The sequence below is a fragment of the Malaclemys terrapin genome, chromosome 9 (genome assembly GCF_027887155.1).
Source record: "Malaclemys terrapin pileata isolate rMalTer1 chromosome 9, rMalTer1.hap1, whole genome shotgun sequence".
NCBI classification, from domain to species: Eukaryota; Metazoa; Chordata; order Testudines; family Emydidae; genus Malaclemys; species Malaclemys terrapin.
The window spans coordinates 72,546,175-72,781,566 of NC_071513.1; the positions used below are offsets into that span (position 1 = coordinate 72,546,175).

At 42.3% G+C, this 235,392-nt stretch overlaps 1 protein-coding gene across 1 annotated transcript; it reads right to left on the reverse strand.

The window, feature by feature from the left end:
• Window positions 1-26,274: 26,274 nt before the first annotated feature.
• Window positions 26,275-194,077, reverse strand: PID1 (phosphotyrosine interaction domain containing 1). Its single transcript, XM_054040698.1, has 3 exons — window positions 193,733-194,077; window positions 132,835-132,981; window positions 26,275-28,218 (listed from the first exon to the last, which is right to left on the reverse strand). Exons 1-3 carry the CDS (start codon window positions 193,760-193,762, stop codon window positions 27,742-27,744), a joined length of 654 nt encoding a protein of 217 aa, XP_053896673.1. The 5' UTR covers window positions 193,763-194,077; the 3' UTR covers window positions 26,275-27,741.
• Window positions 194,078-235,392: the final 41,315 nt, after the last annotated feature.

Genomic DNA, 235,392 nt, shown 5'->3' on the forward strand with positions numbered 1-235,392 from the left:
CAGCAGTTGGAACATGCCCAACAGGGTCAAGGGGGCGTGGCCTCTGCTGCTAAGAGTGCTGCCTTAACCCCTTCCGCTCTAGTGCAGGGCCAGTCCACCCTGTAACACCAACAATAAAAGCAAACAGGCTATACAGACTCGAATAGAAACTACTGAAATATTATGGTGCCACTATATAATTAAATGGTTTGCCCCCACCTGAAATATTATGTACAGTTCAGGTCACCCAGCTCAGGAAAATATAGCAGAAATAGGAATCCAAAGATGAGCAACAAAAATCATGAAAGACATGGTAAGGTTTCCATCTGAGAAGAGACTGAAAAATTCTAGTTTAGAGTGGAGATGAACACAAAGGTACAAACAAATAAGCGTATAGAGAAGGTAAATTGGGTGCTCCTATTTACCTGTTCTCATAATGCAAGAGCGAAGGACATGCAATTGAAAGGTGACGGACCTAAACATTTAATAATGACAAATGAAAGTATTACTTAGCACATGCTTAATCTTAAACTCATTGCCACATGTTATTGAAGCCAATGGGTTGTTAGGTTTGAATAAGAATTAGACATTTCCATGGAAAGTGAGATTACATTAGATAAGATGTAAACATGCATGTCTCCAGGCAAACTGATGGGACATTAGGAAAAAACTTTTCCAGGCAACAGCTTATTCCATTTCAGAGTTTCCTGTACCAACCTCTGAAGCATTTAGCAGAGGCTGCTGTCAGAGAGAGAATAATGGACAAGATGGACCGACCACTAGCCTGCTCTGGTATAATGTCTGTGCTATTAAAAGGATTCATATTGCATTTTCTTGTATCTTCTTACTATTTTCTCTCTGGCACAAACTGTATTTGTTATGTTTGACACGCATACAAGAATGTTTGGCCTGTTACCCATGTAAATGTAAAATTGTACAATTTGCAGTGGGTTTTCTGCTGGCATTATCATAAACAAAGTACTGTGCCCATTAGCTGGTTATAGAGGAATTCTTGTCATACTTTGGAGCAAACTGACAGTGAATCAGAGCAGACTGAGCCTTGAAGCTGTGGTTAAGCGATGAACAATTCAGTGAATTGCTACCACAGCTTCAACATTTCTCAAGACATTAGCCTTCTGCCCAGTGTTGTTTTTGTTACTAGTACATAGCCTACAATACTGCCAGAAATTCAGTGGCTTTGGGCCTGATTGTGTAACTTTGCTCACATGACTTCAATGGTACAGAATAAGTAAAGTCCCCAGGACTGGGCCCTGAATTCCACAACTGTCAGCCTGAGGGCCAAAAATCTGAGCAGAGTCTAATTTAGTGCAATTTAAACATTCTTCTGTCCCTTTCAGCATGTTAACATGAACCAAGACTCCCTTACACTCACATCACTGAGTAGTTTACACTCCTTACACCTCACCACTCAATCTGACCCTCTAAGTCTAAGTGAGTCTAAATTTGTGTCACTTTCACATTTAATGCCGTGAAGAAAGGGCTATAGCCTAGGGTTACCATACGTCTGGATTTCCCTGGACATGTCCGGCTTTTTGGTCCCCAAATCCCCGTCCAGGGGGAATTGCCAAAAAGCTGGACATGTCCGGGGAAATAGGGAGGATAGGATCTCCGAATCTGTGTGTGTGGGTCGCCCCGCTATGACATCATCTCGGTGCGACACTCGGCTCCTGCCCAGGGCATGCTGGGGGCTGTAGTCCTGCCGGGCCTCATGCTCCAGGGAGAGCCGGGAGAGGGGAGCGGCCGAGAACTACAACTCCCAGCGGCCCCTGCGACGCGACCAACCTGCCCCTGTGAGGCAGCAAACTGTTGGGGAAGGGAGGGCGCGGGCCCCTGTCCTTTGGGTGGGGGGTGTCTCTGGGCACCGCTCGGCAGCCATCGCAAGGCTTGGGGGCGCCCCAGGGGGGGTTGTGGACACCAGTGCGTTGCGTGGAGCCGGCACTGTCCGGATTTGCGTCCCCCTGGGGCTGGAGCTGCGCCCCCAGCCCCGGGCACCAGTCACGTAGGGTTACCATACGTCCGTTTTTTTGGCAATCAAACCCCCGTCCGGGGGGAATTGCCAAAAAGCCGAACATGTCCGGGAAAAATACCGGACGGGCACTTCCTCTCCCGCAGCTGCTCTGCTCCTCCCCTGACTCAGACTTCGGCTCTGTTTAAGAGCCAAGCTGCCCGAGCCAGCGCTACTGGCTTCGGGCAGCCCCCGTGCCTCCGGACCCCAAGCCGCCGGCCGGGCACTTCCCTTCCCGGGCTCCAGCTGCTCTGCTTCGGCGTCTGGGGTCCGGAGGCACGGGGACTGCCCGAAGCCGGAAGTGCTGGCTCGGGCAGCTTGGCTCTTAAACAGAGTCGAAGTCTGAGTCAGGGGAGGAGCAGAGCAGCTGGAGCTGGGGAGGAGAAGTGCCCAGCCGGGGGCGCAGGGTCCGGAGGCATAGGGGCTGCCCAAAGCCCGAGCGCTACCGGCTTCACGGGTTTGCCGGGCAGCCTCCAGACCCTGCGCCCCCGGCTGGGTGCTTCCCCTCCCAGGCTCCAGCTGTGCTGGGTAAGCGCCGGCCGGGGGGCGCAGGGTCTGGCGGCTGCCCGGCAAACCGTGAAGCCGGTAGCGCTTGGGCAGCCCTTTTCGCGTGGCTGGGAGGAAGGAGGGGGAGTTAGGGCGGGGACTTTGGGGGAATGGGCGGGGAATGGGCGGAGTTGGGGCGGGGTCGGGGGTGGGAAAGGGGCGGGGCCAGGGCCCATGGAGTGTCCTCTTTTTTTATTTTTTAAATATGGTAACCCTACTATAGCCAGACAAGTAATTGGTATATTACAGCTACATCTGCTTAGATGTAGGGAGATTCAAGAATGGGATGATAGTGGTCAATACAGTCAGGATTGCTATTTCCTAGTGTCCCAGAGGGGAGTTTCTGTGGAGAGAAAAGGTTGGGCCAAAGTCATTCATATGGCTGGTATGGTGCATTTCTTCCTTCTCTTCCCTCCCGAGCAGCTCCTGCTCCTCAGTGCCAGATGTAATACTATAGTAGTTGTGTGGACAACGATCACTCAGATATGATTCACTGCAACTGATACAAGGAATTATTTGGTATCTTGAGTGAATGGATATAAACTTGGGTGATAGCTGTACAGTAAATGTAGATTTATAAAGTTGGCTGCTTATGAGTTGGTAGGTGATATGTCAAACTGTTACCATGATAAAAGGAATCTTACAACAGCTGAGTACTGTTGATATTTGAACTCAGTGGATTTCTATATCAGAGTGTATTTTTAAAGTTCCATACCTACACTCAGTTAATTTTATAAAAAGTTAATATGGCTAGTGTGTTACAATACTAACTTAGTATTATATTGGTTCAGCATATTACAAATTCGAAGCTATTTTGAAATACTTGATCCAGATTTGGGGTCAGAATAAAAAACCTCAAGTTCCACGGGTGGTTTGGACCTATTCAGTGGCTTGGGCCCATCTTTACTCAAAATCCTAAGACTAAAATGTACTTTTGCTATATTTGCTTTCCTACCATTGCTGATTATTCATAACCAGCCTCTTCCTCTCCAATTCATTCATTGTTGGCATAATCCAGTGTTCGTGATATCACAATCACATATATGTTGATGAATTATACCACATACACCATGTTCTTCCATCACTGAAAGAATCAAACAAGATTAGGGAGAAGTGGCATTTCTATTAACATGAAATAATCACCAATAATGGGATATATATGGTACTGTCATTTAATTTAGCAAAAAAAAAGTTTGATTGGATTGCTCTTTTAAGCATAATGGGCCTGATCCAGGGCTCACTGAAGACAGTTTTAATGGGTATTGGCTGAAATCAGGTATGTGCCGGACATGAGTTAATGCAGTAAATGAGAAACTACCGTATAAAATTATGCAGTATGTCCCAGGTCCACAAAGGCATTTAGGCTCCTAATTGCCATTGAAATCTAGGTTTCTATCTATTTGTAATGAGCACCCTTGTATATATTAGTAGCATTTTAAGTGTTTTAATATAAAGCTGTTACATATTAAACTTAATTACCAACATTAATTTTGGCTTTTATTTTTGCCTTGCAGCTGCCACGTGGTGGAGATAATTAATTTGCTATTTTTAATATTAAAATTGATTGAATTTGTTCAATTTTTGGTTATTGGTGAAAGTGACAAGCTAACAGAAGTGACTTGAGCCTGGAGCCAACCCATCTCTAATCACGACCTGAAACATGCTCACAATTCCAGCATTGGAACTCTGTTGAACAAACCCTGCAATCAATGCTAACAAAGCACAATGCCATTTGGGACCCAACTCTGATTTGATGCTACCGCTCCACAGAGGAAACGTTAATGTTTTAACCTACTGTACAGGATCATCTAGACAAAAAAGGAAAGAGGCAGGATTTTAAGCAGATGAGTTTTCACCATGTGCATAACATCTTGCCCCATTTCGTTGTCGCTTCATTTGTTTTTACTAGTTTATAAAGAACCTATTACACATATCAAGCAGTTGTATACTAAGGAGCTTTATACAATTAAACCAAAGACACATATTAAACCCATAACTACTAAAAGATTTACTAAAAGAACTTTTAGACTATCTTCCTAACTCACAAATTCATTAATTTACCTGCACATGAAAAAGCATTTGCATAGGAAAATGGTAATTAAGAAAGCAAAAAAACAATTTCTGTGTGCAGTTTGGCCTTTGCACATACCACACAGCTTCAAATTTTGCAGGTGCTGTTTTTTCCAGTCTCAACCTTGTGCTCCCTAAACTTGAATTCTATCCTGAAAGAAAGACAAGGTGAGCTAATATTGGACCAACTTCTGTTGGTCTCTCTGACCAATAGAAGTTGGACCAATAAGAGATATTACCTCACCCACCTTGTCTCTATTATCATCTAAACAGCTACAACAACTGTACATATTCTGAAAGAAGTCAGTTGCAAAGTTTAGTTTTCTTATTACTGTGCAAATGGGAATTTGTACTGAGTTTGTCTGTTCAAGCAAGGAGATGGATTTATTTCCTACTTTTCCTCTATGTTGATGGGAAGATGGCGGATGCAGTTCTTTTTCACCCAGTCCATGTGGAACTGAGGGTAGACTAGAGGGGCAAGGGAGTCAGTTAGTCTGGGAAGGATTTTTTGGTCCACCTTTTGGGACAGGGTGCTCTAGGAAGGTAAAATTTTTGCTTTTGAAGTGAAAAATCCTATCCTGATGCAAGCTGAGCTAGTTGGCCTCCATCTGTCTGCAGGATCATCAGAGGGGCTGCAGCTATAGAGGTTATTTTAAAAGCATCGCTCTAAAGCGTTCAGCCTTTGTGAATTCTTATTTTTAGATTACAGTATAACAGCCACTTCATTTTTAGGAAAGTAGTGTCACTGCTGTTCATTGCATGTGTCTGGATTTCAGGGGGTGGGGGAGGGATCATAGTGTTTTTGGTGGCACTGTATAAGTAAGAGTTAAAGGAGCACACTCCTTATATACATGGGTGGAATACAGTACATATGTTTTCGCTTTCTTTGTATGTACAGACTTGCTCATGTTTCTTCAGGCTTTCCAAAATGTCCTTATTCATTAGCCATGTTTCTGTATTTGTAACATAACCTTTACAGTAACGAATGGCTGGCGGGGTCTGATGTACAAAGAACAGTTAAGGGTTTTCATTGTCACTGAACAAGGATGAGAACAAAAACGGAGGAAGTTGCGTGAAAGTGGGGGAGAGCATCTTCTAGAGGTTAAGTTCCGGCTGTGGCTACCTGTCGCTTTCAGGGATGTGCCCACAGCCATCCAGGGTAGTGATATTCTCAGGCTCTTGAACTATGGAGCACTATGATGAGCTGTACTCTTGACATCAGCCACAGATGTTCACCTTGCACCACCCTCTGCACACTAGGAGCAGGTCAGGCAGGTTAGCCTGAGCTTTGGCCCATCCTGACTGGTCACAACCCTTTGGGGCCACTAAGGGCCACCAAGCAGGCTAGCTAGCTCACTCCTTTAATTCAAGGGGTATTAGGGACAGCATTTTTACCAGTTCCTAAATAAGAGCTCTGGAGAAAGGTGCAGAGAGACTTTTGCTCCTTTCTCACCTTCTCCCCCAAACAAGTGAAACCTTAAGTGCTCACAACTAGAACTATCATGTCCCTGGAAAACATTATAATACTGAAGTAAAGCTATACAATGAGAACTGAACATCACTCACTTACCATCCAGGACATTGTAAACAATCCTTTTTAAGCAACAGTGAAGTCTTCATTCATTGTCTCTCTCCAGTCACATTCCCCCTTTCCATCTGTTATTTACTTTAAAGTCAGGGGGCCCAATCCTGCTCTTTTTGGAGAGAGGAGCAAAACTGATAGCTTCCAAATAGAGCAAGATTGCACCAATATCCTCTCTCATTCAGGGCTTAAGTCAGCTCTTTGGAATAAATGAGAGCTTTGCTGTTGGACTTTAACAGAAGCAGAATACAGGCTTCAATTATTGTGCACCTTGGTAGGGGCATCCCTGTGATAAATCCTAGAGACATATGATAAGTGTAGCTTACCATGCGCCTTTAACAGCCTCACCTTGACTCTGCTCAGCAATTCGTCTCACTGGTATTACCAGCGCCATTCTAAACCTCTGAACAGTTTGAGGTGGGTTTTTTTGTTTGTTTTCTGTAAGTCAGCCCGGTAGAAAATATTCCCTCAAATGAGGAATTGCCCTCCAAAGCCACAGTGGCCCAAGATCTAGGATGAGCAATAGTCATTCTAGGAAGAGAGACAGATTTATGCCTAGAATCTCATGACCCAGCAGGGCCAGAGACATAAGTTGTATAGGAAAGAGGATTCTCAGCTTTCCAGTGGAGCCTAGATGTTCCCAAGGCATCAGACCTTATCTCATGCAGACAACATTGTTATGTATAGAAGAGGCTATGGTATGTCATTTCTTAAGCTAACATTTTACTAGTTATGATTTTCCTCTCCCTGCAATACTTGTACAGTTAGGCTCAAGAGGAATGGGATTTACAGGCAGAAAGATTAAAAACTACCATGGGGGTCAGTGACTGGTTGGTATCTACCTCATAGTTGGGCACAGTCAGCTACAGCTCAGGCCACTCAGCAGTCTATTCTTTCTGGAAGCTCAGCTCTCAAGCCTAACCCCTTCCAGGGTAACAGGAAAGCCCAAACACACACCTGATATTCAATGACTCTAGGTCACACCTTCAGTCTCAGTCCAGACACATTAGTGCTTGCCCCTTTATCTCAAGGCTTACATCCAGGGCCGGCTCTAGGATTTTTGCCGCCCAAAGCAAAAACAATTTTGGCCGCCCCCCCCGCCCTTATTTAATTACCCCACCCCCGCCTCAACTCCGCCCCTTCCCCAAATCCCCAGCCCTGCCTCCTCCCTCCAGGCTCTCAAGCCTAGGAGGGAGGGGGAGAAGCGGCGCCACGCCGCAGCCACTCGGAGTCTCCCCCCCCCTCCAAGGTTTGAGAGCCTGGGAGGGAGGGGGAGACTCCGAGTGGCCGCGGGGAGGGGAAGCAGCGGCACGTGAAACAGCCGCTTGGGATCTCCCCCTCCCTCCCAGGTTTGAGAGCCTGGAAGGGAGGGGGAGACCCCGAGCCGCCGCAGTGCACGAAACAGCTGATTCGCGCGCCGCTGCTCCCCCTCCCTCCCAGGTTTGAGAGCCTGGGAGGGAGGGGGAGACTCCGAGTGGCCGCGGGGAGGGGAAGCAGCGGCGCGCGAAATAGCTGCTCGGGATCTCCCCCTCCCTCCCAGGTTTGAGAGCCTGGGAGGGAGGGGGAGACCCCGAGCGCCGCGGTGCATGAAACAGCTGATTCGCGCACCGCTGCTCCCCCTCCCTCCCAGGTTTGAGAGCCTGGAGGGAGGGCGAGTAGCGGCGCGCGGATCAGCTGTTTCGCACGCCGTGGCAGCAGCAGCGGAGGTGAGCTAGGGCGGCCGGGGCACATTTTTAGGGGCGGCATTCTGGCGCCGGCCATGCTGCCCCTAAAAATGTGCCGCCCCAAGCAGCAGCTTGTTTTGCTGGTGCCTAGAGCCGGCCCTGCTTACATCTCCCCTTCTACAGGGGCTAAAAGCCAGGCCAACCCTCTCCTCGGGGTTCCAGCCCAGGGTCCTTGTGATAAACAGGTAGGGGCTGTTTCTTACAATATCTCACTAACTCCCTGGGCTGCTTCCTACTTTTGCCTATTAGCAAGCATCTGTCCTGGAGCTGCATTCTCTGCTAGTCACTTTCTAGAGCATCACCTCTCTGTACGCCTGAGTAACAAACTTTCCCCAGTTTGTTACTCAAGCACTTTCTTGGAAGGTTTGTAGGCTCTCTGTCAGTCACCAACCTTTGGCTCAGCTGCAGCCTTTTATCACCATCCGATAAAGTGGCCATTTAGCTGCATCTGGAGAAGTAACTGACCCATGTATTAACCCCTTCCTGGCTACCACAACTTGGGTCTATACACCCATCACATACCAATAAAAGTGTTTAGAAGGAATTTAAAACATTTCTGAAGTAAGTTTTTCTAATGTGTGACATGAAGATGAGAGGAGTGGCATAAAGGTTTCCCTGGACATGTTTGAAAGGACCCATATAACTTACAGATTTGCCATTCGTGAGTAATGCCGTCAAACCAATAAAATCTTTTATCACAACACACACTGTATGCTTTATCCATTTCATCCAACTGTCTGCAGAGTTAGAAGGGCAAAAGACTGTTTCCCACCTTTACAGGATTATGTCCTGTCATCCAGTAAGATCTTACACAACATCATAATACTCACCTAATGAATGGTTTCTGGGATTGATTACATTTCCTAGTTTAGCTTTGGCATTTAACCAATTGCAGAAACAATTTATTGATTTTTACTGTATTCTGAGGTGGAACACAGGTCATATCTTAGTGAAATTATTTCCGATGCACGAGGCTTTCCACAGATGATTTAAATCTATAGCACTAAGGTAAAGCAATTGCCCATGATGATGAGTTAATCACAGCTTTCCAGCAGAAACACAGAGATGTGTGTTGATCAACATAACCTTCATGATCAAAAATTTCTTTGCCTTTATTTTACCTATGTTTCCATGTATAAGGTGAAAGAAGTCCAAAGAGTGAATACCATCTGTGCAACATCATGTCCTCCCTTACAATTTTTCCCTCAACTGTGCCATGGTGTAGCCAAAATCTCTTATAGAGAAATTCCAAAGCAGTTCAAGTTTTTCTCTTTAGTATTCCAATTACACTGACTGAATCAAGACCCATCATCTAACCTTTTTTCATCTGTGACAGGCAGAGTTAATACAATCTTAAGGGCAAATTCTGCTCTTATTTACACTGTGCAAGTCAAGAGTAACTGCACTAATTTTAAGGAATTACTCCAGATTTATACCAGTCTAACAGAGAGCAAAATTTGGCTCCTAAACGATAGTTTTGGGTGCTCCTGAATATGTTCCACTTGTCCCGCTTACCCATGTGGTGCTGGGTGGGATTTTGTCTAATGAGTCACAGTCAAATCAAATTACTTTTGATTATAGTCACAAAGGGTCTAGTTTCACTCTCTGCCCCCCTTGCTACCATTTTGCTCTCCCTGAGGGAAAGCATGAAAGAAAAATATGCCAAAAGTGACAAAAACTCAGACAGCACAAGTTCCAAGAATGTAATTGCTGTAATAAACTACACATGGTGTTCTCTTTTAGTATCTGTTCTCTTTCACAGAAAACACATGAGACACAGACGATGTCCGTTATGATACAGTCCGTCCTGGCATTAATTCAATACAAACATGGTTTTGGTGGTGGGGAGGGGGTTGTTTGTTTGTTTCTTTCCTTCTTCTTCTCTGAACTATACTAAACTGAGTCCCTTCCAGGTTATTTGCCAACTTCCTAGAAAAGACAGACAAACATCCTCTATTGCAATACTAAAAATTGAGGACATGAGGGGAATGCATAGCTGATCCATGTAGGATAGTTCAAGCCATCAGCCAAAGTCATTCCCTACATTACACTGGCATGCACCCTGATATACAGTCCAGTGGAGATCCCCTGCAGTCAAAAGACAACCATGTGGTTGTGGTCACACAAAATAGCTATCTCATCCCTCAGATCAGGAGGGGCCAGAACTACTTAAATGGGTGCCACTGGCCATGAAGGAACCTGTTTGGAGTAGCTGTGGAGTGCACGGATTCTGTGCTCCTAGCAGCCAATTCAGCAAGTAAAACTCTCTGTGGAAGGCATGATGGAGTATGGTAGCAAAAACAGCCTCTGGCAACGTTAGAAGTTGACCCAAGTAAGCTATGCTTCTACCTCCATGCAACTGCTCTTTTGAACTTTGAACACATCGGTGGTTGAAAATAAATGACCTTTTTTTCTTTTTGCCAAAATTAATAGGAAAATTCTCCATTTGACATGATTTTACACTCCCCAAATTTTGATTTTTAGTGGAACTGGGGATTCCTTGCATCTTGTTTACATATGCTACTTATGGATTGTAAGGGGGGGAAGATGCTGACCTTCTTAGTTATTTCTAAAATGAAACATAAGTGTATCTATATGCACACAATAATAAATATGCTCATAAAATGCATTAGGTTTGGAAACATCAGAATCCAGCTTTATTTTCATTTGATCATGAGATTTAAGCCTGTGACTTTATGGCTACATCTTTGTCAATAATCTTTTTACTTCTTCCCTTTTAAAATGTATTTATATTTTGCTTCCCCCCAACTCCTTCTCCCCAGTACAAACATACACACAACTGCCCTTATTACCAGGATGCTGTAGTAACATGTGCATAATCTAGTGCCCATAAAATTGCTGCTCCGGTGCTGGCCAATTTCAGAGGCAGAATACCAGACCAGGGTTCCAGCTATGCAATGAGTCCTTCCTAGGCATACCGTGTACAGAGCTGATTGCAAGAAGGGGACCTAGATGGCCAGCTGATCTGATCCACTCTGACAATTCTAGATGACTGCCATGGGAAAAGGAAGCATTCAAATTCAATTACAAATTCCCCACTCATCCCCACAATTAAGAATTTATGTAGACACTCAATCCAGCTCTGACAAAAAAAATGTTTTTAACTCTGAAAATAAAGCAAGAAATGGCATTTGTGCATGTACACACCGAACTGTGTGATCCTGAAAAATTCCTTCACATAGCACCAAGTTCGGTTTTATCAGAAATGCATGAAAAAAAGAGTCACTCGGTGTTATCATTATAAAGTGAATATTTACTTACCGTGGCATCTGAGAAACCACTTGTGCTCATAATACAGGGTGTAAGTGGTGCTGCCCATAAGGCCTCATGTACAGCCCTCTGAAACAGTTATTTAATTGGAAACGTTTTGAACACAACCTTCTGTCTTTAAGTGTAGTATCCCTGTAGCCTCCTCCAAAGAAATCACAGAATCTCAGGGTTGGAAGGGACCTCAGGAGGTCATCTAGTCCAACCCCCTGCTCAAAGCAGGACCAATCCCCAGACAGATTTTTGCCCCAGATCCCTAAAAGGCCCCCTCAAGGATTGAACTCACAACCTGCTCAAACCACTGAGCTATCCCTCCCCGCCATGTGGTAGATACAATGAAAAGTAAGATAAATATGTCAGGTAAAACAGAGGGACCAAAGTTATTGGACAATAGTGAGTTTTCATTTATGAGATTTTAAATGCACAGCCATATAGAGTTGAGTCCCCTATTTGAACTTGAAAAGCAGTGGTGATAAATAAACACACACGCTGGCTTTTGGTATAAATTGTGCCAGACAAATAGCTTAGGGACTTGTCAAGTACAGATGAAGCAAATGTTGTAATGTACTGTATCCAAACTTTTTACAATGGTGGGTTGAGTGCCAGAAGTGGACATGGGCTGTCAAATATTGTTATGTAATTTGAAAGCTCTGCTAAAGGAGGGACACTTTCACTAAGCACAGGGGATCCAGTCCTGTAAGGCACTGGGCAATGTCTGCTCAGTTAGTAGCTCCTTTCTGGAGACACTCAGAATCGTAGGTACTCTGAAGCCTGTTAGAGGAAGAGGCTGAGCACCTCCTGCGACGGGCTGAGGGCAATCGGCTCCCATTCAAGGGCCCAATCCTGCAAGCCTTATGCTGCCGTAAATAGATCCAATGGGAGTTCCTCAGATGAAAGGCTTGCAAGGTGTAGGATTGGGTACTGACTCAGAGATTGAAGGTACCACCCTACCAGGATCAGGCCATTGGTAGCATTACAGCTCAAACAACCATGGACTTCACACATTGTTTCTGGGGGTGATTTTGAACAGTCACAAGACAAAATATTGTTCTCAAGTAGAGCAGAGGTTTGCATTTTCAGAATGGTCACTAGTATGCTTCTTCAAGAGAGGATTTTAAAGCAACCAGTTACTGTACTGAGGTTCCAAGGGAGTAAATCAGTCCAGAACTTGCCCTTTAATATTCTTTAAAGAGATGTGCACAGCTTCCCCCACCCCCGTGAAGTGTAGTAAGAAAGGAATTAGACCACAGCAATAGGGAGAAGTCTCGTCTGTAAATATTTTGTTCTTAAACCCTCTTCTCTGCTGCCACCATATTTGAGTAAATTCAGCTGTTTTCCCATGGCACCCAAAGGCCTGGGAGAGCAGTAGCATTATTTAGTGATAAGAAACTTTACTTTGTAAGATGGGGGAGGGCAGGATGGCCTGGCTTTACTGTGTCTAGATTGTCTAGTTAAAAAATACCAGTATTATGAGATTGTTGCATTAAAGTGCAAAGATCTTTATGCTGACTGAGTTGGTGAATTGGTTCTTTCCTAAGTGAGCTATACAACTTTTTTGCAACACTTACGGCTAGTTAACTATTTTCTTGTGAATTTTTATTAAGTCTTAATGCAGTGATAGCTTAGCTGGTTTTGATTTCCACTGGGGTGAAAGTTTCTAACAACTTGCAACTTCAAAAATCACTTTGGTGGATTAGAGTTAATTTTCTATCTTGCCTAATTAACTTCATTGGCCTGATCAAACTTATTCTTCTCTCTTGCTAAGACACATTCAGCTGCTTGTCCAAGAATACAAATTAGCTCATATCCTGGTTATGCTGCTGACACCAGGTCATGAAAAAATGTGCAGGCAAAACACAGTCCAGTCCCCAGTGCTCCAGGAGACAACAACAAATCTCATATTTCATTAGAACTTGGCAATCAAGTAAGAAGAAATATCTTAGGAAAAGAAACATTCTCTAGGAGTTCAAGCAGAACAAACTACCTCTGATGTATTAGAGGCGACCTACTGCCATGCTGTGTCCTACCGCTTGTGCAGAATTCAAACAATTCAGAGTCTGATTGTTTTGTCTATATAAGATTTCCATAAAAAGGGAAGGTAACACAATGAGTTAATGCACTAGCTTGAAGCTGTTCAGGAAGACTTAGTTCAAATCAGTATCACTTCACCATTCTTTGAAATGTAACCACCTTTGGGGTAGGAACAGACTAAGCACTGACACAACATTACAGCTTTTAAAGATGGGAAGAAACATGTCGCTCAGCCAGACTACAGTGGACGAATGCAAATACAGGAGTTGTATAGTCTACCACCATTATTGTTATAAAATGTGCCTATGATCGCTAATGACTATGAGTGGCCACCTGTAATCAAGTGAGTTACAAAAATCACAGAGCAAAGTGAATATGGCTGCAGGTTATCCTTGTTATTAGTGGCCAAAAAAGGGAATAAGATGAGTGCAACATCTTCCCTGTGCTCCTATAAATCGAATCTTCTAGAAGCTATCTATTTCAAGGACTTAAAGTTATGTAGGTTTTGTGGCAGGCCAAAACACCAACGCAAGAGAAAAGTATTCTGCTATCAATGCTACAAGTATTTGGCCAGCAAAGCCTAGCCCCTAGTTGATATTTGTAACAGTTCAAAAGGCAGAACAAAGTTCATCCTGACTGAAAGCCTTTCCCTAAGGGAAGCCCAGGATTGGAATAGAAGGGCTGTCACACATTCTGATTGGCAGAACTGTATGAGGATGCTTACAGAGGATCTATTAGTGCTAGTTTCAGCTGTCAGCTAATGATGGGGCATCCCATGAGCACCAAAAACAATGAAAAAGTGAAGCCACAAATAAGTAATTCTTCTCTCAAAATGGTCAGGAGTGACTCCATTCAAGTCAGGGGTATTATGTTGGGGTGAGGGAAGAAAGATTCAGGCCCCCCAAATCCCTCAGAACGCCTTGTTTAAAAGGAACTGGCTAACTGGCTGTCCTAGTATATTTGTCAATGTGTTATCACTTCAGTTTTCACCTGTTTCTACATTTGAAGCAGCCTGACATCTTTTATGGTTATAGAAATATTCAGCAGTTCACCAGCTCAGCATTTAAATGCTTTTGTGTCTGCAAGTTTCCTTTGAAGTTTCTCCTAGCATTTTATTATTCTCTGGGGTTCTGAAATATCTTTCATTATTTGAAACACAGCAGAATCTGGAATCCATTAAAGAAGAGATCAAACCAAAGAGCAATAGGTACAGCAGTGCTCAAGATTATGGCCACCAGAGCCTGTTTAACCTAACTTTAAAAGAAAGGACTATGATTTTCAAATAATTATAACTTTAGCCATTCTGGTCATTAAAAAAAAACCTCTGAAAGAAAGGTTGCTAAATCAAAAGAAAAAGTAGCTTTATATATATATATATAGAGAGAGAGAGAGCGATTCTAGGACTGGAAGGGAGCTCGAGAGGTCATCGAGTCCAGTCCCCTGCCCTCACAGCAGGACCAAATACTGTCTAGACCATCCCTGATAGACATTTATCTAACCTACTCTTAAATATCTCCAGAGATGGAGATTCCACAACCTCCCTAGGCAGTTTATTCAAGTGTTTAACCACCCTGACAGGAACTTTTTCCTAATGTCCAACCTAAACCTTCCTTGCTGCAGTTTAAGCCCACTGCTTCTTGTTATATCCTAGAGGCTAATGTGAACAAGTTTTCTCCCTCCTCCTTATGACACCCTTTTAGATACCTGAAAACTGCTATCATGTCCCCTCTCAGTCTTCTCTTTTCCAAACTAAACAAACCCAATTCTTTCAGCCTTCCTTCATAGGTCATGTACTTAAGACCTTTAATCATTCTTGTTGCTCTTCTCTGGACCCTCTCCAATTTCTCCACATCTTGAAATGCGGTGCCCAGAACTGGACACAATACTCCAGTTGAGGCCTAACCAGCGCAGAGTAGAGCAGAAGAATGACTTCTCGTGTCTTGCTCACAACACACCTGTTAATGCATCCCAGAATCATGTTTGCTTTTTTTGCAACAGCATCACACTGTTGACTCATATTTAGCTTGTGGTCCACTATAACCCCTAGATCCCTTTCTGCCGTACTCCTTGCTAGACAGTCTCTTCCCATTCTGTATGTGTGAAAATGATTGTTCCTTCCTAAGTGGAGCACTTTGCATTTCTCTTTGTTAAACTTCATCTGTTTACCTCAGACCATTTCTCCAATTTGTCCAGATCATTTTGAATTATGACCCTATCCTTCAAAGTAGTTGCAATCCCTCCCAGTTTGGTATCATCTGCGAACTTAATAAGCGTACTTTCGATGCCAATATCTAAGTTGTTGATGAAGATATTGAACAGAGCCAGTCCCAAAACAGACCCCTGTGGAACCCCACTTGTTATACCTTTCCAGCAGGATTGGGAACCATTAATAACTACACTCTCAGTATGGTTATCCAGCCAGTTATGCACCCACCTTATAGTAGCCCCATCTAAGTTGTATTTGCCTAGTTTATTGATAAGAATATCATGCGAGACCGTATCAAATGCTTTACTAAAGTCTAGGTATACCACATCCACCGCTTCTCCCTTATCCACAAGACTCGTTATCCTACCAAAGAAAGCTATCAGATTGGTTTGACATGATTTGTTCTTTACAAATCCATGCTGGCTATTCCCTATCACCTTACCACCTTCCAAGTGTTTGCAGATGATTTCCTTAATTACTTGCTCCATTATCTTCTCTGGCACAGAAGTTAAACTAACTGGTCTCCAGTTTCTTGGGTTGTTTTTATTTCCCTTTTCATAGATGGGTACTATATTTGCCCTTTTCCAGTCTTCTGGAATCTCTCCCGTCTCCCATGATTTTCCAAAGATAATAGCTAGAGGCTCAGATGCCTCCTCTAATCGCTCCTTGAGTATTCTAGGATGCATTTCATCAGGCCCTGGTGACTTGCAGGCATCTAACTTTTCTAAGTGATTTTTAACTTGTTCTTTTTTTATTTTATCTGCTAAACCTGCCCCCTTCCCATTAGCATTCACTATGTTAGGCATTCCTTCAGACTTCTCGGTGAAGATCGAAACAAAGAAGTCATTAAGCATCTCTGCTATTTCCAAGTTTCCTGTTACTGTTTCCCGCTCCTCACTGAGCAGTGGGCCTACCCTGTCCTTGGTCTTCCTCTTGCTTCTAATGTATTGATAAAAAGTCTTCTTGTTTCCCTTTATTCCTGCAGCTAGTTTGAGCTCATTTTGTGCCTTTGCATTTCTAATCTTGCATCTGCATTCCTGTGTTTTTGCCTATATTCATCCTTTGTAATTTGTCCTAGTTTCCATTTTTTATATGTAATGGCCAACTCAACCTAAAAGCACAATATTCTCTGCTGATATCTTCTTATTCTAATAATGATGGGAAGGAAAAAGATGCTGAATTCTGCAGAGTAACATGCTTCACCTCTCTGGTTGATGAGGTATATGGTGTAGACATTTACTTGCTCTATGGTACACACAATAACCAGAAAAAAAAATGTTTTCTTAGATAAGAGCCAGTTCTCTCATTATGGTCATATAATCATGGCATTTTATAAACTGAAAGTTGCTCGGCCTCACCATTGTATGCGCACATATTAGTCAAGTTACTTGCAAACAAGGATTTTTTTAGGCTGAACAAACATTTCAAAGTCTATTTTGTACATGCCCTTTCAACCCAGGCATCAAAGAACCTACTGGAGACAACAGGAGATGGTGCCTCTTGGTTTAATTGATTGCTTGAAACAATTTTACTCCTTGAGGCCTGGGCTTTGTCTTCTTGTGCTGTACTGTACTTGTGCTGTACATAGGCTGTTTTCTAGCCAGGATTTTCTTGTTAAACATAGGTTACTATGCCAAGTGATTTTCTCAGGTATATGATTTAATATAATCTAGGCAACAACCAGCAATGCTTAGAATTTATATCTCTTCACTTCCATTTTTTTCAAAAGGACTTTTTGCAGAACAGATACCACTTGCAGAAGCATGGGGCCTGGTACTCCTTTTACTTTCATGGTGTAACACTATTGAAATTAATGGAGTCTAATAGGATTAGAACTGTTGTAAGGGAGGGAAGAAGCCAGTCCATGGAGTTGATCCCCTATGCACATAACTGTCAGAAAGACGACAGATCAACTTGTGAAGAGGTACATTTTCTCCAATAAAAAAGAGGCTTAAAAGACCATGTAAAAAGGTAATAATTCACTATTTGTTGAGGGCCAGTATTCTTAGCTAGAGTACTATTCCCAGTTGTCAAAAACTAGTCATCTCCAAGTCCCTGCCTGTACAATTAAAAGAAGGTAGCATCACTAATTCACTTGCATCTGTAGGATCAGCTGCATGGTTGTGCAGTGTGGTGCTTATTCATTCCAGTGAACCCTCCATCATTTTGACTTAACAGAAGATCTCTGCTAACAGTCACATGGAGCCACTAAGTGGCTTAGCATCAGGCTACCAATTTGCAATGAAGAGATTGCTTGTGGGAAGCTACACAGATCAACTTAATCCAGTTTTGCAGACATCCAGTTCAACCTCAGAAACTAAAGTACCCTATTTGGAGTTCTGGCCTTTATTAAAACTAGGAGCTGTATAGGAGAACTTGGGAGTTACATACGTATCTAAGGGCAGAATTAGCCTTTAAAACATGACTCACAAGAGAGTCCTAATGGGAAAACTGGTGATATTAATGCAGCCTACTTCATTGGAGCCTGTAGGCAGTCGCACTCACCACCGTAGCATCTCCTTCTGTTGGATTGAGGCATTGCAGGGGGCCTTTAGTGCCGCCTGTTGGTTGCCTCTTTGGCCCTGCAATGGCCTGATTCTGTCACAACTCAGCCCTACACTAAGTCCCATCTGTCAGAGGTGAAAAGAGTACAACTAAAAGTTCAAAAACGTCCCAACACAAAATATTTTTCTACCTCTTCTAGGGTTATTCTGTCATTTAGGCTCACTCTTCAGCCCTACTCTACCTAGATCAATAGTCCTTACGTTGGGCTTGCAGAGGAACCCTGGCCCACCATCTGCTCTGGGTTCTGGCCTGGGGACCCTATAGTAAGCAGTTAGGCCTGTGCCTTCGGACACACTGCTGTTTCCCTGGGCCACTTGTTACCTTCAAGGCCTTTGTGCTACTTCCCTGCAGCCTGTGCTTAGCACCGCCTCTCCTGTGATTCCTAGACCTCTGACTTCTCCCTAGGTCCTCCAAGCTCCTTCTTTCTCTGCTGGAGGGCAGACCCCTCAAGACAGCCTCTCTGTGTTTTGCCCCCTTTCCCATGACCACCCCAGGGATTGATTCCATCTCTGTGGCTCTCTACAGTCTGCTTTCCCCAAGCCCTTCCCAGAGCCAGGGAGCGCCCTACCTTCTCTGTCCTGTGTCCTTTCTAAGGGTACGTCTATACTTACCTCCGGGTCCGGCGGTAAGCAATCGATCTTCTGGGATCGATCCCGGAAGTGCTTGCCGTCAACACCGGTTCTCCTGCTCTGCGAGAGGAGTACGCGGAGTCGACGGGGGAGCCTGCCTGCTGCGTGTGGACCCGCGGTAAGTTCGAACTAAGATACTCCGACTTCAGCTACGTGAATAACATAGCTGAAGTTGCGTATCTTAGTTCAAAGTGGGGGGTTAGTGTGGACCAACCCTAAGTGAGCTCTCCCCATCCCTCCTCAGTATTTTCCTGATCCTTTCACACCTGGGGGCACTAATTATAATTAAATTGCCAGATCAGGACCAGTGTCACAGGCAAGGCTGAGCTCAGCTCCCCATAAAGGGCCAGCCACTCTGTGACAAAGCCATACAGCCAAGGACTGCTCCTGGCTGCAACTGTGCTCCGAACCCAGGGACAGGGGAAGCTCTGCTGAATACATCATACAGCCTGAGTCTGCATCATCTTATCTGGGGAACTCACATGGGCCTGGAAAGGGGACAATACCCATTCTCCTCACCCTGAGGCTGGGCCTACTCCACTTTGCCTATACAAGCACCACTGGTATACAACCCAGTGTAGACTGCAGGCCACACAGAGTGGTCTCTGGAACAGTGGGGGATGGTGCCAAGGAGATAGTTGAACCCTCTTCTGCACACAATGGGGAAGACTGGTGTGTGGATAGATATAGGGGGACAATAGGGGGTCTAAATATTGAACTTACTCAAATTGGCACAAGGCAAATAAAAGAACTAGGGGGAGGCTGACTGATATTTTGGTGTGAAGCTCTTTAAACAAGAACATTTTGGTGGTAATAACTGTAAATCTTACATCAGAAGGAAGGCTTTTAATTAATTTAATAAAAAGAGTGACCTTTTAGAAAAAGATGAATGATGACAGTGGAAAAATGTCCTTAGTACTGTAAATTATTTTCACCTCTGTACCGCTTTCTTGCAAAGGCTTCTCTTGATAGACAGGAATTTGCAGATATACCTCCCTATTCAATGAGCTCACAACCCTATACTTTACATTTTACTTCTCAAATTATGCACAAGATAATGCAGGAAATATAGGCTCCAGTCCTACCCCACCTCCCTGGTCCATTAAAATCAATAGGAACATGAGCACAACTATATCATTTCTGAAGACATATAAAAACAATTGGACACAGAACTGGTAAATAGTCTGTATTTATGTTTGTCAATAATGCATGTAACATTTGAAAAGTAACATTTTTAATAGACAAATTAGTTTGCTTCCCTTTATGGAAAAAACTTTTTTACAAGTTTATTAATGTTATCAGATGCACACTTTATCTGAATTCCAGCACAATATATATATATATATATATATATATATATATATATATATATACACACACATACATACATACATACATATATACACACACACACACACCCACCATTTCCCCACAAAACAGTTATTAAACTATTAACAAACATTTTGTTTCAAAATGTGGCAGTTACACAAAAGAATATCTGGCTATAGACAGATCCTTAAATTTTAGAGAGAATGTACTGTGAACAAACCAGTACTGGAGACCCAGAACTCACAAGAATGTGATAACTGTAAAATAATCTGATCGATTGATCTGAGGTTTCCTCTTTATTTCAAACCATCCAGTCACAAATCTTTTATTGGTGTATTTTAGGAATGTTAAATGTAATCCATTAGACATGTACAATTGTTTTCTCATGTGAAGTGAAGTTATTCACTGATAGAGTTTTAGGGAAAAGCATATTAATTTTAGGTTTCAGATTTAAAAAAAAACAGGAAACAAATTAAATCTCTACCCCCCCACACACCACCCCAAAAAAAAATCTCTGTGCAGTAAAACTGGCTTTACCTCAATTGCTCTCAGAGCAATGGAAAACATACAGTATGAGCAGAAATCAGATATTTTCCTCCATTAGAATTAGTTTTCTGAGATCCTTCAGTTCTAGGCATAATCATGCATATTCTCCTTCCTTACTGTCATAAAATGCACTGATGAAAATACTTGTGGTTAAAGACTGGCCCTGTTCCATGCTGAAGTTCAGGTTTTAATGATCAAAATGCTGCTCTCCTTGATGTCCCACTTAGAATTTTTGATCCCCGTCTTACGAACAATTTTAGGACAGAATACCTTAATGCAACCCCTTTGCTGATGTAGCAGCAAAATATTCCTGAAACTCAGCAGCAGTGGGATGGTTAGGAGGATGCCTCATTGCTATAAACATCATCTGTTTTTTGACTACGAAAACAGAGCATTTCCTTTTTATTCAGGAAACTAAAGGAAAATCTACAGTATTAATGGTAGCTATGTTTTCTTTCAAGGCTATTCTGCACAGCCATCAACTTTAGTTATATCAGACTAAACTGGTGGGTTCACAAACTGTATTCATCCTGGTAGGAAAAAAATATCTTCAGTCAATTAGAAACTATCTTTGTTATATATTTTATTACAGTGAGTTCCATGGCAAACTAGTTGAAAGTGAAACCTAACTGCAATGTTTCATATTTATGTTATTGATTTTTGCCCTATGGTATGAAAATAATATTCTTAACAGATCGGCCAAATCTTCCTTCTTTTACTTGAGTGGAAACATTTGTTTTGCTTAGCAATTTGACCCTATATTTAAACATTCTGACAGGTGGCTGAGAAACTAATTTCTGGTCTTGCCTTAGCATAGCTAAGAAATGTAATGTAGTGTGACAAAGTTCCTCCTCTATCTTGGTGGGTCCTGCGCTTATTGGTGGATTTTCCTGCCTCAGAGATTCACCATGTGGGTTGGGGAAACAGCCCAGAGATCTTCCCCTCTGGAAGAACCCACAGTCCAGGTCAATTGGGAGGTTTGGGGGGAACCCAGGCCCGCCCTCTACTCCAGGTTCCAGCCCAGGGCCCTGCGGACTGCAGCTGTCTTTAGTGCCTCCTGTAACTACTGCATGACAGCTACAACTCCCTGGGCTACTTCCCCATGGCTTCCTCCAAACACCTTCCTTATTCTCACCACAGGACCTTCCTCCTGGTGTCTGATAACGCTTGTGCTCCTCAGTCCTCCAGCAGCACACCCTCTCACTCTCAGCTTCTTGTGCCTCTTGCTTCCAGCTTCTCACACTCACACCACAAACTGAAGTGAGCTCCTTTTAAAATCCAGGTGCCCTGATTAGCCTGCCTTAATTGATTCTAGCAGGTTCTTCTTAATTGGCTACAGGTGTCCTAATTAGCCTGCCTTAACTGGTTCTAGCAGGTTCCTGATTACTTTAGTGCAACCCCTGGTCTGGTCACTCAGGGAACAGAAAACTACTCATCCAGTGACCAGTATATTTGCCCTCTACCAGACTCCCGTACCCCACTGGTCTGGGTCTGTCACAGTAGCAAAAATCTGGAAAGGACAAATTATGATGCACTTTAGAACTTTATCTTCACAATATCTGTGTCTTTAAGATCTTCATAAAAATATATTTGTTAACTTGCTGATTTTACAAAATTTACATTCTTTTAATAACAAATAAAAAAACAAATAAAAGCCCAGCCCGTTTCACAAATACTTAATCAATTTAATTAGATCTCACATATCAGCAACTGTTTCTAGATTATAATCAGGACTTGTAAAAATCTGTTTTTAGTGAACTTTTCTTCAATCTCACATAGCTTTTTTATGGTAGAGAGTATTTATATCCATACTCATATACAGTATAGTTTATCCCAAATGTTCAAAAATCATGAGCCAGGACCCGCAAAAAAGTAAGATTGGCTTAAAATCTGGAGATTTAAAAAAGTAATAAATTTGACTATTTACTTGCTAGCTAGTTTTTGAGTCTTTAGAATACACTTGGGGCACATTTCTAAGGTTTCCTCCACAACCATGAAGGCTGAAAACTTACTTTTTTAAAAGACAAGACCTGAGTCTCACATAAGCTTATGCCTCTGAGAGCTGGGGTTTAATAAAAACACCAACTATTGTGAGAGTTGCACTAAATCACAAGAGTTGGTGACATATTATATGTAAGGTTCTCAGCTGGTATAAATCATTGTAACTTCATTAAAACCACGTATCTAAAACAATCCCCCTCCCCACTATGGATATGCCTACACGGGAGCTGGAAGTGTACTTCCCAGCACAGATTCACAGACACACTAGCTCTGCTTGTGCTAGTGCAATAAAAAGAGATGTGAGGCCACAGCAGTTCAGGCTAGCCCCTTTATGTATGTACCCAGAGGGTTGGTCAGGCTTGTACTCAAGTGGTTAGCCTGAGCTGCTACCTGTGCCATCACAATCACAGCACTATTTATAGCATGCTAATTCAAGCTGAGCTAGTATGTGTCAGCCTACCCACTGCTGTGTAGACCTACCTTGAGTCTGAGCATGTGGTATGACAAGCATAGGAGTAACATACTCTAGCTCATGATCCATTGATTTCTGGGCACTGAGTCTTAAGCACATGATTAGTTTCATTTAAGCAATGTGACCATTCATGTAGCTAAAGTAAAGTATGTGCTTAAGTGCTTTGCTGGACTGAGCCTCCGTCAGGGCCATCAAGAAGAGAGGACTGGAATCTCCTCTCACATGCACTAGTTTAAGTCAGTAGAAACTCCACTGAAGTCAACAAGTTTACACCAATATAAACAGAAAGATCAGGAGCATAGTCAAAATTGGCATGCAAACAAACATAAAATCAGCCAATTTTTGTTTGCTTGCTTCAATTGAAGGATTTGAATTTAAATAAGATTTTTTAAATTTTGAAATGTAATCTAAACATATCTCCAAACCCAGACAAAATTATTCCAGACTAGTTAATGTCTACGAACACTAGTCATAAGGTACAATTGTAGAACAATGCACTAAACAAGTAAAGCCAGAAGGTAATGGCTTTGGACCTTATAGCAAGTCAGATTTATTTACCATTGTCTGATGTTGTGTGTGGCAGGAGGGACTCCAGGGGACAGGAGATAGCAATCTGTGTCACAAAACATGTTTTTCCATCTTCCCATCATTGAATGCAGGACTGTACTGGTATCATCAAAATGTGAAGTCATCCTCTGTTTCGTGAAGTTACTATTTACTAAAGCAAGTGAAAATTTAGAGCTGTGAAGCTTCTTCACTCAAAATTTTTAGATCAGATAGACTGATTTAAATGATCTCTTACTCCTACTCCCATTAAAATCAACTATGTGGCATTCCTGGTCATGGAGGCTCTGACAACTGCAACCAGCCAAAATAGGCAGAAGGACATGCATCTCCTCTTTCACGGGCAATTAAATGTGTTGAAGTTAGAGAGGGAGACGGAGCATTGAGACTTGACTGTAGTACATTAAGGGGCAATAGGGAATAAAGCTATGTTGGAATAAATCCCCGAGTATCTGTCTAGTTATTGGAGTCCAGTGCACTGTTTGCATTGCTTTAGTGAAAGTGGAGTCAGCACTATTTGCAGAGGTTTAGAATCTGCCTTTTCACTTATCCTTGGTGTGACTTAGACCTAGACAGTGATTCTCAAACTTTTGTACTGGTGACCCCTTTCACATAGCGAGCCTCTGAGTGTGTCCCCCCCCCTTATAAATTAAAAACACTTTTTAATATATTTAACACGATTATAAATGCTGGAGGCAAAGTGGGATTTGGCGTGGACACTGACAGCTCGTGATCCCCCACATAATAACCTCACGACCTCCAGTTTGAGAACCTCTGACCTAGAAGTTCTTGGTGATTTGGGGAAAGAGAATGTGTTCAACAGTTTTCAATATGCTGTAAGAATGTGAATATAAATGTAACAGTAACTATTTTTGTCTCCAATTCTATCCCATTCTGTTATGTTTATTAAAAGGTACAAACACGTTGTATCTATAATGGGACCAGGTCCATTGGTTTCTTTATGTTCCTTTTGAAATCACTATTATACAGGTAATTTGGGAATATTTTACAACACAATACAAATGATCGTAGTGCACACCTCAATAATAATAATCGTGGCACATACCACTGATTGATAAATAAATACTAAGGATTATTTACTGCCCTTTATTTGCATATAAAACTTTTTTTGCCATATGGCCCAATGAGAACCATTAGGACCATATCAATCTATTAAATACAACAATTGATGTTAAACTTTGACACAAACAAATGAGTGCCAGAAAACTCAGAAACTCGATATTATATGGTACAGCAGAGCCCACAGCAATGTTCTCTAGTGCTACCTTCTGGGTATACAAATATTTAATTATATCAGTTATTTATAGTTTTGTTTTTAGCTTTGGCAACCTTCTTCCAATACATTATAAGAATGATACAAGATATAAAGGACAAAAATCCATCACACATTCATCAGGGCTCCATTTAGTAAAAATCTGGCTCCATGGCTTGGCAACTTTTTTAGTGCTTAATCAAGATTTTGTAATGCTTAATCAAGATACATTTCTTTAAATAGCCTTACAAAATTGCAAGCTCTGGCTTTTTGGACCTGTCTCCTGCCAACACACATGTAAGATACTGTATATAATCAGTAATGGTGAAATCAGGAGGAATCCATTGAATCTTGTCAAAGAGACACCTGGAGTTACTATGAAAAGGACCAGAGAATGGATCTGAGAAGTTGAGTGACAACAATTTTGGCTGCCAAATGTCCAAAAATAGCTAAATGCAGGCTAGAACTCCGAGGAAGTGAGCAGAATTTGATCCAAAGTTGAAGAAATGTTGACTTTGACCATAAAGAGACATACCTGCCTATCAGAGTTCAGATTTATTTTTTTAAGCAAAGATAAAGACTGTAGATTAACCCAACTTCTTAATAGCCATAGTGAGGAGAAGGAAATCTCAACTTTGAGAATCACATTTAGGCCCTCCAGACTCAGAGTTCTGTACTCTTGATCATTTCTCTGCAGCAGGCACTCAAAGATTCAATACCAAAGTATTCTAGTTTCAGAGTAACAGCCGTGTTAGTCTGTATCCGCAAAAAGAAGAACAGGAGTACTTGTGGCACCTTAGAGACTAACAAATTTATTAGAGCATAAGCTTTCGTGGACTACAGCCCACTTCTTCGGATGCATCCGAAGAAGTGGGCTGTAGTCCACAAAAGCTTATGCTCTAATAAATTTGTTAGTCTCTAAGGTGCCACAAGTACTCCTGTTCTTCTTTTTTTAAAGTATTCTAGGAACTTGCTGAGCTTGTTTGTTCTTCATACTGGATGCTGATGCCAGATATGAACCATTCCATAGTAGTGGAGGCAAGATATTGTTCCTGGTTGATAGGGCTCTTAAGTTAAACTCATTGTCTGGAGAAAAATCTCTGCCACCTACTGGAAAGCAGAAAGTATGAACTGGTGTCTACACACCTTGAAATAAAAGTTAAAAACTGATCTTAGATAGTAATAATTCAGCTCAACAGGAAATCGTAAAAAATTCCATTATCCCTTTTGGAAACTAAAGTAATGTTTTAAATGTAAATATATTAATATTTTAATCCTATTAATTGTTTGGGAGGGGTGTATATATAAATAAGCCTATAATAATTTTTAATCAGTTTAATTGGTGTTTGTAAAACATCTATCATCAGTGGAACACAGAACCCAAGGTACTTTAAATAAAAACAGAGAGTTTGCATTGGAAACAGAGCCTAAAACTATCATAGCTTTAACTCAAACATATTTTTTATTAAAGTATGAATGTATTTATGCTGGAGAATAGTTTACATACATTGGAAAGCAACAAGCATATTTTCAAGAGCCGTGGGTCCTCCTCAACATGTCTCCATGCTCAATCTACATGCTTTAACACAGGCATACATATGCTCTCTCACACAATGTGTATATATACACACATAAAACACAGACACATAGCTTTCTTTTAAGGCTTCTGTAAGGTGCCCTAGTGCCCCTACCATTACCATGATTACGAACAAGGAGCAGCATTCCCTGCAAACTATTCATCTGCTCTTGGCCTTAAAAACATTTAGTGAACCAAAAGTTTTGTTTTTATTTGATTTTTTTTTCTGCCTTTACAAAAGTTATGAACCTTTTTGTCCGTGGACCAGAAAAAGTGCAGGATATCTTAATGTGAACTTCTCAATCATTTCAGTACAAACCAATCATTTCAAACCTGACTCTAAAAGGACTAGTGCCTTTAATTGTCAGAGACACTTTGCTATTATGGTAACACACCCCTGGCTTTTGTGACCCAGGAGTACCAGCTACATCAAATTATATATACTAGGTTGGTGATGGAGACTACTGTGGAGTTAAGGCTACCATGTTCGTATAACTTCAGATCTGAGGTGGATCATAAGTCCCAGTTCAACTGGTGAAAGACCACGGGTCTTAGCAACATGTCACTCAACTCTCAGCAGAAATAATGGAGCTGGTTCACTGTATTACCAGCCATCATGGATTTTTTTTTCCCTTTTTGGTATCCTGGAAATTGTATTTAATGGTGCTTGGTGGGAGATGAGTAGCTGCAGGTACATTAAGAAAATAGACAAAATGAATAAAATAAAGGATAGCATATGATATAATGTGTAAATATAAGCATCTTTTTAAAAAATTATGAAATGTGAATAAACTGCAGAATGTCAGGCCATTTGTCAAAAAGCTTATGAATGGCTGTTTCAGCCTAGGTAAGGTCAAAGGATTTTGCAATAGGACATTGAAAGGGATTCGTTTTTCTGAACCAAGGGGCTCCCTTTTCCACTTGCTGCTGCATAGCAGCATCAGATCCGAGCTATGAATCCCAGAGAATCTACTATTAAAATTGCTTGATGGATTTCATAAGGCAAACTGGACTGAATCAACTTCAGATTGTACACCTGAACTATACTAGGCTATAAACATTAGATGGTGCATGGGTTGGGGAGGTAAAATGGGGTGAGAGGGCGGGAAAGGGGGAAGCTTTTTCTCACATTTACAACAGCAGCAGATTTCAATGTAACATAATTACTTTAATGATGCATATCTTTAGGTACTGATTTGCTCTTTTGATTTAAAAAGCTGGTGAGCCGAGTGTTTGGCCGTCTTTTAATTCCAGATATCAGTTGTTGCTTATTCATCTATCAGCTCCTATTCCCTAGGCAATTTCTGCCCTTGCTGTACCATCAATGAGTTGAGTCAGCCATCATCAGATTCGAATTCATGAGACACTTCCTCAGATGAGCTATTCCTGTGGATCCGGCCATCACTCTTCATGCTGTGGAAAGTCTTCTTAAAGGCCTCCATCATGGCATGAGCCAGCTTCTTGGCCTCCAGCTTGCTCTCACACTCTACAGCATGGCAGTCCATCTGATAGGACAAGTCATCGTTGATCTCCCTGTAAACCCAAGCAAAGATGTTTGGGCTGACGTTGTGGTCGGCAGTGCAGTAGGCTATACGTGCCACCTGAAAGGTATCCATGTGGACTGTGGCTTCGCCTTTGTGGTCCAGGTGATGAAGCCAGACTTGGAAGGGGCGGATTTCCAGAAGGGCATTGGCTGGGAAGACGTCCTCCCTGGCTAGTGTGTGCTTCTTCCATAATTCAATGACAGGTTTTTCTGTGCAGCCTGATAAAAATTGCATCCCTGTTGTGGACACCTTACCCAAATATGTAACCTACAAAGAAAAAGCAAAAACAGATGTGATATCAACCATAGTCTTTGATATTCATTTCTACCATTCCGTGAATGGAGTTCTTTACCTAGAACAATGGATTTTTTTCTACACATTCAGATGAAGTTTTCTGATTGACAGCAATAGATTTGCCTCTCAGAACAGTATTTTTAGTCATTCATGCTGGGATTTTCAAGGGAGTTAGGAGCCTCTCACTGAATTTCTGTATATTTTGGGCAACTAACTCCCTTAAGCTTCTTGAAAATCTCCGCCTTAAAGTCTAATGCTGCAACTCGCACTCATGCTAGCAGTCCCAGTAAAGCCAATGGAACTTATCATGCAAGTACGGTCAATAGGATCAGACCCACAGGCCAGATAACTGGACCATGGTGCTTACCCACAGTTTCTTATGTTCATGTTATTTTTGTTAAATACATTTTAAACAGTAGTTTTACTTACATCAAGACATACACAGAGTATAATAATGCAAGAACACAATGTGGTCGGAAGAGCATGACCACAGCAGATAATAACAAAACTATTCTAATGCTTTTTCCAGAGTGATCTTGTTTATGTTTCTTCCACTGCTTCTACTTAAGTAATTATCCAAAAATATGTAGAAACTATTCAAAATGCTACATCTTCTATTGTTAGCTAAAGGGCTGAGGCATTTACTCCTTCAATTTTATAGAAAATGTGCCATTAAAAAACCCACAGTAATAAATCTAGCTTAGTTTAATCACACAAACTCTTTCTGCTTTAGTGTCTAGCTCCCTTGGGTAAATATTCAAAAATAAGAATCCTGTTATCCAGTCTATATAGGAAAATGATGAGCCTTGACTAAAATTTGTTTCACATGTCAAAATCTAACTCATTATACAGCCCAAATGAAAATTCTAAATATAGCATATGGGAAAGAATCAGTGCACCTAGATCTTTATAGATCAAGAAACATTTCTCAATTATATTTTGAATGGAGCTTTTATTAACTGGGAAAGGTTACATTTTAGGATAGTCAATACTATTAAAATATAATTTATACATAGTATTACCCTCTATCACAGTTGTCTGCAAGTTGCATTTAAGAACAAGTATTATAAAAATAAAAGCAAAATTACTTTGTCCAATTTTAAACATAATGCACATAAGACTATAATAGATCAAGCAAATGGCCCACTATCCTGTCTCTGATAGTTACCAGTACTAGACACATTTGTAAATAATCATGTACACTGTACAATTTAATTTCTATAAAATGTAGTATTATATCAAATATTTTTATTTTTTATCTAAGTTTAAAAAAAGGAAAACATTAAATTTTCATGTTTAAATACATTCAAGATAAAGCTGCAAGGAATACTGAATTTACATTTCATACAAAGCAAAAATCTTCAAAAATAATTCTGGGTTTTGCTGCAAGCTTTGATAAACCCACTCAGAGACCTAAATTAGGCTATGATTAAAAAATAAGGTTACAAAATAGTGTGGCTTAATCATGCCTGCCAAACAAGCAATTTCATAACAGAAATTTCAGGACAAAAAGTTTTATTCTTCTCCAATAAATGTTCATGGTTTCCATTGGGAATATTTTAAATCTTATAAAACCTTTATATTTTTCCTAACAGTGAGAATCACAACAGCTAGAACTGTTAAGAAGGCAAGTCCTACTGGAGCTTTGTTTTGTTTTATTTTATTTTATTGTACTAGTGAGGAGAAGGTAAAGTAACTAACAGCTCATAGCACAAACTGTACTCATATAAATAGTACATAAAAGACCAAGCAGCAGTTTGACCGCAGTGTACTATGAAGTAGTTCATCCTGTATTCACAGGCATATTTCTAGTAAAATAATAAAATAAACGTGGAACTAGCATGTTCACAAACTATTCAATATATTCTCTTAAAATCCATTATGTTCCATTTAAAATTCACAAATCAGTTAACAAAAGATTAGCACATTGTAAAGAAGTTTCACGTTTGGGGCCTGATCCAAAGCCCATTGCTGTCAAAGTGAGTCTTTCTATTGACTTCAATGAGGTTTGCGTCAAGCTTTGAAAACACAAAAAAGGAGAGTGAGCCTTCTGCTTATACACTTTGTCTCATCCAAACTATTGCCCTGAATTCTACTTCATAAGTGGGATCCTGACACAAATTCTCTGGCTTTGCCTTTCCAAGTTTTTGCTGGTTAGAGAACACTGATATTGCTTGCTAATGTGAAGAAATGGAGGCACTGACAGAATAAAAACACTGACTGGGGGTCACCTTTTTATATATATCTTGCCAAGTGTCAACTCTAAAATATGTTGGTTTTTTTGTGCAGGCGCATATTGCAAGCTGAAGAATTTGACTTAATTTGTCACAGGGAGGGTAGCAGGATGGACTTTTCTCACATTCACTGAGCACATACAAGCTGTCTAGATTTTCTGTTTGTTCTGACCAATCATCCTCCCCCAACACCTTCTCTGCCACTAACCATCTGCTTTATCTCACATTATACAGTACCTAAACGTAAAGTCTAAAACAACATTTCCTACAGGAAAATATTCCACATAAACTTGTGAGAAAGCTGGGTGTGCCTGCATGGAAGAGCTGTGAATTACTCTGAAAAACAAACCGCAATAATGATTGAGAGGAAGGATGGGGCTTGTGGCTAAGGCACTGGAATGGGACTTAGATGATCTGGTTTATATTCCTAGCTTGGACACAGACTAACTATTTGACCTTTAGTAAATAATTTCATTTATCCATACTTCAAATCCCCATTTTACAGACAGGGAATAATACTTTTCCCCCATGGAGATAAATTGATTGGTATTTATGAGGTTCTCAGTTACTACAGTGATGAGCACCATAGAAGAGATTATAAATAAATAAAACTTTACCCTTTAGATTCACAGTTCTTCTACATTTCTTTTTAGAAAAACATTGACCTCTAATAATGTAGTTAGACTTTTAACAAGCAACCAGATTTTTCCCATTTGGTGCATGAGTATTACATTAGTACAGGACATTTTATTGAAGACAAATTACAATATACATCATTACCTCAGAGTCCCCTCCATTAGATGTAGAGCAGAGATGCAGACGGCTGGCAAGAGTTCTTGAATATCGGACACACAAAAAGTCAGCATTCTTTTCAGAACATAAAAGACCTCTTTATAATTAAATGCCGTCTAAGTGTTGTACATTAGATATTAAACCTTCTGGAGTAGCCATTTTAGTAACCTGCCCATTAATATCTGCACAATTGCAGGTATTGAGCCAACAAACTAAAACTGGCAGAGGATGGATTTATTATGCATTCCTCACTGGGTTCTTAGTTACAAGATATTCCACAAGTAAGGTTACTGTACATTGGCTTCTACCACCATTTAATTCTCATTGCAGACACGTGCTTTATAACATGCACCTCACTTAAATACACAAAATCGGCCCAAGCACATCGTTACAGAATACAGATATTAGATACAACCATTTTTCTTTTTCCAACTTCTTTGAATTCACTGACTGAAGATCAAAGAACAGATCATCCCATCCAGGATGAGATGCAGAGGGGAACAAGTTTAGGGTACAAACCATAAAACGTGGGGAGGATTAGAAGGACCCTCAAAAGGAATCATCTTCATTTCCCCCAAAGCCACAGATGATCCTGAATTGTGAATGCACCAGTGGCCACTCAACACAATCTGCTGCCGTTGGCAAAACTTCAGTGTGCTTTCCCTATGGGTGAAGCCATGTGCAGTGGGCAGAACTGTGTGGCACAGTGGGTGGAGCGCTATTCAGTGAGCATGGCTCTGTGTATCAAGGCTGAGCTCTATGGTAAAGCAGGTATGGCTGTATGGTCCAGTTGGGGGCTGTGTGGTACAGTGGGTGAGGTGCTCTGAAGTGTGAGTGGGGCTGTCTGGTAGAGTTCTGGAGGCTCTGTGCAGAAGAAGGGCTACCCCTGGTATAGAGGAGGAGCTCTGTGCAGGGAGCAGTCGAAGGGAGTGTGTGTGCCAGTGACAGGGATAGCTCTGGGAGGGCACCATTTGCAGCAGCAGGAAAAGACAAAGCCATGAGAAAAAAAAATCGCTTCTCCCAGAAATCTGCTGCCCTAGTTTGCTGCTATTTAGTTTGCCTACAGTTAGAGCAGCCCCGACCACTACTCTGCTGTGGCTTTTTGGAGGATTTTTGGATGGAGCTAAAGAGGCAGCTGCTCTATGTAGCAACATGCACAGAATTTCCAGTGGTTGTACAGTAACAAACAGGCATGTCTGAGAAGTCATGTAAGAAGGAAAATATATACACATCCACCCCAAATACTCCCCTATTGTATATGTAACGTGGCCTACCATGGTAGAAATGTTACAGGTTTGAATTTTCTGATTTTTATGTGCTCAACCATTCAACTCAGTATTGCATTAAAATGGCTTCCAGCTTCAGCCATTTGGGATACATGGGACTGCAGACGTCATTCAGAACATATGGGGAAACTGTTTCCTTCCACATTCCCATTCCTCAAAACAGACAGCTGAACGAATTTTTCCTTAAACTTCCCAAGATAGATAATCTTTGGGCTGAGATCAAGTATGGGGTAATTTCCATCTCAGTTCCTTTCCCATAAATATTTTCCTCTTTTGCATTCAGAACCCACCACTTAATTGTCAATTAAGTTCTTTCGTTGTTGTTCTTATTGTAAACAGCCCTCTTTGCCTTTACAGCTTTCACTCAGATTTCGGTGAAAACACCACATTTTAAAGGTTATTCATTCAAAAAGGCACAAAACATAAATGGATAAAAGGAAATACTTTCCCACCCACACAGTATAGTCACCTTGCGTAATTCACCATCACGGGATATTACTGAGAAGCACAATTTTACAAGATTCAAAAAGAGCATTAGATACTGGATCTGATTCTCCTCTCACACTGGTGGGAATCAGCAGTAAGTCCAACGAAAACTGATGCAAAGTGAGAAAATAATAATTTCTTCTGTACTTGCATGCATCAAACATGCTATAAATAATGTTTTACATATACACACACATAATTAGTTAAAGAAATATGAACAAGAATAACACGGGTAGTTACACTATTTAGGTTAATCACTTGAAAGGGTTACCAGTATTTATGCTTTAGGGCATAAACTGGGGTTGAGAAAAAAAATTCCTGCAATAGGACAGCACCACATAATTGCACTGAGTTCTTTTCCTTCCTTTGAACCAGTATATTAATGTAACTGATGGAGGCATTAGAAGGACAAACCATTTGTTCTGGTACAGCAAGGTTTAAAGTGAGCCCAATCTTACACACATCGAAGTCAATAGCCAAATCCCCTACAGACTTCAATGAGAGCAGTCTCAGCCTCTTTCAAGTGCATATATTATTAACAGGCTGTTGAAGCACTTAGCAGGTTCACATGCTGTATTTTACATATGAAATAGGTAATGGAAAAGAAAACACAATACTGTACTGCTAACCTTAAATAATAAAGGATATTTCATGTGTTATGCTTTTCCAGAAGTAGAAATATATTTCTTTATGGCATTTACAATAGTTTGATTTGAACGTTCCATTTTTCCGAAGGATTGTGGAAGATGTGACTCATACAACTTCCTGTGCATGCTAAAAATTGTCTATATCCTTTCCATCATTTCTCCTGTGAACTGGGAATTTCTATCTAATTCCTCTCTCCCTGGCAAGCCACTACAACCAAACACATGCATGACTTGAAATACAGCTGTGGTTTTAGCACCGTTATTATGTGCATGTGAATACTCTAACCTTTAGCGAAAAGGCAAGTCACTCTGTGGAGTTCCTTATTTCTCTTCATAAACTTTGCAACTGGTTGTAGTTGTAGCCAATGTCAATATCTGATTCAAGGTGCCCTCAATAGAAAAATGCCTTGTCCTTTCCCCTTTAGTGATTAGAACTACGGCTACTTGGTACACAAAGATGCTCAGAATCAAGTCAATGAATATTGTGATCTATGACATCTTCATGTCCTGTTCTAGAAAAGTAGAACAAAGACATTTTTAAATACATGATATGAGTATTTTGACAACAAATCTTTAATTTATTCCAGGTTTTGTAAGTAAGAGTGAAGATGTATGTTTTTAGAATTGTTTGTAATATGCCTGATAGTTTTAGTATCTTTAATCTTTAGTATCTTTTTAACTGTCACTTCTCTTACAGCCAAATTTGTTACACAAAATGGTGAGGATTTATTTTCCATACTTGGAATTGTTTTCTTTAAATGACTTCAAGTTATTCATTCGCTGTTCATTTTAAGAAGAAGAATGGCTTAGCTGCTGCTGTGCCTAGCACAAAGAGCCTTACTCACAGAGAAAGGAAGGTTTCAGAAGACCAAGCAGGAAAATGTCTTCAATACAGTTTACTCATGCTGCCCATGGCATCTTCTGATGTATGCTCTAAAAGATGGGATGCCTTTGCACTCAGGAGACCAAAGCCCTGAGGTAAGTGGGGAAGTGGGATACCAGGAGGAAGCATGAGCAAGAGAGCGCAAGAGGGGAGGGCTCCTGCCTCATACTAAGGCTACATCTACACTACAGGGGGGGGTCGATTTAAGATACGCAAATTCAGCTACGCGAATAGTGTAGCTAAATTCGACGCATCGCAGCCGACTTACCCCGCTGTAGGGACGGCGGCAAAATCGACCTCTGCGGCTTCCCGTCGACGGCTCTTACTCCCACCTCCGCTGGTGGAGTAAGAGCGTCAATTCGGGGATCGATTGTCATAAATCGATCCCCGAGAGGTCGATTTCTACCCGCCAATTCAGGCGGGTAGTGTAGACCCAGCCCGAGAAAGCAGGATGATCAGCGAGTTATCTTAATTGCCTATACACAAATGCAAGAAGCCTGGGAAACAAGCAGGGAGAACCGGAAGTCCTGGCACAGTCAAGGAATTATGATATGATTGGAATAACAGATACTTGGTGGGATAACTCACATGACTGGAGTACTGTCATGGATAGATATAAACTGTTCAGGAAGGACAGGCGGGGCAGAAAAGGTGGGGGAGTTGCATTATATGTAAGAGAGCAGTATGACTGCTCAAAACTCTGGGATAAAACTGCAGAAAAACCTGAGAGTTCTCTGGATTAAGTTTAGAAGTGTGAGCAACAAGGGTGATGTTGTGGTGGGAGTCTGCTATAGACCACCAGACCAGGGGGATGAGGTGGACGAGGCTTTCTTCTGGCAACTAACAGAAGTTACTAGATCACAGGCCCTGGTTCTCATGGGGGACTTCAATCACCCCGATATCTGCTTGGAGAGCAATGCAGCAGTGCACAGACAATCCAGGAAGTTTCTGGAAAATGTAGGGGACAATTTCCTGGTGCAAGTGCTGTAGGAACCAGCTAGGGGCAGAGCTCTTCTTGACCTGCTGCTCACAAACAGGGAAGAATTAGTAGGGGAAGCAAAAGTGGATGGGAACCTGGGAGGCAGTGACCATGAGATGGTCGAGTTCAGGATGCTGACACAAGGAAGAAAGGAGAGCAGAAGAATACAGACCCTGGACTTCAGAAAAACAGACTTTGACTCCCTGAGGGAACTGATTGGCAGGATCCCCTGGAAGAATAACATGAAGGGGAAAGGAGTCCAGGAGAGCTCGCTGTATTTTAAAGAATCCTTATTGAGGTTGCAGGAACAAACCATCCCAATGTGTAGAAAGAATAGTAAATATGGCAGATGACCAGCTTGGCTTAACAGTGAAATCCTTGCTGATCTTAAACACAAAAAAGAAGCTTACAAGAAGTGGAAAATTGGACAAATGACCAGGGAGGAGTATAAAAATATTGCTCAGGCATGCAAGAGTGAAATCAGGAAGGCCAAATCATACTTGGAGTTGCAGCTAGCAAGGGATGTTAAGAGTAACAGGAAGGGTTTCTTGGGGTATGTTAGCAACAAGAAGGCGGTCAAGGAAAGTGTGGGCCCCCTACTGAACGAGGGAGACAACCTAGTGACAGAGGATGTAGAAAAAGCTAATGTACTCAATGCTTTTTTTGCCTCTTTCTTCACGAACAAGGTCAGCTCCCAGACTGCTGCACTAGGCAGCACAGTATGGGGAGGAGGTGACCAGCCCTCTGTGGAGAAAGAAGTGGTTCGGGACTATTTAGAAAAGCTGGACGAGTACAAGTCCATGGGGCCAGATGCACTGCATCCAAGGGTGCTAAAGGAGTTGGCTGATGTGATTGCAGAGCCATTAGACATTATCTTTGAAAACTCATGGTGATCAGGGGAGGTCCCAGATGACTAGAAAAAGGCTAATGTAGTGCCCATCTTTAAAAAAGGGAAGGAGGAGGATCCGGGGAACTACAGACCAGACAGCCTCACCTCAGTCCCTGGAAAAATCATGGAGCAGGACCTCAAGAAATCAATTCTGAAGCACTTAGGGGAGAGGAAAGTGATCAGGAACAGTCAGCATGGATTCACCAAGGGCAAGTCATGCCTGACTAACCTAATTGCCTTCTATGATGAGATAACTGGCTCTGTGGACGAGGGGAAAGCAATGGACGTGTTATTCCTTGACTTTAGCAAAGCTTTTGATACAGTCTCTCACAGTAGTCTTGCTAGCAAGTAAAAGAAGTATGGGCTGGATGAATGGACTATAAAGTAGATAGAAAGCTGGCTAGATCATAGTGCTCAACGGGTAGTGATCAATGGCTCCACGTCTAGTTGGCAGCCGGTATCAAGCGGAGTGCCCCAAGGGTCTGTCCTGGGGCTGTTCAATATCTTCATTAATGATCTGGAGGATGGCGTGGATTGCACCCTCAGCAAGTTTGCAGATGACACTAAACTGGGAGGAGTGGTAGATACACTGGAGGGTAGGGATAGGGTCCAGTGTGACCTAGACAAATTAGAGGATTGGGCCAAAAGAAATCTGATGAGGTTCAACAAGGACAAATGCAGAGTCCTGCACTTAGGAAGGAAGAATCCCATGCACTGCTACAGGCTGAGGACTGACTGGCTGAGCAGCAGTTCTGCAGAAAAGGACCTGGGGATTACAGTGGATGAGAAGCTGGATATGAGTCAGCAGTGTGTCCTTGTTGCCGAGAAGGCCAACGGCATATTGGGCTGTATTAGTAGGAGCATTGCCAGCAGATTGAGGGAAGTGATTATTCCCCTCTATTCAGCACTGGTTAGGCCACACCTGGAGTAGTGTGTCCAGTTTTGGTCCCCCCACTACAGAAGGGATGTGGACAAATCGGAGAGATTCCAGTGGAGGGCAACGAAAATGATTAGGGGGCTGGGGCATATGACTTACGAGGAGAGGCTGAAGGAACTAGGGTTATTTAGTCTGCAGAAGAAAAGAGTGAGAGGGGATTTGATACCTGCCTTCAACTACCTGAAGGGGGGTTCCAAAGAGGATGGAGCTCGGCTATTCTCAGTGGTGGCAGATGACAGAACAGGGAGTAATGGTCTCAAGTTGCAGTGGGGGAGGTTTAGGTTGGATATTAGGAAAAACTTTTTCACTAGGAGGGTGGTGAAGCACTGGAATGGGTTACCTAGGGAGGTGGTGGAATCTCCTTTCTTAGAGGTTTTTAAGGTCAGGCTTGGCAAAGCCCTGGCTGGGATGATTTAGTTGGGAATTGGTCCTGCTTTGAGCAGGGGGTTGGACTAGATGACTTCCTGAGGTCCCCTCCAACCCTGATATTCTATGATTCATAGGTGAAGGGTCAAAAGGCAAATCCCAGTCCCTCCCCACAAAATGCATGTTGTCCAAACAGCTCAGCCATAAGAAAGAAAAACAAAAAAACCCTTCAGTCCTGCCTTGAAGGGTGCCAGGGATGCAGTATATTATACTGGCCTTCAAGGAGATAGGGCAGCTCTCAAAGGGTTCTGAATACCTCCTGCAATATGCTGGAGGTATTCATCACCTTCCAAGATCAGGCCCCATAGGGTACATCTACACCGCAACCTCTTACCCCGGGTAGACAGACAGGCACTAGCTCTGCTCAAGATAGCATGCTAAAATAGTGATGTGGATGTTGCAGAACAGGTGGCTGCATGGGCTAGCTGCTGGCATAGAAGCCTACCCGTCCATCATACGCAGGTGGCTAGCCCATGCCACAGCCGGTGCTACAATGTCCACCCTGCTATTTTTAGAGCACTAGCTCAAGCAGAGCTAGGGCATATCTGTTTACCCAGACAGGGAAACTTGCTCCACATAATAAAGGAGTAGACACAATAGAGTATTCCAAAACCAGGTATCCTGGACAGAACTATGCCCTTTCAGTATTGTATCTCGGCTCTAGGCTCACAGATCTGGCATGCCTTAATGAGATGCAGGGCAGCGGGCAGGTACTCAGTTAAACTGGTCCTATATTACAATATTTAGGATTTCACACATTTGAAGTGACAATACACAGTAATGGGGATTGAGATTTTTCTTGTATTGTTCACATATAAGTGTTATTTAGTGAAAAGAAAGTGGAACAAAATGGAAGATGCATGTCTGACACTCAGGAAAAGGATAAGTGTGTCCAATATAGTACTTAAGAAAAACAGTTCAGGAAAAGTTCATTCTGATGTGCAATTTGCCTGTCATGCACAAAGCCAACGTTAGTGATACTGTTATCTGTTGCAAGACAGATAACAAGTCTGGTTAGACAAGTTAAAAAACTGTCCAAGGATTTAATATTTTCCCTAAATTTCTGGTTTAAAATATATATATCTGGCAACTGGATTATTTTCAACAGATCCTCTTCTTACTCTGCTCCCCTTCTGAAGCTTGAAGACCTCAGCAAACACCAAACATCAATCTCAATACACCTGCAAACAATTCTGTGTGTTATGTTTGTGTACTTCCACATCAGACCCACACTGGGATGCATCCATGTACCATACACAGCTTAAATTCCACCAATGAAAAAATCCTGTAAGCTAACTGTGGCTGTACTGATTTTGTGTGTGTGTGTGTGTGTGTGTGTGTGTGTGAGTGAGTGAGAGAGAGAGAGAGAGAGAGAGAGAATTCAAGTATATTTTATTTGTTTTTAAATCAGTTAGAACTTTATAGTGAAAGATTCTAATATTTGCTAGAGGCATTTCCTATTGGATAAAAGCACTCAGAGAACTCAAACCGTGTACTACATTATTGGGTTTCTAGTGAAGGGGGATATTGTAAGTGATCAAGAAAAAGGAAACCTTTCTTCTAAAATTATCTTTTAGTAAAAGCAACTAAATAACAGCTGCCAAATTGTGACCCTCTGAGACACTGGAGCAAAGGGATACAGAGATGCTGATGGGACGCTCTTTCAAATGAATATCTCCCTGCCTCAGCCCATCCGTAGACATTATCTTTGCCTGCAGTGGACGAGAGGTTTCAGGAACCCTCAAGGAGCTGTTAGAAGGAAGAGGGACAAAAATATCACCTGTAGTGGGGCTGGGCAGGTAGAATCTCAGGGGACTGTACCATTTTCCCTTTCCTCAACTGGGGCTATATAGAAGTTAGAGTGGGAGGAGAGCAGATTCACAACCTCCACCTCCTGTAACAGCTGTTGAGGGATGGAATCAGCTTCCCCTCTGAAATCACGTGGCAATGGCAGACTGTGGAGATCCCAAAGGCTTTGTGCTGGAAGGCACCGGGTCCAGTTTTGGGTGCATTCATACCATGGGACTCATATCCATGAAGATGCTTAATCAATAACGTGTTGAATGGTTCTGTGATCTCAATTAAGAGCAATTTGGGATTTAAATGGACTCAAAGTAAGAAATCATTCTCATCTGTCTGATTTCTGTTTGATCTGATTCAAACACTTGCCATAATTTCAAAACTAAAAAGATTCCTCTGAAAAAAAGAGACCTCAGGATTTTTCATTTCTAAGGAAAGTCCTTGTCTTGGTAATCCCTAATGCTTCCCATAAATACATATATGTAGCACCAGGAGGACCCAATCAGGATTGATGCCCCAATGTGCTAGGTGCTGCACAAACAAACAGACAATCCTGGCAGTCTGACCTTGGGAGACCACATGCTGGACCAACAAAATGGAGGCATAGGAGCTGCTCCTCAGCGTGATCCCTACAGTGCTCCTAGACATGTTCTGCCTCCAGGCAGTGCTGCTGGCACACCTCTTGCACACACAAACAGGCAGACATATATGGCCGCTGATACAAAAATCACAGTACAGCAGCCCCATGCCACCAGGTGCTCTTGCTATTATTTCTCTTACACTTTACCTCTTCTGTTTCCCATGATCTGCCAAATTTCCACAGAACTGGATGTCAAAGCCCCCCCATCCCTTACTGAGCCACTAATACCTACCACAAAGTTCTGCCTATAGGTTAAGCCATCACCTCACAGCTCCTATTTGTAACCAGATTGCACCATCCTCACAGAACATACTCCAGCCTGGAGCTGCTGGGCTGAGCAGAAATATCCCCTGCTCCTATCAGCTGCCAGGGGTTGCTGTGGAACCAGGCACTGGAACTGACATCAGGGAGATTCTCTCTTTGTGCTTCCAACGCTCACTCTGCTGGCAACCTCAATTCTGGCATTCCCGAAATTTGGAGAGCTTGACTTTGCAACTGTAACATTCTTTTAATATAGGTTTTTGGGATATAATTCTACATATTCCCCAAATTCTAGATTCTTGATGCACTTCTCTGGCCTTTCCACAGGTAACATAATTACTTACTGTCGATCCTGCTTCTCTCATAATTTTCACCTTTTTCTCTGTAGTTAAATATGCCTAAGGAAGTTGTAGAATCTCCGTCATTAGAGGTTTTCAATAACAAGTTAGGCAAACACCTGTCTGGAACTGTCTAGTTATTACTTAGTCCTGCCTTGAGTGCAGAGGACTGGACTAGATGATCTATAGCAGTCCCTTACGGTGTCTTCTATGATTCCATGATTTAATACTGCTTTTACTTTCTTCTTCTAAAGGGCTGATAACTTCTTTTTAAGTATGTCTGTTTATTCTTCACTAAAAAGCTCTAATGGATTAGATCCTGTACTTCATTTTTACCCTGACAGGTTATAGGAGAAAAAGCACAAACTCTACCATATGCAGGCACTGGGATTTGCTCAACACTGCAAGCACAAATATATGCTTATGTATACAAAGCAAGAGTGGAGGAAAAAGGAAAGTGCCCATTTGATGTTGGCACAAATTACACTGGCTCCTTCTAAACTGACAAAATTGGTCAATAACAGTTCTTGCATATGAATATAAACTATTGGTTGTGTTGCCAAGGTCAATGTCATCTTCCCTGTTCCACTGCTATCAATCAGACTAAGTAGAAACGCCCAACACTGATACACATAACTTTTGGGAAAGTGCTTCCAATTTTTCATTCATGAGTCATGGTGGTATGCTCATTTGTTTCAATCCCACTTGCTCCTCCCTCCCCTGCCTTTGGGTCCTCCCCTCCCATCTCCCCAGTGTGCACCATCCATTACAATTAGCTGTGTAAGTGACAGCTCTGGTTTCTGGATTCACATTACAACTTAGCTCTGACATTTTTCAGTGATGAATGGGGAATTGAATTTTTGTTTTCCCCATCTTACTCTTATCAAACTGCCCCAGTGTGTAATTTGTCCTGCCAACTGGCTTCCTGGATGTATAAAGACTGCAGATATTGTCACTGTCACTGACAGAGACAGAAGTGATTTATCTGAAAGGCATTAAAGCGTGCCTGGGGAGACAAAATCACTTTATAAAAATGACATCACAGTAATATATGTGTACTCTCTTTGACTCCATTTGTCCAGCTTAGAGTCAAAACATAGGATTCTTACCCTCATGGTATAAAAACAATTTAGTTTATGACTTTAAGATGCCCTCCTGCAGCTTGATATACTTTATGATGTGAGCAATACAAACAAAATCCTGAAATGTTCAGAAATCTGTAGATCCTGTGATTGAAGGAGAGAAAAGGAAAGGAAAACACAAACAAAATCTTCTTTAAAGAGCTGCCAGATAACATGTATGCATTTTATTCTTCAACTCACTTTTTCCAGCTACCTATGGCATTTTGAAAATTACAACAGAAAACGAATCTGAGAAGACGGAGTATACAGAGCTGACAGAAGCAGAACTGTTTCTAATTACAACAGTGAAAGGAACTACTATCAATGCATGGGACATGCTGACTAACTGTTAAGGTAATACAACTATCATTGCCTTGTCTATACACTGTTTCTTTCTACCCTTGTATGCTAGCACAATAATGAATTTATTAGAGTTAGTTGAATAATTGCAAGTATGTTTTGAGAAAAAAAGTTGGGGGAAAACTCTTGATTCAAATTTCCACTGTTTTGACAGAAAAAAATGAATCCCCCACCCTATCACTTTCTTCTTTCTTTCTCCACGCTTTTATCCCCTCAAAAACAAAATGGTAAAAAAGAAAGGGGGGGAGAGAAGTGAGGAGAAAACAAAAAGGGGGAAAAGCCAACAAAAATCAGTTTTCTGTTTCAAAAATATGAAATGTTTGTAAATGGGAAAATTTTGAAAAAAGACGAAAAAAATCTGCAAAAATATTCAGTTTAGAAAAAAGGCTCTTTTGTATAAAAAGATATTGAATGAAAAATGTAGACAAATTTTATAAAATTATTACTTTTCTTGCAACACGAGTGGTCTTAACTTGACATCACAACAATTCCTAAATACTAAGCGAACTACATTGATTTGGCTTCACAGACATCAAATACTAGTTTGATAAAAAGAAGTGTTGGTTTAAAAAAAATCAACTTTCTAGTAGAATTTTCAAGTTTAAGATAGCTACAAAAATGTGGAATCTACAATTTACTACATTCCATTAAAGTATAGTCTAGACAAACATCTCTGCCTTACTGCTATAATATGAAAAACTTCCTTTTTCAGGATTCCTGAAGATCTTCTTTCAGCCCCAGCTCTAGTGGAATGACTGACTATTCCTGAAGCATTCAAACAGAATCAGGCTACAACTGAATTCTCCTACAGAAAGTAGATTTGATTTGAAAGTGGATCGTTGCCTTTTAACCATACAGTTATATATATATAGATATATATAAAACAATAAGTAAAATATTATGGTCAATTTTTCCCTCACTTGCATCCATTTTATGCTGTTGTAATTTCATTGTGTAAATTTCTATCTCTGATTTACACTTATGTAACTCCATTGACTTCTATTGAGTTACTCCAAATTTACATCACTGCAAGGCAAATAAGCAAAGAATCATGAATCAAGCCCTATGATTCTACTGTATTAAAATCTCATCGCTCTTCTGTAATAATTCTAGGGTGAGATGTCTGCTCCTCAGCCCTCAAAGAGTCAATGTAAATGAATACCAAAATTATGAACTGCATGATCTTCTTATTAGCCTACAACCAAGAGAATGTCACCATCCCTCCTTACCAACTTACCTAATGTACTCATAGAATGCAAACCTAATAAGAACAGGAATACTTGTGGCACCTTAGAGACTAACAAATTTATTAGAGCATAAGCTTTCGTGGACTACAGCCCACTTCCGGGCTGTAGTCCACGAAAGCTTATGCTCTAATAAATTTGTTAGTCTCTAAGGTGCCACAAGTACTCCTGTTCTTTTTGCGGATACAGACTAACATGGCTGCTACTCTGAAACCTAATAAGGTAACTCTTACAAGTATTCAATGGCTTCCGTCACCTAGCAGCATTTTAATTTATAAAGGGAAAAAGGCATGGAAAACATGACAACATGATACTAGAAGTAATAGTGTTATTTCAACTTGAACAAAGGATACTCTTTAGCAGTCTAACTTTAAGAACAAATTTACCAGCTGGAAACAGTAATTTTTGCACATAGTATATATGTAACATTTTTGTTTCCTCTATTCTGTGCTATATACACTATATAGCATGTACATAAATTATGTTTTCTCGAGATCTTGTTTTTAAATGTTATATGCATAACTTTTCATTTACTAAATTTTAAAGGGCCATATTCACAGTTGGGGTAAATGGTTGTAGCTCCATTAAAGTCAACAAAGCTACACCAATTTACACCAGCTGGGGATCTGACCCACACTATTTTACAAGTCTGACTCATGGAGGTATATTTCTAAATCCCCATTTTGTCAGATTAAATAATACAACTCAGCCAATAAGGATTCCTAATTCAGGATCCTCACCCTAATGTTACTAAGGGTTGAAGGTGAGTAATTCTATAGTTTTCTAGGCTGCTTCGAAGTGTCTGATTGCAATTTTCTTCTCTGTGCGGGTGAAATTCGCCCCTGTGCTGATCCCTCTCCTTGGCATGGATGGCTTATTGCTGCCCTCCACCAATTAAGGAAAATTGAAATGAGCACATAGGGGGTCCTCTGCATCCCAGGGAAATGGGATATAAGCTAGCTCCAATTAAAGGAAAGGAAAGGAAAACTGGGAGCAAGGAGATGGGGGAACACCCCCTCCACCCACCTACCCACCGCAACTTTGTAATCTGACTCCAGCTTGGGGGCATGGATTTGGTTGCTTGTAGGCCTCTCACAAGACAACAACATGAAGCCCTATTTTTCAGGATTTATGTGGTTTCTAGAATTTGATTCCACAAACAGAATGACTCCCATGTGGTCCCTCAACCTTTTAGGTTGCCAGCCAAGTCCTATATGGTGATTTGGCAATACAAAGAAATAAGGTAATCGTCCAAAAGTAGCTGCAAGTGAAAGAAATCTTCCCGTTGCCAGGTCCTTTATGTTATGTCAGGGGCCAGCGAGAAAGGAAAAATAAGGGTCCATAACCCACTGTGAGGGCCTTCGGCCATGCATAAAGCAGCAGAGTGAATCAAGCGACCAGGGGCTGCTAACAGGGAGTTTCGCAAGGGAGTTCTCCAGGTGAAGGAGGAGCAATACAGCAACCTTTTGGGTCTGTTTGTTTGTTTTGGTTGTTTGAAGGACCGTGTGCTGTGGCTGGCAGTTGGAAGCTGTGAGCTTCAAAGGAAGGTTTGAAAGCTAGAAGCCTCTGCTGACAGGGGGCTGCAGACGGGAGTTTGACAGAGGGAGGCTTACGATGGTTAGGAAGACCCGCAACACCTGTGCCAGCACTGCTACTGTCTCCTCCACCTGTGCCTGTAGCCAGACAGAGTGCCTAAGCATGGATGCCTCTACCCAGATCCTGGTGTGGTTTTGCAAAGACTGTAACTTGCAATTTCCACTTACGGATATCCAGGCTGGGGGGACCATCCAATGTGAAAGGTGCCTGCTGGTGGAATCTCTCAGGCAGCAGGTGAGAGAGCTACAGGAGGAGGTGGCTAGGTTGAGGAGCATCCGTATCCACGAGCAATTCCTCGACAGTGTCCATGTGGAGACAGCTGAGGTAGCTGTCCCAGTACACAGGACTGCTGATACACCACTGGTGGAGGAGGAGATGGCTCAGGGTGGACGCTGGCAGCTGGTTACTTCTGGCAGCAGGCAGTGCTCCACCCTTGCTCCGAACCCTCCTGCCGTGGTTATAGGTAACCGTTATGCTCTTCTTGATACAGGAAAGAAGGAATCACTCCCTACAGTAAAGGAGGAGAAGCCTCGTACCCCTAAGGCTGGAGAGTCTGCTGCCACCACTGCGAATAGGAAACGTAGGGTAGTGGTGGTCGGAGACTCTCTGCTGAGGGGGACGGAGGCGCCCATCTGTCGCCCTGACATTTCATCTCGAGAGGTATGCTGCCTGCCGGGGGCCCGTATCCGAGACGTTACGGAGGCATTGTCGAGGATTATCCGGCCCTCTGACTACTACCCCATGCTACTCATCCATGTGGGCACAAATGATACTGCGCGGTGTGACACTGAGCGGATCAAGAGTGACTACAGGGCTCTGGGAGCACGGGTGAAGGAGTTTGGAGCACAGGTGGTATTCTCTTCAATTCTTCCTGTTAAAGGTAGGGGCCCGGGCAGAGACAGATGCATCATGGAGGTGAATGCCTGGCTGCGAAGATGGTGTCACCAGGAGGGCTTTGGCTTCCTAGACCACGGGATGCTATTCGAGGAAGGACTGCTAGGCAGAGATGGCGTTCACCTTTCGAGGAGAGGGAAGACCCTATTCGGACACAGACTGGCTAACCTAGTGAGGAGGGCTTTAAACTAGGTTCGACGGGGACAGGTGAGCAAAGCCCACAGGTAAGTGGGGAACATGGAGACCGGGGAAATGAGTCGGAAACAAGAGGGAGTGTGGGCTATATTGGCAGAGAGAAAGGAGAGTCAGGAAAAAACTGGGAGGAAAGATCAAACCAGTATTTTAGATGCCTATATACAAATGCGAGAAGTATGGGGAATAAGCAGGAAGAACTGGAAGTGCTAATAAATAAATACAACTATGACATTGTTGGCATCACTGAAACTTGGTGGGATAATACACATGATTGGAATGTTGGTGTGGATGGGTACAGCTTGCTCAGGAAGGATAGACAGGGGAAAAAGGGAGGAGGTGTTGCCTTATATATTAAAAATGTACACACTTGGACAGAGGTAGAGATGGACATAGGAGACGGAAGTGTTGAGAGTCTCTGGGTTAGGCTTAAAGGGGCAAAAAACAAGGGAGATGTCATGCTAGGCGTCTACTACAGGCCACCTAACCAGGTGGAAGAGGTGGATGAGGCTTTTTTCAAGCAACTAACAAAATCATCCAAAGCCCAAGACTTGGTGGTGATGGGGGACTTCAACTATCCGGATATATGTTGGGAAAATAACACAGCGGGGAACAGACTATCCAACAAATTCTTGGACTGCATTGGAGACAACTTTTTATTTCAGAAGGTTGAAAAAGCTACTAGGGGGGAAGCTGTTCTAGACTTGATTTTAACAAATAGGGAGGAACTCGTTGAGAATGTGAAAGTAGAAGGCAGCCTGGGTGAAAGTGATCATGAAATCATAGACTTTGCAATTCTAAGGAAGGGTAGAAGGGAGAACAGCAAAATAGAGACAATGGATTTCAGGAAGGCAGATTTTGGGAAGCTCAGAGAGCTGATAGGTAAGGTCCCATGGGAATCAAGACTGAGGGGAAAAACAACTGAGGAGAGTTGGCAGTTTTTCAAAGGGACACTATTAAGGGCCCAAAAGCAAGCTATTCCGCTGGTTAGGAAAGATAGAAAATGTGGCAAAAGACCACCTTGGCTTAACCACGAGATCTTGCACGATCTAAAAAATAAAAAGGAGTCATATAAAAAATGGAAACTAGGACAGATTACAAAGGATGAATATAGGCAAACAACACAGGAATGCAGGGGCAAGATTAGAAAGGCAAAGGCACAAAATGAGCTCAAACTAGCTACGGGAATAAAAGGAAACAAGAAGACTTTTTATCAATACATTAGAAGCAAGAGGAAGACCAAAGACAGGGTAGGCCCACTGCTTAGTGAAGAGGGAGAAACAGTAACAGGAAACTTGGAAATGGCAGAGATGCTTAATGACTTCTTTGTTTCGGTCTTCACCGAGAAGTCTGAAGGAATGCCTAACATAGTGAATGCTAATGGGAAGGGGGTAGGTTTAGCGGATAAAATAAAAAAAGAACAAGTTAAAAATCACTTAGAAAAGTTAGATGCCTGCAAGTCACCCGGGCCTGATGAAATGCATCCTAGAATACTCAAGGAGCTAATAGAGGAGGTATCTGAGCCTCTAGCTATTATCTTTGGAAAGTCATGGGAGACGGGAGAGATTCCAGAAGACTGGAAAAGGGCAAATATAGTGCCCATCTATAAAAAGGGAACTAAAAACAACCCAGGTAACTACAGACCAGTTAGTTTAACTTCTGTGCCAGGGAAGATAATGGAGCAAGTAATTAAGGAAATCATCTGCCAACACTTGGAAGGTGGTAAGGTGATAGGGAATAGCCAGCATGGATTTGTGAAGAACAAATCATGTCAAACCAATCTGATAGCTTTCTTTGATAGGATAACGAGCCTTGTGGATAAGGGTGAAGCGGTGGATGTGGTATACCTAGACTTTAGTAAGGCATTTGATACGGTCTCGCATGATATTCTTATCGATAAACTAGGCAAATACAAATTAGATGGGGCTACTATAAGGTGGGTGCATAACTGGCTGGATAATCGTACTCAGAGAGTTGTTATTAATGGTTCCCAATCCTGCTGGAAAGGCGTAACGAGTGGGGTACCGCAGGGGTCTGTTTTGGGACCGGCTCTGTTCAATATCTTCATCAACGACTTAGATATTGGCATAGAAAGTACGCTTATTAAGTTTGCGGATGATACCAAACTGGGAGGGATTGCAACTACTTTGGAGGACAGGGTCATAATTCAAAATGATCTGGACAAATTGGAGAAATGGTCTGAGTTAAACAGGATGAAGTTTAACAAAGACAAATGCAAAGTGCTCCACTTAGGAAGGAAAAATCAATTTCACACATACAGAATGGGAAAAGACTGTCTAGGAAGGAGTACGGCAGAAAGGGATCTAGGGGTTATAGTGGACCACAAGCTAAATATGAGTCAACAGTGTGATGCTGTTGCAAACAAAGCAAACATGATTCTGGGATGCATTAACAGGTGTGTTGTGAGCAAGACACGAGAAGTCATTCTTCCGCTCTACTCTGCTCTGGTTAGGCCTCAGCTGGAGTATTGTGTCCAGTTCTGGGCGCCGCATTTTAAAAAAGATGTGGAGAAACTGGAAAGGGTCCAAAGAAGAGCAACAAGAATGATTAAAGGTCTTGAGAACATGACCTATGAAGGAAGGCTGAAAGAATTGGGTTTGTTTAGTTTGGAAAAGAGAAGACTGAGAGGGGACATGATAGCAGTTTTCAGGTATATAAAAGGGTGTCATAAGGAGGAGGGAGAGAACTTGTTCACCTTAGCCTCTAAGGATAGAACCAGAAACAATGGGTTTAAACTGCAGCAAGGGAGGTCTAGATTGGACATTAGGAAAAAGTTCCTAACTGTCAGGGTGGTTAAACACTGGAACAAATTGCCTAGGGAGGTTGTGGAATCTCCGTCTCTGGAGATATTTAAGGGTAGGTTAGATAAATGTCTACTAGGGATGGTCTAGGCAGTATTTGGTCCTGCCATGCGGGCAGGGGACTGGACTCGATGACCTCTCGAGGTCCCTTCCAGTCCTAGAATCTATGAATCTATGAATCTATGAATCTACTGACTTGCCTTCGCAACCATGCCAGGGAAGTCTTAGCACCAATCTAGAATATAAAAGGCTGCGAGTGTCTCTCTGAGGCAAAGTTATCTAGGAGTAGCTACAGAGAAGTCCTGAAGGAAGCAATTCTAGGAACAGCCAGGAGCAAATATGGGTAGGAAGCTTCTGTTTCTTGTTAGTAGGTGCTACTGCAATACAAATAACAATATTTAAGTTAACAATAAAGAAAAGCTCTGGGATACGTTAAATTTGGACTTCATCCTGGGTAGGTGGGCACAGGCATGCTGTATTAGCGGCAAGGTGGAAACACCACCCGATTAAAGGTTTCATAAAACACTGAAGAACCTAGTATCCAAGTTCCATAATGATTGCATAATAAATTGAAAGACTAAATTAGACAGAGCACTGGTGAATCCCAAATACTCATTCTTTTGTCCAGAGGCAAATAAACATGGCTTGCCTCAATATTATTATTATAATCATCATGACGACTCTCTTCGATTTATACAGCACATATCAACTCAAAGGGCTTTAAAGAGCTTTCCATATTTTTGAGCAACCTCTATTTTCATGAAACTTCTAGGATGGCTGCACTCCAGCTAAAGAATGGACAAAGACATCATTCAACCTCACAGGATGTGTGGAGAGGGGACCTTCTTCCCCACAAACACTTTAAAGTGCAGAGTTTGGAAAACTGGAAGTGGGACAAGGCAACTGGTTTGGTGTTTTGCTTCAGCTGAAACTCAGAAAGCACATGTGCATTTTCCAAAGTCCTTTAGCTCAACAGATTCAGATTTCTTTTGAAAGTTGCACATGTTAGTTCTCCTAAACTGGATTTCTTCTTCACTATGGCACTCAGACATTAGCTGGACAGGTCTACGGTGGGCTGACTGGTAGTTCAGTCAGTCAGTCATGGCACATTTTTCATTTCAGTAAAAGCAAACTTAACTTTAGTGTCATTTTAAATGTCTTTAATCTGCAAACATGGTTTTTGGCAGAGATGTAGAGAGCATACTCCGTGCCAGAAAAAGCTCCCCTGCCAGTCTTAATGAAAATGGCTAACAGTCCAAGTCACAGCCCTCCTCTGCTCACCTTTAGGTAGAGTAACTCAGCCTCTGGCTGGTGGCATTGAGTATTAGAGCTGAAGTGATTTTTTGGCTCCAAAGGAAAAACAAAAATGCCTCAGACATTCCACTGGATTACTAACCAAATATTGTGAACTGTGTTCAAGCAACTTTTTCATCCGACCCAACAAATCAACTCAGTTTAAAAAAAAAAAAGTAGTTTCCCTCCAGCCTGTCACTACTTCTTTACCCACATTGTATGTGATCAAGCCAGAGCCTTTTAGCATAAACACGAGATTCTTTGTGGAGACCATCAGCACACAGAAATATGGCTTACACAAATATATTAAGAACAGTTTTATTTTGGAAAAGAAATTCAGCATGATCACTGATTGACTTGGCAAAATGCTTAATGGAAAATAACCACCGATTCTTATAGCTGCACTCCAATTTAGGTGGCAGGGGGGCAAAAATATCACTATTAACATCTGATTTACTTATTTAAGAGAATCTAAGTTTAACCCTAGAGAATCAGAAAAGAGCCTGCTGATGGCTGAAGTCAATGACAAAGCTTCCCAATGACTCTTTCAGTAGAAGTAAGACTGGTCCCAAGACTTCTACACCATTCATTCAGACCAGGAGTCATAAAATAATGCAGTATGAAAACTGAACAACAAAAATAAACAAAACCAACAGAAATATATTCAACAGTTTAGTCCTTTGCATTCCTGAGAGCTGTATTTCCTTCTCCTTGCTTACATGTGTCCCTTCCCTCCCCTCGATTGGCTTTACTTCTGTTATCTAAGTTACATTATGATCTCTTCAAAGGTGCCTTTTTTTTGCAACGGAGTTACACTGTTGACTCATAGTTAGCTTGTGACCCACTATGTCCTCAGACCCTTTTCTGCAGTACTCCTTCCTAGGCAGCCATTTCCCATTTTGCATGTGTGCAACTGTTTGTTCCTTCCTAAGTGGAGTACCTTGTATTTATCCTTATTGAATTTCATCCTATTTACTTCAGACCATTTCCCTAGTTTGCCCAGATAATTTTGAATTTTAATCCTATTCTCCAAAGCACTTGCAACCCCTTTCAGCTTGGTATTGTCCACAAACTTTATAAGTGTATACTCTATGTCATTATCTAAATCATTGATGAAGATATTGAACGGAACCAGACCCAGAATTGATCCCTGCAGGACCCCACTCGATATGCCTTTCCAAGCTTGACTGTGAACCACTCGGAACGGTTTTCCAACCGGCTATGCACTCACCTTATAGGAGCTCCATCTAGGTTCTCATAAACCTAGTTTGTTTATGAGAAGGTCATGCGAGACAGTATCAAAAGCCATACTAAAGTCAAGATAGATCACATCTACTGCTTCCCTCATATACATAAGGCTTGTTACCCTGTCAAAGAAAGCAATTAGGTTGGTTTGACATGATTTGTTCTTGACAAATCTATGATGACTGTTACTTATCATGTATTATCTTCTAGGTGTCTGCAAACTGGTTGCTTAATTAATTGCTCCATTATCTTTCCAGGTACTGAAGTTAAGCTGATTGGTCTGTAATTCTCTGGGTTGTCCTTATTCCTCTTTCTATAGATTGGCACTATATTTGCCATTTTCCAGTTCTCTTGAATCTCACCTGGCTTCCATGACTTTCTGAAGATCATCACTAATGTTTCATATATGTCCCCAGTCAGCTTCTTGAGTATTCTAGGATGCATTTCATCAGGCCCTGACAACTTGAAGACATCTAACTTGTCTAAGTAATTTTTAGCTTTTAAATTTTTCCCTATTTTAGCCTTTGATCCTGCCTCATTTTCACTGGCATTCATTAAGTTAGGTGTCCAATTGCCACTTGTTGATGAAAATTGAAACAGAAAAGTCATTTAGCACTTTTGCCATTTCCACATTTTCTTCTTTTACTACAAAAGAAGAAATTATAAAAGTTTTATTATAAAACTTCTTTTATTGTAAAAGAGCATAAGTCCAGTTTCACAGACTGGAGAGGTTTGGACAATAAGAATGAACACTAAAAATCTCGATGGAAATTATTATGTAGTAGCCACTTAAGTGTGAATGTCTGATCTTTTTTCATTTTTAAACTGAGGCTGTTTTTAAATTCTAACCCTTAAAACAATCAAAGATCCAAAACTACGTCTTTTTTTAAATATGTTTATACCATCCAGCATTTAAAAAACAAAATTATTTTGATCAAATTTGGCATTAAAATGGATTCTCCTGATGAGGCTTTAGGGACTAAATATTCAAATTGACCCTAGAAGCATCTCTGAGACTGCAGTCATGGACAGGACCCACATTTTTGCACCAAACAGGGAACTGGGGTGGGGGACGTTATTTGATGGTATTTTACACGAAGAGAGGCCGCTAGCACAAGAACATTTCTTGTCACCTCGTCAGCCCAAACAACAGTAAAAACATAGGACCACAGATACTTCTAAAGACTGTTGGTATCAGAACAGGGAGCCAGCCAGCTAAAATTGGGAGTTGTGGCACCTGGAAGGCAAGGTTCATGAATTCTATTCCCAATTAACAGCTGTGCTACTCTCTGCTTTTATCCCTGATTCACTTTTTGTCCTATCTCTGGGCTACATCATCCCAATATGCAGCCAAAATGAAGGGCCAATGGGAGCCTGGGCATCCCTGACAACTATATATATTTTTTTCTGGGTAGAGAGCCCCAAGAGTGAGACTCACCCCCACACAAAGGGACAGTTCAAGGTGTATGTAAACCTTAATTCCTCAAAACAGAGTCTAAGTTGCCCAACAGTTTTGTGCTGACTTCCTGTCCAAATCTGAATGTTTATCTTCAAGTTGCTCAATGTCCTGGCCCCAGATGTGATAGTTTCGCCTGTATTCCCTCTCCATGGCCCATTGTAAGAGTTTCCAGTGAGGTCTCAGGCCTCCAGGCATCACCTGTCTCTGAGCTGGAACTCTTGTCCCACTCCCTTCTGACCATAGGTTTTTAAGTCTGCACAACTCCCTGCCTTACACTGTGATATCCCCGCAAGCCAGTCTGCCTAAAGGCCAGTGCCTGTGCTGTGCTTTCTCCCAAGGGCTTACAAGTTACCACCCAGCTCCTTCTAAGCAAGCACATTTATTCTTAAGGTAGAAGCATTACTGAGAAAACACACAGAAACCATCAACAGATATGGCACACACACTAAACATAACAGCATACACACATCAGTGTTATAGGGACCCAGTAGGCCAAAGTCCTTCCAACCCTTCAGCAGGATTTGGGCCCCCTTGGACAAAAGTTCATATCCATTTGTTGTATCAGAAAGAAGCCCTTGGGTCAGTTGAAACTCAGCCTTTTTAAACCAAAATCCTGTTCTTTGTCTATTGGTCTCTGGAAATCCAACTTTGAACCACTATATGCAAATCACCCTGGAGGGGGGTACCTCTGTGCAGTTGTTTACAATCTCTGCAATATCTGTCACACCAGGATATCTAAAAGATCACCAAAAGCTCTGGGATGGAGCCCAAGGTCAACAGCTCCTCTGGTCTAATGGAACTTTCCACCATAAGGGTAAAGTTTGTCTATGCAGAAGAGACAGTTTTCTCAAGGGCTGATCCAAGAGTATGAAACAACCCCATAACTAAGGATTATTACAATCCTCACCACCTTCCACTCCATGTGCAAGGCACACTTCTTTGGCTTGACTTCTCTAATATAAACATATAGTAGTGTGTACATTATAAAATCCCAAAAAACTAAAACCAAAACCCTACCAAAACAAATGCCTGTACTGCACGTATGATTCTCCCTTAGGGGACAGGATGAGATACAGAATGAACCTCAGATGTTAGTCACATTGCTTCATGCACTATTGGTAGGTTCTCAGATGATAAGGGGGATATAAGAATCCATATCTAACAGAATCTGTTTAGCGGGCAAATTTCCTCCTTTGAAGCTCTATGAATAGATTGCTTGCTATCTCTGAGCAACTTCTGTGGGAACCAAGATCTTCAAAGCTCAGTAGGGGGGCGATAAAAAAAAAGAGAAAGTTGGCATTTAGCAGATTTAATATTTAGTAATTAAATGTACTGGAAAGGAAAAAGATTTACTCTTGACAGCTTAATTTGTAGGCTCTGATGGACAGGAATAGCAGCAAATAAATAAATAAAGTCCTCTGGCCCCAAAGCACAAGTAGCCAGTGTGGAATAAATAAAGAAGCAACTAAAGCTCTCCCCTGTAAACTCAAGTTCTGAGAACCACAGTGGAACGAGAATCTTTGCACCTTATATTGCATCAGATTGCTCTCAAAAAGTCTCTTTATAAGTTATTTGGGATACTAAACTACTGTCTTTAGTTAGACTGTAAACAGCATCTTAATACTGGAGCAGAAAACTGCCTTCAATTGGCAAAATGGGTAAATCCAAACCCAATGTCATCAAGAGCCTGCCCTGTATCCTCTAATCTAGTTCAATTTGTCTTCAGTGCTATTCTTTATACCACCCCATTAACAAGGAGAGAATATTCGTTTGCTTTTAATTTTTCCCTGAACATGGTTTGGCTTGTTGGGGAGAGCCTGAAATGAAATCAAGTGGTGAATTGAAATGAACTTGCACTTGAAGACAGTAGGAACTCTGTTTGAGTGGAAGATTTCTGCTGTACAATTTAATTCTAAAATACATTAGAACAAACGTTAAGATCACATGCAACCTCTGCAGGGTTGTTGGACTCCCTATCACACAAATCAATGGCCACTTTAATTCCTAAGAAAACATTTTTGCGTATCTTGGTAATTGAAATATTTTATTTTGATCATCTGCCTAGCTTTTCTCCTTTCACTGCTTCATATAATTTCCTTTTATCTGCAAACCTAACACTTGGTCTAGATTCGTGCTTGCATGTACAGGGAGATTTAATCCCAGGGTAGGTCCCTGCTGTCCTCTGGGGCTCTGATGCAGGGGCTGGGAAATAGAAGATAGAGAAAGTGGGGAAAAGAGAAGGAAAAATCACTATCATTGGCTACTGATATTTGGAGCATCCCCTTGGCAGCCCAGCCATGTCCCCTCCTGGGACCAAAACCTCCATTTTGGGGCTGTGCTTTCTATCTATGGGATCTTTGCTGGAAGAAGGCTGCTGCATCTTTGTGTTGCCATAATCTCCTCCAGGGGCTCTGAAGGACATTACAGATATTCATCTCCACATTCATGCTGACCAAGTTATCCACAAGACCATTTATGTCAGAAATATAGATAACTTTTTCTCCTAAACTTGTGACAAATAGGAACCATAAGTATGGAACTCTTGTTCTTGGTTTTCTCGCACATCAATACTCAATCGTAAGAATCATCCAGACTTTACTTTGACAAGCCATTTTCTTAGAAAAGGTACATTTTTACTTTTCCAATCTGCAGAAAGTTCATTTAGGCACCCACCCTAAAAAAACACATGAAACTGAAGCCAATGGGACTACTCACATGTGTAAAGCTAGCACATGAATGGAGGCAGGGTTGGGACCTTTGTTTCCAAGAAGAGCTACATATTTTTCATATTTGTTCTCAAAAACCTTGGACAGGAAAACACTGATGTGAAAACATTTAGATTATATTTTTCACAATATCTTACTAATGCTAAAAACTCTGTCCAAAAGATTCACTCCTGCCAAATATGGATGAAGTCAACTTCATTATCCCCACATTCATACTACCACATGCTAATATTTCCTCTTTAGTTCTTCTTTAAGAAAAGGACACTGCCAGGTGAACATAATAATTTAAATAAAAAAATATTCTTGTCTGTGTTGCTATTCACATCTTAGATTACTGAGATTGAAAATGTTGAAAATTCAATTTACTTCTCACTAATTATGCTTTCCGTTTAAATTTTGCATTTCTCTGTTTGGACAATGAAAACAGATGAGTCAGTTTCACTACTTATTGTCAGCTTCTAGTTAATGTCACGTTGTTTACAATCATTAACAGAATGCTGCAATATTTAGGTTGCAAATATAGCAGAAAAATATTTTTCATTTGTAAACATTGTTTCCTTTAGAATTTTTAAAATTCATGCAAACATTTCTATTAGACCTAGATTTGTACAGTAAAACTCTAAATTTGTAGCAAAGTTCAACCTGACATGGGTGAGGGCTACCTTGCTTTATTATTAAACATTTAGATTGTCGTAGTGCCTAGAAGCCAACCAGGTCAGGGCTCCATTGTGCCAGGTATTGTATAAAAACACAGAGAAAATGAGTCCTTGTCCCAAAGAGTTTATGTTTTAAAAGTTAAGCCATAATAGATGATGACACAAACAAATGAATCATGGGGAAGGCAGGATTGGGCATATGAACTAGATTGTGATATCTTTACTCCTTGAGCAGTTTCACTGAAGACACAACTTGAGTAGTAAAGCACTCAACATGTGTAAAGGTATCACAATTTGTCCCAATGTAAATAATCCACTTAAATTCATGGAACTACATGCATAAAGGAGTTTAGCAGTTATGCACCCACAACTAAAGAAACAGCCCAGTTCCTATTCCAGCCAAAAGCTCTTAGAGAATTTCTCCCCTTACAGTAGTTTCCCACATTGGCAAATGAGAATGCTACTCCTCCAAATCAATTTTAATTAATTCTCATTATGCATTCCCATCTGGAGATCAACCTCCTTAAATTTCTCAAGTTACAATTCCTGTCTCCAAGAGTGTAAGTTCTCTAGCAACAGTCTTAATATATTTAGAGCACATAGCAAAATGTTTTGCCTGAAGAAAAAATAGCAATATTTGAAATTTAATTTCCTTTGTAAAGTCCCTGAATTGTTGACTGTCCTGTTCTAAAAAAGCTGTCTAAAACTTATGAAACCTTCTTTCTCTCAGATTTTAAATGGTGCTGAATGAAAGCCCTGAATAAATTCAAGGTTATATCATATACTAATGGATTACCTGCATTTTTACATGCTGTAAACATCCCTATTCAAATGCAAAAAGCAATTCCTTGGTTTATTTGACTGTCTTGTTTATATAGATTATAAACTCCTAGAGGAGTTTACAAACTGCTAGCTTTTACTCTGTGTTTGTACAGTGCCTAGCACAATGGTGTTCACATCCAGAGTGGTGTCTCCAAATGCTACCATAATACAATTAATAATAGTTACACAGATGGCACCTTGTAAAAACATACTTCATGAACCTATGCTCTAGTGAAGCCATCATAAAAATACTGTGTGGCCTAGTGTTTATAGCGCAGGACTGGAACTCTGAGACTCAGGAGACCAGTGTTCAATTCCTGGCTCTGTTATGAGCTGCTGGGAGGCCCTGGACAAGTCACGGCACCTTTCAGTGTTTCAGATTCTTGATGCATAAAATGGGAATAAGGACACTGGCCTCCTTTGTAAAGAGCTTTGAGATCAATGGATGAAAAGTGCTACATAAGAGCTAGATATTACTGGTCTCATAGTCAAACTACCTGTGTGAGCACTGGTCTTGTTCAGATTACTCATTTGTGAAAAGTCTTTTGACTACTGGTTTGCAAGCATTCAAACATTAGAATGTATCAGTGTTGATTTACTTGTTAATTTCTCACTCAAATGGTTTCCATAGCATGGTTTTTGTTTTGTTCCCTAATTGGTTTGTCAAGATAGGTGGCCATAGAATAACACTGAATAGTACATGGTAGTTAAAGTAAAACAACAACAGCACATCTGTTTTCAGTGGCACTGTTTTTGCCTGAGTTACCTGATTAAGGTACACTGAAAGAATATAACCCACCAAAATCATTTGGATCATTAACTATACTGTGCCTACTCATATTTAATGGTTTGGTATCAAACAAAACTTTACTCCTAAAGTATTTTGACAGTAACATGCTGTTTGTAACTTTTGTTAAGAATTATTCTCAGAATACTAGCTATTTTACAGAACAAATTAACTGAGCAAGTATAGCATTGTAGAAATCATCTATCACATTGTCCTCACGGACAAGGGAACAGCAAGAGCTCATAATAAACAAAATACCGTTAATAAATAAATAATCTACAAATTTTAATTAAATATTAAAGTAAAACAAGTTCTACTGGGTCTTACATGGTGCAAAGAAATGTGCAGATGCTGTGTCTCCACACATGCAAGGTGAAGATTTCAGACTGCTTCGTGTTGATATATAAGTAAATCCTTTTTCTGGTTTCCAGATTTAGTGCCAATTGTATTAGTCAAAACATACAGGCAAATGAATGATAGTCATATGGGATGGATTTTCAGCAGCAGGCAGACACATTATTTATTTAACAATGGGGAGGAGTGCATTACATTCCTCACCCTCATATAACAGGCACTGAATTGGGTCCAATGCAGTGTTCAAAATTCCCACCATACGATCAAAAACTTGGGATAGCCCCACCTAGTAAATTACTCATCTGTTAAATGGTTAAATTGCTAGTTCTATATTGTGGGAATTAGGAGAGGAGGAGGAGCACTTAGGAGAAAAGAGAAACATCACAAACTTACTAACATTCTTCTGCCCTGTGTGGAAGCTTTCAAGAGCTGCAATCTCCAAGGAAAAATGATACCTGGAAATAGTGCACTGCACTAGAAAGATGGTGCCACTGTTTGGAAATGTTTGTGTCCATGACAACTCAGAAGGGGACCGATTCTGCTCATGCTAAAGTTATGGCAAAATTTCTATAGATGTCAATGGAAGCAAAATTGGGCCTATACTACAATGAAAACAAAATCATCTCAAGTCTTTTTTCTAAGTTTCATCAGACATTCAAAGAAATTGTGAAACCAGTCACAAGTCATTAGGGTCTCTCAGAAATGGCAGTACATACTCCCTTACGCTATCTCACTACACATCTCAAATGAAATGTATTCCCTTCAGTGAAAGAGAGACCACAAAAATGTAACCAACTGTCTAAAAGTAAGTGTACCCCCATCTGTGAAATCTCCTTTTAAGGCATGTAGTCATTAGTTTCACATCTCCTTCATGTGAAACAAGCTCCATGACTTAGCAAAAACCTTAGAGATTTTTTCAGCTGTGACAATTTATAGTGTTTCCAGGATGTTGCTTTCTGTCTTACCCCAGGGGTGCAGAATAACAAAAATGGTGCTACGGGTTGTAGGATCTGTAGATTCTTCATTGCAGCAATATCAAAAGGATATTGCATATTTTTACTTAAAAAGCATTAAATATATTATTAAAAGGAAAACTTATTTAAAATATTTTTATTACTCAGAGGTTCTGGATACTTTTGTGTACTCTTATTTTATAATATGAGAAGTTCAAGCTGCAATACTTTCCTGAAATCATTCAAATCTTTATTGATTTTCATTTTACAGCAAAAAAGAACACTGTTGAAAGCCTTTTTTTCCACTACGTCACCCAGGTATGCTCAGTGGAGCTACCACTGCTAAGCTAGCCACTGCAAAGTATTTAAACAGCATTTATTTAGCATTCTTCTGATACTTAGACCAAACATGGAAGTACATTGGTTACAGATAAATAAGAGAACAACAGGTGCATTAGCAGGAGTTGATTTTCAAGCTCATGTACTTAAATACAGAACAACAATATTACCTTTCTCCAGTTTTAACAGAGAAACCTGTTCAGTAATCTACTGTTCTCGGTTTGATCTATGTTCCCATTTGCTACAGGAAGAAATAACTCTATCTAAAATACTGCTCTTGGAACTCTAGTCATCATCACACTGAAAAACTGTATAGAGAATTTTCCATTTGTTGAAATAAGTTCAGTCCAGAGCTGCATATATACATTAGTGAATAAGGGAGGCAGAAATATAGTTAGATTCTGATTAGTTATTTAGTGATTAGCTTAGGCCAGTGGTTCTCAAAAAAAATTTTCATGGACTACTTGAAAATTGCTGAGGGTCTCGGCGGATCACTTAATGATCTTTCCAAATGTTGTTTGTACCTTTAGCTAACTATTGTAAAGCGCTTTGGATAAAAGCACTATATAGAAAAAATAATAAATAACTTTTTTTGTTCTACAAATAAAAGCATACAACTCATATTTTACTATCAGCAGTCTTACCTTTCTAATGTGATGGATGTGCCCTCTCTCCCCAGCCGTGGCAACTCCTGAGCAGGGGCTGGGAAAGAGGGGGGGTCTCTCCCTTTTTCCCCCACCACAGCAGCCCCTGAGCTGGGCCTGGGAAGGAGTCAGGTCTCTCCCCTGCCACAGCAGCCACAGAGCTGAGGCTGGGAAGGAGGGTCATCTCTCACCAGCAGCCACAGCCCTGGAACTGGGGAAAGTCACCTCTTTCTCTGGCCACACCAGCCCTGCACATCCCAAATTCCCCCACCCAGTCTTCTCACCCCGCTGCCCCCTCCCATCTACCCCTTATTCCCCCCAAGCCACCATCTCACCTTACATGTGCGTCTTCTCCAGGGTTCAGGCACCTAATTAGTACAGCCACAGCTCCACTAATTAGTTGGGTGGCCCTTCCTTCTCTTGCGTGTGGCTGCCCAGGCGCGCACCTTAGAAGGAACTATCTGCGGACCACCTGAATGGAACTCATGGCCTCTGGTGGGTCCCGGACCACAGTTTGAGAACCTCTGGCTCTGGCACTTAGGCCCAATTCAGGACAGCACTCTAGCATTTGCTTAATTTTTAAGCATATGCTTAAATCATATTGAAGTCAATGCCAGAGGATTAACTTTTGTGGATATGAAAGGAGGCTTAAGAGCCTATTGCAGGACAGACTGAATAGTAATCAATTCTGGACAGCAGTTTTGCCTGGGAAGTGCCCTGATTGAAGACCCTTTCCCATGTCCCCCTCCATGCCATTTCATCTTCTAAACACGTTGAACATGCTGTTTACAATTCCTGTTTGAAGTTCCTCTCCTCCATTTCTATCTTAGAGCCTTTTTAATCCAATATCTGCCCCAGCACTCCACTACAACTCTAGCCAAAGTCTCTACTGACCTCTCCCTAGCTAAACCTCAGAACCAGTACTCCATCCTCATCCTCCTTGACCTGTCTTTGCCACAGTCAATCATGCTCTTCTGGAAATCTTGTCCTCCCTTGGCCTCCATGACCCTATGCTCTCCTGGTTCTCCTCCTACCTTTCTAATTGCTCCTTCAGCATGTCCTTTGAAGGATCCTCCTCAGGATAATAGAGTGGTCGATACAGAACTTAATTAATAAAGAACTAAAGGAGGATAATGTAATTAATGCAAATCAACATGGGTTCATGGAAAATAGACCTTATCAGACTAACTTGATATTTTTTTAATAGAATACAAGTTTGGTGATAAAGGTAATAGTATTGACATAATATTTAGACTTCTGTAAGGCGTTAGACTTGGAACTGTACAACATTTTGATTAAAATCTAGAATGATATAAAATTAACATTGCACACATTAAATGGATTAAAAACTGGCTAATTGATAGGTCTCAAAATGTAATTGTAAATCGGGAACTACCTTTCTATTGCATGTCATACAGCAGGTCAAACTAAATGATCACAATGATTCCTTCTGGTCTTGGAATCTATGAATTTTCCCTCCAATTTTCTATGGGAGTTCCATGAGACTTTGTCCCTGGTCCCCTTCTCTTCTCCCTCTATACCTTATCACTGGGTAATCTCATCCACAAACACAAATTCAACTCTCTATGCTGATGACTCACAGAAGCTCTCTACTCCAGACCTGTCTCCTTCTGTCCAAGCTGAAATCGCAGCCTCTCTCTCTGACATTTAATGGATGTCTAGTTGCCAGTTCAAGCTAAACATGGCTAAAACAGAGCTCCTTATCTTATCCCCCAAACCTTCCCCATTGACTCCTTTTTTGAACATCTGGACAACACCACTGTTCTGCCTATCACTCAGGCCTGTAACTGGGGGTCATCTTCGACTCAGATTTTTTCTCTTGCTCCTCACATCCAGCCTATATAAAAATCTTGCTGATTCTTTCTACATTACATCTCTTAGGCCTGGTCTACACTAGGCGTTTATGTCGAAGTTAGCGCCGTTACATCGAATTAACCCTGCACCCGTCCACACTGCGAAGCTATTTAGTTCGACATAGAGGTCTCTTAAATTCGACTTCTGTACTCCTCCCCGATGAGGGGAGTAGCACTAAATTCGACATGGCCATGTCGAATTAGGCTAGGTGTGGATGGAAATCGACGCTAATAGCTCCGGGAGCTATCCCACAGTGCACCACTCTGTTGACGCTCTGGACAGCAGTACGAGCTCGGATGCTCTGACCAGCCACACAGGAAAAGCCCCGGGAAAATTTGAATTCCTTTTCCTGTCTAGCCAGTTTGAATCTCATTTCCTGTTTGGACATCGTGGCGAGCTCAGCAGCACTGGCAACGATGCAGAGCTCTCCAGCAGTGATGGCCGTGCAATCTCAGAATAGAAAGAGGGCCCCAGCATGGACTGATCGGGAAGTCTCGGATCTGATCGCTGTGTGGGGCGATGAGTCCGTGCTTTCTAAGCTGCGATCCAAAAGACGGAATGCAAAGATCTACGAGAAGATCTCTAAAGACATGTCAGAGAGAGGATACAGCCGGGATGCAACGCAGTGCCGCGTGAAAATCAAGGAGCTGAGACAAGGCTACCAGAAAACCAAAGAGGCAAACGGACGCTCCGGATCCCATCCCCAGACATCCCGTTTCTACGAGGCACTGCATTCCATCCTAGGTGCGGCCGCCACCACTACCCCACCACTGACCGTGGACTCTGAGGATGGGATATTGTCCACGGCCGGTTCCTCGGACATGTTAGCGGACGGGGAAGATGAGGAAGGAGATGAGGAGGACGGGGCAGTCGACAGCGCTTACAACGCTGATTTCCCCGACAGCCAGGATCTCTTCATCACCCTTACAGAGATCCCCTACCAACCGTCCCCAGCCGTTAACCCGGACACAGAATCTGGGGAAGGATCAGCCAGTAAGTGTTTTAAACATCTAAACATTTATTTTTAACAGAACAGGAATATTAAGAATAACAACAATGGGTTTCTCATGATTAGTTTGCCCTAGGCGCTTAACGTTTCAGTCCTGGGCAGTGCAACTATTGAAAAAAAATCTAACAATGTCTGGTTTAGCATGATTGTTCTGCCCAAGCCGCTCTACTGTTTAGTCCCTGCCAGTGCAGCTACAGTAAAATGCGGTCTATATGTCCGGGGATAGAGCAGAAATCCTCGTGGGACATCTCGAGGAAGCTCTCCTGGAGGTAATTGGAAAGCCTTTGCATCAGGTTCCTGGGGAGAGCGGCCTTATTGGGTCCTCCGTGGTATGAAACGTTTCCGCGCCACGAGACAATCAAGTACTCAGGGATCATTGCCGTGCAGAGCATGGCGGCATACGGCCCTGGTCTTTGGAGGCTTTCCCGAAGCATTCTTTCTTTCTCACTGTCTGAGATCCTCATCAGGGTGATGTCGCTCATGGTGACCTGCTTTGAATTACGTAGGGGAATGTTAGTGTTGGGACTGCTTGCCCGTTCCTTTACAGAACTGCAACCGCTGGTTTGCAGCCACGCGGTGGAGGCGGGAGAGGGGCAACATACAGGGATCTTTCCCGGGGACAGCCGCGAGGGGGTGGGACAGGGGCAGAGTTCCTGCTTGCCGGATTGCTGGCAGCAGGGACTGGCATTGCTTTCAATGTGAAAGGAGGCCAGTGCTACTATTAAAGTTTTAATCTGCCACAAGTCTACGGCTTACCATGTCTGCCTGCTACACAAATTCCGGTGTCCTGCCCCGCTTCTCAGATCTGCAGTGCAAGACCCCAGGCACTGAATGCGAAGGCCGAGAATTCGACCTTGTCTTGAGTGCGCATGTGATAGGTGCTGTGCATGGTCTTGTTCACAGAGAAAGACTATGTTCTTTGTTCACAACTACATTTATCTTTCTGAGGAATTCACTCCCTTTTTCCCATTCCCACAGCCACAGCTGCGACTGTCTCACAACCTAGCCTGGCATCACAGTCCCAGAGGCTAGCGCAGATTAGGCGTAGGAAGAAGAGGACACAGGAGGACATGTTCTCGGAACTTATGGGCTGCTCCCGAGCCCAGGCAGCACAGCAGACACAGTGGCGGGAGAACTTGTCCCAAATGCACCAAGCACACATGGAACGGGAGGAGAGGTGGCGGCAGGAAGACCAGCAGGCGACTCAAACGCTGCTTGGACTAATGAGGGAGCAAACGGACACGCTCCGGCACCTTGTGGATGTTCTGCAGGAACGGAGGCAGGAGGACAGAGCCCCGCTGCAGTCTATCTGTAACCGCCCTCCCCCGCCACCAAGTCCCATACCCCCCCTCACCCAAAGTGCAAAGAAGGAGGGGCGGCAGAGTCCGTGCAAACTCTCACTCCACCCCTGCAGACAGTTCTAGTAGTAGAAGGCTCTTATTCCCCAAAATTTGACAAGTCCTTTCCTTCCCGCCTCACACAAGCCCCCATCCAAGTTTCACCTCCCAGTTTCATGTGTAGTTGCTAATAAAAAATACGTTTCTGTTAATTACTGTTTCCATCATGTTCTTTTGGAGGAGGGGGGGAAGGGGGTTGGTAATTGGACAGGACAGTCACCTTTAGCAGGGTACATAGGCAGGGGCAGGTCCAGCAGCAGGGCACATACACAGTGCAGTCACTAGTTACCCTGGTCAGTCTGGGAGGTGGTTTTCATGTTCTGTGGTGGGGGGTGGGTTGCTCTGTGACTTTGTGGCGGGGGAGGGCAGTTACAGATCTTATGCGGCGGTCCTTATCCTGGATCACAGAGCCACGCAGCAGGGGATCTGTAACCGTCCTCCCCCTGCCACAAAGTCACATAGCCCCCCCATACACACAGTCCCGATCAGGAGGGGTGACAGGCTCCGTTGAAACAACCAGTCCACTACTGCGGAGCCTGTCAATCCTGGAGTTTAGAAGCGTCATTTGCGTCACTACACTACACCCGCTCCCCACCACAGTCTGCGTCCCAGGTTTAAAACATTCCCGCGAAAACAGTAATAAAGAAAACGGTGTTCATTAACAAAGTAGAAGTGATTTTATTTCTAAACGTGTGTTGGAAGGGGGTGAAGGGGGTATGTAACTGGAGAGGATAGTCAACATTAACTGGGTAAAGAAACGGGGGCAGGTTCAGCTTCTCTGTACACAAACTTAAAAGTCACAGGTTACCCTGCTCACTCAGGAACCTAGCTTTCAAAGCCTCCCGGATGCACAGCGCGTCCCGCTGGGCTCTTCTAATCACCCGGCTGTCTGGCTGGGCGTAATCAGAAGCCAGGCTATTTGCCTCAACCTCCCACACCGCCATAAAGGTCTCCCCCTTGCTCTCACAGAGATTGTGGAGCACACAGCAAGCTGCAATAACAATGGGGATATTGGTTTCGCTGAGATCACAGCGAGTCAGTAAGCTTCTCCATCTCCCCTTGAGACGGCCAAAAGCACACTCCACCACCATTCTGCACTTGCTCAGACGGTAGTTGAAGAGTTCTTTTTCACTGTCCATGGCGCCAGTATAGGGCTTCATGAGCCAGGGCATTAGCGGGTAGGCTGGGTCCCCGAGGATGACTATAGGCATCTCCACATCCCCAAGAGTTATTTTGTGGTCCGGGAAGTAAGTACCTTCCTGCAGCCGTCTAAACAGACCAGAGTTCCTGAAAACACGAGCGTCATGAACCTTGCCCGGCCATCCGACGTAGATGTTCGTAAAACGTCCCCTGTGGTCCACCAGTGCTTGCAGCACCATGGAAAAGTAGCCCTTTCTGTTAATGTACTGGCTGGCCTGGTGGTCTGGTGCCAGGATAGGGATGTGAGTTCCATCTATGGCCCCACCGCAGTTTGGGAATCCCATCGCTGCAAAGCCATCTATGATCACCTCCACGTTTCCCAGGGTCACTACCTTTGACAGCAGTACATCAACGATTGCCTTGGCTACTTGCATCACAACAACCCCCACGGTAGATTTGCCCACGCCAAAGTGGTTTGCGACTGACCTGTAGCTGTCTGGCGTTGCAAGCTTCCAGAGGGCTATAGCCACTCTCTTCTGGACAGTCAGGGCTGCTCGCATCCGGGTGTCATTGCGCTTCAGGGCAGGGGACAGCAACTCACAAAGTTCAAGGAAAGTTCCCTTACGCATGCGAAAGTTTCGCAGCCACTGGGATTCATCCCAGACCTGCAGCACTATGCGGTCCCACCAGTCCGTGCTTGTTTCCCGGGCCCAGAATCGCCGTTCCACAACATCCACATAACCCATTGCCACCGTGATGTCCTCGGCGCTGGGTCCGGTGCTTTCTGACAGGTCTGTGCTACTCTCAGACTTCAGGCCCTCACCGTGGTGCCGTAGCCTCCTCGCCTGACTTATCTGCATCTGCCTCTGGGAAAGGTGGATGATAAGCTGCGAGGCGTTGAGAACGGCCACAACTGCAACGATGGTCGCAGCGGGTTCCATGCTCGCAGTGCTGTGGCGTCCGCGCTGTCACTGACTAGAAAAGTGCGCGAACTGATTTCCCGCCGGCGCTTTCAGGGAGGGAGGGCGGGAGTGATGGACGGATGACGACAGTTACCCAAAAGCACCCTTGACACATTTTTTTACCCAGAAGGCATTGGCGGCTCCACCCAGAATTCCAATGGGCAGCGGGGACTGCGGGAACTGTGGGATACCTGCCCACAGTGCACCGCTTCCAGTGTCGACGCTTTCCCCGTTAGTGTGGACTCACAAAGTCGAATTACTGTCCTTAGTGTGGACACACACGTTCGACTTTGCAATATCGATTCCAAAAATTCAATTTAAGTAAAATTGAACTACTCTCGTAGTGTAGACATACCCTTAGAAGATACTGCTTTTTCCTACCCATCGACACAGCTAAAACTCTCATCCAGGCTCTTGTCATCCTGCTCTTGATTACTGCAACATTCTTTTCTCTAGCCTTGCCAAATGCAATCTTGCCCCACTTATTCACTCAGTATGCTGCTGTAAAGGTCATTTTCCTGGCCCATCACTTTGACCTTGTCATCCTTCTCTTTGAATCCCTCCACTGGCTCCCCCTTCTTTATGATTTATGCATAAGCTGCTCATCTTCACTTTCACGGCTCTTCACAGTCAATCCCCACCCTACCTGTCACCTCTCATTGACTATCAAGCTGTTGATGTTCTCCTCCACTCAGCCAATGAAGGCTGCCTCCTTTACTCACTTGTTAAATTTTCAAACAAATCCCCTGCTGCCCCACATGCCTAGGAGGGGCCCCCCATAAACATCAGCAAAACTACCTCATTTATACACCTTCAAATCCCTCTCCTTTGCTGTGATGCCGACATAATACTTGACAACCATTAGGCTGCTGATGTCCAGTGACCACCTTCCATCATGCCCACCAATATGGTCTCATTGCTTAATTGTACTCACCCATCTGTCTGTATCCATCTGTTGTCTCTTGTCTTAGACTAAACCTGTTAGGGCAGGGACCATCCTTATATTCTATGTTTGTACAACGCCTAGCACAATGGGGTCCATGACAGGGGCCCCCAGGCACTACTGTAATACTACTATTAGTAAAAATAATAATCCTTGTCCCTAAGAACTCAAGCCACATTTGGTACTGATTTGGCTGGTGCCAGTCAACATATCTAACATGACTTTAGCCTAGTCTGCAGGATCTCTATTCAGTTGCACAAGCTAGCATTGCCCACCTCATTTGGTCAGCAGTTAGTTTTGCTTTCTTCTGTACACAGATACTGATTCAAGCAAGCAAACTATACGATTGCATTTAACTGGCTGATTCCAGAACATATGTACATTAATCCCAGAGAAATTCATGTAAAATTATGTTTAAACTTACATTAATTGACAACTCTTTGTATTACTCTGAATATTATGAGAAAAATTCTCCAATTCACATTTAACATATAATATAAAATCCTTATAGAAAAGTGATATACTATCTATTAAATATTGCTGAGCTTAGATGAGGCCTTTTGCTTTTCTTTTTTCCTTTTGGCTACTTTAATTCAAACATCACCCGTGTATCTCTCAGACAAAGTTATGCTGGCACCATAAGAACGTCCATACTGGGTCAGACCAAAGGTCCATCTAGCTCAGTATCCTGTCTTCTGACAGTGGCCAATGCCAGGTTCTCCAGAGGGAATGAATAGAACAGGTAATCATCAAGTGATCCATCCCCTGTCACCCATTCCCAGCTTCTGGCAACAGAGGGACACCATCCCTGCCCATCCTGATTAATAGCCAAATTATACAAATGACATAAATTTCTCCTTTATGGCACCACCTCTCCTGGATTTTCAAACAGAAACTGGCACCACCTGCAGCAACTAGTTAAATTTAAAGATCTCTGTTTTGCTAATTTTAGTAAAGATAAAAGGAAAGAATAAACCTTTAGTTTTCAAAACATGAAAAGCACTGTTCTAAAATGGAGGATTATAAGAAAAGAGCAAGGACAGCAAAAAGAAAGTTATCTTCTCTAGAGACAACTATAACTAACACAGCTGCAACCATATGTAGCCCAAGTCATCTATCATAACAACATTCCAACAGTGTAAATGAGGACACCGCAGTTCAGATTTGAACTCCAGTCTGTCTCATCCTGCAGCAAGCTCCTAGATTTTCTTTCCTAACCATGGAAGTTAATCTTTCTGCTATTGGTCACTGCCAACTCATTTTCATAATTTCCCCTAACCCTGAAGTGAACTCTCTAAGGGCTTATTGACTAAATTCAGCAATGGGTACCTGCAACTGATCAACCCAGTCCTTCTTGTCGGAAATAGTACATATTTAAGGGACTTTGGGGGAATAAAAACTATAAATATAGCCAAAGCTGTACTTATTTCCTTCTCTTGATATACTTCATATAAAGATGTATCAATGTCATTTAAGTTTACAGTATGGCCTTCAACAACCGAATATGGCAATTCATTAGAAGGGCCTGATTCTGCAATTCCTAGCCAACCAAAACTCCCATATGGACTGGATTGTCCTAAAAAAGTCATATTATAGTGTACATTTAATGGGGATCTATGCATCTGTATGAAAAAAACACGGAAAGAAAAAATGTAAGGATATGTAGAAAGGTAGGACTGAAATAACTTGACAGAATCAATTTTGTTGGAAAAATGGCCATATCACATCCACCTATTCTCGGTCATGCATTGCTTTATAAGAAATTCAAGTACAAGAAAAATAGATGGAATTCTACCTGTTATTTTGACCCCTTCCCAAACTGACATCAGCGTAACTTCAGAACTAGGCCTTAGATAGCAGTAACTCTATAGACTGCATTGCCAAATATGATCATTGAACCTACTTGGCTTCAAATAGATGTTTGGCCTATCTAGGGACAGCAGGATTACATCGTGAATAAAACAGCCCTTATCAGTCACTGAAGTCCACTCTCCCACAGGAGAACAGATACAAGTGCTTTGGCCTTTAACAGATATACCTTAGAGCAGAAAACAATACAGGTTGTGTAAGATGCTGTGTCTCCAGGCAAAATGTATCTTTTCTATGAAAAAGTAGGCCATCCCTCAGCATAGTATTCTAAATGAGGTCTCTATATAACAGCTTATAAAGTAATGGCATCATATTGTTATAATACAATATACATCTGATAATGAAGTGGGAGATTCAAGAAACCATATAATCAGGGTATGATCCTATGTCAGTCAACATCAATGGCAAAACTTCCATTGATTTGAAAGGTGAAGGATCAGGGACCTATAGAATAACCCACCAGAGGAACAGTCTTCCTTCCCCAGGCAGTTGAGGCCAAATTTTCAAACCAACTCAGTTTCCATTTAGATGCCTGAATAAGGGCCAGATTTTTGAAAGTGCCCAGCAGCTTCCACTGTGTCAGTTACGACTAGATTTTCAAAAGACCCCACCTACAACATGTGCTGAGCTCTTATGAAAATCTGCCCACCTATTTTGGTACCAAAACTGAGCTGTTCTGAATTTGGTCCCTAATGGTTGGTTAACAGTCTGAAACAAGAGGGTTTATACCCCCTTTAAATTCTGTAGCTAACCCTGTCTACATTTAGCGAGTAAAATCTTTTCACTTCCAGGACCATTGTTCTATCATATTAAGAAACACAATTGTCCATTAAGTCAAAGGATTACAACCCTGGTTGAGACCTTCATAATTAACTGTTTCCTACTAAAATTACTATGCTTTCAGTTAAATTATTTTAAGTGGAATATAATACATGTTTTAATTACATATGAACATCAATAGAAGGTATATTAACAGACAGAAAATATTATTTTTGCTAACCTCAAAACCTTTTGTACTCATTTAAAGCTAAAATAATATAGATCTGCAATGGAACAGAACATATACTAATAAAAATGAGTTTCCTTTTTGCCATCACTTATTTTCATTCTTCCCTCTTTCTCCCCCATTTGGTCGGATCTCTTCTGTCCAAACAAGTTAGTGCTTGTTTGATGGGCAGAAACTAAGTAGAGGATTCCTTAATTAGACAGAAAAACCACAAACAACATAAAAGTCCTCGATGCAAAATATCAAATCAGATAGGGTAAATGAACCTATGTATACACAGGAATTATATTTAAAAGAAAATGTCCCAATTTTTTGAGTACCTCACTAAAAAGACATCTGTATCAGCTTCACCTCAGCATAAAAGATTCTTGTTGAAGTAACCCCTTGTCATTTACTTTTCCAAGGAGAAAAGGCTCAGACATGAGAGAGCAGTTTTCATATAGGAACTATTTATTAGGAATTTATTATTGCAAACAGTCTAGGCAGGCCACTCCAATTTAGATTTATGAATGTTTTGTCAGTAAAAATGTAGAATGTTTTTAACATAAGCCATAACAATTCAATACAACTGCAGCTCTTCTCACACTAAAGAAAGATAATTAAAAATATATTAATACTTATGATGGAGTAAAGGCAAATATAATTCATTTTTTTCACAAAGTAGGATATAATTAGCAAGGTCAGCTGAACTGGTGAATTACAATATGTTCTTTCTGTGTATGCCGTTGTTTTGGACCATGAATTGAATTCACATACCATGTTGTATTACTTGCCATAACCTTAGCTTTAATATCTAGAAATGGAACACATAAATAACATTCACAATATTAGATACACAAATAGGATAAAAATAATATTGCATACTGATAACACATTTTCAATGTTACACATTTTGCAAATGGTCTATCAATGAAATATAAGCAGGAGCTGTTCAAACAGCACAGAGTAACCCAACACAAACGTTTAAAGTAGGTTGTGATGAATAATATATCCAGCTGAAACTACACAGAAAATTTATAAAGGCACGAATTAATTAACTGAAAGGAAAGTTGGCTATGACACCAGGGTTAACTATCCTTCCCTTGCAAAAAAGTATCATGGGATTTTTAAATGAGCACAAGTGCTCAATTACAAAGACTCATTCATAATACAGCATCTCCAGAAGCAATATCTCCCAACACCATGCTGAGGCACTGGTTCTGCACTGGGAAGAGTGTCACCTACTGAATCACCACCACAATGTCCTGTTTGAAATAGGCCTAAATAGGAATTTACAATCTTATTGATTTTTTTTCTTTGTTGTTGTTTTGGGATGGGAGGGAGAGTATAGCCTAGTGGGGACAAGGCTTGGATTCAAATCCCTGGATGAACACCCACCTCTATGGGCTTGGTTCTGAGCTAGATGAGAAGAGGTACATATTTTCTGGTTCTAATGATTGTTATGCAACTGAAATCTTTTAGGAAAAGTTTATAAGATTTCACCAGCACTGAATTCAAACAGAGTCACTAACCCCCATTTAGTCTTTAACCTAAATCCTAATCTTCCCTGGCTCCTGCATCCTTGATCGACTTCTGCTTCCTACGACTGCTGGGTTTTCCACCCCAATACTCACAAGGCCCAACCTTTTTAGTGTGTGAGATCACAATGATAATGTGATATTTGTTGATAATGTGATTTGTTTATAATAGATTTAATGGATATCATAGCTCAAAAGTGACCATATGAGAAAATTAATAATGGGAATATCTGATTGCTATACAGAATAAATATCACTAAAAGAACCTTGAAAGCCATTCTGCTTTCTCTACAGAGAGTAAATGTTTTAGTTGGCGTAAACAAAGATAATAAAAATAAACCTGAATGACAACGAACTAGCTCTCCTTCATTTATGGGGAGAGAGGTAGGAAGCCTACAATATTCTTATCTTATACTCTCTTAAGCAATTAAAAATGAAAGAAATTGGTCATAATGAAATAAATAGAATGAACAGTGAATTGATCACCTAAATGCTTGTAAGTTAAGTCACTGAGGTGGACAAAAGGTTGGAATAAAGTGAATCCCCAAGAGTGATCCAATGAAGAGGCAGAAGGGACCACAGAAGAAGAATGGATCATGTAGGAGATATGTAAGCTCTAAAAGCACACAACCGTGAAAACTGGTAGATTCCAGTATGACTGCTACCAACCCTCTCAGCTGATGATTGCCCAACACAACAAACTAATCCAAAATCTGTTATTGTCTTCACTACCTGACCTGAGCCATGAGAAGTTGGAGTAACACATCACCAACATCAACATGTTTGGGAAGAGAGTCCTTAAGAAAAGGCAAAGTCATATTTAAAGTTACACTACCCTTTTTTGACTGTGTTGTGGACTCTCGCTATAATCTGTCTGGCAAGTGACCAGGAAGCCAATAGTTTCAGCTGCTTTTCTTTGATATACAGCATGGGGTCCTGGAGAGTCTTTCTACAGAAAAATGGCCTTTTCCTTTCATGCTTGAGGCAAGGGAGACAATGTTTTTTACACTTCACCGCTAACCCTGGGGAAAAATTTTACACAACATGCTTTCTATAATAACTAAGATCCTGCAATTGGAATAATTAAATCGAAGATACAATGGCTAAAACAGGCTTTAGCTTGTTTTCATTTCTCCTTGAATTCCAGCTGCAGGCAACATTTATTCAGAATGGAAATAGGGTTAAAGAAACTGGACACAATGTTTAAAGAACAGAGTAAAAAATTCAGTTGGGAGTCCCCCTTGAAGAGTGAAAAGGTAGACCGAGATTAGTGGTTTATTCAGGTGGTATAATAATCACCTCTAACCTGGAAAAGTTCTTTAGAACACTGTAAAAACACAAGCATGAGTCCTTCCTATGGAACGCATAATTCCACCCATGACATATTATATAATGACTAATGAAGCCTCTAACCTAGCTAAGGTAATCATTCTCCTCTCTGATCACCAGGTAACATGTATGAGAAGAAAAGATCTGCCAATCAAATTTCCTTCTAATTCATATGCACTTGTTTTCAGATGAGTCTAGGGTGGAATTATAAATCACACCTCAAATACGATATTATATTCAGCTCCTGCCCAGATAACCAATCAACTCCCATTCTGATGAGCCAATGAATTACTGGCTGATTAGATATTCTTCTTTGAGGTAGATGACTATCCTAAAGTTACTTACAAACTCCAAAAACGACAACAAAACAATAACAACTTTCTGGAGCAATGCCTGCTTTCCTATAGCTAGGCAATAAAAATCAGAACAGTGTCACAACAAAAGTGACCTTGGAATTTCTACTCCCCAAACTGGTGGAGGTCCATGCATGTCAATTAATTCCATGTATTGATAGGAAATCCTACTCTCATTTGTCTTCAGAATCCTATTTTCCCCACTGACCAACTCACACAGAAGCTTTAACACCAAAGAAAAATGCATGTTTTGACATGCAGAATCAGGGAAGGTGCTGAAAGATCAATTGGGACAACACAGTCAAGGACAAAAACTTGAGAGCATAGCTGTGGCCTCTGATTAAAAGATTTTTGGGTGAGCCCCTGTTAGCAAAAACTGTCAAGCAACAACACTCTCTCTTCTCTGATGCAAAAGCATAACTATTGCTTCAGTAAAACAAGCTGGCAAAACAGTTACCCTAGGATTGTGCAAACAGGTGTACTTTAATATGGTCTTGCTGACATATTATAACCAGGATAAGCTAGCCCGTAAAACAACTTGAGGCATAGCAATCTTAGAAAGTTGGCTCCAGTTCCATGACATGCATACCATCTTGTCAGATCAGAATACATCTGAAATATTGCATACAGTATCCTATCCTCAAGTAAGTTATTTCTAGCCATTTCCTAAGAGAAAGCTCGTAGGGGTTTTGATCCGTTATGCACTGGGTCACAGTGCCTACTAAGTAGAAAGTGGAGGAAACAATTACCATTTTTAACCTCTGACATGGAATATGAAAGGCAAACAGAAATGCACCACACAGCTCAGTCCATTGCACAGTGATGTATATTATTTGAAGTGATCCCACAGCTTTTAATGACTAGACCTTTTTGATCCCTACTCCTTCATCCTCTTCTACAGCTGTACAATCAATGTCTGATCACTTTAAAACATGCAGATTGAAAACAAAGCTAGAAAGCTTAAAGAAACCCAGCAAAAACAGAAGGATTTAAAAAGTCGCATTTTTAATCTGGAAAATTGGATTTAGTACATACAATTCCATCCCTGATACTCGTGGTTTATGCATAGTGCAGTAGTACATCAATGTAAGAGGAAACATGGGACTACTTCAACATCTCTTTGACATAATAGATGAGAATGAGCCATAATGCCATATGGTGAATGAGCATCATGAGCCAAGATAAATACTTTTGCTTGTCATTAAAGTAGTTGAGGCACAGCTGTCACAGCTGTATTATACTAAAACTAAAAAGAAATGGGGTCAAAAACCCAGTCTATTGGCTTATTAAGTCCTTTGGCATGATCATGCACTATTAGAGAAATCGTTGGTCATACAGAGACTATACACTTTTGCTCGAATGAGTCAGTTTACTGAGATAAAAGGCAGATAAGTTATTGTGCAAGCAAGCTTGATCTCCACAACTCGGCACACTGGGGGAAAAGAAGACGATGGAGGAAATCATTCATTGTACATTAAAAGACGTGTTATCAACAGGCCTTGGAACTATAGAGAGATCTGACTTAGAGCTTGTCTTCACTGCAGTGTTGACTTGAGGTACAACTTGAGTTTTGCCCCTATTCCCCACCAAAAAGTCTCTAGCTCAAGTTAAGCTAACTGGCTCATCGGGGTGTGAGCTGACTCTGAAGTTCTGTTGACACTGGAATTAGTACTGCAGTGGGGATGCAACTATAGGCTACACACACAGCTCAGATTAGCACAGTTCATTAGCTGCTGTTCCAATCACTCTGCTAATTCAATCACTCTGTGCTGGTCCAGTGTTGGGGGCTCTCACTTGAATTAAGCTAACTCAAGTGTACTAACTGGAGTTAACTATTTCAGTGAAGACAACCCCTTGTGAAAACAGCTATAGCAAATATTCTCTGTGCACTGACCTTTCATTCTAAAGAAGGGACACTCACCTAACCTTGGTGAGGTAAACATAAATGAAAAGCTAAACAAAGTCTTACAGCATATATATCCAAACACATATTAACTATGTATCAGTGCAACAGCTTCAACAGGAGATTCTGAGAGCGCCCCATCCCAGAACAACCTATAGCGCAGTGATGAGGGCATGACTTGGGAAGTGGGAGAGCTGGGTTAAATCCCTGCTCCACATCAGGCACAGTGAGGATTAGAAAGGGGATCTCTCACATTCTGGGTGAGTGCTCTAACTCCTAGGATAAAGATTATATTTAACACTTTCTCCTACTAATCCTTTGTGAGAAAAGGCTTAGGCACCTAACTCCAGGAGAGGGTTCACAGCAGTGAATCCCGAAACCTGCCTCCAGCCCATATTTAGGGTCCTAGCTTCCTTTCACAGATGGGGCTGTGGCCACCCACAACTCCCTTTGAGAGGTGGGATTGAGACTACCCCCAACTACTCAGTATTTCCTACTGGCTAAATTACACAGGTCCCCACTCAGTTTGCTGATTTTTGTGGATCCCATTCTCAGGCACCTAGCTCTCCCCATACATTGTCTAAGGAGCCTAGCCTCCTATCTCAGGGCTGTAGATTCCACAAGGCAACAGGGTGCTTAAATGTTAGGTGTTGCAACCCTGAGTTCAAATCCCCTTTCTGGATCTAGCTCAAGAACAGAAGCCAAAGAAAGAAAGTAGTTACATAGTTTCTCCATGAAAGTTTGCTACTACTTATAATGGAAATTTACAGGTTTCAGAGTAGAAGCCGTGTTAGTCTGTATCCGCAAAAAGAACAGGAGTACTTGTGGCACCTTAGACACTAACAAATTTATTAGAGCATAAGCTTTCGTGGACTACAGCCCACTTCTTCGGATGCATATAGAATGGAACATATATTGAGGAGATATATATACACACATACAGAGAGCATAAACAGATGGGAGTTGTCTTACCAACTTTGAGAGGCCAATTAAGTAAGAGAAAAAAACTTTTGAAGTGATAATCAAGCTAGCCCAGTACAGACAGGTTGATAAGAAGTGTGAGAATACTTACAAGGGGAGATAGAGTCAATGTTTGTAATGGCTCAGCCATTCCCAGTCCTTATTCAATCCTTTGTTGATTGTGTGTAGTTTGCATATCAATTCTAGCTCAGCAGTCTCTCGTTGGAGTCTGTTTTTGAAGTTTTTCTGTTGTAATATAGCCACCCGCAGGTCTGTCACTGAATGACCAGACAGGTTAAAGTGTTCTCCCACTGGTTTTTGAGTATTATGATTCCTGATGTCAGATTTGTGTCCATTAATTCTTTTGCGTAGAGACTGTCCGGTTTGGCCAATGTACATGGCAGAGGGGCATTGCTGGCACATGATGGCATATATCACATTAGTAGATGTGCAGGTGAACGATCCCCTGATGGTATGGCTGATGTGATTAGGTCCTATGATGATGTCACTTGAATAGATATGTGGACAGAGTTGGCATCGGGGTTTGTTACAAGGATAGGTTCCTGGGTTAGTGGTTTTGTTCAGTGATGTGTGGTTGCTGGTGAGTATTTGCTTTAGGTTGGGGGGTTGTCTGTAAGCGAGGACAGGTCTGTCTCCCAAGATCTGTGAGAGTAAAGGATCATCTTTCAGGATAGGTTGTAGATCTCTGATGATGCGCAGGAGAGGTTTTAGTTGGGGGCTGAAGGTGACAGCTAGTGGTGTTCTGTTATTTTCTTTGTTGGGCCTGTCTTGTAGGAGGTGACTTCTGGGTACTCGTCTGTCCACATATCTATTCAAGTGACATCATCATAGGACCTAATCACATCAGCCATACCATCAGGGGCTCGTTCACCTGCACATCTACCAATGTGATGTGTCATCATGTGCCAGCAATGCCCCTCTGCCATGTACATTGGCCAAACCGGACAGTCTCTCCGCAAAAGAATTAATGGACACAAATCTGACATCAGGAATCAAAATACTCAAAAACCAGTAGGAGAACACTTTAACCTGTCTGGTCATTCTATGACAGACCTGTGGGTGGCTATTTTACAACAGAAAAACTTCAAAACCAGACTCCAGCGAGAGACTGCTGAGCTGGAATTGATATGCAAACTAGATACAATCAACTCAGGATTGAATAAGGACTGGGAATGGCTGAGTCATTACAAACATTGAATCTATCTCCCCTTGTAAGTATTCTCACACTTCTTATCAAACTGTCTGTACTGGGCTAGCTTGATTATCACGTCAAAAGTTTTTTTTCTCTTACTTAATTGGCCTCTCAGAGTTGGTAAGACAACTCCCACCTGTTCATGCTCTCTGTATGTGTCTATATATATCTCCTCAATATATGTTTCACTCTATATGCATCCGAAGAAGTGGGCTGTAGTCCACGAAAGCTTATGCTCTAATAAATTTGTTAGTCTCTAAGGTGCCACAAGTACTCCTGTTCTTTTTTGGAAATTTACAATGTTCCCGCTTATTGCCAATGGTTACTTCTTTTGACCTGTCAAGCAAGGAACAGCAGACAGCATCACAATGAAGTATTGTATCACACTGCTGATAAATCCATTTGCAGGAGTGTACATTAATGTGTATATTTCTGCATTTTAGCATATAGTTCTGTATCAGGGATTTGTACTATAACTTCTGTTAACCACCTCCTAATTTATCTCAGTAAAGCAATATCCTGGTTCTAAAATGGTTGAAAATAATGGCCTTCTGTTTTGAACTTTAGATATCTTGTTATTAAAACATATATGGCCATCTTCCCACAACCCATTCCTCTCACAAGCAATCACTGAGATTACTCATGTGAATCAGGACTACCTCATATACAATATGTAAAGTACAATACAATATACAAGATCGTATATGCTGGAAAGTGTAACATACTTGTGGAAACATCAAGTCAACAGAAAATGTGATGGATATTTGTAGTGAGTATTATAAAATTCTGGAGTCTCGCTTTAGTTCCGACCTGACCTGCTATTACAGGAAATCATACTTAAAAGACTAGCTTTGAGGGGCTGGTGCCATATCCACAGCTGGTGTAAATCTAGGGTTGCCAGGCATCTGGTTTTCAACCAGAACGCCCGGTCGAAAAGGGATACTGGTGGCTCTGGTCAGCACCGCTGACTGGGCGGTTAAAAGTCCGGTTGGAGGCGTAGCGGAGCTAAGTCAGTCTCCCTGCCTGCCCTGGATCTGCACAGCTCCCTGGAAGTGGCCAGCATGTTCGTCCCCTAAGCGCAGGGCCGATCAGTGAAGTTCCGCATGCTGCCCTCGCCCACAGCACTGGCTCCACAGCTCCCATTGGCTGGGAACCATGGCCAATGGTAGCTGCAGGTGCGGGCAGCATGCACCACACAGAGCTGCCTGGCCGCATCTCTGCCAAGCCACTTCCTGGAGCAGCATAGAGCCAGGGCAAGCAGGTAGCCTGCCTTAGCCCTGCTGAGCCACCAATCGGGAGCCACCTGAGGTAAACGTTGCCCAGCCAGAGCCCACACCCCAACCTCCCGCCCCAAGTTGGAACCTTCTCCTGCACCTTAACTCCCTCCCAGATCCCGCACCCCCATCCACACCTCAACCCCCGTCCCAGGTTGGAACCCCCTCCTGCACCCAAACTCCCTCCCAGAGCCTGCACCCTGCACCCCCTCTCCCATCCCGCACCCCCTCCCAGAGCCTGCAACCCACACCCCCTCCCACACTCCAACCCCCTGCCCCAGCCCAGAGCTCCCTCCTACACCCCAAACCCCTCATTCCCAGCCCCAACCCAGAGCCCACACCCCCAGCTGGAGACTGCACCCCCTCCCACAACTCAACCCCCTGTCCCAGCCCTGAGCCATGTCCCACACTCCAAATCCCTTGGCCTCAGCCCAGAGCCCCCTCCTGCAGCCCAAATCCCTCATCCCTAGCCCCACCACAGAGCTCATACCCCCAGATAGAGCCCTCACCCCTCTCACACTCCAACCCCCTACTCCAGCCTGGAGCCCCCTCCCACACCCTGAACCCCTAATTTCTGGCCCCACCCAAGAGCCCGCACCCTCAGCTGGAGCCCTCACCCCCTCCCACAACCCAACCTCCTTCCCCAGCCCAGTGAAAGTGAATGAGGGTGGGGGAGAGCAAGCGACAGTGGTAGTGGGGCTGGAGTGAGTGGGGGCGGGGCCTCCAAGAAGGGGCGGGACAAGGATGGGGCCGGGGCAGGGCAAGGGTTTTTGGTTTTGTGCAATTAGAAAGTTGGCAACCCTATGTAAATCTATAGCTCTATTGACAACAACGACGCTATTTTGGTTCACACTAGCTAAGGATTTGGCCCACAAAGTGTGATTACTTCTGGACATGATAGAACTAGAAAACATAGGCCCGCATAAGCCCTTTTTTCCAAAATAGTCATTCTATTTAACAGTGCTATCTGTGACGGATAAACTCCAGAGGGAACCATAACTCTATCTTAGCTGCATAGACATCCCGTTGTCATTAGAAACAGCAGCTGTATTCAGTGCATTTATGCATAAATAGTGCAAACTCTCTTTTTTCAACAGCTGCCTTCACAGTTATATGTGTAAAGAAGAACGTTGGAGTCATCCGTTAACCACATAAAAAGAATTTGATTGATATCATCTAGCTTGAATGGTTATTATACTATGAGCTAGAAATTGTTCCCTATGATAAAAATGGTTATAAACAATCTGAGATCCATAGAGTTTGATGGATGATCTGTTGTGACAGTGGTAATCTTTTAAATTATGCACTGCTTAGCTTTGACATATTGGGCCAAATTCAAATCTGGTGTAATTCAAATTAAGTCAATTTATATCAGATAGTAATTTAATCTGTTGTATCCTCATTTAAAAATAAAAGGAAAATTAAGTTAACTGCTCACTGAAATGCACTCCTATGTTATACTGATTCATAAAAAGGTACTGAGGTTGTGACATGCAGTGAACACAACATTTTATTTTGTTTGATTAAAAACCAAACATCAGATGAGCTATTGGAGTATTGGCCTTATAAGTACAACACTGGCCTTTGTCAAATGAATCTTCAAAAAGAGATGAAGAGTCTGTATGAGCTACAACACCTGTATGCTTTCAGCATCTGCCCCATATATAGACATTCGTGATAAGCTATTGTGCAGCACTTTCTGGGTAAGTAAAGTTCCAGCATGCGAACCCAAAACTATTTTTTCATGGTTTTTTTCACTATTATAATACATCTTTACAAACCAATTAGATGTTTATTATTTTATTTTATTTCAGTTTTTCTGAAACTGAAATAATGGAATGAGACATCCAAGGTATTTTCTGTTCAGAAAATTGATAGCTAATCAAACTTATATTCATATTAATGTATTGGGGTAGTGAAATGGCACACTGTATATTAAAATACACTTTTGAAGAAAGCAAGTTAACCTTCGGTAAATCAGTTTGATTAGACACCGCCTAGCCACTCACCAATAATTGTCTTTAAAGATCCCAGTACTCTGATGACAGACACATACTCTTACTCTGTTAAATTTGTGGGACAGGATTGCCACCTGATGGCCACTCTTAAAAGTGGTAGACATCTATCGCAAACCAGGGGAGTGTCCGCAATTCAGAATTTATGAAAATACTATTTTTAAGTTGTTTATATGATACTCTCTAACAGGATATAAAAACGATTTTGTTTCCTATATACATTCAGGTCACGTGGTTTCAGTCAATGCTGGATCATAAAACATTGGGGATTTTTATTTCTTTTTTTTTTTTATTTACACAACAGTGCCTTCAAGTAAACCAGCCTGGCTATTTTAGATGGGGATAGAGTCAGAAACCAAGGCCAAAGCTAATTAATGGGAAATACGATGAGCATCTCAGCATGGTGCTGAATGTGCAATGCCATCACCAGAAAATATATTACAAGATTATTTTTGAAGATTCATCAAGATTTTTTAGTCAACATTAAACTATTTGCTCTGCCAGAATACCTCACGCCAAACCAGCACTCAACGTGCATTTAGGAAAGCCATGCTTCCTCTCAGAACCTGCTGCCTCTGACCAAATTGCGACAGAACTTTCTCCATTCCCAATTCTGTTCTTTAACCAAGGAGTAACTTATGGGCAACATTATCCTCATTTTCAGAAAGAGCTGTGGGGAGAAGATAGAAGAGGAATAGCAAGGAAGAGTGTGTGAGACAAAAGACGAAGCAAGGCAATGGAAAAGAAAAGAGTGGAGCAATCACTAGATGTAGAAACACCCAACCCTTTGCACCTCAGGAGAATAAAAATATCCCATCCAGAACTTTAACAAGATGAGGACTTTTTAATAACAATTCTCATTTGAGGTACCCCACAGCACTCTTCCCCCTTGGGCAGCTCAGCAAGTTGGGAACAGACAGTGGGAAACAAGATCTTAGATGAGAAATCTTTGCTGTAGAAATCAGACTATACTGTAACAAGTAATGTCAAACATCCATTAACAACTACTATTGATTATTATTACTATGAGCTTTCCAAATTGCTAGCCAACTTTCCAGCATCATGACCCATGAGAGGGTTGATCTTCCTCCTGTTTTCTCATTAGGATAACTTGGCTCATGACAACATGTGACACACTTAATCAAAGTCCACTTTTTATGATAAATGAAATTGTTTGGACAAATCCTAATCACATCAAATTGACTGGCCTCATTGACCCACTTGCATCAATCTAATGGGGGAGGGAGGAATTGATCCAACCCTATTATGACTGGGCTCACAAGATAACCAACCACAGCAACTGTCAACTGCAACCCAAGGCGGGAAACGATATCTAATTCCAAATTCCACAGAACATTAACTCAGCCCACAGGCAACTATTTCACTCAGCTGTAATTTTGCCTAATACAGGCATTAATCCAGAAGAATAGAAAACTGTTGGGCTGGAACTTGATGCCTGGAAAATCTCTACCCCTGCTGGTGCACATCAGAAACCAGACACTCCGTCTTTTCCCAAGGAAAGGATTCCTTTAACGTTTACACCACTTACTTTCAACTGTTGCACTTTGATTATTACATTTGCTCGTATAAGAGATTGTTAGAGGTTTATGTCTGTAATCAGCAGTGGAAAGGTATTCTAAAGAATCAAGATAAAAAGTACAATGTTTTCCTGATGTTCCACAGGCAACTCATCCACATCAAATGAACTGATTTCATGTAGTTCTCCAGGCAGTCAGTGTTCTTTATGGATTCTCAATGAAATCAGGAGGGAATCCAAATATGAAGTCTTTTGTGGAATGTAAGCAGCTCTTTGCAGTGCCACTTCTATTAAAAATTTAAGAGTAAGTGGAAAGGAACAGTGTGTGCAAAAGTCTATTTCATTCCCCCACAAAATAGAGGTGCAAGAAAAGCCCCCTATATATGAGCTTGGAAAGGAGGAAGACGCAAAAAGCCTCTATGTGAAACGGACTATTTCCAAAGCCAGCATCCTGTTTCCTCCATGGAGTCTTTAAAGGCCATATATTTAAATGACAATACCTTTAAGGTCATAAGTCCTTGTAAGTAAAGTGATCCAATCAGTCCCCTGTGCATGTGAATTTGCGCATGTGAATAATGCTATTGAATGATTTGAGAAAACTGCCGAGGGCTGGGAAGTTCCATGTGTAAGGTAAGATGCAATGTGTATTTAATAAATATTACATTTCAGTTGATATAAACTTCCCTGGAATGCAGTTTTGTGCTTGAAGAAAGACGTGCCACCACATGATATGCCTTGCCAGTTTTGGCTAGTAAGCAATAGAGCATCACAACAGGAGCAGAATTCATAACAGAAATACACAAGAAGCTGGTAGAGTGCCCAAAGAGTAGCAAAAAACTCAACTCACCCAGCTCTTTATTCTTTTCATATTATTTTAGCCAAGCTTTTAAGTGCAGAAACCTACCACATGCTCTATAATAGGAAACATTTACTTTCATGAATGATTATAAACAGAAGGCTCTTGAAACAGCTCAGCCTCCAATAGGACCCTTTAAATATTTACATTCTGCTGGCTGACACATAACAATGAGTGTTTATTGTCATGGCTGCTCCAAGCATACTAGATATAATGCCTGCTCAGAGTGTGTTGCTTTATTTCTTTCATCTGTCATACCAGAGGTTAAACCTTGGATAAAGGCTGATGTGGTCAGGTTTCAGCCTAAGGCCCTCTTGAAGTTCATTTGCAAATAATCCTTCTATATTTTTTTATTCTAGAACCCATATGGCAGCAATTGCAAATATGACTAAACACTGGAAATGAGAATTAGCATATGACACTATCATTATGCATAAGTGCAGCAAGGCAAGATATAAGCTCTTCCCCCAATTGATAACTGTGCTAGAAACTATAATTTCTGTATTGCAGTTAACCCGGAATTCTGAGTTGGCAGGAATAATTCGCTTCCGTGGACAAAGCCTGAGTTTACTTTTATAGGAGTTGAAACTGTCGATCATAAGAATCATTATGGCTTTTTTCTTTTTCAAAAACATAATTAGGATCTTGATAAATAACAGATTTTGATGGAAAACAAAGGGGGAAGTGGTGAAATATGGACATTTTAATCATTCTCTGCTACTTTGTCACCACTAAAGATTTTATTAATTATGAGAGTTTAGACATCCCTGTCATGAACTCATCTCTCAATTTAGAGAGAGAAGTAGCCATTTAAAAAAGCAAATCTTGAAATTTCACAATGGCTAGTGCCTGCTTTTAAAGCAGAACTGGTTGCTATTTTTTTTCTTGATTGTTATTTCATTATTCATGTGATCCTGGTCCTTTCCCTGTTCCTAATTTCTGCCACTGAAACTTTCAGTACTTCTAGAGAGGCGATACTTGCAGGCCTGAGGGAAAGCCAGGCAGAAAGATACTGCAGAAAAATCATAGGATTCATCATTTTCTGAGGCTGGGTAGAAACAGATCATTTCTGTTGCTGAGATTAGCCCACATGGTGCAATACATGAAGAGATGGTCAGACCTCTTTATTCAAAGATGACTCAACAAATCTGTCTAACAGATACACTGCTGTAAATATGGAATAACTCCTCTGAGGTCAGTAGAGTTACTCTGGATTTACACCCATGAAACTGGGCAGATTTAAGCCTCCTCTGACGCCGGCCAGCTGGAAAATCTATCTCTTTGTCAAGGAAAAGGTATCTTTCTTTGTGGGATAAAGCCAAGAACTACAAGGTGGAGAAATTGAAAACCAGATGTTTATTATGGCATAAGGGCCCCTTAGTTATTAATTAGTTTCACGTGTGATAAGCTGTTACACCAAATATGTAACTGTCATGAATTTTTCCCTTTCCTATTTCAAGATTAGGGGTTATTTGATTTACTCTGGTTAAATCTGAATCCAACTTGAAAAGTACTGTGCATGAGGAATATGAGACGTAATCTATATAGATGAATAAAAACCACAATTTCACATCTAGGCAACCAAAGATTCCTCGGGATTTCCCAGTATAGTAATGGCTAGGAATTTTAAAAAGAATGTACTACAAAAATGTGTATTAGGACATTTCCAAAGCCAATACATTCAGCGAGTGTGAATGGTTCTGCGTATAGACCATAATTTTCCTTTGAGTCAATAAAACACACAATATTTAAATAGTGATGGAAACTCTTTCTGATATAGGCTTTGTGCTGGCTCCTTGTATTCTCCTCTGCCATGTGGTGTGGAGAATAATGGAAAACCTACCCAGATGGGTAGAGGAGCACCACAGAAAAAGGTAAAAGCAGCTTCATGGAAGCACTTCTAACTAACTTTATACGAGAGGAGCTCTGCAAAAAAACGGGGAAGGAAATATGGCATGTCCTCTCCAGGCTAACAAAGTAAAGCTGAAACCCCTTCATCCCCCACACAGAGAAACAACTATTGCTTGATCTCTGTGATCTTACCTTAGGGAGCAAAGTTACACAGGAACTAGAAAGTATTTTGCCATGGAACTCAGCTTGGGTATAAGGCCACTGCCCTGCCCATTGCATGGGCCTGCAGAACTGCTGTAAAAAGAATCACGATATACACAAATACATTTCCTCTTCTTGATCTTTCTTACCAGTGTGGAAGGGAGTTGGGGTGGGGGGTGGAAATCAGAACCAATACTGTACAGGCCCCCAGTACATTCTGATCTGCTTGCTGCTCAACATTATTACAGTTTGACTCCAACTCAGATATCTGCTTGGATTAAGACAATTCTCAGCAAAATAGAATTAAATTAGGATATTTTGACCAGTACTTTGGTCAAAATACTTTGAATGAGGAATACGAGATGTATGCTATGCAGATGAATAAAAACCATGTGATTTCACAGCTAGGCAGCCAAAGATTCCAAAAGTTCCAGAGGGACACTATTACACAATGGGAGCACTACAGTTACAGAACATAACAATTATATATACCTCAGAAAATGATTGGATTTTTAAATGTGACTAGGCTTGTTGGTAGTTAGCCATTTTCCTGCTAGCAGCTAGCATTCCCTATCTAGAGCATGAATTGCGTAAGAAGAAATGAAAAGGGGATTAAACAGCCCTGATTCCTCCAAATCTCAGCCAATCTCTGTTTTTATTGTCCATCACATGCAGCCAGCCAATGTGCTACATTCGTTTGACTTTTTGTTCTTATCATGCATGCTTTCCAGTGGTAGTAATTAAAGGATTTCCCATGTAAGTAGAAAACCAGTTTATCAGAATGCCTCACCAATCTTCCAAATGCCCTTCAAAAGAACTGGATTCATACTGACAAAAAGGAGAATTGATTCCATTTTGCCAACAGAAAGAAAATCCAGAGAAATATTGGATTGTTTTTAAATTGATGGAAATGAAGTTCTACTAGAACTCCATTTGGCATATACAGAACTTGTTTTGTTTATAAAGCATTTGGTTGTGCTCTATGGTGTTCGCATTGTTCAGTAGAGTTACTAATGGAGATTCACATAATGAGCAGGTCTTTGATCATAAATGCTTATTTGACACAGTAGTCTCTAACCTAAGAATATATTTCCATTTCAGTCAAAATGACCACATACTTAACCTCTAATATTAGAAGTGGTAAGAAGTACAGACGTCTCAAGAACATTTTGAGGATTCTTTTCCTTATTGTATTTCTTTTCTCCCCCATAACCCCTACAGATTTTATTTAAATTAACCAATTTTTAATGCTGGCATTATCACATTCATGTCTTTGTTTATAAAGGTACAGGGATATTTTCATGACAAATCTGGCCCCAAATTAAAATTTTGTAAAGATATCAAACCCAAGAACAAATATGTTTCCCTAGTTTTCTGTTTAATTCCACTATCACCCGTTGTTCTGAAAAACAAATACATATGTTCATGCAATATTTGCAACCTAAACATTGCAACATTCTTCTCATGCATGAAAGTCAGAAAGCAAACCTGTGTAAAATGATTACCAAAAGTGAAACCAACTAGTCTATTTGCATGCAGTGTTGTTGTAGCTGTGTCAATCCCAGGATATTAGAGAGACAAGGTGGTGAGATAATATCTTTTATTGAACCAACTTCTGTTGGGGAGAGACAAGCTTTTGAGCTACACAGAGCTGTCCTTCGGGTATGGGAAAGGTACTAAGGGTGTGACCAGTGGCATTGGAACAATTTTTATAGTGGAGACACTGAAAGCTATTGAACAAAACTGTAAACCCTGTATATGATGGAAGCCCCTTCAAACCAGAGTACCTATAGTTCACCCCCAGCACCTGTAGTTCCAGCACCCTGGGATGTAACAGCTAAATACGAGATTGAACAAATATTTTATCATAAGCAGTCAGTACATATTGTAAGGGACCATATTCAAGGTGAAGTGGCCTGTTCACACACCTGTAATCATAGGACAAAAAGGGAGGTTAGTGAGTTACAGATTGTTGTAATAAGCTATAAATCTAGTGTCTTCATTAAGGCCATGATTTTTGATTTCTAGCAAAGTTATGAATTCAACTCCCAGGTACATCTTTTGAAAGCAATATGCAGGCTTCCTTTGACGTTGAGGACTTCCAGAACTTCAGAGCTTTATATATTGCCAGCAGGCATCTTATACAGGTGATAGCAAGAACGTGGCTGATGTTTTAGAGAAGACGCAGCCAGTAGACAGAACAGAGAACATGGTTCATGTAGCAAAATAAAAATGTGTTCAATTGTCTTGTTTATAACTCTCAGGAACTGTACTTGAATCCATACTGAAGGAGAGCTCTGCTCACAACTGTCAGAGTGGCTTTGAAACTTCACTTTAATCAAAGATGGCTTGGGGATTCTATTGTGAAACAGTAAGTGAATGTGTATGCTGTGTGGCACTTGGTATTGTGCCATTCCAGTGTCACGATGCATATCTGGAAGCTAGCTCTATATTTGTTGCTGGATTTCATTTTGTATAGTTAGATATTGGAGTTCGTCTCGTTTCGATACTCCCAGTTTTGTGGTTATGCTGCACTTCCAGAAACAGACAGCTCTTGATTCTCGTGGTTTTGTGGGAGATGGGTGGAAAAGCCACCCTGTGTCTCACACAACAAGCACACCCAGTCAGCATAGGACAGCAATTTGTCCACAAACTGTAGGACAAACAGAGATCCCCAATCTTACTTCAGGGATCACGAAGTCATGACATTTTGCCTTTGCTTTGTATCATCACAGCATGAAGAAAGAAATTCTATCACGTTTCTATTGTGCACCACAGTACACAAAAATACATATAAGTGTTATCCCTACATGTAGTTCCTGTTGATGTCAAAGGGAACTGAATGCAGGAAACAAAGACTTAAAATAATAGTACCAGTACTTAATTTTTAATAGACCTTTTCACCCATAGATTTCAAAGTGCTTTACCATGGAAATAAGCAGAGCTGTTCCTAGGGTATGACGAATCGGGGCGATCGCCCCACCTCCCCGTGCAGGAGGCAGGCAGGGAAGTGAGGTGGGAGGCGAGCGGGTGGGCAAGCAGGGTGAGAAGGCGAAGGGGGAGGTGAGTGGCAGGCCAGCAGGCGAGGAGGAGCCCCCCTACCAGAACCTTCCTCTATCCCCAGCACCTCCCTTCCCTCTTAGCGCCTACTATGGATCAGGTGTTTTTTCCGTGGCGTCAGGAGGCGCTGGGGGAAATGGGGGAGGAGCAAGGGCACAACACGCTTGGGGAAGGGCAGAACTGGGCGGGGGCAGGGGAGGGAAAGGTGGGGCCTTGGGGGAAGGAGTGGAGTGGGGATGGGGCCTGGGCGGAACCAGTGGGGAGCACCCCCAGGCAGATTAGAAACTCAGCGCCTGTGTCCCAAGCCCCACATCCTTCTAGGGAAGGCCCTGGAGATAAGTACCACTACCCCCATTTCACAGATGGGAAAACTGAGACAAAGAAATCTTAGGTTAGAAATCTTGCTTATGGTCAGAGAGCAGATCAGTAACAGAACTAACTCCTAGTTACCTTATCTCCTAGATCACACCACCTCCTTTACAAGGCCAAGTTTTGCTGCTATGACAGAAACAGTTATATCTCTCTGCGTTGGTTAAAGAGATTTGTTGGGTTTTTAGTAACAGCAATGGAGATAATAAACTTCACTGATCTGGGCCTGTACCTTTCATTTACACTTTGTGTGGAGAGCTAGAGAAAAATTACCTGTTTATTTATTACTCAACCTACAGAGCAAGAAATCTCCTGCAGAAGTGGGAGTTCAAAGCTCCAGAACTGTACATTTCATTGTGTAAAATTAGTGTATACATGTTTTACCACATTGGAAAGTAATTTCTGAGCCTTGGCTCTAAACACATGAAAAGTACTTCAGTGCACGCTCTCTCATGAAAAGCGGGACATGCTCCTCGCCTTCAAAAAACATAATATGGAGAATGTAAGTACATATGGAACACACCATTAATCTGCAGAACTTCAGACTCCGCTGTGAAAATAGTTGAAGTAAAAAAATTTTCTAATAAAAACAAATGTGTCCTACATCTTTAACACTGCTAAAATATAATACAATGTAAGATAAAGCAAATTAGAAAGAAATCATGGAAACTACAGCATAGCGATAGTATAGTGATTCTGGGCCAGATTCTGATTCAATTATTCCACTGGAATTACCCCGTTTACACCAGATTAGCACAACAGAATCTAGACCCATGTTTGTGAAATCCTTCTTTGAGTCTGTACAAAACTGCCCTTAAAAGTGCCTTGGTTTTCTTCATTTAACAAGAGAGTAATAAATGACACCATAAAAACCTTAGGCAAAAATATTCTTCTTTGTACAAAGTATCTCATTTGAAAAACAATACGACTACATTTCACAAAAGGGCTAAAGTTCTCTTTCCAAAGAAGGTAAAGCAGAGAATGAGTAAGGTGTTTGTGTAACGCCGACAGAGCCCGGTCGCCAACAGGCAGGACTGAACCTGGGATCTCTGGAGCTTAATGCATGATCCTCTACCACATGAGCTAAAAGCCAATTGGCTGTTTGCTAAGGCTGAAGAGCAGACTCATTTTATCTCTCTCTGTAAGTGATCTCGGTGCCACAAGATGGGACAAAACATCACACCAAGGAGGGTGGATTACAAGTGTGGGTTACACTTGCAGCTGCTAACCAACTAAATACCTGATCAATTGGAAAACTGAAAGTTTTATTCTCCTCCTCCTAACTTAAATCTGTCTGCTTTTGAGTTCCAAGAGATTCCTGCAGCTACAATGTCTATTACAGCCCTTCTGAAAAACGAAATTGCATATCAAAGAATGAAAAATTCTATTCAAGCAAAAGAATTGTTTTCAACTGATAGCATTGCATAGTGTCTACTATTTTTGAAGGAGCTCTGTTAAGCAAACTTTATCTTAATCACCATTTTCTATCCAGATATTTTTATATCAAAGACTTTTTTCCATATTAAAAAAGCGACTGAAAGTGAAGTGCTTAAAGACCAGTTTTTCAGCACAATAGAAATGATAATGATAGAGAATCCTCAGAAGTCCAAGGTCTACTCCAGGATAGATCATGGGGTAAATCCACGGGAGTGGGGTTCAGCAGTTCATCCACCAGCAACCTCTATCAGAGGCCCTATAGGGAGGCTGCACTGCCCCACAAGTGGGCAAATAGTGCTTGCTAAGGGAGGGACAATCAAGGCATCTCCATGGCAGTCTCCACTGATAGAGCTACTATAAAGGCCCCAGAACTTAAGGCTGTCACCTTTCTGGGGCCACTTTGAGTTTGGGTACTGCTGGTAGCCTGGGATTATGAGCTTTACTTAATATAGACAGATATAATTGATAGGGTTACCATACGTCCTCTTTTTCCCGGACATGTCCGGCTTTTCGGCAGTCAAACCCCCGTCCGGGGGGAATTGCCAAAAAGCGGAACATGTCCGGGAAAATGGCGGCTCTGTTTAAGAGCCTGGCTGCCTGAACGCTACCGGCTTCGGGCAGCCCCGTGCCTGGAGACCCTGCGCCGCCGGAGCCCGGGAGGGGAAGTGCCCGGCTGGGGGTGCAGGGTCTGGAGGCACGGGGCTGCCCGAAGCCGGTAGCGCTCGGGCAGCCCGGCTCTTAAATAGAGCCGCCGGGACTGGAGCCTCCAGCCGCCGGGGCTGTGTGTAACTGACACAGTGTCAGTTACACAGAGCCCCAGCCGCTGGAGGCTCTGTTTAAGAGCCGGGCTGCCCGAGCGCTACCGGCTTCGGGCAGCCCCGTGCCTCCAGACCCTGCGCCCCCAGCCGGGCACTTCCCCTCCCGGGCTCCGGCGGCGCAGGGTCTCCAGGCACGGGGCTGCCCGAAGCCGGTAGCTCTTGGGCAGCCCGGCTCTGTGTAACTGACACTGTGTCAGTTACACACAGCCCCGGCGGCTGGAGGCTCCAGCCCCCGCGGCTCTATTTAAGAGCCGGGCTGCCCGAGCGCTACCGGCTTCGGGCAGCCCCGTGCCTCCAGACCCTGCGCCGCCAGAGCCCGGGAGGGGAAGTGCCCGGCTGGGGGCGCAGGGTCTGGAGGCACGGGGCTGCCCGAAGCCGGTAGCGCTTGGGCAGCCCGGCTCTTAAACAGAGCGGGGGCGGCTGGAGCCTCCAGGCCCCGGGGCTCTGTGTAACTGACCCAGTGTCAGTTACACAGCGCCAAAGAGGAGAAAAGCCTCCAGCCCCCGGGGCTCTGTGTAACTGACCCAGTGTCAGTTACACAGCGCCAAAGAGGAGAAAAGCCTCCAGCCCCCGGGGCTCTGAGTAACTGACACAGTGTCAGTTACACAGAGCCCCAGCCGCTGGAGGCTCTGTTTAAGAACCGGGCTGCCCGAGAGCTACCGGCTTCGGGCAGCCCCCTTGCCTCCGGACCCTGCGCCCCCAGCCGGGCACTTCCCCTCCCGGGCTCCGGCGGTGCAGGGTCCGGAGGCACGGGGGCTGCCCAAAGCCGGTAGCGCTGGGGCAGCCCAGCTCTTAAACAGAGCCTAAGAGGAGCAGAGCCTCCAGCTGCGGAGGCTCTGCTCCTCTTCGGCTCTGTGTAACTTATACAGTATAAGTTACGCAGAGCCTCCGGAGCCCCGGAGGGGAAGTGCCCGGCTGGGGGCACAGGGTCTGGAGGCATGGGGGCTGCCCAAAGCCCGAGCGCTACCGGCTTCACGGTTTGCTGGGCAGCCTCCAGACCCTGCGCCCCCGGCTGGGCGCTTCCCCTCCCGGGCACCAGCTGCGCTGGGGAAGCGCCGGCTGGGGGCGCAGGGTCTGGGGGCTGCCCGGGAAACCGTGATGCTGGTAGCACTGGGGCAGCCCTTTCCCCCTGGCTGGGAGTGGGAGGGAGGAGGGGGCGGAGTTAGGGTGGGGGAAGGGGCGGAGTTGGGGCGGGGCTAGGGGTGGGGAAATGGGCGGGGCCATGGCCCGTGGAGGGTCCTCTTTTTTTATTTATGAGATATGGTAACCCTATAATTGAAATCATAGTTTCCTTTCCCAAAAGTTTTGATATGTCTTTGCAGTTAGCTCTGATTGCAAATAGCCCCTACCATCTCTTCATCTGTGGATTACCAATTTATCACAAATTGCATTGCTAAATTATCATAAGATACATATTGCTAAATTTTATAACCTTAGGTCAAGCATGTATCACTCCATAACTTTTGGTTAAGCACATAATACCAACTTTTGCTAGGCCTCACTCTAAGCTCTTAACACTTAATGCTTAAAATCTATAGCCAAGCCTATATTTAATACATATATTTTGGTGATTCTACTTTCTGTTACATCTTCAGTAACTTTCATTATTAGTTCTATAAGCTTGCTTAGCAGATAGATTGTATTTTACCCAAAACTATAGACCCTCCAAGATCAGGTGAGAGCCAACGGGGTGAATTCCCCCAGCACTCAGGTGCTATGGCCCTGGGCACTAGAAGGTTAAATTTACACCTCTCTGCATAAATAGGGTGGATCTGGCCCCCAAAATTCATCCTTCTGAATTTTGGGGGCCAGTGATTTATTGCAACCTCTGATACTGAAATCTCATAAGAACAGGCAGATTTTCCAAGATATTTCCAGTGCTTCCTCATTTGCACTAGTCCAGAAATATCACAAGGCCAGCTTTTCCCAAGGTATTTTGGTACTTCTGCTTCCTGTCTTGTCTGCAACCAGAAAGTGATGAGATGCAAAAGATAAGATACAAATGCAGTGATGCCTAAGCAAAATCTTACCTGACCTAACAGTTCTTTTAGCCAAATAAATATGCAGTAAGTACAAAGAGTATTCAAAACAGCAGTTACTTCCTGGGCAAAGATAGAATGCAAATTCTGATTTCATTTACACCAGTGTAAATGAGAGCAAAATGTGGCCCTGGAACTTTAACTCTAAAAACAAAAAAGACAATTACGACACAGACATATTGCAGCTCTAATAATACTGATGTCCAGAGAAATCTACAGCCTTCCTGGCACTGAAAAGGGAGGCAGGGATGCAGCATGCACATAAAACACCCATAGATAAGATTTCAAGCAACAATGCTGATCAGAATATCCTTACTGACGACTTCTTATTGTTCTGCTCATTGAAAACCAAGTGGAAGCGAAACAACATTAAAAAAATGAAGACAGAAATATTGCCCAAGAAGAACACACAGGATATTTTGTCAGATAAGAAAAACGTAAACTACTTCAATTGCAATAATTAAAGAAGTTTTCATACTAACATTCTGTGTTAATAACATTCTCTGTGAAGTCTTGTTCTGTGCTACAATCTGTGTTGGCCATAATAGGCCTTAGGCGCAGTAGCACAAAATTCTCCAGCAGTAAGTATCCCCATTCATTGTTTCCTATCATTAGTCAGCTCATTAGTTGCATAATCCTTCCCCTCTTTTTGATTGCTCTTACAAGAAGTATTTTTTCATCTTCTTTTTTCCTCCTCCTATTTTATACACCACAGACTCTAAACCACTTGTACTGCAGGTTCAAATTTAGATGGAACAATTTGCTTTTCTTGGCAAGGTCTCTTGACTGCTGCTATCGCATCCTACGTGTTCTACAGCTTTCTTTTTTCCTTTTCCCTACAGATCATCATCTTGTTTGCTTTCTGCTCCACTGCACTTTGCTAAGGAGGGTCCCTCTGACTCCTGCTCCTGGCAGAGCAAACAGCCCAGAGGACAGTTAGGGGTCCTGCTTGAAGACACTGTGCAATGAATAAAATTAGCTGATCTTCTGGAACTCTTGGGAACTCTTTCCAAATCAGTTTAATGAAATTCAACAACAATGCAAAATAAAAAGAGGTACTTCCACAAAATCAGTACCAGATAGGTGTCTTAAAATCTGGTGTCATATTCAGAAACGTGTTATTGTTTAAACACCCTGTTATAACTATAAAGGGAAGGGTAATAGCTGTCCTGTGTACAGTACTATAAATCCCTCCTGGCCAGAGACTCCAAAATCCTTTTCCCTGTAAAGGGTTAAGAAGCTCAGGTAACCTGGCTGGCATCTGACCTAAAGGACCAATAAGGGGACAAGATACTTTCAAATCTTGGGGGGGGAAGGCTTTTGTTTGTGTTCTTTGTTTGGGAGTGTGTTCGTTCTCGGGGACTGAGAGGGACCAGACATCAATCCAGGTTCTCCACATCTTTCTAAGCAAGTCTCTCCTATTTCAAACTTGTAAGTAAATAGCCAGGCAAGGCGTGTTAGTTTTCCTTTGTTTTCTCAACTTGTAAATGTACCTTTTACTAGAGTGTTTATCTTTGTTTGCTGTACTTTGAACCTGAGACTAGAGGGGAGTCCTCTGAGCTCTTTAAGTTTGATTACCCTGTAAGGTTAATTTCCATACTGATTTTACAGAGATGATTTTTACCTTTTTCTTTAATTAAAAACCTTCTTTTTAAGAACCTGATTGATTTTTCCTTGTTTTAGATCCAAAGGGGTTTTGGATCTTGATTCACCAGGAGTTGGTGGGAGGAAGGAGGGGGGATGGTTAATTTCTCCCTGTTGTAGATCCCAGGGGGGGGTTGGAACTAATTCACCAGGAGTTGGTGGGAGGAAGGAGGGGAATGGTTAATTTCTCCTTGTTTTAAGATCCAAGGGGTTTTGGATTTGTTTTCACCAGGGATTTGGTGAGGGTTTTTCAAGGCTTCCCAGGGAGGGAATCCATTGATGGTGGCAGCCGAACCAGAGCTAAGCTGGTAGTTAAGCTTAGAAGTTTTTCACGCAGGCCCCTACATTTGTACCCTAAAGTTCAAAGTGGGGATCTCAGTCCTGACACACCCAGATATTTTTGTCTGTTATTTACTCTAAAACTCTTGTATCTTATTCCTTTTACTAATTATTCAATAGATTTATATAATACTGACCGCAGTATGGAATGAATAAAACAATGCTGTCCTTATTTTACAAGCACTGCAGAGTACTGAAGCATTGAACTCTAAGCTCTTAAAAAGCTCTGTATTGAACTTTTACATAGGGAGGTTTATCGATATAGAAAAAACCTCTGCTTAAATTCTTGGAGAGGCCCACCCTAGCAAAGACATGGCAGAAGGAAGAGCATGAAGTGGTAAATAAAGCAGCCTAGAATTAAGGGTGTGTGAACCATAAAATAGACTGACTGTCCTGACTCCTTACCTGAGAGTGGTGAAAATGCCACTGATTAGGAGGACTGCACAGGAGGAACCTACACTGTAGTTAGTGAGAGCATGGCTCATTCTTGGTAAGAATATCAATATTTCGGTCATCCGTATGGAATTATTTCCTCTTCAATTTTGAAGCTTTAATTTTACCTCACGATGACTTTACAAGTCTATATGGTATTCATTTCAACAGCATTCTAACATTGCACAATAGTCACATGATACAGGGTATGTTTTATGAGACAGACATGACAGGAAAATTAAAACCAGGTTTCTTCTCTTGACCACGTAGAGTAACTACAAGGGAAAACTACAGGGGCCCAGATAATCTCCATCCAAGAATCTTAAAGGAACTGGCACATGAAATTGCAAGCCCAATAACAAGGATTTTTAATTAATCTGTAAACTCAGGGGTCATACCCTATGATCGGAGAATTGCTAATATAGTTCCTATTTTTAAGAAAGGGGGAAAAAGTGATCCAGGAAACAATAGGCCTGTTAGTTTGACCTCAATTGTGTGCAAGATCTCGAAACAAATTTTGAAAGAGAAAGTAGTTAAGGACATAGAGGTGAACAGTAATTGGAATAAAATACAACATGGTTTTAAAAAGGTAGATCATGCTAGACCAACCTGATCTCCTTCTTTGAGAAGATAACTGATTTTTTAAACAAAGGAAATGCAGTAGATCTAATCTACCTGGATTTCAATAAGGTATTTGATACAGTTCCACATGGGAAATTATTAGTTAAATTGGAGACGATGGGGATTAATATGTGAACTGAAAGGTGGATAAGGAACTGGTTAAAGAGGTGACTGCAATGGGTCATACTGAAAGGTGAACTGTCAGGCTGGAGGGAGGTTACTAGTGGAGTTCCTCAGGGATCAGTCTTGGGGACCAATCTTATTTAAAAATTTTATTACTGACCTTGGCACAAAAAGTGAAAGTGTGCTAATAAAATGTGTGGATGACACAAATTAGGGAGGTATAGTCAATATGGAGGACTGGAATATCATACAAGAAGATCTGGATGACCTTGTAAACTGGAGTAATAGAAAAGGGATGAAACTTAATACTGCAAAGTGCAAGATCATGCATTTAGGGCCAAATGACAAGATTTTTTGCTATAGGCTGGGGATTTATCAGTTCGAAGAGACAGAGGAGGAGAAAAACCTGAGTGTATTGGTTGATGACTATGAGCCGTCAAAGTAATGTGGCCATGAAAAAGGCTAACACGGCCCTAGGATGCATCAGGCGAGATATTTCCAGTGGACACAGGGAAGTGTTAGTACCATTATACAAGGCTCAAGTGAGACCTCATCTGGAATACTCTGTGCAGTTCTGGTCTCCGACATTTAAGAAAAATGAACTCGAAGTATTAGGATGATCCGAGGAATCAAAAAACGATTTTATGAGAGAAGACTCAAAGAGCCTGACTTGTTTAACTTAACCAAAAGAAAGCTGAGGGGAAATATGATTGCTCTCTATAAATACATCAGAGGGATAAGTATCAAGGAGGGAGAGGAGTTATTTAAGTTAAGTGTCAATGTGGACACAAGATATGAACTGGCCATCAACAAGTTTAAGCTTGAAATTAGATGAAGGTTTCTAACCATCAGAGGAGTGCAGTTCTGGAACAGGTTTCCAAGGGAAGCAGTGGGGACAAAAAAACCTAACTGGCTTCAAGATTGAGCTTGATAAATTTATGGAAAAGATGGAGTGATGGGATTGCCTACTATGGCATATAGCCGATCTGTGACTGCCAGTAGCAAAAATCCCCAACTGCTGGAAACAGGACAGTAGATAGGGAAGGCCTTGAGTTACTACAGAGAATTCTTTCCCAGGTATCTGCCTGGTGTGTCTTGCCCACATGCGCAGGATCTAACTGATAGCCATATTTGGGGTTGGGAAGGAATTTTCCCCCAGGTCAGATTGGCTGAGACCCTGGGGGGGTTTTGCCTTCCATGCAGCATGGGGATGGGTCACTTGCAGGTTTAAACTTGTGTAAATGGTGAATTCTCTGTAAACTTGAAATCTGTAAACCATGATTTGAGGACTTCAGTAACTCAGTGAGATGTTAGGGGTCTGTTTCAGGAGTGGGTGACATTCTGTGGCCTGAAATGTGCAGGAGGTCAGACTAGCTGATCATGATGGTCCCTTTTGACTTTAAAGTCTATGAATGAATGAGAGAGAGAGAGATCAGGGATTAGGGAGGATAAAAAAAGGGGAGTTAAAAAACAGGATGAGACAGTCATTGCATCCTCTTTGGAGTGAAACCAACCTTCACCAATATGAAAGATTATTCATTTGCATAGATTTGTGGAAGTATCATTGTACTATGCTGTTATATTCCATTATAGTTGTTGCAGATAAAGATAACTATGCATATAGTCCAGTAGGTTTATTAATATGCATGTAATTCCCTTACATAAAACATAGTGTAAAATTCTTTGCATTACAAAAGAAATTGTCTGTGGGTGTTACATATGAAGAGAATTAAAGCGAATCATGCTTCTAACACAATGTAACATAAAGGATTTGTTGTTTAGTTTAGTGCCCATAATTAACCATTGACTAAAAATACTGGGTTATACCATATACTAAGCCATATTCCCACTGAAGTTCTGCTTAACAATTGATGGTATGATGTGGTCTACCATATTAATGTACAGGCATCTGATGTATCTAAGCTCACATACAGAATTCTGCTGTGCACAGCTCTCATTTAGACTCTCCCTCCAGAATGGCTCTGAAGCAGTGGTGTTAGGCCATTCACTGGTTACACAAAGACTATGTCTTTATGTACCTGCATGTATGTATGATGTGTGATACAGAAGGGCCAGGAAGCAGTGGTAGAGTGTTCGAGGGGAAATATATAAGCCCAAGGCTAATTAAGGTGTGGCTCCCTGAGACTAGGGAGGGTAGCTACAGGTTAATTGGAGCACCTGCAGTCAATTAAGGCCCTGTCAGGAATCTAATAAACTCTGCTTCAGGCAGACAGGGAGAAGGAAGAAGGAGAGAGGACTGGAGCTTGGAGGTGTGCTGTGAGACTTGAAAGATCAGAGAACTGAAGTAAAGGAGACACTGCCCCAGCAGGGGAGGACCAAAGGTACCCACCCAAGGGGGGAAGAGGGTAAGAACCAGCATGGGTTGAGAGGAGCTGTGGCTCAAAGTAAGGAGCAAACCCTGCTTCCCTCCTTTACCACCTTCCTGGGTCTAGCGGGGGCCCTCGGCATCCCAAGAGCAGGGGCAAGGGGTAGCATCTTAGCCCCCTGCCAAGAAAAGCGCAGGACCCACCATACTAACACTGGCCAACTTGTCACAGATGTTATATGGATCATATCATACATACAGAATACCTCAAAATGAGGAATGGTGGGTATTAGATCTAATTTGCGAACCTTTGTAGAGCTCACAGTTGGCAAACTTTTCATTTATTTGGCCTTATTTGCTGCTTTAAACAGAGTCAGTCCCTATTTTAACTGACGGCACTTCCTCTTTGGATTATAGGATTAGATGAATTAATGAGTATGAATTACATTTACAGCTACTTGAGGTAGAACAAAAAGATATGAGGAAATCAAATCTCATGCTTCAAGGATGAAAGGATCCATAAAATGATCACCAACTGGGATCAGGAACAAATCCTACCCCTACCTCTACCCTCAGCTCACTCCTTGTGTAGGATTCCACAAATGGCCAGGAGTATTGTTAGGTTTGGGGGCAGAGGGTTGCTTGCTTTGAGGTATCCAGGTATCCATTTCTTAAACTCAAATACAAAACATGATGGATCAATGATAGAGATTCGTTATGGTCACTTCATACATGTTCTCTAAGGGCAACATGCAAAATCTATCAGGTCACATGGGGGACTAACAAACACACTCTTAAATAGTTAAACTCCAAAATGAGCTCAGTACTGCAAATACTTACATGAGTAGTCCCCACTCACTCTACCCATCCCCTCTGACTTCAATGGGGCTGGTCATGTGACTAAGGACAATTTCTGTGGGTGTCCATTGCAGGACTTGAGTATAAGTTGTTTCTCAAATGAGTGCACCAGCACATCTTTATTGGATTTATTTTAAATGTTATAACATACTTAGTAACATTTAAATTACATTGGGTCTGATTCTACCACCCACTGCGGCTACTTGCAGAGCAAAAATGGCAGAATCACATCCATATGTATTTAAACATTCATAACAATTTGTTTTTTAAAAGAATCTTTTTACAAAAGTCCAGGTTGATTTTATAGAGAGTATGACAACAAAAAGACACATACAAATACACAACAAAAAGCTACATACTCTGTGTCATGATAGTAATAAAAACTAGTTGAAAACATGTTCCTATAATGGTTCAAATGCACTCATGGCTATACTGTAGAAATGAACCACACCTCCTACTCAGACACAAAGGGCCTACCTTTGGAAATGCATGTAAGCAATTGTGTGCCTAATTTGCACCTGCAAGTACCACAATGCTATGTGCAAACTGGGTATTTCTGCAAGTAAATAATCAGTTATGTGCCTGCCTGGCTTCTTTGTATGTGCAAACACCAACAAATTAGGTGGATAATAGCATGCACACAGTTTCAAAATAAGCCCCTACATGTTGTAGATGGTTCAAAACCATGTATGAAAAATCCCAACCCAGTACAAATAAAGAATAAGAAAACAAAGCATTGGCAGCCATTTAAGACTCCTCTCCAAAAATAGTGGAATCTGGTTAGCCTACACCCACCCAAAGCATTACTTAACCTTCATTATGTATTCTACAAATATATTTAATTCCTTTCGTATGCTCTGTATGGTTACAGCCTATTTGAGCAATTTTTTTTTAATGTCTCTTGGTATCATTTATACTTCTGAAATGTTGGGCTTACTATCTGCTTGCAGTGACCATAATAAAAATATTCTGGGAGGTAAGAAGGGGAGGGAAAGAAGCAGCATAATAATGTGTAATAATCTTTATGGCCAAATCCTTGTTCTACTAAAGTCAATGGGAGTTTTATCATGAACTTCCATAGGATCAGAATCTGGCCCTTCCATAGGATCAGTATGAAATCCTGTAATAATGGCAGCTTTCACCAATTGGTAGAGCACAGTAATTAACTGGCTGTATGGGAAATGGATGCCTGAATTATCTTAATAGAATCTATTCACTGATTATCCTAACCCACCACCAACTGCTAGCTCTACATACTCTACTGCTACGGTCACACCTCCTGGGTGTGGTGTTCTGTCCCATCTAGTGGCACCGAGACCACTTAGAGAGAGGAAAAAATGAGTCTGCTCTACAGCCTTAGCTAAGACCCAGTTGGCTGTTAGCTCATGCGGTAGAGGCTCATGCACTAAGCTCCAGAGATCCCTGATCCAATCCTGCCCGCTGGCAACCGGGGTCTGTCAGCATTACAACAGCACAGAAGAACAGTCTGATTTTCCTCATACCAGAAGGACAATCAATCTCAATCCAACCTAAAGAACATAACTGAGCAAAAAGAGCAATTACCAAAACCAATTGCTCCAAGATGCTCTACAAATGAGAATGTAATCAGGGTCTATATAGCATTAATTCCTTGGGCTTCAAAAAAGAAAGGAAGATTCTCTTCGCATTGTCCATAATTAGTTTATGGGTTTTTTAAAATGAATTTTGTGATTTGTCGTTTGTTTGCACCTAATCTGTTGGGAAAACTGATAAAGAATAGTTCATTAATATGAAATACCACACCTAGCCAATGCAGCCTATGCTATACAAGTGCATACTGGACACATTGCTGGAAAGTTGCCTTGGTCTGTTTCATTTAAGGCCCTTTTTGTGTGTGTGTGTGTGTGTGTGTGTGTGTGGATTTCAGAAAATGTTGCAACAATATATTAGAAAAGGCTCTTCCTTGTGCCCTCAGTCCTCACTATAATGAGTTGTACTACCCTTTTAAACCTAAGGGGCACTAGAAGTATCTGTTAAAGGGATGTTGGTGAGCACAGGCTCAGAAACAGTTCAAAACAAGAAGAGAGAAGGCAGCCCTGGGGAGTTAGCAGTGAGACGGGAAGATCCCAGGAGACTGACTTTAAAGGCCCAGGATCAGGATCCCACAGTGTGGGAAGACAGGGCACCCCTCTCTCCCAGCCAATCAGAAGAAGCTTTCAGAAGGAGGGTAGTATATATGCTGCCTTCCCTCTCAAAACAGGGAGCATGAGGCCAGAGGAAGGAAGTCTGAGCCAGAAGGTTAGATTCTAAGCAGAATAAGGTCTCTGTGGATGACCGGAGCGTTGGAAATTGGTATGAATTACTTGCTTTTGGGACACAGAGTTCTATTTTGACTTACTTTGGGCTATTGAGCCAGTTTCAATGGAAGTCAGGGGATAGTCCTGAGCCAGACTATATGGTGCTCCTAAGGGTCCCTGAAAAGAGGAGGCAGAGGGCCCTGTGGAAACATCTCTGGCCATGGGGCACCCAGCAAATGGCACTCAGTAGGAGTTAAAAGCAGTGTGTTGTCTGAGGGTGTAATATGGCCCTGGGAATGGGCTCCCCCTTCAGCTCCTGGAAACCCTGCCTGGCAGGCCCTCTTTGTGAACTGAGCAGCACACACAGTCCACCAGGGTAACGCCACCAAGTCTCTCTCTTATTGTATATGCTCCAGGTACATCACAACAGAGCAGCAGTAATGTAGAGCCCCTTTCCTGCTCCCTGGCTCAGCCTTTTAAAATAAATAAATTAATGGAGATATCCCATCTCCTAGAACTGGAAGGGACCTTGAAAGGTCAGAGTCCAGCCCCCTGCCTTCACTAGCAGGACCAAGTACTGATTTTGCCCCAGATCCCTAAGTGAGCTATTCCTCCCCCCTTTTATACTGCTTGCTTTCTTCCCAGATCTATGCAGCTGGCAAGCTAATTACCTCATCAAGCTCCCTAAAGGTGCAAATGATCCCTTCTACCCTTCCGAATCCAAACGACCTAAGTCCCTCCTACTCTATTCTATACCCAGTGCCCTGGGTGTTCTAAGGGACCAGGTTGCTGGCTTCCAAAGGGCTCAATGAATAGCTGCTAACAGCACCCTGTCACAGGCCCACTATATATTAATTCATTGATTAATTAGGCCAATTTCCCCCTACTCTTCTATTAACTTCACCTATTTTTAAAGGAGCTTCCTGCCCAATAAACACACCTATGAGTTTCTCATGCTGGGCATACTATTTGGGATGGGTAGATATACCTGTGTCTTTTTAAGAAAGCCACAATGGACATTTTTCTGTTCAAGTCTAAAATATTGGAAGTGAGGCACCAGTGAAGACACAAATGGAATCAAGACTCTAGTTTTCCATGAGATTAAATTCTGTTCTCTTTAGTATGCATCGCACACTATCCAACGACTGAGTGGCTGTATTAGAATCATCTACAATAACGTAAGCCAGATGAATCAATTTTCACAGAAACTTGGTTAAAAATCAAATAACCCCCTAATTTTGCTCATAACGCCAGCCATAAACTAGACTGACTAATGACACTAAAGCTGAAGTGTATCATTATATATCCCTATAGTCATTTTCCTAGAATGTCTATACAGCAACTTAATGTTCATCTTTTTGTTATAACTGTAATGTTCTGTGTCCCTGGGGCAAAGCCTGAAACGAAAAGTTAAATTGTGTGTGCTAACTGAGGAATCACTTGAGTAAAGGACATTTAGGATTTATGTATGTACCAATAGTTTAAAAAAAAATACACAGCCAATGCTTCACTGCATGCTCCAAATCTTGTATTTGGATGTGCAAAGAGATGCATCCAGACAAGGCAACTGTAGGCACAACTACACATGTCCTGGGGCAGTTAACAACTGCACTGTTCATGTGTTTTGCATGGGCCAATAGTATTCAAAGCCTTCATTCATGTTGATAGTACCAGAAAATTGTTGGCTCCAATTAATTAGCATATTTGTGAATAAAGCAACTTTTTAAAAAAATTGCATTTTTTAAACCTCATTTTCCACAAAAGAGCACAAAACTTCTTAGACCAGTGGTTTTCAAACTTTTTTCTGGCGACCCAGTTGAAGAAAATTGTTGATGTCCACCACTCAACAGAGCTGGGAATGAGGGGTGTGGGAGGGGTTCAGGGCTGGGGCAGGGAGTTGGGGTGCAGGAAGAGGTCATGGCTCTGGACTGGGGGTGTAGCTGGGGATGAGGGATTTGGGGTATAAGAAGGGGGCTCAGGGTTTGGGTGGCCTGGGTGCAGGAGGAGGTCAGGGTTCTGGGCTGGGGGTGCAGGCTCTGGGGTGAGGCTGGGGATGAGGAGTTTGGGATGCAGGAAGGGGCTCCAGGTTTGGGGCGGGGTTCAGGGCTGGGGCGGGGGTTACCTCAGGCGGCTCCCGGTCAGCGGCGCAGCGGGGGTGCTAAGGCAGGCTTCTTGCCTGTTCTGGCACCACGGACTGCGCTGCGCCCTGGAAGCCGCCAGCAGCAGCTCCGGCTCCTAGGCAGAGGCAGGCACCTCCCCCGCAACCCCACTGGCCAGGAACCAGCCAATGGGAGTGTGGAGCTGGGGCTCAGGGTGGGGGCAGCTTCTGGGGCACAGCACAGTGTCAAAACAGATAGGGACTAGCCTGCCTTAACCAGGCAGCACCGCTGACCAGAGCCACCGCAACCCAGTGCCTTACATTCCGTGACCCAGTACTGGGTCATGACCCACAGTTTGAAAAACTCTGCTCTAGACGCCTACATGATGAGATGTGGTCAAATACTTGTGCATAGTAGCCAGGACCACAGTATTCTAAGATACTGAAGGAACTATTAAAATATATAGACAGATGTATGTCAAACCAGTCTAGACATGAAGAGCCCATGGCCAGGTTTTGGTGCTATACAACTATGTAACATATACTGACTTGGGGTCAGTAGGAGAATGATAAAACCGATTCTACTTCTTGAAATATGCATATAATATAAAAATATACAATATTCTAGTTATAAAACTCATCTTGAAGGAACCCAAAAAATGGGACAGTCCTATTATTCTCTCAGTTACTGCAATGTAAGTCTAGAGTAACTCCACTAGCTTCAATGCAGTTATTGTGGATTCATATTGCTATAACTGAGTCCAAAATTTTCTGCTACATACACAAAGCTCCATTAAATGCAGCCACCTCTCAAGCACAGGGTTGAAGCCAAGAAGGGATACAGCACACTACACATGAGGAGTCCAGGAAGGGAATTCTTGGCCAGAGAAACTGGGGTAAATACATATTTTAACAAAAATCCCACAGGCTTTTTAACAAACACATAAAGCAGACAGCACATCTATTTTTAAAATCATCATCTGAAAGAGACACAGCCACAATAAATGTCATGGTATTCTTCATACCTAGTTTGGAAGAATTAATTGGGTGATTAATCTTTTGAGATTTGAACCACGTGAAGGAAAATTTAGCTTGTAATAAAGTGGGCCTCAGGCTTGTTCTGATCCAAACATGACAGGTGGTTAATTTTCCACCACAAACCACAACACTAGGTTTAACAAACCTCATGGTTAAGCCACCCACTCCCCAGCTACCATTTGCAAAGGTAACTCTGCTCCTTGTTTATACGTTCATCAACAACCAATCAGCTGGAAATAAAGGCATATCATTTGTATCTTAATGCCACAGCATAGTGTGACTGCAGTAAATTATGTATTAATTTCACAAAATAAAGATGATGATAAACTCTAACTCCAGCCTTAGAATCATTGAATATCAGGGTTGGAAGGGACCTCAGGAGGTCATCTAGTCCAACCCCCTGCTCAAAGCAGGGCCAATCCCCAGACAGTTTTTACCCCCTGTTCCCTAAATGGCCCCCTCAAGGATTGAACTCACAACCCTGGGTTTAGCTGGCCAATGCTCAAACCACTGAGCTATCCCTCCCCCTTGCCATACTTGAATTATATTTGATACTTTCTTGAAAAAACTTTTGGGGATAATTCCTCAGGACCCCCTGTTTAAACCCCACCCTCAAAGATCCTACATTCCAGTGTCACACAGACCTGACTGGTGCAGAGGAACAACTGTGGCTCCCTTCACAGCACTCAACCCCAGCTAGCTCAGAAAACAAGATAGGAAGCGTGGTACCCAAGCCTCATCCCCCTGCCTAGCATCAGATTATGCTGGTGTGAAACCACTGAGTTAGTCACACATCTATATATTTGAATCATAGTTTCTTGGCCTTTGAAAACTACATGGAAAACAGACTGAACCAAACATAGTGTGGATGCAAACTCCACAAATAGCAATGAACAGTTTCAATCACTTAAAACTGGGGCAGAGTCTGACAGTCTGTTTATTTTCCATGACTGTCACATGCAAAGCATTGTATCCAAAAGTGGTTATCTTAGTACTCTTAGATAAAATCATTTAAGTGTTTTTGTTTTTCTGGAAGGAGGAAAAGGCTGCCTTTTAGATATTGTCTAGGGATGCCATTGGGAAATCTGTTTCAATTGTCTCTGCAATTATCCAGGTACATCAGCAGCACACTTTAATTGGAAAAACAATTCATTTCCAAATTACTTAATCCTTTCTAGATGTCCTGATAGGAGCTCTTGTGTCTCTCACCTATACAGTTTTGTATTGTTTTGTGAAGGATGTTAGGAAAATGCCAAATAGTTATTGTCACAACTTTACAGAAAGGTATTGGTTTGTTTGGGGATTTTTATTTATTTTTCAGAAAACTGATCTTGAGATATTACTGTCTAGTGGCTTGCAAAGGCAGGTAGGAGTCAAGAGTACTGGTTTCTATCCTTGACTGCCACTGACTTCTGTATGAGTGTGAGGAAGTCACTTAGGGCTAGGTCCACAAAGGGGACTTAGATTTAGCATTGCAACACCTAACTTTAGGAGCCCTGCTGACTAATTGACCCTGAGTCATGAGTTTGGCACCCAGGGTCCCTTTACGATGCATGGGGAGAATCAGAGACCTTAGAATGGGAGTCATAACAGGTGTGTGCCAAACACCAAACTATACAATCACTCACATTCTCTCTGAATATTTAATTATTTATACACAGTGGAACAGCTTCACCAGGAGAGACTGACACAGCCCCACTCTCCCACCTACCCCCAAGAAAATCCCAGAATACCCAGTAATTATAGCACTCTGCTGGGATTTAGGAGACCTAGGTTCACTCCCAGCTGCAGAGCAGGAATTTGAACCTGGGTCTCCTACACCCCAGGTGAGTACGCTAACCATTGAGCTATCTGGCAAAAGGAAAAGAACCACCTCCTCCAGCTGTGTTTTTGCAGGGCCTGATCCAGTAGGCGTGCTCTCTGGCAGCCTCTGAAAATGCCTGCTGGATTGGGCCTGTAGACGGGATTGGAGGGAGGACTCCTAGTCTGAGAATCCTACCAAGGCTTAGGTCCCAGGCATCAGGCTGTAGGCGGCTTTTTGCATGCTTGCTGGCAGATTTTTAGGTGCCACCTATACTTTGCTGGTGGAAATTTAGGTGCCTACAGGGTTAGGTGGCAACTGAGCAGAGGTTTTGAGGATCTAAATATTGGCTGTAGGTGCTTAAAGTGGCAGCTAGGTGCCTGAACCACCTAAACTCTCTGATCTTTAAAACGGCCCATATATGAAAAGGATATAATAATTACCTCACAGGATTGTTGAGACTTCATTAATTGACAGTAAATAGCTTTGAGAGCTGTTCTGTACAAATTATTTCTATAAAAGTGCATATACATTAAGTACTAATTGCTGCCAGATGGACATTCATCATCATCTCAGGCAGTCAGACCAGCAGCTTCTTTCCAGACGTTTTCTGCAGTAGGCATAAATGGTCCACTTTTCATTTCTGGATCTAGATTTTTGCTCTGAAGAACACAAGCCCTTTGACTGTCCTAAATGCAGCACTTAGTTTACTGGTCCAGGGAAATGCTTCAAACACTTGACACTACCACCACACCAAACAACACTGCCATTCTAATGCCCTTAGAACAGAGGGATGGCCCCTATCTGCGATGTTCTGATCTAGATCTAGCTCCAAACATGCTTCCCTTTTAACATGTTGTTAGTGAGGTGGGTGAACTCCTGCTAAACATTCTACAGGGACTGCAGCTGAGGGTGACCCTTATGTTACAATGCCCTGCAACTGAAGAGGGAGGCTCCCTGTGCTGTCCTTCAGCTAATGCACCCACACATGTGCCAGCCCCAATCTGTATGTGACTCCTTGCTATGGCACAATGAAAAAAAGTGTCCTTGTATTGTACATACCCTGCAAATACAGCCTTTTCTGAAGCTGCTCAGCTACAGAGATTGTGCATCACCCCATGCATATTATACTGAGGGAGGCTCCAATGTGTTGCTCAAGACTTGGAATTGCTCCACCTGCTTGTGTTCATTGTTAGGAGCTGGAAGAGTTTTTCCTTCATCTGTTTAACAGATGCTCAGATTTTCAACTCACAAGACAACATGTCATACAAAAATGTCTTCAAAATAATTAACAGGATTCCCAAGCACGTCTATTGTGAAGTCTGCACGTAAGGAAAAGCTCAGACAGCTCTGAAGAAACTGCAACTCTGGACTACGTCTGGGACTTTTACCGCATCCTTTTACATCTTCCTGCATGACATTTATTGTTATCTATGTAATCCAAAGGGTGGCGGGGGCTGGTATGTAGAAAGCCTCCACAACAATAGGAACATAAGCGTTCCTATAATCTGTCATTTTCTTATGTTGAAGTAAATTTAACTGAAAATAGAGAACAAAAATGAAATACATTTCCAAAGAGAGAAATCTAATTTATATTTATAATCCAAAGCATCATAATTGCTTGTCTCTTTCTTCCCTCCCCAAATGTTTTTCTTACAATGGAAAAAATTGAATAAATACAATATTCCAGTACTGTAAGACATTACAATGTAATAATTCACTACATAACTCAAGGCCTCTCCTCCCCCTCCCATGCCTTGCAATGTAGCAGTTCAGAAGTGTTTAGATCATCATAATCCTGGCCATGTCATGTTATAGCTCACATACCCTTTAACATGGTAAAAGTCAAGATGAGGTTTTTGAATCTAATGATAACATGAAAAGATGCTCAATTGTCAAATGAGGGCACCTGACAAATTTAGAGAGATCATGAAAGCAGAACTGAACTTACCCACAAATGTTTTTGTGTTAGTAAAGCTCATGTTACAAAGGTCCAAATGGCCAAAGTGTTGGGACTTCACTCCATTGATTTATCGCAGAAATTCTGCCATGAAATTAGAAATACCCTGGAGAAAAGCAGTCTGTGTGCAGTGGTGACATGAAAAAATTTAATTCCCATCGTGTGATCTCATATTGGGGAATACTGAGAATTAACATGACTCATTTAATTTCACACTCAGGCCTGAAATGAAACCGCAGGCCTTCTCTGAGAGAGGCTATGCAGTGGATTCAAGAAGATAAAGCAAAAGCTATTCCTGTTCTTCCTCTCACCCACAGCCCCACACAGAGGTCCATTTTTGTTGGGGAGATGGTGGAGAGGGCATTAATATTATTATTTATTTGTATTACCATAGCACCTAGGAGACCTAATCAAGGACCAGCACCCCATTGTGTTAGGATCTGTACAAACACAGAGGCAAACATAGTCTCTCCTCCAGACAGCTTACAATTTAAGTATTAGACAAGGGTGGATACTTGGAGTACAAGGAATCAGTGAGATACAATTACAAAAGGTTTCTCCTTTAATCCCAGGTGTGACTATAAAATAGCAACAGTAAATTTGGGAGTGTATAGCCAGGGTTTGAAAAGTGTGTACACAATGCAAATACGGACCTAGATTTTCCCTGTGTTGGGGCCAATTTGCACCGCACAATCAGCACAAAGCAGCCTTAAAATCAGCATCACCAGCAATGGGTGGATCACCCAAATACAGCAAGTTTCTCTGGAGGGGAAGAAATAATGACAACTCCTAGACCATCTTGTGTTGGGGTGCCTACCCCACACAAGCCCTGAATAGGTTACTGGGGGGCTAGAAGGGGCCAGTTAACTTCTGTACTGCACCTGAAGGGAACCTCGGGATTGATAAGCACTAACTGCAGGTGAAGCCCAGCTAAGGGAGTATAAAGCCAGGGAAATAAGAACAGCACAGGGTTGCGGGAAAGAGGTCTGCAGTTACTCCCGAGAGGGAAAGGGAGTTGGTCAGGGACAACGAGGAAATCCAAATGGAGAGTAAATTCTAGGTCCTGCCCTGGACTAGGGAGTCTTACAAAAGGCCTAGGAAGGTGAAGTAGCCATAGGGAGCAGAGGAATCTCTGGTGGTAAACCCAGAGGCAAGGAGACAGAGAGAGATGGGGTAGGAAGGCATCCAGGGAAACAGCAAGAGGGTCTGAGACTGAGCAGTCCTAGGTGACTAGCCATAGGGTATGTCTACACAGGGATAAAAGACCCATGGCATGGCCATGGCTGGCCCAGGCCAGCTGACTCGGACTGCAGGCTAAAAATCTCTGTGTAAATGCTCAGGCTGGAGCCCAAGCTATGGGACCTTCAGCCCTCTCCGGGTCCCAGATCTCAGGCTCCAGCCTGAGCCCAAATGTCCATACAGCGATTTTCACCCCCAGAGTCCAAGCCCCATTAACTCGACTCAGCTGCCCCAGCCAGCCATAGTTTTTTTTATCCCTGTGTAAATGTCCATTGGATGGAATCCGGAATAGCAGGCAGGCCCAGGTTCTCCTAACAAACACTGGCAAAGTGGCACGGTACTTTACATCAAACCTGAACCGGCATTAAATCAACTTCAAAGGGCTACAAATGGGGAAACTGAGGCAGATAGATTAAGTGGTTTGTGCAAAGTCAAACAGCAAGAACAGTGCCTGGTTCTCAGCCTTGTGCTTAGTCCACCATGTGGTTCACCACTGTGGACCAAGTACCTAGGTAAATCTGAGTTATGGTGTTCATGGGAGGAGCGCTGTGAACCAATGCAAATCAAAACTGACAAGCAAGGTCACATCACCCCTTGCCATATCAAACTGCCAGCAAGCTTCACCAGACAACATTATGTTTAATCCTTCTGGTTCTATTTCTCTTTCCTTCGTGGAGGGCCATGGAAGGGAGAGAGAGATCTGAGCAAGTGTAAATATGATTTAGTGTGTGAGGACATTTACAGCTGCTGAATAGCTGTATATCAGTGTACAGATGGACACCTACAAAAAATCCTCAGTGTTGGCAGCACTTCCAAATATCCCCGAGCAACATCCTCAGTGAGTGGCAGCTAACCCAGTGACAACTGATAACTAACTGATTTCTGCCAAAATTTTTGAGTGCTTATGAATCAAACTCTGATCTTTGGAACAGTTTCTCCCCCTTTTTTCCTCCTAATATCCTCTTTTTGTTCTTAGACGTGCATGCATGCCACACCAGATACTAGCCTAATGCCATTTATTGTGCAACAGGATCATCTTTTTGTTACGTTTTTACATTAACTAGCCCATCACAATACAAATAAATAATATTATTTAGATTAATGCTAAAAGAAGAATTTTTCAAGCGATACGGAACACCTTGCTTCAGATTTTAAATCAAGTTCTAACTATTACGGATTAGGATGAAACCTCCTTCATGGGGGTAGATGATCCCACACCAGTCTTCCTCAGAATCAGCTGGTATTGGACACTGAACTAGATAGCCCATGGATCTGACCCAGTTTGGCAATCTGTGTTCCTATGTTAATAATAATAATACGCAATCCAGTAATTCACAAAGATAAACGTGTTTTGTTAAATTACATTAAAACATCAAATTATCCAGGTAAAATCTGAGTACTGGCTTCATAGAAGAGAGAAAGAAAAAATATTTTCAGGTTAGGGTTCTTCATTAGCAATTTTCCATTTCCTCCGCCTGCTAAATATTGGAATTATGTCTTTAGGAAAAATGAAACAAACTACCAGTAATTCAATTAACATTGACCTGAGCTGCACAGCTAAGTCTGCTCACCTGGCTAAAACTTAACTCTGTTGTTGGGGGGGAGGGGAGGAGAGGGAGGAAAATCTAAGAAACAAACACAATCCAACCTGAAGTAGAGGTAAAATAATATAAACCCTATTAGTTGTTCAGTTAGAATTGTTTTCTAAATTACCAGTCACTTTTGCCAATATTGACCATTTGAAGAATGCTATGTATTGGATGTCCCTGGCACAAGTAACAAGAAAAACATTAAATTATGTATTATTTTACTACCTGCCTTCCTGATAGCTGGCAGAATGCAGTCCCCTAGCACACACAAAAAACACCTTTCCCCACACAGATCTAACCCCCAGAAAATAAAATATTATCCTTGATTCTAAACTAGAGGCCATGGCGAGGAGGAATATCACTTCCTTAACCCCAGGGCATGCACGGGGAGCTCATACATTGTGCCAACTCTCTGCCCAGGACCTCTAACTTTTCAGGCCTTGTGGGGAAAGGGATACAGGCCACCTCCTCCCCCTTTGGGGTGATTTGTAAGTATATGGAAGGAGCAGTTCCTATGCTACCGAAGGCACAAGGTATAGACTGTTTCTGGCTGCCTGTGGCCCTTCTGTAGGGTGTCCAGGGGAAGCAAGGCTGGAAGGCCCCTGGCACCAGTCTATGATACTTATCCAGCCCCCATTACCAGAACACCCCTGTAAGGTAGGGAAATGGCACACAGAAACTAAGGGTCAGATATTCAAAGGAATTTAGCTGCCTAAAAATGTATATTTGAAAAATCCCTCTAAGAACATTAGCTGCTTAAGTCCCATTGTTGGAGTTAGGCACCTAAATACCTTTGAAAATCTGACCCTAAATGACTTGCCCGAGGTCACACAAGAAGTCTGTGTCAGAGCAGGGACTTGAATCCCAGACTAGCACTCCAACCACTGGACACACCCTCCAGCCCCACTTGCACACTCATGTTAGGGCCAGGACCCATATAGCCACAAATGGCTTGGTCACTTGAGGGCCAGAACTTGTAGTAATCCTTACACAGGCAAAGCTCCCATTGCTGTCTCCACTGCACGCGGAAGCTTCTGAGCATCAGCTGAGAAGAATGTAGCCTCCTTACACTACCTCACTGAAGCACTGCCCCAGACAATGGGGATACAGACAAGAGAAATCCATATAATACATAATCCAGACTCTTGTAACAAAACCAAGCTGAAGTGAATGGAAGTGCAGACTGTGCTGCAGATAAAGCAAGGAGACACACGAAAAACTCATATTCCACAGCTGGTTTATTCAGTTCCTGAACCAAATTTGGCCCAGGCTCACTTATTACGCACAAAGCCTGAAAAGTTGACAGAAAAATATCTATTGTACAGAACCACACTAAATAAATTTCATTTTAGGTTCTCATTGCCAGCTTTTACTCAGTAATTGCTAAAATATCGTAAGAAAAACAGATTTACTCCATGTATAAATATGCATCAGAATATTCAGTGTCGAAACACATCAGTATTAAACACTGATCACGTAAAACAGATCCAAGAAGGTAGGTACGTGTATGCATGTGTCTGTCCATCCTTCTGGTGGGGTGGGGAGAGAGAAAGTGGAGCTTTTTTTCTGTAAAATTCTATGTGCTGTAATTGCTAAGGCAGAGTTAACAGGAGATGTGTAGTGTATCCCAGTAAAATAATAAGAAGTGACTGTCTTGTGGTATATATTTCAGAGCCCTCAACTCAAAAAGTTATTCAGTCTCGTTTCATTGACTCTCTTCTACAGTAGGCTAGGGGGACACAATTTCTGATGGCACCAGGTGTATAGTGTTCTTGTCCTATCCAGGGCCGGCTCCAGGCACCAGCCTGGCAAGCAGGTGCTTGGGGCGGCCGCTCCGGAGAGGGGCGGCACGTCCAGGTATTCGGCGGCAATTTGGCGGACGTTCCCTCACTCCTGCTGGGAGCAAAGGGCCTCCCACCGAATTTTTTTTTTTTTTTGGCTGCTTGGGGCGGCCAAAACCCTGGAGCCGGCCCTGGTCCTATCTATTCCCTATTTTAGCTAATACAGTAGAACCTCCTTAAAGTAATTTCCCCTCCAATAAAACAACTTCCTGATAAGGGGCCTGCACCCAGAAGGACTATTATTTGTAGTGGGTGTAACTTCCCTTGCAGCCCTGCCACACTGTACAGTATATTTGTGGTTGGGGTGAAAGTCTCACAGCCATTGGGTATACAGGAGCCCCTACACTGCCACTTTCCCAAGGCAGTCCCCCACCCTGCACAGCCCCACAGCAGTGAACTTCATCCTTCAGGCACACCTTAACTGCAGTACATAAAAGATCTTTTGTTAATCCTTTGATACTCAATGATAAGCAAATTCTTTGAGAATAAAACCCTTAGAGTAGCTTGTCAAGAAGTCCGTGGTAATTGAAGTCACTATGTTAGCTCACTCCTGGGCACTTCCTAAGTAAGGGCTGTAAACTGTGCCAAATCATACTAAATTGTAGAAATTGATGTCCACTTGGGACTGAATCAAAATCCTATTTTTTTATTAAGAACTTAAGGTCTTAAAGCAAAGTTCCAGGGACAAAACACCCCTCTCTTCAATTCACTGCCAAGTTTTTTTTTAATGTAATAAACATTATTGAAAGGATTATTTGATATTTTTAACACTTCAGTTTAATAACAAATGGCAAACACAGCATTGGTTCACATCTGCTATATTCTAGTACTTTATTTTAATTAATAGCTTGCTCTCAATCATCAGAATTTCCACATGATTTATTACACTGAGAATACCAGATTCTCAGGTGGTGTAAACAGACATGGCATTAGTGAAGTCAAAGGAAGAAGATGGATTTGCATCAGCTGATGATCCAGCCCAGAGACTTCATACATTTAACAAGGATTCCACAAAAGCATTTCCAAGATACCTTTTCAGTTATCTGAAGCTAAGGTGATCAGTAAGCTCTATAAAAGTGTCTCTGATGTCAGCAGGGGCAAGTTATTCTTAGCTTCCTAACAATTCAGTCACATCAACAGTTTCAATAAAGCAGTAGAAATCAGTCTTTTATCCTGTTCCAGTCTAAACAGCCAGACAGGTACTTAGAGTTGACTGCAAAAACACTCAAAATAATCATGGCTCACATATTTATCTAACCTCATTTCAATTTGCCTTTTCCTTCTCCTCCCTCCCCCCCAACCAGATACTCCACTGTACCTATTTTTAGACACTTCCTTCTTCAATCTTTCAAATATTATTTTAAAAGTGATTTCTGTCTGCACTAGACTTGGTTTTCTCCCCTATTTTGCACTTGGAAGCACTTCCTGCAAAAAGCAAACTGAGACACATCACACTTGCTGATCTGAAAAAAAAAAACCTATATAATTGTTCATTGGCAATTTTGTAGCAGCAGAGAAGTCAATGAATCTGTCAGTAGCAGCAACATCACCTTTATAACTGTCACACCATCTAGAATTTTGTAAAGTACCAGACGTTTACGATTTACCAATTTTTCTTCCTAACTTCGCTTTGCTTTTCACCCTGCTTAAAATACAGTTTCCTTTTCCGTGACTCAATTCTATATTGGCAGCCCACTAACTGCAAGACTATAGACATCCTGAATTTTATTAATTATCAGGTGCAGAACTGATGACATGCCCTCTAAATCTTGAGAGCACTGCTACTAGGATACCATGTAATCACCAGGAAAAATAACTTCATATGAAAGCACTGTAGGTGGGGAAGAAACTGAAGATGAAAATGAATTAAACCTGTCTTCACACTGATTACCTCATCAATTTCCTCACACTGTGTAATACTCTCATAATAAAACAAACAAAAAAAAGTCTCTAAACTAAGGTCCAGATCCTTTAAACTCTATTAAGTTTAAAGCCAGATCCTCAGCTGGTGTAAAACAGCAAAACTCTATCAGTGTTAACAGTGCTCTTCCAATTTACATCAGCTGAAGATTTGGTCAACATTTAGTTACTATAAACAGAGTCACCGAGGGCTTGTAGAGTGGGGTAATGCACTCTACAGGGGTGTGATGTCTAAAGCATGCCAACATGTTGAATATTAATTGGTCCATGTAGACCCTGCTGGTGTGCACTGTAGGTGTGTTTTAATTCAGTACAGCTTAATGGCTATTACCACAGATTCTCAGACATACTAGAATAAGAGAACTGATAACTAATGGCAAATGTAATGACTCAGTCAGGTGAGGTAGTAATCCCAAGCAAGGAAATTCATCAAGTTTAACATTGGAACAATTTTCATGATTCTGCTGCAACTGCTATTCCTAGAATAGCTAAAAAGCTCTAAAAAGGAGGAAACTCAATGAATCGTGACCCATCAGGAAAGCATTTCCTATAGAACACTAAGAATTCATATATCAAATGTAGCTTCTCAACAACAGAACATGTAAAATGCACCCTCCCACAGACTTAACATTGCCTAGAAGAGCCTGTGGGCATACAACATATTTTATTAAATAACCATCAAAAAGCAGAGTTTTTTTCTTCACAAGACTAAATATTATGGCATCATTAGTCTATGACACGGACATCAGCCTCTGAAGAGTCGGAAACACTCCCCTATACCCAATCTGAACATGGGTATAGGGGAAATTATTTGGTATAGTAGAGTATAATGAAATAGTGGGGGAAAGAACAGGAAACCAGTAGAACTGGAGATGTGTGCTAGCTACATTTTCTCTTTGCTTAAGTGAACAGTCTTGTTATTAAGGTATCATATATGAAGGAGTATAATTATATTATTGTATATTCCCATTGATCTCAATGGGCTGTGGATCAAGCCTACAGTGTCTTACTACAGATAAGTGGATTTGCAGTCCAATTCCAACATTCCTGTATACCAAAAATCTCATTGGCTTCAAGGGGAGCTTTGAGCGGGCAGGATCAGCCACAAGAGGAAAATTGACATTGACTAGTATATAGCAATTAGAAAGTATTATGAATTGCTAAGAAGGCTCATATTAGCTTGAAACAGCATGGGCATTCTGTGTGCAGTATCAAACTTCTGTGGTGCAATAAACCTTCTAATTTTGGGATACTCTGTGTGTTCATACATATGTATGCACATTAGAATCTAATGCAATGCTGTCCAAGTAAATCAAACCTAATACCAGTGGTTTCAGAAGAGTTGCAACATTAAATACCTCCATGGATTAATAAAGATGCATTCATTTATTTATTTCACAAAGAAGCATTGTCTAAAAAGATCTACCTAACATCTGTCACATCTGATTTTGTGCTGCTGCACAGAAGCACATTCTTTAATGGTATTTGGCGGGTAGGAGGAATAACACCCAGAGAACCCAATGCTGCCGGATTTACATTAAAGAATGGCTTCAAGTGTTAGAACTGAAGGATGTTTCGTTCTACAAGAGCCAATACAAAGCAAAGATGCAGTGTCTACACTAATTATCATGAAGAGTCATCCTGCTACCCAGCATGCTTCAGTAACCATGGAGACCTAGCCTGGATATCACTCTCACAAATCAGATTGAAGAAGTTTCTAGCGGCTCCATCCTGAAACTGAAGCAGTCATACAAAGATGGAAACATTTCTCAAGGACACTCCATAACAAAACAATTGACAGTGACTTCAGCGTCTGCTCAGAGTAACCACTATAATAAATTTCAATTTTGTTTTAACGTCGATTGTCAAAAGCTATTAAGTACAAGATATCTGAACCGTCGTTATCACAGAACTGGTTAACTCCTATGACCAAAAGACCTTGCAGACATGAGCATGAGGAGCATGGCCCTTTCTACAGCACCAAAAATCCCAGAACAAATATTGTAACAAATCTGTGGATATCTAGGGCTTCTGTCACTGTACTAAACTCCAGCATCCTGCCTTTAGGGCTGTAAAACACAACCTGAATTATAGCTTTTTGTGTACAGACATTACGATACAATCTTTAGTACATGATCATCCAGTATTTCATAAATAATGTCATATACAATCATTTTCTTTTTTTAAAAAACATGTTACATCTTTGTAATTTTTTCTCATCACTGAACGCTTACACTAATTTCATTGCCACAAGGGGCCAGATCCTTAGAACGTGTCAGCAACTTAAAATTTCGGGTTGGAGACACTTCTATGGATATGGATACACATTTTTTTACAATACGTTCACTTCTCCCCAAGGTATGTAGTTTAATAATTTTCTCAGTACCCATGTATCATACGTTTAGGAGAATATTCCATTCTTTTGCAGACACGTACACCATTGGACAGTAATTAATGTCAGTACTTCAAGAAGTTCCCCACAGAAATACATGTACAATGTTGTATTAACAGTGTATAATTTCATGAGACTTGTTTGGTTATCACTCTAGTTACACGTCTATATAATTCTGTATTTGTATTAAATCTTCAAAATGCACTAACAAAATGTAAATATTTCTTCTACGAGTGGACTTGAAAATATTAAACTGTTTGAGTGAGAACTGTGTGCAGAATTTATTCTTGTATATTACCACACTGAAAGTACTGACATATTTCTAATTAGACAACTACAAGTACCTTGAAAATTGAAGTTTTCCAGAGACTGATATAAAATTTATTTTTGTTTCCAGACGCAATGTATTTAAATTGTAATGAAACACAACAAACCGCAATACCCATTAAAGAAACACCACTGAGAAGGCTGTAGTCACTAAGGGTACATCTACACTACAGCGGGGAGTCGATTTAAGATACGCAAATTCAGCTACGTGAATAGCGTAGCTGAATTCGAGGTATTGCAGCCGACTTACCCCATTGTGAGGACGGCGGCAAAATCGACTTCTGCCGCTTTTTGTCGGCGGCGCTTACTACCACCTCCGCTGGTGGAGTTAGAGCGCCGATTTGGGGATCGATTGTCGCGTCCCGACGGGACGCGATAAATCGATCCCCGAGAGGTCGATTTCTACCCGCCGATTCAGGCGGGTAGTATAGACCAGACCTGAGGGAATTAATGTTGTCTTCATTCTCAACAAATGCCAGCACATTTTCATTGTTTCTCTATGTTATATTTCATCCATAGAATGTTGTCTAGCTACAGTATATTGCATAGTTTTCATATGGATGCTATTTATATGGCATATAGGCCCCAATCCAGAGATCACAGAAGTCAATGGGGGCCCTGTATTGACTTCAGAAGACTTTGGATTGAGCCCATTAAGAGTTCACAGTGCCACAAAGAGGGTACACATCTGGATTTAAGGTGGTAGAAAAAATAAATTTGAGAACCTGTATATTATCACACAATTAAAGATTTAGGGGCAGATCATCAGCTGATGTAAACTGTCATATCTCCACTGAAGTTATGACAACGTACACCAGCTGAGGACCTGCCCATATACCACTACTTATACACTAGAGCACTGTAGTGATGTAGAGTGGCCTCCCTCCAGTATGGAAGGGGTTAACTCCCTCTGGTGGGTGCAGCTGACCACACCCTCCCCTCCCTCACAGGAAGTGCAGGGGCAGGACAGAAAGTATAAGAGTAGGGCCATGCAGCTCAGTCAGGCCCGGACAGGGGAAAGATGCAGACGTCCATCCCAGAGAGCCGAACCCACAGCAGAATCCCAGACCTGCTGCGGGGAAGAAAGGTCCCAGGAGATGGAAGACCCCCAGGGAGACACCAGAGGTAGGGTTGCCCAATCATGAGCCAGAGCCCAGAGATGATGGAGCAGCAGCAGCAGGAACCAATAGGAAGTGGTCCAGGGGAACCAGACGGTCTGATTGTATTGCCAAGACACAAGGCAGCAACTCCATGTTTCCCTGCTGACCCTGTGATGGAATCGCCTGCCATTGCTAGGGCCCTTGGCTGGGACCCAGTGGAGTAAGGTGGGCCCAGGTCCCTCTACCCCCTGACCCCAACCTCGTACATGGGCTGGTTGTGCACTAAACTGCTAGGCTGGAGGAACAGAGCCACAGATTTACTGTTTTCCCCAGCCAGGAGGCTGAGAGCTATAGACTGGTTAATTATTCTGACTATGTTTAGAGGGCCAGAGCCATAGACTGTTGTTGTTTGCCCCAACGAGAAGGCTGAAGGCTATAGACTGTTTAAGTGCTTAACCCATGCCTAGAGTGCTGAGCCCATAGACTGTTTTTATCTACCCTGCCCTGGAGGCCGGGCTACCAGCCGACTGGGGGCATGTGGAACCCTCCTGAGGGAAACCTGAAGGGCTAGTTGACCAACTTTCAGGGGCCCATGTCAGACCACCTAATGAACTTCCAGCGGGTGTGTCGGCTTCCCGATGCTATCGGAAGGGGGAACCCCAACCTTGAGAGGGCAGAACATTACAGGCACCAAGTGCCATTTCCAAGTTATAGGCATTGTAGAAAATTAAAATATGCAATACAAAAAATAAAAACAAACATATATTCACTATATAGAGCTGTATCTTGTATAAAGATTGTTCAAATTTTCCTAATCAAGCTGTACAGCCTACCTGTCTGATGAATAAGGATTAATATTCCCATTTTACAGATGGCACAACAGCAATGTTAAGTGACTTGTCACATTGAAATAAATATCTGATCCAGAAGCTGAACCCTAGTCATGTGGCTCACAGGCCAATAATATCTTGGATTTACATAGTACTTTTAATCTGTAGAGCTCAGAGCAATTGACAAAGGTGGGTACATGAGTAGCCCCATTTTACAGACAGCATAACTAGGCACATAGATATGAGGCTTTTTCTGAGAAGCCCAGTGGATTAGACATGTGACTTCTCCTTCAGAATAGCAGGTTTTCAGCCCAGAACTTCCATAGCTTCCCTTGTGATTTTGAACATGTCACATGACCAAACAAGTCCATGTTTTATTTATATTATATATTTCTGGGTTCTCCTAATGGAGTTTTACACTGAAAATAAATTTGACAAGGAAAGAGGCAGGACATTTCTGATCTCTGTATTCGAAAAGAATTCGCTAGACTAGAACTGGAATTGGAAAGAGTTCATTTAAATTTTACATTTTTTAATAAAAAGTGCAAACATAAAACTGATATCACAGTTTCAGTGGGGTCTGGAGAACGTCACTATAGCATTCATATATGTAAACTAGTTCAAATTTATGTGAAGGAGCCCAGTTGAATTGTTCCTTTGTGCTGAATTATACTTTAATCTATGGATCAGTCTTCTGATTGTATATGTTTACTGGGCCAAATTCGGCTCTCAGTTATACCAGCATAAACCTGGAAATAGTCCACTGACTTAAATGCTGAAATTCAGCTTTTGGAGAGAATGGATGTGTCAGATGATTGACAATGCAAGACAGTCTTTTACCTGTGTATCACTGGCTTATATTTAGCTCAAGTAACAAGTGACTGAAAAAATAGCTACCATATGACACTTGGCAGTAATCAGTGTGAAATTATCTTAATCCAGTTTCCACAGGACAAGTGACCACATCTCAAACACCAACATCACAACTGGCACTGATCTGGACTTTAGTTGTCAGTGTCTGGAGAGAAGTCAAGGATGGAAGAGGCAAAAAGGGTATACCACAATGTCTCTCCAGAAGTCTCCGTCGAGTCCTATCTGTACTGAAGCACAGTAGTTGTGTAGTGCAAGCAGATTGCACTGGCAATTCCCCTGCTGTAGTTGGTGGACAGTCAGAGAACTCCAGCCTCCAGTGCTGTGAACACTGTGCCTTCCATAAACCTCAAACTCAGTTCAGATAGAGAAAACATGAAGTGATTTCACTTACAAACTACTTGGCATGAAAAGCACAAGATTTTGGAGCATTTTCTTTTTAATTTCTAAATTTTAAAAAGTACCAAACCAGAACACTTCAGTGAAAAAGAATAAACTGCAACACCACTATTACTTTTTGAAAGAAAAGAAAATACATTCTATGACGATTTTAATGTTTGCTGGACAAAGGTCTGCTCTCAGTTGTCACTGGTATAATACCAAGGGGAACTCAAAAGGTAACGCTGAACCTACCTGAACTACCATTTAAATGTATTCAGAATATATGCATTATAAATTCAGTGCTATACAAATACACATGCATAGTACAGAAGAACATAAAATGTGTGTGCACAGTACCTGCAGTTAAAATTAAGTTCCTTAATAAATAAATAAATTTCTTTAAAACAAAGAAATTACTTCACTTATAATATATGGTCATTTAAAATCCAGGATAATGTTTTCCAGTCTGGATATTTTTTAATATAATCAAATGCATTTTTATACAAAAGCATGTAGGGTTTTTAAAACTCTAAATTGTAATGATCTTATTTTAAAGGAGACATTTCCATTTTCAGTCTTGACCCTCAAGATTCATAGATTTAAGGCTAGAATGGACAATTGTGCTCTGATCTCCTGGGACCATTACTCTGACCTCCTGCATAACGCAGGTCAAAGAACCTCACCCAGTATCTCACCAGTTTCTCTTGTCTTAGTATTGGGGGGAGGTGATAGTTTCAGCCATAGCACGTAAGTGCTGTGCTCTTGCCAGATCTTATATTCTAAAGTGGGATGGACTTAAATTATTTAGGACCCAATCCTGCAAATAGCACTATGGAGGCAGACTTCTGTATCCACAAAGAGCCCCACTGACATCAATGGAGCTCTGCCCATGCTACTCTGATTGCAGGATTGGGACCTTGGACTGAAAATGCAAGTGGTGCAGAGAGTAAAACTGAGGATTCAGTAGATGACAGTCAGCACTCTGAGTTAGACTGAGTCAATGACCCAGCACTATGTTAGAGGGCACTGTGTTAGTACAGAGGCTTGTCTTCCCAACAGATGTCTAATTCACTTGCACTCCTTAAAGATCCAATGGCACACTTCCATACAGGAGTGTACTAGCCTCAGTGTCACAGCCAAATTCCAATTTGAATTCTGCCTGCCTAAAATTTCCATTACAGTTTAAATTGGAGATATTTTTCTGCACTTCCTCTTCTAAAGAGCATTGTGAAGAGTTGTTGGCAGAGAATGGCCACCATTTCCCACCCCATGATGGCTGCACTGCAGAGGATGACTGATCCCTATTCAGATATTCGAAAGTACTTTGGGATCCAAAGTATTATATATGCTAAAGAATTGATAAACATCTACCAATGAAAAGTTCCTGATTTTCTTCTTAACACAGAGAGGGTCAGCATTTGTGACAGGTTTGTTCTTTGTTTTGAGCATGACATTCAGGAATGAATAAATGATTAATGATGATTCTCAATCAAGCCACACAGAGTCCAAATGGCTTAGTTTGGATTTATACTTATTTGCAATTTTATGCTTTGAATGTGAATAATTATTTCTTTCATAACAAATTGCAATATAAATTGTTCAGAGCCTTAAATAATTGTTTTACATTAAAAGGTTTAATTTAGATTATTTCTTCTGATTGGCATCTTTTGCTAACGAGACTAAGAGATGATGATTTCCAATTAAAGCTTTTGTTAAATCAAAGGCAGTTAAAACCACCAAGCTCTGCAATCAAAAATAAAGCACCCAATTCCAGCCAAACAGACTTCTTCCTATGTTAGAAATTTTTCTCGGGCTCCAAATTCCTTCCCCTGGTTGCTCATGATGGAATGGTCCCCATTTATTTAACCAAAACTCAATTAATCTAACACACGCTGCGGAAGATCTTGGGTAAACAGCTGATTATACTTCCTTAGACTTTATGTGCTTCACAAAGTTCCCAAATTTCAAGACAACTCACTCATTTTTTCTCAAGTTTACAGCACACCATGTAACAGGGTTATCTGGTCTGCCAAGTTTCCAAAACAATATGAAATATGCATATAGCATAGCAAGCTTAGACAGACAGGCTCATTATGACAACGCAAGCACACTTTTCATGGTTTGAGAGAAGTGCAAATAATTTTTCATATACATGAGCATAGTTAAGATTACAGTATAGTGAATTAGATGTAGCAGATGGTGGTTGTGCTAGCAGTGAGGTGTGTGTCTCTAGGTACAGGAGTCGAGGTTGTGGGCTGATTGTGATTGATACCATAATATTTTCATTTCCTTGCTTCTGGAGTTTTGGTTTAGGTCACAGAAAACATCTCCAACCTTAACTGATGCACAGCATAGTGGTTTTGTGTATTATATCCATATGAGCAAGCACTGGTTACCTGAATGACTTCCTCTCTCCGTAATGTGCTCTTGCAACATTGGAGATCAGCTGGGATGCTTTTGGCTCTGGAACTTGCTCCCACATCTGACTGGAGGGATCCAAGATTTTTAACCCTCGGTGCATGTTGCGTAGTAACTCTCTTCACTTGGGGCTAGCTTGTGCCACTTAGGCATGGCGCATAATAAAAGGTGGGGGGGGGACCACCTTACCCCAGCCCAAGGGAACAGCAGGGGACATTCTCCCAGAGCTCCCAGGCACACAGAGGGTACCATAGTACACTCTTTTTGATGTGCAGTTCATGCCGAATCTTTCCCATCATGATCAGCAAGTTCCACCAAGGAGTGGAAGGCTCAGTAAGACACAGGCATAAACCTACCTCCTATCTGGCCCTCTTGGATCATGAGTAGAGAAGGAGCAGCACTCAGGACTGCCCTGGACTCTTGTGCAGGTCATGCAGGTATGTCAGGAAACTCCTGGTGCCTTTCCCATGCTCACTGCATGCCCATAAAAGAGCCAGGCAGACTCTAGTTGTCTGAGCAGGTAGCTGGGGGAGGGGCATTTCATATTTTTATTTACAATACTCCCAGGGATTGTGCTGTGGGTGCAGTTCTCAATTTAACTCCCAAACTAACTAAATAAATGTGGTACTGCTCAGCTTTAATTAATTAACATATATTCAAAATTAGAACCCAAGGAACTATACCTAAGCAAGAGGCAGTCAGATAAATGTGTGTAGTCAACTCTTGCGGATGAATGTGATGTACAAGGAGGTTTTTAGATAGGGAAGTATAATTTAAACTTCCAGAACTAGATGCCCTTTGTTCGAACCTCTGTTTGCAAAATGTCACCAGTGCAAATGCTAACAAAAAAATAAGAACATTAATATATCTGACAAGACATGGCAACTTTTACTGCACCCAAAATAAATTTTTCCTACCATGCCTATTTACTAGTAAGCAAACAAAATTTGCTACAATACATTTCATCACAGTGAAACACTGAACATCGCCAGAGGTCTTTTTCAAGCAGGCTGGACTTAGTCAGGTTTTACTAAATCATTTTAACTAATTTAAATCCTTTGATTAGAGGTTCATTTTTAAAGTTTAGATATCTTATCAAGAATCTTCTGAACTAATCATTCTCCACTCGCATTCACAGGTCATAGTTCTATTAGTTATTTTGCACTCAGCCAACTCACAATACTTCCACTGACGTCAGTGGCATTTCCACACATGAAGTGAGTAAATGATATGCAATACAGATCTGCTCGGAAGTTCAGAGAGGAGAGCGTCACAACGCCAGATATTGTGCAGGATGTTCTGTTTAAATGGTTGTCTGCTTGGCTACTGGCTTTTACAGCAGAGGAAGCTACATTTGTTGGTGCATTCCCATTTGTTGGTGCATGTTCCCATTGAAGTCAATGGCAAAACTCCCACAGACTTCAATGGTACAGAATCAGACCACATATGTGGACAAACTCAGAGGTGGTGAGCACATGCAACTCCCATTGACTTCAGTGAGAGTTGCCAGTGCTCAGCACAGAACAGGATTTGGCCCATAGTTATTAAAGTGCCTTGTGATCCTATTGGATTAAAGCCACTATGGCTGTGTCTACACTTGGAGGTGGGGATGGGATTCCCCATCCCCAACTCCAAGTGTAGACACAGCCATAGTGGCTACTATGTAGACATATGGGGGAGGGATAGCTGTAAACATATGGGGGAGGGATAGCTCAGTGGTTTGAGCATTGGCCTACTAAACCCAGGGTTGTGAGTTCAGTCCTTGAGGGGACCCACTTAGGGATCTGGGGCAAAATCAGTACTTGGTCCTGCTAGTGAAGGCAGGGGGCTGGACTCGATGACCTTTCAAGGTCCCTTCCAGCTCTAGGAGATAGGATAGGATACATGCACTAGCTCTCATCACTACAGTGTGATTAAAAATAGTACCGTAGCCACAGTAGCATGGGCAGTGACAAGCAATGACATAGTCTAGTTGCCCCAAATATGTACCCATGGTGTCTGGATGGATGTGTACTCAGTGCTCCTATCTTATGCTGCTGCTCACCACTACCTGTGCTACTGCGGCTTCACTACTATTTTTAGCTCGACGAAAACTAGATCTCTGTGCATACTGGGAATCACACCCCCAGTTCCAACTATGGACATAGCCTATGTAAAAACAAAGTATTATTCTTAAAATTTTGCAATAACTTTGCTATTGAAATCTTAGGTTAATGAAACAAAGCATGCTTCAATTCATGTAATTCTAGACCAAGAAAACTAGCTGGGGGCAGTGTAAATGAATGTTCCAACAACCAACTTTTCCCAGAGTAAGGCATTGTTGTGCCCTCTAGTTTTTGAAATCATGCCTCTAAAACCAAGTCCTATTTCACCACCTCTCCCACTGATGAATATAATCTTCTAACACGCTGAAGCAATTAAGATCTGTGCCATTTTTCCTAATGCAGCTGGGAGGAGTTGGAGGGAGAACTTGGCAATTAGAGTAACACTGTCAATTTGAAGTATAAAGTGTGCACGGCTTAAATGTAACAGATAGAGAGCCCTTAATGAAGCAAAAAGAAAATGAGGCATTGTGCTTCCCATTCACATATGTGGAAGAGGAAGAATAAACCCTGGATTAGGGTTTTATTATTAGTTTGTTTGTTTGGGTTGTTTAATTTGTTTCTTTATTAAAAGATAATGGCCACCTTCAAGTTCTGATCTAACAAAATGGTAATAAAGATCATCAAAAAGCTAGCTAGCTGCTAGCCACATTATATTTATGGCTGGATGCAGCTGTGCTCAGGAAAACTGCTCCTGACCTCACTACAGCTGCAAAGAGAACATTTTTATTTGGTCTAGGATGAGATGAAGTGGGTTTAGGAATATATGCAGCAGCTACCCAACTGTGGTTTGAGTAGCCAAATTAGCAATAAATGTTTAAAGGTTGGGAGGGTATTTAAATTATCTGAAGGAAATTGAAATAAAACAGTAGATTTTTAAGCACCAGGGATGTCAAAAAGCAAATGCATGTTCTGTTACGTATTAATACATAATTGTCCGCTGTTCTGAATGAATAATATATTGCCATGTGCACTTAGTTCAGAGTGGGAATCTCCACTGCACCTGTGAACCCAGACTCCTCACATCTAGAGATAAACAAAGTTATTAGACATGATTCTGTATACCTGACACAAATAACCAAGCAGTTTCATTATATAACTGAAATCTAAACTAAGACCTGGACTCTTAGCTGCACCAGAGCTCTGTCCTAAAGCTGAAGCTGCTGGGCATAATTTCAACCCTGCGGCTGTTCTAAATTATACTGCCCCCTGGGGCCATTACCTCAGCTTGTAACAGATCTCTATGAGCCATTAGACCAGCCAAGAAATTGCCAGCTGACAAACCCCCTTAAACCAACTTTATGTCATCTGGGATTTCCCCCAAGCCAGGAGAAACCTCAACTGACCTCATAGGGCAGTTTTTCAGCCCCTCTGCTCCACCAGGATTGCACAAAGAGGCCAGAGCAGGGACCACAAGCTGACCCTCAGTATTCAAGTGAGAAGAAAAACTTTATTTGCACCACATTTTACTTACTCCCTATCTAGGTTATCTAGATTTCAGTAGCATAAGATATGGGCAGGAAATAGCAAACGTAGTTCGGGGTAGTGGTTTGCCACTTTTCTTTAAGTGATTGAGATGAAAATTCAGGATTTGTCAAACAAATTGGGAAGAAAAGGACGGAGTTAGGGATGGTCCTGACTATTAGGCTATTGTGTTATATTTAGCTAAAAGGGACTTGGCATGTCAGCTTTTGGCTACTGTCCAAAAGACACTGCATGTGGTTATTATTGATATATTATTTATTTATTATTTGTATTATGGTATCACTAAGAGCCCTCCCCCCAATCAGAATCAGGATCCCATTGTCCTAGATATTTTACAGACACACAATAACTCCCTACCCCAAAGAGTTTGCAATCTACATAGACAAGAGAGACAAACAGAAATAGACAAAAGTAATACCCAAGCAAGAGTTTGGTAAAATTTAACAAGGATATTTATCAGTAATAAAATAATAATAATTAATTATTAATTATTAATATTTAATTTAGGAATTATATATTATTCTAGGATTCTAAACTTTTGTCTGTTCCTGCCCATCCTCTTTGTTACCCCAGCTTTCAAATTGGTGCAACTCTGGTGACTTCACAGGCATTATTTCTCGAATATAAAGGAGATCAGAATCAGGCCCAGGAGGGTAACTTTAGTACATCTATTTTACGAGTATCCTGATGATAATTTTCTTATTTGTGTTGGACATAATCAGATCATTATTTTTCAGGCATGAGAGCAAATCGCTTACTATTAACTCTAGAAATTAATTATGGATTTTTGCATTGAGGGTCAAATTCTGATTTATGTCACACTTGTTAAATCTGGAGTAACTCCAATAAAGTTAATGAACTAACACAGGTTTAACGAAGAGAAGGATTTGGCCCAGGGTCTTCAATATTCAATAGAGACATATCATACACAAAGTACAGAAGATTATTAGTATAATGTTTATTGCAGTAGCACCTAGAAGCTCCAATTGTGGGCCAGGACCCCCACCGTGCACAGAACACAAACTACACTAACCACTACCATTTGGGAACTCCAAACACAGGATTAGGTCCTTTCTACTGCTGGTGAAAATATCCTTTCACCAACTCCAGAATAACAGGCATAAATTAAACCTGCTTCCATTAATTCTTAATTTTTCTTCTTTATCAGTATGAGTCAGATTTGGTTTTAAAATGTCATTATCTCACTAATGCCACCTATGCAAGTTGCCTGCCAGCTTATTTGAAAAGAACTTTAAAAGCATTAAGTTCACATAAGTCATTTCAGAAATGTTAATATTACATTTCCAACAGAGATGAGCAAAGAGCTTGAATTTAATAATCGTCCCAATTAAATAAAAAGGAAAAATCACAGGCAACATATCATACCTGAAAATGCTGTATCGTGGAAATTTATGTTGCCATTTAACAAGAACTTATCCCTAGGAAAGGAATGAATTGTACCTAAACTATGGCAAATCAGCTTTGATTAATAATATTCCTTACTAGGCTCATGCTGCTCCCATCGAGACCCCCTGGTCAATCCAAGTATAAGGGACTATGTCATCCAAACTGATGGAAACAGGAAGAATGAAAATTGCCCTCAGAGCAGGATCACTACATTTGAATGAAACCACTACTGACTCTGGTCACTGACTCTTCAATACAGACTTCACATTGAAGAGCCTTATAATTTAATACAAATGTTCAACCAATGACACCACTTCACAAGTTACAAGGCAACATTTTTAACCTCTGTCCTTTTGCATTACAGTAACAATGCCTGGAAAAGCAGAAGCAGAGTACACAAAATCCCTTGTAATGCCTCCATAGCTTTAAGAGAGAGAAAACAAGAGGCCTTGAAATCTGCATAAACTAATATAATATTTGATTTTCTTCAAAGGATAAGGATAAAGCTTAAAAAAAATCTGTTAAAAGGGACAGTAGAAGCAGCTACTTTTGAGAAGTGACCATTTTGACCAACCTACTTTTGGGAAGCATTCCAGCTTTCCAATCTCTACCTGATGCTACAGTACTTAGTGTTGTGCTGAAAGGAGAGCAAGTTTCCGCTTGAAAACACAAGCATGCATCACAATTAATAATCAAAGAGCTACAAGTCAGATAACTACAATCAAATCTAAATCTTCAGCATATGAACAAAGGGGAGCCAAATTTTCATATGTGGGGATCTAAATTGCACTCATGTGTACATACAAAAAGATATGTATTTAATTTTTGGTAGGGGGCAATTTAGAAACCAATGATTAAAAATCTGGCCCAACAAGTGACCTGGAAACAATAAAACATTTATTCTTAGCCTTCTCCTCCCCTTCCCAGCTGTATTTTGGTTTAACTCACATAGTGAATTTCTATGTACTGGTCCATGATTAACCAAGGTGTTTTGTTTCTCTCATGAGAACAGCTACTATTGTTGTGACCAAAACGCTAAACACTTTTCTTTTGTCACTGTCTACAAACATTAACTACATTAAACCTCATAGTATTGCTGAAAAAAAGCAGCATCCAATCTTGTTGGCACCCATGTTGTTGACTTTCTTGAGAGATAAGGGGTCTCAGCAGCGGGTAGGATCAAGACCTGAGTATCCTACTCAAGACCGTAAGCAGGACACAGTGTCAGCAGTAGAAGTAGAACCCAAGCTTACACTCTGGGCTCTGACCTCACCTCTCTCATAAATTAGTCTGTTCATCTTAAGAAATATATTGGAATCTTTGACAGCACACACTACCCAGGAAGTTTTGGCTGCGCTGGCCTGCATCATGGACTATATGAAATCACAAGCAGAGTCTGCAATGGCATCTGAGGTGTTCAGGCTTGAAATCCTGAGGCTGCAGCAGTGCTCTTGCCAGTATGTCCGGAATTTCAAAGAAAGAGGGTAGAGAAAAGAAGGACAGGGATAGCAAGGAGGAGCTGGACCTTGTGCTACTAAGTTAATATTGCACTGAGCGACCAGGACTGTTAGAATTTTGAACGTGGAATAACTGCAGTTCTGTGCTGCAAAATCAAATGTAAATTATATCTTGTTTGTGTTAGTGTGTGTTTGCTTGGTGGAGTCATGTTGTTGAGCCTAGAATGATATGATAAGATTGGAAAAAGGCAAGTCTAGGTATACAGATTAAGGAAATGCAGACACGGGAGGCATTCTGATGGTTTTTAAAGGCTGGGGAAATCAGAAATCAATCTAGCGAGCAAATTTACTCAACAGTTTAAAGCTGGATGGTGGAGGGAAACTGTGGTAGGGTAATGAATGACATTTGCTGAATAATTAGCTAAATTTCACAATTTTTAAAAAAAATTATGCAATTAAATTTTCCCTAAATTATTCACCCAGCAGGTAGTCGCATATTATTTACCCAACTCTATTTGCTATGTTTTTCATTACTCGTCTAGGTCCTTTGGTGGATCTAATCAAAGGGCAAAAGAAAAACAGCAATTGCTGTTACCTGCAGAAGTAAAAATGAATTAGTCACTAAAGTGCTGCGGGGGGGGGGGGGGGGGCAGGGGGGGAGGGTGTTAAGCATCAAGGGGAGAGGAAGCCAAACCAGCTACAAATATTTGAAGAGAAGGATAAATAAATGTAGCAATAAGGTAAAATAGGGAAAGGGAAAAATTAAGCTAAAAACTAAGAAAAACTTCTTAACCATGAGAGCAATGCAAATACGGAATGGTCTCCCAGGAAATGTACTAGAAGCCCCATCTCTTGAGTCATTTGAGACTAACTCAACAAAGCATTGGAAACTACATTGTAGGCAACAATTCTGGCAAGGAGATGGACTACAACACTACATGACATACAGTTGTTGCCATTGACAAGTGGGGAAGAAGATATGTATATAGTGGTAGCTGATATTTTCACATGCCCCTCAGCCAAAAATAGGATGCTTTTTCACATAAATTCGTAAAAAGCTAAATATGGAATAGGATTCTGACTGCTATAAATTCCAACTCATTCTACAACATCCTTCGCTTGCAGTACAAGAGATTTCATTTGTTAAAGAACCGAAGGATGAGTCAAACAGCACTCTCTGATTTGAACTCTACCATCATACTCTCAGAGGTAGAGTTAAATTTCCTTTCAGAGAGTGTTGCTACGCCTAACCCCATCACACAAGATGTGAAAGCCAGACCCTTCACAGTCCATACTTTTGACTACTGATGTTCCCCAAATTTCATTATGTATCAACACAAAGGACAAAAGGCATCATTAGGGAAACCTCAGGCAGTAACGATGACATATAATATTGTGTAGGGCTCATTTGTCCTGTGTTCTACAGTATCAACACAATGCAGTAATGGCACTTGATACTGAACATGAGCTCTTCTCAGCTGCACTCACAGCAAAGAGCCACAAGAATGTCAAACTTCCTAGAACAAAGGTTTGCTCATAAAACACTGGTGACCAACATGCCAGGAAAAAGCAGCCTAACACTGCAAAGCATTTCATTTCATAATGGACCCACAACTCATTTCCTTTACCTACTGAGAACGCTGTGAAAGGCATAGGAAACCACCATCAAGCAACCTCTCCCTCCACACCTCTACCAAATGGCAATATCTCAACGGCTATTACCAGAAACAACAGGCACAAAAGATCTTGTAAGTTTTACTTGTAACTCGAAATTTCTATTTCACCTACCACTGTGACATCAGAAAGAGTTTTATTTTACAGCTGGTGGTCTTGCATGTGACAAGTGACGCAAGTGACGCCCAAGACTACAAGACCCGTTCTCTCACTACCTTTGGGCTCAGGTATGTATCTGGCTCAGCAACTGGAACTTAGCTAACAATCCTGTTGATGATGTACAAGCCAACTGAGAATCCAGCTCAATCTCCCAGACCATCTGTGGCTCCACTGAGCTAACCTAGTTTTGTAACTAATTTAAACAGATATACCCAGACAGACCAGCAGATCTGTTCACTATTGTTAAATAGTCACAGAAGAGAAAGTACTTAAGCAGTTTAGAGGACAAATACACTTTTTCAGGAGCTGTGGTTTGCTGTAATTGGACAAAGCCATCTTGCTGGTTAACTAATTCAAGGTCTAATTCTTTATTTTTAAATATGATCTCAAGCCTGATCCTGCAAACCCATTTCAATGGGTTAATATGCACATTAGTAAGGATTACTAAACAGGGTGCTTAGGCCTGGGACCCTCATCTTTTATCTCGGTGTTAGTACCGAAAATCATGTTCAAATCAGCCAACGTGAAATGACACCATCACTAAAACACTTACGTGTTGAGTATAATAAGCAATTTTGGAAGCCAGGATCCAAGTGCAATTTATTGCCAGGATTGCAAAACTGCTTTGGGATTTCATTCTCTATGCACGAGAACTTCATTTATTAAGGAGCAGAATGTTAATTTAAAAAAGCCGAAAGATTCTTTTGATTTATAAACCTCAGAGTATTAGCATTATTTAATGAGGTTTCCAAAATAACAAAATGATTTTTTTCCACTTTCCTCTTATACGTGTGGAACAATTCCACAGTTGTCTTGCACCTTCGGTTTTTGATTTTTCAAATACCTTGCATCCAGTGTGGGCCCGGGTCTTCATTAATGGAGTTGTGGTGCACAGCTCAATGGCTTCTGGCTCATGGAAGATCACTGTAGGAAGAGGCTCTTTCCGAAGAGTTAGGACATTCAACTTGGTCTTCAACATGGTCTGAAAATGCTAAAATATAAAACAAAAAAGCAATTCACTTAAATTCAGACAAAGGAGAACTGAAAGTTAATACTTCTATTCACTTAAGTGTCTTTAACTGTCCATTCAGTGCCTTGGAAGCCTCATGTGCAGAAGGAGGATGTTTTATAAATTAAAAAAGATATTACTATTAGAAATTAGTAAACATGTACAATCAAATAAGACACTCACAAAGAGCGGCTCAGTAACTTTTAGAACATAGGCCAAAATTTCCAAATTTGAATGCCTAACTTTAGGCTACTAAATCCATATTTGTGTACCTAAGTGAAAGTGACCTGATTTTCAGGAGTGCTGGGCACCCACAGATCCCACTAAAATTGATCAAGATCCCAGTCACACATTGAATCTTTCCACAAACTGCCCTTCCTGGTAAAGTCAGACCACACCCAGCAAGCCTCTACTTAAGATAAAATGGGAAAATCAAAACATTTGGACAAAAAAAGGAAAAGACAAAATGCCTCATCTCTGTGGCCCTATAATTCAGCAATCAACATTTCAAAGGAATTTTTTTTAGTATTTATTATTTTCCCCCTCCCTAAGGCTCAGTTATGAACATTTTCAAGACATTACTAACAACATACAGAACCTATTTCTAATAGCGGCTCCATTGATTACAGCCTCTAAATTAGGCCCCTTAATTATAAACCTTTACTAATCTTACCATACTTGAGGTTATTTTTACTAAAACTAAATTTTAATCTCCAATTTAGCAGAGGAAATTTTATCAATAAAACTACACTTTGCATTGTCTATAACAGGATTTCAGCATGCTTTGCAAACCTCATTTAGCTTAGACTTCCTGCACTCCCAGGAATAAGATAAGCATTATTGTCTCTGTTTTACAAAACAGGAAACCTAGTGACTTACCCAAGGTCACACAGAAGGGCTGTGTCAGAACTGGGACTAGAATCCATGTCTTCTGATTTTCAGTTCTGTGCTTTAAACTCAAGACCCTATTAAATGGATTTTTCATTCAAAATGTATAAATCCTTAGCAACAACCTCTATATATAATTTACAAAAACATGTCATTGGGGTGCTAACTGAAGGACTGTTAAAACAATACACTACTCTGAAACACTTTAACCCTTAGTTCCTCAATGTTTTGTACTAACGACTGTTATGATGATGAATATTGAATCTATAGCATCCTAAACACTCTCATAAGTGTACTGAAAAGGCAGAAATACAAATGGTCTGTGAAAATACTACTTGCTTTCCTACTCTACCCATAAAGTTATGCCCTGTCATCATACTACAGGGCATCTCTGAATGTTTCCGTGCTGTTTATGCAGCCATTTGGGTTTCCACTCTGGTAAGAGATGTACTCATATTTTTAATCTGGCTTTCTCTCATATTATACATTATCCCATTCATTCTCCTCAGCAAATAACATATTATCTTGGCAAAGAGCACTTTTTTTATTAATGATTATGCATTAAAGAATATACTTTGACATATATTTATGGAGAAGAGCACTCTTAACTATTACTAAGCTCTCTGGGAACATTTTTACATATTCTTATTTCATTTCTTTCTATTTTGAATAAGGAGTTTATTGATTTGAATTTCATAGGTTCATTCAGTAAGTTTTTAGTAAAGGCTTAGAAATACATAAGAACAGCCATACTGGGTCAGACCAAGGGTCCATCTAGCCCAGTAGCCTTCCGACAGTGGCCAATGCCAGGTGCCCCCGGAGGGAATGAACAGAACAGGGAATCATCGATAAATACCTTATTGCCCTTGCTTAGCACAAAATACTATCAAAGTTTGAGATGCTCAATTTGAAAAGAGGAATGTAAGATCAGTTATGGAACATTACTTGCTACTCCAGTTAAGGAACTGCTAATCTACTAACCTGCGCCACTGTATCCCTTAAATTACAAATATAGGATACAGATTTGCTAACTTGCTGCTGAGAAAAGAGATTTATTTCTTCAGAAGAAAACATAAAAATAATACAAAGAGTAATACAGGCTTGAAACATGGGCAGATCACAGTGCTGTGAGAGAGAATTTCTCACCACAGTCCTTCACTTGCCAACATTCTCTCACAGGTTTTATTAATTTCCCCTCTATGACACAACCTCGAGAACAACATGGCCGTTCTATTAAGCACACAAGAACTCCAGCCCAGAGGAGCTCTGCTCTTTCATGCGTGTGGATGGCTGGCTGGGGGAGACGGGTGTAAATTCAAACTTTTTTAAAAAAACTTTCACCAACTATTATTTTACTGGTAGTCTGATTCCAACTCCAAACAGAGTTCATGGCTGGAAGCATTTCAAACTAAAAACTAAATCTAACCCAGTGCCTAGCCATTCCATTGCTATGGGCCAAAACTACTGTTGCCACAGATAAGCACTTTATGGAGAAAACAGAAAAAGGGCGGGGGTGAGGGGAGAAACTCTTAAACGAGATAAAAAAAGTAAGTTTTTAGTAAAGGCTTAGAAATACATAAGAACAGCCATACTGGGTCAGACCAAGGGTCCATCTAACCCAGTAGCCTGTCTTCCGATAGTGGCCAATGCAAGGTGCCCCAGAGGGCTCCTGTACCTAATGCTCCCCATTCATTGTATCGGGAACCAAGGCACCTAACCTGGGACTGTGAAATTCCATTGAGTGGCAAGGCATCTTGAAGTTAGAAATTGCAACACTGAAGGCCCTTTGTGTATCTGAGCCTTAGTTCCAGTTCCAAACTGGTATCTTTAGTGGAAACTGTTGGCAAATGTTGACTTTTAATGGTGACCAGTGCATCTTTTTTGTTTGTTTTTTTTTAAACAGCTGAGACATTAGCTTTCCAGTGCTGTCAATCCATTTAAGAACATTAAACTCACTCTTAAGAAGCATGATTTATACCAAGTTAATACATAACAATTCAGGGCACACTATTATCATTTACATTTTATATGCCAGAACTACTCAATTTCATGTGGTAGTTCTTATATTGAAAATCCTCAAGGAAGCAGAACCGTACCTAAATTTATATTCCATCCATGTAGACAGTGTTGTTGATTGTCTGTATGTTTACAAGAAACACAAAGAGCCAATAAGCAATATAAACACCAAGAGCTTCTCAGCAAGTTTCAAATTCCTTGAGCAGGTAAACTAGCCTAATTGATTCCCAAAGAATGACACAAACAGGATTAGTGTGGTAATTATAATTGTATTTTCATGTTTGCAGGATCTGAAACCTATTCAATTGAAAAATCTACACAAACTTTACTGGGCTAATAATTGTCCTAGGAAGCTACCTTAACACAAAACCATGGTGTTGATCCTTCAAGGCCTTCTTGAAACCACTGAGGTTCTTACATTACCTTCTTCCATTCAGTTCACCTCCCTTCTAGCCCATGAAGGTTGAATCTCCCTCTTTGTAGCCAAGCAGCCCCACCCCTTAGCTGACCAGAGAGATCACTGTAGTACAGTGCAGTACGTACATTTTTCCTCAGGAGTCTTGCCTTCAAAGTGTTTCTTGCCCCAGTGACAGCAAATTTTAGTCTTGCACAGTAATCTTTAGTCTTACACTGAAGAATAGTGAAATGTGCTACCACCAGACCACAAAGATCAGCTATATAGATTAATCATTCATAGGGCCACAACTTTCTAATCTTAAGTGTTTTCATCACATATTTCATACAGTGATCCTCCAAATATTCAAATACAATACTTCTTTAAAACAATTCTTTTTTCACAGCTATCAATTTGGAAATTATATGTACTAAACACTCTAAATCATAAGATATAATTAAAACTAAACCTTAACATTTTATGTTTTTAGTTCTAATTTGTCAATGAAAATAAAAATCATTCCCATGTGAGTATTAAGAATTGCTACTTAAGCAATGAAGATGAAAAGCAGTGCACAAGTACTAAATATTATCATTAGAAAGGTATGTTTCTATGTCAATGAAAATAAAAATCATTTCCATGGCCAAAGGACTAAAAGAAAACATCATGACCACATACAATTAGACAAGAATTGTTTGGAGAGAAAATATAGAGAGCATGTCTTTCTAATGATAATATTTAGTACTATGCATTGCTTTTCATCTTTAATGCTTAAGTAGCAATTCTCAATACTCATATTAATTAATGATCAACATTCACTGTTACCCACATCAATTTTACAGCAGTGTAATTCCACTGATTCCTATGGAATCACTCCTGATTTACACTTGTGTGACATCAGAATCAAACTGACCCCCAGTACTATGATCAGAGTCATATACTACAATTTTCTCTTAATACAAGGATTTAGAGACAGTGGGTCAGATTTTAAGTTTTCATTGCTTCAATGAGTTATTCTAGAAATTCACCTTCGTATGTGAGATTATAATCTGACCTGCATCCTAACAAGATTTCCATAGTGACTTTTTTTTAAAATACACAAAAGCTCAGCTGCTTTTGCATTTTCCCTGGTATGTGTGATAATGTAAACCCTGAAGCTTTTATAAACTTGGGAGTTCATCTGTATTCTCAGGATTCACAAAATGTTGCTAGTAATTACACCTGCAGGCATAATGTTTTAAGATTATTTGAATTCTGCTAGAGGTTGATCATGTACCCATGGACCAGCAAATGATGCAACACACAGGACGGTAAGATATTAATATGTATCAAAGAAGTATTTTGAATTGGAAGTAGTTGAAAGATAGATTAATCACCACAATTTGGTTTTACAATAAAAGGATACAACTCAACCTCCATGCAGCACCCAAGACTGGAAAAGATTTTCCAGTTGAAGGCCATATTGCTGCATTAGCAAAATGCCAACTCAATCTATAGCTCTTTTCATTCTAAAAGTTTAAAAAACATTTAACATTTTACTCACTTCTATACAGAGATCATTCACCGTTCAGTAAAGTCCAGCTAGCTCTGGTGTGAAATACAGAAATTGTTTAACAGCACACAACAACACTACACAGCAGGTTAGGAGAGTGCATCCAACAGAAACTGCAGAATCAATTTAGGAAGGCAGAATATAATTACTTCAACTGGATTTTGACCAAGACATCAGGGTTAAGAGCCTTGCCATTTACAAAAAATGCCATGGTATCTTTAATGACCACAGGTGAGCAAAACTTTGTTTTTACACATTGTTCAAAATGCAGACACCTTCAGAAGTTCAGTGCCTCCCAGACATGCTTACATCAGTTTTACACAAATATAACTCCACTGACATCAGTGGAGCTAATCACCATTTACACCAGTCTAAACAAGATTATAATCAGACGCAAAGTGTTTCAGAGGAAACCTCACGCATTTTAAGTCCTCACCTAGAATGGAAAAATTCTGGCACTGTATGTGTGAAAAAATACCTATTTCTAGGCTTTTTGTTTTATTTAAAGCAAATGCCACTGGATACAAATAAATGCCACATTTAATCTGTGTTTTTGTTTAAACAAATATTGCTAATACACTTTAAATACTATTTTCTGTTCATTCAACTTTACTGTATCTATTTGTTCTTTATTAGTCATTCACATAACATGCTACTGGACAATACAATAAAGATGGACACACTTAGTATCAAAACTCATTCCATCAGCAATGCAAACCCTATTACCATGTAATGCAAACCCTAATACTATGCATGCAAGTCTGTAGAATCCACGATCATGTCATGATTCTTTATATTCAAGCAAATCTGGTTAGGGTAATCTTTTTAAAACTGATCAAATTCTAGAAAGCTAGTTATTAAGACTGTGTCTTGTCTCTTGTTAAGATACATGTACATATATTCTGCTAATATATCAAACCAAATTCATTAACTCTCTTTCAGATGACAGCAGATATTTCAATGAAAAAATAGCTAATTACTCTTGTTTTATGTCTCTAAACCCTATAGCAATTATAATGGCAATCAAAGCAACTCAAGGATACTAAAAGTACTTTTGGCATTTTAGATGTGTTAGTTACTATTATTATTGTTATTTAAGATTGGAATTACAATAGGACTCTGAAGATCCAATCAGGATTGAGGTGTCATACTAGGGACTGTACAAACATATGAAGAGAAGGCATAGTGCCTGCCCCAAATTGCTTCAAGTGACATATGAACAGTGGAGGCTAAGAATACAATCAAATATATACAATTTTTAAGAATGTGTTTGCAAAATGTCATTACATTTTCTATAATAATAAATAATAATAAAAGTGCCAATACAGTGACGCTTACCCTAGCTATCATATGAAACTAGCGGATTTCTTACAAGCAATATGGTAGGGTTTGTTCCAGGTGTAAGACGAAGCCATATGAAAGATGTTTGTGTGTAAAGCTGACACACAGAAGAACTAAGCTAGCATTATCAGCAGGAGACAATGTGGTAAGTGACAGAGAAGGAGTGAAATGGAGAATGTTGGGGCGGAAAGAAAAGGAATTTAATTTTGGCCACATGGTAAACTTCAGTTGACGGAGAATCCAGCAGGAGATATCAGAGGAACAAGAAAAAGGCAGGACTGGATGGAAGGAAAAATGTCAGGAGTTGAAAAGTGAGTCATTGGCATAGAGAAGGTAGCTGGTACCATGTGAGCAGATGAGATCACCAAGAGTATAAAATAAGAGGATGCAGGCAACAGTGAAATCCGGATGGAATCTCACAGATAGTGAATGGGGGAAGATGGGAATCGCAGACGGGAGATGGGGCTGTTGCTGGAGAGACAGAAGGGGATCAATCACAGCTGGGCTTGTTTAAGATGATGAGACAAGGGTAAATATATATTTTGAAGGGAACTGGCATGAAAGGGAAGAGAAGCCAATTCAACTTCAAAAACATTTTTAGTGGGACCTTCTGTTGCATCCTTGCTTGTGAGCACTAAGGTACATTTCATCTCATCATCAATGCCAATCGGTAGGCAGACATCTCGCTCCTTGTTGTGGTATGTCATATGCTGTCTTCAATAACTCTAATCATCAGGGTTTTATAAATACAAGTCACAAGCTCTGCTAGTGGCCACAGTTACACAGTCCCCTGTTCTGATGCTCTCTTTGCATTGTTTTCTTACAAGTTCAAATAATTTGTTTTTCATGACAACTTAATTCATGTGAACCGTTTTGTTCTCATACTCTGTGTACTTGTTTGCTCTGGCTTGGATTGCTTGGTTCTGTTACCAAGTTTATGTGATTCCAATCAGCAGGACTGCTGCTCAAACAAAAACACAAGCCCAGATGCAAACACCCTCCCAACTCTGGGGAAGTATGGATCCAGATGAGAAGCGCATGACCAATCTTATCTCTACAATAGGCAAACCCAAAACCCCAGATGTAAATATCTCTGAATCTTATTCAGATGCTAAATTTACAGCTTGGATCTAAGGGCTAGTTAATTAGAGTCCCATTATCAAGATCATCATCTAAGTGAGAAGGACTCAATATTTAGCTGATTGTTATTATTGTCTTCCTATGGGGGGACGGGGGTGTGGAAGCTTCTCAGTGTCAGCATTAAGCATGCAAATGAAATTACGTATTATTTAGTAATTAAATAATGAATTTAAATTCTTTTATTGCTGACTGTTTTGTATATCTTGAAATTGATTGCTGAATACTCCTGGTGTTGTGTACACAGTAAATAATTTTAAGCAGAATAATATAAATATTATTAATATTGTTAGGAACAAAGTACAATAACTTTCACTTAACAATTTTTACAATAGTTGCATGTCCTGCCTGGATCCATATGATTACATCTGATGTGAATAGTTAAAAGTTTTCACACCTGTTTGGACTCCACTAACCCTAGCATGGTGTTTGTATGTTACAGCATCTTCTTGTTTTTCTTCCTTCCATCTCTAATAATATTTAAACTAACTCCAGCAATGAGCAAACGAAAATGCTACAAGAAACTTGGCTCAAAAGCACATCAACAAAGGAGACTACATTCATGTCATTTAACACAGGTGTTATCCTATCATCAGCTTTTGTCATCAAGCAACATTGTGTGTGTGTGTGTGCGCACGCGCGTGCAAATCAGCATTCTTAAATTGGATTAAAAATTCTGAAAGGACCAGTGTACCAGAATTTCATCTGTGCAAGCCTGAGTATTTATGTACACTTACCTGATCAAATGCAAACCAGAAACCAGAGATGACAGAACAGGAAAGAAAGGAAGTGAAGAAAATGAAGAAATAAGAGATGTCAAAAAGGAGAACAAAATAAAACACACACAGGCACAGATACGTCATGTCTATTCATTTTTCTTTTTAAGCTAACCTCTTCGATGCCCTCCAACAATTTTTTTTCCTAAGTTGAGTTTTCAGTAGGAATGTTATGGGATACAGAAGGCCCAATATTAAAACAATGGAATCATGCAACATGAACAAGGCTATTTCTTTTTCAATTTACTGCTGGAGCCATTCCAATATTTTCTGTGTCAGAGAATGCCTTAAAAAGGTCTTTCACCATTCTCTGTGACAGGGAGACTGAATCTGTCTAGTACAATACGTACCAGAAAAATAGGCATTCCCTAACCCAACCTTTTCAAAAAGCATTTTAGTCATATTCCTGCTCTTCTTCTTTCTTTCTCGGCAATAAATCAATAACTCGTTAAGCAGTTATATAGTGGAGTGCTCCCTCACCGCCTCTGTAAAGCTTTTCCTGTGAACCAAAGATTTGGGTTGGGTTAGTGAGGTGCCTGTTCCACATAGGGAATTTATACTGACCTTTAAAAGAGTGAAGTGTGTATTATTTATTAAGAGCTCGTTTTGAGCTTAGCAATATACAGGACACAAAGGACGTGAGTCTCTTCCCAAAACAAAGCTTACATGAGCTTTTAAACACAATGAGCCAAATAAAAGTCCACCAAATTCCTAGATTCACAGCTACATGTGATGGTGAGTGTCTAACATGATGATAATCCATTTATTTATATAGAACAGGTACACCTCTACACCGATATAATGCTGTCCTCGGGAGCCAAAAAAACTTACTGTGTTATATCGAACTTGCTTTGATCCGCCGGAGTGCGCAGTCCCGCCCCCCCGGAGCGCTGCTTTACCGCGTTATATCCGAATTCATGTTATATCAGGTCGCGTTATATCGGGGCAGAGGTGTAATTATTTCATTGACCTTTGTTGCTAATTGACAGCATTGCCTTTCATTGGTCTGAACCTGAGTTTTTAAGTCTGATGTTCTCAAGGGTTCCATTTGGTTGTTGGAAAGGAGCCACCATGGTTCCCCAAGAGAGCAGGCATCACTAAGAAGAATGATATGGTTTTGAACAGAAGCAGACTATTTGGGAGACACGACCCCTGCCTCAGGTATATGGACAGAGGGTGCATGACACATCCCTACCCCAGCTAAGTCCTCTGCACTGGAGGAGGGATTCACCCCAGCAAAGGACTAGTAGTGTTACCATCTCCTCTCCCCCGGTGGGTCTCCTGTGGGGCAGAGCTCCACGAGGAAAGTGCTAAATTGCTGCACTCTCTACAGTACTCTGGCCATGAGTCTTTTTTGGTCAGTGCTGCCATCTTCTCAGGCTATGCTAGTCCCTAGCAGCCCCCCTAATAACTGAAATTGTAGCTGCTTTGATGCACTCCAATTTCACACACACACACACACACACAGGTTTATGACTAGGAAAAAACCTTGGTAAACATGCCCCAGAATCTATGGGTAAAATTCTGGTTTCCTTGAAGTCAGTGATAAAATCCACATTGACTTCGGGTCCTCCCACTTCCTATAGGTTACGAGTCAGAGTGGCCTACAGTGGAATTTATAATATAAATAGGAGATTCTATAGAAAATGAGCATAAACTATCCTTCTAAGAACTGTCTGGTTAATTACATGAAAGCGCTACAGTAAGATCAAATCTCAGTTCTGTTCTTAGCGTGGAGTTTACCTATTGGGCACTGAAAAGGAGAACACTCACCACCAGTACCAAGTGGTGGTCAGACAGTGATGTGGCAAGTTGTCTCCCTCCCTGACATCTCTCCTTTTCAGTTATAGTTCCAGTTATAGACCTTGTGAGGTCTGTCCCTTCTTTTATGGCTCAGTCCACCTGGTTAGGCCACACATTCCAGTCCAGCCCTTTCGGGGTATATCAAAAGAAAGTCCAATCACAGAGAAATCTTTCAGTGACTGCAAGGGCTTCAGGGCTTTCACCTTAGTTCAGGAACTTCAGGTCTAGGTCCTTGAATAGTCAGGGTCTTCCCCAGCTGGAATATCCACCAAGGTAACAGCTCCTATTGTTGTCACGTCTTTTTAGAGTTGGTAGAGGAGCCTGGTCTCATCCTCTCCACTTGCACTTTCCCCTCACCAAATTCAGGATTGGTGATAAAGGGCCCAAATCTGCAAGTCTTTCACTCCTTTTGAAATCAACGAAAATTCTGCACAGAGAAAGACTGCAGGATCAGACCCTTAATACACTCTGTGTGATCACGTTTTTTAAAAAAATGCTTTATGACCACTTTCAATACAATCCATTCCCAATAACTTCATTTAAATAATTCTGCTTTGAAAAAGAAGCTTTGCATCTGAATATTTTGGCAAAGGTTGCTGTGTGATGAAGTTGCAGTAGAAATGAAAATTTAAATGAGCTGTTTTTTTAAAGGCTTCTTGGTGCAAATCCTGTCAATTATTACAAACAAAACCATGACATTTTTCAGGATTGGTGAAAGGAAATAATATAGATTGTCAATGCATAAGGAAAGCATTTTGGGGTTTTAAAGCTCCAAGCTTCTCAAGGTCCTTGCACAATATGTTACTACTCTAATATAATACTTCAAAAATTTCTGAACACCCAAGACACAAATGGTCTCCAACTTATCTGTGTTAGACAGTTATTTAAGCAGATGTGAAAGAGCCAAAGAAATTAAAATAAATTAGTAGTTAGCCATACTTGCCTGGCCAACATTTCCCTGCTGTCTCCATGCCCCCGTTTCTATGGCAATCTAACGTCATGCAAAAGCTTATTAATGAAGTGACTTTAGCATCAATTCCAGTGCATGCAGCTGTAAAGCTATATGAACTCTAATAAAATTATACAGTACCTTTAATTACAAAGAGATTGCTGAAAACTCCCCTTTCCCAACCACCAACCTAAATAAGCAAATAATTCTATCCTGAATAAATAAATAAATGCAGTAGTTTCCCCACCCAAAAAATGTTTTCTCAGCAATTTAACTTTGTGTTTAGTGATGGTTTTTATAGCCTGTCTGTCTGTTTGGTTTTGCAGTTTCTTGCTGTTTGTAGCTCAGCCCAAAGGACACATACATCATCTATTAGTTCTTTCAACTATTTTAATATTGAATTACATCTTATAGCTTTATTTTAGTCTCCAAACTGAACATACAGTTTAAGCAAGTGCTATACTCTGCAAATTAAATTCAGTCAATTGTTGCCTATATTAACAAGATGCAACTCCCATCTAAGTCTGCAGGCCAAATTAAGCAGTGGTGTAAATGTCAGCATAAACTGGTCAAAGTGTCTGGTTCTGAAACCCTTATTCACATGGCAGTTGGGCAGAGGGACAGTATATAATGATAGGTCTCTACACACATGGCAGAGATGTATAAGATGTGCATCTCCAAGGTTTCTTCCATATGAGGTCAGCCTGACCCCACAACGGAAAAAATACAGAGGAAACTGCAAGGAGAACCTAACAGCACTGCCTGTCTCCTATAGAGATATTGCTATGAAAAGGTATGATCTGGCTTGCAGATTTGTAAATAGCTTCTTACTTTTGTAGTAGAAAATGGATTTACAAAAAAACAACATAAAAATAAATGTAGAACAATTTGGCTAGACATTATCAATCCACTGAACACTCACTGCTGGAGCAGACTGCAAGATCCACAGAAAGGATCCCCATACACATTAGGAGCTGTATAGCTTTTATCTTATAAGATGCACTGTGAATAAGGCAACAGCTGTGTATGAGGCCCATTCATTGTTCACCTTTACTAAATTTTCCACTACAATAGCTAGAGTTCACCACGCACATGCACATAGCACAGCTTTCTTCAGCTACATGCTTTCCAAGCAAATTCAGTGTAAAATGTCCCACAGCTGTTCTGATAGGCTGGTGATACAAAAAGACCTCTGCATATTCAGCAAAGCTTGCCTGCTATAGGGTACAATCAGATGGTCATAGACATCAATGGACATGCTCCAAGCTTTGCTTTTTCCGGTCTTCAACTGCTGGTAGGGTATCATGATCATCAAGATATCATGGCCATTGCATTGGGGACAATGGAACGAACAGAAGTTTTGGGATTTAAAACATTTCCCATCATAGTTGGAAACCCAAACATAACAGCAATGTTCTAATTGCACAAGAAGAAGAAAATGTAAGTGGTTATACAGAGAAGTGAAAGATCAGTCTAATTTCATCATTCAAGGGAATGAAAACACAAAAAGTAAAACTAACAGCAAAAATGGTGAAAAATTAACTGGATTTGTTTCAATGTTTGGTTTAATAACCTATGGGTTATTGGTAACAAATGTCAGGAATATTTTAAAATAATGATTTTCTGTCTGGACATTGTCCTTTGAATGGCACCTCTTCTATAGGATTAACAGGGACAGGGCTTTACCAACACATTGAATGAGAGTCTGGTTATAATCCCACTTCCCTCTAGTGTCTGTAGATAACTTTGATACTTGCCCTTTGGTATGGATATTTTTCTTTCACGTTTTACCTTTGCTACATTCAGAAATTAACAGAACCTTTTTAGTATCACTGATATCCTTGAAGTGACAGAGAAACTGATTTGAGGTTTCCTCTTATGTTTAGATAGAGGACACTTCGAGCATGTAATGCACCACTAAACCGCACCAAATATTTGGTGAAGCTCAATAGTGCACTACATACATGGAGAGTGTGTGTGTATAAAATAAATCACCATTAACATCATTTTCCTCCATACTCTCAGTGATATTTTTATCTGCATCTGTTGTTATGTAAGGGTGACTGGAAGTAGAACATAGCACTTTGGCTGTTTATTCACTCAATCATTATCAGAGACCTGACAATTCCAGCATGGAGGTGGGAGTGAAGTCTGCAAGTAGTGTAAGTAATAAATATACCATCATCTCAAAGGAATAACATATACAGGGTCTTGGGGAAGATCCTCAGATTGTGTAAATGTCAATACAGCTATGACAATTTACACCACCTGCAAATCTGCCCACAGTGACTGGGATGGTAGGAAGTGATGGTAAGGAAGATGATGATTTATCCCCACCGTAGGTGCTGCTATCCTGGAGATGGGCAAGGTAACAGATTTGACAGCTACCCTTGTTTATCTAACTGTACCCACTATACCTGTCACCTCTAAGTACTGTCTGAGCAGACAGCACAGTCCAACGGCTCTAAAAGCTAGCTTGCTAGAATATGTGACAGGTATTAATCTGATGCCAGACTCGGTCTTGTTTGGCGCAGAAAGAAAAAGTTATTTCAGAGTGAAATCCAGTTTTCTCCATAAGATTGCCTCTGCATCTTACACGTTTATCCTCATAGGCTCCTGAGGAAATGATCATAGGTGGCGTGCCAAAGTTATACCTATTTGAATACTATTTCCCATCAGAACAGATTCCAGCAGTTAATGCCACAGCGAACATGGAAACAGAGGATTTGGGGGAAAATAGCACCGCAGACCCACTCAAATTTATTTATTTAATAATTGCAAATAATTTTTAGATAAGTCACAGTGTTATCCTTCATATAAATCGCAATCTCAGTGGTAACCATTCGTTTACACAAAAATGAGCTATATTACAAAGGTCAACTTCAAGAAATGACATACTTTATCAACAGGAAGGGAGCTTACTTACAGAGCTCCTACCGCAACAGTATTTCATTATGTCAATTGCATAAGAGGTTTCCTGAATACATTGCTGAAATTCCTGGTTTCATGGACAGACGTGCACAGTGCATAGTGATTCACATTGCCATGCTTCCACATATAGCAAACAGATAATTCTGTACCTACAGCTTTTCAGGTAGCTTTAATTAGATTTGGAGGTCACAACTTCATAAACACAAAACTGACATTAATTTTAATAATTTGTAAAAGTGTCTTGCAGAAGTTATTATATTTTACATTATTTACTAACCAGAAAACAAACAAAAAATTAAGTACTTAATCTATAAGGTGTTTCAGGCATATTTCCATTATGTCTGTGTATAGCACCTAGCACAATCCCTGATTGCTGCTTTAGATGCTACTTCAATACCAGAACTAATATTACAAAACAGAAGCAGAGCAGCTGTAACATACTCTCACTGTTATATTGTATTTCTATATTCCATACCAACTCCCCCGCCCATCCCCAAAAAATTAAGTTAAAAGGAACATTAAGGATGGAAAGCAAAAAGCTCAAAAATTAGGAAGCGCCAAAATTAAGGTTGCCCAAATAACCTTAACTCTGTCCCCCCTTGTGCACGTACATTAAGATGTAGTCTTTTATTGCATTATCACAAAGTATTTTTTTCACAGGACCGCTGCTACATTCAGTGCCCATGTACGACAGTGCTCAGGGAATGAGGTAGCTGTTCAATATTTCTTTTTATCCTCATTATACACTGTGAAATCCCATATCTTATTTACTGAACACCACACAAACCCTGAACTGAATTAAAAAATAATAATTTTCCTGGGCTTTTCTATGGCACTCATCACTGAAACCGTGGCTGCTGTCCCTCTACCCCACCACTTCGTTCAGGGATTTTCAGTCACTGGACATGTGTAGTTGAGTAATCTTTTCCATCAACCAATAAAATCTCCTGCTCAGCAAATAATTTTGGAATAATTTGCCTAGAAATTACAAAAAAATTGAAAAATTGTCCCAAGTTTTTCACATCACTCATTAGGAAATTATATGCTTCATGACCATAAGAGACACCTAAAATTTCATCAGGAAGGCTGAACGGGTGTTCAACAAAATAAAATGTTATATCAAAGCAATGCATTGAAACCTCAAGAATACATTTATATCTATGCTGACTCCTCAAACTTATTACTATGATGTAATTTAAAGCACAGAATTTCTTTTGGGAAGGAACCTTTTTTTGTAAATTAAACCACCTAGAAGTGATTAACTGCCCTTAAAAATAGCATATTTAACCACTTGCCTTGCTTCATCAGCAGGTAGTTGATACATATGTCGGATGAGTACTGCAGAATATAGTAATCCACTAAGTAAATGCTGCTCTTTAAAATCCATAAGCATACTTACAATGAGCTTGAGAGACAAACATCTACAGCTTATTCAATTCAAGAATTCTCTGCTTTCGAAATGTCCATTCAGCAATCCTGCCACATATTGTTTCTCAATATTACAGGCTCACTTATTCATAAACAAATCATTAACATTCTTGACATAAAATCACAGTGTACAATGAAGCCCAACTACGATGATGTTTTACTACTTTTGCTCGGCCCATCATGAATGGGAGTTTTGTTTCACAAAAACTATCCTCAACAAATAAAAGACAAATTATGGTCCGTGAGAAAAATGCCAGCAAGAAATGCTTATGCAAAAATTACAGGCTCATTATCAAGTCCATACAGTAGTAGCCCCTGTGTTCAGTTAGTGAAACCAATAGTCTACAATCTATGCATGACTTTTTATACTAGGACTGCAAGATACAATTATGTGCTACATTACAGCATTAAGGTAATTTTTACTTTCTCAGATACTACAAGAAAATACTATGCACATTAAAAAGGGAAAGATTTTCCTTCTCCCGCTTCCCCAAAACAGAATTTTATTGTAAAAGCCATCTGAAAAGATAAATAGATAAGATACTGCGATCATTGTTAACATGTTTATTAGCAGTTCAGAGTCAAAGGTTTTCAGACAAGAGCTGCTACGACCAAGGACCATTTTTATATAGATGTGTCAAGACTTAAATTAGACTAATTAAAAAGAATGGAGTAGACTAATTAATGACAAGAACTGGACACTTACACATGATTCACTGACTATACCATGTATAGACAGCAGTGCTCAGTACAACTCTTCTATATTCAAATTCTCCACGTTCTACCTCCAACTACACCCAACCCCGTTTTCAACAACAACAACAAATCAGTAATGCTCACATTTAAAAGAATAAGAAACAGATGGAAAATAGTTAGACTCACTAATGATCTGCATTATGCTCTTGGCAGCTTGAAAATATATTCTGCAAGGACTTGAATGGCTCAGTAGATTGAATCTAGAATAATGTGTTTTTTCTACTTTGGCTGCCAGTGCAAATCTAGCCCAGTAAATGCAACATTTCAACCCTGAAGACAACGTGTGTGCTGAAACATTAATATTTAGCAAAAGACAAAACAAAACGAAGTGTAGCTAACTTTGGCCTTGATCCTGAAAAAAGTTGCACTCACGCTTAACTAAACAAAGTGAGTAGTTCCATTGGCTTCAGCGACTACTCACAATGTGTAAAGGTAAGCACAAATCTAAGTTTGCAAAATTGAGAACTTTGTTATTTAAAATTAAGTTACAACATTTAATTTGGGGTATTCCCACTCTTTTTAAAAATTATTTTGAGTACTATTGCCTTTCCTTTTACAACTTATTTTATTTATAGCTTTAGCAGAATTTAACCACAGTACATTCGCTATAGTCCACGCATGACTGATGGGCTTGAAACAACAATTGGTGGGATAGATTCTGTAGCCTGAGTTGTGTATGAGATCAGACTTACTGGATTTATGGTAGTCATCCAAGCTTATAAACTATTTTTATATTTGTTTTTGATTAAGTATGCATGTTTTTCAAAGATTAATAGATTTTAAGGCAACAAGGGACAATCATGACCATCTAGTTTGACCTCTAGCACAACACAGCCAATAACTTATGCATGAGCTATAGCATAAGTTGGAAAGGTATTCAGTTTTGATTTAAAGACTTCATATGAAGAGAAACTATCAAGTTGTTCCAACAGTTAATAACCTACACTGTTAAAAAATTTGCACCTTATTTCTACGTCTGAATTTGTCTTGCTGTAGCTTCCAACCATTGGATCTCATTATGCCTTTTATTTCTTTATCAGAAATTTCTTCCTTGTATAAGGACTTACAGATTGTGATCAAGTCACCTGTTAACCATCTCTTGGATAAACTAAGGGCATGGATACACTTGCGAGTTAGAGCGCTGTAGCCTATAAGACTAACCTGCTTGCTTACATATATCTTTTCTTATAGTTTAAGTATTTGGTTTATTGTAACAGGTTTATAGATTTATATTAAAGTAAGTTTGGCTGTAATGCAAGAGACCAACAGGCCATATCCTGTATGTTAAGCTCAGGCAAAGTTAGCACATCTATATTAAAACCTTTTACTCAGAAAGCAAAGTTGACCTATATCTTGTTACCTAAATAGATAAGTACCCACGCCTATGACCTTTTAACTAGACCAATAGACAATGGAGAATGGCATAGGGGGGTTTTCAATGTTGTACCCACAGACTGAACAAGTACACCACAAGAGACTGATGTGCGTACATACCTGTCATCAATACACACATACATATTAGTCTATGGGGTAAGTGTACCCTAACATTTTGTGGGTGAGCAATGAAATTTGGGCATAGGAGGAAGGATTTCCAGCACTTTGCCCTATAAAAGAGGTGACACACCTCAATAGAGTACTCCATTCGCACTTACTCTGCTCTATCATTCTCACTTACATTCTATTTCTACTCTCTCTCTATCTATTCTACCTATCTATCTACGATGACCGCTACTATTAGTAGGCTGTACCTGTTCTTCTTAAACTTTAAGTTTCAAGGGAACTAGGCTAAGCTTGGTTTCCCTAAGTTTTATTCTTAGTTTTGTTTATTAGGTTTTGATTTTAAGTTTAAGTTAGTCAAGTAAACCCTAATTTAGTTTTGATAGCTCTTACATTAGATTTCTTCTAAGCACTGCATCCCTCACTCAAAAATTGAGAAACCTGAACTACAAGGCTGGTCCTGTGTCTCTTACCACCAGGTTAACCAAAGCTTTGTTGCATATAATACTATATTAGCACATGTATCTTTTGAATAGCAGTAATGCAATTGTAACTTTGTAACTCTGGGTATTTTACCATTGACTTACTATTACTGATGTTAATAAAAAAGCTTTAAGGCTCTCTCTGTCTCAGTGTGAGCTTCCTGTCATACCGCCGAGGGTCCTTTGTAAATTCTGTGGAGCCTGATTCGGGACAAGAACTTTATCTTCTGATCAAACAGATTGGCGAGCCTAAGACCCATAATAATTAATATTAATGAGTAATTATTATTAATTAAATTAAATTTAAATTTAATTATTAAATTAGATTCCCATATTATCCGAATTAATATTATCAGTACACCCTAAATCAGGCTACAGTGCATTAAAGCAGCCCCATGTGCTCTAACTCATGATGCAGCCACACTGGGAAGGTACGTAAAGCGCCCGGACTCCACAGCTAGAGCACTCCTGGTAATCCACCTCAGCGAGTGGAACAACATTTGATGCGCCCCCGCTGGAGCGCCGCAGGGCCAGTGTGGATGCCCTGGTCTGTTAATGCGCCTTCATCGGACTCCAGAAGTGTCCCACAATGCCTGTTCTAGCCACTCTGATCATCACTTTGAACTCAGGTGACCAACCATCAGATCCGCCCTTTAAATTCTCTGGTAATTTTGAAAATCCCTTTCCTGTTTGCTCAGCCAGGCGTGGAGTGGTTTCAACGAATCTTTCCAGGTGACCATACCTCCACGCGCCAAGCAATCCCCAGTATGGCGCAATGGCGAGGTGCTGGACCTCATCAGTGTTTGGGGGGAGGAAGCTGTCCAGTCCCAGCTGCGCTCCAGCTGTAGGAATTATGATACCTTCGGGCAGATATCAAGGGATATGATGGAAAGAGGCCATGACCGGGACACACTGCAGTGCAGGGTTAAAGTGAAGGAGCTGCAGAATGCCTACCGCAAAGCCCACAAGGCAAACCACCGCTGCAGTGGTGCCCCCGCGACCTGCCGTTTCTACAAAGACCTGGACGTGATACTTGGGGGTGACCCCACCTCCACTCCGAGGACCACTATGGACACTTCAGAGCCCAGTTCAACAAGACAGGAGGAGGAAGAGGAGGAAAGCGGAAGCGAGGGTGCTGAGGAGGAGGAAGACACCCCGGAATCCCTACATGCATGCAGCCAGGAGCTGTTCTCAAGCCAGGAGGAAGGTAGCCAGTCGCGGCGGCCGGTGCCTGGGGAAGGGCAAACACCAGAGGAGGCTCCCAGCAAGCGACTTTTATTTTGGGAAGGAAATTATTCGGTGCGGGCTCTTGGGGCGAGGAGGATTAGGGCTGCATGCATGCCTAGATGTGGAATAGGGCATTGATGTGCTCTCACATTGCAGTAATCGGTGATCTCTTCAAAGGTCTCATCCAGGAGTAGGGCAATGGGTTTGTGCAGGTTTCTTGGGAGAGCCACTGTGGTCCTTGTCCCAGTCAGGCTAACATGTCCGCGCCACTGTGCCGTGAGGGGCAGGGGGACTATTGCTGCACACAGGCAAGCTGCATATGGGCCAGGGCGGAAGCCGCATTGCAGTAGAAGACCCTCCCTTGCTTCCCAGGTCACCCTCAGCAGCGAGATATCTTCCAGGATGAACTCCTGTGGAAAATGTGGGGACAGTATTCAGTATAGAGGCCCCCTGCAGCTGTTGGCTCTTCCCAAGGCACAGAAACCCAGAGGACAGTACGGACGTGAAACAATCAGTCCCCCTTGGCCCTGTGCTTACTCACCATTTTGGGGCTCCCATGGGTTATATGCACTCGCTTTGGGACGGGAAAATTATGCTATTGTCTAGACTGTGCTTGCCCTTAAGTACGGGGAATCATTGCTCTGTCTGGTGTGAACAATGCTGCCTCTAGTAAGTGTTGCATTTTGCCTTTACAGATGCAACCTTGAGATCTCAGTCGTCCGTGTCATCACTGTCAAAAGACTCCAAAGAATTAGGAAGAGGCCATGTAGAAGCAGAGAAGACATGTTACATGTAGTAATGCAGCAGTCCCTTAACGAGAATCTAAAAGCGCAGGAGCGGAGGGAGAGTGAAAGGAAGATCCACCAGCAGAATGAAGCTCGCCAGCACAAAAGCGCGGAGCTCCAGCAGCAAAGCATGGATCGGCTGATAAGCATCATGGAGCGCCAAACGGACTCGATCCAGGCACTCGTAGCCATGCAGGCAGAGCACTACTGCGCCTGTGCCCCCCTGCAGCCCTTGTCCCAAAGCTCTTTCCCGTGTGCCCCCATGTCACCTCCAACCCACTTTCCCCAACATCTGGGTTCTTATCACCACCAGCTGCCTCCAACACCTGTATCTTCACCACCCAACCCTGAAAACTACGACCCTTACCCACTGCACTCAACCCCCATCACCATGCATTATAGCCATCCTGAAGTGTAGCACTCATTGCACAGCACTCCAGACAGGAAGGCTGAGTATGATAACAGGACATATGCAAATCTGTCATTGTACCGTTCCCCACCCCACCCCCTTACCCTTTCTGTTTCCCAAGCATTTGTGTTTCTTTTCAATAAATGGATTTTTTGGCTTTGAAAACATTCTTTATTATTGCATAAAGTAAAAGATACCTTAGCTCAGGAAAGCAACAGGCACTGCAAGTCAGTGTAGCAAACACAGATTCCTACTAATATTGGAACCACTGCACTTCACTCCCGTGCCGGGCACCAAACATTACTGGTGGCTTTCAGCCTCAAATTGCTCCCTCAAGGCATCCCTAAGCCTCGCAGCCCCATGCTGGGCCCCTCTAATAGCCCTACTCTTTGGCTGTTCAGCCTCCAGGTGTTGAACCTCCGAGTTCCATGCCTGAGTGAATCTTTCACCCTTCCCTTCACAAATGTTATGGAGGGTACAGCACGCGGCTATAAACGTGGGGATGTTGTCATCAGCCAGGTCCAGCTTCCCATACGGAGAGCACCAGCAGCCCTTTAAACGGCCAAAAGCACACTCCACAGTCATTCTGCACCTGCTCAGCCTGTTGTTGAACCGCTCCTTGCTGCTGTCAAGGCTCCCTGTGCCATGAGCCACGGCCTTAAAGAGTAAACGGGGTCTCCAAGGATCACAATGGGCATTTTGACTTCCCCTACAGTGATCTTCTGGTCTGGGAAAAAAGTCCCAGCTTGCAGGTTCCTGAACAGGCCAGTGTTCTGAAAGACGCGTGTGTCATGTACCTTCCCGGGGCAGCCTGCGTTGATGTCAATGAAACGCCCACGGTGATCCACAAGCTCCTGGAGAACCATAGAGAAATACCCCTTCTGATTAATGTACTCGGAGGCTAGGTGGGTTGGTGCCAGAATTGGAATATGTGTCCCATCTATCGCCCCTCTGCAGTTAGGGAAACCCATTTGTGCAAAGCCAGCCACAATGTCATGCACATTACCCAGAGTCACGGTTCTTCTGAGCAGGATGCAATTAATGGCCCTGCAAACTTGCATCAACACAATTCCAACGTCGACTTTCCCACTCCAAACTGGTTAGCGACAGATCGGTAGCTGTCTGGAGTTGCCAGCTTCCGATTGCAATAGGCACCCACTTCTCCACCGTCATGGCAGCTCTCAATCTTTGTGTCCTTGCGCCGCAGGATGGGGACGAGCGCCTCACACAGTCCCATGAAAGTGGCTTTTCTCATCCAAAAGTTCTGCAGCCACTGCTCATCATCCCAAACTTGCAGGATGATGTGATCCCATCACTCAGTACTTGTATCCCGACCCCCGAAGCGGCGTTCCATGGTGGTGAGCATGTCCATGAATGCCACAAGCAATCTCGTGTCGTATGTGTTACTTGAGTCGATATCATTGTCGGAGTCCTCACTGTCAGTTTGGACCTTAAGGAGTAATTCGACTGACAAACATGATGTGCTGGCGAGACTCGTCAGCATATTCCTCAGCAGTTCGGGCTCCATTCCCGCAGACCGAAAGGGAAGACAATGCGCGCAGTACAAAAAACATTGAAAGATGGTGCCAAATGTGGATGGAAGCACAGGGATTGCTGAGATGCGAACCGATGCATCACAGGACGTTGGGACAGGACCCAGAATGCCCCACACTCCCTGCCCCATTCCCACAAGCCACAGCGCCAGAATGGGAAGAGGTGCTCTGTGGGATAGCTGCCCATAATGCACTGCTCCCAATGCTGCTGCAAGTGCTGCAAATGTGGCCACACCGGTGCGCTTGCAGTGCTTTCTCTACTGCGCTCTACAAAGGCTGGTTTAACTCAAAGCACTCTACATTTGCAAGTGTAGCCATGCCCTAAATAGATGGAGCTTTTTCAGTCTCTCACTGGAAGGCATGTTTTCCAAACCTCATCTCATTTTTTGTTACACAACTAATTATATTACTTGCAGAAGCTGGGGAAAACACTTCAATCCAATGATTTGAAAAGACTAAGGCCTCAATCCTGCAAGTACTTACACACGCACTTAATTATAAAGCACGGGAGTAGTCATGCTGAAGCCAATGAGATAATGCACAGGCCTAAAGTTAAGCCTGTGCATTAAGTGTCTACAAAATTAGTGCCTATTTTTCAACTTTATCAGACTTTAATTAAATCAAAATCAAAGGATGAGAAGGGTATAAAAACAGAGGAAGGATGGTTCTAAATGAAGAAAATATCCATGATCAATGGAATGAAATCTGAGAGAGTGCAGGAAAAGTCTTCAGAGAGTCCTGTAAAAACAAAGAAAGAAAACGTATACAAAATAATGTGTTTGTGTGGTATCGAACACCTATACGCAAAGAGAAATTCCTTCTCACACACATCTAGGCGTCCCCAGGAAAGGGAGGTATTGCAGCACTCTGTGCTAAGTCCAGCCTTTTTTAATATCTTCATTAACAAATGAAAGAGAAATAAACCGAGACTCAAAATTGGAAGAAGTTGCAAACATCAATCAGAAGGGATAGAATACAAAGGAAACTCTAAAAACTAAAAACATGAGCAAGATTTGTTTTCTGGGTTGTTGGGGTTTTTGTTTTTGGTTTGGTTTTTTTTTTTTTTTTTTGGTTAAGGGAGGTAATTTATTTAGTTTATTTAGGAATTCAGGTTTCGGGCATTATATGAGTGCTGACTACCAAAGCACCCATATATTTTACATCTATAAAAATCAAGCAGAAGATAAGAGATATTTGTTAAGCAAAAAGCTTATTCCCTATTATAAAAATCAATCAAAAGCCTATTCAGGCCACGTGTAACTCCGGCTCTGATGAGACTGTTGAGAAAGTAGGTTCCAGAAATATGAGGTCTCCTCTGACAGGACTTTATTATACATGATGAAAAAAAATGAAAACTCTGGAACAAACATCAAGAGTGCAGTATTGCCAACTCCACAAGTTAAAAATAATGATTCTGGTCCCCAAAAATAATCAGATTTCAAAAAAATAATAACTGTAGAGTTATTTTTATTTGCTTTCTGGTTTTTGAATCTTTAGAGCTCACATTTTCAAACTTTACTCTGCTATCATGAGAGCAAGAAACTTACTTTCTCTTTCACAATGAAAGCTGAGATTCTCATGTAATCACACAGCTTCAGGAGCTGTGGCTTTAAGAAAAATACAAAGTATTGTGACGTGATAAAATGATAGTCAACTTGAAGAAAGGAAAGCTCCGATATCATTGGGGAGGTTCAGGGTATACAAGTAATGCATAACAGAGCCCTTAGTGGTGCTAATAGACAGCAAATTAAAAAGGAATTTGCAACATGACATGGCAGCAAAAATATCAATACAGTATGGGCGGCATGTGGAGAGGCATCACATCACATGACAAGGAAGCTGTAGTCTGATTCAAATGCACCAGGAAGAGCGTATTCACCTATAGGTATCTGATTACCAGATTGAACTGGAAGAACTTCAAATTTGAGCAATAAAAATCAGAGGGCTGGAGGCTGATTTATCAGGAAAGGTTCATGAGTTAAATATTGCGCAAAGTATAGCTTGCATAAGCAACAACTGGGATAGGAGAGAAGACAAAGTACCAGCCTACATACAAAGAGTTTAAACACAAATGAGGAAGAGGATTTATTTAGCTTAATAAAAAGGATATAACTAGAAATAATGGGATGAAGTTAAGGAATTGGGAAATTTAGGCTGTACCTCAGGGGAAGCTTCCTGACAATGAGAACAATTACGCACTGAAATAATCTAAATGTTGAAGGCCCATTACTGGACACATTTAAAAGATAAAAACAGTAGTAAAAGTACAATAGCAAACAATCCTGTGTGCGCAAGGGGACTGAACAGAAGACCGGAGAATACCAGGAGCAATTAATTGGTTATTGCATTGTCTGAAGTTTGAATTCTAGGAAATCCAGTATTGTAAACCCAGGCTTTCCCTTGCTGGTCAAAGCTGTAATACCACACACATCCTCATCCTAGTTAAAAAAAAATGAAACTCTGCAGATTGATGAAAATTTGACACTTAATCCAAAGAATAAATCATCACGCAAAAACTGAGCCATTTCTCCGAGGCCAGAAACATGCTAGTGTAATCCATGCTTCCTTGGTGTGGCGCTGTCCCCCTCTAGTGGCACTTAGCCCAGCTAGAGATTGACAAGTTTACTACAGCCTTGGCTTAGGGCTACAGTAGAACCTCAGAGTTATGAATACCTTGGGAATGGAGGTTGTTCGTAACTCTGAAATGCTCATAACTGAACAAAACATTATGGCTGTTCTTTCAAAAGTTACAACTGAACATTGACTTAATACAACTTTACTATGCAAAAGAAAAATGCTGCTTTCCTTTTATTTTTTAGTAGTTTACATTTAACACAATACTGTACTGTATTTTCCTTTTTTTTTTTCTCTGTCTCTGCTGATGATGATTGTGTACTTCCGGTTCCAAATGAGGCGTGTGGTTGACTGGTCAATTTCTAACTGGTGTTTGTAACTTGGAGGCTTTTGCCTCATGCCGTAGAGGTTCATACACTAAGTTTCAAAGGTCCCAGGTTTGATCCCGCCCGCTGACGACCAGGGTCTGACAGCATTACACTAGGGCTGCCACCCATCTTGAAATATGCCAGGCAGTTTGTCCTGGCATCCTAAAAGGACAGTTGAAGAAGTCCAAATTCATTTGGGGCCTTGTGACAATGTATTAGGATAATATTAAATACTAATGTGATACAAGATTAGCAGGCAAGTCATGAGACATAAATAGTTATGCATTATCAGTGCTTTTAAAGAATGTGTAGTAACACATTTGAGAAAATAGAATAAAAATAATATTTTTGTTTCACAAGGCAAACAGAAGTAAACAAAACTTTTCTGTAATGAGTTAAGATTTCTGTAAAGGAAATCTTCCTAGCAGGGTATATATCATTCTCTGCACTTTTCAAGGTATAGAGATAGCAGAGACAGGTAGGGTGACCAGATGTCCCGATTTTATAGGGACCGTCCCGATTTTTGGATCTTTTTCTTATATAGGCTCCCATTACCCCCAACCCCCGTAACGATTTTTCACATTTGCTGTCTGGTCACCCTAGAGACAGGCAACAGACTCAGTTTAGATTGTAAAATGACCAGACAATGAAGAGGAAAGTAGATGGCTCAGCCAACAGGCAATAGAACTTTTAACTTGATGTGGCTGGTTCAAGCCCAGCATATGCCAAAAATCATTACCGTCCAGCAGTTGTTCTGACTGTGGTGCGTTACATGGTGGTTTTAATCCAGTTCCTGACAGAAATGTATCTCTGTTATTAAAACCGCTGCTATTGTTGAAACTAATTGGCATCCTTGCTGCTGGTCTCAAAAGAGAAGCCAGCATGGTCAGGGCTAAGGTACAACTGCTAGGCAATGTGGGGAAGTCAGAACTTCTGCTCATACTATCACCCTTCAGGGCTGTCATGAGCACTAAATCTGTAAGAAAAAACAAACAAAAATAGAAGGATATTGTTGATAATTTACCAGGCCAGACAGCTGACCATAGGTATCCCTAGAGGTCTTTAAAAAGCACTAATCCTGAGCAAGCTGCCTCCAGGCAGTAAAAGAATAAAGCAAGGCCATAAAATGTATAAAATGTAAAATTAAAGAAAACCCTGTAAACTTGCTTAGAAAAGCTTATGGTTCTGAATTAAATTGGGGATTTTCTTACACTTAACTGTATGTGGGAAGAGGAAGAGGGGCAAATGTGCTGCAAATATATATTTACCGGATGGATATAATGAACCAGGGCTGTAATTTAAGGCAAAAAATACAAATAAGCTGAAGACTCAACCATTATTTTGCTTCTACTGAAATCAGTGACAAAAACTTCCATCAACTTCTATGGTGCTGAACAGGAGACCTAGACTTAATTTTGGAGGGGGGAAAGGATTGAAAGGCAAACAGATAGGATTCTATCAACCAAAAGGAAATAAAAAGCAAATATGTTGGCTCGGATGGCTTTTTTTCTGTTCCTAAAATCTCTTATGTCCTTAAAACAAAGAGAAAAATTAACACATGCTACAGAACTGCATACTTTTGCCAATTTACCAATCATCATAACACACAAAGTATGTATCAACTTTTTTCTTCAGTGAGAGAATATTAGAAATAAGTGACTGACTGTAAGGAAAGTTAACAGGAAGTGCTTTTTAGACATTCAAATATTTGTGTTTTCCAAAAGAATTTGTAAAATCCACACATTGTTAGTAATGGGGCTCCAAGCAGATCTTCATGAACATTACTTGTTTAGTGCAACGGTTTGATATACAGCTAATTCTCACACATTGTCTAAATTATTTTTCTTTTCTTCAGCTAGTGAAAGACAGCACAGATTGCTGATCAATGGAAATAGAAAACCATGATTAAAAAAAAGTCACCACGAATTATTAAGACAGTTCTCTGCAGACCATAAAAAGCAGAAGAGCAATGTTAGAATTAGTGAAGATAACCTCTTCGCACCTTCCTGCTATTTCTATGCAAAGATGTTCTGGAATAAAATGCTACTATGTATAAGGAAACTGAGATGTTCTTAATATATTAAAATAATGTCATAAACCTGAAGCTATTAATTCCTGATAGCTAAGGGCTATAGTTTATCACTGGCATCTAACAGTGAATGATGGCTTTTAAGGTCAGTCCCATTTCTCCCCAGAGACTGACTTGGCTAAATCATTTATTAATGTCAAGGGCTGACATTTTTCAATTAACATAATGAGTTTTTAGAGGTTCAGGCCATATGAATCCTCTATTTGTGCATGCTCTTTTGCCAATTCGAAAAAAGTGGAGCATTCTCTAATGTTTGTGTCTTTATTTAAACTGATCATTATTAAAGTTCCGAAATTAATCACACAAACATCTAGTTCCAAACATACCACGAATAAGCCTCTACAACACAGAGAAAGAAACCATGCTGGGCTCATTGGAGATGACTCAAAACATATAGACTTTGGAGACCATACGAGGTAGAGATTATCTAGCAAGAATTACACGTACCAAACGCGTCAGCTCCTCAGACTTCAACTAAACGTTTTCAGTTGATGCATTTACAAAAGAGTTCTTTACTAAGATCTAAGCTATAGAAAGTCCTATATATTAGGTAGATAGAGGCCCACAGAGTTTGAGGTCTGGCTTATTTGTCAAAGGAAGAAGAGGGCAAAAACTACCAACAGAGAAAAACAAAGCCACATTTACATAAAGCGGGGTGAGCTTGCAGCAATGCAGACATCCCTTGCTTCTGGAAACTCTCCTTTGATTCTCAAGTTTGGGAAGCAACGGGTGTGACTCCTCTGCCACTTCCACAGGGAAATGAACAAATCCCCTCCATCAACATAAAACTTGTGAGGAAATTCTGTGAATGGAACTTAGTTTTCCAGACACACAGGACTATTCCATGTAAGGGAACATTAGGTCTTCAGATATTAACATCTCATGTAACACCAATACTATAGGGGAAGCTGGTATCGACCCCTGCATTAGGTTGCCTAATAGTTTACATTATAAAGGATTCTTGTGACATTTTCTTTGAGAAGGTCTCACACATCCATTATTTGAAGCAGACCTTTAATATTTAGCAGGGGACAGACCTTTGAGGTAGGGAAGTGCCTTTGCTTTGTCCCATGAAATTCTGTTCAGCTTTTGCTGAGACAAACTGTCAAAAATTGCCATTTCCCTTCTGTCACGTGTGTTCGTCAGGAAAATTTTATCAGCACATCGAAATAACAACTAAACACAAACATTCTAAGGCTGAGCTCATGCTGACACAAAAGCAGCAACAGCAGAAGCAGCAATGGTAATAGAAATGCCTAGCAGCTGACAGAGTAACTGTAGCTCTGTAGACAAGTGGGGAGGGGAGCAAGAAGCGTTGGGACCCACCCCAGGATCCAGCAGTCCATTTCGGGCCCCAGCACCCGCCTTCTGGGATATCAACCTTTTCCTGCTGCCAGCTAATGTATTTAATCCTGAGTTCAATAGGTCATAATCTGTGATACAATGCTGATGGTTCAGGGTTCAAACCCTAGTGATGATGCATGATGAGGGGGGATGTTGCAGTTGCACATAATAGAATGTGTTTTTTACCTTTTTTCCTTTAAGAAAACTAGAAAATTACAGTTTTTTCCTATGTTAAAAGAATATTATTTAGGTTATGAAGTCAAACTTCAAAGTTAGGAAATACCAAACGTATGATCGTCCATGCAACCTTAATTCATACCCTTTGTGTTTATGCATTATCGTACAGTCTTTAGTTACATAATCAAATACTATTTCCCCCACACACACAGAACCCCTGCCTTATTCTGTGTATAGGATGGACACACAAAGTAGAATTAGGATTGTGTGGGCAACCATAAAACTGGTATTTCCTAGCTTTTGCGTGTTTGACATTGCAACTTAAATAATAGTCCTATAATGTGGGGTGTGAGGTTGTATGCCATATAACATGGAGTGTAGCTCAAGCTCTGTTAAGATTATATAAAATCTGAGAGGCAGATACAGGGACATGTGTTTCTCTGGATGTTTGAAATAACACAAGGAAGAGTATACAAAAGTTTCACAGAGCCACATCTATCATGCAGTCTTCAATTTTCCAACTCTGTAAAACATTTGAGATCTTGAAAAATGCACAGAATGAGTCAAATTTAAGTATTAAGTTCAATTGGCACAGAGAGCACTCAATACCATGTAGGACTGGACACTATGCCAAAGCAAATAGGACAGAATTACCCTAAAGAGCCAGAAACACAGTAGTGTTCTCAATTGGTTGCTATAAGCTGCATTTGACTACTCCTCCAAATGACGGAAAGAGGTTCCCTACTAAGGGACAGGCCAAGGAATCTGCCAATATAGGACATTATTTTCTCTCTAATGTTGGCACACACATGCTATACCAATATGGCTCAGTAGGTAGCAATCTCGCCTTTGGGCCCATACCAGCATTTAGGCTTACAGCCAATGCTGATAATGCTACATAGTATAATTAGGAATGCACACTGTGCAAAAGTATTGTCCTTTGAATGAGACACTAAATCAAAATCCCTCTTAACTACTTTTCAGTTGCTGTCCACTTGGAAGAAAAAACACCCAACAGCTCTTTCAGAAAAGAGTAGATCACTCCACCTGGTTCCTGGTCGAATATTCCCTCAGATGAGATAGGTGCTAAATGTCAAAAGCCATTTTTAAGGTATTATTGAGCCTATATTGACTTCTTTTTTGCTTATGCAGTGATTGCACTGCATAAATTATCAGATATTTTAAGGTGCTTTCTCCCCACAGAACAACTTCACTATGCACCAAATACCAGCATGCAACCAGACTGGTAATGTTGCACACAGTATATAGGTTGTAGTGGTGCTTTCTCCATCCACAAGGGAGTATGGCTAATGTATCTGCACAGCTGTAGATACACCAACACTACCTCTACACCTCCCATGTCCAGGTCCCCAAATCTTGCCCTTCCTCTCCACAACAGAACCATACCAGTTCTAATACACTATGGCCCTCCACAGAGATAGAGGAGGTCTCAGGATTTGGTCCTGTGAGAAATGGTTCGCTGTAACTGTAATTATATTTTGCATACTGTAATTACTTAGAACAATCTGGACCTTCATTCTACTTCAATTAAAAAAACCACTCTGAGAAGCAATAAAAACACTGCAGTTTCACTATACAGCAGTACCAGGAAAAGCCCTGAGGGTCCGTCTGTAAAAGTCACATCCCTTGAACCTAGATTTGTTTAGTTATTTTAATATTTGGAATGTGAAATCCACTTCACACAAATCAAGTTTGAGCTATCAGGTTCTATACAGAACAAGAGCAGTGGGGAGGGAGTGGTGAAATTCATCTACAAACCTGGTACGAGGACATGGCTCTGTCAATCAACCCACATCTTCTGGCCACTTCCTCCAGCGTATGGGCTGGAATAGCAATGGATGCATGTCTACATGATATTGAGGGCCACTGAATCCATATAAATGTAGACCCCACAGCCTAACCCATTTTTAACCCTAACCCCTGCTCCCAACCTAACCCATTTTTACTCTCCATGATGACCTGTAAACTTCTGCTATAAAGCCACAGGCTTTGATGGACTTTGAAACAACTAGAACACTTTCAATTTTGAAAATAAATAGCAATGCTCAACCTCTACATATGCAAAAGCTACACCCAAAGCTGGGATTTTATCAGTCTTAGTAGCTTCAGTAGACCATATAATTTTAATATATCTATGAAAAATACAGACAAGGTACACCGAGTAAAACTTCATGAAACTCCAGAAAATCAAAATTATCAGACTAATTGGTTAGAATGTTAGCCAGTTACTTTACCTCATTTGCCTTTAGCTGATAAAAATCATCAGAAATCAAGAGAGAGAGTGATTTGCCAGCTAAGTGTACAGAGCATAATCACGCATAAATACTTCCCGAAATAGACCTAACATTTAAAAAAAACATTTCACAATACAGTACCACTTGGAACAGTTAAAACTAACTCTAAATGACATTGCATTATTTACAGAGCAAAGTCAAACTATTGCAACATTTTTATTTTTCAAATAAAACCCATAAATATAGGTAACAGTCAGAAGCAGAAGACAGCATGAAAGCCTTAACATCTACTTTCAGATAGGATTTACCATCCAGACCCTCTTCCAAAGATTTGTTCAAAGCCCGGTCCAGTATGAAAATTAACGATTGATTATAACAGAGAAAATAAAAGATCTGGAACCTGATTCTACACTGCCCTGTACTTTATATAGCCATGACAGGAAGGGTGGTCCTGTGGTCAGGGCACCACTTTGGAACTTGAGAGATCTGATTTCAATTATCTGCTCTACCACAGACTTCCTATGTGACTTTAGTCTCCCTGTACCTCAGTACTTCCCTACTTCATAGGAGCATTGTGAGGATAAGTATAATAAAAATTGTGGATGCTCAAATAATGTGATAATTGGGGTCATATACTGTGCAAACTGAGGGACACTACTTTGATTTGCAAGCTTTTGCACACTCTTTCCACAAGGATAAACAACCACATAAAGTGCAAGCCAGTTGAGAATCAAGCCCATGGTGTCATCTGGCAGTACTGACTCTGCGTAAATTGTTGATTAAGAGGAAACATTGGTTTGCCATTCTTATAACTGTTGCCTATCTGTCCCAAAGCAGTTCCTCTATGCACATGTAATAGACTAGCTACATATATCTGCTATATGCCTCTGGATTAATTTACCCCTATAGAACATGGTCCTCGAGTCTTTTAAGAATCTTCCCCACTCCCCCCGATTACTTACAGTACTTGTGCAACTAATCTGGCTTATCCTGATAAATCAGGCAATGGGAATCTAGCCAGGCAGCTTCTTTATCTGTAAAGTCCCTAATGAAAATACCTGTTCGTTTAATGAAATTACACTGTTGCCCATCAACACCTCCTTGTAGGAATTAGAGGGTGACTGTGGTTGTTGCTGAAAATGATTTTATACAGTATTGTTAACTGTGATATGGTAACTGCTTTACACCACCACCTTTAACAAATCCTTCTCAAATTTTGCATTCAGAAGATTATTTTGCTATACAGACAGTAAGTGTACCATACTACGTTGACACTGCGAAGACTAGGTCTTAACTTTTCATAAAGCAGATGTTTTATCTGTTATTTCATTCAGGTGCTCTATTAAGTTTTATTTCGCTCCTCTACTTACACATATGGTATATATTATGACTTTCATAAAGGAAACGGAGTATGCTGGGAGAAAACTCAGCTGAGCTTTCATGTTAAAAAACAATTGTCCCCTGAGCACAGAAGCAACAGACATTTCATGGCAATTTTCATTTCTTGACTGTATGATTTTATTTAAATGCATCAGGATAAGTACCTAGTCTATGCTATGGATAGGACTTAATAAATTAAACAAGGTAGCAGCTTGTGACATGTCCTTGGATATCAGAGAGCTTAAGTTTCAGATGAATCTGTTAATTAAAGGTGTTCGTGATTATAAGTGCACTGTAGAGGCAGTCTCCATATATCAGTTAATAATACTGTCTGCAGGATAATGAACCAATGGGCTAACAAACCCCAGAAGCTCAGTGGCTCTATGTCAATGAAGAACAGGCAGTGTGTTTTGAATCTGAAGCTTTTCAGTAAGTATACATTAAGCTAAATGGCTGATTTCATGTTTTGCAATCTGAACTCTCCTTGGCCCTTGTAACATCCACAAAGCTCAAATATCATTTAGTGCCAAAAGTTTGTTTATCTCATTTCTGATTGAAGGTTTTTCTTTAGGATCCTTCATGCTTCCCGTTTGCTTGAAACTCTTCAATGTATGTGTTATTTTAACCCATGTAGTTTCACCGTTGAACTTCTGGCTTTCATATCTAAACTAGACTCATAGACTTTAAGGTCAGAAGGGACCATTATGATCATCTGGTCTGACCCCCTGCATGTTGCAGGCCACAAAACCGTCCCTACCCTTTCCCTTGACTCTGCTGTTGAAGTCCCCAAATCCTGGCTTAGTGACTTCAATTGGCAGAGAATCCTCCTGCTAGCGATCCCTGCCCCATGCTGCGGAGGAAGGCGAAAAACCTCCAGGGCCTCAGCCAATCTACCCTGGAGGAAAATTCCTTCCCGACCCCAAATATGGCGATCAGTAAAACCCCGAGCATGTAGGCAAGAGTCTCCAGCCTGACCCTCGTTAGCCATTATACTATTTACCTGCCATGGCACGGTATTCCTTTGGCTAAAATGTTTTTCCATTAAACCATTCCCTCCATAAACTTATCTAACTTAATCTTGAAACCAGACAGGTCCTTCGCCCTCACCGTTTCCCTCGGAAGGCTGTTCCAATATTTCACCCCTCTGACGGTCAGTATTGCTTTATGTGTCTCCATAATCTCTCTGTTCACTAACGTTTCCTGAATAATTTATGACAAAGGACTTTTTTCTTTACAGAAAATCCCAATATAATTTTCAAATTGTCAGTGTAATTCCCAAGGGAAGCACTTTCTGCAGATTCACCCCTGCTTGGTCAGCACTATAACGTAGAATAACAGTGTAACAGACCCAAAAAAAGCCAGTTATCCTAGAAGGGGGATGTAACAAATCCACATACACATTACCCTGCCAGCTAAACCACACATGTAGCCTCATGGACAACTCAGGACCTGTGGCTCCCAAAACACACTTTTGCCAGGTGTGCTAAAGGAGAATCACCTCAGATGTAAGTAGCATTAGAGCCACCACTGGCAACATGATCCAGTGGTGGCTCATGATTTTTTTTTTAAACAGGGGAGGAACAAACTACAAAATGGTTATTTTCAATCCCACCCACTGTAAAATTTAATAGCTATTAAAAACCTATAGTAAGCAGCTGGCAGGCCCAGCAGCTAGAACCGTGACCACCACCACCACGGCTACCTGGGCTGGTGCAGGGGGCGGAACATGAGCTGGGCCCATGTCTCAGCGGTGGCTCCTCACGTGCACACACTGGGTCCACCCCATAGGGGAGTGAAGTGCAAAAGAAATGGTTTGCTACATCTTTCCTTCAAAAGTTTTCATCAAAAAACAAAAAACCAAAAAATGTTCTGTTTTTGGCAACTGAAATTTTTTGAACAAAATTTTGATGGGTTTGGCCAAAATTTCTCCTTTGCCTTTTTCAGTTGCCAAAAAAAAAGTTTTTGGTTTTGTACATCATATTTTTCAATTTTTTGACAAAACCCTAAAAACTTAAATCAGAGATGGACATTTCCCACAGAAGTTTCCGTTTGGACTAAAAACCCATTCTTAGTATAAAAAATAACATTTTGAATAACAAGTTTTGACCAGCTCTACTGCCAGGGGTGGAGTTCATTCCACCACCACTTATGCTGCTGGGTGGCTGATGATAATTAAACTTACAACAAGGTGCTCAAAGCTTTGTTTGGGTGTTCTTTTGACATTTATATCTAAAGAAACACAAATTAACAAACAGACCTAGCTGTACGGTGATCCATATTCTGCACTGCCGTGAAGTCACTGGCACCACAATGTCTTTAAATTAGTACTCTTCTGCAAGCCCCGAAACTTTTTTTTCCTGACAACTGTGTTGGAGAGGTGGAGTGGTTGAAGAGCCCCCAACTAGCCTCTTCCACTACGTATTTATGCCTACTTTTCACCCTGACAGAGAAGACTTAATGTGGCAACATTAAGCTTATCAACATTCCCATAAGTATTTCTTAAGTGGTTACCTCCTCTGAAGCAAGTGGACTTCTAGTTACTAAAGTCTCATACATCACCCTGTCATAAACCTAAGAGCTAGTTATCTCAAAAAAATGTTAATGTTCAGTTAAGGTTGCTTTAAATATCAAACGCTTTAAAAATCAGGGAAATGACCAGTTAAACTTGCTCAATCTTGCTTGTTAATCCTTCCGCATAACAACATGTAGATAAACTTGCATGCAAAACACTATAGAGAAAATATTTCAGAGATAAAATGGTTCCATAAAATAGATCATCCAGGGCACCATACCAAGGTCCATAAAGACTGGTAGATCCCTTTGCAAGATTGGAACCACAGGCTGAATCCTGCCTGCAGCAACACATGTGCAACTTTCACTACCTTTTGTGGGATTGAGGAAGATTCCTTCCTCACATACATGTATGCAATTCCAGGGGCCAAGTTTTTCCTCTCAGACCGGTATAAACGTAGGGTAACTCTATGGACTTCAGTGAACCAATGTGGACTTACACCAATGTAACCAAGATCAGAATATGGCCCAAAAGGAGTTACATACACAGAGATAAGGAAAAGTTTATACTCAGGCCCAACAAGGAAAATAATATAACACCACTGGCCACCACGTACAGCCCCCAGCTAAAATCTCTCCAGAGTATCATCAATGATCTACAACCTATTGTGGAAAACAATCCCTCACTCTCACAGGCCTTGGGAGGCAGGCCAATCCTTGCTTACAGACAGCCCCGCAACCTGAAGCAAATACTCACCAGCAACTACACACCACAGAAACACTAACCCAGGAACCAATCCCTGTAACAAACCCTGTTGCCTTCTCTGTCCCCATATCTACTCTAGCGACACCATCATAGGACCCAACCACACCAGCCACACCATCAGGAGCTCATTCACCTGCACATCTACTAATGTGATATATACCATCACGTGCCAACAATGCCCCTTGGTCATGTACATTGGCCAAACCGGACAATCTCTAGGTAAAAGGATAAATGGACACAAATCAGACATCAGGAGTGGTAACATACAAAAGCCAGTAGGAGAATACTTTAATCTCCCTGGACACTCAACAACAGATTTAAAAGTAGCCATTCTGCAACAAAAAAACTTCAAAAACAGACTTCAAAGAGAAACAGCAGAGCTACAATTCATTTGCAAACTTAACACCATCAATTTGGGCTTGAATAAGGACTGGGAGTGGCTGGCTCACTACCAGGGCTTTGGAGCTGTGCTCTGGCTCCACTCCAGCTCCAGGCAAAAACCTGAAGCTCCACTGCTCCGGAGCTGCTCTGCGCTCCAGCTCCGGGCTCCGCTCTAAAGCCCTGCTCAATACAAAAGCAATTTTCCCTCTCTTGGTATTGACACCTCCTCATCAATTATTGGGAGTGGACCACATCCACCCTGACTGAATTGGCCTTCAACACTGGTTCTCCACTTGTAAGGTAACTCCCTTCTCTTCATGTGCCAATATATATTTATGCCTGTATCTGTAATTTTCACTCCATGTACCTGAAGAAGTGGGATTTTTACCCATGAAAGCTTATGCCCAAATAAGTCTGTTAGTCTTTAAGGTGCCACCGGACTCCTCCTTGTTTTTGTGGATACAGACTAACACGGCTACCCCTCTGATACTTTATCCTCAAGTGAACGCAACCACATCCATAACTCAGTTGATAAAGTTTTAACTCGGACATTATTACTTCTGAAACTCTCTAGCTTGATACAACAGTGGCTATTGAAATGCCAAACCGCATTCATTTAATTTATCTTGGAAAGCCTCAAACCATAACAGAAACAAAAGGTCAGCCTGTTACTTTCAGAATAAATGTAGTAAACTTCAGAGCAAACAAGTTACAGACATTTCCCTGTAGAACATTGCCTATTGTATAGTGGGTGTTTTTACTGTACAATGGGGTCAGCATTTCTTTTGAAGAAGAAATACAAATACTACACTTGATAAGACACCTTTGAAGAATATTTAAAATATTTACTTGTTTCTCATAACTAATTGGCAGTGAGCTGCTCCAAAGTAAAGTTTCTAAAAACAGAGTTTAGGTTATTAAACCTTAGCACACATAGTTCAATTCAGTTATCCACAAAACACTCATACTACACACTCATCCTCATGAACCTCCCCACAACTCCTAATCCATTCCTCTCCCTGAACAGGGGACCTCGCCACAGCTTATATGCAGATTCTCATCTAACCAACCCACAAAAATTACAGTAACTCCTCACTTAAAGTTGTCCCGGTTAACGTTTCGTTGTTACGTTGCTGATCAATTAGGGAACATGCTCGTTTAAAGTTGTGCAATGCTCCTGTCTAACGTCATTTGGCAGCTGCCTGCTTTGTCCACTGCTTGCAGGAAGAGCAGCCCATTGCAACTAGCTGGTTGGGGACTTGGAACCAGGGTGGACCGGCAGCCCCCCTATCAGCTCCCCGCTCCCCTAAGTTCCCTGTGCAGCAGCTGCCCAGCAGGCTATCAATTGCCGGCAGTTCAACTGTCCCTCCCCCCACTGCCATTTGCTGCTCTTGCCCTCTGCCTTGAAGCTGCTCCCCGAGACTCCTGCTTGCTATGTGGGGGGGGGGGGAGAGAAGGCAGAGGGGGGCTAATGGCAGGGTGTCCCCCTCCCCCCTGCTCCTGCATCCCACTTACCCCATCTTCCATAGAGCAGGGGGGACACATGACAGGGCTCAGGACGGAGGGAGCTTGCTGGCAGCAGCTGCAGTCTCAGCAAGCTGATCTAATTAACAAGGCAGTGTACTTAAGAGTAGGGTCAGTGTACTTAAAGGGGACACACGTCTCTATCTCTCAGTCTCCCCTCCCTCCATTCCTGATACCCTGTAGAGCGGGAGAGTTAACCCTTGAGGGCTCAGCCAATTGCTAGTTCATTATTTAGCAGTAAGGCATTCCCTGGGAAATATCCCACCCTCTGACTCCTCCACCTCAACCAAGCTTCACAATCATCATCACTGTGTACCAGTATTAAATTGTTTGTTTAAAACTTATACTATGTGTGTATATATATAGTCTTTCGTCTGGTGAAAAAAATTCCCTGGAACCTAACCCCCTCATTTACATTAATTCTTATGGGGAAATTGGATTCGCTTAACATCGTTTCGCTTAAAGTCACATTTTTCAGGAACATAACTACAATGTTAAGTGAGGAGTTACTGTACTGTGTTTTCCCACTGCTGGTTTCCAACCTGGGCTCAAGTCTGCAAGATCAGGCAATCAGGGAGTGCTAGTCCAATCATGAGAAAAAAACCTAAAGATGTAGTTCCTCTCTGTGACGTTCCCCTGGTGTTATCTGGGCCAGTGATCTGCTAAGTCACTCCAATCCTTGACTCTGGGAGCCAGCCTTACCCTGCTCTGCTGTGAGAACCCCCACTCCCAGGCTGTTCACGCACAGTTTCTAGCATGTAAGCTGCTTTCGCTTGCAAGTAGCTGGAAGACACTAGCCAATATCTCCGGTTCCAGACGCAACCCTAGGAACCTCCATCTTGCAGTGTCCAGTTATGACCATTGGATGCTGCAAGCTTATATTAGTTTGTCAATTTACAAAGAAATTGATATGTACCAGACTTGTTATCCCAAGGCTGAGTCTCTGACACACTTCAAACCAAACACACTGCTTCAGGTAGAATAAACAAACAAATTTATTAACTACAAAAGATTAACTTATAATCACTTAAAATCTAAGCACAACAAGTTGGATTTGGTCAGTTGAAATATGAGCAAAATGCATTCTAAGCTGATCTTAACACTTTCAGTGCCCTTACAAACATAGATGCTTCTCACCACAGGTTGGCTGGTTGCCATTCAGCCAGGCTCTCCCCTTTGATCAGTGCTTCAGTCGCTTGGTGGTGATGTCTGTAATAATATTACTATATGGAGATATACCTATCTCATAGAACTGGAAGGGATCCCGAAAGGTCATCGAGTCCAGCCCCCTGCCTTCACTAGCAGGACCAAGTACTGATTTTTGCCTAAGTGGCCCCCTCAAGGACTGAATTCACAACCCTGGGTTTAGCAGGCCAATGCTCAAACCACTGAGCTATCCCTCCCCCCATGCAAAGGACGCTGGCCTAGGCAGCAACAAAGGATTTGTTGGACTCTCGAGTGAGTCACCCCCCTTCCCTTGGTCAGTGAGGGACTACGATGAGGTAATGCTCACCTGACCCGGAAGGGGGTGGGGAGGCAAAGTCAAGAGGGAAAAAAGAACATGATAAAAGGGAGAGACGTTTGCCATGCTCCTCCTCTCTCTTCCACGTCCATCTCCTCTATAATCAGAAACACATTTTTAAGAAAGGCAATTTATCAGAGGTTTTCAACAAGTTTAGATAATGTATTCCAATGGCCACAGTTATACTGATTTACTAAAGGCAATCTTTCCCTGGAAGGTATTCTCTGCAAAGAGAAGTCAGATACTATAATCACAAACCTGATGTTTGGCACAAACTCATGGCCAAAGCTGCCCAGGGGCTGCTTTCTATGAATCTAGATTGGTGTTTTCCCAGAAATACCAGAACAAAATGAAAAGTGGAATACAAATAAATGTGCTGGCCATTAATGTCAATTTCATTTGAGGGAGCAGTGGAAGATCTCCACATCCCTCTTCACTTTCCACCTACCCACCTTCCCATGCAGTCTTACAAATAAAGGAGGTGAATTCCAAACCCTGAAACTGGAAAGCACATGGGTGTTAAACATGCAATTTTTAATTATTATTTATTACATTTCAGGATCTAATTCTGAAATTAATCTTGTGTGGGCATGACCCAGGAACCCATGCGGAGATCACGGCAGGATTGCGGCCTTGGAAACAAGCTTTTTATACCAATACAAAAAAATGTGGCACTGCTAGTTTCTCTTTCTTTTTTCCTCTCCTCCCCTGCTCCCAGTTGCCCTGCTCTGGTCACAACACATTGAAGGATTGCCCAAACAGAGTTCAGATTTAAAGAGAGTATTGTAAGCACTTTCCCCGCAAGATGCTCCATCCCTACAGAGCAGAGTTCCCTCCTCTGTTTCCAGCTTCTCTTACCTGACAAGAAATGGTAGAGGCTCACACTTTGTGGTGGCCATGGGAAAGGCCGGGAGTCCACACCAGCTGTGAAGGAAGTATATTTACTCCTTAAAAAGCCAAAGTGCCATGAGAAGACCCCAGTGACTCTAAAGCAATGGTTCCCAAACTTGTTCCGCCGCTTGTGCAGGGAAAGCTCCTGGCAGGCCGGGCTGGTTTGTTTACCTGCCGCATCCGCAGGTTCGGCCGATCGCAGCTCCCAGTGGCTGCGGTTCGCTGCTCCAGGCCAATGGGAGCTGCTGGAAGCGGCGGCCAGTACATCCCTCAGCCTGCGCCGCTTCCAGCAACTCCCATTGGCCTGGAGCAGCGAACCGCGATCAGCCAAACCTGTGGACGCAGCAGGTAAACAAACCGGCCCGGCCCACCAGGGGCTTTCCCTGCACAAGCGGCGTCCCAAGTTTGGGAACCACTGCTCTAAAGAATTGGGCAAGTAAAAGGGAGGCAATCTCTGATGGGTGGTGTACGGGCAGAGAAAAAAGGCTGGAATCCTCTGACCCCACCTGACCTTCAAATAGTTCCACTAGTGGCTTTGATGTACCATTGTTGTGGGAGCCAGGGTCTTAAGCAAATCTCCTCCAGCAGACCAACTAGAGGACCTGAGAAGGGTCAGAGTCAAAGCCCCCACCCCTACCCCCACCTCCAACAAGGAATCAACAAGCCTTTTATCTCTGTGGGATACTTTGACTTGAGAGCAAGTGAAAAGGCAGTTCAGAAAGTGTCTGCATCATTATGGGGATCACTGCTGGGTAGCTTTTTGATTATCTACCAAAAAAATCAGCTCTCCATCACTATTTAGCTACATTTCACGCCACTCTGGCAGTCCATTTCAGTGGAATGCAGTGAAGCTTATTTTTATTATCAAAGATTTATTCAAACAAATAGCATCAAGCTCAGTAGTCCCTTGCAGTCTAATTATAGAGTAGACTTAAAAGTCACATTTTCAAAATCTCATTTCTTCTGATTCTAATCCAAACAACTAAGTACAGCTGTGAAAATGAAGCCTGTCAAGATTTCGATTGTACAGATTCCCTTAAAAACACTGAAAGAGACTCAGGCTGATACATTGTTTTAATCACATTTATTGATATTCATAATTATCTCCCTGAAAATTCTCATAGAGCAGCAGGTAGCATTAAAAAAAAAGACATTAATGTTGATTTAACATCATGCAGTGGTGCTGGTATGGACAGCATAGAAAGCAGTAATAACTTTGGGGAGTATGGTCAGGGGTGCTGGAGGTGCAGCAGCACCCCCCAGCTTGAAGTGGTTACCATCATTTGCAGTTTTGTTCAATGGCTTTCACTGCCCCCACTACAAAAATTGTTCCAACGCCACTAAATATGGCACAAAAGCAGAAAATATTACAAACCAAAATCTCTCACTATGTTTACATATTATACTTACAAGCCTGATTTACCTCTGCCTTATCCTAGTTGTATACAAGAAAGTCAATGGAGTTCCATGGCATAATACTAGAGTAATACAGTGATTAATTATATATAAACATTTTACACAGGCACAGTATAAGACTTAAAGACAATGAAATTTTATGTTTGTTTGGGTCACGGGTGATAAGCCAGGAAGTGCAAGAAATCTTGTGAGAAAGCCAGGAACGGATCTTGTAGTACATAAGAACAGCCATACTGGGTCAGACCAAAGATCCGTCTAGCCCAGTATTCTGTCTTCCAACAGTGGCCAATGCTAGGTGCCCCAGAGGGAATGAACAGAGCAGGGAACATCAAGTGATCCATCCCCTGTTGCCCATTCCCAGTTTCCGGCAAACAGAGGCTAGGGACACCATCCTTGCCTATCCTGGCAAAAATACAAAGTAAAATATGAAGAAGAGACTTTCTTGGAATAGTACATCAGATATATTAAGCAAACTATACACATGCAATCTGTAGAGCAATATTTATATCATCATTTATACTGGATGCAAATACATATTACATTTGATTTATCTTTAAAGACGCAATATACAGCAGGGAGCAAAAAGGCTGAAATGATTAAGGCAGGACTATAGAGAGGAGTTGCAGGTTCTAGTTCCACAAAATTCTTACATGAACCTGGCCTTTAGGGGTCATTCCTAAAAAGTGCTTTGGAGACAATGGGAGAGGTGGATGTTCAGAAGTTGTCAAGATCAGGGCCTTAATTTTGCGGTGACTCAATTTCCCTATCTGTGAAATAGGAATAACGCTTTACTACTTGCCCTCACTAACACCTCTGTGAAGTAAATTCACTCGTGTTCATAAAACACTTTGAAAACCCCAGCTGGAAGGTAATGTATCAGTGCAAAGTTTTATTACCATATTCATGCTGTATCTTGTCTCTTTGTTTGGTACTAGGTTTTCCAGTTCATGTGAAGATACAACTGACAGTTTTCTGAAAAGATAAAAAATGCTTTGTCTCCTCTGAGGCTTACAGTAAATACAGTAGTGCATAGGTAGTCCCTACACTAGGATTAAGGCACCGGCTTGGATAGCTAAGTGTGGCATTTTTCATAATTCCTGAAAAATATTTTTCTGGCAAAATGGAAAACATAATAGATCCCAGATGGTAAGAACTAATGGTGGGCAAAGTGTTTTGTTACAGTAAAAACGGACTCAAGCCTAACTGAACCAAACTTTTTTTTTTTTCTAATTATTTTCAGTTGCTGCTTGTCTCTGCATTTTCCTGGGCCAAGCTGGGACCAGAAGTACCAACATACTATGACAAGGCTGTTCTTAGAATACTTCTATCCCCACTGAAAGGAAATACTGGAAATCTCAGGCGAAGGCCTCTTAGCATAACATTTTAAACAAAGTTTAGCATATTCATGAGACTTGGATAACTCAAATAAACATCCAGTGAAGGCTTTGCTGCACTTAACTTTTTGATTTTTTCCCAGCAACTGTATGAATTTCAACCGCAGATCAGTATCAGCGTAATCAGTTTAATGGCTCACACTAATCCTGACCATCGGAAAGCTTGTCTCCACCTACAAAAAACCCACAGGAGGATGTGGAAACTCCTCATGGAGTTCCCCCTCCACCAATTGTCCCAGAAGGGAAATGCCCACCCTCTCTCTCTCTCTCTCACACACACACATGGAGTATTTAGCCCCAAAGCTTCATGTGAAAGCATTTTGTCCAATGGTATTTGATGAGACCTTGAAGATTCATTGGAAGCCATCACCACCTGCATGGGAACCTTGGGGCAGCCTGTGTTGCCAGACAGCCCCTTGCTGCTCTCCCGTGGATCCATATCAGCAGCTGACCCTGGAAACCTTCTAGGTGAAGAGACTCTGCTTCACAGAGGGACTTTTCTCTGAAGCTAGTACACCTGCAAGCTATACTTCCTTTCTGCAGATTCCCTATAGGACTGGCAAAGGGGAGGAAAAGGGGACCTGATTCAAAGCCCAGTGAAGCCATGGGGAATCTTTCCACTGGCTTCAGTAGGCCCTGGATCAGACCAGAATTTTCAAAAGAGCTCAGCACCCATATTCGGGGCCACGTTCTGAAAACTGTGCATCCCCCAGACAGATGTCAACTAAGTGGCCGGGTTTTCAAAAGAGCTCTCTGTATGGTTGGTGCTGAGCACTTGAAAATCTGTCCCCAAATGTAAAGCTCACCCACCCCCTTCAGACTCAGAGATACCCAACTCAGGAGAGGGGTCCCCTCAGGGGTGAAAGTAACTTAAAGGACTTACCAGTACGCCGGAGTCCTGAGCAGGGGCGTGTCCTCAACCAGAAGAGGCGTGGCCTCAACTGGAAGAGGCGGGGCCTTTCAAGTTTTAAAGGCCCTGGGGCTCCGGCTGTGGCTGGGAGCCCCAGGGTCTTTAAATCACCCCGGAACTACCAGCTGCAGAGGCAGTTGGGAGCCCTGGGGCTCAGAGGCGGATTAAAGGGCCCAGGGCTCCGGCTGCCATGGAGCTCTGGGCCCTTTAAATCACCACAGGACCCCTGCCGCTGCTACCCCGGGGCGGCAGGGCTCCAGCGGTGATTTAAGGAGCCCGGGGCTCCGTGGCAGCCATGCCAAACTAGACCAGCTTCTCCAGCGGTGATTTAAAGGGCCAGAGGCTCTGGCCGCTGCGGGGAGCCCCTGCAGCAGGGCTCAGGCGGTGCTTTAAAGGGCCCAGGGCTCCCGCAGCAGCTGGAGTCCTGGGTCCTTTAAATCACCGCCGAAGAAGCTGGTCTAGTCCAGCACGCCATACCGGCTCTTGCCGGTATGCTGTACCGGACCATACAGGCTTACTTTCACCTCTGGGTTCCCTGGAGGTCTGGGTTGGAGGCATGAAGAAAGTGGTCACAAGCCTGAATTTCAGGACACACAGCTTTCTTTCACAAAAATAGTCTCCATTCTCAATGTTGTTGGCAATTCTCATCAAATACCTTTGGACAAAATGCTTTCACATGAAGCAGGATTTGAAACTTGTCTGACATAATGCAGTCACAACTTCAATTGAATGTTCGAACACAAGGATGCTGTCAATTTCAAACTTTCAATGCTACTATGCCAATCTCACAGAAGTAACGGAGCTAGGCTTTAAATGCAAGTAGCTAAGTCACCAAAACTTAAATTACTAACTGGTCAAAACCTGTATTCAATTTCTTTTCTGAGAACAAAATTTCAGCAGTTTTACCATCAGTGAATTGATCTGATAATTTTTAAAGTAACAAGTTTAATAATTCCAAGTCTTTGTACCATTTTACAGAAGTACTATCATTAAAATACAGAGCTGGCAAGTGCCAGCACGTTGTCAATTATTTGTTTTTAAGTTTATTAAATTTTGCGCATAGTGATTCCTGTTTCTTGCTCAACAGTTTCACTGTTTCACCTTCACTGCAACTGCAAACATATTGATTTCACTGCAGTTTCTACAAATGGGAAACCTCTGCTGAAATGATATTTTATAATTTCTCATATTCTGTTCTAAATACAAATGTCTTTAATGCCTCTCTCTCCAACAATGGGAGCACCAAGTCACGAAAAGCTATGCCACAGCAAGACATGTTCCCTCTAACTTGATATCAAGACATCTTGCACTTAAAGTGTGTAATTAAAAACATTCCATTTTATAAAGTATACAGTGGTGACCCAAAAGACTATCGGTGCCATTAGCTGTAATGTTTTCAGCTGTTACGATAAGTGCAAATTAACTTTATTACACAATATCAAATGGCTGTGAAAAAAACAAGTATAACATATTGCTCAAAGGACTTTTCAACATCTGTGGACCAAATTCTCATCTCACTTATACAGACGCATCCCAATTAAGTCATTGGGGTTGTACTAGCGTAAGCAAGAGGAGAATTTGAGCCTGGCCCACGGAATTCTAGGATGTATCCCAGTTCAAGTCCTGTCAATCAAACACTGAATCCTATTTCAAAGGAAATCTACAGTGCTTTCGACCAAGGATTAGAGACACTACCATTGATCCTTTCTGCTGTTTGCCATCAGACAGCAGAAGAATAAAACCTACACAGATAAAATAGTAAGCTATTTAGACTCTGCATTCTTCAGTCCCTTGACTGCCTTCGTTCAAGGAAACCATTGATTTTTGTCATCAGACAGATTGTCAGTTTCATAAACAGAAACTAGCAGTAGACTATAAACAAACCCTCATGATCATTTTCCAGAGGGCCTTCCACAAGGGAGCCACTGATTTTGATTTTCTTTGGTCATACATTACTTCCCCAAATTAGCACTTTTCAAGAGCCATTTATTCTCTACAATGCATAAATAAAGAGAAACACCCAAACTAAGTGGTGTCAGATGAGCTTTTCTGAATTCAGACAGCTCTGTTTTAAAGATTTTTGACAGAAAATCCAGAAGCCAGATAATGCCAAAACCTGGGTGATAAAAACATTCTGGACTGAGGAATCTATTTTGCCTCAGATTCAATTTCAAGCTCTTTTCACTTTCCTCCTTGTAATAAGCAATTACAAAGTTTAATAAAACCTAAGTTCAAAGAGCAGGGTCAGCATGTTTTTGTCTTATAACTATTTGTATTCATGATTAAATAATGCATCACACATTGTGTTGTTTTTTGTTTGTTTTGATGAGTGTAGTTTTCCTTAAATTGTTTGATAATACTTCAGAATATATTAGGAAATGTATTGTAGTACATTCTGTAAAAAAAAAAAAAAAAAATAGTCTAGTAGTACAAGACCATACTACAGATGTCTGCTATTAAATTCTTGCTCATCTTTTGGTAAGAATTATCAGGTTCCAGATTAGCAGAGTGACCAGAAAAGTGCTACAGGAAAGCATTTGGCCTTTCCCATTTACTAAGTATGACTCTTCACAGAATGAAATTCTGAACTGGAAATAACAACACAGTACTAGTTTGGATGTTTTTGGGGGGCCAACAGGGGGAGGACAATGTATTTTACTGTCCGCCAGTGATTTGAGCCATGCCTAGAAGAAGAAAGAAGTCAAACAATGGAGATGGACAATTGCGATGGACAATCGTCAAAAAGGGATCTCCCATGTTGTTCAATTATACCAGATGCCTTTTAGTGCACCCAACTTGAAAACATGAAGTAGATGCAGAAGCACTTTATAAAGTTATCGTTGATTTAGTTTCATTTCTACATCTATATTATTCAGGTTTATTTGCATGTCATTTGAATTCAGATTAATAGTTAATACAAAGTGAGAGATTTATAGAAGATCAAGTGTTTCCTGTATGGTATGAATTGCTTGCAAATGGTAAGTGTTAAGTGGAGCACTAGCAGAACTACTACTTCTCTCTCCTTTCCTACTCTAGGAGAAAATGTACCTGAATACTGTGGGTTTTACACACATGTAAATATAAGTAGGGAGAACCCAAAGGTTTACAAACAGCATGAATTAGGAAATTATGCACCTACTCAGATTTGCTACAATGACCAATTGGACCATGGGTAGTCAGGCCTAGCAGTTGAAACAAGAGTTCAGCCTATTTGTTAGACCTGTGTCCAGGATGAGCTGAGGGTCAGAAGACAAATGCCAGAGCCAGCAGGTAACCAGAGTCGTAGGCCACAGGAGGAGATGAGGATCAGTACCAGAGGGACAGAAGTCAAATGCCAAAGCCAGAGAGTAACCCAGAGTTGTAAGCCAAAGGTAGAGCAAAGGATCAAGGCCAGAAGGAAACAAGGGCTGGAGCCCAGAGCAGGCAGCAGGTGAAGCAGGAGCAGGTTCGGAAACAAGGCTGGAACAGGAGGAGCAGACAAGCACAGCTGCAGGTGTGGTACACATTGAGCAGCTGCTGATCTGCTGTGGCTTACAAGCAGGGCTGCTAAAGCAGCAGCCAATCAGATGCTGTGGCTACTCTGTCAGTTCTAAGGCAGTGCAGCTGGGTTCATTGATTACTTAGCAGCAGAGTTAGTCAGGGAGCAGGCCAGCACCTAGTCCTAGCAGGTCTGACCCTCAAGAGTTATCTACAAGCAATGTGTGGCATCATGATTCCAGAAGAATTTAGGTTTTATAACAAACACCATTCTTCTCAAAGGCAGGCAAATGGAACCGTACTAGACCCTTGATTGTTTTCAAAAACACTTCAGAACTCTGCATGATGAACAACAAAAATAGCTGCCCCAGAAATTACAGCCACAATAGGTTTCTGATCCTCACATTCTATGCCAGGAGCAGGAGGTATGTTTAGAAATAATTTAGAATGAAAGGTTTCGGAGAACTCCATGCATTGCTTGAAGTGGTATTACAGCTACAGACTATGGGCCAATCTCATGAGCCTTCTGTTTACAACTATCAGTAAATTCTACAGCAAGTACCACTGCAAAGAGAATACATGAGAAAATACAGCAAGCCAGAGGATTAAGGTGTTGCTGTATGCATAAGGGAAGAGCAAATTTTAAACAAGTACATTGAACACCCCTTGATAAGCATTCCAAGAGAAAAGACAAGGTATGTTCATATTCCATGCTTCCCTTGACATTTTCTTGATAGAAAATTAAAGCAAATCAGAGGGACAATCAAAGACTAGGGATGAAGGGTGTTTTAAAAGAGACAGAGTCTAAGATCATTTTTACATAAGCATGATTAATAATATGTCTGTATGACCAGCAGTGTGGGTAATCATAATCACTTAAGCATCAGTGCATTTCTCTGCACAAGTGGCTTTGAAAAGTCATACAACATTACATGAGTTTGTGTCCACAATGTGCAAACAGTGCACTGTCCTATGCAATTACAAGAACTGTCACAGATAAAAACAGGGTAAAAGTGAAGATATTCCTACAGGTGAAGGAATAAGGCACAGTCAAAACATGATCTTCCTATATCATATTTTCAAGGCAATTCCAAAAACTTGGATATTTAAGCATCGCTATCCTAATTTTTGTTAAATCCACTGAATTCGGGAAAAAAAATTCCAGCAACTGAAAATACATCAGACAATGAATGATTCTTCATTAAACAGGAGGGCAATAAGACAGGCCTCATTCTGAGAGAAGTGGAGCATAGAGTTGAGTGACAAAGAAAGCATTGGCCACGGCTCATTAAGCAGAAACAGAAATTTATGCCACATTATTACAAAAATTACACCTTTCAACAGCACATCAACCTTTCAACACTAGGCTGTCATGACAGTGCTAGGTACAAACTCAACATCTGTTGGAACTGCACTCACAACCATCTGTTCCAGAGGTATGAAGGTTACCAAATGAATTAGTTACATTTTCTGCAATCTGAATTTACCGCAGACATTTTCATTGCCTTACTCTATCTCTGACGCCCTTATGCAATATGTGAGCTCTATTAATGACGTTATTATTGGTGTTGAGTGTAATTATTGCATAAGCAACAATCACACCTAAATTTCAAGAGAAAAATCAATGGAATGTGGGAGGGTTGATCATGTTAGAATAAATTGTAACTTTTATATGAGCTACCACATAACTGAAATGCATAGCTTTGTATGTAGTGTACGGTGGATACCAAATATATGCCACACGCAAAGAGACAATCATTCTAATCCTGATAGAACACCCAGATACTAAGAGACTCATTCTGTTTAAAAAGTTCAAACTGGAAGATACAAATATTTTCTCAGCAATTTTACTTATTTTTTGGTGTACCTCTGTACAGACTATACTTTACTAGTAGCAATTGTGAACTAATGCACATATACCTAGGGCACCATTTCCTAAATGCAGCCACCAGGGGGTTTCCCTGCAGCCACGGCAGTTTCCTGGGGGGGAGCCCCTCCCCTTCCTCCCTGTTGTTCCTGCATGTGCTGCCTCTCTGTAGACACAGGTAGGACACCCAACTCTTAAAGAGCAAGGGAGGAGGTGACCAGTGAGGCAGGCAGGAGCCTGGTGGAGGAGTAAGGAGGTGAGCGGCGAGCTTGCAGCAGGCGGGCAGGCTGCAAGCAGGGGAGTGAGGAGGCGAGTAGTGAGGCAAGTGGCAGGGGAGTTAAGGAGGCGAGCAGTGAGTCTGCAGCAGGGTGAGCAGGTGGGCGTGGTGGAGGGGGTCTGGTTGCGAGCTGGGGGAGCCGAGCAGCAGGTGAGCGGGGATGAGGAGGCAAGCAGTGAAGCAAGTGGTGGGCCCTTGCTGCGAGTGGCGGAGCGAGAAGGTGAGCAGTGAGCCCCCAGCAAGCAGGGGTTCTCGCAGAGGGCCGGGGGTGTCCATGGCAGGGGAGTGAGGAGACAAGTGGCAGGTGAGAGGGGTGAGAGGAGGCGAGTGGCAGGCATGGGGGTGAGAGGAGGCGGGTGCGTGGGCAGCAGGTGGAGCCCCCCTTTGGGGAGGGTAGCCCCCAACTCCACCCCTTCTGCCCACGGCCCCTCCCAGCAGCCGGAGCCCTCAGACCCCCTGCCGTCCTGCGGCTGGAGGGACAAGCCCCCATCTGGAGAAGTCACAAGTGGGGCCCCCCCTTGCTTGAAGGAGCCCTGGGCTGGCCAAAGCCCCGAGACACACGCACCCCTGCCCAAGGGAGCCCGGCCTCCCCGCCTCCCCCCGCAGCCAGAGGAGCTCCGGACCGGCCTAAGGCCGAGCCCCCCACACACACACACACCTGCCCAGAGGAGCCCCAGGCAAGCTGCAGCTATTCCTCCTCTCCCTAGACCCAAGCTCTTGTATCCTCTTGATATCTCTGTCTTTCATCTCCTCGACTAACTACCACTGTAACTAACACTTTGAAAGCATGACTCCGTCCCCACCTCTGGTCTGACTGACTGTTCTTTGGATTTCCCTTGTATTTATTCAGATTGTAAACTCTTTGTAGCAGGGACTTACTCTCTTTACAATCTTCCGGCCTCATTGTTGGTGACTTCAACTTCTGTGCTGACATCCCATATGACTCCTTAGCATGCTGGCTCTTCACCCTCTCCTCCTGGTCTCTTTCAACACTGGATCAATTTTCCCACACACCAAAATGGCTCCTTCACTTGAGCTTGTCTTCACTAAATATAGTTCAATTTCTCATCCCTCAGTAGGTGATTTACTTTCGTCTGACCACCATCTTGTTTTCTTCAACATTGCCCATCCACCCCACACCCAACCCCTTGTCCATGGCCTCCAGTCCATCATTCTCCATGGCTTTCCAATGCATTCCTTCCTGCTAACTTTTATGTTGACTCAGATGTTGATTCACTCTGCCCCCCACCTTACACTCCTTTGCCCACTCTCCCACAACAAACACCTCCCAGTCAAACACATATCTCCCTCTGCATCCACATCCCCCTGATCATATTCCTGTACTGCTAGGCATCTCTGCACAAGACCACACAGAGTTCCTCCACTACACATTTGCTCTCTCCTCCTTCAACTCTGTCATATTCCTAGACAAGCAATACTAATTCTCCACCCTCAGTGATTCCCTTTCCCACAAACTCAGAAGCCTATTCACCAGCTTTGACTCTCCTTATACCCTCCCCTGCCGTTGAGCCCTCCTTGTGCAGGCAGGCTATTGCCAATCTTTTCAGAGAAAAGAATTAGAAGATCTGAAATGATCTCATGCTCCCTCTCTTTTCTGCCTACACCCTTCAACACTTCCTTGTACTCCTCCCCCTTCCTCTAACTGCCTCCCCTCTCTTTAGCTTCTCACTCTCACTGTTTCCTACCCCTCACAATGCAAACATGCATGGTCTCTCCATCCTTCCAAAAAAGTTTTATCCCAATTCCCTCTCCAGTTACCACCCTTTCTTCATTAACTTAACTGATTGCACCACCTACAATTACTTTCTTCAGTTTCTCTCCACCCACTCCATCCTTGCTCCCGTCCCATAAGCTTCTGTCCTCCATTCCACTGAAACCATTCTCATTGAGTTCTCCAATAATCTCCTCTTCAGATCTCTATGACTTCCCTTTAGATACTCTGAACAGCACCAATCACTTCTTCCTTTTTACAATTTTGTTCTTGCTTGGTGTTCATGACTCTGACCTCTCATGGTACTCCTACCTTTCTGAACACTTAATTTTCACCAGCTCGTCCTCTTAACTCCCATTCTCAGTTAGGGTCTCATAGGGCTCCCCCCTTAGCCCAGACATCATCTCCAGGTAGTCCCCTTGTCTAGGTGATCTCATCCACTCACACAGATGCAACTACCATAGTCATGCTGATGATTCACAAACTGCCTCTCCAGTCCTGACCTGTCTCCTGCCATCAAATCCCTGATCTCGGTCTGCCTCCGACATCTCGTCATGGATGTCTTGCTATCAATTTAACATAAACAAAACTGAGATTCACGTCATCTCTGCTCCCTCACTGCAAATTGTCAGTTGACAATGGCTAGGCAGGTGGCTAGCAAGGATTACTATATTATAGGCAGGGCTGGCATCCCTTTGTGTCAGGGATGTGTCTTTTGCCGTCCCAATAAAAATCCACTCAAAATTGGCCATGTTATAAGCCTTTGAAAAAATCTCAGTTTGCACATGCTCTGTAGAGACTTGTTAGAGATTAGCAGCTAAATTTTCAAAGATTCAATCCCCTCTCATCTCCCATGTGCTGGCTGGACTGGGTATGCACCACCCCCACAGGGTGACTGAGCATGATCCAGCCCAGAGCTGCAGGGGCTGTGAGAAGCATGTTCCCCGCAACTGCTGCTCTTAGCTGCTGCGCCCCTCTGCAGCAGCAGGAGCAGGAACTGAGAACAGGGAGACTCTCGCTCCTGTGCTCTCAATTTCTGCACCACTGGCCCCCAGGCAACGTGGAGGAGGGCTCTGTCTAATTAAAAAGCGGGGGGGAAGAGAACTGGACCTCTGGGGTGATAAAGGGAGAAGACTGGGACATGGATCCCGGGGCAGAAGTGAGAAAACGATATTGGAAAAGAAGTTGAAGGTGGGGGAACACTAGGATTGGAAACAAGTAGTGGAGAGAGACGGTAAGACTGGATATGGAGTCTGTGCGAACAGGAGATTGTGACAAGGAAACGGGGCGGGGGGGAAGAGGGTTGAGTCTGAGATCAGATGAAGATCCCAGGGTAAGGAGACTGGGACAAAGCATCTGGGTGGCGAAGACTGAAAATGGTAGCGGAGAAGGGAGGAGACTGAGATCAGATGAGTCACCAAGGGCTGGGAGGAAGGATGTAGGCAGACTGGTTGGGCAAAGAGCCTAGGATGAGGCACCTGGAATGGGGAGCCAGGATAGGAGGAGACTGGGACTAAGATAAGGAGCCTGGGAGGGCAGCTTTAGAGCCTGACTAAATGAGCAGGCTAGGACTGGAATATGGAGCTGGGATGTTGGGGTGAAGAGATAGGACTAGAACAGGGACATGCTAGAAGGGCAGAAGGAATCAGGCTTGGAAGGAACAGAAGCAGAAGGGTCTGTGACAGTGGCATAGCCAGGGTCTAAGTGTAGGGGGAGCAAACATAAAAAAGGCGCCCTCCCTCGGCTCCTCCCGTTTCCCCCCCAAATTAACCCCGGGGCCCGTCTCAGGACTCCTGCAGGCTTCCCAGGGGTGTGGATACCCCCGTCCCCCCGCGGTCCCGGGAGAGTCTCTCCTGCCCAGCCCACTGTGCAGGTGTCCCTCGCCAGGCTGCGCCGCCCGGCCCCACCCGCGGGGTCCTGTCCCCCCCGCTCCAGGCTCCTGCACCGCGCCAGGGCCCCCCATCCAGACAGCGCGGCCTGCACCCCTGCCCTGCGGGCCCGGCCCTGGGGAGCCCCTCGCCCAGAGGGGACCCCCCAGTGCAAGGCACCGGACCCCTGCCGCTCATCTTCTGTCCTGCGCCACTGCCTGTCCCCAGCCGATCCCGGCCCCACGCTGCGGGCGTATCCCAGCTCCAGCTCAGGGCGGAGAGCGCTTGGCCACCGAGCCCTGAGCCACCGCAGGAGGTGGCTGCGCCTGCGGTGATGTTGGGGCCGCGTGAGGGGCGACGGCCGAGGAGCCGGCCCCCTCACTCCTCCGGCCGCTCCTGCTGCCCCCCGCCATGGCTCCTCCGGCCGTGCTGCCCCCAGCGCCAGCCTGGCAGGCGCCGCTTTTGGGAAATGTGCTGAGGGGAAGCAGCTGCTTCCCCTGCACCCCGCTAGCTACGCTACTGTGATTGCTAGAGAAAACTCTCTTCCAGAACCTGAAATGGAACCCAAGAAATCCATGTCTTATCACTCCTCTGCTGTGAGCAAATACCTATGAACCCACTGGTAAAGTGCTCCATCTCCTGCTCTGCTGCTAGTCCACATACAGCAGAGGTCCCCAAACTCTGGTGGGGGCACAGAGGAATGTTCGGGGGGGCCATGCAGTGGGGCCCGGGCCAACCCACACAGGGGGCAGGGAGGGAGCACCATGCAGCCCCACTCTACCCCCAGCCCAACCCCAGACCCAAGCCATAGCTCCACTCAACCCTGCTCTTCCTGTAGCCCAGCTCTGCCCTCCAAAAAACAAACAAAAAAACTATGTTAAAACAACATTATTTACATTGCAAAGTCAAGAGTTCAAAAGTTAGGAAACAACAGATTTATGATTGCCCATGCGACCTTATTTCTATCCCATTGTATGTATACATTATGGCACAGTCTTTAATTACATAATTACACACTGTTTTTCTGCAGGATGGACGGTGCTCACTGAATGAGTAGCTATTAAATATTTTGATTTATCCTCATTGCTCAATGTATGGCCCCATGGCTTATTTACTACCCACTACTCAGGCTTGGTCTACACTACCCCCCCCAATTCGAACTAAGGTACGCAACTTCAGCTACGTGAATAACGTAGCTGAAGTCGAAGTACCTTAGTTCGAACTTACCTTGGTCCACACGCGGCAGGCAGGCTCCCCCGTCGACTCCGCGGTACTCCTCTCGCCGAGCTGGAGTACCGCAGTCGACGGCGAGCACTTCCGGGTTCGACTTATCGCGTCCAGACTAGACGCGATAAGTCGAACCCAGAACTTCGATTTCCAGCCGTCGAACTACCTGGTAAGTGTAGCCAAGGCCTCAAACCCTGCTCTGAATACAGAATTATTAATTTCCTCATGGGCTTTTCTATACACTTATCACTATAGGAGCTGACTGCTCCACAAACATCAATGAATTTCTTTCCACAACAGCCCTGTTAAGTGAAGTACTAGTATTATCCACATTTTACAGACAGACAGGGAATTAAGGTATAGAGAGATTAAGGTTGAAAGTCTCCACTAATTCAGGATGCCCAATTTGTGAAGCCTAGGGCCTGATTATTCAGAATAGTTAGCATTCTATAGCATTTTATATTTGCAAAGCACAGCTCCCAGCTGCAGCTGTGAGTATTCAGCACTTTGGCAAATCAGACTTCAGGTGCCTCAGATTGGGCACCTAGAAAAAATGAGGAATACCCAATTAGTGATCATCTATAAAAAGTTTGCTTTACATGACTTTACTTTAGCACCAAATAGGACTTAGTCTCATTCATTACACACTTTTCACATTCTGCAACAAATGAAACAGGGGTCATACGAACAAGTCTCCTTCATGGACAGGTGAGCAAAGCCCACAGGTAAGTGGGGGACATAGAGACCGGGGAGATGGGTCGGAAACGAGAGGGAGTGTGGGCTATATTGGCAGAGAGAAAGGAGAGTCAGGACAAAACTGGGAGGAAAGATCAAACCAGTATCTTAGATACCTATATACAAATGCGAGAAGTATGGGGAATAAGCAGGAAGAACTGGAAGTGCTAATAAATAAATACAACTATGACATTGTTGGCATCACTGAAACTTGGTGGGATAATACACATGATTGGAATGTTGGTGTGGATGGGTACAGCTTGCTCAGGAAGGATAGACAGGGGAAAAAGGGAGGAGGTGTTGCCTTATATATTAAAAATGTACACACTTGGACTGAGGTAGAGATGGACATAGGAGACGGAAGTGTTGAGAGTCTCTGGGTTAGGCTTAAAGGGGCAAAAAACAAGGGAGATGTCATGCTAGGAGTCTACTACAGGCCACCTAACCAGGTGGAAGAGGTGGATGAGGCTTTTTTCAAGCAACTAACAAAATCATCCAAAGCCCAAGATTTGGTGGTGATGGGGGACTTCAACTATCCGGATATATGTTGGGAAAATAACACAACCGGGCACAGACTATCCAACAAATTCTTGGACTGCATTGGAGACAACTTTTTATTTCAGAAGGTTGAAAAAGCTACTAGGGGGGAAGCTGTTCTAGACTTGATTTTAACAAATAGGGAGGAACTCGTTGAGAATGTGAAAGTAGAAGGCAGCCTGGGTGAAAGTGATCATGAAATCATAGAGTTTGCAATTCTAAGGAAGGGTAGAAGGGAGAACAGCAAAATAGAGACAATGGATTTCAGGAAGGCAGATTTTGGGAAGCTCAGAGAGCTGATGGGTAAGGTCCCATGGGAATCAAGACTGAGGGGAAAAACAACTGAGGAGAGTTGGCAGTTTTTCAAAGGGACGCTATTAAGGGCCCAAAAGCAAGCTATTCCGCTGGTTAGGAAAGATAGAAAATGTGGCAAAAGACCACCTTGGCTTAACCACGAGATCTTGCACGATCTAAAAAATAAAAAGGAGTCATATAAAAAATGGAAACTAGGACAGATTACAAAGGATGAATATAGGCAAACAACACAGGAATGCAGGGGCAAGATTAGAAAGGCAAAGGCACAAAATGAGCTCAAACTAGCTACGGGAATAAAAGGAAACAAGAAGACTTTTTATCAATACATTAGAAGCAAGAGGAAGACCAAAGACAGGGTAGGCCCACTGCTTAGTGAAGAGGGAGAAACAGTAACAGGAAACTTGGAAATGGCAGAGATGCTTAATGACTTCTTTGTTTCGGTCTTCACCGAGAAGTCTGAAGGAATGCCTAACATAGTGAATGCTAATGGGAAGGGGGTAGGTTTAGCGGATAAAATAAAAAAAGAACAAGTTAAAAATCACTTAGAAAAGTTAGATGCCTGCAAGTCACCCGGGCCTGATGAAATGCATCCTAGAATACTCAAGGAGCTAATAGAGGAGGTATCTGAGCCTCTAGCTATTATCTTTGGAAAGTCATGGGAGACAGGAGAGATTCCAGAAGACTGGAAAAGGGCAAATATAGTGCCCATCTATAAAAAGGGAAATAAAAACAACCCAGGTAACTACAGACCAGTTAGTTTAACTTCTGTGCCAGGGAAGATAATGGAGCAAGTAATTAAGGAAATCATCTGCAAACACTTGGAAGGTGGTAAGGTGATAGGGAACAGCCAGCATGGATTTGTGAAGAACAAATCATGTCAAACCAATCTGATAGCTTTCTTTGATAGGATAACGAGCCTTGTGGATAAGGGTGAAGCGGTGGATGTGGTATACCTAGACTTTAGTAAGGCATTTGATACGGTCTCGCATGATATTCTTATCGATAAACTAGGCAAATACAAATTAGATGGGGCTACTATAAGGTGGGTGCATAACTGGCTGGATAACCGTACTCAGAGAGTTGTTATTAATGGTTCCCAATCCTGCTGGAAAGGCGTAACGAGTGGGGTTCCGCAGGGGTCTGTTTTGGGACCGGCTCTGTTCAATATCTTCATCAACGACTTAGATATTGGCATAGAAAGTACGCTTATTAAGTTTGCGGATGATACCAAACTGGGAGGGATTGCAACTACTTTGGAGGACAGGGTCATAATTCAAAATGATCTGGACAAATTGGAGAAATGGGCTGAGGTAAACAGGATGAAGTTTAACAAAGACAAATGCAAAGTGCTCCACTTAGGAAGGAAAAATCAATTTCACACATACAGAATGGGAAAAGACTGTCTAGGAAGGAGTACGGCAGAAAGGGATCTAGGGGTTATAGTGGACCACAAGCTAAATATGAGTCAACAGTGTGATGCTGTTGCAAAAAAAGCAAACATGATTCTGGGATGCATTAACAGGTGTGTTGTGAGCAAGACACGAGAAGTCATTCTTCCACTCTACTCTGCTCTGGTTAGGCCTCAGCTGGAGTATTGTGTCCAGTTCTGGGCGCCGCATTTTAAAAAAGATGTGGAGAAATTGGAAAGGGTCCAAAGAAGAGCAACAAGAATGATTAAAGGTCTTGAGAACATGACCTATGAAGGAAGGCTGAAAGAACTGGGTTTGTTTAGTTTGGAAAAGAGAAGACTGAGAGGGGACATGATAGCAGTTTTCAGGTATCTAATAGGGTGTCATAAGGAGGAGGGAGAGAACTTGTTCACCTTAGCCTCTAAGGATAGAACCAGAAACAATGGGTTTAAACTGCAGCAAGGGAGGTCTAGGTTGGACATTAGGAAAAAGTTCCTAACTGTCAGGGTGGTTAAACACTGGAACAAATTGCCTAGGGAGGTTGTGGAATTTCCGTCTCTGGAGATATTTAAGAGTAGATTAGATAAATGTCTATCAGGGATGGTCTAGACAGTATTTGGTCCTGCCATGCGGGCAGGGGACTGGACTCGATGACCTCTCGAGGTCCCTTCCAGTCCTATAATCTATGAATCTATGAATTACATAACCCTCAGCCCTCCCTAGGACAGGTCCATCCTGTGTGATGAATGAGACAGGAGTTCTATGGAAAAAATGGCCAGGTATAATGAAAATACAGACTGTATCCTAATACACATGCACAAAGGGGCTGAATTAAAGTTTCACAAGCATTTCCTACTTTGGAGTGCTTGATTCTGCAACCTAACATTCTTTAAATATAATGTTGTATATATTTATGCTATGGTATTAATCTTATTTTATATTTTAGACACCTTCTAATTCTACAAAGTGTGCACTCAGCCAATCTATGTAATCACCTTTTCATTCGTTATGCCCATTCATTACACCTGGTTTTAATTTAGGCCCCTACCATGCCTGTGCTCAGTTTTATGCAGTGTGAGTAGCCCTATTGACTTCATTGAGACTACTTACAGTATGTCAAGTTCAGCACATGCAAAAGTCTTTGCAGGATCAGGGCCTGAGACTAAGTTCTTCAGGGCAGATATTGTCTTTTACTATGTGTTTATAAAGGGTCTGCACAATGGGGCATCTAGTTATTACTGGAGAATGAATAAATAAATAAACAACATGCCACCATGATTAATTTCATTCCCAAGTCACATTTCAGGCACACACTAAGTCAAAGGTTCCTATCCATTGAAATTGCATTCCTTGGTCTGGCTAAGAAGCATGGATTATTACTGTTACTGACTGGTGGAGATTAAAACTCCTAAAGACTTGATCATACTTGGCTTTAATATCAAATCAGAGCAAGTCTTTGAATTTTCTGCTCTCTGGTATCAAAACAAGTCTTTAATTCCAATTGCAGAAGTAATAAAAATATTTTAATATGTTCAACTATTTCTCATTAGATATTTGTTTTGGAAACTGAAGTTGCTATAGTGAAACTGCAAAGTAAGCTTTATTTTCTGCAAGTCTCAAGTTTCCATATGTATTTATTTATATGAATTTATTAATAAAATATATTTAAGAATAAGGGGACAGGTAGGCGTAAAACTAGATCTACTAGCTTTGGTTTGGTTTGCAAGCACACTATTTCCCATCATGCTACCATCCCTCCACACTTCCTTCCTGCTCTCTTGTCACGAGAGGAGTGTTGAAATATATAAAGACTTCTGAATTCCAAAGTGGCAAGAAAGCAAAATTCTTATATATTTCTTTAGCCTGCCTGGTCACAAGAAAGAAGAATAGACACAGACAGACACACACACACACCCCTTCAGATTTGCTGTTGGCAGGTTGCCTTCCAGAAAAGCTAGCTGTAAAATTGTTTTAAATCTTTCATTTTAAGGATCTTACAGGGGTTTTAGAGTCAGGAGACTAGTTACTGTACAATAATGTTTAAGGTAGACTACATTTTGCATCTGTCAACTCTGTCAGTGTCCCATTAATGGTATTTTTCATAAGATTTTATAAAATTTAACCATTGTCTTTAATGAGGCAGGCCCTTTCTTCATTATATCACAAATTTTATATAAACTGATTTAAGAAAAGACTACTAACATGACAAAGAATACAACAAGAAGCACTAGAAGCAACAATTGTATAGCCAAATAATCATGGAATGAAAGCTGATATTTCTAATATGGAAATATCACAAAGCAGAATATTTGCCAGAATAGTTCAGTTGCCAAGTGTCATGGGCTTTGGAACCCACACACTTCCCTAAGTAAAACATGCTGCGCATGAATAACTTAAATAGATAAAAAAAAAATCAAACACATTCAGAAGAGCAAGAGCCCAAAGTCACAAAGAAAGCACATCAAAGAATTTTGACTACTACCATGACACGATCTTCAAAGTGATGCTGCATCAATACCTCTCTCTCTCTCACACACACAGGCCTTTATAGATAAGTGAAAAGTTAAAATAAGCTTACATTGCACTCAGTTAGGTGCTGTATGAATGCAGATTTGTATTCAAATAAGGCCTTTCAAGACATTTATTAATATCACCTTAGCATCTCAGAGTAGAGTTCCTTATTTGAGGTTTGATTATTTGCAACAAATATGTAAATATGTTTCCCACCCCATTTATAATCTCCCTTGAAATTTAGAGCATCCGTGATCTAGTTGGAATCTTCAGTATTACAAAGATACTGATACTCTCTAAACAGGTCGCTCCTCACTGCAAAAATGAATTCAGTTGGTGAACTTTACTTACCACTTTTCATGAGGATTATATGTTTACTTACTGATCTCTGAACTTCAAGTTAAATCATTTTTTTGCATTCCTCAATAATGCTGCCTGTCCCCTCCCTTCAGTATATTTTCTTTTTGCCCTATGCCTTCAAATTTATACTGCTTTAAAGGTTGTTTTATTTTGCCACTTAAACAGTTCTTCAAAGTTTACTATGAGATTTAATGTTGCTTTAGGCATTCCAAAAAGTTTGTCTGTGGGATTGTGTAAATTCATCTGGCAATCTGTCTGGCTGACCATCTGGAGAACATTTCAGAGCAAAAAACATGGAGCAAAACCCTGCAGTAAGGACAACCCTGGGCCTGAGCCCCCTGAGACCTTAATACGTGTCACTGATGACTCCTGCAAATAACTAGACCGTCCAATTTTCAGTATTGCTCAACCCCAAATACTCTCCTGCACCCGCCATCCAAATCCCATTAAACAAACGTTTTCCTGTTTGTATGCAGGAGTCAATGAATTGGCTAACCCAATATCTGACTAGTTTTGATTCTTTATAAACTTTTCCCCTTAAAAAGAAAGAAAGGAATGGAGAGGAGTTGCAATAACCAGAAAGAAAATTAAAATCCTATTTTCAGGATGAGCATAAATTTAGAGAGATAACATGATAAATGCAAACCCAAAGATTTTCAAATCATCTGTTCTTTCTTTGTAAAAGACAAAAACAAACAAACAAACAAAAACTACACCCACATCTGGATTCAAGAAACCCAACCCCGGACCTGTAAATCCTGTCAGTGGAATGCAATGTTAAATTGTTGGGCAGAACTACACACAGAGAGACCAGATGAAAGTTGTAAGCGTGATTTAGGCACGGCCATGGGGGTGGCGGGGAACGAATTCAAAACAAGGTCTTACCAATGCCCCCTGCATATTTTTGACACAAACCCTACAATCACATGATCCTGTTCCTTTACAGAAACGCCAGCCCCGCCTCAGTTTCTCCTCCTGCCCGCCTCTCTTACCTGCAGTCTCTCGGTTGCCGGCTGCCACATATTTCACCCTCTCTGGTGCTGCGGCGGAGAGGAGGACACTGTTGATTGCGAGCTGGGGTTCAGTTCTCCAGGCTCGCTCACATCTGTTTGGGGGTGGCAGCGAGGTGCGTTCAGTCCTTCAGCAGCCGGGGGACGGGCCAGTGCCCAGCCAGGGACAGACTCCAGCTGCGGGAAGCCTGGTAACTTGCCCCCCCCCACCCCCGGGTTCTCCGCCTGCTCCTCTGCTAGCCGCGCTGAGCTGTCCTATTGCACCAGCGAGCGGGACGCTGAGCTCCGCCGGCGGCCCCCCAGTGCAGCAGCAGCGACAGCAGCAGCGCCTCGGCCTCTGGTCCCTCCCACGGCCCCGCCCCCGCCCCCGCCAGCCAGCGCATCTCTGATGAGTCCCCCTCACCCTCCTCTTCCTCCTTCCCCACCGCCAAGCCGGGCTACGCTCCAGTGCTCCGGACTCGAGCCCTGCGCGGAGACTCAGCTTGCTGCAGACGTGGGAGGGGGGCTGCTGCAGCCGTGCACAAATGCATGATATTTTTGGCATGGGTGAGACACGTATCACCCGTTTCAAACCAATCTTTGTATTATGGCATGACTGAGCGTCTGCAAGACTCCGAAGCCACGCTCCGTGTGTCAGGCAGAGCGTCCCAACAATAGCGCAGCTGCTTGCTCTGCAGGATATGTTGTTATGACATATATGATATGTTTAGCATGCATCTTGCCTTCTGCTGTGGCACACATGAGATATATATGTATAGCATCCATCCTGTTTCTGTTATGACATATGTGATATATAGCCTTAGTACTGAGAGGTTCAAATCATAGGCATCTCCCAGCACCATGAGATATACAGTGTATGTGTATTTAGTATTCTTGACTTGCATGGCATATTTAGCATGCAGCACATTTTTATATCCACGCTATAAACAGCATTTATACTTTTGGATGCAGGACACCCTTTTGACAATTAAAAAATGAGAATAACTTTAAAATTAGGATTACATTTTACAGAATGTTTGCTCACGTTTCAGATAAATAAAGTAGATTGATTATGTTCAGTTGTAACATGAGCACCTACTGAAACTTCTCATCCATTCCATGTGGAACAGTAGTTGAGTGTTACAGAGACATCTACTGGCTAGTGGTGTGGCATGTTTTCTGAGGCCTGGTCTACACTACAAGTTTAGGTCGAATTTAGCAGCGTTAAATCGAATTAAGCCTGGACACGTCCACATGACGAAGCCCTTTTTTTTGACTTAAAGGGCCCTTTAAACCGGTTTCTTTACTCAACCTCCGACGAGGGGCTTAGCGCTAAAATCGGCCTTTGCAGGTCGGATTTGGGGTAGTGTGGACGGAATTTGACGTTCTTGGCCTCCAGGAGCTATGCCACAGTGCTTCCTTGTGACTGCTCTGGACAGCGCTCTCAACTCAGATGCACTGACCAGGTAGACAGGAAAAGCCCCACAAACTTTTGAATTTCATTTCCTGTTTGCCCAGCGTGGAGAGCACAGGTGACCACGCAGAGCTCATCAGCACAGGTAACCATGATGGAGTCCCAGGATCGCAAAAGAGCTCCAGCATGGACAGAATGGGAGGTACGGGATCTGCTTGCCATATGGGGAGACGAATCAGTGCTAGCTGAACTCCGTAGCAGTAAACAAAATGGCAAAATATTAGAAAAAGTCTCAAAGGCCATGAAGGACAGAGGCTATAACAGGGACACACAGCAGTGCCGCGTGGAAATTAAGGAGCTACGGCAAACCTACCACAAAGCCAGAGAGGCAAACGGAAGGTACGGGGCAGAGCCGCAAACATGCCACTTCTACGCGGAGCTGCATGCGATGCTAGGGGGTGCAGCCACCACTACCCCAACCGTGTGCTTTGACTCCATCAATGGAGAATCACGCAACAGGGAAGCGGGTTCGGGGTACAAGGAAGATGATGATGAAGACAATGAAGATAGCTCACAGCAAGGAAGCGGAGAAACCGGTTTCCCCAACAGCCAGGATATGTTTATCACCCTGGACTTGGAACCAGTAATCCCCAAACTCACCCAAGGCGTGCTCCCAGACCCTGAGGGCGCACAAGGGACCTCTAGTGAGTGTACCTTTGTAAATATTACACATGGTTTAAAAGCAAGTGTGTTTAATGATTAATGATTAATTTGCCTTGGCAATCGCGGCCAGTACAGCTACTGGAAAAGTCTCTTAACATGTATGGGGATGGAGCGGAAATCCTCCAGGGACATCTCCAGAAAGCTCTCCTTCATGTACTCCCAAAGCCTTTGCAAAAGGTTTCTGGGGAGGGCTGCCTTATCCTGTCCACCATGGTAGGACACGTTACCACGCCAGGCCAGTAGCACGTAGTCTGGAATCATTGCATAACAAAGCATGGCAGCGTATGGTCCCGGTGTTTGCTGGCTACAGACAACATCCATTCCTTATCTCTCTGTTATCCTCAGGAGAGTGATATCATTCACGGTCACCTGGTTGAAATGGGGTGATTTTATTAAGGGGACATTCAGAGGTGCCCGTTCCTGCTCGGTTGAACAGAAATGTTCCCCGCTGTTAGCCACGCGGTAGGGGGAGGGGTGAAGTGATCATCCCAGAGAATTAGGTGTGTGGGGGAGGGGGTAGTTGGGTTTGTGCTGCATTTTAACCCGGAAACCGCAGCCCCTCCTTTTACATTGCAAACCCATTTTAAATGGCCAACCCAACGGGGGCTTGGTATGGGAAATGAGGGCGCTACTGTTTGAAACCATTAGCACATGTTAAGAAGTTTAAAAAAGCCAAAAGACCGTGGCTTACCATGGCTGCCTGCAAGCTGAAATCTGTTGCCTGGCACTGCGTGAGTGATCTCTCACACCGAAGCGGCAGGCCCTCAATACAAGAGGAAAAATGCGACCTTGTAACGAAAGCACATGTGCTGTGTAATGTGAAAAGCAAAATTTAACGTGGAAGAGTGTACCCATTGTTCTCTAAAATGTGTCTTTTTTAACCACCTCTCCCTTCTCCTCCACCAGCTGCAAATGTTTCTCCTTCACAGAGGCTAGTGAAGATTAGAAGGAGAAAACGGTGGACTCGGGATGATATGTTCTCGGAGCTCCAGATGTCCTCCCACGCTGACAGAGCACAGCAGAATGCGTGGAGGCAGTCAATGTCGGAGTGCAAAAAAGCACAATATGAACAAGAGGAGAGGTGGTGGGCTGAATCGTGGGCTGAAGAGAGCAATTGGCGGGCTGAAGAGGATAGGTGGCGTCAGCTTGCAGACAGAAGGCAACAGTTGATGCTCCGGCTGCTAGAGCATCAAACTGATATGCTCCAGCGTATGGTTGAACTGCAGGAAAGGCAGCAGGAGCAGAGACCACCGCTACAGCCCCTGTGTAACCAACAGCCCTCCTCCCCAAGTTCCATAGCCTCCTCACCCAGACGCCCAAGAACGCGGTGGGGGGGCCTCTGGCCACCCCGTCACTCCACCCCAGATGATTGCCCGAGCATCAGAAGGCTGGCCTTCAATAAGTGTTAAAGTTTTAAAGTTTTAAACTGTAGTGTGTCCTTTTCCTTCCCTCCTCTCCCACCCCTCCCGGGCTACCTTGGCAGTTATCCCTCTAGTTGTGTGATGAATTAATAAAGAATGCATGAATGTGAAGTAACAATGACTTTATTGCCTCTGCAAGCGGTGCTCGAAGGGGGGAGGGGAGGAGAGGGAAGGGTGGTTAGTTTACAGGGAAGTAGAGTGAACCAAGGGGGTGGAGGCAGAGGGTTCATCAAGGAGAAACAAACAGAAGTTTCACACTGTAGCCTGGCCAGTCACAAAACTGGTTTTCAAAGCTTCTCTGATGCGCACCGTGCCCTGTTGTACTCTTCTAACCGCCCTGGTGTCTGGCTGCATGTAATCAGCGGCCAGGCGATTTGCCTCAACCTCCCACCTCGCCATAAATGTCTCCCCCTTACTCTCACAGATATTGTGGAGCCAGGGCCGGCTCTAACTTTTTTGGTGCCCCAGGCAAAAAAGAAGAGCACCGCCCCACCGTAACACCCCACCCCCAGAGCCGCGCCACCCAAACCAATCCCTCCCCCCAGCACCGCTCCGCCCAAACCCCCCAAGCGCCAGGCCGGGCCGGCCAAACCCCCGCACCTCCCCTGAGCGCCGCGCCGGCCGGCCAGCCAAACCCCTGCCCCCCGAGCGCCACGCCGGGCAAACCCCCTCCCAAGCCCGCACAGGGCCGGCCAAACCCCCGCCCCCCGGAGCGCCGTGCTGCGCTGTGCCTCGCCGGGCCGCCCAAACCCCCAGAGCGCCATGCCGGCCAAACCCCCGTCCCCCCCTCCGAGTGCTGTGCTGCCGAAACACCCCCCACGCTGTCTGGCCAAAACAAAAAAACAACCCAAAAAAACCCCCTCGAGCGCCGCCCCGCCGAACAAAAACAAAACAAAACACCGCGAGCACCCCCCGCCACCCCAACATTGGCCGCCCCAAGCACGTGATTGGTCGGCTGGTGCCTGGAGCCGGCCCTGTGTGGAGCACACAGCAAGCAGCAATAACAATTGGAATATTGGCTTCGCTGAGGTCTATCCGAGTCAGTAAACTGCGCCAGCGCGCTTTTAAACTTCCAAAGGCACATTCCACCACCATTCGGCACTTGCTCAGCCTATAGTTGAACAAGTCCTGACTACTGTCCAGGCTGCCTGTGTACGGCTTCATGAGCCATGGCATTAAGGGGTAGGCTGGGTCCCCAAGGATAACGATAGGCATTTCAACATCCACAACGGTTATTTTCTGGTCCGGGAAGAAAGTCCCTTCCTCCAGCTTTTGAAACAGAGCAGAGTTCCTGAAGACGCGAGCATCATGTACCTTTCCCGGCCATCCCATGTTGATGTTAGTGAAACGTCCTGTGTGATCGACCCGGGCTTGCAGCAGCATTGAAAAGTACCCCTTGCGGTTTATGTACTTGGTGGCTTGGTGCTCCGGTGACAAGATAGGGATATGGGTTCCGTCTATCACCCACCACAGTTTGGGAATCCCATTGCAGCAAAGCCATCCATTATGACCTGCACGTTTCCCAGAGTCACTACCCTTGATATCACCAGGTCTTTGATTGCATTGGCTACTTGGATCACAGCAGCCCCCACCGTAGATTTGCCCACTCCAAATTGATTCCCGACTGACCGGTAGCTGTCTGGCATTGCAAGCATCCACAGGGCTATCGCCACTCGCTTCTCAACTGTGAGGGCTGCTCTCATCCTGGTATTCTGGCGCTTCAGGGCAGGGGAAAGCAAGTCAAAGTTCCATGAAAGTGCCCTTACGCATGCGAAAGTTTCACAGCCACTGGGAATCGTCCCACACCTGCAACACGATGCGGTCCCACCAGTCTGTGCTTGTTTCCCGGGCTCAGAATCGGCATTCCATGGCATGAACCTGTCCCAGTAACACCATGATTTGCACATTGCTGGGGCCTGTACTTTGTGAGAGGTTATGTCCATGTCAATTTCCTCATCACTCTCGTAGCCACGCTGCAATTGCTGCAATCGCCTCCTCACCTGGTTTTGCTTTGGCATGTTCTGGTTCTTCAGATACTCCAGGACAATGTGTGTAGTGTTCATAGTGCTCATAATTGCCGCGGTGATCTGAGTGGGCTCCATGATCCCAGTGCTATGGCGCCTGGGCTGAAAAAAGGCACGAAACTATTGTCTGATGGAGGGAGGGAGAGGCGAGTGACGACATGGCTTATAGGTACAGGGAATTAAAATCAACAAAGGTGACTGTGCATCAGGGAGAAACACAAACAACTGTCACACAGAATGGCGCCCCCCCCCCAAGATTGAACTCAAAACCCTGGCTTTAGCAGGCCGTTGATTTCACGGAGGGAGGGGGAAGTAAATGAATACAGAACAAATCTGGTCCATCTATTTTTTACATCTTAAGCTGGCAGCAGACGGTGCAGCATGACTGATAGCCATCGGCATCTTCTGGGTGCTTGGCAGAAAATGCTGTATTACGACTGCTAGCCATCATCGTCAAGACGGTTCAACAGGACTGCCGGCAGTCTCTAGGAGACAAAACATGTCTGCCCAGGTGCCTCTGACCAAACTCACTGAGGAATATGACGATGACGGATATCAATCGTAATACACCATCCACTGCCAAAAGGCAAGGAGCTGCTTCTGTATAGCAATGCAGCCCCACGTCTGCCAGCACCCAGATAGCCGATGACGGCTACCAGTCATACTGCACTGTCTACTACCAAAAGGCAATTAGCTGCTGCTGTGTAGCAATGCAGTACCACGTCTGCCGGCACCCAGATGACATATGGTGACGGTGAGCTGAGCTGAGCGGGCTCCATGCTTGCCATGGTATGTTGTCTGCACACGTAACACAGGTAAAAAGGCGTAAATCGATTGTCTGCTGTTGCTCTGACGGAGGGGGAGGGGCCTGATGACATGTACCCAGAACCCCCCGCAACACTGTTTTTGCATCATCAGGCATTGGGATCTCAACCCAGAATTCCAATGGGTGGCGGAGACTGCGGGAACTGTGGGATAGCTACCCACAGTGCAACGCTCCGAAAGTTGACACTAGCCTCAATACTGTGGATGTGGTCCGCCGACTTAATGCACTTAGAGCATTTTATGTGGGGACACACACAATCGACTGTATAAAACCGATTTCTATAAAACCGGCTTCTATAAATTCGACCTAATTTCGTAGTGTAGACATACCCTCTGAGCCACAGGTCTTCCTCTGGACATGGGTAAAACAGCTCCCTGGGTGCAGGCGGGAATATGGTTTAATATTTCCTAGCAGGACCATTTCATTTTTGGTGGTTCGGGTTCTGTAGTTTCCACATCGGAGTGTTGCTCTTTTAAGACTTCTGAAAGCATGCTCCACACCTCATCACTCTCAGATTCTAAACCTTGGGTCGAGTGCTGTAGCTATCTTTAGAAATCTCACATTGGTACCTTCTTTGCGTTTTGTCAACTCTGCAGTGAAAGTATTCTTAAAACGAACAACATGTGCTGGGTCATCATCCAAGACTGCTATAAAATGAAATATATGGCAGAATGCGGGTAAAAAACAGAGTAGGAGACATACAATTCTGCCTCAAAGAGTTCAGTTACAAATTTAATTAATGCATTATTTTTTAAACGAGCATCATCAGCATGAAAGCATGTCTTCTGGAATGGTGGCCGAAGCATGAAGGGGCATACGAATGTTTAGCATATCTGGCACTTAAATACCTTGCAATGATGGCTACAGAACTGCCTGTTCTCACTTTCAGATGACATTGTAAATAAGAAGCATGCAGCATTATCTCCCGTAAATGTAAACAAACTTGTTCAGCCAATTGCTAAGACAAACAAGAAATAGGACTGAATGAATTTGTAGGTGCTAAAGTTTTACATTGTTTTGTTTTTGAGTGCAGTTATGCAACAAAAAAATCTACATTTGTAAGTTGCACTTTCACGATAAAGAGATTGCACTACTATATTTGTATGAGGTGAATTGAAAAATATTATTTCTTTTGTTTGCCATTTTTACAGTGCAAATATTTGTAATAAAAATAACAATATAAAGTAAGCACTGTCTACTTTGTATACTGTGTTGTAATTTAAATCGATATATTTGAAAATCCAAAAATATTTAATAAATTTCAATTGGTATTCTATTGTTTAGCAGTGCAATTAAAACTGCGATTAATCACGCTGAATTTTTTCATTGTGGAGTTAATTGCGGGAGTTAACTGCGATTAATCAACAGCCCCAAAGATCATATTGTGTATGGCGCCACACCTACCTTGTGAGCTCATGGATGTGGTGTGTTTTCAGGGCATGGGAATTAGCCGATGTGTGTTCAGAACTGCAGTGCAGTTAGCTGGCTACACCACTTTATTTTTCGGATTTATGATGTTTCTACTACAATTAAGGGCACAACACTGTGTCTCTGAGGCTGCTTCTTATCTCAGTGTCCAATGCAAAGAGCCTGTAATAACAGAAAATCCATGTCTGGAGTGTGCAGTAGGTAGTTTTACTGGGAGATGATCTGACAGCATATGCTTGAGAAAGCATCTGGAGTATCAAAATGAATAAGGAGAGAATGTCATTAAGCAGGAGAAGACCAGTTAAAAACTGAGCTCCTGCTTGTGCTATGGGGACATAAAATATCCCATGGCACTTTTCCTAAGAGAGGTAATTTGCCCCAGTATCCTTGTCCAACCCTACCTCCCCTCCCCAACTCTATGACGTACTGTGATGATTGAGTCCTGTCTCTTGCCCTAGAGTGGCTGCATTTCAGTGGTGGTGTATTCATGGCATTAGCCAAAAAGAGTTTTGGATTCTTTGGGATGGTGCGGAAGTTCTACACTGCTCAGAATTTCTCCTGGGATTATTAAAATTAAAACAATCTGCAGCACACCTTGAACTTTATCTATAAATATGTCTATATTGTGTACAGCAGGGTACAGGCTGCAATAGCTTCACTTTCCATTCATTATAGCCCACCTCTATCCACGTTCAAAGGAAGGGAGGGAGAGAAAATGCATTTGATTCTCCCACAAAAAACGTAGCAAAACTGACCGTGGAGAATTTGAATCTATCATACACAATAGCTAACAAAAAGATTGCCATTCAAAAATACTAAACCTTAACATGTATGGGAATAGCAAATTAAGGTAATCTGTAAGAATATTCGATAAACCCTATTGTTCATAAATTTGCTTAGCAATACTGACATGCAAAAATTCACATTACACATTCTCATAACAATCCTAACTCTGACCCACAGTATGTACTTACAGAGAGAGAGAGAGAGAGAGAGAGATCTGTCTGTCTATCCTGGAGTATACAAAACATCTAATTAGGAATGTATATGTCTGTAGCACTGTTTACTACTGGAATGTGTAAGGATAATTTTCACTGGTAATATTGTTAAACTAATATATGAAATTTATGGATTATATTATAGACATTACCTCAGCTTGATATTTCCATCTTTAATGATTGGAGGGTTTTTTTAAATGGTGACACCCTTCTTATGTATTTTCATTAGGGTTACATTATTTATTGTCCTAACATTAACTGTCAGCTAATAGAGTTTTTGCATGGGAATTTCTCTATTTTATTGTTTTCCAAAGGTAAAGGAGGCCTGAACGTTTGTTTGTTTGTTTTTAATGTTTAAATTATCGATACTGAAGGTAACATTTTTAAAATCATCTAAATGACCTAGGAGCCTTAGTCCCATTTTCAAACATGACTAAAGGTATGTCTTATGTAAGCCAAAGGTTAGTAGAACTCAAGTTCACAGACCCTGGGTTCGTTAACCTAGGGCTTGAGCTTCTACATTCATTTGTAACCTAAGTGAGGAATTGTTGAGCCCTTGGTCCCAACCTAGGGCACCAGTGTCCACACTGCATTATTCAGGCCTGAGTCCAACCACCCGTATTCCAGACTTCCTAATGCCCTCCAAAATGTGGCCGCTCTAGCCCTTACTTCATGCAGCATGGGAAAACTTCACTGTCCATCAAACTTAACTGTGCAGAGGATAAAGAAAATCATCCCATTGGATTGTGGAATACTTTGGTGGACCCCTAGAGCATGAGTCCAGTGGGTCTGTGTCTACATTACAAAGCAATAGGGTTTGCATCCTGGGTCCTGGCTTGACTCAGGCTCGGACCGTCCACCCCCACCTGGGTCCAAGCCCGGGATTAGTGCAATTTTTGAGTAGACAAAAGGTGGAAATTAGGCTAGAGCCTGAGTTTGAACCCTGGGCTTACACAGCAATGTAGACACACCCTTAGGCACTTACTGTATATCTACACTGCAATAAAAAACCTGTGGGGCTCAGGCTTCAGGGCTATAAAATTACATTGAAGACGTTTGGGCTCAGGCTGGAGCTCAGCCTCTGGGACACTCTCCTCCCCAGGCCCAAATATCCATTTTATAGTCCTGCAAACTGAGGCCCCGTTAACCTGAGCCAGCTGACATGGGCCAGCCACGGGTGTTTTATTGCAGTGTAGACGTATCCTGTAAGGGTACGTCTACACTGCCAAGTAAGCCTAGGGTTCGAACTCAGGTTCAAGCCTAACTTCCTTCCATCTACACACAAATTGTACTAACCCAGGACTTAGACTCAGGGTTCCAAGATCCCACAAGGGTGAAGGATCCAATCCTGCGTTAAGCTGAGACCCAAGGATCAAGCTCTATTGCTTTGCAATGTAGACACCGACTCATGGAACTCATGCTCTAGGAGTCTGCCAAAAATATCCCACAAACACCTTAGGAGGTGTTAAGGAGGGAGACACGCAGCCACAGACTTGCTAAAGGTCCTCAGGATAGGAGCTCTTCTAAGCTGGGAAACAGCAGGAGCTCCTCCCCACTTACCTGCAGGAGACACATAGCAGGGACTTCCTTCCTCTACAGAGTTTAGGAATTCCACAAGAGAGAAGAGTCTCCATACTTCTGTGGAGTTCCTGATCTGTACAGCGGAGGAGACCTTTTCCCCTGACATGATGCCTCACAGCTCTACTACACCAGTCAGTCATATTTCTCCTTGAATCCATGTACAATGTTGTTATATGCTCCACTTTGATATGTAAATGTTCTATACATCTGATTCTGATGGATGTTTATAAATGGCATAAAACAAAATGGTGAGTATGTGAAATGGCTATAGTGACTATTGATAATTACTGTTTACCAGACTCCTGAATATTCAACAAGGTGTAAAAAAGCCCAAAGGGTCCCTGTGATGTAGAACAAGGTGCAAAAGCTAGCAAAGTCCAAAATATGTCCAAGGGAAACTTCCAAAAAGAAGAGGTTTTTACTATCTTCAGCTTCCTATACAAGACCTTGATTTCTTGAGAGGCTGAGAAATCTAGCTCCATCCAGGCTGCAGGGCCGGCTCTAGGCACCAGCAAAACAAGCTGGTGCTTGGGGTGACACATTTTTAGGGGCGGCATTCTGGCGCGGGCCATGCCGCCCCTAAAAATGTGCCCCGGCCACCCTAACTCACCTCCGCTGCTGCCGCTCGCGCGCCGCGGCCGCTCGGGCTCTCTCCCTCCCTCCCGGGTTTGAGAGCCTGGGGGGGAGGAGGCAGGGCTGGGGATTTGGGGAAGGGGCGGAGTTGAGGCGGGGCCGGGGGTGGGGTAAGAAAAAAACGGGGGGGGGGGCAAAATTGTTTTTGCTTGGGGCGGCAAAAATCCTAGAGCCGGCCCTGCCAGCATGTGCTTAACTTTAAGGAGATGACTAGTCACATGAAAGCCAATGTGCTTAAGTGTTTTGCTGGATCAGGGCCACAGTGCTCAGTGCCTTGTAAGATTGAACCTTGTTATTTTTAAACTTTCTTAGAAACAGCCAATCTGCACCTTAATCGGAAACATATGTATGAAAGCAAATAAAGGTTTGCAGCTTCAATTTTCAAGACACTAAAATCTCGATTAGAAGGGGGCTGAATGCAGCCTGAATCACACACATCAGAATGCAGCCTGAAACAGAGACCCACTGCTGACACCTCCACAGTCCTATGGAGATAAAAACCTAAGAAGAGTGTCCAGCATCTTTTAAATATCAAACCAGAATATTTGCCAGAGCTCTCCTTTGTAGATTTTCAAAGTGAACAGGATGTTGTGGTTTGTCTCCTTGACCCCTCTCTGTCTTCTCACTAACGTTTACATTCTTTGCTGCTCTCCGCACCAGAGGTATTTTCTGAAAGCTTCTCTCTTTTCCAAATAAACCTTGAAAACCATTTCATTGTTCCCCGATGTAACTATCAATTTACCAGGCACTCTAGACTGAATCAGATGGGATTCTATATAATTCAGTCTGCTGTCAATTGATGGTCCACAAAGGAAGCTTAGAATCAATCCACTGCAATTAGCAAAGTGATGGAACATACGGGTTGGGGTTCATCTTTATTTCTTAATTTACACAACTTTTATACAACCTAAGACAACTGAAAAAGCTGCATTAACTAATTAATGGGTTCTGCTAGCATGTGGCAAAACCATTACTGAAATGAAGAAACAGAAGCCAGTCTCCACTGTTTTGACTACCAAGACAATGTTCATACAATGCAAAAGAAAACTTTTCTGTTGTGACTATTCTGCATGTCACTTTTATCTAAGATAGCAAGGTACAAATGCTTTTACACACAAACCCATCACCAACCAGACTGAAAATCTCTGAACCAAGTAATACTGGTCATGTCTTTTAATGTTGTTTTTTGGGGGGGGGAGAGAGGGGGAAGGGGAAATGATATTGGTCAAGGTCATCCGTTAATGGTTTAAATCTTTACACCAGGGACATCATTTGCTATGAGATAAGAGGGGCAGTTGCCCACCTCCCCCCCACCAACATTGATTTGCCTAGCCGGACTTTTCATAGGTCTATATGCTCCAGTATGTCTTCCATTTGTGGCCTCCCACCTCCTGACTTTCCAGGATGTAATACGTATGCAGAGTTGTTGTAGCCATGTTGGTCCCAGGATATTAGAGAGACAAGTGAGGTAATATCTTTTATGAACCAACTTCTGTTTGTGAGGGAAACACGCTTTTGAGCTACACAGAGCTCTTCTTCAGGTCACCTGGTAATAAAAGATATTACCTCACCCACCTTGTCTCTCCAGGAGATAGTATCACATAGAACATTCTATATGCTGACACAGTTTTGACCGCCTCCCGCGGAATTGTTCTGAAATGACCATCCTCAGAACTGATGTAAGGAGGGAGGCAAGTATGAAAATATAATTAAGGACCAAGACTTCTCAAATGTTCACTGGGTTAAAAAAATATGTCAGGAAAAACTGCTTCTTTTTGGTCCTATTCTGTACATAATTCTGCTTTTCTTCTCAATAGTAGCCCATAAGCCTCTTCTTGTGTAGAACACTTACCAAATGGTCAACTTGTATAAGGCCACTGCTTCCATAGACATCTTGCAACAGTGTTACACTCTCAGCCAATGAGAATGTGTCCTGATGAAACTGGCCATGCTACTGGAGAAGAGCTTTGGAACCAGACAGTACTAGAGCTCAGGCAATTTTCAGTTAAATTCAGATGTCATAATTCTTCTCTAACTTTTCCCCAGACTTACTAATATTTTAATCCGGCCACATCATCTTTTGGGCATCTGAGTTGTTTGACCATTATACAATTTCTTACTCTCAGCCAATGAGAAATCTTTTTTCTAAAAAAAGAAATACACACATACAAACAAATCTGTGTGGATTCATATTTCCAGTGTTCCAGATATTTACCTGTAAGATAATGTAGGTCTTTTCCTATTAATTTTTCCCCCTTGGCACAGGGTCTGCACAGGCTTCCACTCTCTCATGCCTGTGCCCTGTGTTGGCTGGTTAAAATAAAGAGTCCCCATGCCTTCTTTGGTGCTTCACCCTTGTGTCTGTATTTACAGTGCAACAGTGTTATCCCCTTTTTCCCCCAACGGCTGTCCCCAGTCAGACCCTCCCAGAGTCTCCTGGCCTGTGAGGCTTCTTTCCTTTGGTGAGGAGACAGAGATGTAACCCTCCTATCCCCTCCCACGCTAGCCTCCTGACTGAGCTTTCCCCTGGGCTTTTCTAGCCCTCCTCCTCTTCAGCCCAGCTGTCGCTACTCAACTCAACTCATAGCAGTGAGCCAGCCCTTGTTAGGCCTTGCAGCTGGGCTCTCTGCTGACCACCTAGGCCCCCACACCTGGCCTCCCTACCAGAAATTAGGGCTTAGCCAGCATTTTAGCAGGGCATTCAAGGCCTGCCCTGCCACACCCCTATAGTGCCAAATACTGGTGTTTCTTTTCTTGTAAATGAATTTGTATTCAGATATTACAATATGTGGACTGAATTATTTTATACATTGCAGTCACACTTCCCTTAATCTGTCTCAGTTCTATAGCCAATAGACCAAATTACTAAACTCAATGACATTTCATAGTTTAAACAGGGGCAGAATTTGATTTAGTGGTGCCAATTTTAATTTCATCTACCCAGTAGCAGATCCAAAGTAACTACATTGACTTCAGATTATTTGTATTTTCCCTGTTAATGGCTATTAGATGTTTTACTTTCTCTGAATCATCTAATGCCTAATAATTCAACTATCAGGATGGATACTCTCCCTTTAACTTGTGGCCTAGTCTACGCTATGCAAATGTAAGCTGCCTTGCATAGTCCTAGTTGTGCATGTGTCTACACTTAAATTAGTCTCCCAGTGATATAAGTGCCCCCTTACAGTGACACAGTAACACCACCTCCCAGAGAGACATTGAGCCATGATTGATGTACTAAGGTCGATGCGGCACGAGCATAGATGCTGCCTTACATATGTTGACCCTAACTGTCCTCCAGCAACTGTCCCGCAATGCCCAACAGTGACAGCTCTGGTCACACTTGTAAACTCCACCACCCGGGGTCATGGAAACTGGAAGGCATCCCTCCCCTTTACAGATCCATGATTTTTTTAAATGCCTTTTCCTGATTGTTCACTTTGGCAAACACTCCTAGCAACTGTATGTGGTTTTCAATTGTCCAGCTGACCAGGCTGGCTACATGCAACAGAAGTGCTCCAGCTTGGAGCAGACAGAAGATATTGGGTCTCCTGGGTCTGTGGGGAGAAAAGGCTGTGCAGGAACAGCTGCAGACCAGCTGTAGAAATTTGGACATCTATGGGCAGATAGCATGGGGGATGCAGGGGAAGAGGTACAACAGGGTTCAGCAGCATTCCCACGGCAAAGCAAAGGAACTGCAGCAGGCATACCAGAAGGCCCAGGAGGCCAACATTTGATCTGGTGCCAACCTGCAGACCATCTGCTTTTACAAAGAGCAACACATCATACTTGGCAGAGACCCCACCACTGCCCCGCACAACATTGTGGACACCTCTGAGAAGCCCAAGCCACAGCCCCCTGGCATGAACAGCGAGAATGAGGAGGAAGAGGACAATGGGATACAGAACCTGTTTGAGACTCCACATAGTCCAGTCAGTCCTGAGAGTCGAACATAGGTGAGTCCGATACCAGGAAAGGAACCTTGGGTAAGTGATTAATTGTTTTTGTCCATTACAATTATGTACTGATGCTGCCCCCAACTTAACAGAATGCAGCTGTCAATTTTTCCTTAATTTACTCATACTAGAAGAGATAGTGATACAACTAGGAGAGGCAGAGATGTTATTTGCTTTTCATTCTCCTGTAGAGTTAGGCAGCTTATGTACACTGGGATGTCCCTTGAATCCTCCTGAGAGATCTCAATTAAACTTCCATGACGATACTCTACAATCCTCTTCTGAAGGTTTCAAGGGATGGCAGCCTTATTTCTTTCTCCACAGCCAGACACTTTCCCATGCCAATTGATGATAATTTCAGCAGGCACCGTTACAGTACACACACTAGCAGCACAGACCTGGGCAGCTTTGGGATGCCTGCAGCTGCTGTGCTCTCTGTGCTGAGGTATCAGCTAAAATCACCACTGCCTGTGGGAAATGGTGCCGGTACTCAGTACTATTGCCCTACACTCATAGTTTCATGCACCTGAGCAATTCCCTCTTCATTTCCCTCACCCCAATGGGTCATACTCACCATGGCTGGTGCTGTGAATGGCGCTATGCACAAGATTGTCGGCTCAATGGGTAGTGATCAATGGCTCCATATTTAGTTGGCAGCCGGTATCAAGTGGAGTGCCCAAGGGGTCAGTTTTGTTCAACCTCTTTATTAATGATCTGGATAATGGGATGGATTGCACCCTCAGCAAGTTCGCAGATGACATTAAGCTGGGGGGGAGAGGTGGATAAATTGGAGGGTGGGGAAAGGGTCCAGAGTGACCTAGACAAATTAGAGGATTGGGCCAAAAGAAATCTGATGAGGTTCAACAAGGACAAGTGCAGGGTCCTGCACTTAGGATGGAAGAATCCCATGCACCATTACAGACTGGGGACTGACTGGCTAAACAGCAGTTCTGCAGAAAAGGACCTAGGGGTTACAGTGGATGAGAAGCTGGATATGAGTCAACAGTGTGTCCCTGTTGCCAAGAAGGCTAGCAGCATATTGGGCTGCATTAATAGCAGGGCTGGCTCTAACTTTTTTGCCGCTCCAAGCAAAAAATTAAAAAAAACAAAACAAAAAAAAACGCCCCGCCGTAACTACCCCCCCCAGCACCGCCACACTGAACCAAAAACAACCCCCCAGCGCCGCCCCGCCAAAACAAAAACAAAAACAAAAAGAACCTCCCCCAGCACCGCCCACCGAAACAAAAACACCCCCCAGCTCTGCCCCCACTGAACCAAAAAAAAAAAAATACCCCTGAGCGCCACCCCACCAAAACAAAACAAACAAACAAAAACCTGAGCGCCGCCCTGCCACCCCAAGATTAGCCGCCCCTAGCACATGCTTGGAGCCGGCCCTGATTAGTAGGAGCAATGCCAGCAGATCGAGGGAAGTGATTATTCCCCTCTATTCGGCACTGGTGAGGCCATATCGGGAGTATTGCATCCAGTTTTGAGCCCCCCACTACAGAAAGGATGTGGACAAATTGGAGAGAGTCCAGTGGAGGGCAACAAAAATTATTAGGGGGCTGGGGCACATGACTTACGAGGAGAGGCTGAGAGAACTGGACTTGTTTAGTCTGCAGAAGAGTGAAGTGGGGATTTGATAGCAGCCTTCAACTATCTGAAGGGGGGGTTCCAAAGAGGATGGAGTTCTCAGTGGTGGCAGATGACAGAACAAGGAGCAGTGGTCTCAAGTTGCAGTGGGGGAGGTCTAGGTTCGATATTAGGAAACACTATTTCAGTAGGAGGGTGGTGAATCACTGGAATGGGTTACCTAGAGAGGTGGTGGAATCTCCATCCTTAGAGATTTTTAAGACCTGACTTGACAAAGCCCTGGCTGGGATGTTTTAGTTGGTGTTGGTCCTGCTTTGAGCAGGGGGTTGGACTAGACGACCTTGTGAGGTCTCTTCCAACCCTAATCTTCTATGATTCTATGATTCTAATCACGCCCAAGCAGAGGAGTCATAAGCATGTCTTGTTTAAAACTGCGGGGGAGCAAAGGAAGGGAGTTCTGAATCTTAACTTTTGCTTTCTGTTGTGACTATACTGACAATGGTACCTGTGTGTGTTTTATCTGCAGCTGCTGCCACTATGGCCTTGAGGGGTACCTCATCCACACCCGCTGAACACCTGCACCCGATAAGGAAGAGAAAGAAGATGATTCAAGATGACATTCAATGAGATACTGCAAGCTGGTGCTGCATCAGACCATGAGCACAGGCCCTGGAGCTTGAACACTGCAGAAAGCCTCAAGAAGGAAAGATCAGATACGAGTCCCAGCAGGAAAAGGAGAGGGAGATGCACCAGGACATAATGGGGCTTCTCCGGCAGCACACACAGATGCTGCACCCTCTTGTGGACATACATGGTGAACTCCATTACAGCACCTCCCTAGACCCCTCCTCAACATTCCATGTGGCATCAGAGGCCGCATCTCTACCCCTGTCACTCCACTCTGGGGAGACATTAAGGACAACATACACTGACCTGTGAAAGCCACAGTTGCTGTATGGATAGTTTAAATAGACATAAATGTTCTTTCCCCTTGTTAAGTTCTGTTCCATTTATGTATTAAGTTTGTAAGGTATTTGCTTTTAAATTGCACAGATTTTTCTTTGCACTGTTTTTGTTATTGAATACAGTTATATTATTTTAAAAATAATTCATCTTTATTAGTTCACAATATATGCAGAGTGCCTACAGTTCTGAAAGCAACCAATTACTTGTTACTGTACAGTGTGACAACTCAGGATCAGTGACAAACACAGTGTAATAATCATAAATGTACAGCAAGCACCACAAAATGAATAGGTGCATTGACAATGTTATATTCCTACATGTACACCAAGCACCACACAATTCCTAACAGGCCCCAAAACAGCACGCATTACTGTGGCTCGCTGTTCAAGCGCTCTTTCAAAACCTCTCTGAGCTGTATAGCTCTATGCTGAGCTCTTCTAATTGCTACTGAGTCTGGCTTTTTAAAAACTCAGCAGATAGCCACTCCACCCCCACCCTGGCAGCAACTCTTCCCCCTTTGCTTCACAGATATATGCAGGACACAACAGGCAGCTATAACCATTGGGATGTTTATTTCACTGAGATCCAAACTTGTGAGTAAATGCCAGTCTTTTTTCAATCTGTCAAAAGCACATTCAACTGACATTCTGCACCTGCTGCGCCGGTAGCTGAATCCTTTGATGGTGCTGTCAAGGTGGCCAGCATACGGTTTCATGACTCAGTAGAGCAAGGGATAGACTGGGTCCTCAAGATCACTACTGGCATTTCAACTTCACCAATGGTAATTCACCAGTTGGGAAAGAAAGTCCCTACTTGTAGCTTCCTGAACAGTCCTGTGTTCTTAAAGATGCAAACATCATGCACCTTTCCTGACCAGCCAACACCGATGCTGGTGAAGCAACCCTGGTGATCCACAATGCTTGCACAGCCGTAGACAAGTAGCCCCTTCTGTTGATGTACTCTGTGGCAAGGTGGTCTGGTGCCAAAATATGGACATACATGCCATATATTGCCCCACTGCAGTTCAGGAATCCCATTGCTAAACACAGAGCCGGCTTTAGGCCGATTCAGCCGATTCCCCTGAATCGGGCCCCGCGCTTAAGAGGGCCCCGCGCCCTTGCCGCCGCCGGTACGCCATACCGGGGCATCCCAGCTTCCCCAGGGGGCAATTTAAAGGGCCACCAGAGCCCCACTTCTGGAGCCCTGGGGTAGGGCTGCGGGGCTCTAGGGGCTATTTAAAAAGTCCGAGGCTCCTGTTGCTTCTACCACCCTGGCCCTTTAAATAGCCGCTGGAGCCCTGCCACTTCCACAGGGCTCCCTCGGCTATTTAAAGGGCCGGGGAGGTAGAAGCAGGGGAGCCCCAGGCCCTTTAAATAGCTCCCAGAACCCTGGGGTCGCGGGGGGCTCCGGCAGCTATTTAAAGGGCCGGGACTCCAGCTGCCTCTGCCGCCCCAGTCCTTTAAATAGCCACGGGAGCCCCGCTGCTTCCCCAGGGCTCTGGCAGCTATTTAAAGGGCCGGGGTGGTAGAAACAGGGGAGCCCCTGCCCTGCCCGCAACCAGCCCCTGCTGCACCCCCTGCCTGCACCAGTCCCGCACCCCCTGCCCTGCCCACAGCCAGCCCCTGTCTCCAGCCAGCCCTGCACCCCCTGCCCTGCCCGCAACCAGCCCCTGCTGCACCCCCTGCCCTGCCCACAGCCAGCCCGTCTCCAGCCAGCCCTGCACCCCCTGCCTACAGCCAGCCCCTGCTGCACCCCCCGCCCTGCCTCCAGCCCTGCACCCCCTGTCCTGCCCACACCAGCCCCTGTCTCCAGCCAGCTCCACCTCCCCCTGCCCTGCCTGCAGCCAGCCCCACCCCCCCCGCCTGCAGCCAGCCCGTCTCCAGCCAGCCCCGCACCATGTGCCCTGCCCGCAGCCAGTCCCCTCACCCCTTGCCCTGCCTCCAGCCAGACCCTACCTCCAGTCAGCCCCTGCCCTGCCCCGCCTCCAGCCAGCAATGTACGTAATATATCATTTTGTTATTATTTATATAGTTATGGAAAGTAAATAATACAAGGAAGAAATGAAAGGGGTTTTTTTACGTGTTTTTTTTTTTTTTTTAAGTCATCCCTGCCGGAGCCTCGCTGAAAATGTTCAAATTGGGCCCCGCACTTCCTAAAGCCGGCCCTGGCTGCGCAGACATCCATTATGTCCTGCATATTGCTGAAAGTCACAGTCCAGCATAGCAGGAGATGATTAATAGCACTGGCATGACAGTGGCCTCTGCCTCCAACTCCCAAATGATTTCCCACTACCCAGTAGGAATCTAGCATTGCAACTTTCCACAGTGCGATAACTACTCACTTTTCCACTGTCAATGCAGCTCTTATTTTGATGGCCCTGCACTGGAGGGCTAGGGTGAGCTGGGTACACAGATCCAGGAATGTGGCCTTGCACATCTGAAAGATCTACAGCTGCCGCTCATCATCCCAAGTCTGCATTATGATGCAATCCCACCAGGAAGAGCTTGTTTCTCAGGCTCAAAAGTGGCACGCCACCATCTGCAGCTCCTTCTTGAATCAGTTCTCGCTATGTCCCTCAGCAGTCTGTCCTCCAAGAAATTGTCATGGTCCCCGCTTACTTGGTTTTTCTTACAGCTCTGCAATTGCTGGCAGCTCATGCATATTGTGCTTGCAATGCTCATGACAATAGTGCAGAGCTGTGTAGGCTCCATGCTTCTGTCAGAGATGATGGACGGTGTGATGTTTCACGCTGTATTCTTTATGAAAATATGCTTGATATGAATATGACCTAACTGAGATATACTTTATGCAAGATGGATCATGTAAGATATCATTGGAAAGGTTATGATTTACTGAATGTGATTATACAATTTGTATGCCTGTATCATTTCTGTATCTGAAGTTAGGAATATTAACTATGTATCTGTTCTTCAAATGTGTTACTTTGGGTGTGACCCCCCAACCAGCCCTTCTGGTACAAAAATGGAAAAGCCAGACAGGGCTGATGGCCCATTAGCAGAGACAATGGACTGGGGAAGTGCTTAGTCTTCCTGTGAACACTCCAGACAGCCTATGAGTATTGGCTGCCACAGCCCTGCAGAGACATGGGTCTGAGCCACCTGGTACTGGAGCCACCCCTTGGAATGCCAGCATTCTTCCGCTGGGTGACAAAGGGTTCCTGCCATACACAAGAGCTATATAAGGCAGGGGAGTGACATCATCATGGTTCTCCTCTGCCTCCCCACCCAAAGAGACACTGAAAAACATCTGGAAGCAAGAACTGAACTAAGGGAAGAAGGGCATCCAGCTTGTGAGTAATAATACCTGAGGTCTCAAGCTGGAGACCAGGGCAGCTGTCTTTCAAGACTTTCTGTAATCTGTCTGCAACAATATCTAGGGTGAGAAATCACTTTTGTAACCAATTTCTTTAGTGAAACAAGCTTAGTTTGCGTGTTCTATTTGCTTAGTAATCTGCTTTGTTCTGTTTGCTATCCCTTTAACCACTTAAAATCTGCCTTTTATAGTTGTTAACATTTGTTTTGTTTATTATAAAACCCAGTTTCTGTAATTTCTAACTGGGGGATGGGCAAGAAGTTGTGCATATCTTCCTCCACATTGAGGGAGGAGGCAGATTTCATAATATACCTTTGGATCTTCACTCCAAGGGAGGTGGATACCTGAGTGCTGGGGCAAGTCCCTTAAGCTGAGGCTTTCCAGAGCTGATCTCAGTATCTGTGTCTTTCTACAGTTGTGTGTGGCCCTGCCTGTGTGTGTGTGTGCCAGAGGAGGCTTAATACCTGGCTCAGCAAGACAGGTAAAAAGGGTGCCCTGGCTGGCAGAACAGGTGGGCTCAGTGATATCCCAGCACATCAGGTGACATCTTAATGGGGGGCAATCTGTCACAGATAGAATGGAGGGCTGCACAGGTTTGTGGGTTTTTTTAAAAAAAGGCATGAAAATTATGGACTATATATAAAACATTATGGGATGGAAACAGTTGCACACTGGGAAATTGACCCGTTGTTCCCAGTCACCCTGCACAACTCATTTCTGCCCACAATGCATTGCCAACATTTCCCAAAAGACAGTGCGCTGAATGTTGGTAGGTTGCACACGGCGGTACCTACCCATGGTGCACCGCATTGAGCATCAACACATGCACTCTTGGTGACAACATAGAAAGCCAAGTATACACATGCGCACACGATACACTAACTGCAGCAGTTATGGTGATGTAAATTGCGCCAACCAAAATTTGTAGCATAGACACAGCTCGTGTCTTTTTAAGTACACTAGAATTGTCTAATTGCTGGACTCTGCTGAATTGTTGAGCTTCACAGCATTTCCTTGCCTTAAGGGCACTCCTAACCATCACTACAAAATATTGTTTAAAAAAATCAGTTTTGTTATTTAAACAGTGCTTCTCTGAATATTGTAAGCACTTGGCAATCCCCATTTCTAAGATCCCTATTTCCCTCATGCAAGCTCACATATGCTTCATTAAACATAGCTTGTTCATCAAGAATTCAGTTTACCTTGTTGTTTTTCTGCAGTGTAATATGCCTATTTAGCAAATTAAATGTTTTGTGAAGTACTTTAGCTAATAGTGTCCTTCCAAAAACAATTGTTACTGTTAAAGGTACACTGTCAACCTGTTATACACAAATGCATTCTCCTTCCATAGATAGAGGATGCCGTATGTATTTTCTTCAATGGGGAAAAAAAACTTTAGCAGATGTGTTTTTAAAGCCATTTTTTGCTCCTGAGCAAACCAAACACATAATCACTGAGGAATCAAGAAATGTTTACTTATAAAGTATTACCTCATTTTAAAAAATATTCATGGGTAAATCTGAAACTTCATACTCTAGCAAACTTCCCACAGAAATCCGTGGGAATTATGCTTGAGTAAGGAGTTCACCTCTAAGACATTTGTGTATAGAAAAGCTATCCTGACAGTACATTGCTTCTGCCAGGGGATTTGTCCTTACTCTAAAGGAAGGTACATTCTTGGGTCTAAACATATATGACTATGACCCTGTACACCCCAGATCATAATTCTGTATCTATCTTTTTACAATATCTTCAACAACAACCAACAGAGGCCAAAATTCTTCTCTTATCTTCATTGAACTTAGTGGGGTTACATGGGTATAACCCAGAACAGAATTTGGATCTAAATGTTTTATTTTAAACTCTTATGTACAGAGACAACTAGAAGGCACTTTAATCTAGAAAACAAAAGGATAACAAGATCCAACAACTGCAAGGTCAAGTCAGAAAAACTCAAAGTGGAAATAAAATACACACTTTTATTAGTGATGGTAATTGACCACAGGAACAGATTACCAAGGGACATGGCAAATCTGCCATCAAGTTGAGTATTTAAATGACAAAGAGATGTCTTTCTAAAAAAAAGATGTCCTAGTTCTATGCCAAGGTGCTGGGCTCGATACAGGACTCAACTGGTAAAATTCTATGGCCTGTATTATGCAGGAGGTCAGACTAGATCAATATAATGGCTCCTTCTGGTTCTAAAATCTATCTGTCTATTAAAAAAGCATTGATAGAGATAGCCAAATTTTGCTCTCAGATAAATCCATACAACATTACTGCCTTCTATAGAATTGCACAGGCTCAAGCAAGAAAATAATCTTGCCCTGCAATTACATTCAAAGATTAGGCACATATGTCACGTTTGCTCTGGTCCATTGGAATGGGTACCTCCATTGTCATTTCTTTGCTCTGCAGTAAGCACGGTCCCCCCAAGACAGATGTTTGAAAGGAAAAGCACAGTTTCCTTTATTCGTGCTGAGTCTCATTAATCAAGTTCCTTGTCTCAGAATAGCTCTCCATGGTTCCACTAATTTTAATTAGTGACTTCAGACTTCTCAAATGTAGTTTAACAACAAATATTTTTAAATGTGGAACTTCCTTTTTTGGTAGGAGAAACCAGAACGAGATGGAACAGACATATCTATTTAATTTCTTACTGACATAGGCATAATTTACAGTATCAATCTATACCAGATCTGTGACTTCCCAGTGTTCATGATGTTGCACACCATGACCACTTGGAAACATAACTCAGAACATCCTCCTCTGCCTCTTTCACTTGAGTTAATCGAATCTTCTTTACTCCTTGAGCAGTTACATTTCCATCCAATAGGAGGCAAAGGTAGACCTACACATTATTTATTCTTTATATTACAATACCACATAGAGGCTCCAACTGAGATCAGGGCTCCATAGTGCTAGGTGTTGTACATAGAAATAGAAAGAGACAGTCTCTGCCCCAAAGACCTTACTGACTCAATAGACAAGACAAATAAAGGGTGGGAGACAAGAAGGATTGTTATTCCCATTTTCTGATGGAGTACTGAGGTTTGGACAGATTAAGGCCCCAATCAAGTAAATTCCTTAACCATATGCTTAACTAGAAATCATTTAAATTGTTTAAATCAACTAGATTACTTAAAGCATCTTCTTAAGTGCTTTGCTGGATTGGAGCCAAAGTCACACAGCAAGTAGTGGCAGAGACAAGAATTAAATGCACATCTCCTGAGTCCCAATCTAGTGCCTTACCAACAAGATCACCCTTCTGCTCGTTATATGTTTGGGTAAATATTTGGTAATAGCTTGTTTTTGCATTGTACTCAAGCGATCTGGTTCAGTGATCAGTGAAGTAAATGGTAATGTTTCCACTGACTTAAATAGGATCTAAATCAGGGGTTCTCAAACTTCATTGCATCGTGACCCCCTTTTGACAACAAAAATTACTACACAGCCCCAGGAGGGGCGGGGCCGAAACCTGAGCCTGCCTGAGCCCTGCTGCCTCAGGTGGGGGAGGGGGGTGGGAGGCGAAGCCCAAGGGCTTCAGCTCCAGGCAGGGGCAGGGCTGCTGGAACAATTTGTATAGTGTGGGTTCTGAGAGCCGTTGAACCAAACTGTAAACCCCATATATAATGGAAACCACTTCAAGCCAGGGGCTGCTGTAGCATCCCCCACACCTCTAGTTCCAGTGGCAGGGGGGCCTGTAACCTGAGCCCCGCCACCCAGGGCTGAAGCTCTCTGGCTTACACTTTGGATCTGGTCCGGGTGAGGCCCCAGCAAGTCTAAGCCAGCCCTGGCAACCCCATTAAAATGGGGTCCTGACCCACAGCTTGATAACCACTGACTAGATTGATCCCTAGATGAGAAATTTGTTTGTGCATGTTGCTTTTGCATTTCAATATTCTGCTGATTATTCTTGTTGCCAAATGTTTCTTATTTATTATCACATTCTCTACCAGGCCTTGAGTCAATGGGGCAAATGCTGCTTACCTTACTCATCCTGGCAATGAGTATTGTAGGGTGTACTGAAGGGAAAGTAATGAGAACAGGTATTTAAACCATCTCAAAACCTGTGAAGTTGCTATTGATTTCCACACACACACACCCCCAGAACATCAGCATTTCACATACTATATTTTTCTTATTGAAAATACCAGCAATCTAGACACTATATTCCTTTCCCAATCATTGCTTACACCATAATTTAATTACTATGATCTCTGTTAAAGTACCAGCAATTCAACTGCTAGAAATTTATTCAAATACTGACAATACAAAGGCCTCATTTCCCCAAAGATTCTGTATTTCCTTTCAATATTTTCTTTAGATCAGATGAAAGAGAGTTGCTTAGATACCTACTTACTGAACAATCACAACAGATAAATAGCTAGGTTTTATTTAGAGAGGAATACGTTTGTCTTACTTTTAGTTCCGAAGATGATTTAGATACATTAGGCCAAGTTGGCAGCTGTTATAAGCAGGGCTGCCCAGAGGATTCAGGGGCCTGGGTCCTTCCGCTCCGGGTCTTTGGGGCACTTCGGTGGTGAGTCCCAGAGCGAGTGAAGGACCCGCCGCCAAACTTCCACCAAAGACCCGGAGCGGAAGAAGCCCTTGCCGCCGAAGACCCGGAGCGGAAGAAGCTCCGGGTCTTCACTCTGGGTGTGTTTGGTGGCACTGCCGCCGAAGACCCGCCGAAAACTCTCGTGGGGGCCCCTGAGGGGCCCGGGGCCTGGGGTAAATTGCCCCATTTGCCCCCCTCTCTGGGTGACCCTGATTATAAGTGTGTGCAACTTCTACTGAAGTCAGTGGAATTGCGCCCACTTATGCCAGCTGTGAATCTGGCCTGGTATCTACATTACAAGTGACTTCAAATGGAAACAGTGGCTGTTACAGACCTGAAGCAATGGGTTCTTAATGATTTCTGAAATTGATGCAGAAGTAAATATCCCAGAGAACTGGAATAATTTAGTCACTGATACGGATACCTTCTCTCCAAGATCGAAAAGAGGTTTGTCAAAATATATTGAAATCCTGTTTGTCCATTTATTCATGAGGTTACTGCCTGGGTTACTATAGTAACCAGGTATCCCTTAATGACCTGCCTTGGTGCCAAAAGAGTTTACATTTATGATTATCCATTCAGCTGTAATCATTGCAGTGCATTCATGAAGTGCCATGGGGCTACTTTTGTTCTCCTTCTATATAAAATAACCTTGAGGATCATTTCAAAGCTGGCTGGTTTTGTAAATAAGCAAAATAAAAAAATGAATCAATTAAACTAACAAGAAGTGACCATTTTGCTTGTACTGTAGGTGGTAGCCACCTTCCTCCCACCCTTTGTTTATCATCGTTTCAGGGTGCAAGCTCTTTGGACAAGGATTGTCTCTTCTTATAGCTTTGCAGAGCAACTAAACCAATGTCTGTGATCCTGCAATACAAACAATAATAGGCAATGACACCAAACATTGTGGTAGGTCAACAAATATAAATTAGTGCATATTTTACAAGCTTCAGATGGATTCAGTGTAACAGGCTCCTGCAGTTCAGTGCAGAAAAATGTATGGTAATAAACTACCAAGAATATTTTATCCCTGATTCACCGCTCACCTATACCCATGTATGTCAGGAGTAATTCCATGGCCATGAATAGAGTTATGTCAGTGTAATTGATACTAGAGGACCAACCAGGGTCTTTAGCCTTGAAGGAAATAAAATAGGGATCAACCAAAGTTGTGAAGAAAAAGGCCTGGATCCCATCCTGCTCTCAATCTGGAGCGAGGCCACTCAAGTCTGTACTTCTGTTCTTCTGCTTTATTTTCCATTTTTCTGACCATCTTTAGTTTTGGATGGAAAGGAAGGGATAGATTAGGGGAAGAACCAATAGGATATATCAACAGCCTGGATGTGGGAGGAGGGAGAGAGACATGAAGGGTGTGCTAGCAAAGAGAATGGTGTCATACATTAACAAGGGAAGAGTGTTGGGAGGAAAGGGGAAATGTCTCATTTTAGCCATGCTGAGTCTGGGTCTGCAGCAGGCCATAGAGCATAAAAGGCAGAAAGGTTGTTGAAGATTGAAGCGAGTGGGGCACATCAGGGGAGTGAGTGAATTTGGCAGTCATCACCATACAGGTGAGAGCTGAGGCAATGCAAACAGATGGGTTATCCCAGGAAAATATATAGAGGGAAGAGAAGAGGATACCAAGGGCAGAACCTGAGGCGTCCCAATAAAAAGAATGGGATAGGGGCAAGAGAGGAACATAAGAACATAAGAATGGCATACTGGGTCAGACCATCTCCACCTTCTGACAAACAGAGGCTAGGGACACCATTCCTTACCCATTCTGGCTAATAGCCATTAATGGACTTAACCTCCATGAATTTATCTAGTTTTCTTTTAAACCCTATTATAGTCCTAGCCTTCACAACCTCCTCAGGCAAGGAGTTCCACAAGTTGACTGTGCGCTGTGTGAAGAACTTCCTTTTATTTGTTTTAAACCTGCTGCCCATTAATTTTATTTGGTGGCCCCTAGTTCTTATATTATGGGAACAAGTAAATAACTTTTCCTTATTCACTTTCTCCACACCACTCATGATTTTATATACCTCTATCATATCCCCCCTTACTCTCCTCTTTTCCAACCTGAAAAGTCCTAGCCTCTTTAATCTCTCCTCATATGGGACCTGTTCCAAATCCCTAATCGTTTTAGTTGCCCTTCTCTGAACCTTTTCTAATGCCAGTATATCTTTTTTGAGATGAGGAGACCACATCTGTACGCAGTATTCAAGATGTGGGAGTACCATGGATTTATATAAGGGCAATAAGATATTTTCCATCTTATTCTCTATCCCTTTTTTAATGATTCCTAACATCCTGTTTGCTTTTTTGACTGCCACTGCACACTGCTTGGATGTCTTCAGAGAACTATCCACGGTGACTCCAAGATCTCTTTCCTGATTAGTTGTAGCTAGATTAGCCCCCATCAAATTGTATGTATAGTTGGGGTTATTTTTTCCCATTACTTTACATTTATCCACATTAAATTTCATTTGCTGTTTTGTTGCCCAATCACTTAGTTTTGTGAGATCTTTTTGAAGTTCTTCACAGTCTGCTTTGTTCTTAACTATCTTGAGCAGTTTAGTATCATCTGCAAACTTTGCCACATCACTGTAAACAGATCATTTCTCCAGATCATTTATGAATAAGTTGAATAGGACTGGTTCTAGGACTGACCCTTGGGGAACACCACTAGGAAGCAGCAAAGGAGAGGGCAGAGGGGAAACAGAGGAGCAAAGACTCATGGAAGCCAAAGGATGTATAAGTTCATGAGGAGAGAGTGACAAATTATGTAGAAGGCAGTGGAGAGATGGAGGTGAGTGGAGGAGAGGCTCTCACTTTTCACTGTCACATGTTCTTTGTGTGTCTTTGTTAACAGAGACAACCACTGGGCTGAAGTGTCTTTTCAGAGATGAATGACTTGTCATAGACAATTAAGGTCTTGGGGGCAAATTCAGCCCACACAGCCATAGTAGAGCTCAAGTCCAGCATTCCGCTCTGCAGGTGGAAGTTTAGCAGAGGTAGGCACCGCAGAATATCACAGACAAGAGCCAAGATTTTCAAAAAGGGATCCCTACAACCAGACTCCTGAATCTTTATTCATGAATTTCATCCTGCTGCTCTTGTGACTGTTTTATAGCTGCCCTGCCCAGAATGTGCAGAGAGGCCAGATTCTGATCTCACACAATAATAATTCCACTAACTTCTTTACAGTTACAGTACTTGAGTCTCCTCCCACTTACAGCAGGTGTAATCTAATAACTTCAGTTAAATCTTTCCTGATTTGCAGCAACATAAGTGAGTGAAGAATCCGGCTTTGTATGCATATTTATGGAAACAGCAATAGCTCCACACACAGAGGCCCTTGAGAGCAAAGGCTAAGCACTCGCCAACTTGAGACAAGATGTAAGATTCATAAAACATGGAGTGTCTGCTTATAGTCTAACACTCTGTCTTGGCATTGGTTCCCAATAAGAGTTTCTTCTTAGAGATAAGCTGTCCCCATTGTTTGAACTAATTAACTTGTAAATAGGTATTAAGGCATTTACAAATCATCAAGCACATAAGCATGCCTAAGAATCAGCATGCAATTCAAATTTATATAATAGGAATGGAGACCCCGCCAAGTGTGTTGAAACAACAGTCAACACAAAGCTGCAGTGCTTGAAGACATGTTTCATCAACATTCCGCATTAGATTTTGCCTGGCTCACTTAATTGAAGAATGAACTCTACGACCATATAAAGTAAGTTTTTGGGCTCTGTGGGGACTGAAGATACATATTATAAAATACTTACTATCAAATTTCAAGAGACTTAACCCTGGAAGGTGCTGAGTGCTCTGGCCCTGATACAGCAAAACACTTCACCACATGCTTAACTTTCAGAATAAATAATAATAATAATAATAATAATAAATAAAAGCAATGCATAGGTCCACTGAAGTAAATGCTCCAGCAAAGCTCACGTTCAAGTGCTTTGTTGGATCAGGGATGAAATGGTCACTCAACACCTTACAGAGATCAAATCCAAGATAATGCGTACTGTAGTTTGGACAAGTTAAATATGCTGAGCCATGACTCTCTGTTGTTTTCAGGATAGAGAATACAGTACACATGTGTCCAAAGCAATTTCTGGAGGTGTAAATGATGTGAGGAGAATGTAAGTTACTCACCCACTTTAAAAAAATCCAATTGTTTCCCTAATGTTAAAAACATGCTAAAGAATTGCTATGTGAAGATTTTTCCTCACCTTGTGTTTCACATTATTTGTCTCTGTGATGTATCTCTTTTGGTATATAACAAAAAGGGGAGCATTTGAATGCAGAGGGAAATGGATTTAATAAATCTCACAATGGGATATTTTAGGCAGAACACTGCATTCGTACTTCTCACCCTGACACTGAAATTTGGGAACAAAGTTTGGGCTTAAATCATAGACATTCTGTTAAAAAAAAAAAAAAAAAGCGCGCGCGCGAGAGAGAGAGAAAATACTCAGAAATTTCCAGGCTGAACTAGCTGTGAATAAAGCGTACATTTAACAGAAACTTAGCTGGTCATTTAGAGTGTGACATTATTTCTACTTTTTAAATTTCTGCCTTTAAGGTCAGCACCAGTTAAAGAGGGAGAATATATTTCATGCAAAATTGGAGGCTTTTGTGGAAAAACAGTTAAGAGGTATCTGTACGAAGGCTGGCCTGGAAACAGTTTTCTCATCCCCTGAGAATTTTCAAGATTTAAAAAAATTCTCCTATCCTGAATTGTGATAAAAATAAAAATCTCTAAGTTTTTCACAAACCGACAAACTGAAAAAAAAATGTTTTGTTGAGGTCAATCAAAATACTTTGTTTCGATAATTTCAAACTGTTTTGTTTTGATGTCAACCTTTTCAAACTTTTCTTATAAATTTAATTTAATTTCAAAACAAAAAATATTTTTTTAAACTGAGAAACAAAGACATCAAAACAAGATGTTTTGATACTTTTAACACTTCCAAAAAAATATTTTGCCAAATTGGGAAATTAAGCAAAACTCACGTTTACGCATGAATAGTTTCAGTTTAGACAAATCAGCATTTTTTGGCAAAAATAATTTCATCAAAATAATATCCGCCCAACCCTAATGAGTACAAGAAAGTCTCGTTGCCAGTTCTGTCTGTGGCAATAGCTTTGATAAGTGATCATTTTTTCCCTTGATAAATGAATCATCTCCTAGTTTGTAGCAGAAGTAGAAAATGTGATCCAATTAGTATAGAGAACTTGTAGTGTATTTCACAAACCTAAAAATGTCATCAAAGTATTACAGTATTTACCATCTAAAAGATCTAATAATCTATTCCTTTCTAAATTCAACAGCACATATCTTAGAATAAGTAAATCATAGCCCTGAGGCATTTTGATTTAAAACTAACATGCATCTCTTTACTGCTAGTTTACCACCCCATTTTAAATCTCACACACATTAAAAAATAATAACCCTTCAAAACTATCAGGAGTTGTGCCATCTCAGTGGAATCATCAGACATTCTGTCTGTGGAAATGAAATTGGTGGCAGTAAAAGATGGAAGCAAAACTGATAAATTGCACACCTAATTTAGCGCTTCAAAATCCGCTCCCAGCTTTATCCTTATCAAATTAAATGTAATCTGTGTTTGTGGGAAAGCAACATGCTGAGTAACTGAGATAAATTAACTTGTCACCATCTTTCAAATGTAAAACAATTTAAATGTAAAATACATAACAAGATAAAAGTAGAATGAAAGTTATAGACTGATGTGCTGAAGTCAGATTGATCCTTATTTGTAAGAAATATCTCATCAAGTTTTGTATGTGATGGATCAATATTGTGTCATGCGACAGAAAAGAGCAAATTAAAATAACAGAATTACATACACACACAAATAAGTGGTGTTAGGGTGCTACAGCCTATATATGTCTTAGGAGGCAATTATTCTGCATCATGATTATTACTATCTGCTTGCATTCTTCAGATGACAGAGCGCTATAATAAGTCAAAAGGCAACAGTCTGCTCTGTGTTATAAATACTGGAGCCATACAGACATATATATGAACAAATATATAGCCCTTTGTCACTGGGTGCATCACTCACTGCAGGGCTGGTACCTCCCCCGGTCACTCTAGTGATTAGCTTGAGGCCGACACACTCTGTCCGTGGTCTGCACACTGTCACTGCAGCCCCTCTCACGGCCTCAGGAACTGCAGTGTCCTCCTTGTAGCTTGGCCTTCTGGCCATGCCATCATCCGTGTTTCCCCCTGGGGGGGGGGAGAGGAGATTAGTATCACAGTCCAATAGTCCAGTGGTGTGGTGAATGGGGGGGAGGGGACCTGGGCCCGCCCACTAGTCCGGGTCCCAGCCCAGGGACCCTATTGACCACAGCCTCTTGCTGTGACTCTTTAGCTTCTCACCATGCTGCTATGTCTCCCTGGGCCACTTCCCCATCCTCCAGGATCTTCTTCACCCTTGCCTCAGAGCATGTCACTACCTAGTCCCAGCAGCCAGACAGGAGCTCCCTCTTGCTCTCCCTGTCCCTGCCAGTAGTTGCTCTATCCAAGGTGCTGCAGGTCTCAGACTACTAGAGAGAGAGTCCTTACTCCTTGAGCTCCCAGCAACAACTGACTTCAGCTCTTATCTGCAGCTCCTTTTATGCGATCCTGCTGGGCCCTGATTGGCTGCTTCTTGCATCCTCTCTCCTATTGGCTGCACCTCAAATAGCCTCTCTGGCCACTCATCTCCACTGCCCCCTGGTGACGTTAATCCTTTCTGCACCCATGTGGGGCAAACACCCCATCACACCCTTGGCAAACTAATATTTTTTCAGAGTTCTGCAAAGCACCCTAGTTTGCACCATATACTTGAATCTTTTACTAGGCCCCAAGGCCCATTGCATAAGTGACACAGGCTTTAGCCTCACCAATGACACACAATGAGACCAACATGAAGAACAACCCGTGTCCACCCACACCCTCAGCAGATAGGTAAATAGCACATGCATGGATTTGAAGTCAAACCCCTATCTACCCAGATTTATATACGTATCTCTCTGGCTCATGCTCGTCAGGCCTATCCATAGAGTTGGAGTGATTGGCAAAACCTTCAGATGAGATTCATTAAATGTAGGCTGGGTTGGGATCTCTTTCAAACTCCAGCCCATAGAGTGTGATATGTGAAATCTTTAGTCATGTCTGCAGCAGAGAGAAAAAGTAAATGTTCATGCTTCATCCTACATACCTTAAATCTGAATTAGAAGTACAGAGCAAGTGTACTGCAACATCAACAACCTCCTCCTCCCTTTCCTCTCCTTGGTGCTTGCTATTGCCCATATTTGGGGCAGCTTCTCCCATCTCCTTGTGTGGGGAGGGATCTGGAGTCTTTTTTGGTGCCTGATGCCTCCACTCATAGTGACTCCTTACAGTGCCATATGCACAGGGATGATATCCCTTGAGAAAATCAATGATAATACTGTTAGCTGGCAAGGCGTGTAAAGCCCAGTACATAGGGGACAATAAAATAAATAAAACAAACCTCTGCAAAGGAATGACATAACAGCACAACAGACTGGGAACTAAATTGGGGGGGGTGACTTTGTTGGGAAAGAAAAACAGGATCTGGAGAAGGAAAGGGTTAAGGTTTAGTAATAATAAACAAACATGAATATATAAGACCATTCCCCACCTCCTAACACTTACAAACTCCTCCAACCTCAGCTCCCTGCCCATCTTCTTCTTGAGGCAGCTGGTAAGACCCAAGTTGCCTCCTCAGGTGGAGTGTTGCAGCACTATAGTGTTGGCTGGCTTTAAAAAAGGCCCCTTACTTTATCTTCACCCCTGGGTGAGGCAGGTCATCTCCTGACTTCAACTGGGCTTGCTGGTTCCCTGATTGGGATTCCTCTGGGATCTCAACTGGCTCTCAGTAGCGAATGTTGGGTTGGACCCTCTCTCTCTGGATGCTGGTCATGGCAGAGCTGGAGCTGCCTGATCCATGCAGCTGGCATCTCAGAACAGTGCAAAACTTCCTTGACGGTAGGGACTGGGGGGGCGGGGGTAGCAAGGATTCCCTGAACTGCACTCTCCCTCTCTCAACTTCCAAATTGAAACTGAAAGTACATTCATTCCTTCCCTCCCTCTCTTTCTGCCTGTCCCTGTGTAAAGTTAGGCTGTCCCTTCACTAGTCATGTGGAAGCCTCTTATTGGCCCCAGCAGGGGGTTCTAGTTCCCTTTGTCCCCAGTCCTGACTCCAAGCATGCTGGAAATGGGGTGGGGGTTAGACAGGTTTGGAAGCCATCTTAGTTGTAGTTCCTGTTGGTAGGGTCCTCTCTAGGCGCAGCCTGCAGCTCCAGGGGCTAGCAAGCTCCAAGCAGGGATTACATAAGAAAAGAATCAATTCATTTTCTGTTCACTGACAGCATCACCCATTCCTTTTCAGACAGATGCAATTGGACACTAAACGTTTAGCCATGAATAGTCAGCTCAACTATTCCTACCATGTATGAGCATCTAAGGCTGAGACCAAGAGCAGTAAGAAAGGGAGGTTTAAGCCAAGTAGATTGGAATGGAAAGACGCAGTTAAAGCAACATCTGGAAGAGAACACCCCAGCATAGCAGCAATGCATCACATTCCAAATCATGCTCTGGTGACACGGTATCTCCTTTTTAATGAGATTGCATAAGGCAGAAGTACACAGAAATATGCTTATGGACTCTTCCTTCCTGTCACTCCGTCAAGAAATAAAGACAATTGCCCAGCTGGCTGACTCATTTCCTGTTTTAATAAATTAAGAAATGCAATGGGAGTTAAATTTGGAAACTAAGAAAATCTTTAATAGCTGTCTCAAGCTGAGCAACTGAGGGCTAGTGCAAGTCTGCTTTCCCATTTGTAGCTATAATGTTTGGGATAAGTGATGCATTTATGGGTCTCCATATTTAGCTCCCAATCTGTCTGTATTCCTCTCTCTCTTAAATGGGTAACTTCATTACCTCCAGGTGAGGAGCAGAGTAGCACCCAACTGGTTCAGAGTTGCCTTTCCCCACAGTGCAAACTGCTTGGCCATTGCTAAGGATCAGAGTCACCATATTAACTTCAGAATATCTTCAGAGGGGAAGAATTGGGTCCGAAGAGTGGTTAGTTGAGATGGAACTTCTAGACTAAAGAAATCCTATTTGGATCCTGGCTAGTTCCACTTGTGTTCATGTTGTTTCTTTTATGGTACCTGCAGGAGGCTCCAGGATATGCTAATAAAAGAGTGACAAAACTTTGCACTTTGGTAACGCCTTTCCCCAGAGGAGCCAGAAATGCTTTATTTATCATTGAATAAAGCAACACCATGCTCATGGGGCAGGTCTGAGGTGAATGTTAGAATTCGGAGAGGGAGGTTATTTTGGTTTTGGGTTTCGGTTATTGTTTTTTGGCTGTGTGCCACTTTTTTCTTTTTTAAGAATTTGTTTTAATTTAAAATTAAACAAAACCAGAACTGAAAGCCATGCCATGTGCTCTCATCTTCTCAATGCAGTTTATTTGGCACACTGCCATTTTAAAAAGATTTAAGACATAGCATGATGTGTTCATGAATTTCTATATCAAGAGCCAAAGCAATGCCAGGGAGAAATGTGCTGAAGTTAATGGAGTTCCACCTGGTATGAAATAGCCCCACAGCCCTAATACTCATCACCTATTTCTTTTCTTGACATTTGTAGGTGGTCAGATTTGCAGATGAATGTTGAATAAGGACTCAGAGATTCTGCATCTTGTTTCATGACCAGGAGAAACCCCAGATGGGGTTTCATGCAGTTGCTAGTAACTACATTGACCTTTTTTTTTTTTTAATGATACCTGCAGTAGACATTTCAACTCACTTAATACAAGAAACTTGTTTGAAGGCATTAGACAGGCAGACTATTTCAAGAAGTGACGAGCATGCACAAACTAAAATCTGGCCCAAAGGAAGTGAGAAGGAATGTTCAACCAAATTTGTGCAACTGAGTATGCAGTGAATGTCTATAATCAACAGTGTTCTAGCAGCTCACAAGGCATGAATCATGCAGCACTTCTGGGCTGATATTTTCTGTACTAGTTTTTAATATGATGTCCCTAAAGTCCACATGCACTAAAATGCAGTGAATATGGGTGTCAGCTAAAAGGAACTGTCCAAGGAATGTTCTTTCATAGTTACATATATTTATGTATAGTGCCTTTCACGTAAGAAACATTCATTAGTTCTCACAAAGCAAGGAAGGTAAGTGTTACTATGCACAATTTGCATTTATAGTAAACTCAGGCACTAAAAGGTTAAGTGGCTTGCTGAAAGACACTTATCAACTCAGTGGTAGATCCAGGAATAGAAACCAAGTTGTGGCTTCCTCCTCCTCTTACAGCTATAACTCTAGACTACTGGTTTTCAATCTGTGGTCCATGAACCTGCATGGGATCCGCAGACTGTGTGTGAGATTTCCATTGGAATTTTTTGGGGTCCACAACTGAGAAAAGGTTGAAAACCACTGCTCTAGGCAAACCTTCTTCAGAAGAGTCTGAAGCCTGCCCCGTGTACCTCATTGTTGCAGCAAAAAATATTTAGAATGAAAGGAGCAGATTAATGTTCAGTGCAAATGATGGGTTTTCACAAAGGCTTTTCACTCAACCGTGGAACTGTCTCAGCTGTTGTGTTCTGAGAAATGCTGCTTCTCCTTTCCCCCCCATATGGATACATTCACATGCCAGCTCCATCTCATCTTGTTTCATTCCAGTCACTGCCCGAACAGTTCACCAGAAACATTTTGTCATAATAGTTCAGCATGAACATATTCTGCCCATGTTATAAGGTTTGGACATTTTTCTTCAAGAAAAGCGTTCAAAATGCTCCTGAGTAGAATGATTCTCTCTCAAAACTCCCCAAATCTAAAAGATGGTTGTGATGAAATAAAGACTTAGTGAAACAGAGGCAAAAATGTGAAGCCGTATCTTGAGGGCAGCAAAATGACATGAGGTCAATTTAGGCTGAAAGCGTCATGTTCCACCAATGTATTTTAGGGCATCGGTCACCATGATATTTAAGTAGTGGAGACCGTGATCCAAGTCTCAGCAGTGTTCTGCTGGGCAGGTATTTTCTGTTCCCTTTGTGGGGTTGCATTCCATCGAGTGTCTTTCTCCAGGGAAATGTTTATGGGAGCAAGTGAGAGAAGAGGCTCAATTGTGTTAAAGCTTATAGAAACAGACCTGTCACAAGGCCAGGCACAGTTTCATCCTGATCTCCTGTGGTAGAGTTCCACAGCCAGGAGTGCATACTGACAAGTCCTTGTCTGAACCTCCAGAGGTCCTCATCCTGGGTACAGCTGCATCTTCTCCATAAGATGGTAGTGTCTTGGAGGGATGCAGAGGGAGAAACAGTCTTTGCTTGGCCTCATATGACCCCAGCCAGCTGAATACAACTGGAGAGAGAAGAATAGAGTCTTATAGGATTTACCATTAACTAGCATTTGGACCAGGAACACTTGTCATTTCCTGTGCCTCCAATCAATCTAAATTGCACCTGCTACATGCCAAATTCACCTAGTTACACTATACTACTTTCCATGTACACATTGGGTCTACATTGGTTAGAAAACAGGGGTAATTTACACCACAAGTCACATCAGTCCTGAGTTTGACTCAGAGGCCCAGATACTGATGTGTGTTCTGCTGGCATAAATTCAGACTAACTCCACTGAAGTCAATTAAATAAGTGTAACTGAGATGAACACCAGACCCTACTCACTTGGTATACTGATGGCTAGAATTAATTGTGATGTACATCATTGTGAGCTCAGAATGAGGTCGTCGGCTTTGCTAACAGGGTAGACCAGAGAGAATTCCAAAGCCTGGCTTCCTGTAGAATCTCGCAATGTGGGCTGCTGTAGTTTTGGTTGACTCTCCCAGGATGCATTGCTCCAGAGACTCCACAGCCTGAACTGCTGTTGTAACAGCAAGGACTCTGTGTGTGCGCTTCTGCAAAGAAATAAATAAGATGAGAACAAAGGCCAACACTGGCTACAGATACACAGAACAAACTGGGGGATGGGCATCTTCCTGGATAGTCTCATTCGACTTCAGACTGATCAACAGGAACATCCTCTGACCATGTGGGAACCTGTAGCAGAAAGTCCGAGGTCAGCGAGCCCCAGCGGATTGTTGTTGTTAGAATATTCCTGGCCTGCTATTGAAGCAAAGCACAGCCGACCAGCTTATTTTCCTAAATGATTAACTTTGTTGCCTGCTCTTCTCAGCTCTTCAGATTAAGATGTTTGCTCAACAAGTTTATTTATTTATGTTCTTTCCCGAAAGATCTTCCCATCCAGAGCCTGTTTGGTGGTTTATTTTTCCCTAATGAGGAAGATTATTTACAATAATTGTCTTATTATAAAATCATTAAAAGGAGTTTAAAACTGGAATCCCCACAGGTACCCAGCAGCCTGGAAAGTGAACTTTTGCAGCGAGCTAATTTCTGTCCCGCATTCTGCACTGCAGAAGTGATCTAGGAGAATGAGCCCACACAGAGCTAGTTCATGGGATATTGTTTATTTGCGTTGGTTGATCTGCTCCACACCAGAGGAAGTTACCTGCTCCAGTGCTCCTGATTGTAGCTATTCCAAACCCTAAGAAAATGAAAAACAGTAAAAGGAGAAGGGATGTAAGAATAAGAGGTCAGCTCCTGGCTCACATGAAAGTCCCTCTAAACTGCATAAAAGCCTTAGAGCTGCCTTGAATGGGCAGCCAAGGAGTAGGGGAATGTTCAGCTGACTCTATGCCATCTCCTTTTGAGTCTTCCCCAAGCCCACTGGCAAGCGAAGTATATCAGGAATTAGAGGGGACAATTTGGGGGCCCCAGCTGGAGCACACTGCACTCTAGTAAGCCTCATAAGCATAATGAGCCCTAGGGTGTCATTACAAGCCAGCATAATTAATCACAGCCATCAAATTAGGCCTGAATAAAGACTGGGAGTGGCTGTGTCACTACAAAAAGTAATTTTCCCTCTGTTGATATTCACCCCTTCTTATCAACTGTTGGGAATGGGCCACATCCACCTCATTGAATTGGCCTCATTAGCACTGACCCCCCCCACTTGGTAAGGCAACTCCCATCTTTTCACGTGCTGTATATTTATACCTGCTTACTGTATTTTTCACTCCATGCATCTGATGAAGTGGGTTTTAGCCCACGAAAGCTTATGCCCAAATAAATGTGTTAGTCTCTAAGGTGCCACAAGGACTCCTCGTTGTTTTTGCTGATACAGACTAACACGGCTACCCCTCTGAAACACAGCCTTTAGGTTGCTCTAACTTCAGCCAGCCCCATAAGGCCCTGGGATTGGACATAAAGGTGGCTCAGGGGCAGCTTTATGTCCCCCATGCCCTGCACTAAGCTGTGCACCGTAGGCATTTAGCTCAAGGGCTCAGGGAATGAAGGTTGGAACTTGCTAACAAAGTGCATGGGGTAAGGAGGAGGATCAGGTCCATTTTTCCATGTTGCTATTTATCAGGTATGTTGCCCTTTCCTCTCTTCCCGCTTATTTACTCTGTGGAGAGCATGACAGGGATTTAATTGGCCCCATTGTGCAAATTAGGTAAAATCACACTGGGCAAATCTTACGTTTGAGATGCCTAGAAGATCCAGCACAAGCCCGCAGCACTGTGCCAGAAAAGAGGGGTGAGGTCCTGGGAGCGAGCTTTTAGCGGTCCTTGAGCCAGGTGAACTCACTTCCTTGTTAAAATATTATACACACAGGGAGGGACCACAGAGACTGAACCCGCCCCCTTCTTATGATTATCATTTGAGCCCTGAGCACTCTGGGAAAGAAACTGTGCATCAGGAGACGTTGATAATACGGGGCCCAATACTGTGCAAAGCTCTTACTAAAGTCAACAATAGGAGGATGGTGCACAACTCGGAGAGGAGAATTGCACTCGGGGTCAGCTGGGCAACCAATACTGAGCAGTTTGTGGAGTTTTGCAACGTGGCAGAATTAGCGAAATATTTAATGTGGCAACAAGCATCACTATAACAAACACTTGAAGAAGGCCTGTTGGTGTGCTGGAGAATCCTAAAAGGAAGATAGCCTTGGTCTGCCCATCTTTATGGGGTGGGGGGCATTTCTGCAACCAGTGAATTAAACAATAAAGCTGTTCCATGCAGGGCCGGCTCCAGTACCAGCGAAGGAAGCAGGTGCCTGGGGCGGCCAATAGAAAGGGGTGGCACGTCCGGGTCTGCGGCGGCAATTCGGTGGCGGGTCCTTCAGTCCTTCGCTTCCTCTTCAGTGGTACTTTGGCGGCCACTCAATCGGGTTTTTCTTTTCTTTTCTTTCTTTTTTCCCTTCACCACTGCTTGGAGAAAAAAAGCTGGAGCCAGCCCTGGTTCCATGATACAAAGAAATCTCAGGATGAACAGGACTACGTCTAAGACCAACCAGAATCGCAAAGGCACTCTGAATGACACAGGGGACAGTCTAAAAAGGTGGTAAAATAGCTCCCCTCACACTTAAGGCTGATACAATAACACAAGCAAGGAGTGACTATTTCATTTCACTGAAACATGTCCTAATGGAGCAACGTTTAGATGTGCTGGATTTAGTCTCTATCAAGCTCCCAATGTTATTGAAAGAAAATAATTTATGTCGCCTGAGCTATAATGTCTGCTCAGGCATTTCTCAACAAAGACCTGCTGGAGAAAGGCCAAGGTTTTTTCCAAAAATGAAGGTGAGACCACACTAAAATATCGCAGCTGTAATCTCTGTGAGTGATCTTACTGAACTGAGCAGCTTTTGGCTGACTCCTTCCTGTTGTACCTTAGGACCAGATTTTTAAAGGCATTTAGGCACCTAAAGATGCAGAGAGGTGCCTAGGGGGATTTTCAAAATCCATTGATTTCAGTGGGAGTTAGGTGCCTACTCAGAACAGCCAGTGGAAAATATACCTAGTAGCTCCATGGGTGTCACTGGAGTTACCTACAATTTACACCAGTGTCAATGACAGAAGAATCAGACTTGTAGCATTTCCATGTGTTAACTCAGACATGGATTCTGATTAGACTGGACTAATCTTGGAGAAACAAGGTGGGTGAGGTAATATCTTTTATTGGCCCAACTTCTATTGGTGAAGGAGACAAACTTCCAAGTTACACAGAGCTCTTCTTCAGGTCTAATCTTGGCAGGGAGTGGTCAGGGCCTGATTCTAATCATTCCCAAATCACCCGGGAGTAAAAGTCCTTAATCCTGAGGCCACTCAGAGCCTGTTGGTTATTCTGATAATAAAGAAACGTTAAGAGAAATGAACAGCATTTACAGAGGCTTTTATCTCACCCAGATACTTATCTAGAGTCCCAGTAAGCACAGCACCCGCTATCCTTCCTCTTAGTTAATGTCCCCCAAAACAGTGGCTGGGCTGAGGCAAATTGCTATTTGATAGCAATGCAGATAGAAATTTAAACAGACATTATTTGTGTTCTATTTCCTACTTAAAGCAGTGCTATATCCTGCTGCTCACAGGATGTTACTGCACATGCTCAGTTACATGTACATGCTCTACACTTTTTAATATTACAACACGTTTCAAAAACACCCCTCATTTAATATAAAAACAAGGGAGAGAGGTAGCTCTTAGCTTGTCAACTGCCTTGGACAGGTAATGGCTAGACTGTACAAACCGCATGCAGCCCAGAGTAAGGGACAATGGCAAGCTTCACCTCCCCTTGGGGAAGCTCAGTGAGATAGTTTGCCTCAGGGAGGCAGAATTCTTCCTCATTTTGGGGTGTGGGGGGGTGCGCTTGGCCTTTCAAAAGCTGTTTACTCCCCACCCCTTGGACTGCATAGAGGGAGCAGTCCCAGTATCTGCCAAGCGCAAGGGTTGCAATTGCAGCTGGCCCTCACATGGCCCATGCAAGGTAAGGGCAAAGGCTCCATATGTCTCATACCATCATTCAGTACATACAGTTAGATAACCTCAGTATTTAAATGGCCAAAGTATTTCCTGTAGTAAATACAGATCTGTGCCAGGGCAGACTGCAGCTGTGGAGATAATCTCATTTATTTACCTTAGGCAAAACTGGTGCATGAACAGGGCGACCGCTGTTTATTTTAATGTGGGTCCTTTAGAATTGTGTTTAAGTATCACAGATAGTATATGGCCAGTGTGCTCATCTGTTTTGCCTGCACCTCTTATTTTCGCACTTGCA

Excerpts from the sequence above, each read along its gene's own strand:
- PID1 (XM_054040698.1), bottom strand. The coding sequence starts at position 193,762 with ATGTGGCAGCCGGCAACCGAGAGACTGCAG. Across the intron at positions 132,982-193,732 it reads CGGCAACCGAGAGACTGCAG|CATTTTCAGACCATGTTGAA; the intron begins GTAAGAGAGGCG and ends TTTATATTTTAG. Across the intron at positions 28,219-132,834 it reads GGGCCCACACTGGATGCAAG|GTTACATATTTGGGTAAGGT; the intron begins GTATTTGAAAAA and ends TTTTCTTTGTAG.